The sequence below is a fragment of the Canis lupus genome, chromosome 6 (assembly GCF_048164855.1).
Source record: "Canis lupus baileyi chromosome 6, mCanLup2.hap1, whole genome shotgun sequence".
NCBI classification, from domain to species: Eukaryota; Metazoa; Chordata; class Mammalia; order Carnivora; family Canidae; genus Canis; species Canis lupus.
In genome coordinates this window covers 68932550-69220907 of record NC_132843.1, presented here as the reverse complement: position 1 = coordinate 69220907, position 288358 = coordinate 68932550, and the positions used below count along the sequence as shown (strand labels likewise).

General features: G+C 43.1%; 2 protein-coding genes, 2 long non-coding RNA genes and 1 pseudogene across 8 annotated transcripts; 2 read left to right on the top strand and 3 right to left on the bottom strand.

Annotated features, from left to right (window-relative positions):
- Nucleotides 1-27344: 27344 nt before the first annotated feature.
- On the bottom strand, nt 27345-30644 carry LOC140634763 (uncharacterized). Its single transcript, XR_012032145.1, has 3 exons — nt 30257-30644; nt 27976-28075; nt 27345-27570 (listed from the first exon to the last, which is right to left on the bottom strand). It is a non-coding gene; the product is annotated as an uncharacterized lncRNA (long non-coding RNA).
- Nucleotides 30645-31123: 479 nt separating this feature from the next.
- On the top strand, nt 31124-80860 carry SMYD2 (SET and MYND domain containing 2). 2 transcript variants are annotated; one of them, XM_072831075.1, is made up of 12 exons: nt 31124-31419; nt 52233-52296; nt 61069-61179; nt 64060-64120; nt 64821-64945; nt 68695-68762; nt 71332-71434; nt 74010-74120; nt 75004-75124; nt 76118-76292; nt 78258-78366; nt 80418-80860. In XM_072831075.1, exons 1-12 carry the CDS (start codon nt 31247-31249, stop codon nt 80496-80498), a joined length of 1302 nt encoding a protein of 433 aa, XP_072687176.1. In that variant the 5' UTR covers nt 31124-31246; the 3' UTR covers nt 80499-80860. The 2 variants fall into 2 exon arrangements, with proteins under 2 accessions (XP_072687176.1, XP_072687175.1); XM_072831074.1 differs by lacking the exons at nt 78258-78366; nt 80418-80860 and having other exon boundaries at nt 75004-75210; nt 75335-76222.
- Nucleotides 37472-40768, bottom strand: LOC140635843 (glyceraldehyde-3-phosphate dehydrogenase pseudogene; annotated as a pseudogene).
- Nucleotides 80861-84898: 4038 nt separating the features above from the next.
- PTPN14 (protein tyrosine phosphatase non-receptor type 14) lies at nt 84899-265286 on the bottom strand. Of its 3 annotated transcripts, none has more exons than XM_072831071.1 (19): nt 265016-265286; nt 195342-195669; nt 180984-181153; nt 141561-141658; nt 138570-138637; nt 132235-132305; nt 131269-131356; nt 127482-127570; nt 124490-124577; nt 123635-123717; nt 120934-120991; nt 117189-117267; nt 113687-115164; nt 109093-109236; nt 107909-108127; nt 104702-104830; nt 102428-102662; nt 98368-98531; nt 84899-92944 (listed from the first exon to the last, which is right to left on the bottom strand). In XM_072831071.1, the coding sequence occupies exons 2-19, from the start codon at nt 195513-195515 to the stop codon at nt 92816-92818; spliced, it is 3564 nt and encodes a 1187-aa protein (XP_072687172.1). In that variant the 5' UTR covers nt 195516-195669; nt 265016-265286; the 3' UTR covers nt 84899-92815. The 3 variants fall into 3 exon arrangements, with proteins under 3 accessions (XP_072687172.1, XP_072687171.1, XP_072687173.1); XM_072831070.1 differs by lacking the exon at nt 265016-265286 and adding an exon at nt 235921-236280; XM_072831072.1 differs by lacking the exon at nt 265016-265286 and adding an exon at nt 204556-204693.
- An 806-nt stretch (nt 265287-266092) lies between these two features.
- On the top strand, nt 266093-280509 carry LOC140635839 (uncharacterized). 2 transcript variants are annotated; one of them, XR_012033161.1, is made up of 3 exons: nt 266093-266228; nt 277772-277953; nt 278084-280509. It is a non-coding gene; the product is annotated as an uncharacterized lncRNA (long non-coding RNA). The 2 variants fall into 2 exon arrangements; XR_012033162.1 differs by lacking the exon at nt 266093-266228 and adding an exon at nt 273335-275651.
- The last annotated feature ends 7849 nt before the right edge of the window (nt 280510-288358 follow it).

The window sequence follows — 288358 nt, the reverse complement described above, 5'->3', positions numbered from 1 at the left end:
CCTGCTTTTGCCAAACCCACAACTAGAGATTCTGATTATGTAGACTGGGTAGGAACCTGCGAATGTGTTCATTTTAAAAAGCCCCAGAATTGTTTTGTTACGCAGCAAATGTGGACAAATCTAGTCCAAACACCTTACTTTTAACACAAGAAACAGAGAGACTAAATGAATTGATGAAACATTTGAATCTCTTTTGAAACAAAGTAAATATCTTTCATTTTTCAACAACATTAATCGCATGCCTATCGTGTGCCCTGCTCCCTATTAGGCAATGATAGCATGAAGACAAACAAGACGAGGACTTTGCCCTCAATCATTTTACCTAGTCAAAGCAAATAATCATCCTCTAATTATGAAATGAGTTACACATGTTAAAGATATTTGCAAACTATGAATGCTATGGAGATATAATGTATAATTATGGTTTCTCTGCATTTGGATCTTGGAATTCTGTGTAAAGCAAATACCCCTATGCTTTTTCTTTTCAGGAAATCATTGTTTTCTGTTTTCACGTGTGATGGAGCAACTCAAGAATTCCATATCACCAATTTGGGAAGATTGAGAAATAACCTCTGTTTATCAGCTGAACTAACCGTCCAGAAACCACCTCGGTCCTATCTCAGTTGACCTTTGTAAACATACTTACTCATCAGTATGGAGGTGGGCAAATGAATAGACTGTGGGCTTCAACTTCTCTGGAGCTATCCTGGGGCCCTTCTGCAGAAGACATAAGGTAACAACAACTTTTGCATGTGTTGGGATCTTGAACATGCATTTCCTTTCCAAGACCAATTCAATGCTTTTGCTGAGGGCTGACCTGGTGCTGGGGTCCCTGCCACCCTGTTTCTGCTAACCCTTACATCTGCTGGTGTCCCAGCCTCCATGGCGGACACTGTGGTGCTTTGAGTATTGAAGTGGACAGCACTGGAGTGCCTTTACCATTCCCTTGGCTAGCGTAAATGCATGTAGTCCCTGATGGAATGCTCCAGAAGATTAGGAAGGACATTTATTTTCCACCACCTGCACACTAACAGTGTGAGCCGCCTCAGGGGCTCACGGATATCTCAGAAAATTCTGTTCTCCAAGTTTACTTCTCGCTCTTCTATGTCCTTTCTTGTGCCATTTGGCACAGGGGTCTCAGCTCCATAGGAAATGAACTTTTGGATTTTTTTTCATTTATATTTATATTTAGAATCCCTTGTTTCTTACTTGGAGCAGAATTGTACTAATAAATGCTTACATCACAACTCCATAGTTACACGTGATTTTTCATTGCTGGAATAAACATTGACCAGCTAGTTATAGAAGTAGGGCCTTGGCTAGCTCAGGAAAAAACTCATTTTATTAAGAACAAATGATAGAAGAAAAATGCCATGCTGGCAGAGCTACCATGCCCAATGAGGGAACATGAGGGATATCACATTTTTGGGATATACCACTAACATTTTAAGAACGGTGTCCCAAAGGATGATGATCCTCTTCTACAAATTATCCTTTTTTTCTGGAAAAAATCCTGAGATGGATGGAGCACGAATCTCACTTAAAAATCACCCCTGATGTGCTTGTCTTTACAAGAGATACACATCTGTATCTTTAGATACAGATAGCGACTCGAGGTTCCCCCAAAGGAGAATCACTTAGGGATTCATAAGATTCAGTCATCCTACAGTTGACCTTACTCATTCTTTTATTCTTGCCTGTATCCAGGATAAGTGAAATATTAAGAAAATCAGCCCAGCCGAGGGTGTGGTGGAAACTTTCATCTCAGGACAAGAAATCCTTTTCATGGCATGTTAATCATGCCTCTCTTCTCAGAGTCTAACTGTGGAAAGAGATGATCCTCCTGGGTGACAATGCCTCCATCCCATCACTGTCTAGGAGCCATGGCCTTATCTCAGGTTCACTCTCAAACACTCCACACCAAGTGTCTGTGGCCATCTTTCAAGCTTGTTTCCTGTTTATTGCCTTACGACTGGGAAATGGCCCGCTGAACAAAGGCCGTTCCCCAAGGCCAAGCAGTATGCAATATCTAATAAATATGCGAGCCAATGTCTTTCAAATGTTATTGTGAATCATCTTTCCCTCCTTCCTTCCCATGGTTCAGTCATCTTGCTGGCTCCAGACTTTCACCTTTTGTCTCAGGCCTCAGCTGCCTTGGTTTACTGCATACGACCACAATTGTCTTTGTCTCCTCTATCCGCTTCGCTGTGTCTCATTTTTCTAAAGTCTCTGGCACCCACTTCTCCACAACACTGTTCCTTTGTTCCAGGAAAAAAAATAATTTTTGGAAGCAGCAGAAACACAGTTCCAAAGGCCACAGGGTGACATCCTCCCTCACCTGATCTTTATTCATATCGGGTTTTTAATTGCATTTTTTTCCCATGTCTCAAGCACCATACACATCCCTTCCTCCCTGACAGGAAGGAGCATTTTATTTCTCATTCAAAATGCTTTCCTACTGATCTCTATTCTTCAGAAGCTCCAGAGGCCCCTTGTTACCTGTTGGTTTTTCTCATGTTGGTTGATCTGTTGGCCTTGCTGTAGTTTATTACCTTTTGTACCTTTTTTTTTCCTCTTTCCGAACTTAGGCCAGAACTTACAACCTGCTGTCTTTTCTCATCTTCACTATCATTATCTTCAGACCGAGTCTTCCCAAAATGGATTTTTTTACCAACCCCGTGCTCTTTAAAGAAACAAAGAGGAGAATTATGTGATGGTTTCCACCGTCGGAGCGTCTGTGGCTTTGTTTGAGCGAGAGCTTCAAATCCAAAGCTAAACCTTGACTTAACACACAAACTCAATTGACGAGAGGAGTACCCGTGTTCAAGCCCACCAATTGGCCGAGGACACAATCAGAGGGTTATTGGCAGGTATCTTCTTATCTCCCTGGTGCACTGAAAAAACTCAATTCATTAAAATAATAAAAAAAGATCTTGGTCCCTCATGTGAGCGGCATGTGATTTTCCATGAACGTTCAGCTCAGAAGGCATCGTGCCTATTATACATTCCATTTATAAATCAAACACCCCTCGTCCTGCGGCTGCACGCTGACATGTCAGCGAGGTTTGGGTCAGCCGCACACACTTCCACGTGAACAGCAGATTAAGGCAAAGAGACAGGGAAGCGGCTCTTTTTTCCCCCCCTTTTCTACCAGTAATAGGCAGCTTGAACGTTAAAATTGGGCTGAGACTCCAAAACCAAAGTCCCATGAACCATAGAAGCAAAGAGACTTGAGATAAAAGACAGGATCTGTCTGTTCTCTTGGATTCTTCACCTTTCTTTCTCTCCCCTTCATCATGTTCATTGGAAAGTAAAGTATGTGCATGTGTGTGTGAATTAAAGAATATATCTAGGAAAAGATGGGATAAAATCTAGCCCAAGAAAGACTTTGGTTGCTAAAGTCTGTGAAGGTGGTTTGGGGACTGGGAGTCTAAGGCTCTGTCTATGCCCAGAAGTGAGCACAGAAAGAGGACATTCAGGTCGATAAGCAGAAGGCCATGGAGGGCCCTCCTGAGTAGCTCCACCATGAAGGCAGCATGTTCCAAGTCAGCCCGGCCATGTTCTAAAGTCACTTTGCAGTTCCTCACTGCATGTGGAATTAGCTTTATCTTATAGCCTTCCATCCATGTCAAAAAAACATTCGACTCACCAAGACCCACTAGGGGAGGTTTTCTTAAGAAAATTGCCTACTGAACAAGGTATGTCAAAACTTTCCGATCTTTGCTCCCTTGCTCCCACTCCCATCACTCATGCCCTGATTACCTTTTGTCCTGAATAATAGAAAACAAAATCAGAAGGGAGGAAAAGGAGAAGAAATCTACTTGGAACTTGTATTTCCTTCTGACTCTTTAACATAGTCTACTAGAATAAGAACCAGGAAGCAAATGACTTGAGGGGAGTTAGAAAAGTAAAAATCGACCAAAAGTGTGAGGTTCTGAAATTGTACATTATCTTTGGAGGATGACTACATATCATGGGTATTGATCCTATGTACAAATGAGGGGAAATGAGATCATGAAAAGTGGTAGCAACATAATTTACTACCTATTTTTTTATATGTCATGTGCTAAGACTTACAGATTTCCCTGCTCCCCATAATTTGAGGAATATAAAATAAATAATTTGGTAAAATCCCAAACAGGAAAAAGAATGAAGATGATGTAAGTAGGCTGAAACTAGGTATTTTCCTTGAAACACTGAAATATTGTCAAAAGAAGTAGACCCATGGCATGGTAAGCTAACAGGACATGTGTCACTAACATGTCCCTCCCAAAGACCATAAAGTAATGATCTAGAATTCAAGTCAATTTCAAGAAAAAAATCAGTTGTGTCAGAAATGTTTCATTAGTGGGCTTAATTGTCCTATTGACAGTATTTTACAATCTTTGGTTGATATTAGAACCAGCTTTAGTGTAGCTTGCAAAAAAATATAGATGGTAGACAGATTGAGCAAAATATTGAGGGATGAGGTCTAGGTACATGAATTTGAAAAAACAAAATCCTCAGGTATTTCTAAGGTAGATCAAAAGTTAAAAACCATTGAGAAAGGGACTTGGCATGTGTACGATTTAAGGACTTTAAACGATAAAATACTGTGTGATTGCTTGAACACAGCATTGACATTCCTTCCACATTACTTTGCTTTTTAATGGGAATGAATCTATGTTTTCACCTGGGACTTCTTTGTGGAATGGTCTTTGCTAGAGTTGGTAGCCTTGGGAAAGGAAAAACTAGTTGTCTTCTAACCGTGGGTCAGCTCCTTCCTAGTAGCACAAAGATCACACGGCCTGGACTGACCCACAAAACCATCACAAGGTGGCCCACTTTGTCTTTGAAGGCCTTCTGGCTCTGGCATAATTCTTGTGACCAATAAGGCCATGTTTACTACTGGTTTCATTAAATACAGTAAACTGAACTTAGGGTATTTTTCTTAGATGGTGCATGACGTATATACTCTGAGCATTTATATATTCTAGTCTGAGTTTTTTTTTTTTTTAGTCTGAGTTTTTAAGATAGTCTCTAATTCTTTAATTAACAGAGTATAGGTGACTTATGTCCTCAAAGTAGTTATTCAACTGATTTTGCAAAGTAAGCTTCTCCTTGGCTGGCAACAGCACACATGCGTAAAGCAAGCAGTGATAGTTGTCACAGGATAACATCCAGTGGACAAATATTTAAAATAGTTAATTTGCTTAGAAGCAATATTTAGAAATATAGAATATATGCCCCATTCACTCACAAATGTGTGGCAACTAATTAAGACACATTTATCCCTAGACTATCATGCTATTCATATATTACAAGCATAAAATGCAATGTTAATATTGTTTCTTCCTCTACAGACTTGTGTGTACTCTTTACACAGATATTTTCTTTGCTCAGTAACTGAGGTCTATCTAACTCTTTGTTAAAGTCCTTGTCAACCCATTTCACACATTTGTATTCAGAGCTTTACCAAAAAGTCACAATTAGTTCACGTTATGTTTTAGCCTGGTAATAAAGCATTTAAATAAGTGCATATGGCCAGAATCACACAATGTTATAACTGTAAGATGCCTTAGAAAACTTCTGTTCTAAACCTTTCCATTAACAAATGAAAAAACTAGGATATGAAAGGCAAGATGCTCAGATGGACCAGCTTGAATAAAAATTAAATCTTCTGGCTCCTGTTTCAGTGCCTTTCTTATTAAATTATGCTGCCCTGATAGTTACTGATTAATGGGGTTCAGGTTAATTATGAAATGGGAGATAACGGGGTCTTGATCAAGACATTTGATCTACCAACCTAAGATGTAAACAGAGGGAGGAGTATCCACAAAAAGGTAATAAATCACAAAGCACAGAGTTGATCTGCAAACAACATAAAGGAGAAAATGTTGGAAATGGTTAAAAGACTAGCTGGTCATGATCAGAAACATACAGATGTGTTGTATGGTGGAAATAACTCTAGCTATAAATGTCTTCATTAATAAAATATTTAAAGAGAGAAGGTTTTTAATTTTTGCATATTTTGGGTGAGATTTATATCTAAACCAAAATACAAAAATTCGCTTTCAATAACAAGGCAAGCCTCTTTCTTAGTTCACTGTAAGAGTAATAAGCCTACGGTATACTTGATATCATATCTGATGCCTTTTGTCTGTCACTAGAAAATGAGCCCAGATATTTTTTTAAAGATCAAATAAGACTTGCAAACTTCAATACAGTTTACTAAGAATGGAAATTTATGTTAGCAATCTTTGTGTGGGCACTGCTTTATTTCAAAGGTAAGTTTTATATGTATTAAAGTTACACATGTGTAACCTAAAATTTCAAATAATTCGAAGCCTTGCTTAATAAAAAAAAAAAAAAAAGAGTCCCCTGACTTTGGAACTACTGTTCAGAGGCAACCTCTTTCAATCTTTTTAGCTATTTAATATATATTAATATTATCTTTCAATATGTTTACTTGTACATCATGAGTTTTCAAGATTAGGAATTAGTAAATTCCTTCTCACCATAAAAACTGAGAATTTCCTTTTTCTTCAACACTGCTGCTCCCATCCACATCATAGACTGACAGATACACACATTCCCTCCTTCTAGTTCTCCAAAATAGTTACATCTTAACTTTTGAGTAGTTCATTTTCAGTGTTTATAGTATTATTCATATGTTCATCTTGTCATCGATGAGCTACTTTATTAAATCTTTTTTTTCTCACATTTTAATATCTCTGAACCCTGGAAGTGTCTCTCAGTGGTAGTTATCCAGACAGCTGTGATAATACCTGTTACTGCTTATGCATGAGTTTGGTGAAAGCTATTCTTAACGTCATCGCTTTGGTTGAGTTCATGAGTGGTACACAGTACACATGTTGAGAGGGTGCAAAATGTCTTCAAAAAGACTACAATGTGAATTGGGATTAAAACAAAAAGTTCCTGTGTACATAGAAAGGCAAAAACAAAACACAGCAAAACAACTCAGAGCAGTGGAGCATAAATTTATTAGTAGTCAAGCAAATATTTGCTATTGGAAGAATAACAGCAATTCGGTATTTTCTTGCAAAGCATAACCAAGGGCTTTGTGAGATCTAAGAAAAAAGATACCCGTGAGTTGATGAAACTGCTATATTAGTTAATGAGAATATGGAAAGGAGTCCTGCAATGCAACTGAAGACAAAAATATAACAAAATCCCCAGTTCGGAAGAAAGCAATTTTAACGTAGCAAGAGACTGCTGTGACTTGATTTGTATATCACACAGAACTAACATTAAGCCATTGTGTCACCATTTAATTACAGGTTTTTTTCTTCATGGTACACAAAATATTGGTACACCTGATGAGTGATAGTATCTTAAAATCAACAAAATATGGAATAAAATATATTTCCTTCTTGAACATTTTGGTTTTTTTAGAGTTATTTGGTTTTTTTCATTTGTGTTGTTTCCTAAATGCTTATCACAAATTCATTCACAAGTTGATCTCTAGAAGTATAAATCTCTGAATAAGGCAAGATCAGGAATATTCCCAGTAGTTCCATTCTGAACTGAGTACTCCATAGAGCTATTGCACAGCTAATATCCCACAATCTTCCTTCACTAGCTTCCTCAGAAATTTATTTCTCCTTGTGTATGTGTTCTAGATACCATATCATTCCCCTTGATTTATCTCCTTGTTTTGGTATACCACATCCCCTAATTAGTTCTGAAGAAAGTCTTCATAGAGGCCATATTTTTTGAGACTTCGCGTGTCAGAAAATATCTTTACTCTGAATGATAGTTTGGCAGTATGTGGAATTCCAGATCGGAAATCATTTGCCCTCAGAACTTTCATGTTATTCCATTGTCTTCTAATTTCCAGTGTGGTTATTGCTAATTCAAATGCCATTCTGACATTCTATGAATGTGACATGGTCCCCATCCTGCACTCTATCTAGTTCCTAACCTCCACTTTATCTGGAAGATCTCCTTTTTATCTCCATTGTACTAAAATTTTATGGTGATCTCACAAAATGTAGAGTTGTTTTCATCCATTATGCTAGGCTTTTGTTGGGTTCAGTTAATTAGTAATGGGAAATTTTCTTGAATTGTTTCTCTGGTTAATTGCTCTCCCATTCATTTATTTCCTCTTTCTGGAATCCCTATTATGGCGATTCCTAGACTATTCAAATTGTTAAAATCTTTTCTATGTCCTATTTTCATTAAATTGTTCTACTTTATTGGAAGTTTCCACTATTTTATCTTTCTCCTTTCTTTTTAAACTTTTGCATTCATATTTTTCATTTCAAGCATTCTTTTATAAGTCTCTGAATATTCTTTTTCAGTAGCATAATGTTCTTGTTTCATAGATACAATGACTTCTCTTACTTTTCTGGGGTTAGCTTTCACTTCACAGTTTTCTTCTCTGCTCGGGTAACAGAGAAGCAAACATTCTGTATAGATCCAACAAGGCATAAACTCTTTATATTGGGTAGTAGCTAAAGAAAAAGTAAAAGTTTTTCTTCTTGTCCATGACTCCTGAATTTTAGCTAAATTTTTTTCACAGCTAGATAAAGATGGTTTTCCATCACTACCAAATAGAGAAAGGCCATGAGAGACAGAAATATAGCCAAGGTTAGGAAGCAAGTCTCAACAATAAATCAAACTGGAGTGTCAACTGAGTTTGGATCATCCGGATGATTCGGTCCATGGTTCCCCCCGATGACTGTCTACCCAACAGCATGTTACTCCACCCCTGCTATGTACCAGTCATGTACTCCAAAGAGCACTGACCCCACTGATATCTCCAAAAATATAAAGCAAGTCAAGAGAATTCCATCCCCTTTGTCACAGGGATCAAGTGACTGAGGCCTTAAGACTTTCAGCACATGGCATTCTACTGGCCACAAGGATTGGCACCCAGCTCAGATCACTTGCCTAATAAATGAAGAAGGCATTCCTTCTCCTTGAGCATTTTCAAGAAAGCAAATCGTCCAGCTACTTTTGGCAGCCTCTCTAGATCTGCAAAGAAAGTCAGCTTGGGATTGAAGACAACACACTGGATGGCAGAGTAGATAGGCAGACAAAAAAACCAAAACAAGGGATCCCTGGGTGGCACAGCGGTTTGGTGCCTGCCTTTGGCCCAGGGCGCGATCCTGGAGACCCGGGATCGAATCCCACATCGGGCTCCCGGTGCATGGGGCCTGCTTCTCCCTCTGCCTATGTCTCTGCCTCTCTCTCTCTCTCTGTGACTATCATAAAAAAAAAAAAAACAAAACAAAAAAAACAAAAAACGAAACAAGATACTTGATAAACAAACCCAGAAGCCTGACCACCTTGGTATTTTCTGTTATATGTCTCAATAAAGTCGGGCCAAATTGGGTTTTTCTTTACTGATAAATCTCATGACTTGCCTATATAATCTAGATTACCTACCACCATCATTTAGTTCATTATGAAAAAAATTCTCCTGAGCTTGCCCACATTTAATTAACTTTAAAAGAAGGTTAAAGTAGCTCTGACATTAAAATATAAATCTTGGGGGATCCCTGGGTGGCTCAGCGGTTTGATGCCTGCCTTTGTCCCAGGGCATGATCCTGGAGTCCTGGAATCGAGTCTCACATTGGGCTCCCGGCATGGAGTCTGCTTCATGGAGCCTCCCTCTGCCTGTGTCTCTGCCTCTCCCTCTCTCTCTCTCTGTGTCTCTCATGAATAAATAAATAAAATCTTAAAAAAAAAGAAATAAAATTAAAATCTTATTGATAAAATGCATTTATGAGATAGGCTTATTTGCAATTGAATGAACTCCTTATCATATCAATTGTCTTTATTATACACAACAAGAAATATTTACATCTTTCCCTCAAGACAGCATTTCCTCTTTTCTTTCTTGCCTTGGTTAGTAGTAGTTCTGCTTGGGCATAACTTTTAAAATCCACTTACTATATCACTAAAATGAGAACTGTGAAGTCGTAAGCATTAGACAAAGAGGAAAGAATAATCATATAGCAACAGAACATTTCATTTAAATTCAGAAAATAATATACGACGACTCCACCTACAGAATTACGTGAAAGCATTGTTGAAGTTGACTGTTTTAAAGATGAATATATTATTGATTAAATTACACTAGGATAAAGCAGCTAAAATTGTAGCTGCTTTAGTGTCTGAATAATGCACACATTTGCAGAAAATCAAACCAGATAATTGAGGAAAATGAATATACTTTGAAAATCTAATTATTTAATAGACTATCTTCAGTAATTAAGATAATTGTCAATTTTCTCTTTTGTTTTGTAATTTTCTAAAGAAAATGAGAAACATAACAAGTTCAATAAACACACAAAACAGAATAATTCCCAGAGGCCTAGTCCTTACGATTCTTCTCTATTCAAACTCACTACCTTCTGTACAACCAATTATGATCAGTTTTCAATCTCCTGTCCTGACCTCTCTCCAATCTCGACTTCCATATCCTACTACCTTTATGTCAAATGGCATCTCCATTTGAATGTCTAATAGTTCAAACTCAGCATGTCCAAAATTCAACTCTTTCTCTCAAAAATCTGTTTTACCTAATCTTCCCTATCTCAGTAGAAGACAACTTCATTTTCCCAGGACAAAAGATCAAGTGACCCTTGACCTATCTTTCTTTCAAACACCACATCCAATTTATCGGTAAATCCTTCTGATGTTGGCTCCATCATCAAAACATCCAGAATCTGATCACATCTCTCCTCCACCAATTCTGCTAGCCTATGCCAAGTCACCATCATCTTTTGTCTGGATTATTACAATAGCCTCCTAATTGGGAACCCTGCTTCCATCTTTGTCTCCCTCAAAGACTGATTTTTCAAATACTAAGTTACATCATGTCACTGCTCTACTCAAACTCATCCAGTGGCCTCCTATTTTTACTTAGCATGAAAACCAATGCCTTCATAATGACTTGTATGAAGTTACTCTATTTACTCCCTGACTGCATATCCTTTTACTCTTTCCTTCTTGACCACTCAGCTCCAGCCACCCTGGGCATGCTCTCACCTTGGGATCTTTCTTCATCGTGTTCTTCTATTTTCCTTCCAGACTGTCACAAGGTCATATTTGAATGAAACTTACCCTGGGGATCCTATCTAAAATCACAAACCATTTTCTCCACAAAGACCTGCCAAATTTCCTGCCATGTTGCTCTATTTTTGTGCTTTCCCTTGTCAATGGTAGCTTTCTGATATTCCCTGCACTTTACTTCGTTATGTTTACTTTGTCTCTCTCCCAATACAAGACAGGCACAATTCAGGGGTCTTGGTTTGTTAACCAAACAAACATCTTGACCAGTGCCTGGAACACAGCGAACATTTCAATACATATTTCCTGAACAAAAAAAAGGAAAGGCAGACTTCTATATATGCCTTATTTGTTGACAACAAAAATGCAATAATTCTAAGACTGAAATTAGATGATTTTTAATTTTATAAAGAGCTTTATAATTCCCTCTATCCATTTCCATTGGATGGAAATGTGAATATTTTTTGAAAATACAAACTGGTGTATGTAATACTTAATACTAATGGAAAAACACTAATAGAAAAGCTTTAACATCTCATACACCCACACATAACACATGTCTACGGATTGCTAAACTTGCCTATGGATTCCAACCCCCACACACTGTTCTCACTTATCTGTCCAGGCAAATACATCGGTGATACCCTTCACTGGCTCTTATTTTGAGATGAAGTGCATTTCTCCTCTCATTTTTCTAAAATTTAAAATTTAAATTAAAATTTTTCTCTAAAAATTCCAAACCTACAAAACATTTTTAAAAATAGTAAGTGACCATCATACTCCCCTTTAACTAGTGGTACCAATTTTGAACATTTTGCCACATTTGCTTTCTCTTTCTCTCTTCCATGTGTTTTTATTTTTTCCCCTTAAATGTGCAAGAGTAATTTGCTGATATCATGACATTTCACCCCTAAATACTTCATCAAGCATCACTTAACAGGACATACCTCCTATATCACCACAGTAAAAGCATTATACTTAAGAAATTTAACACTATAGTACTATTATCCAGTATAGTCCATATTCAAAATTCCTCAATTTTCCCAATAATATTATTTATAGTTTTGTTTTTTATATGTGGGTTTTTATATGTGGGTGGATATATATATATATATGTATATATATATATATATATACATATATATATGTATGTATTTGTCACATCTCTAGAATATTTCCTCCTCCCTCTTACCCTCCTCCTTCTTCTTCTCTTCCTCCTTTTCTGTCTGTTATATCATTGACATTTTTAAAGTGTCCAGGCCAATCATTCCCTCATTACTAGATTCAGGTTAAAGATTTGTAGCAAAACAAAACCTGTACCTTAAAATTAAACTTTTGATGTGCGCCTTAATAGAGTGGTTACAAGCTTAGTCCATGCAGCCAGGCACACTTGGGTTCAATCCAGCTCTACCACTCATGCACTGTGAGCAATATTTAATAGCTCTTTGTCTTTGGAGTGTTTTCACCTCATCACCTTTTGACGAATGGCATTTATACAACACTCAAAAGGGAGAGTAAGGAGGCGTCTCCGTGCAATTCAGACATAGGCAAGTTTCCGAGGTGAGCGGCCCTGATCTGACTCGCCTCTGGAGGGCAGCAGAGGCCCTGGCAGGTGCAGGCTTCTTTGCAAGTGAACCCTTGGTGAGTCATTCCTGTCCTGGGGTAAGAGGTGGGCTTTACTCTTACAAAATAAATAGGTGTGCGGTTGTTTGTGTGAGGAGAGGAAGCAAATAACCACATGTTATACTGATTTACATTATCTTTTTGGTTTGAAAGCTATTCTTAATTTTAGCTGTTTCTGAAAACTAAATATATCACACTAATGTGCGTGCCTCATCCAAAGCGTGGTAACATGAAGCTCACTAGATCTGGTTCCAGCAATTAATTCTTAGCAAGCAGCTGAGTGTTGAGAATGACTTTGTGATATAATTGCTGCTAGTGCCAACTCCCCGTGGGCAGGGAATACCAGCTCCTCCATGCTCATCTGCCCGGCTGCCACTTCTTTACAGTTTCCAAACACGTCTAGGGGCTTACTACTTGATAGCAACTTTAAGACCTCTTGGTAAATGTTTCTATCCAAACTCAAATTTTCTCCTATAGCTATTACCAAGTGTGAAAAAGGGGTTTCTTTAAAAATTGCAGTGTTCGTAAATAGATTCAACTACAAATAAATTATGAGTGACCTCATTAGCATATTCTGGACATTTTAGGTGGTCTGTACAGGGTGATGGGTAGGAACATGGAATCTGAAAGCAGATAACCCAGACTCGAATTCCAGCCCCACAACTTAAACAAGCTGTGTGATCTTGACTATTTAACCTCGCTGTGCCTCAGTTTCCTCCTCTATAAAAGAGAGATCCTACTTACTAGTAGCCTTGTAGGGTCATTAGGAGACTTTCAAGAGTTACTACATATAGAACTCTTCAAACAGTCCCTTGCATTTAAGAAGTACCATAGAACTGTTAGCTTTTATTATCTAAGATCTCAGAACCTTTTGGCAAGCATTCAAGCCTTTGCCTCCTTCATTCTCACTCCTGGATAATATGGTGGCACAGCAGAGACTTGGGTTCAATGCATCCACAAAGCATGACCCTCCGTAGGTATCTGCTAAAAAGGTGAATTTTCCCCTTCACCCAAAACACACAAAGAAAACTGTAGAAATTCTGCATACCCTAAGCCTTCCCCATAAAGTACCCTTGTCTACCTTTGTGCTGTCTTCTCTGGACCAGCAAGTTTCTAGCTGCTTCTCTCCACAGAGTTTGGGTTACCACTTTTTTCTCTCAGCCACCAGCTCTAGCACAGCCATTCTCAAGCTCTTGATGTTACTTAATTGGTCACCCATCACTATGTACTATGCATAAGTTTTTTCTCTTTTTACCAAGTGTAAAGAGATAGACACATATTATTCATACTCTCCCTTTCAAAACAAAATAAAGAGAATTCCTTTAAAGTTAAGAAAAATGAGGGATCCCTGGGTGGCTCAGCCCAGGGAGTGATCCTGGAGACCCGGGATCGAGTCCTGCATCGGGCTCCCTGTGTGGAGCCTGCTTCTTCCTTTGCCTATGTCTCTGCCTCTCTCTCTGTCTCTCATGAATAAATGAATTTAAAAAATTAAAAAAAATAAAGTTAAGAAAAATGAAAAAAAATAAAGTTAAAAATGGCTCAGTCAGTTGAGCATCCGACTCTTGATTTTGGCTTAGGTCTTGATCTTGGAGTAGGGGGATGAAGTGCTGCCTTGGGCTCCTCGGGGCGTCTGCTTGAGATTCTCTGTCTCTCTCTGCTCCTCCTCCTCTTAAAATAAATAAATCTTGAAAAAATGTTTTTAAAAATGTTTCAGAAAAGTGTTCCACTAAAACAAACAAGGAAAAATTAGTGACTTGGAGAGGAAAATAAGCTTTGTTTAAAAAATAAAAGATTTTAGGGGTGCCTATGTGGTTCAGTCAGTTAAGCGTCTGCCTTTGGCTCAGGTTGTGATCTCAGGGTCCGGGATCCCCTCCCCACTCAGTGGGGAGACTGCTTCTCCCTCTACCTCTGCCCCTTCCCCTACTCATGCTCTCTCTCTGCCTCTCATAAATAAATAAAATCTGAAAAGAATAAACAAAATTTAAAAAAGAAAATATTTTTTAAAAATCAAAAAAAAAGTTAAGAGGATGATGAGTATATAAAATGTCAGGTCAGTAATATAAACTGACATTATCTTAATGTAAAATCAGCATGAATACACCTTTATAAGAAAGACTTGTGGAATCACCTTTTCTATCTTCTCGTTGTGGAGGTGTTTTGGGAGCAGTGCATTCTTTGAGGCACACCAACTGTCTGATTTTTTTAGTCTGTTCTCTGAGCTTACCTTAGGCTTAGGGGCTTAAGGTATCCGAAACTTAGTTCAACAGATTATGAATGGATTCCTTCTGGGACATGCTTCCAGCATTTTTAGAAGCCAAATAAAATAAAAATAATTTACGTTACACGGTCCATTGTGAAAACTTTAGAAAACGTATTGATAATACAGTAGCACACTGTCAAGATACAATCTTTCCCATGTAGCACCATGGTTTATGCACATGACTTTTAGAATCAAACTTCACGCTTTCAAATAACAGATGTTCCACTTACAAGATTTGAGATCTTGGGCAAGATATACTAGAGATAATAGTCCCTACCTGGAGCAGACACTGGTCAGTGGTGTTTCTGGCCCACCCCCTTCAGTAAGTGCCTGATGCTGTTCTTTCCTAGATTCCACCCACCACTCACACATACGTTCCTTGCCATCCCTGTGGTGTGGGATGGGAGCCAAGCTTCCCTTCCTAGCCTATAGAGTTTCCCTGCGGGACCAACTGGAGCTGCCCCTGAGGACCTTGGCTTGAGATGCCTCCTTGCTTAGCTCACCAACCTTTTCCTGTCCTCCTTCCATCACTCCGTACTGGTCTCTCCCAGGACCACCTGAAGGATGACTCCCTTGCATTTGAACCTCATCTCAGGGCCTGCTTCTGGAGAACTAGGACTTCACATTTAACCCCCCTAGAGTTTTGAAAGGATGGATGAACATAATTTATCAAAAGCACCTAAAACAGTGTCTGGCATACAAGTGCTGTATAAGTATTAGCTACTGTTCCTATCTGAGGTTGGATAGAACCACGGACAACCCAGGGGGCTATACAAGGACTTTAGACAAACATAAAGCCACAAACATACAAACTCTTGAGAAAAGTTGAGGGATCTGAATAATCCACATAATTGCTCCCGTTCGCATCACTCGTTGCACCCTTGACCTTAATTACAAGGAAATAAATGCTTCTGGCTGAGTTGTAATATAAAGAGGCTGCTACTGTGTGCTCCCAAGAGACCCGCCACAGGCATTCAATTTAGTTAATAAGTATGGATACTGGAAGACTTGAGTGTTCTCTCTCCCATGTGCTATTTTTTTATATATGTAAGTGAAAACTCTTTGGTTCGTCCTTTAACCAGGTTTCATGGAGTAGTTTCAAGGTTGCTTGTTTGAAGGTAAGCAGCAGGAGTCTTAAGAACTTAATTTTAAGAAATTCAAAGAGCAAAGAATGCACTTTGTTCTTTGAGTTTCTTAAACCTATATTTCATATCCTTTCATAATAATTTGTCTTTTATGGATAAAATATACACAAATCACTTAGGAAAAAAGGCATCTGAAATGACCTTGGGCGACCAAGTTCTTCTGTTTTTTAAATGGCACGCACAGAGTATATTATTAAGACTTCTATATGGTAGCATTTCTAACACAGCTCAGAAAGAGAATTTACCATTTCTTTATTATTCAGTTCAAATATAAGGGCAAAGAAACTTACTCATAGGATTTCTTTTTTTAAGGTTTTCATTTATCAGCTCCTGGAAAAAAAAAAAAAAAACTGTTATAGGCAAAATCCCAACATGATAAAACCAGAACTAAAGTAATAGTGGCTAGGGGGGAACCTCTAAGTGAATTATTATGATCCTAGGCCCAAAAAAAAATTATTCTTGTCTGGTTCTCTCATCTGACCCCACTACAGACTGGCTTTTGTCCACTTCACAGCACTTGAGTCATTAATGATCTCCTCCAGGACAAATTGAACGTTCTCTCTTCTACCCTAACTCACTTTAATCTATTTGTTGCCTTTGTTCGACTCAACCACTACCTTCCTCCTCCTCCATAAGCCTCTCTTCTAATTTTGTCTGATCCTGTAGTATTTCTTTCCTTTTCAATTTTTTATATATTTTAAAAATAAAAATGAAAACGACAATTAGAGATGAGGGAAAAAAGCACCCCAACCCAAATACTATTATTTCATTGGATTCTCACTCCCGCCCCAGTTTTCTTTTCCTAATCGGTTTTTACATATTACGAGCAGGACTTTGTATCCTCCTTTTTCTACCAAATATTTTAATTGTTTTTCACACGTTGCTATAGAATCTTTGAAACCTCCATCCTTGATTCCCTTTAATAATTTCATCTCTCTCTCATTCTTTCTCTGTCTGTTCTTTTCCCCTTGCAAATTCTCCCTTCTCCCCAACAAATCCAATGCTGAGCCAAAATCTACTTTATATCCCACATTCTCCTTTTATGTTCAAGTATTCCTTTTGTTCTTTTTTTAAAGATTTTATTTATTTATTTATTTATTTATTTATTTATTTATTTGAGAAATAGAGAGAGAGAGAGCTGGGGAGGAGTAGAGGGAGAAGAACAAGCAGACTCTAGGCTGAGCACTGAGCCCAACGAGGGGCTCCATCCCACTACCTCGGGATCATAACCTTAGCCAAAGTCAAGACTCAGATGCCCAACCCACTGAGCTGCTCAGGCACCCCAACTAATCCTTTTGTTCTGATGATATGAATACTATTTCAAAAATAAAATAAAGCTGTCCCACTAATATGTTCATATCAAAAACAAAACAAAACAAAACAAAATATTCATATCCAAATACTACTTATCCTGGAAGTTAATCTGGCAGTATAGATCAAAGATGTAGTCTTCTGAAATGCCTAGAACATCTTTCCTCTAAATAATTCTCAAGATTTTTCAGAGTTCCTAGAAAAGTAACAATTAGTTACAGACACTTAATTAGTAATTTTCAATAAGATTGATACCAGATTATCATTTTCCAAATTCTTCTCCAGATAAGACTAGAGCAATACTAGTAGAAGTTCAGTTTTTTTAGAAGGGGAAGAGGATGTGCCATGATCCAAAAGAAAAGAAAAGGTTGGGAAATTTTTATTTTTAAAAATTTAAAAGATTCTGTCACTGTAAAAATTTTCAGAGTCTTTAACATGTTAACTCCAACACCTAGCACAGTCGGTAGGTGTTCATTACATATCTGCTTAATATGTGAATATGCATTGTGAATCTCCAGGAGATAACACATGTAACATTTCCCAAAAGAAAAGCAATTTATTTATTAGAGACATTTAAACAGCTAATATTTAAAAGATTGTCTATTGCCACAATGTTTAGTTAATAACTCCAGACAATCCTAATATCCATCAACTAGGGTTGATTGAACAAACTATGGTACAATAAAAGACCTTGTAGCTATTATAGATTGTGAGATAGGTCAGTTATGTGTTGAATATCTAAAGAATGACTTGATCTTCTCTTGTTGGAGTTGGAAGAAGAGAGCACTTGGGGCCAGTCTTGGATCAGCTCTGCTCCTTGTTAGCTTCAGACTCAGTTTCCTCAGCTCTATAACAAAGCTTTTGAATTAGATGATATGCAGGATCCCTTTGGTCAAAGTCTGATGACCTCATCTGAGATGTCTCACTTTAAGATGTAATGAGTTTTTTGGAAATTAAATGAAGTGCAAGGGGCGTCATGCAATGGATTAGATTCTTTTTCTATCTTCTCCATGGACTGCAAACATTTTAATAAATAAATAAGCAAATAAACACATTTGTATATCAGTTCTGTGCAATGTATCAAAAAGTCTTATAAATTTGCAGACACTTGACTCGGCAATTCTAAATTAGGATCTATTCTAGTGCATTATTCAAGAATGTAAAAAAATATTTAACTTAGCAAAGATGCTCATTTCAACAGTAGGAAAAAAAAGGACAGTATTTTACAACAAGGAACTTGTTAAATAGATGATGGTGCATTAAAAGATGACAGAGCATTATAAAATATCACAGTATGAAGTCATTAAAATGATGGAGAAAAATATTTAATGTTATGGAAACAGATTTACAACATATTTTTAAGATGAAAAAGCAGGTTATAAAAGAGCAGTGTACAGTATAATCCCATTTTTATTGTAAAATATTTCTATGTTCATAAAGAAAGGTGGAGAAGGATCTACAACAAAAACTTTACGCTGGTAATCACTGGGTTTTGTATGTGTTTTCTAAGCCTCATAAAGTTAATATACGTTGCTTACAGAGCAATAAAATCAGTGGTCTTATCATTTTTTCCCAAGTTTGTTTCCTTAGCACTCTAGGTAACATAAATAAATCATTTATGGTCAAAGGAAAAATGGGATTCAATAAAACTACATCAGTAAATGCTTGCTTAAAATGGTAATGTTCATAACACTGCCATCGAAGATGCCTAATCTCTTTTCCAAAAGTGATGAAATTGTGGTAAGAACAGAAATGAATTTTTTAAATGTCTCTAAAGACATGATAGCTTCAATTGCATATAGCCTTCTGTTTCTTGATCCTTGTATTAAATGTTGATAAGCACCAGTGTCTATGACCAAGAACTAAAGGAAATCAAGGTGTCATGATCCTGAATACTTCTCATAAGGTTATTTGAAGACACAAAAATCTTAAGGAACAATCCCAAGAAGCCTCTGTAATGACATTGTAATGCCATTCTTAACATCCCTGCCTTTACATTTCAGAAAATAGCATAATTTATTTAGAAGGTTGTGGAATCCACAGAGGATTGACGATTTTTATTTTCTCTAGACCATTCAAAGGAATACCATTTTCAGCTTCCATCATAAATGAAGATATTCTAACTATAAAATGGTTCAAATCTCAGATTTTTTTAGAAAAGTCCTTTAAACTGAGTCTGCTTAGCTTTATAAGTAGATATTGCATTATTCCTATTTGTCTTACTTTGCTGCAGACTGGCAAAAGCTTTGGCAGGTACAAGCACCGCTTTGTAAGAGTCCCAGCCCTCAGTAGAGAGCTCGCTGTAAAAAATGCACCCAAACAAAACAGGTACTATGTATATGTAGTCAACTATCCAGAAAGATGTTGAGAAACAGAGGATTTAAGAAAGTAAACTATGCTTAGTGATGTTTAGGTTAGGAGAAGGCAATTTTTTTGGTTGAAGTTAATTTAAATACTGTTTTGTTATTAGGGTCACTAAAATGACCCTAATCATCTCCCTTCCACTGTTTCCCAAAATTTAGTCATTCAAGTCTTGTCTTCACAATTTTCATCGTATTTACAGAGCACCTCTACTATTATGTCCTTAATATTTTCCCTTTAGGTCTCCTCCACTGGGCAATCACATCTATGTAATCAGAGGTTTGATTGGTTCATGTACACACTTAACCATTCTGCCCCCCAAAAGGATCTTGCATATTTGTCCCACAAACCCTGGTCTAGCTTGACTTCCTCACTTGGCTGTGGCCCAGTATGTTAAGTAACATGTCCGTGTCATGGTCTTACTTGAAGAGTTTGATAGAGAAGTTGGTGGATGCGAACCACAGTAGCAGTGCACAGGAGATTCTGTTCATGGCCTGGCAACGTAATTATCTACAAGTTACATATATAATTTCAAAGATGTTTCAAAGATGATGGAAGTTACCTGCCTCTCCTACTACCATTTTCACTTTTTTAAAATAATTCTTAAATGGCTCAACACTCTGCCTTGTATTATCCATTTATCCGACAAATATTTATTGAGTACCTACCTTGTACCAAGCACCTGCCTGAGGTTACAGCAATGAGCAAAACAGACAAAACACCTTGCCCTTATGAGGCTTCCATTCTAGTAGATTATTACAGCTTCCTAAATATATGTTATGTTTCCTCTTTGAGATTCTAAACTCATGAAGTTCAAGAAGTGGGTCTAATATAACTTTGGCTCCTCCATGGTACCCAAGAGAGAGTTTTGCAGTGTTAATCCGTGACTGAACAATGAAAGGATGCACAAGCCCTTCAGTCTATCTGTCCTTTGACCCCAAGAACTACATTTAGTCACTTTGCTTTATTTTACTTCATCTATTTTTTCTCTCCAGTTTTTGGTTTCTTTGATTTCAGTCTACAAAATTCCAAAGATGGGAAAAGACAAAGATGTAGCTTGTGATGAAGGAAAACCAGCAAGCAATGCAAGCAAAAAATGAAAATCTCATAGGCTGCTTGCAAAGTGGTATATTTCAAAAATATAAGTCAGTGAAATAAATGCCAGGATGTCTAAAATTTCTTTAAAAGTAGCCATTAGAAAAAAAAAGTAGCCATTAGAATATATACAGATAAAATATTTGTTTGCCCTGTGTGTACTTTTCAAAATAGTTCAATATGTTATTTGGCTCTTTAAATTAGCTGTATTTAAAGATACTGTTGCGTAAATTCATTTGTTATCAGGCAAAGTAACAAATCCTCTTTTTCCAGCTTAAGAAAATATATTGTATTTACCTTAAATTTTCATGATCTCCCAAATAACAAACATCTGATGCTGCTAATGTTTAATCCTTATTAGGAAAGAAAATTAAACCAAACATTTTTAAAGATTTTATTTATTTATTTGAGAGAGAGAATGCGAGCAAGGGAGAGGGGCAGAAGGAGAGGGAGATACAGACTCCCCACTGAGCAGGGAACCCTACATGGGGTTCCATCTCAGGACCCTGGGATCATGACCTGAGCCCAAAGCAGATGCTTAATCGACTGAACCACCCAGGTGCCCCCAAAGATTTCTTTTTAAGTGTTGGGATAACTCGAAGTTAAGATGTTGACAGTTGACTATTTTTAGCTTTTGCAATCCATGCAAAAGCTTCTTCAATTCACATTTCAATTCAATTCTTCAATTCACATGACTTTTTCCTCTTGTATTTTTCTCCCCTCTTATAAAAGAAATATATTCAAATTCTGTGTAAAAATTAAGCTTATAATACAGGTAGACTAAGGCTTTAAGGCTTTAAATATCACACCTCATCTCTTCTTTTAATGGAACTCCTCTGTCCTCATATAAAATCTATGGATGAGTTGCTCAAGGTCACCAGCCATTGGTTACAGTCAAATTCTGTACCCAGCCCCTTCCTCCGGCCACTAGATGACACTGCCTCCTCCAAATTAAGAAAGTTGTTAACAAGTCTCAATAAGATAGAAATATATAGGGATCCCTGGATGGCTCAGCAGGTTAGAACCTGCCTTTGGCCCAGGGCGTGATCCTGGACTCCAGGGATTGAGTCCCACATCAGGCTCCCTGCATGGAGCCTGCTTCTGCTCTCTCGCTCTCTCTCATGAATAAATAAATAAAGTCTTTAAAATAAAATTCTTAAAAAAAAAAAAGATAGAAATATATAAGACTTCTAAACTTTGTTACATTTAGTCCGTTTACAAAATTTTTATGGGGGAAAAAGTGGTGAGACTTTCCAGAGATAAAGAAAATATCTTATGAATCTAGCTGAGAACCAAATATGTTAATAATGGGACCTTTCCTTGGGCCTTTATTGGTTTTTAATTCAATTTTAAGTATCTAGTTAAAACTATTATATTTCCTAAATCATAAGGACAAAGCCAGCTTAAGCTCTTTTTCTTTCTCCTTCCAAATACAAGAGAATATGGCTGGTAGTTTAAGAATTGGTCAATCTCACTCTGATATAGTTATTTATGTGCTTTCTCTGACTTAGTTACTCCTCCCACTGATAGAAATAGTTTCTTCTTCTAGGGTAACTCTGCCTCTAGTAAAATGCTGCAGTGTAGCTGAGATGCTGGTGTTAGGGCTATAAATTATGCATCAGGAACGCTCTTGCTGCACTTCAGCCTGGAAGCAGGGGTTTATTTCTGAGTCCACACTTTTGCTTGCCAGCAAGACAACAGAGCACAGTTACCACTGTTGCAGGTGAGTGTCTTTGGCCACCTGGATTCCACGCCAACCCTACGAGTCCTTGATCAGGAAAATAACAACAACAATAAACTCTCAGCCCTTTTAAAATTGTTTTTAACTATTTTGGAATAAAGACTCTGATCTTGAAACTCTCCATAGATTCACTACCTAGAATTGTTGATTCATTCTTGGAATATGGCTGTAATAGAGTCTAGGAATTAGGTCAAAAACATAACCAGCATAATATCCTCCTAAAATCAAAGTATCATCACTCATCAAAACCTTATCAGCCTTTTCAACACTTCAGTCACTGGGAAAATATTTGAGAATCTAACACATTACAAGTATGGAGGTCTCCACGGAGAAAACCAGCAAATATAATATATAGCATTTAAAGACCTTTAAACTTTAAAGGTTTAAAGACCTTTAACTTACATGGGGTATGTGTAACATTGCTGATTACATGTCAAGAAAGTACAGATAGCTGAGACTTAACCTTAGGGAATAGAAATTGTTATGGGCAAAAACATTGGGAGGAGGCTTCTCAGAATAGATAGAACTCAAGCTGAGCAAGATTTGCTCAGTGGTTGGATTTGCAGGTAGTGGTTGAACTTTTAAAGCCAGAAAGAAGAGCTTGACCTTGGTGACATGTATGATCAAGAACAAAGGGAAGTTCTTTGACAGAAAGTCTCATTATGAAAGCAATTATTTTAAGACAATGTGTTTGATGGCAGTAACTAGGGCACACAGAACTGGAAGAGACCCTATTCTGTTTCCTGGGGTTGCCTCTTGTGTTTGGGTGGTACCATGGTGCTGAGGCACCAAGTCCTTGATGATCTTTGGTCGTCAGTCCACACAGGTCTCTGCTGGGTTGTCCCTTGTTCTCATCCACAGTGCTTCCCTTGGATAGCTCACTTGTCCACTTGAGAGCCCCCCTTGGGGACATGGGAACCCACTCTCCTGCTTCCCGTGGGAGACCTCAGAGAGTCTCTCACACACCCATTTCTAGTACACAGGGAATTCTGGGGTCTACACGAGTCTAGCCCATAGGTCATCTCCATTCTGAAACTCCTGACAGTTAAGGGGTTTTTGTTATGTTACCCTACTCCTCCAGTGTTGCCTGGAAGGAAACAAAGGTGCAGGCCCCTTTCTCAAATAAGCACCCTGACTTCCCTCTTGCTTGGTCTTCTATGCGGAGGGAGTCCTTGCTCTACATCAACATGAATTTGTGAAGATTGGAGCCTGAGTCTCTGAGACCCTCAGCTCCTGAAGCCCAGGAGCCCTTTCTCTACTCCTCTGCAATATCATCTCTTCTCTGAGTCAGGGCCACTGACTGAATGGGAGAAATGGTGAGGGTATGAAAGGAAATGCAGAGCTGGCTATATGATCTCTGGCAATCTCAAAATATTACTGCTATTGCAGTAATCCAGGCATGAAGCCATAAGGACAGAATGGCATAAAAATAGAAACGAAGGGACATTGAACAAGAAATACAGTGAGGGAAGAAATAACGAAATCTTGTTTGTCGAATATGCACAGGACAGAAGGTAGGAGGAAATACACTTGAGGGACTGGATGGAGGTGATGTCGGCCATTGTTGGCCATAATTCCCCATGGTTTATATTCCCCCTTCTCCTTTGCCTTCACACACCCTAATCACGAGGTCCTGGTAATTAAATTAAAAGTTCTTCTTCTAAAAAAAAAAAAATCTTCCTCTTTTTTAAAAAATATTTTATTTATTTATTCATGAGAGACACAGAGAGAGAGAGGCAGAGAGAGACATAGGCAGAGGGAGAGGCAGGCTCCGTGCAGCGAGGGCTGATGCGGGACTCAATCCCAGGACCCTGGGATTATGACCTGAGCCAAAGGCAGGTGCTCAACCACTAAGCCACCCAGATGCCCCTTCCCTTTTCAAGATTTTATTTATTTATTTATTCATGAGAGACACAGGGATAGAGAGGCAGAGACATAGGTAGAGGGAGAAGCAAAAATTCTTCAAATCCATATCCCTCTTCTCCGTCACCACTGTCACTGCCCTTGTTCATGCCAGCAATCTTGCTCCTCTGGACCATCTACTGCATCAGACTTTCTCTCTCTCTCAGACCTCAGCCCCCTGTAATGCATCCTACATTCAGTCACGAAGATGATCTTTCTAAATCAACAATCAGATCACGCCAGCCAAATTTCTCCTCCTGCTCTGTAGCCCTCATACAGTGCATGGAACTCCTATGCACACAGCCTCACAGAACCCTACATCATGAGGCTTACCTTGCTGGCCCAGCTTCACCTGAGACCCCCCTACCTAGGGCTGTAGCCCAGGCCAAACGGTTAGGTTGCTTATTGAACTGGTTCAGGCCATGGACTCACCGCCACATGAACCCCACTGTTCCCTTGGACAAGTTATTTAACTATAGTGATTCAGTGTTCTCATCTATAAATTGTCATTAGGATGTTATTTAATTATGTCATTAAAATGATTTAAATAGATTTTAAGTATACCTGGTACATAGTAAGAGCTATAGAAGTATTTGTTAAATAAAAGAAAAATTCTTGGGGTACCTGGCTGGCTCAGTCAGTGGAGCCTGTGACTCTTAATCTCTGGGTTGTAAATTCAGGCCCCATATTAGGTATAGAGATTACTTAAAAAAAAATAAAATCTTTTTTTTTTTTTTTGAGTGTGTGGCAGGATTTTAATCCTGTATGAGGTGTCTTCCAGGCTTGGCAGGGACCGACCGGGAGCTTCTGGGACCGCCAGCTGGCCCAGGTCTGTGTAGCCCTGAAGAGGCGTCTGGCCATCATGATGTATGCCAGCTGCCTAAAAATAAATAAAATCTTTAAAAAAAGAAAAAAAAAAAAAGGAAAAGAAAAGAAAAAGACTTGCCTAGATGGTCAAGTCTCTCCTACTGCAGTTAATGTACACCTTCAGGTTCTTAAAATCCATTTGGGAGCCTTCTTTCTTTTGGTCAATCTTTAGTCTTTATTCTAGAAGGAACTAAAATGTCAGGTCTTCTATAAAGCCTTTCTACTGTATTTTGTTCCTCCCTCTATTAAAACTTTTGTTGTATTATAACTTGTTTTTTTTTAAGATTTATTTATTTATTTGAGAGGGAGAGAGAGAGAGAGAATGAGTCCAATTGAGCACGGGGTAGGGGAAGGGGAAGAGGGAGAAAGAGAATCTCAAGTAGACTCCCCACTGAGCACAGAACTGGATGCCGGGTTTGAGTCCATGACCCATGAGATCATGACCTGAGCAGAAATCACAGGATGTTTAACTGCCTGAGCCATGCAGGTGCCCCATATTATAACTTGTATTAATTTCGTATGGCTGCTGTGACAAATGACCACAAACTAGACAGCTTAAAACAAGAGAAAAGTATGCTTTCATGGTTCCCGAGGATAGTGTTCTGAAATCCGTATCACTAGGCTGCAGTTAAGGTGTTTGCAGGACCACACTCTCTCCGGAAGCTCAAAGGGAAAAGCTGTTCTTTGCTTCCTCTAGCCACTGGTGGCTGTGCGCCTTGCTGGGATTGTGGTCACATCACCATCCCCTTTGCCTCCATGATAACACTGCTGCTTCCTCCTGCCTGTGTCAAATCTCTGCGTCTGTCTTGTAAGCCACCCATGATTGCATAGAGGCCCCCCTGAATCTTGTCAAGCTTAATCTTGTCATCTCAAGATCCTCAAGTTTACACATCTGCCACACATTTTTAACCTATCTAACATTTACAGGTTCTAGGGAGGAGGATATAATATCTTTAGATGCTATTATTCAGCTATTACAGCAACTATGCGAATGTCCGTGTTCTCCTCCTTGTAAGACCAGGGTCTATCAAAGTGTAGGCACATAATATGTAATCAGTAAACGAAATACATTTAGAGGTACAGTGGTTTAAGGTCAACATCTGTGTGGTTCCCGGTGGTGCAGTGGTTTAGCTCTGCCTGCAGCCCAGGGTGTGATCCTGGAGACCCTGGATCGAGTCCCACATCAGGCTCTCTGTATGGTGCCTGCTTCTCCCTCTGCCTGTGTCTCTGCCTCTCTCTCTCTGTCTCTATGAATAAATAAATAAAATCTTAAAAAAAAAAAATCTGTTCTCCGTGTTCTTTGGTATTCTTTCTTTTGCTAAGGCTTTATTTCACCAGGCCAGAGCTATTTCTTTCATGTGCTAATCTGTGGTTGGAGAGATAATTTACTCCTGAATTGGATCAACTTCTAGGTTAGAGAAATTAAGCAAAGGGGGCCTTTGTCCTTGTATCAATTCCTCTGAGACATAGTGAAGCAAAGTCACCAAAAAACTCCGTTCAAACCCAGTCCCTGTCAAGCTAAAGGGCCGAAGAGAGGATAAGAGGTGAAGGGGCCCTGGCAGCTGGAAGGCGACTTTCACGGAATTTGAGAATGCAGAGTGGCAGACGGACAAGTATGAGCTGTATTAAGAGCGCTGTCATCAGTTTGCCTGCCTGGTTTGTTGCCATTGCTTAGGTGTTTATTTTAAACACAGTTTTCTTCGTAATTTAAGCTCCTAAATTCATGACTATTGCTTAACTTACCATTTCCCCATCTCGAGTCACTTGAGTTCAGCACAGACATTTTTCTGAAATGAGGCTATTTCTTTTCCAGTGTTCTTAAATCACAGCTACCTTCGCCCACAAGAATAAGTCTGTTCCAGCCACTGCTCACCTGGAGAGACAGCTCAGTAGCCAGGCTATTGTTTTCTTCCCAGCCACTGGAAATCTTTCCCAATGAGAGAGGGAAAAAAATCATTTGTAATAAAAGAAGTAAACAAGGAGGTTACTTCGCACAGTTAATCCTTAAAACAGTGAATTGTTTACTGTAGTATACATATTTATTTACTTTTATGCCAGTCTTTCATCTTTGTGCTGGTTAGATCCCCACAGAATCAGCATGTTAAAAACAAAAAGACAAAAACAACAACAACAAAAAAACAACTGTAGTGCCCAAAAACGTATCCAAGATTTTGCCTACGTAGGCATAGGCAGAAACATCCAAAGTTTGAAAAAAAGTTCTTTCGTTTACATAGAACGCCCACCTGTAATAAAACATAACTGTCAGAATTGATTTAAATCATGTGACTGGCATAAAGCTTATTTAACACAATAGTCTGGAAGCTTCCAGAGCTTTTATTGATCAGCGTAGACTGGCCAACAAGACCAACTTACCTCCTAAAATCATCTCAAATAACACTCTCCCTCTAGCTCTGCCCCAGTCACTCTGTCTTTCCTAGGTCAGATTTCCTCCTACCAATGGAACTTTGCACATGCTGTTCCCTCTGCTTAGAATGCCTGTCCCTTCCCCTCTCCTCTTGATTAAGTTCTATTCATCCTTTGGACTGTAGCTCAAGAAGTACTCTCTCTGAAAATCTTTTCCAGATTAGGTCAAAACCCCTAGGCACTGGCTTAGCACTTAACACCACTGACTATATTTCTTTCATTACCTGATTAACATCATCTTCTTCCACCAGACGGTACAAAACTCTGTGAGGGCACAGAACAAGCCAGTTTCTGGTATCATTATGTCACCAGTCCTTCTCACTGCTGCTGGAACACAGTAACCATGCAATAAATATTTAAATGTTGAATGAATATGTTGTAGAATCTCATGCTAGCTCTGCCTACGCTATTTAATTTCACAGGGCCTCATCTTCCTCATTAGTAAGAAGATGCCTCTCTCATTCCCCAAATCCTAGGATATTTATGGTTCCTATCTTGATCAGGATCAAGATTGATCAGGCCAGGGATCCCTGGGTGGCGCAGCGGTTTGGCGCCTGCCTTTGGCCTAGGGCGCGATCCTGGAGACCCGGGATCGAATCCCACATCGGGCTCCCGGTGCATGGAGCCTGCTTCTCCCTCTGTCTGTGTCTCTGACTCTCTCTCTGTGACTATCATAAATAAATAAAAATTAAAAAAAAAAAAAAAGATTGATCAGGCCAGAGCCAGAAAGCCAACACCTTCTGTTGTCTGCTTGCCATTTGCCATATACCAAGCAAGAAACTGGCATTCCCCCCACACCTTTGCCCCTCTCCTTAATGCTACTGCCTTGATTCTGACTCTCCTCCTCCTTCATTTAAAATACTGCAGACGTGGGACGTCTGGGTGGCTCAGCGGTTGAGCATCTGCCTTTGGTTTAGGGCATGATCTCAGAGTTTCAGGATCGAAGTCGAGCATCGGGCTCCCTGCATGAAGCCTCCTTCTCTCTCTGCCTGTGTCTCTGTCTCTCTCTGTGTGTCTCCCATGAATAAAAAATAAAAAAATACTGCAGATGCTCTCTTAAGTGGTGGGCCTGTGTTCAGGCCTCTCCTCTCACAGTTTATCTGCAAAGCTGCCAGTAGAACTCAGTCTAAACGCTGGATTGATCACAGCACCCCGCTGCTTCAACGTTTTCCAGTGGTTGCCATACCACATTTGCCACAAAGCTCACCTCTCCAGACCATATCCTTCCCTTGTTCCTGCCTCACCTCCTACTTTCTTGAGAACTCTGCTCTGCTCCGAATCACTCATAGGGCATCCCCACACACTCAGTTCTTTTAAGTCCCTCTTTGTGTGCAGTTCTCTCTGCCCAGGAAACTCTTTTCTACTCCTTTCCTGGGCAAGTTTCACCCATCCTTTTAGGCTCAAATGTTCCTTGAATGTGGCACAGGCCCTGGCCATTCTTCAGGCTGAGTTTGTCACTCATTGCCTGTATTCTCAGAATACTTTGCACAAGCCACCTCTCAAGGAGTAAGGGCACTCCTCAGGGAGCTGTGTTTATATGCAGAGGGACATCCGGGTTAAGATCGTGGATATTCCACTCAGATGGACTTGAATTTGAAACCAAATTCTGCAATTTACTGAGGCCTTGTAAGGGATTCTGAGTCTTAGTTTCTGAATTTTGGAAAAGGGGGGACTTAATGTCAATTCACTGAGCTGCTGCAGTTACAGAATACATGAGACACTGTGTTTGGTGTGCTTTGCACAATTGGCCCATTGTACTAACCGATGGTAATTATCATTGGCTTGTGAATGCGTCAAATGCAAAGACTCAGGCCTACATTTTGTCCCATCTTTTTATCCCAGCGACTGGCACATAGTGGCTGAACTCAGTGACTGCTTCTTCAAAACCATAAATGAAATAGTATCCATGCTATATTTTTCTTGACAGGAATAAGCTACAGGCTTTTTCATTTTAGGGATTGTATCGAGGAGTCAAAAAATTCTACTCTTCTTACGACATATCCTCCAAACTGTATTCATCTTTCCCTTTGCTAAACTAGTCCTGAATTTACACCTGTAACCTAATTTGAGATCAAACTTGGGTTTTTAGTTATTAAGTGTTGTCTGCTAAAGTCTCCCTTCACATTTTTAAAAGTTTCTCCTGCACACATGTCAGCTCCAGTCCTTAACTGCCATCCTTTGTAGCAACACAGATATCACACCCTACTTTCTCAGAGGAGTGACACCAACAGCATGCATGTGTATGGGCTTCAGGGCTTAAGTATTCTAGGAGCTACACATGTTCCTTCCAAATCCTGGGTGACTTGCAACCAAATGAGCTTTCCTGAGATGACAGGGAGGGGTCCAAGGGATCAAGACCACTGCAAATTCCAGCCCAGGGTTCTGGCTGCACAATGGCACTTGGGACCCTGGAAGGGTTTAAGTTCTTTGAAGGCCAGATTATCTCCCGTTTTCTCGGGGAAGAGGAAGTTTCTTGAAAGCAGAGACTCAGTGCTCCAGGCTGACCTGACTTTTCCTCTTCTGTCCATGTAATTAATTTCCACGAGAGGGGCAAAGGTTCCCATCTGAATACTCCGGAGGAAAAAAAAAAAAAATGAATACTCCGGAGACTCCTGCAAGGTCTGCAGCCTCAGGAGGCTTCCAAGCCTTTGACCTTTGGAAGGCGCCCTTGAACCCTCAGCGCATCCCACACTGTGCGGCCTCTCCTGGGCGCCCCAGGGTGACCCCGTCTAGGGCCTCGGCCTCTCCCGGGCGCCCCGGGGGGACCCCATGTAGGGTCTCAGGTGCTCCAGGGTGACCCCGCCTAGGGCCTCGGCCTCTCCCGGGCGCCCCGGGGGTACCCCGTGTAGGGTCTCGGGCGCCCCAGGGTGACCCCGTCTAGGGTCTCGGCCTCTCCCGGGCGCCCCGGGGGGACCCCGTGTAGGGTCTCGGGCGCCCCAGGGTGACCCCGTCTAGGGTCTCGGCCTCTCCCGGGCGCCCGGGGGGACCCCATGTAGGGTCTTGGGCGCCCCAGGGTGACCCCGTCTAGGGCCTCGGCCTCTCGGGGGGACCCCGTGTAGGGCCTCGGGCGAGGGCAGGGCACACAAGGTGCAGACACAGCTCCGTCCGCTGCGCGGGGCCCAGGCGGCCCGTCTGCCCCGCCCCCCCCAGGCCGTGCATCCCCCGCCGCCCGCGCACGGACCAGGGGCCGCGTCCGCCCTCCCGCGGGGACGCCCCAAGCGCCCGGGGCGGGCGGCCGAGGGGCGGGGGGCGGGGCCGCCGGGCGGGTTCCCTTCCCCTCCCCTCCCCTCCCCTCCCCTCCCCTCCTCTCCCCTCCCCCCCGCCCCCGGGGGCGCGCGAGGGCCGGGCGGGGCCGGCGTCCCTTCCGGGGAGCGGCGGCCTCCCTCCCCGCGGCTCTGGGTGACGCTTCTCCAATAACAGCTCGCGGGGCGCCTCGGCTCGGGGCGCCGGTCCCGCCGGTCCCGCCGGTCCCGCCGGTCCCGCCCCGCTGCCGGCATGAGGGCGGCGGGCGACGGCGGCCTGGAGCGCTTCTGCAGCCCGGGCAAGGGCCGGGGGCTGCGGGCCCTGCAGCCCTTCCACGTGGGGGACCTGCTCTTCTCCTGCCCGGCCTACGCCTACGTGCTCACGGTCAACGAGCGGGGCAACCACTGCGAGTACTGCTTCGCCAGGTAGGGCGGGGGCGGCGGGGGCGGCGGGGGCGGCGGGCGGGGGCGGGGGCGGGGGCGGGGCGGGGCGCGCGGGCGGGGGCGGGGCGGGCGGGCGCCGCGGCGGGGGAAGTGCGCGGCGCGCGGGGTCCTAGCGCCGGCCGCTCGGGCGGAGGCCGCCCCCGGGCGGGCGGGAGGCGCGCTGTGCCCCCGCGCGGGCCGCGCCACGTGCGTGGGGACAGAGCCGCCGAGGGCCCGCCGCGCGGCCTGCGCTCTCCCACTTGCTTGCGCCGGATGGGCTCACGCGGGAGCGCAGGGTCCTGGCCTCAGACGTGGGCGCCGAGCCAGGCGCGTCCCGGGCGCGAGCGCGCGCTGCCCGCTTGGAGCATCGGCGGCCCGGCCCAGGCCCAGGTTGGAGCAGCCGCAGCCTGCAGCCCTCCACCTGGGCCTCCTGCGGCGTGTTCCGTCCTGCACCCCCCACCCCCCCACCGCAGCCCGGCCCACCCCAGCTCACCCCAGCCCACCCCAGCTCACCCCAGCTCACCCCAGCCCACCCCCAGCTCAGCCCACCCCCCAGCCCCAGCCCGGCCCGGCCCGGCCACCTCCTGGGAACTTCTTGACAGTTAACATTTCGTGTAAAGTACTCGGCTCCTCCTCTTCCTTCTCACTCTGCGCTGCTGTTTGGAGAGAAGCCGGAGGGGTACGGACCGCGCACCCCGGGGTTCTGAAGGGCTGCGGTGAGGGCGGACGCACCTGACCTCGCTTTGGGATTCTTCTTTTGAAAACGTGGCCTCCGGGGCAATTAGGCAAAATGTGTGGTCGGAAATGGTATTTAATAGTAGCGTGTCGTGTATAAAAATATACATACGTATACTCACATAGGTCTCTGTTCATAGGCACCCACACATAATTATATCCTCAAGCTGTATGATGGTTTCAGACCCCAAAGGCACATTCCCGAGTCCCGACACACTTCTCTCCATTTTACGGGCCCAGATAGGAAGTGTGGTTGTGTATCTGTATCCTCACACCAATGGTTAAGGGAATGGAGTCTGTTCTCTCCAGTTCTGCCCATGTCCTGCTGGTTTGGGTGCCCAGGAAACTTCCAGAGACACGAAGCATGACGTTGAATTAGGTTTGTACCCAACCTACCGCTGCTCTCTGAAGAGTGGACCGTGCTTTACTTTCTTTGAATCTCAGTTTCTTCATCTTGGAAATGGAGCTTCTTGGGTCAGATTACACTGACCTGAGGTCCCGCAGGGACCCTTTGAGGACAGGTCTCAAGTCCACCATACACCAAAGGACCCAGTTTCCCAGACACGTGTGCCTTATTCTATGATAAGACATAGCAAAAGAAGGGACAAAGGCTAAATATTATAGTAATCTTGCCCAGACTCCCTGCCAGAACTGTCTTCCGCTTGGGGGGACCTGGAAAGGCACTAGACGCAGAATCATGCCGTGGGCAGCTTAAGGGCTGTATGTGATGTGGCTCTTTGAATTGGTGAGTCAAGAGCTAAAGGGTCATGGCACCACTTTGCAACGTTTGAGTGAAGTGAGCATTGGGTTTTCCCAAAGTTAAAAAGGCTGCTGTGACTGGTCCCTTGATCTTCTGAGCCTCGCTGTGGCTCGGAGTCTGAAGCAGTGTGGGTGTCTGGAGTGGCAGGAGCAAAGCGGGGTCACCCAGCACGGAAGGTGCTCCCCTCCATCGGGAATCCTGGTGATTCCTGGAGTCCATCCTGTGAGAGAAGATCACAGCGCCAGGCACATAGTAGGTACTCAGATGGCAGTTACCAGTGCGCTCCTGCAGTGAATTAGAGATCAAATCCCTCTGGGTTCAGAGGGGAGAAGCGGAGCTGAGAGATGCTTCTCTTTAGCAGTGAGCGTCCTGACTGTATCTACTGTACACGCCCCCAACCTTACAACTTCAGTGTATGGTCAGATTCCGCTCCACAAATCACCCTGCCCTATGGGACAGGGTGTGCTTTGTTTATCCTTTTTCTCAATAACTTTTGTTATTGTAGCTGACTGTTGTCTTAGACCCGACACCAGGGCTGCCACGTGCGTTGGGGCGGTACCACTGCATCTGTCCCCATCCACGCCACTTTTTTCTGTTTGGCTTGGGTGAACTTCTCTTAAGACCCACGGTTCATTTCTTCTCTCTCCCCAAGGAGTCATTTGAAATCAGCTAAAATAACACACCAGAAATAATGACACCATGATACCTATGAAACTGGAAATATCCTTGTACACCACTCTATGATTTCTGTTAAATTCGATTAGTTTAGGATTCGCGGTTAGGTTGTTCTCATAGATGTAGCACCATTTTCTCTGTCAACTATTTGATTATGTCTAAGAACAAACCAGTCCGTCCAGCTGCATTAGAACACATATATGTCTCCTGGACCTTCAAGGGAGTAGGAGGAGAATTCTCAAATATTAAAGCATAGAGGGTAAAATCTGCTACTTCCCTACCCCCCTGCCCTTCTCCCACAGGGGGAAAAAAAAACCCAAACTATTTCTTATCCTTTCTTGTGCTTGAAGTTTATCATAAAACAATATTGCTTAAGATAAGTGAGCCACTGGAGGGTCTCATTGTCATAGTAATTGTATCTGGGTTTAACTTATTTTGAAGGGAAATAGGTGATTTCTGCAGTAATAAGTTTATTCTATAAATTGAAAAAGCGAAGTTTCTCAGGTCACAGTGGAATGGGAATTCTTATCGTTGACACAATTCAGACAAAAGTTTGTTTCTGGGGATTTTAAATTTGTACACATTTTCTCAGTTTGGATATCTCCCAATATCCTTAGGAGGATATTTATGTTGCCTCAGCTTCTAGAAGGCAACTCCTAAAAATATAAATGTTTTCCAATTGGGAGCTGTCCCTGTCACACCTCTTAGATACATTTTGTGTACACACATACACACATGCGCACAAACACACACACTTACTTTTTGGCCATTAGCCACCTTTCTGTGGCAGATACTTCTATGTTATATTTCATACTTAGTACTCAGCATATTTTAACACTTTGTTATTGGCCTCAAAAAAGGAAAAATCTGCTGTAACCCAGCGTTCCATCTGAATATTCATTCTGTGTGCAGTTCCTCAGGTGGGAAGATGTCTCCTCTTGATGTTTTATTTTCTTGGTCGTGGGTCATTTAAAGGCCAGAATATTGCCTTTTTTGTTGGTTCATTCCGAGTATGGGGGAAGAGTACGAAGGCCCGCTTAGCCTCCTTGCAAAAGAGCTGTTAGAACCCAATTTCAGGAAATTTATGTCATGCCTGGCTCAGAGTGGTTTTATTTATTTATTTATTTATTTATTTATTTATTTATTTATTTATTTTTTTCAGAGTGGTTTTAAAAATTAAAATGCTTGCATGAGCAAAACAGTATGGTCGAGATGTACTGTTTCAGCAGTTGTAAAGATGTCTCACAGATTTACTCTGTAGTACTATCCATCCTGTCTAACCCATTGTTTTACCAGACTGTCAAAGTAATATTTAGTTGATTTTAATTAATATTAAGAGCCATGAACTCTTGGCTCCTAAGAGTCATGAATTGTTTTCTCAAGAAGCCTTAAGGTTCTCCGAAAGAACCCTCGGGCTGACCACCTGAAACTGCCCCTCAGAGCAGGGGAGTCATCCCCAAGGGCTGGTGTGATTCTGTTTATTCCCAGAACATTCTCTGAGAATTGTTGAGTCTCTAAGGGGAAGAATGACTTCAGACGTTCTCAAATTATCTTGCTTTCTGAATGAAAAATTAGACACATGCTCTAACAGTGCTCCTTTTCACAAGTATTTTTTCTTAAAAATGGGCAGTAAGATTACAATGTACAGACAACAGATTTTCTCTAAAAAGTGATATTAAATAAAACAAAATTCAGCTGTCAATACATCAGGTAATGAGATTATATTGTCACTTTCAATATTAGAATATTTCAAGTTTTCATTTATTCAGAGAGGGCAAAGCAGAGACTCTGGTGCCAGATTGACTTGGTTTGAGTTCTGGCTTCCTTCCTTCCTGATGTTTTGTCTTTAAGCAAAATTACTTAATGTCTTTGAACAACTGGGTTCCTTTATGTTTACATTGTTCACATGAATACCTGCCTCCAGAGCTTTGAATTACAAGGCATTAGAAGTCAAGCACTTAGTAAGGCCCTAAACATAGAGTAAGCTGTCACAGTCCGCCTGGCAGTCTGGCTTGTACTAAATGTTACAGAGGGTGATAAAATATTGCAGTGTCAGGGACATTTTTATCATGGTGGGGTTGGGGTCAAGAGTTCATGGCTCTTAATATTAATTAAAATCAACTAAATATTACTTTGACAGTCTGGTAAAACAATGGGTTAGACAGGATGAATAGTACTACAGAGTAAATGGTGGGGTTGGGGGGTAGGTACTAGGAAGGAAATACTGGAAATTGTTGATCAGTAGAGTCATCCTTCAGATGGCACATTTACTCAGAGCTAAAAGCAGCAGTTCTCAGCCCCCAGGTCCCCTAGAATATTGACGGATTTCACTGTTTTTTAAAACCTAATGGAAATGATATAATGAACCTACATAAGTAAACTTTTTTTTTTTTTTTTTAAAGCTTTTCTGGCTCCAAAGTGCTTAGAAGCATTAATAGTCTTTTGCCTGGAGACTAAGCAAATATTTGAGAAAAGAAATGGAGGCAAACAGAATTTTGTGCACAGCAAGCCTGTCACTGCTCCTGTCTGCTCTTTAATTTTTGCACGATTCAGATGTGGCCAAGAACAGTCCTTTAAGACTTTAGATGTGGCAACGCCATGACACACGTATTTTTCATATGCAGGGAACATAACTCTTGTTACAGCTTATAGGGGCTCTGGGACCAAGCTGTATGGTTGGAAATGATTTGACATGAAAGAGACAGAACAGCAGCAGGATATGCTGAAGTGAAATTCAAACCCTGGTGAGTTAAAACCACCATCTAATACTTTTCCTTCCCAAAAGCAATTGCACAAAATCCTCTCCATCAGAAATAACTGAAGATCCCATAAAATGACATTCCTTAAAATCATGTTGCTCTTTGCAGCTCATAAAGCATTTCCAGATACATTCTTCTTTTGATCCTCCTGAGGATGGCTCTTGTAGAGGGAACTTTACCCCATTGCACGTAGGAAAAAAACTGTCGGAGAGATGAAGTGGTTTCCTTGAATCTCACATATTTTTGGTCAGATGTTTATGGAGTGTGTGCTAAAGGGCCAGTCTCTGTGCCCTTCACGGCCTGAGCCATGTCTTTCTATTCCTGAGTGTGGGTTCCCCTACTTTCCCCTACCCATTTTGGCCTGAAGCTACTGTGTTGTTCACCCCTGGACACTGGGACTCATTTCACTGAACTCTGATTTCTCCTGGAGTGAATGCTATTTTTGTTACCTCTTTTCTTTTGCATCCTCTTCCCCCAGTCGTTAACACAACAAACTACTATTTCTAAAAGTTGAACAAATACATGGATTGAGCTATCTTCAATCTGTATCTTAGGCTATTAGGAAGGAGTTCAGAGATGTCTTCATTACAGTGCCTTGGATTTGCTCAAGAGCTATATATATTTTTTGTATATACCAATTATTATATAATTTTTTTAAAGATTTTATTTATTCATGAGATACAGAGAGAGAGAGAGAGAGAGAGAGAGAGGGACAGAGACACAGGCAGAGGGAGAAGCAGGCTCCATTCAGAGAGCCCAATGTGGGACTCGATCCCAAGTCTCCAGGATCAGGCCCTGGGCTGAAGGCAGCACTAAACCACTGAGCCACCCGGGCTGTCCCAATTATTACATAATAAAATGTACAAAGAACACAAGATTTTGGTCCTTTTGTGGGTTTGGAATATTTAAAAATATTGTGCTAGAGCCAAGATGAGTTTTTTACCCAAGTCTTTATACCTACGTGTAAAGAGTTTGTTTCTCTGCCCTCTGCTAGGAGAGCATCAGAGTAGAACCTCTTTGCTTTTTCTTCAACATATTTTTCTTCAGAACTTTGTGCAAAGTTCAGTTGGCTAGGTTTGGAAGTAAAATTTGTGGTGCAGCTATAATAGGAGGCTCCTGGATGGTATTTCTTTTTTTGGGGGGGGGGTACAGTATACTTTATTGATGGTACATGACAAAGTAGGGCTCCCCAAGCCCCACCCCTTCCTCGGGGTCTGGGATGTTAATTGGAGGTCAGGAGATTCTCTCGGTGTGTTGGAGGATTAAGTTGCAGCAGGGACTCCCCAGCAGCTGAGGTCCTCTCTCTTCCTCTTGTTCTTGCTGGGGCTGGTGGTCCAGGAGACTCTTACTCCTTGGAGGCCATGTGGACCATGAGGTCCTCCGCCCTGTTGCTGTAGCTGAATACATTGTCATACCAGGAAATGAACTTGACGAAGTGGTCATTGATGGCAATGCCAGCCTTGGTGTTGAAGATGGAAGAGTGCGTGTCACTGTTGAAGTCACAGGAGACAACCTGGTCCTCAGTGTAGCCCAGGATGCCCTTGAGGGGGCCCTCCGATGCCTGCTTCACCACCTTTTTGATGTCGTCATATTTGGCAGCTTTATCCAGGCGGCAGGTCAGATCCACAACTGACACGCTGGGGGTGGGGACACGGAAGGCCATGCCAGTGAGCTTCCCGTTCAGCTCAGGGATGACCTTGCCCCCAGCCTTGGCGGTGCCAGTGGAAGCAGGGATGATGTTCTGGGCAGCCCTTCGGCCGTCACACCACAGCTTCCCAGAGGGGCAGTCCACGGTCTTCTGGGTGGCAGCGATGGCATGGACTGTGGTCATGAGGCCCTCCACGATGCCAAAGTGGTCATGGATGACTTTGGCCAGAGGAGCCAAGCAGTTGGTGGTGCAGGAGGCATTGCTGACAATCTTGAGGGAGTTGTCATACTTCTCGTGGTTCACGCCCATCACAAACACAGGGGCATCAGCAGAAGGAGCAGAGATGATGACCCTCTTGGCTCTGCCCTTCAAGTGAGCCCCACTCTTCTCCATGGTGGTGAAGACCCCAGTGGATTCCACAACATACTCAGCACCAGCATCAACCCATTTGATGTTGGTGGGATCTCACTCCTGGAAGTTGGAGACGGACTTCCCATTAATGACAAGTTTCCTGTTCTCAGCCTTGACTGTGCCACGGAATTTGCTGTGGGTAGAATCATACTGGAACATGTACACCGTGTAGCTGAGGTCAATGAAGGGGTCATTGATGGTGACAGTATCAGCTTTGCCAGAGTTAAAAGCAGCCCTGGTGACCAGGTGCCCAATTTGGCCAAATCCATTCACTCCGACCTTCATCATCCTGTCTTGGGAACGTGGCTGGCCCTGCACCAGAAGATGCAGCTGTCTGTCGAACAGGGAGGAGCAGAGAGCCCTGGATGGTATTCCTGTAGGACAAGCAGGTCACTCACTATCAGTCAGAAGGTTCTCTAAGAAGTACTAAGACATATCTTAAATTTCTTTGGAAAAATCCAGGTCTCAAAGCTATAGTTTGGCAGCAGCTGGTGTTCAGGAGAACTCCAAGTTGGTGAGAACTCAGGCAGCAGAGTTGCCTGTTTTAACTTACATGGCAAAGAAGGTTTCTCCTTTATTTTGGGGTGTGTGTGTGTGTTTAAGATTTTATTTTTAAGTAAGCTCTACAGCCAGCATGGGGCTGGAACCCACAGCTCTGAGATCAAGAGTCACACCTTCTACCACCTGAGCCAGCCATGTATGTGCCTCATCTACTTTGTTTTGGTGCTTTTGACTTACCTCTTTTGCCTTAATGTCGCTTTTCTTTTTCTTGTCAGTACAAGGAAAATATGAAATAATTACAATTTTATGCCACTTTGTTTCCCGAGAAGGCAATCAATAATTATAAATGTCCTGTATATTGTTGGAGTCGTTAATAACTAAGGTCACTCCCTATCCCCACACCCACATCCACACTTTTTTTTAGGGGGGGGGCCTCAGATGTAGAGTGAGTAACCCTATTTCTCACTTCCAGGCATGCTTCGTCTGCTCCGTGTCAGGCCAGTTGGATTTAGGAGAGTTTCCCCTCTGTGATTGACTCCCCATTCCCATTTCCTGCTCCTCTCACAGACAGCCCCTCTCTGGGTTTATCTCCAAGTCTCTGAATATGTGTGTCACCATCATCACCAGGGAACTAGACCTACGACAGGGCACCATGGTCCTACTTGACCAGATTCAGACTTTGAGCCCTCTTCTGCTCAGCCTGGCAGCTCCTTGGTTTTCTGTAGCTGTCCCAGGGGCGAGGCCCCCCCTGTGCTGGCCCCTTCCCTCCAGAGAGTGTCCAGTTCTGGGACTTAGAGGTTTCTATCCCCTTCCAGGGGACTTACATTGTCAGCCTCACTGTCAGCCGCTCCTTTCCCACCCACATCCCCCACCTCGCATCTTGGGATTCCTAGCACATCTGTGGTAGTTTAGGGGTGCAGTGCTCTGGCAGCGAATTGACTGAAGTCACTGCCTTTTCAGGGATTGAACCCGTGACCTTGGCCTCATTAGCACGGGCGCTCTCACCAGTCCCGGAGCCACGCACCTCACTCTGTGTAACTTCTGCTGACTCTCTTCCTACCACCCTCAGAGGCCTCCTTTTCAATTGCAAAGGCGTTCACACCAGCACAATAGAACAGAAGGAAATCCGATCTCTTCCAGACTTCTCTGAAGGTCAGAATTATGCAATTTAGTGGGAAAATAATACCAAAAAGTCTTGAGGGTTCAGGAAACAACTTCTCTTTCTAGTCCCCGCGTTCGCTGCAAAATCCAGCTGTGTCTCAGAGTCTTCTTCAGTCAAAAGTTTAAAAATAGCACAGAGCTCGTTGTGCCAGTTCATTAACATAAAATCTGGGGACTCTTGTTCACTAAGCGGACGGTTTCAGATGACTTAGTAGAAACATCGCGTGCCCGTTATTAAAATAGATTCGGTTCACTTTCATGGGAAGGGGGTCTAGAATTTGGACACGCTTACCTTTGGCGAGGTGATGGTCCCCGGAATCCCAAACGAGTGCTTGCTATGATAGCTGACACTGGTGCGCATCAGCAAGTGCACTGTGATTCCCCAGGGTGTCAGCGCCCAGGTGAGTGTGTGCCCCCCCCGCCCCGCCCCCGCAGAGAAGTGGGGAAATCAAGGCAACTCAGCAGAGAAGCGAATTTCACACCAGGAAATAGGCGTATCCTGGGGGAGGGACCATCATGATACGGGGTTTCAGGGAAGCCAAATACAAATCTCAAGGATTTTGTATCCTGGCACTCGAAAGGAATTATATTGCAATTTGTAGCAAAAGAAAAAGACCTTGGACAGAAGGAGCCCTTTCTCTCTAATCTCTGAGTACCAGGAAAGACCCTTCAGGGATGCAGGTCCTGGGCTCACACTTTGTTGACTTCCCTCACCGCGGTGATGTTTATATAGGAAACACTTGCCTGTGCACCACCTGAAAAAGCTCTCATCCCTCGGTTGCACAAATCTGTTCACAGCGATAGCCTCCCATGGCCTTCAAACCTCAACAGTAAGAGACATTTAATTATGAGCAGATGGTAAACTCCTTGAGATCAGGGATTCTATTTTTAATGTATTCAACAAATATTTATATCTACAGAGCACTCGCTGGGTTCTAAGTCCCTGGGGAACAACTGTGAAGAAAAAGGAACAAAAGTCCCTACCACCATGGAGCTTATATTCTAGGCAGGGTTTTTTCATCTTTATTTTAGCCACGGTGCCTTGAACTTTGTGAGGTTTCGGCAGATATTTTTGTTGTTGTTGTTGAGGGCAGTAAGGTCTGGGGGTTGAGTATTTTCTTCTTCTTTCTTTTATTTAGTTGAAACCTGAAAATCCATGTATGTCACAAAGACAGTTCAGCTAACCACGCACCCTAGTTCCTGACTTCTGCAGACCAAGGGCGAGCTTTGATCAAATACTGAGGTCTAATGAAATTGTAACAGCCTCACATTGTGTTTCAAGAGCTTTGGGTAGGCTTTTTTTTTTTTATTTAAGATTTTATTTATTTATTCATGAGAGACACAGAGAGAGGCAGACATAGGCAGAGGGAGAAGCAGGCTCTCCATGGGGAGCCTGATGCAGGACTGGATCCCAGGACCCCAGGATCATGACCTGAGCCAAAGGCAGACGCTCAGCCACTCAGCCACCCAGGTGCCCGTTTTGGAAGTTAATGAAAGGTAGTCTACTTACAACACCTGAGTAAATATTTCTAAATATCACTTGAAGGAAAACTTTAAGGTTTTTTTTTTTTACCTTAAAAACTTGCAGGTTCTCAAATTTAGAATTTAGAAACAATCTCCTTATTTCCCTTAATATTTAATTCATTTCCACACACATTCAGGCCTTTCAAAACACCCAATTACTAAGTATTTTCTAGACTCAGAGCAGGACAAGAAGCTCACCTCCACCTTCTCTTTCTATGTATCTTCAGAGAATGGCCCTGATGGAACTCCACTGTAGAGTCAAGGCTGCCTGCTGGGGAGCCCCCAGGGCTAGGCACCAGGAGTGATGTTTGAGGCCTGCTTGCTCTGCAGGGTTAGTTTCACTCCTGCAATCTCACACACACACATACACGAGCACATGCAAACACACGTGTCATGCTGAGTCTCCCCTGCTGTCCCTCTTTGCCTGGCTAACTCTCCGGGTGGAGGTCTGTCCTGCCCTGGTTTCTGCAGGCTGGAGGAGCTCCTTTGTCTTTGCTCCCATAGCACCATGTAAAAATACTTCCTTGGGTGCACTTGGTCCAGAGTACAGGAATCTCATTCATCTGTGTCACCCCAGCTCTTAGCCTGAGACCTATCTCTCGGTTACCTTAGTAAATAATCATTAAATGAATAGTCTCATTTCTGCAGCTTATTTTACTAGTGGTTCTTTGGACAGGTCCCTTCACCTATCTACATACTCTGCCCATTCTTAGAAATGAATCCATATAAATACTCACAGAACCCTTCACTGAGCCATGTTTTCTTCAGGACAAAATCTTGAGTGTTCCAGTCCTCCATACCAAGTGCCCTTCCCAAACTAACCAGCATCATCCCACCCTGCTCTCTCACACCCTAAACACAACCTGGGTGGTCTTTCCAGTATCCCATGAAGGTGCTGGGTCAGTCTTCATTCATCCTTTTGCCCATTTGTAATCATGAGTGCTTTTCTCTGCATTATTCCCTTCCCTCTCTTGTGCCTCCCTACGTCTGTTCATTCTCCAGGGAGATCCAGCTCAAACTGCATCTTTTTTTATGAAGCTCCTCTTATATACTTCAGCCCACAAATCTCTTCATTTTATTTCATTACTATTTTATATTTATTTTACAGTTAGTTTACTGTTTACATTTTTTGAGCACTCTTGCTATTCCAGGCACTGTGTTCTAACCCTGGGGATTCAAAGATGAGTAAGACAGCTTTCTCTGTAAGTTGTCTAAACTTCTGTGTCCCTAAAGAGTTCAGTCCTAGGAGTAGCTTCCTGCTCTCAATTCTGTGTCATTCAGGCCATTTGGATGCTGAATCTTTCCCTGATATTTATATTTATCACCGTTTGCATGAAGGTAAGGGCTCATGTCCCCAAATAGCTCAACTTTTATAAAAATATAATTCCTCCAGAGCCTGGTATCATATTTTATACAAAGAAAAATAATACTTTTTGAATATAACTTACTTGGCTAAGGTAGATTAACATATTTTTTTCCTGCTTCATGTATAAAGTTTTATTGTACAAAAAATGGTCTTTGGGATCCCTGGGTGGCGTAGCGGTTTGGCGCCTGCCTTTGGCCCAGGGCGCAATCCTGGAGACCCGGGATCGAATCCCACGTCGGGCTCCCGGTGCATGGAGCCTGCTTCTCCCTCTGCCTGTGTCTCTGCCTCTCTCACTGTGTGCCTATCATATAAAAAAAAAAAAATGGTCTTTGTAATTCAAAAATACAAATGGAATCAATAAGGATTGAAAGAAAAATATCTTTTTTTTTTTTTTTTAGAAAAATGTCTTAAATCTGTTGAAACAGTAGCTGATAATGAGTTCTCAAGGTATAGTCCACAATGGAGTCATTCACCTCAACAAACTGGCATTTCAATTTTTTTATTGTCTATAGGAAGATAAAACCAAAGGCATGAGAGAAGGTCACCTGTTAAAATTCTTCTGTAAGCAGTTTTAAAAGGTGCATTTTCTCATAAGCAGGATTCAGAGCAGGTCACCTGTTTGTTGGACAAGGTGTTCATTCTCCTGTTTGGCTGCAGAGGGCCTGACCTCTGTTCTGGAACTGACATTTAGCAATAGGTTCTGAAGGTATTTGTACATGTTTCTTTCTTACTCTGTGGCCAGAGTGTTGACGTGAGCAGTATTGTTAGGAACAGCTTAAGTTTTTAAATAGCTACATCTCTATGGCTTCGGTTTTGTCCCTTTCCTTGATATTTCCTCACCTGGGTGTTGCAGAAGTTAGGTCATCAGGGAATCCAATGTTATTGGAATTCATTACAAAGAACTAACAATAGCATCTGTCATTTATTGAACCGCTGGAGGAAACGGTGGATGTTATTTATCGTCAGTTCCTTTATGAGAGAGCAAATGAAAAAGAAAGGCGTTAGTCCTTTCCTTCCTTTTGATTTCCCAGTCAGTGGGCGTCAGAGAAGTACAAGTATAAAGTAGCAAGAAAGTGTCATTCGGATCTCACACAGAAGTTAAGATAGAAAACGTTTCCAAATGAAAGTGCTGAGTTTTGAAAGTACATACATGCCTTCTTTGAGCAGGTTGAACTGTTGGGGATTTTACAAGGCCTGCAAGGTGAGGTTGGCACGGAGGCATCATCCAGCGGCTGCAGAGAGCAATTTCATGTTCTCTGTTCCTTCGGCTGAATATTTCTCTCCTCTGTCCATAAGCTTCATAAATTTTTTTTCTTTCTAAGACAAAGGCAGGGCAGCCCGGGTGGCTCAGTGGTTTAGCGCCGCCTTCAGCCCAGGGCCTGATCCTGGAGACCCGGGATCGAGTCCCACGTTGGGCTCCCTGCATGGGGCCTGCTTCTCCCTCTGCCTCTGCCTCTCTCTCTCTCTCTCCCCCTGTGTCTCAAATAAATAAATAAATAAATAAATAAATCTTTAAAGAATATAATTTATAAGACAAAGGCAGATTTCATCTCCACGAGAGCCTGCATTTACAGCAGATCCTAAATCAGTGTCATTTTTTTTTTTTTTTCATTGCCTGGGCTGACTTTTAGTGAATCAGGGATGCGTGGAGTCATGTTTACAAGGTTTTGTTGGCTTTATTGAGGAATCATTGACAAGTACAGTTGTATATATTTAAAGTATACAACATGACCATCTGATATACCTTGTGGAGTGATTCCTAAGGTCAGGATAATTAACCCATCACCTCCCCTACTTACTTGTGTGTGTGGTGAGAACGCTTGAGATCTGCTCGCGGCAAGGTTCAAGTACACGGTACCGTACTATGAGACAGTCACTGGAGAGCCGCAGAACTTAGAGCTGAACATTTCTGCCCTTTGACCTACATCACCCCCTCATGCCCTGTGACATTTTATAGCAGGGCCAACCATTTATTGGCCTGACCACCAAGCCCCGTGTCCTCCTTGTAAATCGTGGCTCCTATTCCAACAGTTGGGAAAACCTATTAGTTGCCACCTTACTGCCCTAAATATCTCCCGTTTCCCCAAGAGGCCCCAGGCTCTAACTTTTAACAAGCCTCAGAACAAAGCCCGGTGCGAAGGGGAAGGTTCAGCAGGGCTCTGGGAAGAAGCCCCCTGCTGCACGTGGGTCCGTTTCACGGTTACATTGTGGATTAAAGTGATGTGCGGAGCATTTTTCACTATTACACACAAAAAACCCCATAGCCTTAGTATTATCCTTGTCCCCTGACCAGGGTTATAATAGGGTTCTGCTACAGTTCCTCCAATTTTTATTTCTCTCAAATAAAAATTTGCTAGTGTAACCACTCTCTCTGGGTGGGAGGCTAACTTTGTTTCTGATTGTCTTATTTCAACCCACGGTGAAGTTACATTGCGCCGCTGGGCTTTTTTCCTTTTCTCTTTTTCATTTGGCTGGGGCTGCCTCTGTTCAACAGAGCATACTTGTCACTTCTTCTGTCACCGTTAGTTAAAAGTAATTGTTATTGCAAACCCCCTCCATTGCCAGTATCCCTTTCTTTCATGGTGAAACCCACTAAGCATTCATTTCAGTAGCAGAAAGTGGGGGAGCTTATAGGATCAAATGCTTTTCATCCAGACCCACAGCACCTGCGGCAAGGCATTAACTAGCCGGAGTTGTTAATTACATCTCCGACTTGTTGATCTTCATGGCTTCCAAATTTGAAAAGCAAGAAAATTAATCACTGCGTGTGTCTCCTCCGGTAGAAAATGACGGGAGCGTGTCTTCTACTTGCTGCTCCAGTCGCTGATAATCAAATAGTTGCACCTTTCTGTAACATTTCTCTCCTCCCTTTGTGGCTGGAATTGTTCCTTAAGTTCAAAGAGCCCTTCCATTCACAGCGGGGTAGATATTTGCTCATAAAACAAAGACTTTAGAAGCATAAATCTGCAAATGGGAGCTTGAATGAGATGGTACTCATACAGTGGTTAGTTCAGGAGTTGATACCACTTTAAAAAAAAAAAGAAAGAAAACAAAAACAAGAGTGGAGGCTAATGAAAAGCCTGACAGGAGCACACCTGGCTTGTATTTTCTCATTTAATTTTCGTAACCAACCTATGAGGTAGGAATCGTGTCTTTACGGTGGAGGAAAAGGCTTAATGCTTTTGCCTAGGATCACAGCACTGCAGGCACCAGGAGGAGGCAAGGATTTGAGCTAGAGAGGCGGGGAAGTAACTCCTCATATTCACCCTAGATTGTGAAGCAGGAATCAGGAGGAGGTGGGAAAAATAAAAAGCCTCAGCTTTCTTCTTTGTCAAAACTTGTACCTGGCTCCTGAAACACTTTCTTGTCATTGTTAGAAAATACAGTGTCAGCCACTTTATTCTCTCCTTAACATCCATCATCAAGATAGCTCAATAACCTCATACATCCAGAGTGTGCCATTCATTCTTAAGATGAGTTACCTTGCAAACAATCTGCATTGCAGAGTTTTTCAACAGTAGTCAGCAAATTCTGCACCCCAAGCAACACTCCACCCGAAAGGATTGCCATAGGCCGAGGCTGGTGGTTCTGCCTTCTGCAAGCTCGTTAGAATCTCCTGGGGAGTCTTCGAAAAATCCCAGCACAGACCAATTGAATGGGAGCTGCTGGGTCCTTCCCCAGGCCCAGATGGGCATGAGCTGCTGAGGTGGAGACCCTGTGAGAGGTTAGGAGCAATTCACCCTTCACTGTCTTGAGTTCCATTCCTTTTGGGTTATTTCAGTTTATTGCTTCCAGTGACCTTCATTAGTCTTTCTCTGAGAGGAGTTTTGTTTTCTTCTTTTTGCAGTCTTTTCCCCAAACCTCCTGGACAATTCAGATCAGATTACATTGCAAATGAAAGGTTTATTATGGCTGTGTCTTCTGTAGGAACAGAGTTTATTCCAAACACCTTGTATGTTCCTACGGTGAAAATAGATATCCCATATGAAGTTTCTCTCTGGCTGAATGTCTCAGTCAGCAATAGTCAAACACTCAGAAAATCTCTCTCTGTGTCCTCCTTACTCACCCAAGCACCCCCCCCCCCGCTCTCTCTCTTTCACTCACACACACACAATGTAGGTACCAGCTCAGCAAATTTTAGTTTGAGTTGCAACCATTAGGCTTACAGAGAGTTTAACATCTCTCTCTAGCTATGGAAGAAACTGAGGCAGGTATCTGGATAGTGGAAACAGCTCCTATCCTGCCACTGCCCCACCTCCTCTAACGTTGTTCATACCAGAGTAGACCAGAGTAGATTTGTATGCTCTTCACTACCAGTACCTGGTTTAGGTGTTCTCCCTCTCTGCTCTGAAGGCAACCTGGCTCAGGAAGATGTATGTTACGAACACATATGACCAGGCAGTTGCCCAAATGAGCGTACACTCCGGAAAATCTGCCCCAGAGCCAGGCAGAGCTTTTAGGTAGTTTGTGAGAGCTATAATATTCTATCACCCAGTTCCCAGTGGACATGATCCAGCTTGCACTCGCCCAGTATCTGCCTGAGGAGCACGTAGATGTATTATGCCGAATGACAGGGAAGACCTTTCTTTGCACCGACCAAGTACACACTCCTTATTTCATTACCGTGCATTTTAAGTGAAACCAATTACTTTGTCACACAGTTGGTTGAGAAACCCTCTTTGTGGGGGCGCTCCCTCCCAAAACCTCGTTTTGAAGAATGATGCTGGGTTCTCCCCAGTATTTCTTTGGAACAAAGTGGCATAAATGGGCTGTCCTTGGAACTGTATCAACAGACCAGAGTCAAGAGCACCTTTACTTATGTTTTGTTATTACTATTAGATTATCCAAACACGTAGATGATTTCTGCTCTATGTGGTATATCCTCCTGAATAACTGTCACAATAACACAAGGAAGGACGTTCTTGCATGATAAAGATGAAATTTGTACATCACGACATGTGAATTACGATTCTGCTACCTACTTGCTGAATGCCTATGTTGGGTTAGCTATTTCACCTTTGGACCCTCATTATCTTGAAAAATAGGAATAATGTCTTTTTTCTTTAAGATTTTATTTATTCATGAGAGACACACACAGAGAGAGAGGCAGAGACCCAGGCAGAGGGAGAAGTAGGCTCCATGCAGGGAGCCAGACGTGGGACTCAATCCCGGGTTTCCAGGATCATGCCCTGGGCTGAAGGCGGCACTAAACTGCTGAGCCACCCAGGCTGCCCCTAATGTCTTTTTTCATAGACCTACTAAGATCAGTTTTTATATTTTTGGTCTTTTTTTTTTTTTTTTAAAGATTTTATTTATTTATTCATGAGAGACACACAGAGAGAGAGAGAGAGAGAGAGGCAGAGACACAGGCAGAAGGAGAAGCAGGCTCCATGCCCAGAGCCCGATGTGGGACTTGATCCCAGGACTCTAGGATCATGCCCTGGGCCGAAGACAGGCGCTAAACCCCTGAGCCACCCAAGGATCCCCAAGCATATATTTTTGGTCTTAAGGATTCCTCTATACTCCTAAAAATTGAGAACTCCAAAGAGCTTTTGTTCATATGGGCTATGTTTATCAATATTTACCATATTTGAAATTAAAATTATAAAGTACTTAATTTAAAATGGCAACAGCTATCGCTGCCAGCATAATGTATTTGTATGAGAACTATTTTACAGAAAAAAAAGAATTAGTGAGAATAGTTGTGATGTTCCACAGTTTTACAAATCTCTTTAATGTTTGGATTTCCAGAGCACAGCTGGATTCTCAAGTACGCTTCTGAATTCCGTCTGTGGTGTTATGTAGTTTTGGTTGAAATATGTGGAGAAAATCCAGCCTCAAGTAGATCGGTAATCAGAAAGAGAGGCATATTTTAATGGCCTTCTCAGTTCATTGTGAATATATTTTGATTTAGCACTAAAACATGGTTAAAGTGAATTTGTCTTGAAGAGTAGACAATGTGCAATCTGAAGCCCTATCAGTGAGCTTATAAAGGACTCTGTTACGTTGAAGTGCCTTGGTCTGTCTTGCACTTTGAATGACTTTCTTAGCCATGCGTGATTTTTTAAATATACACGTGTCATTTGAAAAACATTGGTTTACTGGATTATCTAGAAATTGTCCAAGTTGCTGTATTTCATCAAACCATATAAATATAAGCCCCACAATTGTTAATATCCCTGCCAATCTCATCAGCTGAGAAATTGTAAAGCTCAAGAGAGCACACACATGATGGCTCTCTCTTTTCCCTGAGAGACCATCATGCCTCAGGATGCAGAAGAAACACTTGATGCATTCTTCCCATTTTATCACAGCGTGTCAAGAGAGACGTACCCAAGGGTCAAGAGTTAACACAATTACTATTTGTTACTGCTTCATCAGGGACATTCTCAAGTAAAACTGGCCTTTACCCCATTTGCTCAGAGCCTGTGGAAGTCAAGAATACAGGGACACGTACCTCAATTTCTATCAAGGCTCTAGAAGTTTTACCCTCCAGGCTTCCTTACACCTTACACCTGCTGCAGTGCCAATGTCAAGATAGTGGTGTTATTTTGGAAATAGCTTTGACCCCACTGACTGCCTGAAAGAGTCCCTGGGATCCCAGAAGTCTACAGACCACAATTTGAGAACCATGGGACTCTAGAAATTACACAACAAATTGCCAACACCTAAAAGGTAGCCTCTTCTTTCTGTCTCTTGTTTGTGGCTTGTGGACTTGGTGACTGGTAGGGTGAATGAGGCCTTTCATGAAATCCCACTAGAGTTCTTCCTTAGCTCTCGAGAGCCCAATTTTGCTTTTTCTCTCCCTTGGGATGTTACCATGAGGCTAAAAATAAGCTGTGGTTTCGTATTAACTTTACTGCTTGCCTCTGTGCAGGATGGGCCACCTAAGGCTTGCTTTTTGGTATGGTCTAGAGCTAATAAAGATATTTTTGTGATAGTTTTCTCATCTTTTGTATCTCATCTTAACTCTAGTTTCAGAGGCCGTTCGGTATCCGAGGATGGGCTCTAAGTGGCTCAGAGCCCTTGAAATTGCACAAAATTTTCTGTTGCTTTGGGTGGTTGGGGAGAAGGTGGGTTGTTGGGAGAATTAATAGCTTCAATCAAATTCTCAAAGAGCTTCTGTGACCTCTCCCCCTGCAAAAACAAACCTCAATGAAGGGCTGCTTCAGGACATTTTCATGAGGCGGCCTCTACCCACCCATTATCTATTTCCAAACGTACTTGTTTTTGGAAAGAACCTTCAAAGTCCCCTCTCTGGCTTTGCCCATCTTTACTTTCCATCCCCTGGGCATTCCTTCAGGGTCCACATCACTTAGCACTTGCTTACAAGTCACTTCACAGTTGTTTCCTTAGCGGCCTCTTCCGTCCTTTCTCCCTCAGTGTAAAATGCAGCAGGGCCGGGACCATCCATCTCATTTCTCTTTTATTGCAAAATGCAAAGTCAGAGTCAGGATCCCTTCAGGCAGACCTTGGGGCGGGAATGGAAGGGGGTTACTTTAGGCCAGAGAATACACTCCGCTAAATCAGTGAGCTCCTTTTTAAACTATTGAGATGTGCAAACTCGGGATTTTTATTTATGCCTCAGCCGCAAGATGTGTTTTTCTCCCACACATTCTCCAGTCTGCTTCTTGGAATCCGAGCGCTGTCATGAAAGCTGCAAGGCAGTCTGTTTAGCTCCAACAGGAGCATTTCTGGAACAGTCTCAATTCCGTGGGAGTAGTGTGGTGACTGCCGCTCGCCGACAAGGAGCAGAGGAGGACTCTGCAGCGTGATTATATGTATATTCTGGAATATCAGCTCCCAGGGGTGCATCGCAGTGGGTGGGTGGGTGGGGGGGCCTCCAGCGCAGCGCAGCGCCCTGGCAGGAGCAGAGCGCCCCTCGTGGCGAGCCGTCGGCATTGCCGCAGGTGGAAGGCCGGCTTCAGTGGCTAGGGGCCTAAGACAGTGCTCTGATTTAACCTTGGGGTTATTCCCCGCCTCAAACACATTTTTTAAGGGTTCTGTCTTGTGGGGTTTTAATTCAGTGGCTTCACAATTTTTAAAAGAACTTTGGCTTATCTAACACAACGCACTGGCTCCTGATGGTTGGGAAACAGCAAAATCCCTGACCTCTATGGGAAGCAGGGAAGTAATATGGCAATGGAAGGGGGTATTGAAGTCATTACAAAGAGGCAGAAGGGGGCAGCCAGGGGGGCTCAGCAGGGTGGCTTAGCAGTTTAGTACCTTCCGCCCAGGGATTGGTCCTGGAGACCCGGAATCGAGTCCCATGTCGGGCTCCCTGTGTGGAGCCTGCTCCTCCCTCTGCCTCTCTCTCTCTCTCTCTCTCTCCCCCTCATGAACAAATAAATAAAATCTTAAAAAAAAAAAAAAAAAAAGAGGCAGAAGGATCACTCAGTACAGTACATCAACAAGGTGGTGTAGACACTGGTCGCATCCAGTAATATTTTATCCAAGATTATGTCACTCCTTGCTGGGTTGCACTATATATATATATATATATATATATATATATATATATATATATCATAAATATATATATATATTTTTTTTTTGAATGGAGGGAGGGGCAGAGGGAGAGGATGAGAGAAAATCTCAAGGAGACTCCACGCTAAGTGCAGAGCTCAACGCCTGGCTCGATCTCCCTACCCTGAGATGAAACCAAGAGTCAGATGGTACCCCCCAGGTTGCATTATTTTTAAACTTCACTTTCTGGGCAGCATTGGAATTACTGACAGACGCCGTTCCATCTTCTGCCGTACTTGCATCTTTAAGTGGTACAGGTTGTCATTCACACTGTACCCCCGCCCCCGCCCCGTGCGGGTGCCCTCCAATCCTCTCTATGAGTTCAAACCTCCAAGATGGTTTTATTTATTTCTGACCTTCTTTAGAAGATGAGAAAAAAATCAGGACCTAAAAGCCTTTGACTTGCCCCAAACTACTGAGTACTAGCACAGGTGATGTCGAAGCCCTGGTGTCCCAGGCCAGGCTCATGAGCCAAAGAGCACACCGCTCAGCAGTTTAGAAGGTGCCCTTCACACTGTCAGGGGCGGTAAACGTTGGTGCATGTACTGTTTGACTAACTTACTCCTACTCAAGGGCTGAATCTGGTCAAAATTCTCCTTTGGGAAAAATGCCACTTTAGCAGTGGGAGAGTAAGGTAAGGTGAATCCTGGCTCTGCTTTCCGACCAGATGGCTTTCATTATTGCATGATAAAATATGCAGCTTCACATTTCTGTGCCTCTCGCCACTACAGTGCCCTTTCTGTTTTTAAGGAAAGAAGGATTGTCCAAATGTGGAAGATGCAAGCAGGCATTTTACTGCAATGTGGAGTGTCAGGTAGGTTCTGGGCCAACTGGTAGGGAGGGCCTTGTTTCCTAAGAAGATTGGGACCCTACTCTCCTTCCTTTCCTTGTCACAGCATCCCCAGCACACTTTTGCAGCCAGAGCTGGGAAGCTTAGTTTGGGTCTAGGATGTTCCTGGATACCCCTGAGGGCTGGCCCAGGACTGACAGGCAGCCGGTGAGAGATAGCAACACTTTGGGGCCACATGCAGGTGCCGGAGAAGGGGGAAAGACATGAGGAGAGCATGTTGGGTGCAGGCAGGTGTATTGCCAAGGTTGACAGTTTGCCCCCCAAGGCCACCAGCAACAGATGGAACACTGCAGAGGTGACAAGTGAAAGATGTGAAAATGGTATCTTTAAAATACTTTAATTTTTACTGTCACAGGTCTGTATTATTATAAATCCCCATAAGCAGGCCACACGTTGTCCTTGGTCTGTTCAAACCCAGTCTGAGTTCAGCTAGACGTAGGTGAGCCCCTAGCACAGCCCTTATACAGCCAGAGGGTGGCTCCTCCGAATCTGTCCCTGGAGCTGGTGCCTTGGAAGCAGGGAAGCAGCCAGGGTTGGGCAGGCTCAGGAGGCTGGTTGCACGTAGAATATGGGCCATCTGGTTTGGTGGGTAAGTCTCTAGGGAATCCTATAACATGGGAATGGGAAGCTTAAGGAGAAATTTGGAGGAACCCTTGGTAGCTCTTTGAGGCCCTACGAGTGTTGTTTTCCATACTTGTCTACTAGAGTCTAGTTTGACTGAAATGCTTTCCATGTTCTATCACTTTGAATTTAGGGAGAATATGATCTTTGACATCTGTATACCCCCCTTAGTCTATTTTTTTTAATGGAAATCTATTCATATACCCTGGGAAATGCTAATATTATGTAACAGTGGCTTTAAGTGACAGGGAGGATTTTCTCCATAATCTTTACCTTTTTTTTTTTTTTTTTCTTTTGTCATTGCTCTGGCCAGACGTGGTGTCATTTACCTCCCACACTTCACCACCCTTCCCTGATGATCTACTTCTGATTACTCACTATTTCGTTGCTTTCTTTCTCTTCTCCCTGTGCAGTTGGCTTCTGAAAATATTCAAAGAGCATTCCCATTTGACCACAGAGCTCCAGTCACAATGGCCCCTTGCTGGAATGAGGTACAAGCTGAGCCATGGGCCTGGGGACATCTCCCTTGGCTCTGCAGGCTCTGTGTACAGCCCACTCCCTTGTGTCCCCCAAGATAGGCTTCCCGAGGTTGTCAGCCTATGTGACAGCAACAATATAAATGGCTTGTAGTTGAGTTTTCAGGGAGTGTGCCTTCTTTTGAAGAGGAGAGATCCTACTTTGCTCCTATCAGTTGTGAATAGAATATTCTGTGGTTGGACTGCTTCAGTGTTAGGAGATCAGTGAGCCCTGGGAATTCCATGATTTGATTCCAGGCATAATAGCTCTTTCTATATTTAAGTTAAATACTTCTAGAACAATTAACTCATTACATTCTGGCTTTTTAGAGAAGCAAGATCGTAAAATCACATAGAGCTTACCCAGTGTGCATGGTATAGTAGAAGGAGATGGTCCTAGCTCTGCAACCTACTAGCACTATGAACTTGACAAAACACAAGACATCTCTGAGCTCATTTTCTTCAAACACAAATGAAGACAATAGTGCCCATCCTGACAAATGTTAGGGACCTCATGATATGAGAGCTATGAAAGCTCCCTATAAACCCTGACACTGTGGACAGGTATGAGGGCATATAGAAAATAATATGACAGTAATTTAGGCTGGACCAAAGTGTAACTCTGTGCAAAGAATAAAGTATACAGCATACTTTAGAACTGAGGGACTTTTTTTTTTTCACTCCAGAGAATGGATGGATTCCAAGAACTTGAGAACACTGATGGTGTACATTTTGTGAGTCACGCTTATTCCAAAATGGATCTTAACTTCTCTGATGAAGCTGTAATCAGTTCATCACTGCATCAATATAAAATACCAGAATGCATTAGATGCTGAGTTATCTCTGAGTCTTCTGAGCATGCTGTTAACTCATCTTCCATAAGGCCTTAGTAGGTGGCATTATTATGATGAACCACTGTGGTCCAGTGGGGTTTTCAGGGTAGCCGTTGTGGCTCCCCTTCCCTTCAGGAGTTTCCCAAAGCTTCAGACTCAGAAAGCTCATCTGTGAGCACACAGCGAAGGGCACTCTCTCTAGGAGGGCTCCCACTAACCTAATACCCTGGCCAGTCTGTACCAGGATGCGTCCGTATCACTTTATAACAAGCAGTTTGACGATCTATACATTCTCCTCCCATGGACACATTGTACAGGTGGTCAAGTCATAATGAGATTCCTTGGGTGGCAGCGAAGCCTGGAGTGGAAGGTACTGCTCTGTGATGCTAAGTCATGTTCAGAGGCCCTAGGTCAGGACAGCTTGCTGGTCCAGCCTCATGATGGAGAATCTTCCCTGCTACTCACCCATTTTTTCACTCTTGTTTCATCCGTTCCCTTTTGTTATAGGGAGAGGTTAACGGCCATCAACGTTTACCATGCTTTAGTGCTGGACAACTAAGTAAGTGCAGGATGGTGGATTGTAATGACAAAGAATGGTCCTAGGATTTAATAAAAGTAAATGCCTAGAAATAAATGGCAGTTCAGGAGCTTCATACATAAAATGATTAGGGAGGAATCTGGAGATTAGTTCAGATAAAAACATATTCAGGTTCCTCCTAAGGAGGTGCTTGGGTGGGTTCAGAGGGGAAACTGTGCTGCACAAAACCAGGGCAGTGATGGTAAGAGGCAGGTAACTGAGTGATTCTCCGCCTGAGAGAACAGGGCCCTCGGCTGCTTCTCATGACCTGGGCCTTTTTCAGACATAGACCCCTCCCACCTGGAGTGTAGGCCTGGGCACCAGACAGCAGGGTGCGGGGTGGGGGTGTCAGAGTGAAGGTTACCAGGTCCATCACGTCAGTAGATAAGAAAACAGTAGCCACAAGATGTTGGGTGGCCCGCCCAAGGTCACAGTGGCAGAACTGGAGACTAGATTGCACATGCTGCTGACAGAGGGCCATCACCCCGTTCCAACTCAGAACACGCTGGGGGTTCTGAGGGTCCTCTGGGAGATGGGACACTATGGGAACGTGTCAAAGACAGAGAAGTGGCCTTCAGTGGATGTGGGAGGGGAGAACCCCTTCTGGTGTCATCTTGCCGAAAATCTCTCCCAAGGGTGCTAAGGCACACACTCCTCCCTGAGGGTTTCCTCTTTCCAGGGGAGTACGGCATCTCAGGAGAGTCTAGCCACCACGTACACTCTCCCCAGGCCCTCTTCTCTAACTGCAGTGCTGTAGGATTTTGCTTTATTTTATACAATTTGGTGGTATCTTGTCCCATTTACTTTTCTCTTCATTCACTTGACTCAGTGTGATCCTGCCAGAGGAAAGATTTTAATTGATGATGCATGAAAGGATAATGGGAGGAAACATAAAAGAAATAGAAATTCCTTTTTAGTTAGGCTTATTTTGTAACCTGTGTGTTTTAATGAACTCTATTTATTTTTATAAATATGCCTGGAAAGCTAAGTATATTATTCCCTCTCTTAGACTTCTTCATTAAATTGCACCATGACATGTTCAAGAGAAGAGTTTTACAAAGTTATTTTATAGAGGAATCATTGTAGAGTAGAACTCTCCAGGGTATTATTTCTGAACATTGAAAAATAGAAACTGTGATTCATAAATGGAGGTGATGGGGTTACAAGTGTGCTTTCGTAAGTAAGAAGGGGTGTGCCCTGATGGGGATGTGTGTTTTTTTCTCACACAAAAAGCAATGTGTGAGAAGCAAGTGACGAAGGATATGCGAAAATTTGTGACTTTCGTCATTGATGAGAAAGTAACTGAAGTGTAGAAAATGCCTAAGAAATGCTCATCTGACCCTCTTGTTGTTATGGGTGATTTAGTGAGTGGGTCCAGAGTCATAGGTTCAATCCTGGTTAAATTCACGTTGGTCTCGTAACCCAAACCTAGGAAGCATCTTGAACTTGATTACTCTTTTCTCTGAATGTTTTCATATCACCAGTAGGAAAAGGTGTGGTTGAAGGAATGAGCACATCCTCTGGCTCTTGCATGGGAACATAGAACAAAGCACATGTCCTTGTGATGGGGGTTCAGCAGCCCCGGCCACCTTCGTATGAGATGGTCAGTGTGCACCTGATTCCTTTTGCATTCTTCCTCTTGATGATAATGGTGGTGGCAGCAGAAATCCCATGATGTTTTCTTACATTCCGCATTTCAGGAAGTTACATGCATTTGTCCAAGTAGAGTACATCTGTTTTGAAAGCTCCATTAGAGCATGAGAAACACCAGGTGCAAGAGTTAGAAAAGGGGACTTCACAATAAAAACTCAATCTCCTTCGCCAGGAAGACAGCATTATCATTCGCTCAGCAGAAAACTGGATGAAATAACAGCCAGTCCTTTCTTCTAGGGTTGGAAATGCTGGTGCACCATGAGACAATTTTACAACTCTTTATGCGTCTTGCAGCATTTCTGTCCACGCACAAACAGGAAAATCATGCAGAGCAGTTATTATGTTGGCTGAAAATGGCATAGAAGTTTAAAAGGGTTACAGAAATTTCTGCATCTTACTCTTAACGTAGATTTAATTATTTAATTTTATTGCACAAATAATCTGTGCTCATTTTAGAAAAACCAGAAAGTATAGTCGGAAATGAGGACAGAAAGAGTATCCATAATCTTGTCCTTCCAGAGAAAAATCACAACTAGCACTTTGATATATGTCTTTCTGAGTCCTTCCTGCCCGTTTATTTGTGTGTTATTTTTCTGCGTGGTAGGATCCAAATTTACATAAAATTATCAAAAGAATGTAATCAGGGCAGGAGAAATAGCTTGACTTTTGAAGAAAAATACTCAAAAAAATTTTAGAAAAAAAAAAAAAAGAAAAAAAAAAAGAAAAAAAAATTTTAGAAAAATGACAAAAATGTTTTAAAAAGCATAAGTGGTTGCAAAACTACTCTGTGTATGAAGAAAGCACCGAGTACTAAAAAACAACAAAACAAACAAAAACTTTTAATGTTAATATTTATTCCTATTCATCAGGATAGCTTAATTTTTTTTCCAGTTTTGTCCAACCTGATTATGTACAATTTTTTTTAGTCAAAACTGGGCCAAGTTGCCACCATCAGGTTCTCTATGGTATGTGGACCATGATAGAAGAAGGCATGTCAGGATATGCTCAAAACCTAACTGACGTTTCTGCCAGATGCTGTTCTCTGTCCCACCCTTCTTTTGTGTGTGTGCCATGGAGATACATCTGTGTCATCCCTCCCTTGACGCCACATCTCTCTCCATCTTCCAGCAGGTACTGAAAACTTATTTTGGGAAATTTCCCTTGATGAAACTTACATGATTCTACACTTCTTTGAATTTATCAATGAATTTATCAAATAAATTTCTCTGATTTCACTGGTGTGTGTGGGACTGTTTCACATTATAGGTGCTCTTATATATGTCTTCTGACACAGTCACAAACCACTTAAAGTCAAAGGCTTGATCTCCCCTCCCTCCCTCTAGGGTCAGTTGCAGGGCTTATTGGATGGATGAACGAATCTGTGAATGAACAGTTTACCATGTGTTTGAGAGTGTGGTATGCACTGGGTGCTGCTCTGAGTGCTTCTCGTGGATAAGCTGATTGGATCCCCACGAGGACCCTTCGTGGTTGCACGAATGCCTGATTGTCCCTCTATGCAGGTCCTCCACGGCTTGGTCTTCAGGCTTCGTATCTGATTATCCCTGTTGGAAGGTGTAAAATCATAGCCTCAGAATTCTGGACCTGCTAAGTAACTCAGGGATTATGTTATTTACAGCCAAGGGTACAGATGCAGAGGGATTAAGAGATCTGCCTAGTGTCACATAGCTGCAGAGCAGGGAAAAGAATGCAGGTTTCCTGAGCCCCAGACCAGTGTCCTCTTACTTGACAAAACTCCACTCTCCTTCCAGAGTGTTCTTTATAGTGAGGTTCCTTTCCCTTTGAGGACTTTCACATCAGTGAATGTCATCGTTGGGTGTTAATTTATATTAACATTGATTTTATATTAATTTTGTTAATGAATTAATTTCATTAATAAATGATAGATAAATCATGGTAAGAAAAGGTATTAAACTTCCTTCTCCCAGGAGTCATTGTTGTCGAACACCAGTGACAGGGCCTACCATTCAGAAATCAGCACGTCAAGGCCCTGCAAAGGCCTTCTCTTAGAATTCCTGGTTTCCCACTGGACACGTGCTCACACGTGTAATTATCTAGCTGTCCTTGGCTGGCAGTCCCCTTCCCTCTCAGATATCCCAAGGCCTGAAGGCCTCTTGATCTTTCCCTCTTTGCCTCATTGCCATGCTCTCATTTCAGGCTTTGGCTAAAAACAGATCCCCTTCTCCCTTGTGGTCATTTCTTTCTCTCTCTGCTCTTAGTTATGTTCGGCACGGAGTTATTTAACTGTGCAGAGCATCTTGGTACCGGACTTGAGCCAATGGCCTGCACCATGTAGCATGTTAAATCATGATGTGACATCATGCCCTTCTTTCTCGTGTCCTTCCTTCTTGTGGAGGGAAGAGGGTAGGGGGATCTCTTCATTCACTCAGCAACTTTATTGAGGACATAGTAAGTGCCAGGCCCTGTCTAGCTTCTGGGGTTATAGATGTGGGAAAAAAACCCACACCAGACTGAGTTCCTTTATTTTAATGGAGGGAGACAGATACTGACCAAAAGACTGATAAATATGTAATATCAAGTGTGAGAAGCACCTAAGAAATATAGAGCAAGGAAGTGGACAGTGCTGGGCATATGCCATTTTTAGTAGGGTGTTCATGGCAGTCATCTTGACAAGGTGACTTGTCAAAGTAGAAGTCAGTTGTAGAAGAGTTAGGGAGCAAAATAGAGATCTAGGAAAAAAGGGCATCAGTCAGAAGTACAGCAAGTGCAGAAGGTCGGAAGGCAGGAGTCTGCATGGTCTCTGTAAAGAGCAGCAGGGGGACTATGTGGCTGACGTGGAGTGAGGCAAGAGACAGCGTGGTAGGAGGTGATGAGGTCAGAGGAGTGGAGGAGGGGGCTTCCATCATGAGTGGCTTATCGGTCATCTTCAGGACTCTGCCTTTTGCTCTGGGATGAGAAGCCATCAGCAGGTTCTGAGCTGAGAACTGGCATGAGATGAGTTCTGTGTAGCAGGATCGACCACCCTGGCTGCTCTGTTGAGCCTAGTCTACAGGGGCAAGGGCAGAAGCAGGCATCTGGGTAGGAGGCATCTGGGTAGGAGGCGTAGGTGAGGGGAGGTGTCGGGGCCGCAGCAGGGTAGGTAGTGGGGCGGTGAGGGGTGATCATGTCCTAGATCTGTTCTGAAGCCAGGGAAAGGGGGTATGCTTAGGGGTGAATGTAGAGTGTAGTGGGGAGACAGGCAGCCAGGATGGCCCCGGGTTCCAGCCTGATCATCTGAAAGAACAGCCCAGCTGTATCCTGAGGTGGGGAAGGCTGAGGGGACAAAGGCCGTACCTACTTCCTGTGAGGGGGAGCGTGTCTGTAGACTCCCCTCAGGATACCAAGTGCTGTGGCATTTCCCACCTCAAAAGTCATCCTCCCTCCACCCTTCTGCCCCCCACCCCTCACCCCTTCGGCTCTCCCTGGATATGCCCCCTAACTGCTCCTGGCCCCATCACGCCGACACCACTGGTTTATGTCAATGAGCAATGGCCTCCATGATGTGCAGTCAGTTCTCAATATCCCAGCACCCCTGCCACCAGCGATGGCATCACCGGGTCCTCCCTGCTCCTCAGACTTCTTCCCTCCATGGCCACACGGCACCACGGTGTCCTTCCTCCTCAGCCTCGCCCTGCCACACTCACAGCGTCGCTACCCAACCAGTAGTGAGGACGTACCCTTTGTGCCCCAACCCGGGGCATAAGGGCGTCAAGACAGGACTAAAGGAATACAGTCAGTGTTCCTCTGTTATCACACGAATCTTCAGGGAGTCTGTATTCCTAAATATGCTCAGTAGTCGTCTCTGCCAGGCTCTTTGAGGGCCCTTGACAAAGCCTTCATTTGTGTTTTGTTTCTATCACCTATGAAAGGGGACTAGTTGCTGCTGGGTACGGATCTCAGTTATTTGCCCTGATGTGAGAACAGAACCAGAACAGGACTGTGAGGGAGCAGGGCCAGATCCATGGCTGATACCCCAGATCACTCAGCGCTGCAGTCTGACAACTCCCACAGATAATGGCAAGCCGTATGCGTTGGTTGGAAGAATGAGAGAGGTTGCAGAAAGACACGAGATGCTTGATGAAAAAACACAAAGCAGATTTTCTCTTCCCAACAGCCTTGGCCAGGCCCAAGTCAAGGTCATACGACCATCTCTATCTTATTATTATTATTATTTGGTATTTTTTTTATTGGAGTTCTATTTGCCAACATATAGCATAACACCCAGTGCTCATCCCGTCAAGTGCCCCCCTCAGTGCCCATCATCCAGTCACTCCGTCCCCCTGCCCACCTCCCCTTCCGTGTTCATTTCCCAGAGTTAGGAACGACCATCTCTATCTTAAAGGATGTTTTTATCTCTAGCTTTTGTGAGCATCATCGTATTTTCCAAAAGGAAACACATTTCACTTGACCTTAACTAGAAGGACTTACTGCATCCTCTTCTCGAACTTTATTCCTGTGTGTGTGTGTGTGTGTGTGTGTTTAATCTTTTTTTTTTTTTTTTTTTTTTTGACCTTCCCAGAAAGAAGATTGGCCCATGCACAAGCTGGAATGTTCTCCCATGGTTGTTTTTGGGGAAAACTGGAATCCCTCAGAGACTGTCAGGCTAACTGCAAGGATTCTGGCCAAACAGGTGAGGATGTGGGATAATGTTCAAGTGCAGCTTTTTTCTTTTTTTTCTTAAAGGTCAGAAAGATGAGTGGCCTGTGGTGATCATCTCTTGTTAAATATTCTTGGACTCTATTTCCTGTCACATCCCTATGGACGGGCGTGGGAATAACACTGCAGGCACAAGCCGGTGTGTTGTTTGCCCGTGCAACTAGGATGTCACTTACCCCAGGTCAGGAACACAGCCACAGCTGTTACATTCTGAACTCTTCACGAGACAGGTTTACATAGAAAAATATGGTCTTTCAAAACATGAAGACCCAAGTGAAAATAACTAGAGTGTTCCAGGGAACCAGAGTGGCCTAAGAAGCTTTGCGATGTTTCGCCTTTCTTTCTGATGCCTCCAGTGCTCCCTGCCCCTCCTCCCAGCAGTGTCCTATTTCTCCCCGTCTCCTTATTTGCTCTTGCCTAGGCAGGCAAGGAATGGGATGGAACAGCCGTTTGGCAGATGCAAAGGAGAAGAGAAGGAGAAGGATTGGAAAAAAGTAGAAATGGAGGCAAGGTGAGAGAGGAAGAGGGTAAAAGAAAGAAGTAGTGAAGAAAGAGATGCCCCCAGTGGGAACAGATGATGGCCACGAACAGTTCCTCTAAAGATGTTGCCAGGACCGGTATCCTTGTTTTTTGGTCAGTCCTTACTGATTGTGGCTAATGAGGTGCTGGATCTCCAAAGGAGCAAACTAAAAAAAGGGGGAGAAACACCATCAAACGTGTCCTTGTGACACAATGAAACAGGTTGTGTGGAGCTTAGAAGGCATAGGTCCACGGAGGTGCTTGCTCATATTAAGGAGGTGCTTGCTAGTAAGAAGTTGGTGGCAAGGCCTCTGTCCTGTACATTTCTTAGAGCTGAAATTCCATCTACCTCTTCTTTTATACCTGCCACCCTGCCTCTCCCTTTAAAATCTTCTTTCTTTCTTTCTTTCTTTCTTTCTTTCTTTCTTTCTTTCTTTCTTTCTTTCTTTCTTTCTTTCTTCTTTCTTTCTTTCTTTCTCTTTCTTTCTTTCTTTCTTTCTTTCTTTCTTTCTTTCTTTCTTTCTTTCAAATATTTTTTTTAATTTTTTTATTTATTTATGATAGCCACAGAGAGAGAGAGAGAGAGAGAGAGAGAGAGAGGCAGAGACACAGGCAGAGGGAGAAGCAGGCCCCATGCACCGGGAGCCCGACGTGGGATTCGATCCCGGGTCTCCAGGATTGCGCCCTGGGCCAAAGGCAGGCGCCAAACCGCTGCGCCACCCAGGGATCCCTCTTTCTTTCTTTCTTTCTTTCTTTCTTTCTTTCTTTCTTTCTTTCTTTCTTTCTTTCTCTCTCTATCTATCTAATCTATCTATCTATCCCAAATGTGGTTGTAGTGATTGGCACATATCTGTCCCCAACCCAAGTTAGGATCGTGGGCCACATAAACAGAAGTAGAACATTTCCAAACTCTGAGGTCACTGTTCCATTCTGTGCGGTGTGGGTCAGGTGCTTGCTGAAGTGCCACTTCATCCACTCTGGGAAGATTCAAGGGTTGCTTGCAGGGTGAGGCCAAAAAAAAAAAAAAAAAAAAAATCCACTTTGTTTGCCCCCAGAGGATGTTAACTTTTGAGTCCTTACTACCAGTTATTTTTAAATATATGCCAAGTTTTGGTCAGAAGGAAAGGGTAGGAGGAGTGTGTGACCCGGTGAGGTGTCAGGGTGAACAGCCCATCACGGTTGGATCTGGAGGCATTTGGGGGAGGGTGGGGTGACCAGTCTGCTTGTTCTCCCCTCCCCCACCTCACACTCTGATGGTATTTACAGTGCTGTGGTTAAGAATTCAGAAGAAGCTGGTGTACTTTCCTGAATGAACAGCTTTCCCAGGCAAGATGACTTAACTAATCTTACAGAAATGTATCCTGTGAATGGAAGATTTCTGCTCCAAAAAAGAACAATTGGAATGTTTTGGCACCAGGAGGGTGGTCTGAATGCTCTGATGAGTTTATACCAGTTCCATTCAACTTTTATTATAATTACTATTACTACTGATAGTCTATTAAATGAAAAGTTACCTGGCCATCTTTTCATCTCAGTAGGACTTGATGATTAGAAAAACCAGACCATTTGTATTCTAGTAGCTTGCAAAGGATTAGGGGAGACCGGCTACCCAACTACCAAGGGGAAGCTTAACATGTTAACTAGGGAGGTGAGAGCGCCCTGCTAGACCACCTGTATCCCCAAATTGAATAGCCAGATTACAAAGACACGGCCTCAGGCCAGCTCTTGAGCTCTGCTTTTGAACTCTTGTCAACACCAAGTTTATTCATGTTCTCAAAGCCTAGCAGGTTTACTATTGTTAGCTCCTCTTGGGGTGTCTAGAACAAAGCCAGCAACACGTTTAAAGTGAATCTGGGCTCACAGATACCACCAAAAGTGTTCTTTTTGAAACACAGAATTTGAGATCATTTTAGCCTATGCTTAAAGAAAGTGTAAAACGGATGGGGGGTTTGATTTTGTTCCTTTTTAGAAGGAGAAATAATAAATAGGATGGTTCCTCTGTAGACTCAGAGTCCTTTTAAGTCAGGGCCCTAAAAAGTTGATTTCTCACCACTCTTCTTTTCCATAATAGGCATCTTTGAGCCTACTGTGTGCAGATGGCCCTATCAGGGTGTTAGGAACATGGCAGACAATTTAAAAAGTTTTCCAAAATAGTCCTTCTGATTTCGGTGTTGGGCAGACATTGTCAGCACCCATTGGCAGTACTCCTTGGAGAGTTTTCTGGGCTTCATTGGGAATCGTTGTTCTTTCTTTATGTCGGTGTGAAAGCAAAAGCACTACATTTTGCCCTGGTGGTTAAAATCTCCCATCTGTGTGATTTCTTCCCAATTCCTAGAAGATCCACCCAGAGAGAACACCTTCCGAGAAATTGTTAGCTGTGAAGGAGTTTGAATCACGTAAGTCTTTTTGTGACTGGCCAAGGAGTTATTTTGGCGACCCATTACTATGGACGAGGCTGGGTTGGAGAAAGGTGCAGGGTGTGTTCCTTGTGGTGCTGGGTATTTTAATTACTAGTTTTTACTTTGATTTGTGTCCCTGTTTTGAAAAACGACTTTTTTTTTTTTTTTTTTTCCCTGAGTTGACCTGATTACTAGGAAATAATTAAGGGAAGTAAGAACTTGCAGGATGAATTACTGCATCCTGAGCTATCTCTTCCTGGCTCTCCTGGCATGCTGAATATTTTGGTATCTTTGCTGAATTGCAGTCCTGTAAACAGCTGATGTCCCTACTGAAAGACATTAAATCAGGGCTGTCCAGTTTCTTGACCATGACACGGATTCCAGGGCCAATGTGGGGAGAGTGGACTGGACTAGACTGAGGCTGCTTATCAGAGCTGGCCACTCATTCCTGACCTCACTGCTAATGGTCAGTTGAAATTTCACATCCCGAGTGACTTCCAGTTGTCAGAGGAAGAGAAGAAAGAAACAGCATGCTTTTCTTTCCCTAGAATTTATCAGTTAGACCAAGTAATGGGGGAAGAATATTTCTGGGGGCTCCACATATTCCCCACCCCCCCATGCTATTTACAGTAAGACAGGGAAGTAGCTAGAAAGCCAGAGTTTTCTACCTGGCAAATAATGGTTTGCTTCTCCACAGATCTGGATAAATTAGACAATGAGAAGAAAGACTTGATTCAGAGTGACATTGCTGCTCTTCATCACTTTTACTCCAAGCACCTTGAATTCCCTGACAGTGAGAGCTTGGTGGTACTCTTTGCACAGGTAAGAACGCTAGCAGAAGGTGATGCTACTCTAGCTTTTCCCTGCCCAACTCCCTCTCCCCAACACAGACCTGGTAAAGATGAACGGAAATAGACTGATGGCTTCTGTGACGACAAGGCTGTTGACCTCTTGGACCCTGTTTTGCATAGCCCTGCAAGGTGACCTTGAGCAGACCTTGAGCCGGCCCTCCTTGATGGGTGGTGCATAGGAAATTCACCTTACTTCTGCCTTTTACCACAGAAAGAGTTTCTGAAAACAGAGGGGTTGCCAGTGTCCCAATACTGTGGCCTCCTGGAATCTCTTTGAAAGGAAAAGATCATTTGAGGTGCCCACATTAAATTTTACTTTTCTTCTCTTAAACCTTCCATTCTGACAGTAATGTTTTTACTCCTACCAACACGATATTGACAGAGCACAGGCAAATCCAGATGTTCCCAAGAGGGAGGCCCTCTCCGGTGGCCCTAGGAAGGACAGTCTCCACAGAGAGGAGCCCGAGTGGGTCTAGGCACAGGAAGTGTTTACTGACGGTTGCTAATAAATCTTTAGAGAAGTCTAGGTTTACCAAGCTCAGATCTAATTAAAACATTACAGAGACTTCTAGACAAGAGCAACTTAGAAGTGATTGAGGCACTGGAAATCTGCCATGTGGAAAGACTGAGACATAGGCATGGTTGGAACAAATGAAGAAAGTGTAGGGATCATCCTTCGGCAGCACATAGTCTGGCTGCATAGATGTTCCTCTTATGGCAAGGGTGGTTCTTCCGGGCATGACTTGCTGGGTCAGATTTCTCTCCCTTACATACCCTGCATCTTTCCCTACAAGCCAAATGTGTAGTTGAAGGTGACCTTCCAGACAGAGCTACATTCCCCTGCTGGAATTTTAGTCTCTAGCTCCACAGAAGAGCTTGGGTGGATGCTTACCCATCTTCATCGTAGAACAGAATCAGCATCACCTATGTACCGGTTGACCCACTAGTTCCATTTCTAGGAATCTGTCCTAAGAAAGTAATCAGAGATTATGGATAGTAATTGACACACGGATTGTCTGTTGCAGAGTTCTTTTTAAAACTGAAAAACAAAACAAAAAACAAAAGCAAAAAAGGAAATATAAATGGCCAGCAGTATAGGAGTTTAGAAAATAAATTATGGCATAGCGTTATGATGGAAGCTTATATAGCCTTTATAACTTTGGTTTCAACAAATGTCTAGGGATGTGCAAAATGTTGATACAGCTGTAAGTGTAAAATCAGGATAAAAAATGTGTTATAATATGAAAATACACATATTAAAAAAGATCCAGTGGAAGTTCACAGGTGATTATCTCCTCAGTTGTAGAAAATTTTTGCTTTTTTTTTTTTTTAAAGATTTTATTTATTTATTCATGAGAGACACAGACAGAGATGCAGAGACACAAGCAGAGGGAGAAGCAGGCTCCATGCAGGGAGCCCGATGTGGGACTCGAACCCAGGTCTCCAGGATCATACCCTCGGCTGAAGGTGGCACTAAACTGCTGAGCTGCCCAATTTTTGCTTTTTTTAATTGAGTAATTTTCTGAATTTTCTACAATGACTATGTATAACTTAAGAAAACACTAAAAAGGGGGTGCCTGCGTGGCTTAGTTGGTTAAGCATCTATCCTTGGCTTAGGCCATGATCCCCATGATCAAGCCCCACCTCAGGCTCCCTGCTAATTGGGAAGTCTGCTTCTCCCTCTCCTCTGCCCATTCCCCCACCCAGTGCACGTGCTCTCTCTCTGTCTCAAATAAATAAAATATTTTTTTAAAAAACACTAAAAAGAAAGAGATTAAAAAGAAGAAAAAGATTAAAAGGCACCCATAATCCTTCCACTTTGAAAAATTACACATACAAAGGATGAAGTAAGTCTTCAACTCCTGTGAGCATCACTGCTACTAGTTGGATGAATTCCTTGATGGGCGTTGTGTTATATAGATATATTTCTATTTTGTGAATATATTTCTATTTCAGTAAAAAATGCCATTCTTGGAAAAAAAATATGGATTCCAGTTATGATTGTTAAAGTAGATTTTCCTATTATCCTGGATTTACAACACATTTTCCTAAGTGTCCTAAGATAGTGGATTTGGGTGACAGTGGGAAGTTGAGGAATTGACTGATCTGCCATTTAAGAAATAAATGAGATACGTGACTTTTCTGGACCAGAAGGAACATGGTTGTATGAGAACTCAGGAGAGAGGAAATAAATATAGGGTATCTTCCCTTCTAGGTGTGAAAAAAGATGACTTTTCTCCCATCACAGTAATGAATGCTGATAGGACTTCTCAGTGCTGGTGTAGGAGATATGGGACCCTGTTGTCATAACCAGAAATCAAGGCACTTGTTCTCACAAGGAGAAGTATGTTTGTGGTGAAAATGACTCAGAATCTTTGACATTTGGACTGACTCAGAAAATCCAGGAGATATAGATAGGTGTATGCACTCACACACACTGAGATAAGTAATTCCTTTATAGACTTCATCAAATCATAATAGTCATTCTCAGATTGTGTGTGTGTGTGGACAATGCACACACACACACACACACACACACACTTTTATATATGAATTTGAGAAGGGACATTTGGCACCCCCAGAGAGAAGTCTAAAACAAAAGTGAAAAGTGACGTTCCAGCCCCGGGCCACCCTCTGGTCCTGCCCCCCAACCCCAAGCTGTGTGTCCGCTCTTCCAGCCTCAGAGCCCTCTCCTCTCCCTGCTTCGAGGGAGGGTGTTATGGGTTCACTTGCGGCCCAGCAGCAGCTGGTAGCAGAAGGTGACTGCACTCCTCCGACAGTATTGAGGTGCATTTTAATCACTGGGAACATATGCATGGTTGGGAAATGTATTTTTGGTGTGCAGCCTACATCTAGTCTAAATGCTAATTATGAGAATAGCTTTAGCGAGGCACTTACGCCTGATTTGACTTGAAAAAAAGGACTATGGCCCATGCATCTTTCTTAACATGCAAGTTCACTTTTCTTCTCTAGGGATATTTCAGCAGGGAGGGAAAACTGGCAGAGAAATTGCTATGCAGTTTGGCTTACACCCCATCACCACCTCCCAGGAAGGAGCAGTGATGACACTGTGCTTACAGGAGCCTTTGCTCATGAAGAAACATGCTCGCTCTTCTGCAGCGAGAGGAGGAGGTGGAGGGTATCAAGCGACCAGTGGTCGTAGAACATTCCAGCCTGAAGGATTTTGGAGTCAAAGACTGATCCAGTTAAGCTCCATGCAGAGGAAGAGATTAAGAGACAAAGGAGTGGGTCTCCTACCCCCTTAGAGTTAGATTCTCTGTATTACATCCATCATGGGTCATGGCTTCTTTTTTAATGGGAGAAAGTCAAGGACTGAGGGATTCTGTGGTTGGCTCAGGATCACACAGCTGATCTGTGGCATAATTGGGATTGGACTCCAGGTACGCTAATGCCAGACTTCAGTCCCTAGAGCCTTAGGGGTTACAGTGGTCTTGGACCCCCATGTGTGGCAGGGGCAGGCCGGCTACACCAAAGGTGCTTCATTCCTAACAAATCTGCTTCTGTTTGTTTACACATGAGATTGGTGGGTCACTTGTGTTTGAACCCAGGATGCCTTGGCCGAAAGAAAGGTTTTTACATCACTAAACTGGAACATCCTCCTAGTTAATTTGTCAAGGGTCAAAATTAAAGAAATGGTTTCTATCCAGAGAGAAGCCTCAGCTCACCTGTTTCTTTCTTTTTCACCCTTTCTCCCTGCAGGTTAACTGTAATGGCTTCACAATTGAAGATGAAGAGCTTTCTCATTTGGGATCAGCAATATTTCCCGAGTAGGCTGAGTTTGACTTCGCTTCTTTTCTTTTCTACTTACTTAACACTAATCAGATTTTTTTTTATTTTTTTAAATAACCTACCTAACTGCATGTGGCAGACGTGAAACTCCAAGTGAATTAAGACACCTTTTTAATACCGCCAGATCTCAAAATATTTCCCATACGTTTAAGGATCCAAAGGTAGTAGTTAAGAGAACAGTTGCTTATTAGGTCCTGCTAGGTATGGAGCTCTTATTAAAGAATATTTTAGAACAGCCCATGCCCTGCTGGGGAATTTGCTTTTCGCCTGTCTTTGGTTCTGGAAATCTTTGGGTTTCTTACATTCAAAGTGAGACACTGATTGTCAACCAAGAATTGGCCGTAGGCGAATGCAGAGGCTATGAGTTGCTTCTACGGCTGTTTTTCTCGAAAAATACTAGTGTAGAAACAGCACAGTTTGGGAGGGAGACTCTGCTAAAGTAGCGAACTAGGAAAATTTCAAAGAACGACACAGGATTTTTCTTGACTTCAGAAGCACTTAAGTAATTCAAGAAAGGCTGGCCAGTTGACAAACAGAGATCTTTATAGCTCTGTCATGAGTTTGCCAAAAAACGGCTCTGCCGTGGTGTCTGATGGAATGGGTATTCTCAGAATGCTTCAGTTCCCTGAAATCCAGTCCTCACTTCGTAGATGGAGGGAAGGAGGCCTCCCTGCATCCCCTGTGCGAGTGAATCCACATTGTAGACTGATGATGTTGCTTAATATATACCACGGGAGCTCTAGCTTTGTTTTGAAGCAATTAAAGGGAACACCCACGCGCTGGCCATGGATGATGCGTGAGCCCCCAGTGTGTGTGTCTGTAGCCGCCGGGGTCTGCATGTCACACGGGTCTGAAAGATAGAGAAGCATCCGTACAGGCCCATGTCTCCTGAGCAACCATCATAGGCTTTCCGGGCCAGCGAAACAAAAAGTTTTTTCACAGGGTAATGTCCCCGTGGCCAAAAATAGTGTCATCTCTAGTTTGAATTCTGATAGCGAGGAAAGAAGAGTCTTGGGGAGAAGCTCTATTAGGCTTTTGCCCTTGGGAAAAGGAAGGAGAAACAGGGAAAGACCATCAGACCCTCTTTTAGAAGGCTCTTACCGACAACTTCAGGCCTGAAAGAATGTGTCTGCTCTTAGTATTTTCGAGACTAAAGGGCAGGGTTCAGAGTGGTCTTGTTTGAGGTTTTACCCTGCCGGGTGATTGCAGGAGAATGCTGATACCAAGAGCCTGAACTGTTTCAGGTTCTTCGCCTTGGTGAACTCTTTCCATCTTCATTAAAAAGATGTCCAGGAGTCTGTCTTGAAATGAATGAATAGTTCCTCTACAAAACATTCTAGAAAGCTGCTTTTCCTTTAATAACCACTTCTGTGTATTTGTTTGTGAGATTCCCCAGGACCTGATTGCCTGTCAGTAAGCCAGTGGCCTGTGATGCATGGGAGAGGTGACCTTTCCTAAGGATAAGACAGGGAAGTTGCCACACGTCCTCCTAGGCTCGAGGCCAGCCACATGCCTCACTCACGCAGGCCTGCAGCAACTAGGAGGTGGAAGGGGATCACTCCCTCTTGTGCACAGCAAACCCGGGGCAGCGCATCCTTACCAGCCTCCACAGCTCTCTGCTCTTTCACACTGGGGCAAACACGAGAGGGCTTTTGGTTGCTGACGGTTCAGGCAAATGACTCTGGCCACCAGAGCCACGATGCATATGGATGTGAGTGTCCATATGAGCCCCAGTTTCCAGACAGTTTTAATTGGGGGGAAAAATCCCTTTGGGCTGAAATCATATCGGCATTGTGATTTCAAAGGCAGCATTTTCAGAGATCAAGCACTTTTTCCCTGTAGTTTAGAAATTTCTGTTCTCAGAACTTTGACCTTGATATAATCAGAAAGCTCAAAGCCCCTCGCATAGGCGAATCTCTCTGTCCTCTCCATCCCTGAAAAGCAGACAGTGAGCAGCAGGAGCAGTAATGTCCCAATTTTCCAGATGAGGAAATCAAGGTGCAGAGAGAGGCAGATGGGCTCCTCGGGGCCTCTCAGGGCACCTCAAGCCCTGCCCAAGGAAGCTGGCCTCTCCCACCGTGGCGGTTTCACAACCGCTGAAGAAAACACGTTAGAAAGAATCCACAAATAAAAAAAGCTGCCTGGAAATGGCACCCTGTTTGTCCTGTGCAACGTCCAGTGGAGGAGCGGTTTGTTGCAGCCGCTGCTGGGCTTTGAGTCCTTCATCTCACAGGAAGGAATATTCGTGGCTTCATCGTCACTGCTATTTTTATTGTTGTGTGTGTGTTTTTTTTTTTTTTATTTTTGGCCTAGATGTCACCATTTTGAATTGTGAATTTCGCTTTTCAGTATTGTTAGAGATGTTAGAAATGCTTATAAATACAGGCAGGACAACCTCTGAGGCTGTGATGGCCAACTATTAGATTTTTTTTTTTAAACGCCCTACAAAGATCCTGCTCCTGCAACTTCAGAAGTGAATGGCCAAGGAGGGCCTGAACAGTCTGTCTACTTTCTTGATAAAATTGGGTTTTCTCTTCTGATTGACAGTGTCGCCTTGATGAACCATAGTTGCTGCCCCAATGTCATCGTCACCTACAAGGGGACCCTGGCCGAAGTACGCGCCGTACAGGAGATCAGCCCAGGAGAGGAGGTGAGTGTGTGGCCACTGGGCCGTGGCCCTGCGCTTCCGACCGCTGCTCTAAAGGGCGGTGTGGGAGCGTCAGCACAGCGTCGCTGGGTAGCACGGGCTGCGAGTGATGCCAGCAGCTACTCCGTTTCCATCGTCAGGCCCGGCAGGTCAGTCAGCAGAGTCGTGACTCGTGGCTTCGAATCCCGCGCTTTTGCCTTCCGTTCGATGCTCACCGTTTCTGTCTGTGGCCAAGGAAAAGAACAGGAAAGAATAAATTTGAGCTCAATTCCTTACAAAGACCGGTAGAGATTTACAGAGAAAGGGCACTGCCAAAGTGGGCTAAATGAAATTTTGGAACCTCTTGAGAGTCCCCGTATTTCTACCACCAAACAATTGAGTTTGAGCTTTTCTTAATTAGGGGATTTCGGCCTCTTTTTCTCCCCTCTCCCCTAGAAGGTTAATGCCATTGTCATCTAAAAGAGAGAAAAGCAACCCAGCAGTAGCTAACGAGTAAAAGTTGCACATGGACACATCAGCATCGCACATCCTGTCAGTTCCACATCTGAACTCCAGAGAGATCATATTTTTAGGAATGCGGTGCAGGTGGTGGGCTGTACACACGGACACTGGGCAGGGCCAGTAGAGGCAGTCCGTGGCCAAGAGATAGCCTCCTCAACTTAGGGACGCGGAGAAAGCCAGGTGTTCGGTCCCCTGCGCTGTGATTCCCCCTCCTTTCCCACGCACTGCCTCTGTGACCACCGTAGGAGACTCCTCACCTCCAGAAGGCTCAGAAAGGCTGCTTGGCAAATTGCTAGAGGATTGCTCTGTGTTCTTAGGTAGATAATAAAATCCCTTTCAAGGACACATGAATTTATAGGGAACTTAATCACACACTTTAGAGCCCATTTCAGTTTAATGGTCTTCAGTGCTATTTTAAGGTACATGTCTGGATATTTTAAGCCTTAAATACAACGATCAGTGTGCCAAGTAGGCAAGACCTTGGCTTCTCCAGAAGCCGTGGACCGAGCCGCAGCTGAACAGGGACCAGAAGTCCAGGGCACAGATGAGACTTTGTGGCCTTTGCTTCATTCATCATGATGAGGGTGTCCTGTTTTCGGTTGGGGCCTCTTGGTTTTCACGTGTCTTGCGACTGCGCTGAGACCTCTGTCGTGCACCCACCCCAGTGGGTCCCAGTGTAAGTCAGCAGGCTCCGGCCCCGGGTGGAGGCTCAGCGGCTGGTCACCCACCCGGGCTCTGGCTGGGCTGGAGTAGCGACACTGAGCGGCCTTTGTCGCCATCTTCTGGGCCCTTGTGTTTGTTGCGCTGCGTGTCCCATCAGTCACGTCAAAGGAAGGAGGCAGCTCTCCTGCGTGCAGGCCTGGCTCCTGCTGGTTTGGCCCGAGCTCAGCAGTAACCCCGTGGTAACCCTGCGCTGGGGAAGCCACTGCTTGGGGGACACTTGCCCTTCAAAGAGGGTGTCGAAGAGCTGCGAGGCCTCCATTGCTGCCCTTTGGGTCGGGGAGAGCTTGGCCTGGCAGCGCCTGTAAGCACCCAGCCCTGTGCAAGTGCCCCCTGCCTGCCTGCCAGGGCCCGGGGTTACTGGCACACTCACGGCTTTGTGACATCCATCTGTTCAGTCAGACATGTGCCTGATGGTGTGGGATGAGCAGCAAGTGCCGTCCCAGTGAGTAGATAATGGGCAGTTAAATGCCGGTCTCCTCCATATGCTCCAAGTCCCAGTTACAGACCCCGTTAGGAAAAAGCAAGGACGGGAGAACCCGATGAGCCCAAAGGCAAGACTTTTCCAAGTTCTCTGGCCCAGCTGGGTAAGGCAGCAGCATGCTGGTGTCCTAGAAGCTGTGTCCTCCCTCTGCCCACTTGTCCCAGCCTGCTGGGCCAAGCTGCTTGCTCCCTTGCCAGCTGATGGAAGGAGAAAGGGAAGCCAATCCGGAGGGCTGTGTGCACACTTCCCGTCCCCAGCAATGCATCTGAGCCGGCCCAAGCCGGGACAGCAAAGGGGCTGACTGAAGGCCAGGTAGACAGAGCAGGGCCCGGCTCAAGGAGGGGTAGGGTCTCTGGTCTACACCTGGGACAAGGCCGTGTCCCTGGGACAGATCCACAGCTGGCCCTCTCTGGGGAGGAAGGGAATGGGGATGCTGTCAACCCTCCCAGTTTACTGCTTGGGGGACTCCTTGATTCTCTAGAAGGTGAGAGGAGAAGTCCTTTCTCTCCATCACAAGGAGGTGGACAAAACTAGGTGACTGCTGACTTTAAAGAACTCGGTGTCTCCGCGGTTGGGCATCTGCCTTTGGCTCAGGGCGTGATCCTGGAGTCCCAGGATTGAGTCCCACATGGGGCTCCCTGCATGGAGCCTGCTTCTGCCTGTGTCTGTGCCTCTCTCTTTCTGTCTCCCATGAATAAATAAATTAAATCTTAAAAAAAATATGAAGAACTCGGTGTTTTAAGGGAAAGAGCATATTCCATGCTGTGGTCCTTCTCAGGGCCTATCCCTGGAAGTATTTGCAGAGCCACAGGAAGGATGAAGAACACGTGTGCCTATAGCAGACTGCATTGTCCACTCTTTGGGCCCCCTTAGGTTTTTACCAGCTACATTGACCTCCTATACCCAACAGAAGATAGGAACGACCGGTTGAGAGATTCGTACTTCTTCACCTGCCAGTGCCAGGAATGCACCACCAAAGACAAGGTAGGTTCCCAAGAGGACCATACCCAGTGCCTCAGGACCTCTGGGCCAGTACTCCTCCCACGGTATTGTTGACCCTTTAAACCCATCTTACTAAGACAGCTAGAGGAAATCTGGTTACACCAGGTCCCTGTTCAAACCTGACCCTCACAGCTGATGAACCACATGTCCATTACACCGTGCAAATGAGAGAAGGATTTGCCGTACTGCTGTATCGCAAAAAGAAATAGATGCTCAGAAGGGGAGGGAAGGGATAAAAGCACATGAGAACAATTTTAGGCTTTTCCCAGCTTTTGTTCGCCAGAATATGGAAAATTGTCTCTGGCATTGCCTGTGTTATTTTGTCCATGCCACCCCTCCTCATTCTATCCTCTTGATTCATAGATGTGTGAACACACAGATCTGCGCATAGCAAACATATCCTAAGTGTCCTGCTTATAAGGATTGACTAGAAAATTAGTCTTTTTGTTTGTTTGTTGTAAAAAGGTAGCGGGGGTCGGGGGGATCCCTGGGTGGCGCAGCGGTTTAGCGCCTGTCTTTGGCCCAGGGCGCGATCCTGGAGACCCGGGATCGAATCCCACATCAGGCTCCCTGCATGGAGCCTGCTTCTCCCTCTGCCTGTGTCTCTGCCTCTTTCTCTCTCTCTCTCTCTCTCTCTCTCTCTCTCTGTGTGTGACTATCATAAATAAATAAAAATTAAAAAAAAAAAGGTAGCGGAGTACTGGGTTTCCCTTAGATCCATTGCCTAATTTCTGTGCATTATTTTGTGACTTTGCAATGGGCAAGCCCCCACCTCTACATGGAAAAAGATACTATCTGAGAGGTTTCCCGCTGGGTGTAGTTTCTGTGGGAGCTGATGCCTTGCACTTTTGGACATTTCCCTCAGGATAAGGCCAAGGTGGAAATCCGGAAGCTCAGTGATCCCCCAAAGGCAGAAACCATTCGTGACATGGTCAGATACGCACGCAACGTCATCGAGGAGTTCCGGAGGGCCAAGCACTACAAATATATCCTTTACTGCTGTCTAGAAGTTTACTGTCCCTCACCTGCAAGAGCTGCTGGAGAGCTGGGAGGAGGGAGTGAGAGGGCGGGGGTAAGATTCTGAACTCGGAAGGAAGAATGTCTCCTGGCAGATGGTGGGAAGAATGACCGCGCATGACCTGGCGTCCGCCGCATCAAAGTTGTGTAGTATTGATTTCATCTTCTTGTTTCACTAGTGTGGTCAGGAGCTGGATGTGGTGGTGGAAGAGTTTTATGGTCTAAAACTGGGAAGAAGAGTTCCTTGAAGGCCCTCGTTGGTTGGGTGTCGTCCTCCAGGCAAACACGATGCCAAGGGCTTGCTTACGTTATGGTACCTAATCCTCACGGGGACACCCAAGGACGCAGATGGGAACAGACTCTTAGGGTAGCAAGCAATTTACCCGAGGGACAGAGCTCACTAGGATTTGACTACTGTGATCCATATTCTTAACCACTACCTGATAGCGCTTTCTTAGCTTGAAAACGCATCACATTCACATTAGGGGAAGAACTAAAAGCGGTGAAGGAAATTGTACAATGGCACATTTTTTTCCGCAGCCATAAAAAAAGAAAAAAAAAAAAAAAAAAAGAACTGTCCCCTCGTGGGGACTCCTTCCTTAGAAATGCTTCAACTAAAGTGCTGAGCTTGGGTGAAAGTTTAAATTTAACCAGGAGGTTGAAGATTTGTAATCCTAAACGTGTTTACAGCCGAATCAAGGGGTCTGTTCCCCGTGGCTAGAATTTTTCAATTGTGTTTAAGATAGTTGAGGTCTTCAATTTTTCCTGAAGTTTGTTTAAGAAAAATATGCTTCTTGAAGAAAAAAAAAATTCCCTTTCACTTTTGCTTAGATTTCTGTAATGTACTTTTTCAGAGGGTGTGAGGGTAGGGGCAGAGTGGATGAAATAGCTCCTTGAACCCAGCCTTGGGACGTGTCCAAGTCCGGAGGCCTGAGCCTGTCCTTTCCTTGACACCAGAGCACCCCCTAGTGAGCTGCTGGAGATCTGTGAGCTCAGCCAGGAGAAGATGGGCTCCGTGTTTGAGGACAGCAACGTGTACATGTTGCACATGATGTACCAGGCCATGGGTGTCTGCTTGTACATGCAGGACTGGGAAGGAGCCCTGCGATACGGACAGAAAATCATTAAGCCCTACAGGTGATTGCCATGGCTGTTCTCGTCCTCTTAGCAGGGAATGGCATTTGGTGATCTGGAATGCTGTTTTCTGTTTTCTGGGCGTCCTGTGTCGGAACATGCCTAGAACAGCTTTCTCTTCCTGCACCCACACCTGGAGGTACAGGTGCAGGGTGCTGCTCCATTGGGCCCGGCCTGTGCACTCCGCCAAGACACACACCTGTGGAGGCTTGTTGAGGTTAGGAAGGGGGTGCTGGGGCAAGAGCCCTGCCAGGACCTGTCCAGGGTGCTGTATCCAAAGTAGTTAATTCACATCAGTCTTAAAAAGGCCACCAGCTTGTGACTTTCCCCTCCCCTGCCTTCCCAGTTACACACACTGATTAATTGCTGAGTGGTGGTCTCCCATCCCTGCTCTTCCATCGTTACTCCGGCCATCCTCTCATTGTGCTTTTTGAAAATTGCAGCCCAGTTTGCAAACGGGGACAGGCTAGGACCATTGAGCTGGCTCTGGTTATCCATTAACAGCCCCCCTCCCCCGCTTCTGAATAAAGCAAGTTGGATTTTAACTTAACAGTAATAATGAATACCAGCCCCGGGGAAGTTTCCTGTCGAGAGGGTTTTTAAACCTTAAAGTGTGACAGATGGAGGTTGTGGCAGTGTCCTCTGGCTCTGATTAGCCATTTCGGGGCTGGGATGGCCTAGATCTTATCAGTGGGGCGCCTGTTAAACACATTCACATTGTGTATTTGCAGGATTTCCCCAAGACCAAGTAGCTCAGAGTTTCTGGGCACTAGAGCTGAGAGCCCTGTGCCCCAGAAGCACCCCAGTGTCTCTCATGGATTTGAGAAGCCCTAAGTACTCCCTCACTGTCTAAGGTTGGGGACTGTAAAGTCTGTGTCCAGTCAGGATTTCCAGAGCCTTCCATTTACCCTGCGCTGCCTGGATTAGCCATCAGGGGGAGTTCGAGGGAAGACAGCTCCTAAAATCTGCTCTTGGAAAAAATTTGCTGCATCATTGAGGATCTCAAGGCCTATCTTCTTCCTGGGGTGGGTGAGAAAGTCCTCTGGCCTTAGGCACACTGCCCTCTGTGAGATCTGGAGGGAGGGGATGGGAGAGAGAGAAAGAATGGGAAAGAATGAGATCATCTTAGCTTTGTGGTCGCTCTCCCAGCAGCAGGGCCTTGCCTTACTGGTCCCTTCCTTAGCTTGAGCCCCTCCTGGAGGCCAGCGCTGGGCCCTCTGTGGGGCCACTGGCTCCAGGGCTTCCTCCAAGCAGCATGATGCCGTCTGCCCAGGAAGACAGCCAGGATGTGTCTCTCTTGGATGGATTTTGAGGGTAGAGAGGTACAGACCCGTCTGTGAATCAACACCTACACATGCATTTCTCTCCCGCCACCCCCTCTTACCCATAAGCTGCCTCCTGGTCTCTTTCCCTGGCAGGCTGTTAGCCTTCAATGGAAACCAGAGAGAACACCTACTGTATAGAAAGCCCTCTACTGGACACCGGAGAAAGCTTATCTAGAAGTAAAGTAGGTGTTCTCCTGACTTCAGAGACCTAGCTTTGCTAGATAGCTTTGCTAAACCAGCTGGTACCATATTCTGTGACAGAGAGCGGGGGTCCTAAGACACATGGGTATGTGTGTATTTTTAGGGGTAATGCCTTTTTAACATGAGGGGTTAGGCCTAGTGTGTTCATAGAAAGGGGATTCATTTTAAAAGGTGTTTTCTCAGAGCCCTGCGTTGGGTGCACCTAAAACAACAATCTGGGACTGGGATCGAATGTCGTGTTTATACATGTTTTTCTGTGGGATTTCTCCTGCAGTTTTTCTGTAGCTTTTCAGAAACACACCAACTGTGTGAAAGGAAGTGCCTCTGTGGTGCTTAGACAGGGGCAGACCATCCATGCTGTCCATCCAGCACCTGCCGGGGCTTGGAGCAGGCTGCTCGGGAGCCTTTGACACGTGGCCTGTTATGTTCTCTCTTCTTCCAGCAAGCACTACCCTCTGTACTCCCTCAACGTGGCCTCCATGTGGCTGAAGCTGGGGAGGCTGTACATGGGCCTGGAAGACAAAGCTGCTGGAGAGAGAGCCCTGAAGAAGGTGCGTCTGCAGCGCGGGGCTGGGGGTCCTGCCCTCCTGCTTGAAAGGGCTGAGTGACTCCAGTCACTCCTAGAGGACACCCTGTTCTTGACCCACCTGTGGTCAGAGGAGTGGGAGGGGGCGTGTTGGGCAGGTCAGGGTAGGGTAAGCGATGGAGTCTTTGCCTTGTCTGCATCCGGGCCCTCCCGTACAGAAGGGGTGCACACATCAAGAGGGGCTGGCCTCGATGCCACGCACAGCCCGTGACTGGGGAGACGGGGCCACTGCCCTTATCCCGCGTGAGGCCCTGGAAGTGGACCAGAGGCCACGCGGTGGCTCCGGAGACTGTGGTGAGGGAATCTTCCATTTGGTTCTCCTTAGTATTATAACTATGCATTTGCAGTTTCTAGAATGTACTTAGGAATCCTCATCACTGCATCAAGTACCAGTTACATGCCAGGACCCTCATGTGTGGTTTTTCTTTTAATTCTCACGAAAATGAGATAGATTTTCCTGATGGAAAAATTGAGATTCAGGCAGGCTGAGGCCTCCCTTCAGACTGGAGTCTTTCTGAGTTGAAAGCATCTGCTCCACTCGCCCAGGCGGTGACCCACACTGGGGCAGCCTGGGCCCTGGGCAGCCCTGGCCTCTCCCCGTGTTTCACAGCCACCTTGTGCCCGGCACCTGACAGGAGCTCAGAATCACTGTCCTGAATATTGATTCTCGTTGTTCTTTACGTGGTAGTTAACAGTTGATGAAATGTTTGATCTTTGAGACAGTCTGTTAAGTCCTGTAAGAGAATGTCTGTCAAAGTTGGGGCCAGATTCCCTGTATCTTCCCAGTAGCCTGCTTGAGACGATGGTATAAGGTCCCACCTCCCAAATGGGAGGGTCCGGGCCCAACCAGGCTAGAAGTGTGAGCTAAGGGTACATACTTTTCTGTTTTTCAACCATAGACTTTGTGTCCTAAGACAACAGATTTATTTCCTTGGCGAGTTGAGGGAAAATCGACCGAGTCGGGTCCCAGTTGCGGGGGGTGCTGGTAGGCAATGAGCTACAAGATCAGCGAAGGACACAGTAGATGTGAGCAGGGAGCGTGAGTCGTGGGTTGAGCACAGAGGGCCGGAGCAGGGGAGGCATTTAAAACCGGACGTTTCTGAAGGCTCCCACGCCGTTCCTTGGCCTGCCTCCTGCTGGTTTGAGATCTCTGAGGAGAATGGTAGCAGTGAAAGGATTGTCCATCAGGCACAGGCCATCAGACATTCCCCGTTTGGAGAGTGGAGAATAATCTAAGTTTTTCTATCTGTGAGTACTATAGTCGAATACAAAAAAAAGCAAGATACATTCTTACAGATAACATTTGGGATCCGCCTCCTATGTGCTGGATGCTCTTCTAGAGACTTCCATGTGTGCCGAGAGCCCTGGGAGGTAGGCATCAGTCCTGTTTTGCAGATGAGGAGAATGAGGCACAGAGTAGTTAAGTAAGTTGCCCAAGGTCACACAGCTAGGGAATGCTGGGCCACCGGTGACTCTCCCGCTTCCTACTGCCGCCCTATAAGAAGCCTTATTAAATACGTTCTCTCCAGCTTCCTCAAGTACTTTTCAGTTTGTTTTTTTTTTAAAGAGTGTGCGTTACAAGGAAAGCATGTGCTTTTTCAAAGGGAAGAACGGTTCAGTCGTGTCTTACGGATGAGCAGTGGTAACCAAAATCTAAGGAGGTTTGATGCGAAGTTCACGGGGGAGCCCACAGCCAGGGCTTTCTGTCCCTAGAGCCTGCCTTCCTGCGGTTTCTAGGACGTCAGGAAGCCCACTTCTTTGTATCCTCTCTTCAGCTGCTTTACTCAGTGGTACCGACTGGGCAACCAGTTATCAGATAATCTTCGCAATTTAAAAGATAACAAGAAATCGAGACCCTGGAGGACAATCAGGCTCCAAGAGCCAGTGCGCCTCCTGGGCCCCGACGCAGGGAAGTCTACCCTGAGTTCTGTTAGCCCCGGGTGCTGGGTGCTGGGTGCTGGGTGCTGGGTGCTGCCTCCAGGCTCTCAAGCCTTCACTTGTCTCTGTCTCTCCTAGGCCATCGCCATAATGGAAGTGGCTCACGGCAAAGATCATCCGTACATTTCTGAGATCAAACAGGAAATTGAAAGCCACTGAAACTCCGCCAACACGCTAATTTTTATTTAAATGCTAGCACAGAAGCCTTCAAGGATTTGAATATTTCCAGGCGTACACATGACTCCTGCATTTCTGTAAAATCACTGGAATGAAAACCCTGCTTGCCCCTAAACCTTACCCGTGGCTTACCTGAAGGTTGGCCTTCACCTTTACTCTTAGTACCAAAATAATTTTTGAATGCTTTTATTTCCCTAAGAGAGAACGGCATGGTCTCACGTACTACCACGTGCTTTGGACCGACTGAATTTAAGAAACACGGCTACTTTTCCCTTCATGCCTCTTACAATGTTGTGAGCAAACCTGGATGATGAAAGAGAATAAAAAGGGTAATGGTGTTTGAAGTTCATCTTATGTCTGGGGAGGATCTCACAGGGGCGGCGGGAGCCGCAGTCACACCTGTTCAGCAGGGTGGGGGGGTGAGGGTGCAGGTGGGGGAGGCGTGTGGGCTGCGGTGGCTTTCAGGGTTCAGTGCCTGTGGAGGGGGAGAGAAGGTGCAGCGGAGTGACCCGAGCCCCCCCAGCGCCCCCCCCACCCCCGGCAGGGGAGTGTGTCTGGAGTCTTCGGTCTGGTAGCTGGAATCCCTGTAATGCACTGAAGGGGCCTCACGCATGCTTCGCTTTCTTGACTTTTCTTTTTCCCCTCCTCCGTCTGCAAGCCGACTTTCCATTTCTCACTCTGTTGATTGCTGTAATGCAGTACCCTCCTGCCTTGGAAACACTCCAGGGTAAGCTTGAGAAGGGAAAAAAAATTTTTTTTTCCTTACCGACCCTGTGTTACTGAGCAAACCGTGATCTCTCCCTGCGCGGCCGGCAGGAGTCCGGCTCCCGCAGCCGGATGGCAGCCCCTGGGCCTGTTCGCTAGCAGGCGCTGCCCGTGGGCGCCGCTTCCCCGCGGGACTCCTGCAGTCCAAACACGGCCTCTTCCCCACCCGCAATAATGAAAGCCCCGTGGCGTGGACGCCTTAGCTTCCCTTCACACTCAGGAGCTGCAAGCAGCTTGATTTCCTTCATCCTTCCTGCCTCGTGGACACCCGTCTGCGTGCGCGTCCCCTACGGACACGTGTGTCTCGCACACACAGCTGCACACAGTGGGCTGCAGGGGACACAATGCATTCTGTTGTTCAGCGAAGTGCAAGAAGTTTATTGAACACCTCCTGTATGCAGAGCACCCTGTATCTCTCTCCAAGTGCAGAGGGCTGGGTGAGGCCCGGGTCCTGGCCGCAGGGAGTTTAGGGTGCTGATTTACTCTAGCCAAGCCGAAAATAAGCATAGGACCCCTCTCCCCATTTCTGTAGGTTTTATAAACGTTATGAAAGGAATATTTTCTCAATAAATGTAAATAATACTGGAAGAAAGCGAGCCGTTCTTTCTTCTTGTCCAGCCCCATTCCCCAGAGGTGACCCCTGGAAGCCCTGCGCTTCGGTGGTCCCGATTCTCCCCATCTGCCCATGTAAGGGGTGTAGGTAAATAGACGAGCAAAACAAAGGCAGGATGGTACTGACATAGGATTTCGCATCTCCGTCTCAGACTTCACAATATGGACCCCTTTTCGTTCCAGCATTTGCAGATTTGCTTCATACTTTGCAGAGAACATTGCACTGAATGTCTCATAATTTACTCATTCTACTGACGGACGTGTGGCTTTTCCAGGTTGCCGGTATTATGGACAGTGCCAGAGGCACGGTCCTCCACATAGACCTTAGCGGCCAGGTGGTAGCATCTTGGGGCCTAGAGTCCTAGAAAGTTCAATTTCAGGACCCAGTAGTGAAAACTTTTGGAACTGGAATAAGTATGGCCACGGTTCCTTTTTAAAACACTGCATCGGGTACCAAGAAGATAGGATATTTGTAGTATTTGTTTTCCTCTACCATCGTAACAAGGTACTATTTGAATTCTTTTTGCTGGTCTACTGTGTGAAGTATTTTGTTTGCTGTGCATTGATGAGATTATTAATTGTTAATGAGATTGGGCACTTTCTGCTGTAATTTGGAATGCCTGCATTCCTGCTGTGAGTCAATATTCACGGCTATTGCCTATCTTGCTAATCAGGTCTCTCATAATAATTTTTTATTTTTTAAAGATTTCATTGATTGGAGACAGTGAGTGGGTGGAGGCAGAGGGAGAGAGAGAATCTCAAGCCGACTCCCCACTGAGCGAGGAGCTCATTGCCGGGCTTGATCTCACAACCCTGAGATCATGACCTGAGCTGATACCAAGAGCCAGATTCTTAATGCATTTTGGGCTATTAACTCCTTGCCATGTCCTGAAAATATTTTTTTCCCTGCTTGTCCATTCACTTTTTTTCTCATGACACTTGCTTTAAAAAGGCAGATCATTTTCATCTTTTTTTTTTTTAAAGATTTTATTTATTTATTTATTCATGAGAAACACAGAGTAAGAGAGAGGGAGAGATGCAGAGACACAGGCAGAGGGAGAAGCAGGCTCCATGCAGGGAGCCCGATGTGGGACTCGATCCCAGGTCTCCAGGATCAAGCCCTGGGCTGAAGGCGGCGCTAAACCGCTGAGACACTGGGGCTGCCCCATTTTCATCTTTAAATGAAGAAATAGTCAAATTTTTAAGTCTTTGCTCTACCTGCAATTATATTTTAGAAAGAGATCCAACTGTACTCTTTGAATCTGTGATTTTCAAAATTGCTAGCTCTTTATGGAAGCATCATTTATTGATTTATTTTCCTCTGCTGATCTGAAATGGTCACATTATCATTCCTTTAAGATTTAGGTTTATTTCTGTTTTCTTCATTATTGTGGCACCGGAAAATGTTTTGTATCTAGTAGGGCTAGTTGTTTGTGTTCCCTTGAATTCTCTCACCTTTAGCCCTCCAAAGTACTTGAGCATCATTTGGCCAAGCCCGCTCTTGGTCTTTCCCTCCTCCCCCACAAACATGCTATTTGGGATTTATTAGAATTGCATTAGAGTAAGTGATAAACAAAGGGCTGACTTCACCATAATGTGAGTCTTTCTATCCAAGAATGTGGTGAGTTATCCATTTGGTTAGGTTGTTTATATAGGTCCTACGCATTGATCTTCATTTCTAGATTTTCTGTTTTCCTTAGCTATTATGAATGAGCTCTTTTCTTCCATTATGCTTCTTAACTGGTATGTCAGATAACTGTTCCCCATTTATTTTTATTAAGATGTAAAAATCACAAAATAGGTGTATTTGCTTCATTGCGTGTTTGTGTATGTTTTCCTTATATTTATCTTTTGCTCTCCGGGTTTTCTTAAATTTCCTTCCTCAGCTCTGCTAACAGTCTAGAGATAAACAGGTCTACTGGTGATTACTGTTTTATCTCAAAATTATACGATAAGACTACTTTTTTCCTGTTTGTTATCCAAAGAAAATAAACGTCTGTTTACTCAGTCCATGGAGGAGAAAACAAATTAGCGTATGTACCTCTTTTCTTTCCATTCCGCTTCTCTCCACTTCCACCGGCACTTTTTTTTTTAACATCAGTCTTTTCTTTCAAGAACTATAATTGTTTTGTTGCCCCATTGAACGTACACCCAGACTTATTTGTATAATTATTTCTATATTTAATAATTCCTATATTTAATTCCTATTATTTAATAGTTATATTTCTATAATTATTTCTATAGAACTATTTCTATATTTAATAATTTCTATATTTAATAATATATTAAATTATTTCAATGTAATGCTTGCCATCCCCTTTCTGCCCACAGTGGCCCACGGTATTCTCATTTACATGGCATGAAATAAGCTGGGACTTCAGTGGGTGAACTCCTTGTAGTGTGACCGGGCATAAATGGGTTAACACAGAAGTGAATGTGTTGCCCTGTTACTCATCAAAGATACATGAAGAAAGTGTCCACCCTCATCACCAGGGGTTCACTGTGTGTCTACGGCAGTTGATGGGCTGGAAGTATGGGCAGGGCAGCTTTCTTAAGACCTAGACAGGAGCTGTTAAAGGACACACCAAGAATGTGTCCCAGAGCAGCCCGGGGCCTGCCATTGCCATGCAGACAGTCTGGGGTCTGAGGCAGTGACAGCTGGAGGGAAGGGACCTGACGCTTGCTAAGGGTTATCACAGCATCTGTAGGAAAGATCCCTTTCTATGTATTCTTCACTCCACTTGCCTAGTGATCACCCTCGTCAGGTGTTTTGTTTTGTTTTTTTTTTTTATAACTACGATAACTTTGGAAGTTTCGAACAAATTCTTCAGTACGATCGAGTTATACAGGAATGAAAGTGGGTAGAAATAAACGGGCTTTAAAATGGTGAAAAAGCAGATTTTACCAGGCCCTTTTGCTTATGAAAATAACCCTAATAAGTAAAGGATGTGGGTCCTTTCATCTAATGCAAACATGCAGGACACAGAAGAGAGAAGATTCAACTGTTTTCTCTGAAAAAAAAAAAAAAAAGTTTATTGTATATGGAAGTCAATAGATATCTTTTACAAAAAAGTTAGAATAAAGATCTCACATTTGTAAAGGCACATATGAAACATTTTACAGCAATGACAAGGATGGTGAAAACATAAACAATACGCAACTAGGACCGTTATCTAAAGACTTTATAAAAACAGAAGAAACAGTGCAAAAAATACTGTCAAAAGTCAGTTTTACACACCTCATAACTGTGTATAAAACTGGCAAGCATAAGCTTATTTACTGATATAAAAAAGCACATAGAATAGCATGCATAGTTTTATTTAAGGCTTTTAATATTATTAAATTGAGAGGGAGGCTATACCAAATTAAAGTTGCCATGAATATTAATCACCCCCTGACATAGGGAATGTCCTATAGACCTCTCACTCCCTCTCTCGCCTGACAACCACTGTTTGTAGCAAAGAGAACGGACTTGCACCTTGCAGGGTAGCAAGTGGCTACCCACGGGGAGGACAAGGGTTGTCAGGATCCCCAGTCCCGACCTGGAATGCGTGTCTCACGGCAACACCACCCGAGGCGGTTACATTTCCAGGTCAGCTCACGACAGCCAACCACACACTGGGCTGCCCACCCTGCGTTTCAGCTCTGTCCGAGTCCAAAGGCTTCCGTGGGCTGACCCAAGGGCCTTAAGAACAGCCTGGTGTCTAAGCTGGGGACTCGTCCCGACGTTGTTTCAATAGGAAATCTACGAAATGCCAATTGTTTCGAATGAGATCGCGATTCACAACATCTTGTAAAACACAGACAAGGAAAGCATCAAAATACTGAGTTAAGTAACCCGACAAGCAGTCCAGTGAAACAAACCACATTGGCCTGTTACTTGATGTAAGGAGAATCACACAAGGTTATATGTTTAAATAGTCATCTGCATATGTAAACTGTTCTCGTTTTCCCATTTGAGAATCCTCAAGTCAGTTGGCTATGGAAGGAACGACACACACAGGAAATCATCTCCGATGAAGAGTAACCTTGCTTTTAAAATGGTTAATAGATTTTTAAGACCCCAGACTGGCAAGAGAGTTTAGCCAAAGGAAATGGCAGTAACATTCTACGATGTTCACATTGAAAACCAAAACAAAACAAAAAACACAAAGGCTCTGAATTACAGCTCTGGGTTCCCCGGGGAAGGTAGTTCTTAGCTAACACTGCAGTTGAGGGAGGTGGGAGGCCCTGGGCAACGTGCAGACGCCCCTGCTGAGAGCTACCCCGACTCACTCCAGGCAGCATTCCTGAGATGGGGGCGAAAACAGCTCCACCCCAAGGACCAGAAGACCCGACCCAAGACCCGACCCGACCTTCCCGCTCGCTCCTGGGACCCCCTGGGACCCTGCGGTCAGGGGAGCAGGTGTCCGCGTCTCCCTGAGGGCGGCTGGGGGAGAAACGGCAGGATCAGGTGCACGTGATGAGCGTGTCCTGCCCCTCCCCGGACACCTGCCACCCATCCCACCCACGGTGCCGGGCAGGCCCAGTCCGAGGGGAGAGGCCAGGCCCAGTCCATGAGGAGAGGCTGAGGCCCAGTCAGAGGGGAGAGGCTGAGGCCCAGTCCGAGGGGAGAGGCCAGGCCCAGTCCATGAGGAGAGGCCGAGGCCCGGTCTGAGGGGAGAGGCTGAGGCCCAGTCCGAGGGGAGAGGCCGAGGCCCAGTGCGAGGGGAGAGGCCAGGCCCAGTCCGAGGGGAGAGGCCAGGCCCAGTCCATGAGGAGCGGCCAGGCCCAGTCCGAGGGGAGAGGCTGCACCAAGGGAGCTGGTCAGGAGGAGTCAGGTGCCGCGCGCACCTGACCACACGGGCCACCGACCACCGCAGCCGCTGGGACCGCGTGCAGGTCCCCCTAGAGGGAAACAAAGTACCTCTGCTACCCGCGCTGCTTCGGCCGGGGCTGCTCATCGACTCCATCTGCTCTCACGTCCCCCAGCAGCGAGGAGCGGCCACGACCCCGACCAAGGCGGGGAGAGAGGGGCAAAGGGCAGCTGCGTGGTTGCTGGCAACTTTGCAGCTGTTTTCCATTCTTTCTGGCCCTTTCCATTTGCCAGATCTTGATCCTTCAAACTCTATGAGCTTTTTAGAATTAAAATTCGATTTTAATCGAATTCGAATTAAATCGATTAAAATTCGATTTCCTAACCGTGTAATTTAGGCCGGCCTAGGAGAGCGCTTCTGCCGAGCAGGGGAAGGGGAGGGGAGGGGAGGGAAGGCAGAGGGGAGAGCGGACCGACCGCGAGGCGGTGGGGGCAGCAGAGCCCTGAGCCGGGAGGTGCTCCTGGCCCCAGGATGGTGCCTTCCCAGGATAGTCCCGCCCAGGGGGCCGAGGAACAAGTGCGGTCGGGGGGACGGGGACCCTGGAGCGTGAGTGTGCGCCCCGGGCTCGCAGGGAGCAGAGATGCCATCCCCGGGGGCCAGGCGGTGGGCAGGGCCCTCTGCCAGGAAGGCCGGTGAGCGGGCACCCAGGCTCACACCCGAATCCTGGAGCTTCCCCAGCTCTCCCAGGGCCCTGAGGGCCGTTTAAAAGCACGAGCAAGGGTGAAACCGATTGGGACCCTGCAGGGTGAAACCGATTGGGACCCTGCAGCCGGGCCCTCCGAGGGGTGCTGCAGCACACTACCCCTCTGGCCTCGTTTATGACTTCTCTAAGCAAGCCTATGGCATCTTGGGGAAACGAATGACCCTGATGGCCCAAAGCACCGCAGAAGACACAGTGACTTTCTATGCAGATGCTCGTCATAGCCAGGCTGCGCATCAGCTCTCGCCCTCCCGCCTTGTAACGAAATGTCCTTGAATTTATTTTTAAAATAGAAGGGCTGACCGAAGCTCTGAACAATAGGAACTGATGCACATCCTCCCACTTCACTGCACCAAACAACAATAAACTATCCGGTCTCATGCAATCGATTGATGCCAGATACTCAATTTGCCAGGCTCTTGGACGTTTTAATAGGGAACATTTTAGTTTGACCTTGCAGAAGATGCAGTTATATTAAGCTGGAGCTAAAGGTAGTCAACACAATAAAAGTTGCATATTAGGTAAGCTGGCTGTTGGGTTTTACAGAATTCCACGAACAACAGTGACTTTAGGGGCAACATATTTGGATGGGCAGATATGATTGGATAAACCCTCATATCTCTCTTGTTATTTTCCAAAGATGTATCCCTTAGGTCTTCTGCCCCCAAATGTCTCAGAAGCTGAGGCAAAGACAAGAACCATTCTATTTTCTTGCACAGCATCCAAGGGAAGCTTCAAACATAATTTAACATTTTAGAGATTTCCACCCTATAGGGCCAACTAATTTGTCATCCATAAGGCTGTAGGCCACTGGAAAATTTGTGCAGTATCCATGGAAAACCCAAATTTCTCCATCTGGAAGCAGCACTGGATGAATTGTTACTTTGTTCATGCAAAGAAATCATGAAATAAGAGCCTGATGGGCATCTGGTACATAGGAATAAAATTAAACAGCAGCAGAAGAGTCTTTGGTCAAATGTGAGGAAGCTGAATTGCCCAAATAGGGCTGCCTAAAGATCCCAACAGTGATTACTTGGTACTTCTTGAAATCTCCTCTTCTAGGACCCCAACAGTTATTGCCAAAATGGAGGGGGAATGAGGATAGATTATCAGTAACGTAGGTCTGACCCAATCCCATCCCTTGTGTCTCAGCCCCCTTGCACATATCTTAGACTCCCCCACCACAAAGAGATGAACACATTTCCCGAAAAAGAAAGTCAACAGCTATACCTGCTTTCACCATCAAACCTGTCACTAGAAGTGGAGGAATGAGATTCAAAAAGCACATTCTGCTTTCTGGCTGGGGACAGCTTCAGGTCCACACACCGTGTGCCATAAGCACTGTGCTAAGGTCTGCTAAGTTAACACAAGTTGTACATCAAAAAAAGGTGGCCACCGAAAATCCCATAGTGATGTGCCTGATGGCCAACCCTGCCTATGAGAGCGTGCTAACATCTAGGTGTACTAATATCTCTGCAGACAGAGTGACTTCCCAGCCCCAGGAGGTGACCCATTCACTGAGTGCAAAGCTCATTATGGCAAAGCCAACTCATCCACTTCACATGCTTTTATGTTTCTTAGCCCTTGTGAGGAGAAATAATATATGGTGTGTTGGGACCCCTACTCTATCAGGGGGAAGAAAAATACTGTATGTATTAGGTTGACTCATGTAAATTTTCTGTCACTGTAACAAAAAATGGTCCAGCTATTGTCATTTTCACATGGTCAACCTGTAATTAAGCTGAAAAGATAAGAGAAGTAGGCAGCTGGATAAAAATGCTGACCTCTTGAGCCCCCCTGGAGTTTAAAACTGAACCTCAAAAGCACAGAGTAGGCAAGATAGAGGCTAAGTGAGTATTGGGAAAGCTAGTGGTTGGGTCCCACAAGAACCTTCTCAACAGGGCCCACAATGCCCCTCCGACCAGGCTGATGGAAGAAGGGGCTGGAGATGGCCAAGTGAGTCTTAGGCAAGCAATGGGAGATAAATAATAGATAAAAGACTAGTTCCTCTTTGTAATCCATGATCACGAAGATTGTAAAAGTAAAGTTCTCTCTATTTAAGCTCCTTGGAAGCATATTGCTCAAAATATTCCATGTGGAGAGGTTTTCACCTTTCCTGATCTTACTGTTCCCCTCTCACTGAGAACAGCTCATTCCTCTTTCCTCTCCTGTAAAAAAAAAAATCAACGTTTGGCATCCCTCTCTAATGCAGCCGAATCCTCCCTTACTTCCCATCCAAGGAAAGAGGTGTGCGTAAATGTCAGTGCTACGGAAGGTGGGGTCTCCTTGGAGCCCAAGGGAACCAATAAGCCCAGCAGGCCCAGCGCAGCTCAAGGATGAAGACGTCACACTCAGCCCTGCCATCCAGGGACAACAGTTAACCAAGGACAAACGCTGGCTCCGTGTGCCCAAATGAGTACGGATCAAAGAAATAACACATTTCAACTGGAAAACTTCAAAACCAGAGGCCCCAAAGAGTTGAATGGCTTTGCTGCGAGATGGTTATCTCTTTTTTCCCCCTCTATTTTTAATTTTCTCTCTTCAAATCCAAACAGACAAAAAAAATAGACCCCGACCGCTCCAGCTTCAGACTTGATACATCATCAGGAACTCATTCCAAAAGCTCTAACTAGATAACTAATTTAATACACTTTGCTTCAAGGTTTATTCCTTGGCTTGCTTCCCAGATATAAAGCATCTCTGGGCAATTATTATGCAGATGCCACTAGAAGGACTTTCAATGCCTGCTGCTAATTTCACAGGAACTGTGCTGGCATTCGCTGGAGATGGGAAAAGGAATGCAAAATGCACTACAGAACCAAAAACATTTGTTTTTAAAAATGAAATATGTGGAGTAACTTTTAAGTGGTTTCCTTTGGGTTTCGATATAAACTTTGGCTAGGAAATTGGACAGCAGACCCACTTCTTCCCTGCGTTTTGTGCATTAACAACTATTCCCACAGCACCAAGTGACAACAGCGGATGGGTTGAAAGGAAGAGCATGTGTGATGAGCTCAAAGAGACAGATCTACACACTGCCCACTTGGGGCCTGTTAACAGTGCCCACGTTGGGGCCTGAGAGATGAAAAGAGAAATATTTGTGTCGTGCATCAGATAAGCCAGTAACCGCAGACCAACTCCGAAAACACTTCTCACAGCAGACCATCCCAAGGATGGAAGAGTGTCTAAGGAAAGGAAACCCGCCTCTTTGCCTGTCGAGGAGCCGAGTTCTGAGCATCTCCCAGTAAGGGTGCTGAGCTCTGTTCCGTTGAAAACATTAAGTCAAACTCATGGTTTTCTTTTCCAGCACATATACCCAAATTCCAGCATCTCTAGAGTGTAACTGAAGTTACCCTCCTTGACCGATTCTTCAGTCTCTGGAGTAGAAGAGAGGAGCCCCTCCATCACCAGATACTCTGAGTCTAAGATTAGACTCACCTGGCCAGGTGAGTAGGTAGACCTCCCACCACCACAACACCTGGCCAGACGTGAAACCGAGTGGATGCCCAGTCCAAAGGAGTTCATCAGGAATCCGCTTCCACACCCCTCTGCTGCTGTGCGGTAACCGGATGTCCCACAGGCTCGCTCTTTCTGGTTGATCTGATGCCATTCTTTCTTAATATTTTCAGCTCAGGAAAAACAAAACAAAACAAAACAAAGGCAGTGGCGGGGGAGGGCATAATGGAACACCCACAAATGTCAATTCTAAGAACAAAACCACAGTTTAAAAGTTGCATTCAAGAAGAACTGGACAGCAGAGAGGCAAAGTGCCTAAAATCCAGCTAGCGGGAAAATGTGTGGAATATGATTTACTGTGTACTGACCCGAGAAATTCAGGACAGGGGATCCCTGGGTGGCTCAATGGTTTAGCGCCTGCCTTTGGCTCAGGGTGTGATCCTGGGGACCCGGGATCGAGTCCCACCTTGGGCTCCCTGCATGGAGCCTGCTTCTCCCTCTGCCTGTGTCTCTGCGTCTGTCTCTCATGAATAAATAAATAAAATCTTTAAAAAAAAAAAAAAAAAAAGAAATTCAGGACAATGACCAGCGTAGGCTCAGGAAGAGACAAACGGAACCAAGCTGCAAGGTGACTGGAGGGTGGGGTGCCCAGAGAACAGGAAAGCAGTGAGGGGCTTCGTGCGAGACAGGTCCCAGCATTTTTCATCCAGTGGCCAAAATTTGGATTACAGCGTTCTGAGTGGGCTTAGTTCTGCTCTTGCAGGCCAGAGCCTGGGGGGACAGCAGCGCAGCTGGGAGGGGGCTCACCCTCGCTGCGGTTCCTGGCCAGGGCCCTGCCACCTGAGTGCCAAACAGCCCCCATAAATCAGCGTTCCCAACTGTTCCCTTTATAACCTTTCCAGTGACTTGGTGACTGATGGAAAGACAGAATGTACCCAGCACCTCGACCTGCAGGCCCCCGTCCAGCACACACATCCTATTTAAATAAGAAACACCATCAAGGGCCTGCCCATCTCCTTTCTCTTCCCACTCCGGCCCATTATCTTCTCTCAATCGGGCAAGAGGCCTAGCTGCACAGATGGCCTGGCCCAGAGCCTCAAAGACCACCAGACTGGGGCCCACTGAGTAAACAGGAAGTAGTAGCGAAATATTGAGGGTGCAGTCCCCGGCAGGGAACATGGGGCCTCAGAGTCCAGAAGAAGGGGTGTTGAGAAAGGTACAACCCAGAGCTCCTCGTTCAGCCCGGGCGATGGCCATACTGCATCATAAAGGCCGCGTTTCCTCTAGCTGCTCCTGTCTTTAACTCAAGCTGCTGAGGACGAGGGCAGAAAGGAAGAAAGGACGCCAGTGTCCATCAAGGCTCAGGAACCCCCAAATACAAGAAAATAGTGTTTTTTGTTGTTGTTGTTGTTGTTTTCCTTCAGGGAAGGGCCTTAGCCCTTATTTTAGAACGAATTCATTTTCTTGCCATCTTTGATTTGGACATGAGCAATCAGGCCGCTGAATTTCAGGCTTGGCTACTCATCTGGCTGCAACTTCACTAGAGATGTGTTCCCTTTATGCCTCTGTCCCCCAAACAATCCACCAGGCAACCTTCCCTGACATATTTACAATGCAGATCAGTCAAAAAAAAAAAAAAGGTTCAAATGAAAAGTACTATATTAATGGTGAAAACTGCATTACAATGATTCACAAAAATTATCCAAAAGGGGAAAAAAATAAATTATCTCATATAAAATAATATATGATGTTTGTGAATAATCTTGGCTCCTGTCATCAAGGAGCCGATGACCTGCCTGCTCTGGCCATCCGCGCCCTGCTGGGGGAGCAGATGTTGTCTGGAGGTGCCTCCCCATCTGCAGATGGAGCTGGGGCCCTCTCCCAGTAGCTGGGGCGGGGCGGGGGGGTGGTTAAATGAGTCTGGAGTTTTGGAGGAACTGGATGAGGACTTGGTAGACAAACTTGTACTGAGTGATGGTCTGGATCATGAACATCCTTTGCTCCCTGAGGAGTCTCAGCATCATGGGTACTTCCACTTTCTGCAAGAAAAAAAAGCACAAGATCTTAAGATGAGAAAGCCACCCTGGGGTCCTTGCTCACTTCCCTGCCCAGGAAGCTTCTGCTCGCCACGCATCTGCAGGTACAAGAGAAAGCAAAGGGCTTGGCCCCTCTGGGTCTTCCCAAAAACCTTATACTAGCCCCGGGACAACCTGGCTGTCATGTGTCACTGGCACTGGTGGGATATCTTAAATCCACACCAGTCTGTTAGGAAAACCCACCCATTTTCAGAAATACTACCTATTCTTAAGTGTTTGGAGTCCTCTCTGGGATACTAGGCTGCTTCTCAGCTTTCCTTTGCTTGTTTAAAGTTTTTATTTAAATTCCAGTTAATTAGCATACAATGTAATGTTAGTTTCAGGAGTACAATGTAGAGATTCAACACCTCTGTACCACACCCGGTGTTCATCATAATAGTCATAGTTAGAGGGGAAACCTTTCACTAAAAAATATATTGAATATTAAATGAAATTGCCTATGTGTCAATTCTTTGAGAATATAGAACCAGCTTCAACGAAGGGAATTAATGTGGTCGGTCATCAGTGTTAGAGCAGACCAGGGGCTCAGTTGAGTAATGTCCATCTTCCTGGACCAGCCAGGCCAGAAGTATCATGGAGTCAGCAAAGCCATTGTGGCCTCAGCTCACTGCCCCCACTCTGGGAGCTCTTCACCTGGGCAATACCACCCCCATGAAGTTATCAAGGGCTGAGCAACCACTGGAGGTAAAACAATACAAACTCAGCTGTATGGCTTTTTTTTTTTTTTTACCTTTTTAAAATTTAAAATTTTAGTTAAATTCAATTAGCATATAATGTATTATTAGTTTCAGAGGTAGACATCAGTGATACATCAGTCTTATATAACACCTAGTGCTCATTACATCACATGCCCCCCTTAATCCCCATCACCCAGTTACCCTGTCCCCTTCCCCACCTCACCTCCAGCAACCCTCAGTTTGTTTCCTATGATTTATAGTCTCTTGTGGTTTGTCTCCCTCTCTGATTTCGTCTTGTTTTATTTTTTTTCCCTTCTTCCCCTATGATCCTGTTTCTTAAATTCCACATATGACTGAGATCATATGATAACTGTCCTTCTCTGACTTATTTCACTCAGCACAATATTCTTTAGTTTTATCCATGTCATTGCAAATGGCAAGATTTCAATTTTTTGATGGCTGAGTAGTGCTCCATTGTGTGTGTGTGTGTGTGTGTGTGTGTGTGTGTGTACACAGACCTCTTCTTTATCCAGCTGTATGTCTTTTCTCATCTTACCTTTATGAGTCATTTCAGCTATTTCCAAACTGTGTACTATGATACAACAGATGCCAGCCTTATTAGTTGCTCTTTTCCAAAAATAGTTCAATAATGCAAACCACAGATTTAAAGGGGACCAAGTCCCCAGTAATAAAGAAAGAGAAAAAGGCATGTGGATCCTTAAGCTGTTTGCCAAAATGTACACCCTAAGCCATGGCTGCTGACTGATAGGTCCTTGCCTACACGATACTCCAAAGTAACTGATACCATGATGTACAACCTAGAGGTACCTAATGATGAACTTAAGTAAGAACATAGTGCTTGATGAGCATGACTGAGCTGGGTGCTGAAGGTAAGGAGAGATTAAAGCTGCTTCTCCCAGTTCCCATCAAGGTTTTGACAGGGAAGCGGTGTCACATGGAAGTTAAGAGCACAGGCCCAGGTCAGGCTTCATCTGCTGAACCACAGCCTTCACACTTCCTGGCTGTGGGATGTGCACACTTCCTTTCATTACTTGTGCCTCAGATTCTCCTGGTCACACAAGGGTATTAATAGGACCTCTCTCATGGGGTTATTGTGAAGGCTACTTGAATTGTAAGGTTCCCAGAAGGGTGTTGGCACATGGTAAACCTTCAATATAGGTTGGCTATTGCTGTAATACTGTCATTGTTGTCACTGTCATCACCACCCCTTCCACCTCCACCACCATTGTCTCCTGCATCAGCAGCACTTCTACCACCACCTCCACCACCACTAGCACCATCATCTCCTCTACTATCATACCTATCTCCCCTCTGTCACCTCCACCACCATCATCTCCTCCATGATCACCACATCTTCCTCTACCTCTGTCACCTCCAGCTCCACCACGCAACCTCCACCACGTGACCTCCACCACCACCTACCACCATCATGATCATTGCCATCTCATTAGCCTATAAAATGCAGCCCTAAAGACATCTGGTAAGGGGCAGTTTGGAGACAAGATAAAGAAAGTTCCCCCTGGGAATCAATGAGAGTCCTAGTTGCCTTGAGGATTCATTCCCATAGTATCTGCTGTCCACTGTTCCCAACCCCAAGGAATCATAACGCAATTTGCTCAATTTTGTCTAGAATGTGTTTTTGCCTCTCAACTCCAAGGAGAAGGGATAACTTATTCAGAAAAGCAGCAAGACAAGACATCTCATTAGTTGGCTAGTGAGAACCTAACCTTTTATAATGAGCTAATCTAGGACAGAGAGCTAAATACAGGGGGGTAAGAGAGAGTATCGCAAACCATAAAACTAGGGCTTTCTAAAAAAAAAAAGTAAAAGCATTAAAATGTCAGGCTGACATTCAGTGGTCAAAAGCAGTGGGCCACGAAGAAGCTTGTCAGAGCAGCCTGGGAGACTGCCCTCTCATTCCCACCTCACAGCTACCGACCTTACTGTAGGAATCTTTTTTTCCCAGAGGGGGAAAAAAGGTATTTCACTGACAAAATTAAAACTGTATGGATTACAGACTAAAATATAAAGCATGCTAAATCCAGAAGCCATGGAAAGAAGGCAGAAAAGTCTAGATAGAAAAACAGGACACACCATTTCATATTTACTTGTCAAACTCTTTGCTTAAAAAACAAAAAAGCTAAACATGTTTCCACGCCCGAAATAAGGGTTTTGAATCTTAGCAGCCAGGTCTGAAGCAGAACAAAGTCGAGAACTTTTTTCCTCCCCTAACCATCTACCAATAGCAACGATGGGAAACGGGACAGATAAGGCTGGCTATATTTGTGCTAGGGGAAGGGAAGTGAACAATATGAGTCATCTTGCTATCTTTGAATATCAATGGGAACAGAAGTCCTTTTTGGATTGACCATGGTCCAGCAAAGAATGTTCTGGCGTGCAACTGGGCATTGAGGAAATCCACTATGTTTGGACACACTGTAGAGAATTTAATCACCCTGAGCCCGCACCAAGTCCATGAGAAGCCCTAATGGCCGAATCCCTCACTCAGCACCACACTGGCTCCGACATGTGCTGTTTATGTTCTATCAAGCCAATAACATCTGGTGGCCAATGAGCCCTCATGTCATCACATTACTGAGGCTCAGCTTTTGATGGGTCTCCAAAGAGCTCAGAACAGAACCATCTTTCATGTCAGACAAGATGGACAGAAGGAGAGGGGGGTGGCGGGCTGAAGAAGAGTTCACAGGGAATGGAGAACAGAAGGGGACTGTGGGGAAGAAAGAGAGATATTGGGGCAGTAAGACAGCTAGGTGGGGAGGGGATAACAATGAGGCCTTTCCTCTTCCTCTGGAGCCCAGTGATATCTCCAGCAGACCCTGGAATATACTCAGGCCATATATACCCTGATTCCACATCCTCACCCCCACCCCCCCGGCACGGAGTTGATTTGGGACTCAGTGGCAAGCTATTCAATCTACTAGACCCTTCTAGAGACTTCTAGTAGTGATAGGAGAGCAAACAATCAAGAAATCTCACCATGTGAGACGGAAGAATAAAACTCACAGAAGATAACGAAATTCCTGTTAGCTAGCCTCAGCTGTTTCTACGATGGGCATTTGTTGATCAATAGTGTGTCTGTTTGTTTTTAAAAATAGCCATTTTTGCTATAACCCAGAATCTATTTTTTTTAAGATTTATTTATTGATTTGAGAGAGAGAGAGAGAGGGAGAGAGAGAGAGAGAGAGAGCTGGGGGTGCCGGGGAGGCCAGCGTGGGGCACAGGGAGAAGGAGAGAGAAACAGACTCCTCACTGTGAGCCGGATCCTATGGCCTCTCGATTATAACCTGAGCTGAAACCAAGAATCTGATGCTCAAATGCCTGAGCCCCCACAGAGCCCCCCAGTTCTACTTTTTAGCAACACACTGATATATATGGATTCAAAATTTCCAAAGTTAACTTCACATATGCAGAGAGTTTAAAAATCCCTTGAACATGTCCAATCTTGGTATTTATTGTTTTTCTGGAAGTTTCAGTATAACAAACTTTGTGGGGCCATATTTAATCTGATTTTCAAACCACTCATGCTACTGAGTAAATACATATATGAATTTTTTCACAGGTTGTGCATTAATTATAATATCCCCTAACTTAAAAACTAATGAACCACTTCAAAGTCTCCTTGGATTCTCCAAGCTGTATAATTTGGAAATGGAATAAGAACCGATGACACCTGGCATCTAGAGACAAGAGTGAGGACAGGAAAGACGAACTCGGGACCCGGGGGGGTAGAAGACCTCATGTCTCACCTTAGCACCACTGCTTAAGTGCCATGTGGCCCTAGACAAGTCACTAAAATATTTCTGAGCCTCCGTTTCCTCATCTGTAAAACGGGGGGACTGACATGTGCCCAGGCCCTCTACATGCTTGTTATGAAGACCCCAACTAAAAACAACAACAAAAATAAGCGAAAGCCACTTAAAACCTTGAAAGATCCACATGTTGAGAAGGCAGAAGCATGGTTCTTTAGCCTTTGATTGAGGTTCGTCTCATCCCCATGAAATCAAAAGCCCGTGTATGGCTCCCTGGCCTTCAGCAGCACGAGGACACCATGGGCGCAGCCGCAGCCCACTTCCATGGGGAGAAGAGCTAGGTGTCCAGTGTTGGCAAAGGCAGGCCACGTCTACGCCCTCCGGTTATCTAGCCTACAGAGCCAGCCTACTGCCAGTCTAAAGAACCCTCTTTAGATAGAACCTCCCTCCGAAGAATGAAAAACACAGATCAAGAATACACATTTTCACATGGGATTTGGGCCAAAACACATCCCAGAAATGCAAGTAGCATCTAGATGACCTGTGACCGGCTAACCCACCGTGGAATACGACCCCCACAACAAAACTGGACCGTCTACAAAACACCACAGACTTCTGGAAGCAGACGCCATGCAGATCAGACTTTCTCAGGGTTTCCTATCCCCCACTCATCTCTTTCTTCTGTGGGTTATCTGGGTGTCTACACTGAGCAGAGGGAGCTGAAAGATAAGAAAGGCTGTAAATGGCAGAGGCCTACTAGGAAACAGGGATCTGGAAAACTCTTGTCAGGAGACAGGAAATTAAGCCCTGGAAAAGTAAAAGGGTATAGGGGAAGGCTTGGCTGTGGTGTAGATGTGTCCCCAAGGTGGAGTATTCAGGAAAGCCTAGAATGACTCACTTCATTATGCTCCAGGCAGTAGATCATCAGCTCAGAAAGAATGACCACGCCGGTCCGCCCCACCCCGGCGCTGCAGTGGACGACGATGGGAGGATGCAGGTTCCGGGGGCCTTCCAGCATGCTGTTGGTATGGCGACGGACCGACTGGATCTCCTCCAAGTAGGCTGCAAGACAAAAAATGCAAATCCGCTCACCAAAGTCCTACACAGCTTGGCATACAAGAGGGGGAAGAGGAAAAAAAGAAAAACCCCAAAACCTAATGGTGATTCTTTTTCTTTCTTTTCTTTTTTCTTTTTTTTCTTTTTCTTTTTCTTTTTCTTTTTTTTTTTTGTAAAGTGACAATAATTTACAGTTCTTACAAGACACTAATTATTTGGCTGGTACCCACTGTACAAGTCCTGGATCCAGAGAGGACCAGCTGGGAGTCAATTAGTCCATGGGAGAATTTGTTCTTTAAATTAAATAGTTCTTTTTTAAAAATTAAATTCTGTTTTCCCCTCTGCAAATCCCAAAGTCCCCCAAGCAGATGATTCTCGACATTACTTACAGCAATTTCTACTATTAACAGACCGGGATCAGAACACCAGCTAGGTCCCCTTGAAACGCCCGCCTGTCAGAGCCAATTTCTGGTGGGAAGAGCATCCATCTGCCCCTGTTTCCTTCCCCTCACTGAATGAGTGAATGTCAACTGAGGCTTGACTTCAGTTTTAGATTTAAAAATAGGCTATGGGGGTCCTGCTTCTCAGCTTCGATTCCATGTGGTTTTTGTAAGATGCTCACAAGGAGCCCTCCCCTTTCTGGAGGCAACATGTGTGTGGAGTGGAGGGGTCGAGCCACCTCCCTCGTCCCTTCTGACATCTGCCTAGCTCAGCAGGGCCGCGCGGGGGGCTGTTCACTACTCCAATTGGGCGCGAATGAAAAATTATAGCAGCACAAGCCTTAATGACTTTTTCCTTTCATGGTCAGGAAAAAAAAAAGGAAAAGTATATAAAATGTAAGCCTCAAACAGTCCAAGAGCCGGAAATAGTCAGTTAGTAACAGAGGCTTGACAGTAGCTAGTTCAGGGGAGACACCGATTTAAAGGTTCCTGATATACAGAAAATCTCATCCCAGTGCAGCATCGTAAAATAAGACTAGGGGAAGCGCTCAGATTGTTGAAGAGAGGAAAAAAAAAAGTGTGAAAAAAAAGTGTGTTCAAACCAGTCTGGTCATTTAGAAGCATCTGTTTACCTACAATTAATATGAACTCCTATTTGCCTTTATAACCTCCCGCAATTACAAAGGCATCTGAAGTAGTTTACCAAAATAGACTATTAATACCAACCCTCCACCACCACCTCCGCCACCAGCACCATGACCGCCAGCGATGTAAAATGATCTGGGATGAAACAAAAAAGTGGGAAGGCAACCTGAGATGACCAGAAAGAGTAGTTACTATCCGGGACCAACAGGAGCTAAGGACTGTGTGTGGAATCTTCACAATTTTCCTCTAAGAGGGGAAAGAAATTAGGTGACCATGGATTCTTTTCTGACAAAAAAGGCGATGTTCACACACAAAAGGGAGGTTTTTTTCCTTGTGCTAAATTCAAGGAGAGAAGTGAAAGCAATACTGATCCATAAAGCAGATGCTTCCACCACATGGAATTTTATAAAACACAGAGAAACTGGATCACAACGGATGCTCTCTCTAGCAATCATGTTAATAAAGTTCTTTAAGCTGTGACTCGGTGAAGACTTCCCCAGGCTGGAAGGCCATGTGTCCTAAGTCCCCTGCCTCCAGGGAATCTAATTTAAAGGCCGGCAAAAATCTTTTAAATTCCTAAAAATCTGGAAGAGCCAACATTTAGAAGCCCCCACCCCCACCCCACCTCAGCACATTGAGTTTCTTAGAAGTGTGAATAAATTTACATTGTTTAAAAATATTCTCTATGGCAGTGCCTGGGTGGCTCAGTTGGTTAGGCATCTGACTTTTGGATTTGGCTCAGGTCATGATCTCAGGGTCATGAGATCGTGCCCTGCATCATGCTCTGCACTCAGCAGAGAGTCTACTTGAGATTCTCTCTCTCCTTCTCCCATTGGCCCCCTCCCCCAACTCTTATCTCTCTCTAAAATAACAAATAATTCTTTAAAAAAATTCTCTATGATTTTCAGTAATTTAGATGGGCCTTCCTTACTTCCTTAAACTGGTTCTGATTGAAAAGATCTAACTATAATTTTAATCACCTTATTTTTAAAAAATTTTATTTATTCATTCATGAGAGACACAGAGAGAGGCAGACACATAGGCAGAGGGAGAAGCAGGCTCCCTGCAGGGGGAGCCCGATGTGGGACTCCATCCCAAGACCCCGGGATCATGACCTGAGCAAAAGGCAGATGCTCAACCACCGTGCCACCCAGGCACCCAATTTTAATCACCTTATAAACTCAATCTTCTAACCCAGAGCTGTTTGCCAATCACCAAACTGATCTACTTTTATCGTTTTCCATTTTCTGCATCTTGGAGATAATTTTAGTAAATCAATTAGCAAAAGATTACCAGAAAAAAAAAAATAACAAGAGCACTGTTATGAGGAAGGAAAGTTCTACAAAGGTCTCTGCCTTCCTTATGAATATTTTGAGCTACAGATACCTGTCTGACCTCAGGCAAGACACTAAGCCTCTCTAGATCTTGCTCTAGGTCCTCTGATTCCCATCAGCCTTCTGTTCTTGTCAGTGACCCCCCAAGTACCATCATCACTGGCCTAGTGGGAAATGAAGTATTTGCATCAGTGAACAGGTATGCATCGGAAGCTTCCTGTTGGAACTTCTGAAATGGTACTTCTGGGTTCTCAAAAACCTATTTTCTCTCTCTTCTCCTCTCTGCATATGCCAATTCTAAGGGAATATCAAAATAAATTCAAGGGTTTGACATTATCCAATATCCAGATGATGTTCCCATCATTGTCTTCTGTCAGCTGGAGAGTTGACAACATAGCAGGTGATCAATCTGCCAGGTGAGGAAGGAATGGGATGTCCCTGCAAGTGCAGGACAATTAAGCGAGACTGTGGAAAAGGAAGGGGGAGCGCTGGGGACTGTTGCCGTCACCAGAAGGCAGACGACCAGAAAGCAGAAGGGGGTGTCAGATCTCACCCCCAGACTGTCCTCAGCGGCCTGCCTCTCTCAGGAGGCTGTGAGCACCTTCAAAACGGACTCTTTCCTGCACTCTGAGAGCCTGACCCACAGCCTGGGATGCAGTGGGCACACACTCAAGTTTGGGCTTTTCAAATAAAGTACTGCCTACATATTCTAGGTCAATGAGCTGCTAAGAAAACCATACTGAGAAATATATATAAATTGATGAATTCAAAAATGATAGTTTCAAAAAAAAAATGATAGTTTCAAAAACACCAAGTTGGTTTCAGTGATTCCCAGTATCTTAAACAGGGGTAACAAGGAAGAATGCACTGAGATTTCTGCTCTAGGGAAATGCGGGGCTTATGAGATGCAAACCCCCATGAAAAATTAAATAAGTGTTTTTCACAGTGTTGTGTAACTATCACTGGCATCCATTTCTAGAACTTTTTCATTGCCCCGAACAGAAACCTTGTACCCATCAAAGGGTAACTTGCTATTCCCTATTCCCCCCTTCCTCTGGCCCCTGGTAACCTCTACTACCCTTTCTACCTCTGTGACGTTTCCTATTCCGGGTACCACATTAAATTGGAATCATACAATGTTGGTCCTCTTGTGTCCAGTTTCTTCTACTCAGCATAAGGTTTTCAAGGTTCAGACATGTGACATCTATCAGAGGAGCTCTATTATTAATGAGTACCTAAAGGTCTACATTAAGATAGAATGAGCTAATTTACCACAGTTTCAGCTTTTTGAGTAAAAGTTGAGGAGGCTATGATGAATGACATGTATTATTCTGCTCCGTTCATACCATATGCAGGGATATATACTGCAATGATTTCATACTTTTGCCACTTATGAGAACGCATCCTCTCTTTCTCTTTCACTCCCAACTGATGAGACCACTGATGCGCTGGTAAAATTCTAAATGGGAAGAAAAAAACTTACATAAAAATCCTTGAACATCTTCTGGGCAGCCGTGATCCGGCCAGTCGGTGTACTGCAAATGCCACACCGTCCTTTCCTGCCCAGACAAAAGGTGCTTGACCTTCAAGCCTGTGGTTGCATAGCAACCAGAATCTGTTCGGAACTTTGTGGTGACCTTGAACTTGCCATAGGTGGCCGAGCTGTGCTTGGAACCCAGTTTGGGCCAGTATCGGTGGCTCTTGGTTCTTCCGCCTTCCTGAATCACACACAAAAGCAAAATCAGAAATAAGTCAGGGGAAGGTCTCGTCCACCTAATCTGAAAATCTGAGGGCAGAGGAAATGTGAATGGCTTCTGGGTTGCCAAGTCATGCATTGTGCGGTCCCTATCACAGAGGAGATCCCACGCATCGTGGCTAAGGCCTAACAAGATTCGCCACGGTAGTGACAGCCATGAAATATTCAGAAGATTCACAATTGAGCTGCAGCTGAACGTGATGGGGTCTATTTTTAAGGTTTGCACAGTTCAATCACTGGAGGGGGCGGAGGGGGGGGGAATCAGATGGTGGCTTAGAAGGAAACCCAGAACAGGAAGGAGGTGGAGACAGAGGAGTGCTGAGGGGACACAGTGGTGGGAGTGCGGGTGAGCGCTGGGGGCTGCTCTGGGGAGGGGATTAGGAGCCCTGATGGTTGGTTCCCTGCTCCTGGGGCAACACATCCTGGGAGGTTGGGGAGGGGGTGGGTGAGTGGGGAGAGTACAAACACTCCTGCCCTGATTCATCTGCTTGAACTCTCTTAAGTCTGAAGCACACCTGCCTCGTTAATGACCAATCTTGTGAAAGCAGGCTTACCTGAGGCTTTAATTTATATTACTGGTGAGTGTCTAAGTTGATTACAAATTCCAAGAGACTGTAAGCCTCCAGCTGCCACATGGATCACTAGGCCTCGTGTCTGTAAGGCTGGCACATCTGGTCACTCAGGTTTCAGCTCACTTACAACCTCCTCAGAGGGCCCTCGGCTGCACATCTACTTTAAGGTAGATCCACTCTCTGTCCCATCCCTGCTCCATCTCCTTCAAGTTGGTCACCCCACTGAGCTTCCTTTATTTATTTTATGTTAGCCCTCCTCCCACGAGGATGGAAGCTCCCTGGGGACAGGGATCATGCCTGTCTGGTTGGCCACCACCTGCCCCTGAGGTCAGCACAGATGACACACTGCCTTGAGTTGAATGAATCCCTTAATGGTAATGTGATCTGATCAGAGGATAAAATGATTCTAGAGATTTTATGGAGAATTTACTCATCGTGGGAAAGTCAAATGGGTCAGTTGACAGGAGTACTACCACTGGCTGTAAAGGGCTTGAATTGCCCTTCACCACTATCTTCTAAGGGGCTGTTCTGGAAAGCAACTGCTCAGAATGGGGGGGGGGTGTGTCAATGAAGGAAACGTGACACTCCCCCCCTTCACTGTCTGTTCCTCACCCTTTAAAAATGTGTAGGAAGGGGGTATGTATGCCTTACCGCAGATATTGGTGAAAGACAGATGAGGCTAGTCCCTTAAATGACTTCAACACATAAGCTAACATTTCATGAAAGGAAGCAAAGAAGTGGTTAAAATAGAAAACTGAGAATGTGACAAGAGAAGAAATACAAAACTTCTTTCCTTAAAGACAGCAAGCTCCGCACAAACTGCTAGGTTGATCAGTGGTGTGTGCCAGTTTTTAATAACACCATGTAGAGTTCTCTAGTTAGGACAGAAAAACTATGTTTTACTTGGCAAAGAGAGAAAAAAGTTTTCTTTCCCCCTCTCTCCAAAGAATAGAGACCTCTACAGGAACAACAGTTTCTGGTCTCTTTTCAGCTGATAAGCATGAGGGCGTGTGGGGTTGGCCATGCCCGAGGTTGGTAATATGTGCTGATTTACCCACAGCAGCCCAAAGTTCTCACTCAAATTCCAGGGGAAAGATTATTGCTTTGTTTGGCACACAAAAGTGAGTTGGCTGAACTGAAGTTCAGTTCTTATTTGTTTGTTTGTTTGATTGACTTTAGTTTATGGCAATCTAAGGAAAAGAGTTAAAAAGCTGGATGAAAATGGGATACGATAATAAATTATCTTTGGGAAATAAAACAAATCTATGTGGGAGGAGAGAAAAGAAATGCATGCCAGAGAGAAAAGGATTTGCAGAGAAATGGTGCTTAGGAAGCAGGACAGAGCAGCAAGGTCACCAGATGCAAAGCCTATCTTCTGGCCACCCCTCCCTCCCCTGGGAACAGATGGCTATATGGCCAGTGCCCTTACCTCTTCCGCAGTGACCATGGCAATCACGTTCGCTCCCTGCTCCCACACCATCTGCCAGAAGTCGTGACATGTGTGCGGCAGGGGCCCCTGAGTGGCTATGTAGTGCCATTCCGCCCCACCAACCACCACCTGGAAACCAAGGAAAGCTTCGGTAAATGAACCCTGAATCCAGGACAGCATTACCTGCTGAGCATGGGTCCGTTTGTATCTACCTGCAAACCCTGGATAATATTTTTTAGGCCAAATGGGTTAAGTGCCATTATTCAAAAGCCCCTGGCACATTCTTACACAAAAATACTTTTTGCCAAAAAAAAAAAAAACAAAAAAAAAACTTTTTGCCACTCAAGCCTATTAAAATACACCCAATCTTTCTTTCCTGTAATTTACAGTAATTATATACAAACCAGTGCATGTTAAACACACACACACACACACACACACACACACATTACATGACCATATGGGTGTGTATAACCCAACAGAACTTGTTACAGAAGCAAGACTTATGCTTACGATGTGCAATGTACTCTGATAATTTCTATTCTTTTCTCCTAGTCTATTTCCTTAATCACATTCACACACACACACACAAACTCAAACTGGTCCTGATCACTAAATTGACTTCACACTCCACTATTATATTGTGATCCACAGTTTGAGGCATAGTACTCGCTGGTATCCCTTTAAACAACTAAAACAAAGTGTACCATGGAATAACATCCCTTTGGAAGCGATGTCTTTATACCAGTGACCTGCTAGGAACTGTGTCATTAACCTCCGCTGTTTCTGCTATTCTGTGGTGCCACATACAGTAGAGGTGTGCGGGGTGCACTTACATCAACAATATGTGATATTTGATTATTAACTTCCCCTTGTGTGGTACCACAGTATCCAAACAAACTGTGGAGCCATGAGATGATTTTGGATAATAAAATTATTACCCTATGCGGCTCCGGGTGATCTTGGAAGGCTACTTCTGCAGCTATAAATATTAGTGGCAGAGAATCACGAGTAAGTTGTGCCCAAAGTGTTGAAGGTCATACTGTCAGGGTGAAGTAGTGCCCTTTGGGGGGCACTCTTCCTGTGTTCCTTTCCATTCCTGTGCCCCTTGGCATTATTACAAAGTCAAGCCTCCTTAGACACCCACCAGCGCAAATCTCTAGATAGTTCTCGGAGCATGAAGTGATCATTGTTTGAATTTTTTTTCCCCTCATTTATTTTATAAAACTATATACTAACTGGATTCCAACAAAAACAATGTTAGTTATTGTCTCATTACAGAAGACATGTTTAGGTCAAAGCTGGCAAGCAAAATCCATTTTCCAAGTACTGGTGGGAGATAACATTCATATATTGGCTGGCTGGCTAGGAGTTTCGTTTATCTGTGGAATTGATTTTAAACATTAGCCTCTCTGGCACCCAACATATAGGAACCATAAATACTTCCAGAGTATGCGGCTGCCTGGGGCCTTTCGACAAATTCCAAGTATTGACAGGAGGGCATTAAAAACTGCATTAAAAACACAACAACCAATGCTACTGAGGTAGATTTCACAGATGTGATGATTCTACCTCTGGAGCAAATCAATCTCTGCTCTGTGTTAATAGCTGCTTGGAACCCAGGGAGAAAACATTGGCAAGATATACAACTCTATTCCAAAAAACACAAGGACAAGTTCTTGCAAGCTCGATGGGTCTATTAAATGCACCCATGTCTAACCCTGATCCACAAGATGAAATGTAAGCCTCGGAGAATACAGAGGAAGGGAATGCTTCTGTTAACAATACCCAATGGGCACACTTGATGCAGAGTGGCAGCTTTTCCAGAGAACAGATGGAAAATGATGAAGGATATCTGGCCAAAAGAAGAAGATAGTACGATATAACTATATAAGATTCCAAAGACATCCTATCAAGGAGCAGCTGTGTGATTTGTATCTTTGTTTGATTCATTATTTTGGTTATTATTTCATCTAAATTAAGCCCAGGAAATGGACCATAGTCAGTTTACTTGAGAGTTTCCTGAGGTTCATTTTTTATAGCTTTAGTTCTCACTCTCAAAGTTAAACTAAAATACCCAGCATGACCCATGTTAGTTATTCCTTCACATTTTTTGACCGTACTCTCTGGTAGTTAACAATATACATATAGCTATCTAGGTTCTGTGCACAAAAACCCTGCATCCAACCACAGTGTTCTTTTCATATTCTGTTCTGCAACTGTTACAACAGAAACATGCACCAGACATCTGGCTATATTTTAGAAGCTCAAAGGAATCTACCAAAAATTCAGCTCCAGTTGGAAAGTCCAATGAAGAAAGGGAGTAACTCCAAACAAGGCCACAAATAGATTTCTAAGGTTATGATCAAAAAAGACTATTAACGTGAACTGCGTATTATTTAAAAACATCCTGTAATAACTGCTTTAATATTAGTATATGAATAGATTCTCCCACGTTTAGAACAAACAGTGGCATTCTAAAGACTGAGGAAGGTACGCCATTTAGGAAACGGCTAACCATACATGCACGTATCTATAACTCTAAGTTCTAGCTGGGCTTGACCTAAGCTAATTTTAAAGTTGATGAAATCCTGAGACATGAAAATTTGAAGTCTCTGGAATACTAACAAAAATGGAATGGTATTCATGCCGTGAATGATGTGGCAAATCTTGCAAGATTCATCATCAACCACACCTCCAGGGCTTGTGTTGAAATGAGCCCACTCTTCTAAATAACACGTAAATTTGGACAACACGTAACCTGTAGTAGTGCAGGGGGGAACTGGTAAGTTTCTGTTGCTCTTGAACATCATAAAAACTTCAACGACAGGAGAAATACAATGCCCGTGACTTCCAAAGTCTCTATCATGTGCTAATTATAAACCAAAGGGGACAATCCTCAGCTTTTCCTGTGAGCGTTAGGGAGAGTTACAACTCACACAGATAGAGTGAAATCCTCTGTGGTGAGCAGGCTTCAGAAATAGCTGACCTGAGGTTTTCCTTGAGGCTGCTGGGCTTCCTTCTCTCTGCAGTGATAGGCATGCCCTTCCAGTTGACTAAGAATCAGGGGAGTTCAAAAACACTCCCTCAGGGGCTGGGGACAGGCCAAGATGCTGGGTCGGAGCCGTGCAATTTTTTCCTTTCTGCATTTTCCACCTCTAACCCAGCAATCTTCCACAAGCCTCCCCAACATGCTTCCCTTCTTACCTTGATATGGGAGGCATTAATGTAACCTGTGTTATTCTCTTTGGTCGGGATCAGCTCTACTCTGTTCTCCTCATAGGGGACAACTTCTCGGATGCGGCTTCGTTCGGCATTTTCTGGCAGAGCCGCTGTGCTGAAAATGCCATTCGCCTTCTTCTTTGGAATCTGCTCATATTCTGTGAACACCATTCCCTCTTCTAGCTTTTTCTTCAGGGTTCTGAACTGCAACAGAAATTAATCTTGAGCTCTCCGGATTATCTTATCCAAAAACTCCAACGAGTCAGAATCCTTTATATATTCATAGTGATAGTGTTAATAAGGAGTTTCAGGAGGTACAACGAACGAATGCTTGATTATTTGGTCTCATTATTAACCACACTGCTAGTTTCTCTGGACCAATAACCAAGTTCCTTCTCATTTATGCTTTAAACAGAACCAGCCAGGCAAGAGCTGAAATTCAAAAATCAGTATTTTCAGTATTAACACCTCTGCTTAAAGTCCTAGTGATTCCTTAAATGATTCCTCTAAAGTCCCTTCTGCCTTTAAACCTTTCTAATACTTCATATATACTGGCAGAAATCTCAAACAGGAATATTACTAGCACTCCATTAAATTTACATGTTTCACTGTACAGTAATTTTAGGAACTAAAGGAGCACACCTTTCTTCACTTCCAAAACACCACCATGCAGTTTCTTCCTGCTTTTCGAAACCAACATTCTCACAATGTGTTATCCTAAAAATTATAAATCAGCCGCATTTTATAGTCAACCAAGGGGACAGTATATTAAAAGAATTCTATAAATGTTTAGGTAAGATATTCACTCCCTGATAAAGGGTAATGGTTTGCAAATTTCATAGAAGTTCAGAAACTACAGTAATGGCTTAACTTCCTCATCTTGCAAAAAAGAGAAACAGGCCCAAAGAAATGAAGTGACTTGACCAAGGCAATGCAGCTTGTTTCAGGCTGGTCCCGTTAGGCAGGCTTCACTACACCAACTTGACAAAGAAACTTGAGATGCTGGAAAGAATCGATTTAATACAATGCACACCAGGTCTTGCTAATCTCAAATTGGAGAATTAATTCATCAAATAAACCTTAGTGCCGGCATGTTTGGGCAAGGATCAAGCTCTGGAATCCCAAGACCACAGAGAATGAATCACGTGTTTGACAAGCCCAGCGCTTACCCTCTCGTCCATGGGAACTCGGGTGGCATCAGCTCGATTCTCTTCCCGCCCCGAGACCCGGGCAACTGAGAGTCCATTCAACGCTGCCAACATGAGCGGCCGCTTCTGTGCCTCCAGGCTTGCCATCTTCTGCTTCTCTAGATTCTTGTGGCAAGAAAAGGCATGTTCTCATTGTTTATAATACGAGTAGAATGCTGGAATGTGTTTTAATCTCCCCAAATCTGTAACTGCCCAGCCAAGGAATGCAGACAATCACCATTAGGAGGGCAAATTCAAACACAACCTTCCCATTATTCCCACTGTGCCTGAGGTAGCCAGGTCCTACAGGACTCCTGAGATTTTATCTAAAAATGGATGCATGAATGAACTAACAAACAAACAAGTAAGAGCAAAGACTACCTACAAATATCCCCCTGCCATGGAGCTCACTCAAAAAGGGGGCCGGGGGAAGCAAAACAGTGTACAAGCAAGACATTTCAGGAAGGTAAGGGCTGAATGAAGACAGGGCAAGGGAAAGAGAAAGAGTTTTCATGAACAATTCAATCCAATCACAGTGATGGACCTTTTATACAGATTAAATGATTAAAAAAAAACCTTATAGATACCACTTGTAGCACTGTCAAGAAATCAAGACTCATAACCCATACAGAAAAATCTTCCCAAGTTTCCATTCTGAGAGGCTGTCAGATGGAGGATGTCAATCCTATGCTGACGCTCTGGTCCCTGGGATAGCATCCCCAGTACGAGGGCTGATGTGGTTTAGCAGCCTTGCCAACACCGAAGTCTGTGGTTGTCTAACATGATCCATGAGGCATTATCCTTCATGCCGCATCAGAAGGCCCCAAGGAGTAGGCACCAGGGCTCCCAATGACCATGGTGGGAAATTACTGAACGTGATGCAACTATGGGAGAATACAGATTTGGGGGCGGAGCAGGCCAGTCAATAAGGAAAGGGTTGGAGGTCAACACATGGTCCTTGTGTGTGGTATTTTGACTTCCTCTCCATCCTCACCTGCACCAACATTCTGAAGTTGGTCAGTCAAGGCTCTCGGTGTTAAGTCTACTATTGTAATTCCTTATGCCTCCCCAAATGGACTGAGGTATAAAAGAAATCTCCTTTTACCCAGCAAGCCAATAAGAGCATTTCCCAAAAATAGTTTTGTCTTGGAAGACAGAAGAATAGCAGGACTTCCGAAAGCATACAAGCTGAGGAGTTAGACAGCATTTAAGATTTTGATTCTAACAAAAGTAAAACCACTTTGTAGATTCCTTTGGCTGCCCCAGAGGAAGGGGTCATCTTATCCCTGGTTTCTTTTCAAGGCTTTAGGGTTTGTTTTTTTTTTTTTCTTAGTCTGTCATGTATAAATTTAGTCCCCAGTGAGGTGTGATGATGGAGCCATGGTACTGGCAGATGACAAAGAGTTAGTGGATTATTCTAACTGGGGGGACGGGCTGGCATTTCCACCTTACATGAGGTCAGCCTCTCAAAACCTCTTACAGTCAAAATGGAGCTCTGGCCTTTCTGAGTGATGCTTTATTCAGTGACAAGGCCAACCCATCAGACAAACTAGGTAACCAGGGGAAAAAATTATTAGCTACCTCTTTTAATTGGGAACATTTCACTTCCTCTGTGACATTCTGAGAAAAGCAATCATTTTGCAAGAAATGTCCCTAAGGTCCTCCAAATAGTCCATCTGCTTCCTTCCCATCTGGATCGAAGTAGGCCTAAGGCAAAAAGTAACTAACTAGTCTTCCCTGGAAGGATTACTAGTTACCTGCTGAATACTGAAATCCCAGGGATAAACAATTTCTCTTAGTTCCTTCTCACTTATCCCATCAGCTTGTTACCAGAGATAAAAAATAAGTAACTCAAAAACCTGATTTGGACTTTTCTCTTCCTGGCACCCGATTTTGGGCTCCAGGGCTACAAACAGTGAAATGGCCTCAAGGCAGCAGTAGGAGCCAGAAGGAGGAGCTATCACAACAGCAGGCAGGAATTGTCCATCAAATAGACGAGTGGCTCCAAAATTATGGAGAGCTGCCTGCAGGGGACATTCTCACCATCCCTGTCCCCCTCCGGTTCCCATTCGGTTAAATTTTCTCACGGTTTTTTTTAGCCTAGAGAAGCCTGGACAGCCTTCTCCATTCTTACTCATTCCTAACAAGCCAGGCAAAAGCTGCCCACAGTGGGGAGGGCAGAAGAGCATCTGAGATGTGGGAAGGGCATGGGAGTAAGTTTCCTCATTAAAAAAAAAAAAAAAAAAAAAAAAGGATGAAGAACCATCTCAACCTTCAGAGTCACTGCCAGTGTCACCATCTTGATCCACACAGTGGCTCACTGAAGAACCTCCTAGTCCTTCTCTGGGGTCAAGGCACCAGCTAAGGGTAGTAGTCCCTGAGCTCCTGAGTATATTTAATTTGGAAAAACAGAACAAAACAATGGGAAAACAAAGTAGGAATGGGTAATGATGTTCCTGAGCTACAATTAAGAAATGAAACCAGTTATTCATTATTGTTCGTATGAAGGGGGGGTGGGGACACACAGTGGAAACTCCCTTGCATCTCTGTGATGGTGCATGAAGCTCTATGTAGGGAGTCAGTGCCATGGGTTTGGATACAGGGTTTTGTTGAGTATAGGTTAACAAGAGGAGAGGATGAAAATGACCAATGTGAGGCTATGGGACCATGCAGGCATCAATAAACATCAGATCAGCAGGGGAAACAGCAAAGCAGAACGCTTGGATTCACAGGTTCTCAAGTTGTGGTAAAGGAGCCTGGGCCAGGACGTGCTGAAAATCCATTTACCAATGCATTCATTACTTTTTCCAGGCTGGGAAAGCTCTCCCCCAGGGCGCCACCCCCGTGTTTCATTCCATCCCCCAGCCAAATGGTTTTATTGGCCAGGGGCACAGGCATATCTTTCACAATTTCCCTCTAGGTTTGCAAAAAGTGGAAAAAGTTATGCCTGTACCAAATTCTTAGCACTACTCTAACTCGTGGCCAAAACTGTGCTGCTGGGAATGTTCTGAAAATTTGTCGAAAGTAGTAATGTTCCTACGGATTAGATTCCTGAACCCAAAAACGTGGCTTTCTTAAAACTTTGGTCTTTAACTGTTTTCCTTAGTTTGATAACCACTGGGGTGCAGGGAGACTTCTAGAGGAAGGGAGCCTAAGAACCTCATCAAAGGAAATTTTAGCTTGCAACTGTTCTGGAGTTCCTAAAGTAAGTGCCAGCTACCCTATGGTAGAAATGTGGTACCTGCAGAGGAGAAGTCAATATGGGTTTGATGACTTGTAATGAAATGATGCTTTTACTTTTTTTTTTTTTTTAAAGATTTATTTATTTATTCAGAAAGAGAGAGAGGCAGAGACACAGGCAGAGGGAGAAGCAGGCTCCATGCAGGGAGTGCAATGTGGGACTCGATCCCGGGTCTCCAGGATCACACCCCCGGACTGTAGGCGGCGCTAAACCGCTGCACCACGGGGGCTGCCCAATTCTTTTACTTTTTTAAGGAAATTTCTAAAACAAGGAGTAATGGTGATCTGAAATATTCTTTAAAGTAGTAACTACAGGGGTGCCTGGGTGGCTTAGTCATTTAAGTGGCTGACTCTTGGTTTCAGCTCAGGTCATGATCTCAGGGTCATGGGATTGAGCCCCCAGTAAGGTTCCGTGCTGAGTGCAGAGTCTGCTTGAGATTCTCTCCCTCTCCCTTTGGCCCTCTCCTTGCTCACTCATCTCTTTCACTCTCTCTAAAATAAAATAAATAAATAAAATCTTAAAGTAGCAACTACAATCTAGCAATTTTCTCATTACTAGGAGATAATGCACTTTGTTGGTCTGTGTGTGCACCTGTTACCTATACACTCTTGCTGTTACAATATACCTGGTTCTCCAGCTGGTACGTATCCTGAGTAAGAGTTATTTATGTCTAATATCAGGCATCTCCAAATGCTTTACGTGTGTGTCTATGTACGCGTATGTTCACATGCATGTGTGTGAATACCGAGAGAATGAGCTTAACGGGGAACTGAAGCTCAGTGATGAACTTGTGAGTTTACGGTAGTGTTTTTGGTTTGTGTTAAGCATCTACTGAAAGAAAATCTGAAAATAAAGCTGAACACGTCATGGTCCAGTCATTACTGGTGAGCCATCTCTGACATAGAGCTCTCTACACAGAGCTGCGCTCTGAAGGGATGTTGCTCTTTTACTACCTAATTGAGGGAAAAAAATGCTTCTCCCTAAAAGAACCAACAAGAAATGTAGGAAGGAGAGCTCCCAGTAGCTCACACAACAGGACGTCTGACCCTGAATAAAGAGCACAATGCTGGCCCAAACAACCTGCAGCATCCTGACTCCACTGTGGTGCCTTGCGCCAAGCACAGCAATTAAAAGGCCCAAATGAAAATGGAAGATTTGACTGAAAGGGGAAAAACGAAAGTTTTGTGAAATAAAATACTGCCCGTTGAAATGCCAACTGATGCTCTAATTCCCTAACACATTCCCTGGATCAGCCTCGCACTGCCTTCGGTCCTGGTGCTTTTACACCCTGTGTCATGGGGACGCCGACACTGCCCCGGAGCAGAGGACACTTACCCTGAGGGCCATCTCTCTCTCTACGATGCTGTCTTCCAGGGAGAACATCTCAGACACGGGTCTCTCCTTCACAGGCTCTTTTTTGACCCGCTCCTTTACGCTTGTCAGGTCGGGTTCAGAGATGGACGGGCCCAGGGAAGGCCCAGCCACTGCCAGCTGGTCAGCGCGGGAGACGCTGATGGCCTTGGCTGGCCCGTGTCTCAGGACCCTGGCCCTGGCCATGGCAGGAGGCAGGCTGACCTGGTCTTGCCGTAGCGCCCCATTGCTAACACTTTTCCTTGGGCCAGGGTACTCGGGTGGGGGTTTGTTTGGGATTCGGGCCAAGGCCGCCTGCAGCTGGGCACTGTACCCCATCTTCTCCCGGAGCACAGGGATCTGGGGCACCGATCCCGGGACCTCCTCCTCCTCCTCCTCGCTCTCACTGCTGTGGATCAGCATGGTGGCATCGGAGAAAGTCTTCTTGTGGTGGTAATGGGGAAGCTGGTGGGCCTCGTGGCTCCCTGGCACCTCCTCGGGTGGCCCCTGCTCCCGGAGCGTGTTTCGGCGGGCCATGGGGATATTGAGTGACTTCAAGGTCATGGCTTCCATGCCCCGCACCATGCTGCTCATCACCTCCAGGCTGTGGCGCTTATTCACTGCGCCGTGGTGCTTGGTGGCCGTGAGGGGCTCGCTCACCTCCTGGAGAGACTGGTGCACCACCGGGGAGCTGTCCTCCTGGAAGGTCTTCACGGACAGCTGCACTTTGCGGGTCACCAGGTCGGGGCTACTGCCGCTGACGTACTTGTGGCGGTGGCTGGCGAGGTCTGGGGTGCTGGTGGCAGGGCGCGGCCGTGGGTAAGGGGGTGGCGGCCTGAAGAGATAGTTTTTGAGCATATGAGCCGTGTTGTAGTTCTGGGTGCCTTGGAGCTGCATGTTGGCCAACTCTGGCGTGCTCACCGTGTGGGAGATGGCACTTGCCCCCGGCTTGCTCGGCACCGAGTTATTCTTTGGGTTTATTTGGTCAGATGGACTGACAAGTTTGTGACCATAGCCTCCCTGTGGCCCATAAGGGACAGTGTAGGGGTGCCTCTCCCGCATCTCGGGCTGGCTGTACACCAGATCCTCCGGCTGGTTGTAGGCATGCGTATTGATGATGTTGAGGTTTCGCAGAGACTGGCTCTGGCTGTCGGCGTGCAGGACCCCCCTCTTCATCTGCCGCATGACTGTCTCATAATCGGGGGTAGGCCGGTAAGATGGCACGATGATGGCGCTGTGCCGGTGGCTAGGGATGTAGTCAGCCCGCATGATGTCACTCCCTGGGATACTGAGATTGGAGGACACAGGAGAAGCCTGGATGAAACTCTGGGAGCAGCTGAGGGAGTTGACGCTGTGAACACTACACACGCTGCCATTGGTGACGGTGCCATTTAAATAATTTAAATCCAGACTGTTGTGAGAGTTGTAATACAAGGCTTCTTCATTCCCGTGGAAAATGCTGTCTATAAGAAGTCAAACAAAGGCACGTGAGCCTCCACATCATCCTGCTCCAATTAAGTTCATCCTCACACTCATGCGCATGATTTTTAGAAGTCATTAAAAGTGAAATTCTGTGGTCTCCACCCACATATTCCATGAAAAAACTAGTAACTCTTGGGTGAGAGGCCAACATACAGAAGGAACACTTTAAAGCATACTAAAAAGAAAAAGGGAATCTAATCAAAGAACGGTATGTACACCTTTGGAATAGTTATCACCTGGGACAGTTCTTGACTTTGCCATGAGCTTTGAAATTAGGCACCATCGATGGCCCTCACGATGGGTAAACCTGTCTCCTTGTCCAGCAAGGACTGGAACATTTGGGCCAGGAGGCCAAGAACTTTACCAGGGCAGCAGATTTGAAGTTACGGAGCACCTGCAGCTTCTGTTCTGACTGCAGTGGGGAAAGGTCCCCTTACCCGAGGGAATGCTGAGCATTCATAAAGACACAAGTGATGCAGTCAGGATGGCAGCATGCATGGCTAGCTTGTTCTGAGCAGCAACTAGAGGAGGGCAAACCCAGAATCAGGAGTTCTTTTAGCCACTGCCTAAAACTCTCCCCTAGAATCGGTTTCATCACTGAGGTCAATTCACATTAAAATTAATGATAGTTTAAGGAGGTACCTACAGAGATATAAAGTAGATTTCTGACGTCAGGCCCATTCTGGGTGTCCAGGGTTCCTTTAACACTAATGCTCATCCACGCACGCACGCGCACGTGCACGCATACGCAGCCCTAGGAAGGCAATCTCTTGCCAAAACACTGTTTTTGGTGGGCAAAGTACATTTTCATACTCAGATTCAAGCACGGACAAAGTAGAAGAGGACATAGCAGAAAGGCAAACAAAACAAAACACCCCCACCAACCAGAAAAGGTGAATGAAAACACTTGGCTGCCTGAAGAGGAGTTTGGCACAGGCCAGACGGGCTGAGCTAGATAAGAGAAACTGGCAAAACACAGAGACGAAGGTGCCCACTCATCCCACCTCTAGTGGGGTCTGGTGCTTTCCCACAGAAGCTGGGCAATTTTGCCAGTCTGCTTGTAAAAAAAGTAGTGTTTTATTAGATAGTCTTGATTATCTTCATTTCCATACCCACACTCTGACAGTACAGATTCAAGATAGCCAGCATATGGTAACGCGGAAACTAATTATCCACCTAACATATTGTCAACATCTAAGTTTAATATCATTCCTTTCTGGAGATGCAGTTAATGTAACGATGCACTGGCTCAGGCGTCATGATACCAATTTTCATCTCTAAGCTCCTCCACTATCCTGGATCCTCTGGATTCTTTCTGTATCTGTGAAATGGAACAACAGTACCTATCGCATGGGTTTATTTTGAGGATTAAATGAAACAATACGTGGCAAGTGCTCAGCACTGTGTTTAGGGAGAGGAGTTGCTCTATAAATGTTCATTGTTATCACTGTAATCATTATTATTGGAATGGATTTTTCTCCCACGTTTTGCATGGGAGTGTTTGGCGAGAAAAAGAGTAATGAGATTTTGTTTACTGGGAGGCAAGAACAAGGGCACTAACAACTAGCAAGCAACAGATAAAAAAGAGGAGTAGAGATGACCTGTGCCCTTCTGTTAGTATTCTGGATGCCTGTATCCCCTGTCACCATGAGAGCCCAACTGCTACAAGCTTTCTGACACCGGCAGTGAGGGTGAAGAGTATTCCATTGGGCTGACTGCCCCTCTCCCTTCTCCAAGCCCACTTACCAGAGGCAGGAGAAAAGGAACTTGCTCACTGCTTTCTCCCAACTCCCCTGGCAGCCAATCCTGGAAAAATTTTTCTCTTAGGGGCAAATAACATTCTGTGCCTTGCATAAATTGAAGCTGCTGCCTGCTGTCATTCAGACAATGACAAAATCAAGACAAAAGTTATCATTGTCATCTAAAAAAAAAATCACCTTTACTGCTTATAGGGTGCTCAATTTTTCATCTTAGGAAGGAAGGGAAAAAGGCAAGCTGTGGTTACCTTGTGAAGTGTGAGTTTCCGAGTAGTGCTCGCCACACTGGACGTGCATGGGAGGCAAGATGTACGGCTGCTGTCGGGGCTGAAACAGAGAACATGACAAAGGTGGGAAGGACGTGGCATGAGTGTCCGGGGTCTCTTGCAGGGAACCAGCCCACCACTCACCCACATCTACAGGGAGGCGCTGTGTGGCTGCTCTGCCCGTCTGCCCTTGATCCCTCCCTCTTTGACTCATCTGTACCCCCATCCTCTCCTAAGTTTAGGCCTGGAGAAACAGGAAGTGAGGGGTGCGGAGGCTGGTTCAAGGCAAGAAAGATAAAGAGGCTACAACGAACACATCATCTATTTCCTGATACACTTGCAAAACTCCCAATGCCTTATTTAAAGGAGTAACTCAGAACATGGATATTATTATGTTCTTCCTAAGAAATAATGACAACATGGAGGGGGAACTCTTTCATTCTATTCAAAACTGGCTGTACCTATGAACCTTGTTAACAGCACCACCATCGACTTCCAATAGGGATAAGGGTAGTGTGAAGCTCGGTCCACTTGCAAATTTATATAAAAATCTGAAAAGTGAGCCACAACAAGTGTGCTGTTCTCAAGAGCAATTATTGCCCCTTCCATTGTAGAAGCCAATATGGAAAGGCCTTGCTGGCAATCTGGTTCAATCATCTACTCTCCTGCCCTCCTCTTCAGTGAAGAATCTTTTCCAAGAGATTCTTAAAGATGGCATTTAGCCTCAATCTGATTAACTTCCTACTGTAGGCAAGGGTAAACTTTCAGAGGGGGAAAAAATGCGTACATAGGATCAATATTTATGAGCCATCAAAGGAAATATGATTAGTTGCTAATGTGGTCTAGGGCAAGACACTGAACCTTAGTAGGTCTCAGCTTCTTGTCAAATCACAAACAATATCCAATTTATTTATATATTCGGGCTCCAGCTGAGAGCCTGTTTGAAGAAAAAGCTTTGACACTAAAAAAGTCTTTTAAAAACTTTAACCTTGTAAACCACGAAACAGGTTTTCTTATATTTCTATTTGATTATTTCGAAATTAGCCTTATAGATATTGGTTTAAATGTTACTTTAGGAAAGAAGTTGAGATCAAGCCTAAAAACTCAAAGCCAGCAGGGGTCACACTTTCTTGTATCCCCCAGTACAAGAAGAGCTCTCTCCACAATTTGAAGCTGGGTAAATAACTCATCTACCATGTTCTCGGCAACAAATAATGCTTACACATCAAAAGGGCATATAAAGAAGGTAATGAAGACAAGGGATCCAAAAATTAAAGAGTCAAGAGAGAAGAAATAAAGAACTGAAATTAATCTGAGAAAGTAGTTCTTGGTACCAAGGAAAAGGTGCTATTATCAGCTTTTCTAAATATTCCCAAAATCTCCCTTTGGCTGGTTTTTGAATTACAATTTTAAAATATTTTTCCTCTTCTTGGTAATACATAACTCAACTCAATTTTTCCAGAGTGGGGACAGCTGGCTTGAGGCTTGAAACAGACAGACAGACACACAGACACACACACACAGTGGGGCGGGATTCATAGGAGGTAACAGAAATACATGGTAAGGCGAAGTTGAGTCTCTGCCTTCTCTTGCCCTTATTAAAAAAAAAAAAATCCAGGAAGTACCTGTTTATGAATTGGCGTAAGTGTACAGCAAAGGACAAAACAACAAACCCTCCAAATACCACTTCAGGATATAACTTATTCCACATATGTATATATATGTATATACTCCATTTATATAATATAATGCATATCATTCTATTTCTTTCCAGAACTGCTAATATAGAAACGAGTGTGATGCCAAAACACAGGCAGCAGAAGGGCAAGAGAAAACTGCAGGACCGGTTATCAGTAAGGAAGCCAGAACAAGACCCCATCACTCATTCCAGGGAACTCGTGGTGAATTGGTTTAACCCTAAAGGGTACGGGAAAGAGGGACACCCTGACTTTGGCTTCCTGCAGATTTTCTTCATCCAGATAGAATAGGAAAGCCTCTTTATCTTCTCTAGATGAGTAGGATGAGATCTAATCACAAGACAGCCTTAAAATACTTTGCCCTTGTGCTGTTGTTTCATGGACATAAGTGAAAAATTATCTCCCTAATGAAGACATGTAGACTCTAAAGAAAAAAAAATAATACAAAGGAGAAGTATAAAGAGACCAGCGCTATGAACAAATCTATTAATGCCTCAAGTAAAAAGACCAAAGTGACCCTCTAGATCTCCAAGGCAAGGGCCACTTGTGAAATATTTTGCATGATACCGAGATTAATAATATGCATGGAGGTACTCAGGAATGTGATGACGTAATGGTGAAACTCAAGAATTCGAAGAGTTCATTCTCTATGTATTTTCCAGAAAAAAAAAAAAAAAATCCTCAAGACTTTCCTTTTAAAAGATGAGTTGAAGATATGCTATAGGGCACACATTGTATATGAGGAAAAATTCAATTTCATTCTATCAACTCGAAGGAAATGCTCACCTAGAAAATTTTAAAGGTCACGTGTTTATTTTGGTTTTGTGTCACACATCAGAACCTCAAATAGAAGAATTATGATTTAAAACAAGTAGATAATTTAAAGGAAGCCAATTCTCCTGCATCTTTCTATGATATCATTCTTAAGTAATCCTCAAAATAAAACACAGCTTAAGACAGGACATATGTATAGAAATTAGAGTTGTGTTTCCTTATTCAGAAAAGGAGCAGATTTTTTTTTTTAAACTAATGTTAGATAGCAAAGTAGATTGATTTACTAGGTCAATTATCTTGACCTTAAGATTAGAAAATGGGCAATTAATCTTCCCCACTGAATACCCTACCTGAAACTGTCAATTAAACTCATTCAATTCTGGTTCATTTAAAAAGCACTTTCATTCTTTTCTTTCTTTCTTTTTTTTTAAGAGAGGGGAAAGGGGAAGGGTGAGGGGAGGGGCCAAGGGAGAAAGAGAATCTTAAATAGGTTCCACACCCAGCACAGAGCCTGATGTGGTGCTGGATCTCACAACCCTGAGATCATGACCTGAGCCAAATCAAGAGTCGGACACTTGGGCAGCCCGGGTGGCTCAGCGGTTTAGTGCTGCCTTCAGCCCAGGGTGTGATCCTGGAGACCCCGGATAGAGTCCCATTTCGGGCTCCCTGTGTGGAGCCTGCTTCTCCCTCTGCCTATGTCTCTGCCTCTCTCTCTCTCTCTGTGTCTCTCATGAATAAATAAATATTTAAAAAAAAAAGAGTCGGACACTTAACTGACTGTGCCACCCAAGCTCCCCTAAAAAGCATTTTCTGATTAGTTTATTAAGCTCTATCTATGGGCAGTGAATACAAACGAATTTGTGGAGCTTGTAACTTTAGACATGTCTGTATGTAACAACCAGAAACAGTGAGTAATAAAACCAAGATGAGCAAGTGGATGAAAACACACACATTAGGTTGCATGCTGAAGAAACATGGTCTCATTGGCCCTAAGACATACTCTTAAAGGGATGAACCCAGAGCCACACATTGAGAAGTGATGGCCATGGATGGGCACAAGGATGTCCCACACGATGGGACATGGACAGGACGTGGATGTTCAACCACACTTGCTTGGCAGACTGATGCTCTTCTGTGTTCTCATCAGACCTTTAACTGGTCATGATGCCTAAGGATGTCTCCTCTCAAATGAGCAACAAAAGGATACTCCATCCCCAACAGTCAGACCACTTGATAACTGAAGGCTTTATACATACCAGAGAGGATCGGCTCCAGGTGGGCTGGCGTCTGATGGGGGGTGGAGAATTTGATTGTCTACATGAGAAGTTAAAAAAATGAAAATGGTCATTATATTTATCAGACATAAAAGAACCAGACAGACAAGAGAGGGGAATAAGAGGAGGGGAAAGAGACAAGATAGGTAAGTAATTTATAGCAGAACATAAACATTTATTTCTGAATGATGAGACTATGCTATGAAAAGTTTTGATTGCCTTTTTTATTCTCTTCCTTATTTCCAAAAGTTTGGAGCATATGGTCCTTAGAAAATAAGTTTTATAGCAGGATAAGAAAAGAAAGATTATGAGAGGAAGAAAGCAAGACTGAAAAATATCACTGTTATTACACGGGTTTTTAAGAATCATACCCTTTATATCTTTTTGTGTGTGTAATATCTTTCATAATGAAAAACGGCAAGTAGAAAAAAATACTTTTTAAAATGTTGGAGTCAAATGAAATCCAGAGTGGATTAAGTAAGTCTAAGTAAGAGCATATAAAGGTCTTTTTGAATTAAGACAACACCGATTACAAATATTTATCTAATCAGATCCTTTCCAGACTGAGAATGAATGTGATTTTTTTTTTTTAACAGAGAGATAAACATGTGTGGGGACTGGGAGTAGGTTTTATCAAACTCTGGAGGACTGAAATCAAAGGTGCCTTTGAGAAATGGGTCCTGAATTCCAGAGCAACATTTTCCCTAGTCCTCAGTGAGATCACAAAAAGACAAAAACAAACAAAAAACCCAGGACATGTTGAGTTCATCAAGCTAGAATTCTCCAATTCAAAGCACTCTCCTTAATCTGAGAGTTCATCTTTCCTACCTTTTTTAGTGATAGGACATCTTATGAAGTGATGGAAACAGTGCAGTAATGTTGGATGTTTTTTAAACAACTGGCCAAATACATTATAAGACCTAGTTACAGGTTTTATAATATTATTGTAAGACCTGCGATTTTTCTTCTCTCAAGAAATATGGGAACCATTCCCTGGAGCTATATGGGAAGATGACAAGCAACAGCTCTGTGTGCAAAAAATAAAAATAAAAATCAGTGACAGTCTTTTAAGGTCAGGGTGTGGAGACCTCTAGAGAAGGATGCTGTGAAGATGATGCTAGATTCATAAAACTCCAGGGGGTTATCCCAGGCCTTAATGCAGCCTGCACTGAGATTCTGAATTTGTTGTGTATATGGAGTACGCTGGTGTACATCTTAGAGAATCCAGGTTCTTATCAGATAAGAGGTTGGGAATCTCCCATACCTGGTTAAGAACAGGAGAAGAATGATTACTGCAGAAATAGAAAACACAATTTCCTTAGCTTTCCATTTAATATAGGATGTTCACTAATATTAGAAGACCTCAAAATAAAAACACGTGGAAAATTTTATGACAAATCCACTTGCTGAGAAATGGTCAAACCAGAAGACCACAGTAAAATCCATGTGTTGGAACAGTTTTGTTTTAATTCGCCCTCCAGAAGTCAACCATAGAGTCCCTGTTCATGTCAAAGACACCCCCACGAATCAAAGGCAACAGCAGGGCAGACCCGCACAGAAGTGATCTATAGGGAATCTGTTCAAAAGAACGGCATGTGTGTGTGTATGTGTGTGTGTGTGTGTGTGCGCACGTGCACACGCACATCTGTACAGTTATGGCTGTTTGATTTGCCACTCCCTCATCACTGCCCTTCTAAATTTACATTTGCAAACTTTGCGGGCAGACCGGATACTATCGCCTATCTTTTTAGACTCCAACAGTGACCAATCGCAATGACTGGCTTGAAAGAGCCTCCATCGTGTAGAGAAGAAAGTGTGTCAGGAGCTGAAGCTCCAGTTCTAAAGCAGCCGCAGTTTTCAGCAGGAACTGCTCTGGGACAATACTCTCACACTCTTGGATGTGTCCACTGGGGGAACGGAAAAGCAGTTCCTCGCTTGCATGTCTATCCCCGAATTCTTTGAAACACAATTAAGCACCTTGGGCGCCCCACCTGCCGAATGCACTTTGCTGAGGGACGTCTTTTGAAGGCAACCAAAATAAAGGCAATGATAGCGTGAGGCCCAGCTACTCTACATCCAAGGTCAGGTCACATTTAAGTTCCTGTATCAGACTCCCTTTATCATCTTTATTTCCAAATTAAATTTAAAAAACACACATGGACTTGTGACATCTATTAGCGTCTTCCAAGTCTTCCTGTAATTACCCCGGCCTCTCATTTACAGGCAGATGACATGACCCAGAAGCACACGCAGGGTTAGCCAACTGTGTAAGAGAAACAGGGCTGAGGATGACAGAAGCTTCTTTTCTTTCAAGTTGGCTTGCCACTCTGTTACACACTTCTGAACCGACTCCGCATCTGACACGAAGGGGCACCCTGGCAAATTGGGAACGGCTCGGCTCCTCCAAACTCATAGCAGAGGATGGAAAGGCACTAATATGGGCCAACCCGTCCAGGTAGTCAAGCACTCAGTCAATTTGTGAATTATTTTCTCTCCAGGCATATGCACTGCACCAGACAGTCTTCATCATTAAAGTTCTTTCACTCCTGCCTGGATGCAGCTTACTCCTTTAACTTCCGAGAGGAAGGAGGGGAAATAGAGCAAGTGGAAAGAGCAATCTAGGACACCCCTGAGGCACATCCCTCAAGCCACGGAGCAAAGAGTGCACGAAATATTTACTTACTCAGTGCAGATTTTGTTTTGTTTGTAAAATTTGTGTCGCGTAGCAAACAACCGAGAGATGTACTTGGCATTTTCAATATCATCCTTGGAAAATAAGAGATGGGGAAAAAATAAACATTGGTTTGACTCTATATGCATCTACCTAGGATTCTTCTGAATGGGCCCACATCCCTCCCTCCTGTCAGGCAGAGCAGCAAATATCTATGATGCTCATCTATGGCGAGCATGGCTAGGAAGCCTCCCACCACTGATGCAGACAATCCATCAGTTAAAGAGTAAGGCACTGGGCTTACACTGATGAGCTGGCGTGTCTTTACACAATTCCAAACCAACTGCTTTAAAAATAAAGAAATGAATGAAGACAGAGCATGGGATGACCATTGAGAGGCAGGGAGGTGAAGCAACAGCCTTGGCTCTCAAGGGGGCGCTCGACAGAAGGGTGATCACTCAGTTTACTTCGGGTTAGGTTTGGGCTATGATGGGGAAGGAAATTCAGGTCAGCCGGCAAAAGAAAGTGCTGGGCAATATCATAGGGGGGTTACTGGATGCGCAGGCTGTAACTTAAGAGCTGAGGAACGTGGCATGCCAGACATGTGATCCACCACAAACACAGCAGGTGGAGGAACCCAAATCCCAGAGTCCGAACTCAACTTGGAAACCTGGCATTTTGAACAGGAAACTACCACCATTACCCAGAAATGAGTAATGACAGCACCGGGCGAGTGTTGGATACTTATCAGTTCAAGAGAACATTTATTCTCTCGCCGTGTGGAGTGCAAGGAAAGGATATCGTGTATTGAGAAATCAAAAAGCAAGCTGCCTGTCGGCCCTGCCCCTGTCTTTCTATTTTGCTTACCGTGTGAAAGAGGGCAGTCTCTTCTTTGTTGATGAGCTCCACTAGAATAGTAGACTTGTTGTGAGTGATATTCCCGATATCATTCCACCTGGTCAAAAGATAGGCAACTGGGTTTGCCAACGAAGTTCTGTAGGAGGGTCATCTGCTACTGGTGAGTCTCATTTGACAATGTATGATTTAACTGTAGTTTTAAAAGCCAAATATTCCTTCTTTCCAAGCAAAAAAGTAAAACACAACTTGCATGGACTTAAATACCTAAAAATGCTGTATATGTATAACCTACATCTAGATATTGCTGTTCATAAGGCACCGTTGCCTTTATGACTAGTTAGGGGGAAAATGTTCAAGGATCTTTTGCCTTGTTTTTCACATTTCCAAACTGCAAAGCATTTCCCATGATCCCTGCTTTTAATGATGGAAAGTATTTTAAAGTCATGTGCTTCTAGGAATCTAGGCCAACGTATCCACATAGATTCTGTGTTGCGGTGTACACTACAGATGGATTATGCCACCAAGAACAAGTGCCCAAGGGATGTTTAATGTGCCCACATTTTTGTGATCTACACACACAAATTTCCTTCTCTTTCCTCATAAAGACCACAGCTAAAATGAGACATACAAAATAACCATCAGACAAGGGAAGGTAAGCTACTGTGTCCCATTCTAAATTGACTCCAAGTAGAATGGGACACAGTAGCTTACCTTCCCTTGTCTGGTGGTTATTTTGTATGTCAATTTTTAACCATCTCTTACTACTGCCTTCCTTCATTCTGTGCCCAGTCTATAATGCCCTGCCCACTGCCTCTTCATGCCAACATTATACTTCCCTATCCTCCACCTAGATGATTTCTTTAAGACCCAGCTCAGAAGTCACCTTCTCTCTCTTCCCCGTCCCTAACCACTCACATGGCAGGAAAGAATCTGGTATAGTCCTCTGTTGAGCACCACATGGTATTATAATTGTTTACTTCTGTGACTCGATCCCCAACTAAGGCAAAGGAGGGCATAGGCCTCATGCCTAGAGATTCTGCTTTCTTCACCTCTGTACTCCATACACTTGAGCCAAGTACCTGGCATGCAGCATGCAATAAATGTTTGCTGAAAGAATTAAAAATAATAATATTGCCTTCCATCTGTATAGAGTACGGTTTCTTTACTACCTCTCTAAGATGCTATTTTTGTTCCTACTTTAGAGCTGAGACCATTTAGGCACAAATGAGAACAGGACATAGCCACGTTCACTCTGCTCATCAGAGACACCGGAGTTCTATACCTGGGGCTTCCAGGCTTTCCTCCAGTCACCTTTCCATTACTCCCAACACCAACTGTGTTTACAGACATCTGCTGGAGCCATACTCTCTACTGGTGCTCAGCACAGCTGCCTGCTGACTTATAATTCCATCAGATTACATCTACACAGACTGGTAGCTACATGTTCCTCAGTGAAGGTCTCTACAGATAAGAGATATTTGGTTTCCTCGTGCTCCATTCCTTCAAATCAACTGCCACAACTCTGGATCCTTTCCTCACTCAACAATGTGACTTCACTTAGGGGGATCCTTACCATGACATTATGGTAGCAGTCAATTCCCATCCTATAGGGCTGTCAAGGTAAGTGCTGAAGAGGTGTGGAAAGAGCTCCTAAGGAACTGAACCAAACCATGAGTGGCTTATCATCAGCAGAGTTTCAAATGGCTATTTCCTTCTATTTAACCTCCATAGCTGGAGATGTAAGACTTGTCTACTTCTCTAGGTTCAAGGAGAATATGAAGAATTGATTTAGCTATGGAGAACTATGTGGGACAAAATAATGCCTGGACAGCTTTAAACGAACATACAAATTTGTAGTTACAACTCTTAAAATGTACAGACTGTACTTGACTAATTTATAATTTGCTATAGGTATATGGAATTGACTATGTCCAGATGTAAAAAAGTTTATTCTGCAGTCACAAAGATCTCTCTCTCCCCTCTCCTGCTCCAATAATGTCTCCATTCAAAGAGCAGAAGAAAAATCCATGGACAAAAATAATGGCAGGATAGGGACCTAGAGGGTGAAAGGGCTGATTAGGAAGCTTTTGGTGGGAGACCATTTGCAAAATGGCCTGCATCGACTACTGATCCTGGGAGTACACAGCTGGACAAGATCCACTTCCAGAAGGTAGACTTTGCTTTGCCTCTAAGAGCTGTCTTGGATGATCTACCATAGGTGCACAGCTCTGCCCATGGACTGCACGCGCAGAAAAGCTGTTCTTCGAATAAATAATTGGCCATATCACCCTTGTAAATGAAGGCAAGCATGCAGTCTTCGAGATCGTTGATGCGATGGAGACAACTATGGGCACCAACCCCAGCCAGCTCATTGACATGCAATGGGGGAAACGCTTTGCCAAATCCTGAAATTGGTTCTCTCGTGTTAAACGAAGAGGGTTTAAAATGCAAAATAATAATAGTTTTTAAAAGTACCCAAATCCTTTAGTTCATAATAGCAAATTCACTGCTTTTCAAAATGCACTTTCCCAAATATAAATGATATATTTAAAATAAAAACTAGTCCACAGTCTTCTAGCACCTGTGGTCAGGCAGAGGGTGACGGAAAATGGGAAGAAGCCAGCCTGGATTTAATGACTGGTCATGAATAATGTGGGCAGAGGGAACCAGCAGGACTGGCTGGACGGCCTGCTTCCAACCAGACTCACAGAGTTTAGCACCATTCTTTGGGCTCTGCAGGGGTCAAGAGCACCTTTCCTGGAGTCAAGTGGAAAGAAGGAGCTTCCTCTGACCCCCAGCCCCCAACCAGGCCTCCAGGGAAAGAAGATGCATCTCTCCACAACTGCTCAAATCTCACAGTGGGCCCCTCTTATCTGAGTTGAGAAAAGCTCAACTCTGATCACAGCCTGGCTCTTAACTCACTGAGATTAACTGTCAGACTCAGTGGGCTTTTCTAGAATCCCTCAAGGGAGAAAAAGGGGAAAGAGACAAAGAGGACTACCTGTATATTACCGCTTGTCTTCCAATTCTGTTTCTCACGAAAATCCCCATAAAGAAAATGCCCAGGTGCACACTGTTTCCATGATTGTCCTGCATGAGATCAACAGAAGGATGGCGTGACCAAACAGATCGCCAGCAGTCCAGCAGAGCCGAGAGCCCAGGCTGGATCCCACCCATGCAGGCCATACCCTGTTTCCAGCCCGTGGACAAATGGATCACAGGCAGCATTGGGGCAACAGGCAATGCGGCCCTGAAGGGACTCACCTCCCCTGCACATCCCAGTGGACTATATACATACATATATTTTTTTCTTTTATCTCAATTTGTCACAACACATTTCCTGTCCAAGTGAGAATTTTAGGATTTTCTCAGATTTGTTGGCAGTGTTAAGAGTTTCTCTTTCATGAACCTCTATTAATATCTTTGCCACTTTGGGTTTTTTTAAATCAAAATTGTACATGTATGTAGTTGGATTAGGTATGCATGTCATATGTGTGCGTTTATATGTGGCCGCTGTTTGCAGGATTGAGCATATCCTTTGGAGCCTGTTTAAAAGAGGTCAACAGCAGACCCAGCCCTGCCATTTCCTCTCCCCAGAGCCACCAACTTCCACTACTTAACACCCTTATGAGTGTTTATTTGCATCCACTGTGCTTGGTCTTTCGATTTATAACCTCATGGTCCTCGGTCCTGGGATACTTTCTTCAATTTCCTCTGTTTACCTCCTGGAACTCCCACTATTCAGATGTTGGACATCCCGGGCTGGCCTTCTAATTTTATCTCCCACCTTCCATATTCCATAACTTCATTTTTTGGTGAGATTTTTTAAATTTTATCTTTATTACCTTTTCCATTTCTGATATATTTTTAACTTTTTTTTTAAGATTTCATTTCATTTATTCATGAGAGAGACAGAGAGAGAGAGAGAGAGAGAGAGGCAGAGACACAGGCAGAGGGAGAAGCAGGCTCCATGCAAGGAGCCCGATGTGGGAGTAGATCCGGGATCCTGGGATCATGCCCTGGGCCAAAGGCAGACGGTCAACCACTGAGCCACCCAGGGATCCCTATTTTTAACTTCTGAGAGTTCTCCTTTTTCTTCTTTTTTGAATGGTCCCTTTTAGAAGGAATCTATTCCTTTAAGGAGGGAATATATTGTTATGTTTTTATCTCAGAGACTCATAGGATGGTATTTTAGGCAGAGGGTTCTTCACCCTGCAGTCTCTGCATCTTCCAGGCTGCTTCGGTCCCTTTGCCTTGGCCTCTGTCATTCCTGCGAGGGCAGCCTGTAGGGTGATCCTTGGCCATCTAGTCACGCTCCAGAGTGGGATGCTAAGCAGTGGCCGGGAGCTTCATGAGTTCAGGAGGGGTGTGAAGACAGCAGAGCTGCAGGGCAGTCTGCCAGGCACTGTGCTGAGGGAGCCCGGATGACTTATCTTCAATCTGGTCTCCTGGTCCAGTCAGGTGCTTCCAGCCTCCTGCCTGGGAGAGCATAACCTGCTGCCAGTGTGCCCGAGAGCAGAGGGAGAACAAGGCTCATCAGCCAGGGCGTAAGGTATCACCCAACCCCCTGATTTTTACTGATGACACTGTCATTGTGGAGTGAACAGAGGGGCATGTATCATCCAGGCACAAGATAGAAAAGAAGGCTCTCTATATTCCTTAGAACACTCGGTTCCATGTAAGACACAAAGACAACAGTGTCCCTTCTCAGGGACTTCTTGACCCACCACCAAAGCGCACATCGGAACAGGGCCCTGCTAATGGGGACACAGAGAGGGCCAGACCACTGCTGGAGACTGAGCAGAGAAGAGGGCTGGGGGTGAAAGAAGTGGGAAGGAAAAGAAATGCCTTGGTAGTCAGAAGTGAGAAGGTAAATCAGACTGGAGAAAAAAATATGGGGGGTAAGAAGATAGGCTAAGTGGAGGTGGGAAGGGGAAAGAAAATTCTGTGGTAATCCTTCCTGGGGCACTCTGCCATTAGACGGATCAGTGCAGGGGTCCAGTGGGGATGGGGCCGTGGGAGGAGCAGTTCACCAGGGCCTGGCAATGGGAGAAACACAGGACGGATGCCTGGGTGCTGCGTCTGGCAGAACGTAAGGCTCCATCTCTAACGTGGCTCCTGGTGTGTGGAGGCAGAGGGCCCAACCTGTCGGGGAGTGGCCTGGTACTCCTCCCACCTTAAAAAATTTTGAAGAACCACTCATAGAGAAGCCCACACTATGTGGAAATGTTCTTCCCTACAGCAAATCCGTAACAAGCTTGTTTACTTCACTCGGTCAGGAAAGACGTGTACTAAGCCAAAGGGACTCCATCACTACAGCAGTCTCCCGTCTGCCTCTGCACTTATCTCAGAGCTGACCACAGCACCGCCCCGACTGGTACTGCTGTCCCTCCCACCATCCTCAGCTCTCTGGAAGTCATGTGGTCTGTCGGGGGTCACCTGAGTCATGAACCGGTACGTGTGACGCCCAGCTCAGTCACACTCCCTGGCAGTGAGTCAGCAGTGCTTGTCTGCCCACTCAGACCAAGGTACGGTATATGCCCCTCGCGCTCTTCGCTCTAAAGAACATACCAGAAAGGCCATCAGAAATAAGCACAGTGGATTTCAACACTATTTCCACTGCCCCTATTTCCCACAGCCCAGAACTCCTAAAAACAGGACAAATAAATGAGCCACAACAACTCAACCCCCAACTTCCTGGGGCTGAGAAGTGGGTTTTCTGGAAGTGAAGAAAAGTTTACCCTGGTTTTTCAGTGACCCAAAATATCATGACTATATATGGGCTGCTGAAATTTAAGTGGGATGCAGATGGCTTCATAAGGCATTATTGCAAGGAAAATGGATTACAACCCTACGAAGGGCAGCCATGAGAGAAGCAAAAGAAAATTAAACAAATCTAAAAAAGAGCCATTTAGCCCTTTTCGCAAGCTGCGGCCACCCTGCTCATTCTACTTGATGCACATGGGCAGTTCTCATTAAGGCAAATTGCAAACGTGCAGCAGAGGGGGAACAGAACACTTATAAAACAGCCAGCGAAGCCAGTTTAGAGTGAAATGTTTGTGCTAAAATTGCAGTATCTCCCAAATTGCTGAAATGTGCCAGTTGCTTTAGGTTTCTGATAAAACCCCGTCTTTTGTAAAGCTGGTCAGTAGAGAGAAGAAAATGAGTTTGGGTTCTGGGGTCCGCTCCACACGTGACCATGCACCATGACCCTGACCCCCCCAACCACACCCACTTCAGGAGCTGGATGTGTTGCAAAAGATGTGATGTGCTGTAGCAGTTTCCTAGGCACCGTTTCCAGAACACACCAAAGGGGCTGGACGCCCACAATGCAGGCTCTACAGAGCTTGAGAAATAAAGTGTGACTGCATACGGGAAATGTTTCACTCTGCCTCACAACCAATTATCCCCAGATCAGCTCAAAGGAGAGAAAAGAGAAGAAGCAGGTAAAAACCACCCATCAGGGGCTTTATATTAATGCACCCATGACATTAGCTGCTTGTCCTGCCGACTGGATACCTGCACAGTGCAGGCTGGGCTGGTGTTTGGGACACACTCAGATGCCTGTCTTACCAACAAGATATTTTCCCCGACACTGTGGCCAACTCCAAAATCTCTTCGTTAAGAAAAAGTGTTTGCTTTACCTCACGTCCACTGGACTTGCCAACCGATGCCACGCAGGCATAAGGAAGCCAGGTCGTTCTGGCCTGCTGCCTGTCATCGCTAGTGTTCTGACTGCCTGAACCATTCTGAGAAAGCTGAAGAAAGCATAGGCCAGGGCTGGCTACCTTCACAGAGAAGATCTCCTGTCCAAATCCATCCAAACGTTCCACTTCATTGATGTACATGAGCTCAGCTTCTGCTGGCAGGATCCCACTGCAATCACGACAGCATCAAAGAAGGAAATGGTTATGGGCAATGAAGGCAGTACAGGGTCCTACCCTCCTGATGGCAAATTCCAGAGCTGTGGTTTTAGTTCTAGTTCTGGGAAGCGCAATCATCACCCAACTGTGAGGACATGGTGCATTACTAAGTAATTCATTAACATATTCCCCACCGGCTTTTACTCAACGGGGAATAATCAGAGGAAGGTAAAGTGTTTAATTAAGAACCACAGCCCTATAAACATTAATTATTCCAGACATCCTGGTGAATAGCGCTGCCTGCTTTAAAAAAAAAATTTTTTTCCCTCCTACCTGGGAGAAAAAATCTCCACTGTTAAGAAAAAAGGTGAAAAAAGGAAAAAGTTTATGAGGATGCCATTTGGGGAGCTAAGTAGCTGAGATGAGAGACCTTGGGATAACCACACAGGCCCTCTGAGGTCTGAAGGAAGGCTGTTTGTTTTCCATTGGTCCCATAACTCTGCGTAGCCCTCAGAGCACCCTCTCAGTGCCTCCTGGAGTCTCGATCCTCTTTCCCTCTTGATCTTGACTCCCCCCCCCAAAGCTGCTCTTCAGGTCTTCTCACTCAGCTCAAGCGGCCCCAGGCTCCCCAGCTCTGGCAACAGAGCTTGAGGAAGCTCAGAGACACGAATTCCCCTGGCTAGCAGCTCCATGTCTGTGTGGGCTTGCTGGTGTTAAAAAAAAAAGAAAAGAAAAAAAAGGGAGAGAGAGGAAGAAAAAAAAGAGAACCAGAGAAAGGGGAGGGAGGGCAGGCAGCAGAGTTTTCAAATCCACCCAGTGTTGAAAGAAACACAGCAGGGGCAACTCAAGCCAGGGGCTAGGGCTGGGGGCCAGCGCCTCAGCCGGCCTTACCTGTGGGCTTTGTGTTCTTGGGCTACCTTCTGTGTCAGCTCCTCCAGAACGGCCTCCTCCAGGGCCAAATCCTATCAACACAGAAGCAGTGAAGGCCATTACCATTTTGCTTATAAACCTTAAGAGCTCTCTTCTCCAGAAGATGTTCCCGAGGAGCCTCACTTCATCGCCTCCCCCCGTCCCCGTACTCCTTCAAATCAAAGGCTGTCCATGGTAGGACTGAGGGTCCACTGTGACTTAGGCTCTCCGCTTCTAACTAACATGCCTATTTCAAGGCATAGTTTGGGTCGCTGCTTAAATTCTTCAGGGCCCGGGGAATATCTCCTTTTTTCATTTACCCTCTTATTCCCTGTCTGACTCTCAGATTCACTTTAATTGAAATTGCTTTGTCAGTACTCACGTGGTTCTTTTTAAAGATTTATTTATTTTGAGAGAGAGAACAGGGCAGAGGGGGAGAGGGAGAGAGAGAATCTTAAGCAGACTCCCTGCTGAGTGCGGAGCCCGACGTGGGGCTTGATCCCAGGACCCCGAGATCATGACCTGAACTGAAATCAAGAGTCGGATACTCAATTAACTGAGCCACCCAGGTGCCCCAGTACTCTGCTACCTGAGGCCCAATACTCTTCTACCTGAAGGCAGAGAGGCTCATTCCAATGTTACTTGACAGAGCCTTGGAAGCAGAAGGGGCCACGCTGGCTAAAACTAGGGAGTTCTATAAGGTCACAGTGTGGACCTGACCAGCTGGTGTCTCAACTACCTGAATCCCAGGTCCCTGGGACCACTGGTGTGCTGGCTGCCACTGGATGCGAGCTAACTGCACACACTGCTTCCCAACACCCCTTCAATGACCGTGAGGGTCTATCAGGGATTGTTAAACATTTACTAGCACAGCACTGTCCGGGATGGAGAGATGGTCTGAAGGAGACTTCAAGACAGGGAGGACCAGAGCAACCAGTTTCTGAGACCCTGACAGACACGGCGATTCCAGAGTTCCCTGCATCCCTGGTGGTAGCCTGGGGAGGCTCAAGCCAAGGGCCAGCTGCCTCGGACCTTCCCAGGCAGCAGCTTCCACGGCCCCTGCCCCAGGCAGGTAAATACTGAAGAGGATGCAGATGCACACCATTTCCTTCTGAGCTCCAGAGGGGAGTGGTCAGAAGGGGCTCTGAGCTGTGTGCCCCGGTGGGGCCCTCTTCAGCTCATCGTAGACACTGGGGGTGGGGGGCCTGGGGGCTGAAATTTGGCAGAGAACATCCCAAATACTGCATTGCCTTGATTCCAAAACACCATTTAGATAAAGATGGTCTCCAATTTAATAGTTTTCCCTGGATGAAGCACTAACCCCCAAAAAGGTGCATCTCCAAACTGCAAGAGACATCCCATCTGGAGGCACAAAAACCTGAAAAATCGGTTATCTCTGAAAGATGAAGACTGAGGGCGTGAACTATATGCTGGAAATTCTCTAGCTCTGCAGATGGTCACGAGAAACCTCAGAGAAGGTGGAGGGAATTCCTGGCAGCCCTTATTTTTCACGCATTCACTGATGAACTGGCTGTCTCCTGTCTAGCCATCCTACTCAGTGACTCGAGTCCTCGGGAGGAGAGCCGCTCAGTCCTACGTCGTCGGGGAACGCGCCCCTGGGTACCGCGCGGCCGTAATCACCCGGTACTAATTTTGAAAAGCTAATGAAAGGCGTGTGGCCAATGGAATAAAATAAAGACAGGTAAGTGAAGATCAAAAAGTGCTCCATTAAACCTCGGCTTCCGACTTTGAAAGAAGAAAAAGTCCAAAGGTGCCCCTCTGCTATTGTTCTCGATTCCAGCGCGTCCGCCTGCGTCTGGGCCTCCCGGAGGTATGCGCCCCGCCGCACAGGCCGCGAGCGGCCCCGCGTGAATGGCAACTAGCAGAGTGCAGGCCTGTACACAGCCGCACACCTGTGGAGTGCCCTGTGTACTTAACTTTGTTCTTTTCTCTGCTGCACAAATGCCATTTGACAAATTCGGTTGCTTTATAAGATCAAACGAGGCCATTCATCCCATCTTCCCTCCCCCACCAAAGGAATGCATTCTTCCCTTTGAAAGCTCTAGTGGAACCAAGCAGAAAGTTTACAACCTTCCGTGGCTCCCCACGGCCTGCTCAATTAGGTCAACACCTGGGCCTGGCATTCAGACCAGCCTTCGGCGTGACCCCGCCTTGCCTGCCAGACCGCCCCTCTCAAGGGTTGAAGGCATCTGGCAGATTCGTCTCTCCTAGCAGAACGCATGTGTGCCGCCTGACACACTCATGCTGACCCTTCCTGGTAGTCACCCGGGGCCCATCACAGCAAGAGAAATGCCACCCTGTTCTTCAGGGCCCGTCTCAGCTGCCGTTCCAGTGGCTTCCATACCCCACCACCACCACCATCACGCAGGAGGTAAGCCTTTGCTGCTTCTGCGCTGAGTGTGGCTCGAGCAGCCCTCACCACAGTCTGCCTATGGTCCCTCTTACACAGTTATCTGGATGCTTATCTAACCCCGTACCCACGTCAGCCTCCCTCTACTAAATTATAGGTGCCTAAGGGCGGCAGCTCTTCTCCACATCCCTTCTGGGCCTAGGACAGGGCTCTTAACACCACGCCAGCTTCTAAGCTCTCCAGACACAGGAAGTGATCCGCAAATGCCACTGACCTCAACTCCGTAAAGCAACGTCTGAGTGTCACATGATCAGAGGGGGGGTTCTCTAATCACGCAGAGCCAGTTAACCATTGTTTGTACCCTCTGGCTGTCCTCTGCTTACGTTACAAAATGCACGGAGTACGGCTGCCTGAAAAGCACAGTCTTCCGCACCCTTGTGCTTGCGTAACAGAGGTGGGACAGTCGTGTTGATAAGAGGACAATGATGGCCAGGACCAGGACAACTGACTAAACACTCACTGAGAATTTACCATATGGTACGTTACTTCACATGCATCCTCTCCTTTTGTCCTCATGACTGGAATGAGCTTGCTACACCCATTTTTAGATGAAAAAAAAAAATGGGACACTTTGGTTAAATAAGTAATTTCAAACATAAATGAGGCCGAATAATGGTCCGAGTTCACACTGCTGGTAAGGGGCACTGCCAGGACATGAGCACAGAATACTTGGCTCCTGTAGCCTGAACCACCTGACCACAGGCTGCAGTGTATCCAGGGTATGACATGGGATGGAATGACATGGCAAAAGCCAGGGAATGTGCACGACTCCAGTACACATGCTGACATCAGCTTGTACCACAGCCTCTTCAGGGCTGTCCAACAGGACTTGCTGCAGTGATGAAAACGTTCTATATCTGGGCTTTCCAGTACAGTAGTCACTAGCCACGTGTGGTTTCTGAACGTTTTCTTAAATTTTTATTTATTTTATTATTATTTATTTATTTTAACGATTTTATTTATTTATTCACGAGAGACACAGAGAGAGAGAGAGAGAGAGAGAGGCAGAGACCCAGGCAGAGCGAGAAGCAGGCTCCCCACAAGGAGCCCAATGTGGGACTTGATCCTAGATTCTGGGATCAGACCCTGAGCCAAAGGGATCAAACCGCTGAGCCACCCAGGGGCCCCTGAACATTTTTTTAAATGTAGCTAATGCAACTATGGGACTGAATTTTTAATTTTAACTCTGGTTAACTTAAATCTGAATGTAAGTAGTCACCTGTCCACGTAAGGAGCTACTATGCCAAAGAGGGAAGTTTGTTTTTATTTATTTTTTAAAGATTTATTTGAGAGAGAGAGAGCAGGGAGAGGGACAGAAGAAGAGGGAGAAGGGGGGAGAAATCTCAGACTCCCCACTGAGTGGGGAGCCTAAACTGGGGCTTGATCCCAGGACCCCGAGATCATGACCTGAGCCGAAACCAAGAGTTGGCTTTCCAACCAAGTGAGCCATCCAGGCAACTCCCTGAAGAGGGAACTTTTAGATCCAAGAATAACACATCCCTATTTGTCTGCCCATGGTGAGATTTCATGAGGTCTATGTCATTCAAGTATCTGATTTGCTCAGAGCCCAGTGGAGACACAGTCTTATTCTGAAAAAGGCATGATACACAAAATAACTCCTTTCTGGCCTTGACAGATAGCACTTGGACCTGCCAGAGCATTTTAATATCTACAAACTCATAAAAACTCTAAATAGTGCCCAAGCCTGGTCTCTGTCTGAAGTCTATGTGATTAAGACCTTTAAGGAGAGAAAGGGGGAAAAAATGTGGAAGATTATCATGCCAATTCATTGTCTCCATTGACACAAAAATGCACACTGTCTAAAATTCTAAGGTATGAGCTTTGCTTCCCTCCCACCAAGCACAATGGGAAACTTCCTGATGCTTGAGGTGAGCCTGTGAGGCTGTGGAGACATTGATTCAAGCCAGTTGACACCAAATCCTAGGAAGAACTTCTCTGCTAAATAATATGCTCATCTCTTTGAATGCAGGTTGATTTGCTGGGTAAAATTAACGAGGCATGAAAAACAAGAGCCCCATCAGATAACACTGCTGTTTTCTTGGAGGGAAGAACAAAGAGTTATTCATGCAAAACGGAGAGATCCTAACCTACAAGAATGAGGTAAATTTGTGACAATTTGAGTTCATCACACAGTGATAGGGATAATAGCTGTAGCCTTACTTATCCTAGTCTTTCAAAACTTGAACTTTTCTCACCACTCTACCCTTTCCCATATGCCACACCCAACTGGATGCTCATTTTACTTCCAAAATATCTCTTGCACTGCTTTCTTGTTTTTATTGCCACTCATTAACACCTAAATTTTCTCTTGGCCAAGAGCACCACGCAGATTCTCATCCGACCTGCTTTCACAAATGATCACGTTGCTTTAATCCAGCGGTTCTCGAAGCGTGGCATCTGCAAATGCAGACAGAGCCCATGTGTTCTCAGCCCTGAGATGTTTCATTTTATCTGCTGTCACTCCTGAGTGACAGCCAGACTCACCATTGACTCGTGCCACCCTGCCCCTGCTCTTTCTCTCCCTATCTAGATCATTCCTTGCTCCCTGGCTGCCTGTTGCCATCCTGCCCATCCTTTGAGATGCAGCTCACACTCCGTGAGTCTTTAAACCTTCCCTAACCCCCCACGCAGATGTGAGTTCTCCCCACATAAAATCCTGAGTGCACTTTATGACGCTTGGCTTTGCATTCTGATTTTGCAAACTTCCTATTTACTCAACTACTGTGCCGCCTCCCTGAGAACAAGCACCATTTCTTATATAACTTCATCCCCTGGGAATTATTACCCAGGTCAGTGCTTTGGGCAAAACCGTTGATAAAAAAAAAATAAGTGGTGAATGATCAGGATTTCTAAAATCTGAGCCAGGATGTTGGAGCGGGTATAGCTTTTCAAACGTTTTAATCCCTCCTCATTACAACTCTTCTCATTTGCCCCAAAGCTACCAAAAAACAAACACACATTCCCCAGGGATTAAAATCTAGCCTCATTCCTAATTTAACCCAAGACTGGATATCTGACCTCACTGACTCATTCAATGAATTTTTATGAGGGTGGACTATATGCCAGACAATAGTGACAAGACAGAGAGGGTCCCTGCTTACGGACCACACAGCTGACGTCCTAGCAGACAATCAATCAGTACTGAACACATTTAGATACTGAAAGAGCTCTGAAGTATATGCACATAAACGGTGATTTAGAAGGAAATAGTTGATGGCTGGAGTGTATCATACAGGCGCTTAAAGAAAAGGAAGGCCTCTTTGAGGACATGACATTTGAATCAAGACCTCAATGTCAAGCCATAGAAAGATCTGGAGCAGAGCACTGAGGAAACCCAAGGACAAAGGCTCTGGGATAAGAGTTAAGCTGGATGTGTTCAGAAAGGAAGGAAGAGGGGGCACCTGGGTGGCTCAGTGTTTGAGCATCTGCCATCAGCTCAGGGCGTGATCCTGGGGTCCTGGGATCGAGTCCCGCATCAGGCTCCCTGCATGGAGCCTGCTTCTCCCTCTGCCTGTGTCTCTGCTTCTCTCTCTGTGTCTCTCATGAATAAATAAAAAAAATCTTAAAAACAATTATAAATAAAGGAAGGAAGGAAGGAACAGCACCAGGGCTCTGGAGAGTAGTAGAACTGAGGGTTGCGTTGCGGAGGGGATGTCAGGGGACAGGGAAGTGTCTTGACGAGGGGGGAAGAGGCATGTTTACTTTTTCAGTGTTTTTCCAAAATATGTCCCTACTTCATAAATGCATGGACATGGACTTGCCTCCCCAGGGAATACGTGTCCGCAAAATCCTCTGAGATTTTCAGAGAAAAGAATTAAACATCCAAAGAAGGTAGAAAATTAATTAAGAAGGAAATTACACTTACCATAGGAAATAGCACATATTCTCTGAGGAAATCTTGAGAATCAAATTGATTGTAGTCTCCAAAATCAGCTGAGAAGAAAAGAGGGGGGGAGTGGTAGTATTTATTATATGAAATTGAAGATGGAATAAAATAAGGGTAAAATCACTGCCACATTTATTATTCCTACTTCATCCTATTTCTGCACTATTAAGTGAAAACAATGCCACGATGTGTTTGATATTGTTAGCACTTTCCCTTAGCAATACTGTAAATATCAGCATGTGAGCACTGTTATACAATTTTCCAGAAAAAAAAAAAAAAACCCAGGGAAATTTGAAAGTGATCCCTAAGCTATTTTAAAAATTTAAAACAAACCTATACTTATGTTTTTGTTAAATACGCATCAACACATATCTTAAGAATATCTGCCAAGGGGACTTTTTAACTCAAGGTTAATTAAGAGAACTGAAGAGCCAAACCCATCTGCATCTTTTCATATATTTGCAGCTGGAAATTCCCCCTGTAAATCACCCTTGGCAAGCAACCTTGCAAATTTTTACACCTCCCAAACAAGTTCCCATATTGCAAGATGCCAGCAACTCTGTTTTGTCCTGTTTTCATCTCACAATGGTATGTCTGAGCACATGCAAAAAAGAATACCATGAGTCCATATCGTCAATCTATAAATGTCTTGCTTCTCATCCTGCTCGCTCTCAAGAAGAAAAAAATCATAACAGCATACAAATTTAATTTCATGTAAAAGATCTGGCATCTAATGGGAGACATGGAACACAAGAGTCCAGACAGAAGGCCAGCGAACAGACGCTGCTGAGAACACAAGGATGTACCTACTAACTCATCACATAACGAATGATTGCTTAGGGGAGGCATTCAAGACAGCAAAGGTCAGGTGCTCGGCCTACTTTCAAGTTTACTCATCAGTTATCATATTTTCTCACAACTTATAGCTCTGTGGCTGTGTCTTGCTAACTGCCCCAGAAGGGTTCTTGGGAAAATTATCTTACAAATATTATAGCTGGAGGAGTTTCCCTCACTCCGAATGGCTAGCTTTAAGGACCCAGTGAAAAGGGAAGCCAGGGTTAATTCACCAACTTCCTTTAGCCTGAAAGCTATCACCAGGGTCTTCCAATATCCAGGATTTCTGTAATAAACCTGCTGGCTGAAGAGTGAGAGGGATAAAAAAGAGGGTAATAAAGTGAACAGGAGAGAAAGCTTTTTGAAAGGAGAAAGATGTGATTGGCAGATGAGGGACATAGTGGATCTTCTCTTATTTCTATTAAAGGTATCTTCTTCCGTGTTTTTGAGGATCTTTCTGTTATAAATACTAATTGTTCTGTAACATTCTGGGCACTGTTCTTTCCCCTTTTAGTCTTCTTTTTTTTTATTTTTTTAAAAGAAGGGAAAGGGTTTGGAGTTTGGTTTATTTATTTATTTATTTTTAATTTTTTATTTATTTATGATAGTCACAGAGAGAGAGAGAGAGAGAGAGAGAGAGAGGGGCAGAGACATAGGCAGAGGGAGAAGCAGGCTCCATGCACCGGGAGCCCGATGTGGGATTCGATCCCAGGTCTCCAGGATTGCACCCTGGGCCAAAGGCAGGCGCCAAACCGCTGCGCCACCCAGGGATCCCCCCCCTTTTAGTCTTTAAGTGGACAGGTGGATACAACATATTTTGTGTATTTTCATCCAGAAGGTAACAACAGCAGCTAACTACTGGGAATCGTGTGTCCAGCAAAAATTATTCAACTGCTAATATCCCAGGATGAAAAAGATCAAGGGAATGCTGCCTCTTTAGATATTACAGAGCCCAAAAAAGGTTCAACATCAGTTCAGAGTCGGGGATGGGAAGTTCAGCTCACAGCTTCTCCAACAACAGTCCACACAGTAAGGACCCGGCGGCTGGGATTCCATTTGGATGGGAACTGACTTTAAGGAAGAAGGACTGCAAAGGACACGAGTTTCTTTTTAAAAATTACATTTTGGGCAGCCCCGGTGGCACAGCGGTTTAGCGCTGCCTGCAGCCCGGGGTGTGATCCTGGAGACCTGGGATCGAGTCCCACATCGGGCTTCCTGCGGGGAGCCTGCTTCTCCCTCTGCCTGTGCCTCTGCCTCTCTCTTCACCCTCTCTGAATGAATAAATAAATAAATCTTTTAAAAAAAATTAATTTTGATCTTTTCATTGTGACTAAAGGCAATTAAGTCACCACTCACTAAAGAGTAATGTATAAATCTGTGTAAGGATCATGTAATATATGTTACATAAAAATATGTAAAAGTATATGTAACAATTTAGAAAGAAAAAAAATAACTGTCCGATAAATCTAGGTAGGACAGGTTGAAAGGTAAATGCATTCCACTATGTGTGTGTTGCTTTATATTATAATCGTGCATTTTGTTTTATTTTTTTAAGTAGGCTCCGTGCCCAGCATGGGGCTCAACCCAGGGCTCCAACTCATGACTCAGATCAAGACCTGAGCTGATATCAAGAGTCAGGCTCTTAAGCAACTGAGCCACCCTAGCGCCCCCTACAATTGTGCACTTTAAATCTCCCTTTAACTGTGTGAGAATAAATTATACTACAATGTTTAAAGCTATCACACTTGAAACTGATGGGAAAGTCAAAGAGTCATAACACGAAGCCACAAAATATGACCACAATGGGTAGTGGAATCATTCTGAGAAAATGTTCCACAAACCCTGCATGTAGCTTTAATTAAAGGCAGGATGAAAGCTGCTATTTCTTCAAATAAAACTAAAATGATACAAGCATGAATGATTTGCAAACAGCTTTGAGAAATCCACCAGCCTGCCACCAGAAATCACTATTTCTGTTGTTTTTTCTATTTCTGTACTTTTAACATATCTTGAAATGGAAAGTGAGAGTTACTAAGAGATCATTTAAGTAAATTCAGTTTTTCCCTGTGAGAGGCCAGCAACACTGCAGTCGAAGAGAAAAATGGGATTTCACATGCTGGCCATCACGCTCCTTACCTTGCACAGCCAAGCCGGCCAGCCGGATCACCTGTTCCAACGTACACCGCAACCGGCCTTCAAGCACGTCTTTTTTGACTTGCAGGTAATACTGATATCTGTTCATGGGAAGAGAGGAACAAATAACCTTAAAAACACACACTTGAAATATGTTCCCACAGGATCAATGTTTCTAGATGTAAAACTCTGTATACACAGCAGGACATGCAGGCAATGCTGAGAAAGGTCAGTCCTGTAAAAGATGGAATGTGCCCTCTGCCTGTGTTTATCTCTGTGTGATGTGGCAGGTGCCACATCCTGTGCATTCTCAGTTTGAGAGCATTCATCAAATCATCTCATTGTAGGTCAGCAGGATGAATTACTTGATAAGGACCAGTTCTTCATAACAGAGACCGGGAAGGAAAATGCTCTTGCACACCTGGACACCCACGGCAGCATAGCTGCCAAACCTACATCCAACAGTGATGCATTCCTAAAAAAATTATGGAAACATGCCATTTTTTAAGCTCAACAGTTTGGTGGGGTGGATCACAAACAGGCCACATAGTTTGGCATTCTGCTAGTGGATGGGATAAAGTTTTTCAGAGCCAGGCTCACCCGACAGGTCTGTGCCTCACAAAAACCCAACCTGAAGAACATTCCCAAACCAGCCAAGTACAGGTAAATAGAGTGTGCCCATGTGCAACATCAAACATCAGAGTGGACCACTGTCCTCAGAGGTCAATACAGTGCATTGTTTCCTTGCCAACAAAACTGTACTTAGAATTACCTAAACATTTATGGGCAGCCCAAGTGGCTCAGCGGTTTAGCGCCGCCTTCAGCCCAGAGCGTGATCCCGGAGACCCGGGATCGAGTCCTACATCGGGCTCCCTGCATGGAGCCTGCTTCTCCCTCTGCCTGTGTCTCTGTCTCTCTCCCTCTCTCTGTGTCTCTCATGAATAAATAAATAAAATCTTAAAAAAAAAAAAAGAATTACCTAAGCATTTAGAAATCTCCTCATCCCCAAACGTTTCTTCCTAGGACTCTCCCCTTCCCTTGACCATACGCTGAAAAACACAGTCACCTCTATAACAGACTTTTCCTAGCCTTAATTCTTAGCAAATGCTAACAACCTTTCTGCTCTGGGTAACTGTAACACTCTACTTTTTCTAAATTTGGACATGTCAATCCAGGGAGCTCAAGAGTGATCCAAAGCTCAACTCTTTTAAAGAGAGGCAACCAACACTGAGAGCTAATTATTGTTGTCTCTACCTTGGCATCATGAATATCATTACATAGCAATCCGATGCCTATTTGAGGGAAGGTCTTGGGTTTTCTGCCTCCTTCCAAAGAGTCTCTATTTCCTGTCTCCTCTTGGGTCTACTGGATGGGGTACAGACAACCATGTCAGTCTCTGGTGGGAAAAACCTATTCTCCAGTCACAAGGACCAACATTGAGTTATTTGAAAATCCTTTTTAGTAAAACCTAGTAGGTAATAGAAAAACAACATGTTCTTCCTACTACCATCCTACCTGTCCCCTAAAATTATTCATAATTATTTTATAGGCTCCACTACTGGATCAGTCATTGTACTTCCATCCTGGTTCAGGTTTTACTGAGCTTTCTCCCAGGATGAACTAAGGGTGCATCAGATTATACTGTTAGATGTGAATCTGTTATTTATGGCTGTAAAACCCGAGCTCCACTACTGATTAAATCAAGTAATATATACAATAAGTATCTACGTTGATTTTCAGAGACAAGTCCTTGGTATGTGTAGAAAAGCTCTGTGCCCACTCCTGCTCTGAGACTAGCAGACACGGCTCCATTTCACCTAGTTATTATATCCTTAGCTGGTTAGGGGCATCATGGATTCTAAGTCCTTATATATAAGAACATATGGTTAAAAGTCCTTTGCTGGTTAAATAAAGTAGCAGTGCTGCTGTTTCTGAAAGTGCACAAACAGTAAGGAGGAAATACTAGGTGGGATACTTTTTTTTTTCTTTTTAAGATTTTATTTATTTATTCACGAGAGACAGAGAGACAGAGAGAGAGAGAAGGGCGGGGGAGGGGGGAGTGTGTGCAGAGACACAGGCAGGCTCCATGCAGGGAGCCTGACATGGGACTCGATCCCGGGACTCCAGGATCATGCCCTGGGCCAAAGGCAGGTGCTAAACCGCTGAGCCACCCAGGGATTCCCTAGTAGGATACTTTTAAGGACCTTGTGAAACGGAAGGCGCTGCCTGTGGGGGGGATGGTGGGGAGGTAGTTTTGGGCAATCATCTGCCATGAAAGTTAAAGCAAAAGTCATAACCTGTCTATTTGTTATGCATAGCAGAGAATCAGAGTAAAGCAACACATGTTGAAGCAGTAATTAAAGAAATACCAAGAGTAAACCAAAAGAGCAAAGGCTAAGAGATCTGGTTTGCTGTGGTTAAAATATGCCACATGTTATCTTCTGATTCTCTTTCTTCACCTGTTCACTCAAGTCCCCAAGCTCAGGTACATTCAAGTTTATTTTCAAATGTTTCGCCCCAGGTGAGTCAACACTACAGAAGCGCGGTCCTGCACACTCCTATGATACAAAAGCTTACTGTTTGTCTGTCTGCTTCTCTCCCATTCTAAGCTGTGCACAGGGTCAGTGTTGAGGATCCCAGGTTCCAACAGAAATGGTTTACGTTAGTGCCTTTGCTTCAAGGAATATGCACCCGGCCAACTGGGAGCAAAGCTCGGGTTTTACAGCCTTAAATAACAGATTCACATCTAACAGTATAATCTGATGCACCCTCTTAGTTCTTCCTGGGAGAAAGCTCAGTAAAACCTGAACCAGGATGGAAAACCTGGGCTTCAGAAGCTTACTTCCTTTTCCATGGGGCACAGCACGTTTCCTGTCTGTTCCCTTCCCTCAGGGTTCCTCCTCAGCACCGTCAGCCAAGTTCTTCCCTGTTCCCCAGCCTGACTCTCCGTTTTCCTCCAGCATCTGTCTTGTGCCTCTGGGCCAATTCTCAAGGAAACAGGAAAAGCTCCACTCATTCGTGTAAGGTCACTTTCCCTTCAAGAGGCTGGGACCTGCCCGTGGTCCCAGGCTGGGACCTGCTCTTTCATGCTTCTAACCTAGCCAGTTCTTAGGCAGGAGATCACCTCCTTGTGGACACCGAGGCGGGCCAGGGGGTCCTAGGTCAGCAAAAGATCCTCTCGAGTGACAAGAGTACACTGTGAACTTTGAAGAGGAGCCACCTAGAATCTGAAGACCATATTTCTGAAAGTGGGAGAAGAAGAAGAAAAGAAGGATGAGGAAGTGTTACCTCATCTTATTGCCAGACGATCCTGCTGCGACTTTCTTCAGAAAAGGTAAAGGATATTAAAACCAAACAAACAAAACAACCAAACAACAAAAACAAATGCCATCCCCCGCCCCCCACAATTTCGGTATAGGAAAGAATCTTAAGTTTACTGAAGAAATGTGCAATGGGATTCTCAAAAAAGAAAAACAGAACAAACCAGAACACACAATTTCAGGGTAGGAAAAAGTGGTAAAGGTCACCTACCCTTCCTAATCTACAATACCAAATCTCTTCTATATGCCATCCACTCCTTACAATCTTGAGTGTTTTTTTTTTTTTAATTTAATTTAGATAAGGGGGAAGGGGCAGAAGGAGAGAGACAATCCTCAAGCAGACTCCCAACTGAGCGGGGAACCCATCAATCCCAGGAGCCCAAGATCATGACCTGAGCTAAAATCAAGAGTTGGCTGCTTAAATGACTGCACCACCCAGACACCACCCCATCCTGAGCAGTTCTGACTTATTTTCTGCTCTCCAAGCCCAGGAGAAACATGGATATCCACATTTATTAAGTACTCCTGTATGCAGATGTTGGGTAGATGTGGAGGGACACCCTGGTGAGGTTTACGACTGTCTCTGCCTTGCAGGGATGCTCATCTTCTCTTGAACCACTGATGTCATGGTTCTCTCTAATGTGCTATGAAGGGCTTGATTTCCAAGAACCAAAGAGAAAAGCATTTTAAAAGGTGTTACCCTAGCATTATCTGCCATACCTAGAGCCTTTGATGGGCTGACACTTCTGGGAATATAATCCGCAGGATCCAGCAAAACAATAGTGGTAGTTTTCTTATCCTCCTGGTCCCAATTTCATCTATAGCTAACACTTCTATAACATACGGGGAAGTTCTAGAACAGATCCACTCCATTCTAGGCAACAGTGTGTCCCAGCCCACTAGCAAAGAACACCAGGATTGTTCCTGGTCATCAGGTTAGACATAGGCTCCTACGGGATACAAGACTGAGGAGCTGTTGAATGCATAACTCTTTCCCGGAAGCCACTCAGACTACGAGAGAATCTGAACAGCGTTAATGATACACTGCTATTCCCACGTGAGATTGTGGAGATTATGATGTGAGATTGCAGAAATGAGAACGAAATCTGGACCATTTTGGAAATTGGTACATTTTGGCTCAAAAGCCATTTTTGTAAAGTATAATAATTCTATCCTATATGAAGACTAAATTAGAGAATATGAGTTGAAATTCTATTTCTAGAATGTTTGGGTTTTGCTTATTTTTGATTAGAGATTCAATTCTAACGGCAGTAAAATATAACAGTGAATCCTATTTTGGAAACATGCAATTTCACGGAAGTATACTCCACCCTGTCATAGCTCTGGGTGGAGGAGGAAAAAAAAAACACACCAATCTTCATGCCAGGAAAGTAAGTATTTGCCAACTTTCCAAAGGGATCCTCTTTGAAAACCCAAGCTCACAAGGAAAACTTTTTAATATTTTTTATATTCAAAGACCCTGGAAATAGTCCATCTGACTGCTGGGGTCCAATGAACAGTTTTAGGTTAGGATTCTACTCTCCCTCTAAGAACTGGTAAATATAACTATGCTTGTTGAATAAAGGTAAAATGTCTATTCTCAAAGTGTTCTGTTTTGTTTTTAATTCATAGAGATTAAAATTCAGGTTTCTCTAGGGAAAACAGAAAAGCTTCCTGATAGTGCTATTAAATATTATTAACTGGAAACTGATAGATAATATGAACCAGTTGTTGGATGTCTCATCTATCTGGGATAGTTCCCCTTCAATCTTGAGAAAACAAGTGACTTCTCCATGTTCTTTCCTCCTCTTAAGAATTCTGAAAAGGAAGTTTTAAAAAATGCCAGACCGGGTCAAATCAATGGAGTATTCAGTACTTCTGACATTTATCAAAGAACTCTTTCAAAATTATACCCTGTAACATTATCCTCAACATTTATAGATGTACTGCTAAGATCCTCAATCTCTCTTTTTGATTTATATATGGGGACTTTAAGCACTTATGCAACTCTGCTCTATTTGCAGGTCTGTGACTGCTTCTCAGATGGAGACATTCCATGTGGTGTCCTGAAAAGTATGGACTGTACTACCACAGAACCACAAATACGACAGGATGAACATAGAGGACGAGTACGTGTTGCTTTTGAAGTATTCCCCACCCCTCCCACAAGTGAAATATTCATTCCAAGTCCAGTTCAGCAGAAGTGCCTCCAACAGAGAAGAGCTGCGAGAGAATAAAAGCCTTAAGAGCTGATCTTGATCATGCTTCTATTCAAGGGCTCAACATTCTCAGCATAAATCACAGGACGGTGGAGACAGGAGAGGGGGTGGCCATTATTACTGCTCCAAATGTCTGCTCTCCATGAAGCCTCCCCTCCACCCACCTACCTCATCAACTCTGTAACTAGGCTTTGGGGTCAATGGAATGGGGGTGGAGGTGACACGTGCCTCCCCTGAGTAGAAGGCTTCCAAGTCATCTGTTTCCCTTTGCCCTGAGACCTGCTGTGTCCAATGAAGACTGCCGCTCAGTTGGCCTGAGCTCCAGGGAAAAAAGGCAGTGGACACAGTAGACACGTAAGTCAGGCAAGACACAAGTCTTTGTTTCTGAAGGCCAAAGAGATCCATGGGTCATGCACTGTCACGGCATGATTAAGCCTAAGCTATTTGACAAAGGAAAGATTTCAAAAATCCAAGTCCTACCCTTTTGTTTTTATAGAAGGAAACTGTGTGGAGGAAGAAGAATGACTGGCCCAAGGTAGCACTGTCCTTGTGGTCAGGGCCAGACAGACCAGAGCTTGGAGCTCTCCTTCTGCACAGCAACCACACAAGTAGTAAGAGTGGGATCTGATTCTCAACCACTGCAGGCAAGTCATCATTCCCATTGAAGTCCAAAAATAAAAACAAAAATAAAAACACCTACTACCTGGTGATTTTTATGATCCAGAGGTCTCTAAGGAAAGGCTTTCATAACCAAGCAGCCTTCCTCCCCACCAGGTTGTATGTGTCACAGCATGAGACAGACACTGACATGAGGAGCTTTTCTGTAAAAACATATTATAGGACAGTCCTAAGTGGATTCAGATCTGGTTTTTTGTCCCAGCAGTAGCCTCTGGGAAATTTCACTTTCCTCCTCCAGAGATAGATGGAGGCAAAGAAGATGGAGCTGTGCATTCTAATGGCTTGTTAACAACATTATAAGACTCACAGAGAGACAAAGTAAAACCCAGAGAGCAAGGTCCCTACCTAGGAGAGGCTAGGCTCTAGCCAGAAGTGGGTCTAGATGGACCTTAGGGGTGTGTATTTCCAATGGCAGATTTTTTTTAAAAAGCAAACTACAGTTCATCCTCAGTGTCACACACACTCTTTACTGACTCTTGCACTGAGACAAGGTACTTCTATACTATGGATCATAAGAAAGTTATCTAGACTTCATTCTGTTGCTAGCTTACTTAATAACACCTGATGAGTTGTATGATTGGCACATATCACCCATGCATTACTCTTCCCTCCCCGCCCCCCACTGCCTAAGGAGATCTGAGAGAGAAAGAAAATGCTTTCTCATAGTTAAAAATAGGTTAGTGAAAGCATTCTGTAAGCTGTAACTATCGACCTGTAGTACCACTGTTATTACCAGACAGCTCCTGTCTGCCTCTCCCTTCTCTACAGGTCAAGGTTAGTCAAACCAGCTTATCTTTTCCCAAGTGTGTAGTCAGTGGAGATGTGACAACTTAGAGAAGAGGGGAGCATATTAATGCATCCTTACGTTCTTCAGTCTGTGAAGGTTTTCCATCAACTACTGGAGCGGGAGTGCAACAGAGAGAAAGATGGGTTGTTTGTTATTGTTATTACGAAGGCAAGTGTTTCCTCACTAGAAAACTTCCTTTGCAATCATCCACATCAGACGAATCTTGCTAGAATGTACTGGAACCCAGCTCTCCCAGGACAGTGCAGTATGTACCAAAGCACAATCATTGCTTTCTGGTTGACATTACATTGGGCAAGTAGGAAATAAATGTCCAAGTTTCTCTACTATAAAAGACAAAAAAAAAAAAAAAAAAAGAGGGGACTGAGGACAAGCTGTCCTAGAATTCTGGGGTACAGAACAGCAAAGGAACGTAATTTTAACACTGAGATTGACAGAGATACCAACAAGAGAGAAAGAGCACATTCCATCCATTCCAAAGGGTGTTCACAACTGTAAATCCAGATAATGGGCAGGGTGGCCCACCCTGTTCTCTGTCTGCTAGGACCAGATAAACAGGACGGACACAGGAATGCGCCCAGATAAACCTGAATGCCTCCCTCCCTCTGTCCCTCTATCCTCAAAAACCCTTAGAAGATTTCAGTTTATGATTATTCAAGTATAATAATGTGTTTGAGACCTGACCCATGCACTATCTGAAAGTTTTTATACTTAATGAATGTTCAAGTTGACAGTCAATTAAAACTCTGCATTGTCAAGCCTACTACAAAGCCAACACTCCTGCAACTGTGCAAAATTGAAATAACCCAATGGGGGAGGCATGGCTAACACTATAACTTGACAAAGATAACCTTAAAAGGGAAAGTTTTTGTCCTAGCCTTTTCACACCACAAGCCAATACATGTGCATGCATGAAAATACAAACACGTGCATATACTCAAACACACTCAGACAAGACTGTCTTGGGAAAGATTTAATTCCAGAAGTTTTCAACGTTCATGGATCGATACCCTGTTTTGCCACTGAACGCCTAACTTCTTATCGAGACTCCTTAGGAGTCTCATGAGTCAAAGGATTGCAATTCTTTCCTAAAAAGGATAATGTTTGTTGAAATGCACACAAACACACACAGGCCTTAACTACGAGTGAAAAAAAGGCCAATGATAGCAAGGTGTTGCAAAAGAGAAAAGCATGCCACAACCTGATCCTTGCTTTCTGCTCTTGAACTCCTGCATTAATTATAACAAATTACAGGGAATCCAAGTACAGTTTATAAGTACAATAAACTCCCTAATAATAGCCTATAATTTAATCAAGGGTTCTCTTTAAAAAAAAAAAAAAACTCCTCTACAATACATCATAGAGGGAGAGAGACTATCCTGACACTACTTTCTGCCACACTCTATGCTAGTAGGTACAGATTCCTTCATGACAATCCCAATGATAGGATTTAAAAGAGCCAGATAGGTTTCACTACTGTGGGCTGTGATGCCCTGAACTAGGAAAACATAACAGAAGTAGAAATACCTAGTCTTGAAAGAAAATACAGTCCTAGAGCATGTGATGTTAAAATAGAATCTGAGTCTGTTTTGCTCTGTCTTAAAAATCTCCAATGACTTGGAAAACAGTTTGGCAGTTCCTCAAAAAGTTAATTATGGAGTTATCATATGACCCAGCAATTCCACTCCTAGGTGGATCCCCAAGAGAACTGAGAATGCATGTTCACACAGAAACTCATACACAAATAGCAGCATTATTTATAATGGTCCAAAAGAGGAAACAACCCAAATGTCCATCAACTTATGAATGGATAGACAAAATGCCATCTGTCCATCTGTCCATACGATGGCATAGGATTTAGTCACAGAAAGGACTGAGGTACTGATACTGCTACCACGCGAATGAATTATGAAAACATTAAGTGAAAGATGACACACAAAAAGGTCATATGTTGGATGCTTCCATTTATACGAAATGTCCAGGATAGGCAAATCCATAGACAGAAAGTAGATTAGTGGTCGTCAGAGGCTAAGAGAAGAGAGGCGGGGGCAAGAAAGTGTTCTGAAATTAGATCCTGCCAATGGTTGCACAATGTTGTGACTATACCAAGAACCACTTAATGGTATACTGTAAAATAGTTAAAATATTACAGTTATGTGAAGTGAATTTTATCTCAACCAAATAAAACCTCCAACTGCTTTAGTTGGGAAAAAGTTCACACTTGTGATATGGTATAGAGGCTCCTCATGATCCACTCCTTCCTTTATGACTTCATATCTCCCTACATGCCACACACCTGAACTGTAATCGGTGTACTATGCTTCCCCACCATGTTCCTTTCCGCCTCCTTCCTGTTTCTGCTGACAGTCCTTGCCCATCCTCCTCCGTTTGTACAATCACCTATTCATCCTTTAAAGCTCAGTTGAAATCAATCTGTTTTCATCAGCTTCCCAAACCTCAGCCAGTAAATGGAGCCTCCCCAAGCCCCCGCAGCACTTCACCCAGAACTCTCCTGCAATGTCATCTGTACCTCCCCCAGTCCACCATAACCTCCACCCAGACTGGAGACGGGATCCTATAATTTGATGTCGGTACCTGGCACTAAGTACATACTCAATAAACATTTCTGAGTAGATGAAATGCTAACAGGAGAACTCATACAGAGGGAGGGAGATTGATCACCTCATAGTAAGATTATGAGATGTTCTTTCTATAGTACAAAAGAGGCAACGAGAAGTTTCAAACATGTAACCCATCATGCCATCATGCACTAAGCAGAAAGCCTTGAACTTCTGCTTTTAGACAAAGGGGGGAAAATTCCTTCAAAGACCCAGGAGAGCCAACACAATATTGAAGGAGAGCAAATCTGGAAAAATGACACTACCCAATTTCAAGACATGATAAAGACATAGACAAGAAAATAAATATCAGGGAAAAAATAAACAAATAGACCAACAGAAGAGGGAGTCTGGATATAAACCTTTATAGAGTCAGCTGATCTTTCACAAAGGGGCAAAGGCAATACAATGGAACAAAGATAATCAACCTCTTTATCAAATGGTGTTGGCATAATTGTGGATCACATACCAAAACAAATTTAAAAAACCCCCAAAAAAACCCTAAACAATAACAACAAAAAATTGAAATGACCTTGCACCCTTCACAAAAATTAATTCAAAATGAATGACAGACCTAAATGCAAAATGTAAAACCATAAGAATCCTAGAAGATAATGGGAGAAAATCTGATGACTATGGATATGGCAATGACATTTCAGGTACAACACCAAAGACACAATTAATGAAAGAAATTACTGGCTTTGTTAAAATGTAAAACTCTGTTCTGCAAAAAGCAACGTCAAAGAGAATGAGAAGACCAGCTACAGCCTGGGAGAAACCATTTACAAAAGATACATCTGATAAAGGACTGATCCAAAATATACAAAGAGCTCTTAAAACTCAACCCAATCAAAAAAATGGGCCAAAGATCTTAGTGGACACTTCATCAAAGAAAATAAGTAGATAGCAAAGGAATACATGAAAAGATACTCCACATCATGTCATGAGGGAAAGGCAAATTAAGACAACGAGATACCACTACACAACTATTAGAATGGCTAAAATCCAGAACACTGACAACCAAATGCTGGCAAGGATGTGGAGCAATAAGAACTCTCATTCATGGCTGTGGGAATGCAAAATGGTACAGCCACTTCGGAAGACAGTTTGGTGGTTTCTTAAACTAAACATACGCTTACCATATGATCCAGCAATCATGCTCCTTGGTATTCACTCAGAGGAGTTGAAAACTTCTGTCCATATAAAAACCTGCACAGAGATGTTCCCAGCAGCTTTATCCATAATTTCCAAGACTTGAGAGCAATCAAGAAGTCCTTCAGTAGGTGACTGGATAAGCACACGGTGGCACATCCAGACAATAGAATATTATTTGGCACCAAAAAGAAATGGGCTATCAAGCCACGAAAAGACATGGAGGAACCATAAATGTCTATTGCTAAGTGAAACAAATATAAAAAGTCTACATGCTGTCTGACTCCAACTACATGACATTCTAGGAAAGGCAAACCTATGAAGACACTAAAAAGAACAGTGGTTGCGGAAGGGAAGATGAATAGGTAGAGAGCCCAGACTCCCAGGGTAGTAAAAATACTCTATATGATACTATAATGATGGATACATGTCATTATACATTTGTCCAAATCCATAGGATACACAACACAAAGAGTGAACCCCCTACGGTCAACTATGGCCTCTGGGTGATGATGATGTATCATTCTTGGTAAAGATACTGATGAGTGATGTTGATATTGGTGGAGACTAAGCACGTATGAGGGCAGGGGGGTATACGGGAAATCTCTGTATCTTCCTCTCAATTTTGTTGTAAATCTAAACCTGCTCTAAAAAAGAATCTTACCAAAAAACAACAATAACAACAACAACACACACACACAACTTATTCAGTGTGGACCATTTGTTTATGTGTTGATGATTTACACTGCTTTCTGAGCTACCAAGTAGCAAAGAAGGAACTCAGGCCTGAATCACAGTCAAGGACCAACAACAGCAAAAAATAAACCCTCATGGAGGCAAACCAGAAGAGACTCTTAACTCTAGGAAACAAACTGAGGGTTGCTTGAGGGGAGGTGGGTGGGGATGGGGTAACTGGGTACAGGCGTTAAGGAGGGCATGTGATGTCATGAGAACTGGGTGTTACATGCAAATGATGAACCATCAAATTTTACCCCCCAAATGAATAATACAGTATATGTTCATGAGATTGAATTTATTATTTATTTTATTTATTTTTTAAGAGTCTACTATTTATTCATGAGAGACACAGAGAGGCAGAGACACAGGCAGAGGGGGAAGCAGGCTCCATGCAGGGAGCCCGATGTGGGACCCGATCCCGAGACTCCAGGATCACGCCCTGGGCTAAAAGCAGATGCTCAACCACTGAGCCACCCAGGCATCCCACGAAATTGAATTCAAATCAAGAATTAAAAAAAAAAAGAAAAAAAAAAAAGAAAGTAACCCTCATGGTGGGCAAAAACAACAAGGGTCCCTGCAGACTAGCATGACAAAACCACTCCTCTACATTGCCACTGTAAAATATGGAGCCTTATCCCTCTGATACTAGGAATAAGTATGTCTTGACTCATCAGTTCAAACTATATACCTGCCTGCCTCGAAAATCATATGTTCATAATATTACCTATAACTCCACTGTGGGAAAAGGGAGCTTAAATTACAGCTGTAAGTTGGGTGAGTCAACTTTCCAAAAATCTGCCTTCCTGGTAAAGAGCCAGGATTGTGGCTAAGAAGTTGACATGAATCCTTAAAAATTTGGTGAGCTAGCAGATGGAAGAGTAGGACTGTTGTTAGCTCTCTGCCTGTCCTGAAGGAGAAAATAAATGACAATTAATGAACATGAGGCGAGAGGATCATCTCTGTGGATGGTCATGAGCTCTTCCTTACAGTCCCTAGTTAAAGATAGTGCCAACATTCTCAAAAGTGACAACTGCCAAAGAAGTTAATTCTTCCCTCAATGCAGCAATGTCCCAGAAGTGAGCAGGAGATACTATGTATGGGCTTAATAAATATTTGGTGAATGAATGATGGAATGAAAGTAATTAATTACTTTCTGTAATTAATTAGAGATCATAGATCTCTAGGGATCTAGAGAAATAGAAGAGAGAAATAGAAGTTCCCAGCCTATATTAAGTCACATAGCTAGACACACAGAGTATCTGATCATTACTGTTGACCAGGAAGCTCAGGATGGATACAGATGAATGGGAAGACCATCGGGTACTAGCATTCTATCTTCTTCAACCCAGTTTCCTACCATCACAGCAGGTCAGCACAAAGTGGAGGCTGTCCTTTGCTCTTAGAAATGGAATTATTTTTTTCAAAGATTTTATTTATTTATTCATGAGAGACACAGAGAGAGAGGCAGAGACACAGGCAGAGGGAGAAGCAGGCTCCCTGCAAGAAGCCTGATGTGGGACTGGATCCGGGACCTCAGGATCATGCCCTGAGCCAAAGGCAGAGGCTCAACTGCTGAGTCACACAGGCGTCCCTAGAAATGGAATTAATACAATGGAATAATAATTAGCCATCAAAAAAAAAATGAAATCTTGCCATTTGCAAGGATGTGGATGGAACTAGAGGGTATTACGGAATCAGTAAATTCTACCTCTGAAACCAATAATACATTATGTGTTAATTAACTGAATTTAAATAAAATTAAAAAAAAGAAAAAAGAAAAAAGAAAAGGAATATGCCAGTCGACCCAACTCTCACATACCTGGTGGACTCCAGAAACCACCTCAGATTCTATATTATCCAAAAGGCAAGTGATAAGCCAGGCCAAGGGAACACCTTGCAGCTGTGGGGACCCTCTCATCTAAGGTAAGTGTTAGAAGGAAATGATCTGTCATTGATCATATTTTTCCTGCCTGCCTTCATTTCTGTCTAGAGTTAGCCCAGTCTGGGCTCTGACCCCTAGTACTCTTTGAACATCACCTCCTACACATCCCTCCCGCCAGCATCCCTGTCATCAAAACCATGGCCCCACCCAGGTTTTGTCCCTATGAGCTAGCCAAGTCTAATTTTTTTTTAAATTATTTATTTATGATAGTCACACACAGAGAGAGAGATAGAGAGAGAGGCAGAGACACAGGCAGAGGGAGAAGCAGGCTCCATGCACCGGGAGCCCGACGTGGGATTCGATCCTGAGTCTCCAGGATCGCGCCCTGGGCCAAAGGCAGGCGCTAAACCGCTGCACCACCCAGGGATCCCCTAGCCAAGTCTAATTTTACACTCTGGTTACTGTTTCTACTTATTGGCCAATTTAAATTTTATTTTATTTTTTTTTAAGATTTTATTTATTTATTCATGAGAGACACACACAGAGAGAGAGAGGCAGAGACACAGGCAGAGGGAGAAGCAGGCTCCATGCAGGGAGCCTGACGTGGGACTCCATCCCTGGTCTCCAGGACCACACCCTAGGCTGAAGGCGGCACTAAACCACTGAGCCAGCCCAGCCACCTGGGCTGCCCCTAATTTAAATTTTTTTTTATAATTTTTTTTTTAATTTTTATTTATTTATGATAGTCACAGAGAGAGAGAGAGAGAGGCAGAGACACAGGCAGAGGGAGAAGCAGGCTCCATGCACCGGGAGCCTGACGTGGGATTCGATCCCGGGTCTCCAGGATCGCGCCCTGGGCCAAAGGCAGGCGCCAAACCGCTGCGCCACCCAGGGATCCCCCCTAATTTAAATTTTAAATGCGTCTAATCATTGGGCTTTTAGGTTTTTGTACTTCAACTCTGCAGGTACCCATGGGCTCTCTTAGTCACTTCATGCACATTTTCTCATAGTCATGGCTTAAAAACGTCTGAGTTTATTTAATAGAGTATATTTAAAAACACTGACAGAGTAACACACATACATATACAAGCTAGATGGGAAATTCATCAGAAATAGCAAAAGAGCTACTTCTACCAAGAAGTCAGAAATACAGGAGATCCCTTGAGATCCTATCCGATGACATTCATTTCCACATTATGTACCCTACTCTGAGACAACTGCCCATCCCATCCCACTTTGAATCTGGCCAATAAGATCCATGTTCAACCTCTCATGAACCACAGCTCTTCAGTGTCCCAGATTTTATATATTGCTAATGATGACAGGCTCACCCCTCTCCACTGAGCTCATAAGTACCCTGAAGTCAGTAACCACCCCTCTTTGTTTAATAATTCACAGATACAGTAGATGATTTGAGACTCAGGAACCTGTGCAAAAAGCATTACCATCATTTACTGACTCAGAGAAGTGCAGTGGGTAAAAAGAATGCTTCTTTGGAAGCGAGCCACCCACATAGTTGGCATAAAACAATATTGGACTCAGCAGCAAAACAAAAACCCCAAATCACCTAAACTCCAGGTATTGCACAATATAAGGCTTTTCCCCAGCCACTGAACTAGAATATTTCATTCTATCTTCTTTGTTCCCACTGGATTTTGTAACTAACATAGTTTGATTAGGCAATTTGTTTAATTATGAATATCTACTTTTCTTGGCTATTTTAAAAGCTTGTTTTGTTTCTCTTTGTATTTGCCCTCAACATCTAGCATACAGTAGGTCTTCACTGTACATTTACATCGGAGCAAGACAGGAGGACACCTATATGTGACGTGGCCTTCCTTCAAAGCCAACTAATTACAGAATGGCTGAAAGAAACTCTACATTGTTGCTAGGTTATACTCTGAAAGAAATAATAAAAATAAAAATATCCCACATGTCTATTAAAAGCTTTAGAGCCTTGAACTCTCCACAACTGAAATCATAATCAATTTCTCTAGATGTTAAATCAGAAGATTCAAATGATCCTTCATTGTAATGGTGCCTTAGATTCACAACACTGTTTTCCAAGTGTTCTTAGGTGCAGTAGTTCATGTCATTTCATATTCACAGAAACTCTCAAAGATGGTCACATGTTTTGCATTTACCCATGAGGAAATGCAAGCTCAGAGAGGCAAGGTGACTTGCCAGGTCTTCTGATTTTATAGGCAAGTGCCCTTTTATTACAATGCTGTGCCTGTGTAGTCAACTGGGATGGTCTGTCATTTCTGTAGATCTGGAGTATAAATGTGAAAGGAAACACTGGAAGGATGAAAAAAAAAAAAACTACAGAAAGTTGTAAACACACGACAACATGAATCCAGGGACCATTTACTGAATTTTTGCAGCTGGAAATGAATGCTCTTCTTCTGCAGAATCTTCAAAAGCAGCTGAGGGTATCAAATGTAGCAGCAACTGCCAAAGATAAAATACCAAACCAGCAAACATCTCACTGCCCAAGAATCTAGCATCTTCCTATGCTGCTATGTCTGCCAAAATTGTGCTTGACATTTTCAGGCATGGAAATGTCTGTCTACAATTCTTCCTTTCAACCCTCATCTAGGGCTCTAGGATTAAAGGACTAGATAGAGATACTCCTTTTGTTGGATGCAATTTAAGAAATACTTCTGGATGCCCTTTCTTCTTTTAGAGTATGGTTTTCTAACTGCCCCAGTCCCTTTTAAAGGCAATCTTTAACATCCTACTCCCCAAACACATAGTAGACTTAAAGGTAGAAAATGCCATTTCCTAGAAAAGAAAATGATGATCTACAAAGACAACAGACTATATACAGGTGGAAAGAAGCCCTTTGTTTAGGTATGAGGACAAAGACGGGGGATTGTCTAGCCAAGAACTGTAATTGGCACATCAGAGAAAATTCGTTTCTTCCATTTCATGGAGAAGGGTGCTATAAATACACTTCGCCTTTTCATTCTAAGTTTAAGAATTTAAAACTAACTCGTTGGTATAGCAGCACATCAAAAGTCTTTTTAGGAACCAAGAATTCACTGGGGCATAAATCTAAGAAAGGGTGCCAGTTCTGGACATCCAGTGGCTAAACTGGGCACCCACTGTGGGTATATAACTCCAGGTTTAGAGGACAGGAGTCCTACAGAAGTACTAAGTAGGTATTCAAATTCCCCCTTAACACAAAGCTCAGTAGGCTTCTCCTAAAAATTAAGCCTGCAGAAAATATATGGTCTCCTATATTTAAATGTGCCCATGAAACCAGCCTGAAATCTATTGGTTACAAATCATTTAAAAGCTCTCAAATCCCATTACTATTATGATTTCTTAGCCTCTTGCACACTTTTATTTAAAAATGACACCAAATTAGACCCAATCTACTGGCAAAATATTAGAAATGTACTAGTAAATATGTTCAATTATTTATTCATCCATCTGACAAAACTCAATGAGCACACACTGCATGCCAGGAATCGTCCTCAGCACCAAGGATATGGCAGCAAATGAAAAATCCCAGTTTCTGCTCTCCTTCAAGGAACTTACCAATGAGGACAACAAGCAACAATTAAGGAAATAAATAAGTTCACAAAAATAAAATCAGATAAAAGTTATGGAGAGTAGTAAAGTGGGAGGTGGTCAAGAAAGGTCTCCCTGATAAGGTGAACTATGAGCAGCAATCTGAAAGAAATGAGGAGCTAGCCTTATTAGTATTTGAGGGAAGGATGTTCTGGTTCAGCAGATACAAGGGCTTATAGGAACTGGTGTAGTCATGTGTTCAAAAACAGCAAGGAAGATCTTGAAGCGAGAAGTGAGCAAGAGGACAAATGGTAGGGAAGGAAGGGGGAAGCATCACAGAGGCAAACTGTGATGGAAGGTTCTGGACTATTCTGTGTAAGATGGCAAAGCAGGAGAAGGAAAGAAGCCATATAACCTAGCACACTGAAAAGAAAGACAGTGGTTGCTGCATAGACACTGGCCTATAAGGGGCAAGGGTGGAAATCAGGATGGAAGTCAGGAGAAGGGACAGTGGACGAGCTGGAAAAGTAGCAGCGGATATGTGAGGAGGTGGTCAGACTCTGGGCATGTTCTGAAGGTTAGATGTGGGCTGGGTGAGAAGGAACTCAAGGATGCTTGCAAGAATTCTGGCTGGAGGCATGAAAATATTTCTTTTTAAAGATTTCATTCATTTATTCATGAGACACACACAGAGAGAGGCAGAGACACAGGCAGAGGGAGAAGCAGGCTCCCTGGGAGGAGCCTGATGAGGGACTCGATCCCAGGACTCTGAGATCACAACCTGAGCCAAAGGCAGACGCTCAACCACTGAGCCACCTGGGTACCTCGAAAATAAAAATTTTAGATGAAGACTCCTCCTCCTTTTTGGAGAACTGACAGACTACTTCTTAAATGTGGGGAAAATAGACTTAACTATTGCTTTAAAAAAATTGTACCCAGATTATGTTTCACTAAAACTTATAAGTTCATCAAACCACTTCATTCAAACATTTGATTTCATAATTTTTTAAGTTGTAGAGGGAGGGGGGGACTCTTTTTGATATAGCAATTGATTTCCTCTTTTTTTTTTTTAATCATTCTTTTTCTCTTCCTTGTTCCCTAAATCCTCTGCTTCATATTTCTATATGAGAAATAGCTTAACAGGACACCTGGGTGGCTCAGTTGGTGAAGCATCCGCCTTTGTCCCAGGTCATGATCCTGGGGTTGTGGGATCCAGCCCTGCATCAGAATCCTTGCTCTGTGAGGAGTCAGCTTCTCCCTCTCCCTTTGCCCCTCTCCCTGCTTGTGGTCTCTCTGTCAGATAAATAAATAAAATCTTAAAAAGAAAAAAAAAAAAAGAAAGAATTTTACAGAATGAAACTCAGATATTTCTACTTGTTTTCTATGACATGAATTTTCCATGCAGACCAAGAACGATAAGGAGATGTGTAGTAAGTGTGAAATGGGCAAAGGTTAAGTGGTACAAAATGGGAAATGAAGCACTACTTTCACTCCATCTTTGGCAAAACTCTCTGGAAAGGTCAAATCACAGCCACTTCCTACTTGATCCTCATTATAAAACTGTCATCCTTAAAAAAAAAAAAAACAACACACAACCAGTATCATTCATCAAATTAAAGAATAACGCTAAAAATGGTCTTTGCAGTACAACCACAAAACATGCCCTAAAAAAATTAGAGAAGAGAAACAAGTTTGTGTAATTAATAGTTAGAAGCCCATACATTTTTTTATTTAGAATTTGTTATTTTTATGAAAACTCATTTACAGCCACTATCACCTTTACATTGGAAGGAGTGGTTGAGGGGGGGCTCAGTCGGTTAAGGGTCCGACTCTTGATTTTTGATCAGGTCATGATCTCAGAGTCATGGGAATAAGCCCTTCATCAGGAACTGCGCTCAGCAGAATCTGTCTGTCCCTCTCTCTGCTCCTCCCCTTGCTCACACTCTTTCTCAAAAATAAACAAACAAACAAATAAATAAATAAATCTTTAAAAAAAAGCATAGACAAAGTAAAACATCTTGTAGTGGACTCTCCTATAGTTTATGATTTATATGTGTTTGTATAAACTCTTCTTTATGTTGATCACCTTCTCTATGGAGGGGATCTGTAATAATTAGCACATGAACATAAACCATTCTCTGGGAACAGAACAACATTGTTTCACACTCTTTTTAGAGAATATAGTTCAGTATCTAATTTTGATCATTCAAGTAACTAGAGTACCATATGTTCTTATAATTCCTAACCAGAATTTTATAAAAATGGAAGGAGCCATTCATCAGCTACTATAAACATTTCAAAAATGTGACCTTCATGAGGGCAGAGATTTTGTCTATTTTGTTCACTGCCGTATCTCCAGTACCTGGAAGATTTCTAACACACAACAGACGCTCGGTGAATACTTATTGAATGTATATACACCAAGTTAACTAAAATACTGATAATGCAAAATCATAGTAAATTATATTAATTATTTCATGTTAAGGATAAACATGTAATATTTAATAATAAAATATTGATAGAAAGCACTAATGGTAGAAAACTTTTTCAAAACATAGGGCTTGGGGGCACCTGGGTGGCTCAGTTGGTTATGTGGTTGACTCTTGGTTTCCGCTCAGGTCATGATCTCAGGGTTGTTAGATGGAGCCCCAAGTCTGGCTTGGCACTCAGCAGGGAGTCTGCTTCTGGATTCGCCCTCTCCCTCTGCCCCTCCTCCTGCTCACTCTCTCTTTCTCTAAAACAAATAAATAATCTCAAAACAGGGTTTTATAACGAGAAGAAAAAGTAGAAAGAAGAAGAGCGGTCCCTTTATAATGAAATATTGGGTACTCTAGACGTGGAAGGTAGTATTTTTCCTTAATGAATCACCAATTTAAAACTCTAAAGAAGAAATTACATAATTTAGTTCCACGACACAGAACACGACTTCATACCAGGAATATGTGACCCAATAATAACAGGAAAATCATGTCCTTCAAAAAACTCTTCCACGAAATCAAAACCTTATGCAAAGTGATTTAATTATTTCTATAAGATGGAAATTTCCAAATTCTGCTGTGGTAAAGAAGATATTTACCAGACTAAGGAGATAACAGAGAAGCTAGCTGGTTTCCCCAAGGTCACACAGAAAGTTAACAGGGGCACCAAAGCAATGCAAAATTGCTGGCCCCTGGTCTTCTCTATTTCTGGCTGCAACCACACTGATTGAAAGTAATTGGACAAATGGATACGCCTGTGTTGGCAGAAGGAAGGAATAAACTTAACCATCTCTATTTTATAGATATGAAATAGGCTCATGGACGGTAGTCAGTTTGTACAGTTATGCAAGGGGTGAAGGAATGAAGCCAAAATATAAATCCAGGGCTCTGTCTGCTACATTTGGCTCCTGCCCACCACATTCTACAACACCCATGAGGTGTTTACATTTCAATTTTCCTCTCCTCAGAATGTTCTTCTTTCACACCTCCCACTTTCACCCATCCGTCTTACCCTTTGGGTATGCTGGGGAGAAAACAGGCTTATGGACCCTGGCCTGACTTGTCTTCCCTTCCAATAGTCTTGAATCACTTATCAAAATCCAATGTATTCTTCAAAGCCCAGTTCAACAGATACTTCCTATGATGGTTAATTTTCTGTATCATCTTGATTAGGCCATATTACCCAGATGTTTGGTCAAAGATTATTCTAGATGTGTCTGTGAAGGTAATTTTTAGATAAGATAAACATTTAAATCAGTAGACTGAGTAAAGCAGATGACTCTCCATAATGTAGGCGGGCCCCATCTAATTAGTTGACAGCATTAAGAAAAAGAGTGACATCCCCCAAAGAAGAAGGAATTCTGCTAGCAGGCTACCCTTTGACTCAATCTGGGGTCTCTGGGTCTCTAGGCTGCAAAACTACATCGTGGATTTTGGACTTGCCAGTTTCCATAATCATGTGAGTCAATTTCTTAAAATAAATCAATCTCTGTGTATATATAGATATAGTTATCCTGTTGGGTCTGCTTCTCTGGAAAACCCTAAGATACCTTGCCAAAGTTTCCCCTTATCACTCCACCCATGAAGGATCCCCCCAGTTGGTACATATCATATAGTACACCCTGTAATAGTAGGTATTTTTATGTGACCATCTAATCTTCCCTCATAGAGTGGAAAACCCATTCAGGACAGGAGTGATATCCTGTGCCACTTTGCATTTTACAGAGTGCTTTATACTTAGAATGTATACTCATACTTAGTATACTTTATACATTCTACTCATGTATACATGAATGCCCAGAGAGGAATCCAGAAGACAGAGGAGGATTCCCAGGCCTCCACTTCCCATACCATAGTGACTGGCAAAGACCCAAGGAAGGACTGAGAAGCCCAGGGTGTCAAATACTGAATAGACCAGTCAGACAAGTAAGAAGTTTGTGGAAGGAAATAGAGGGCAATAAGAAGCATGTAGTCTTGCAAAGCTTCCAAAGCCTTTGTATGTTTGTCTTTACCTGCCAAGCAATGGTAAGTCATGAAGTACTTTTGATAAGAGAAGGAAATGATGAAAACAACAGACTTTAAGGAGTATGCATAGAGTTGGTGTGCACATCATATTTTTTAAGTTTTATTTATTTATTTTAGAGAAAGAAAAAGAGAGAAAGAGGAGGGGTAGAGGGAGACGGGGAGAGAATCCTCAAAACCAGGCTCCTCACTGAGTGTGGACCCTGTCCTACGATCCTGAGATCATGACCTGAGCCAAAAACAAGAGTCGGATGTTTAATCGACTGGGCCACCCAAGTGCCCCTGGTGTGTACACCGTATTTGGCACAAAGGGCCAAATAATAATGGGAATGGTGGTCAAGCACTATAGAGTGTGCTTTTCCACTTAGTATAACCAGTTCAATCCTTGCAGGATCCTTCTGTTCATGAAGAAACTGAATCTCAGAAAGGACCAATCACTCACAAGCAACTGAGCCAGGATTCAAATCCAAGCCTCTTTGATTCAAAAGCCTGTGCTTTTCCTTACTTCTTTCTATTTCAGGCCAGAAGTAAGAAAACATAAGGTAAGGGCTTAGTAGGCTAGAATGGATTTAAATGAGGTATGCGTGGAATAGTGGGAAATGTGGATTCTGGGGGCTACGCAGTATAGGTTCAGATCACAACTCTCTCACACATATTGTGATGCTGGTAAGTTATACCTCTCTGTGCCTTGGTTTCCTATTCTGTAAAATTAGAATAATAATAGTGCTAACTCTAAAAGTTGTTGTAAGAACTAAATGACTACATGCATATAGAGTTGAGAATTGTGCCCTGCTACAAAGTACATACTCAATACACATTAGTGGTCATCATTACTGTTACTGTTAAGAAAGATCACTAATCCTATTGATCTGCAACTAAGTGCCAGAGTACTTGTTTTTATGTTTACTGGTGTAGACTAAGGGCCTTAAACATAGTAGAAACTCAATAAATATTTAATTAATGATGAATTCAATATAGAGTTTAAAAGGGAAGCGAGGTCAAGTACCTAAAATTTTTCAGCCTTACTTTTTATTTTGTAAAAAGTAAGGCTTTTTATTTTGCTGGCAGTAATAAAAATTTTTATTTAAAAAAATATATGCTTTTTATTTTGCTTTTTATTTTGTGCTTTTTATTTTGCTGGTAGTAATAAAAATTTTGGAGAACTATTGGGCAAAACTTGCACATACATACTCAGCATAAATAAGTACATGCTACATGTAAGAATGTCCATAGGATGTGCACTTGGATGCCCTTAATACACACATACTAGAGATGTAAACAGCAGCACAGTTCACAAAAGATCCAAACAGGAAACAATCCAATGCCCTTCAACAGTAGGATGAGTAAAATGTGGAATACAAATTTCTAGTTATAAAATTAAAAAGTCATGGGAATGTAACATACAGCATAGGGAACACAGTCAATAATACAGTAATAACTTTGTACAGTGACAGACAGTAACTAAAGTTATCATGGTGAGCATTTCATAATCTATAAAAATATTGAAATCACTATGATATACACCTGAAACAGAATATTGTACATAAGTAACACGTCAATTTTTAAAAATATAGCATATTCCTGTGCTGGAATATTAGGCAGCATTGAGAATAACCAATCTCTAACCAAACTCGACAATACAGATGACTCTCAAAAAATGTTGATCAAAGATGTAAGACACCAAAGAGCACATGCTATCTTATCCCACCCTATAAACAATCAAAGCAAAACCAATTTATGTTGTTAGAAGTCAAGATAGTGGTTACTCTTGGGGGACAGAGGTTGAGAGGGAATACAAAGAAGGATTCTGAGGTGATGTTGATGTTTCAATTCTTGAACTAGGGACTGGTTACAGAGATGTATTTGCTTTGCATAGATTCATTGAGCTGTATACTTTGATATCTGTACTCATCTGTCTGTTCAACCTCAACAGTTTACCTAAAGAAATGACTTGCTAATAATAGAAGGGGACAACATGACTCCAAGAGAAATGTCTACCAGAGCTTGAATGAATGGTCAGGCCCAGTGGAACAAATAATAGAAGGAAGGAAGGAGCACCCAGGTGACTCTAATCTCCAGTTTGTGATAGCAAAAGTATCAGAGTCTTTTAGAGAAAAATGAGGTATTTGGGGAACAATTTAAGGTCAAGAGTAAGTAACAGGAGGAAACAGTTCATTGGTATCAATCTTTCTAGTTCCTAGGAGGACTGGTTGAGGTAGAATGAGCAAAGTATCCTGTGTAGAGATGATGGACAAATGGTAGTGGTCATCATCACCCAAAGAGTCAAAGAGTATGAAGCAAGAATGCAACACAGAGCAGAGGGGCTGACGTGAATGCATGCTCCTGGAGAAAAGGGTTGTATTTTAAGTATACTTCTGGTGTCTTGTACACAGTAGATATTCAATATATGAATGAATGAATGAATGAATGAATGATTGAAAGACTGTCCTGTCAGCAGGAAATCAATAAGACGTAGCTGGTACAAAATGAAGACACAGCTGTCAGGAACTACATCTAAAGGCTGAAGATAACTAAAGTCTACTCCAGAGCATATATAAAAACCCTTAGAAGGGCAGAGTTTTGGCAAACTGGGGATCAGAAGATGAAAAGCAGTAGGCTCGAGACTGGATGAGGTGAAATGCACCAGGAACCAAGGAGGAGGAGGATTTCAAGGAGTGGGTTCTCCATGTCTAGTGTCATCCATTAGGGAAGAGAACAGGAGTAAGAAAAGGCCACTGCTTCCGAAGTGGGGGTGTCCTCTGGGAATCTTCAAGAGGCGAATGTGCCAATGTGAGCAAAATTGATAACAAACATAATTTTTCAAGGACTCAGAAGGAACAGATAAGCACAAAATGATAGCGGCAGCAGGTCAATACACAGAAAACAAGCAAAAAACCAGACATCCAAAGGTAAGAGAGATATTCTCTAAGAATTAAGACATATAAGGGCATATAACTATATACAAGTGTAAATATTTTGTGGTTAATTTTTAAGATTGAGAAAAAAAATGGTTGAAACAGAGGGCAAGGAATCTATGAGAAGCAGATACTTAAAATATTTGAAAATTGTTGGAAATGGGAGTGAGCCTGGGCAAAGCACTGAGAATCAAGGAAAAAGGCAGAAGGACTGACTTTCTTGCAAAGAGCTGAAACCCCATCCTTGGAAGGGGTGGGGCTGGAAGGGGTCCAGTAGTAGCTGGACAGTGTCAAGCATAGGACACAGGCACGGCACACCATTCTGGAAGCAAATGCTTGGGCAGGCTCTGATCAGGTTGGTTTCCTAAGGAGTCAGATTTGATGATCTGTAATGTCCTTTACCATTACAAGATTGTGTTTCTTAAATGAAAATCATAAGAGAATCTGTACAATGCCCAAATGAGCCTCCTGCATCTTTTCTGCGAACACTACTCTAGACAATTAAATAGATATATTTCGTTCCCATGGCCAAAAAGCTAGATTGATTCTTTTATTTGATTGCTCTCTAATGTAATTACTTATAGATTGAGTAAAGGCTAAAGAGGGGTCAAATGTTTGAGATTTGTTTTGTGTATGTGATTTCAGGTAAAATGCAAGTATCAAAAAACAACAGATAAGAATCTCTGCAATTCAATTCAATATTCTTCTCCTATAGATGTTCAAAACTCTAAATGCATTCTAATTGCATTGTAGTTATAATTAGTTACAAATTAGCAAATAATCACATCAAATGAGAAAGGAAAAATGCCTACTTTGGGAATAATGGTTAAATAATTTGTGACACCCTTTTGAACATGAACCAGGTAGAAAGAATACAGTTTTCCTATCTCTGGTATTTTCCAACTTCCTGTGGATAAAATATTTCCAAGCCTTTTTTTTAAAAATAAACATGGAATTTTTTTGTGAAAGACTGTCAGAATATTAGCTACCTCGTTCACTACTCATAACAAGAGGGAGCGCATCACAAAATCATGGGGTGAGGGGTAGTATGCATATAAGCAACACAAATCTCTCCATGTATAGTAAGGAAGTGGTCACAAAAGTTTGTTTGGAAAATTAAGATAAATGCTATCTGGAACAGAGCCTTTCTATTAAAAAAATATTTTTTTACTTAAATATATTGCGTTTCTCATTGATAACCGGAATCAAGGACTCAATAACCAGTTTGGAAAAATATATATATATTTTTAGAAGCAGATCATGAAAAGATATTTTAACGTTTTCACAACTTTAGACTTTTATCTGAAATTTTCCCAATTTACCACAATCTACCTATTGTTTCATCTTTTATTTACCTAAATGCAGTAGAAATAAAAAAAAAGAGAATGGCAAGAGAATTACTGAAATCCATGAACAGAATTCTCAATTTTGAAAAATTCTCATTCTTAAATTAAGTCTACAATTTCAAAATCTGGGGAAATAGTGGAAAAGGTCTCATTTAAGGTTTTAGAGTACTAATGTAGTATAATTCCGGCAAGTGGTTATTACAGCTTTTATTACGGATGCACAGAACACTGAATCCTTACATGGTATTCCCCCTATAATGTACATCATACATTATACTATGTATAATCTATTATGCATTATCAAAGTTTAATTAAAAGGTTAAAATATTACATTTTGAAGTAGAGGAAATACAAACTAACTAAAATTTCTGTAGAATCTTAGGTTCTCATGTTGTTTATTCCAAGAGCCATGAAGATGCCCACAGATGATTATTCTGCAAATAAGCCCATGCCATCCATCCTGTAAAAACTCTTCAGCCTAAACCAGATATTCCAGACTTTGCAATTCTTTCTCTCTTTCCCAGTTCCTTGAAAACCACCCAGAGTGTTTCTAACATCCATATACTAACATAAAACACCAGCTATTGCGGAAAGAATATCAAGGTATATAGTTACATTCCATTTAACCAAACCTTAAGTGTAAAAATAATCTATAGCACTAAATAAAAACAGATTCCGACTCAGGAAGTCAGGAGTGGTCAGAAGTCTGCATTTTTAAAAAATGCCACAGGGAAATTCTGCTAAGGACCACATTTAAAGAGTCAACAGGTTCCCAATTTCTGTTTTCCTTTGTTTTTTTTTTTTTGTTTTTTTTAAATCATCACTTACCAAGAGTCTATCATCTCTTTAACTAATCTTTAATTGTAATCTGTTTATCTTCTTCAGACTACACCCTCTTCAAGTTACAAGTACTGCGAGATTAGCATCAGGTCAGCCTGGTCCCTCCTGCTGCAGCCAACCTGGCTTCAAGACCCTGAACAGCTGCTCTGACCATCTGTGAAGCTTCAAGGCCAGGCCTGCCTTATCCTCTCTCCTCACGCTCATCTGATAACCTCAGCAGAGTGAGCAGGACCAGCCTGGGCCCTTTGGATTAGATCTGTCCCCTTGGATGGGAGTGGGGTGAGGATGGAGAACCTCCTTGGGAAAGCTGTATTTATGATAACAATATAGTTTTTGTTTAAATGAGTTTTTGCAACTCTATCCTTGGGAAGTGTCCAAGAGATTAAGGGACAGATTTTAAATTCTCTTCAACTACATTAAAACTTTTACCTTTTGAGAATAACTTTGTTTTCTGGAACTCATGAGTCAGTACCAACTTTGGATTTAATAGCCTTTAACAGTGATCTGGACTCTGCTAATCATCAATTATGTACTCCGTCCCTCTGTGGCACTGTAATGTTTCAACTTGGCTAGGCTGAACTACATTTCCCAGAATGCATCTCCCTGTGCGCTTCCTGGTAGTATGGGCCAGGACTCTTTCTTCCAGGGATTCCTGGGGGATGCAGCAACTTGTCACTACCTTACTTTTCTTTTCTTTTCTTTTCTTTTCTTTTCTTTTCTTTTCTTTTCTTTTCTTTTCTTTTCTTTTCTTTCTTCTTTCTCTTTCTTTTCTTTCTTTCTTTTTCTTTTCTTTCTTCCTTCCTTCCTTCTTTCTTTTTCTTTCTTCCTTTCTTTCCTTTCTTTCTTTCTTTTCTTTCTTTCTCTTTCTTTTTTTTTTAATAAAGATTTTATTTATTCATGAGAGATAGAGAAAGGCGGAGACATAGGCAGAGGCAGAAGCTGGCTCCATGCAGGGAGCCTGTTGAGGGACTTAATCCCAGGACCCCAGGATCATGACCTGAGCCAAAGGCAGATGCTCAACCACTGAGCCACCCAGGTCACTACTGAGCCACCCTGTCACTATCTTCTAACAGATCTTTTTTTTTTTTTTTTTTTAACAGATCTTTTTTATTTAACAAACAAACAGGATTTGGATACCCACTACGTACTGAACATACTGATAGGTGCTTTCTGAAACTGTGCTAAATATCATTTCCTGACTGACTATAAACACAGAAGGTGAGTTTAGAGGAATTTACAGGATCAGCCCAAGAAACAAATACCCGGGAGTTAGGTCCTCTGACTTCAGGTCTTAGCTGCTACACGGAGGTAGTTTTGTTTTTGAACGACATTTTATTCTCAGCTTTCTTTTTTTAAGATTAGACCAAATACCAGTTCTTTGCTGATTCCGTCAATCATTCTAAATATACAACACAGTCTGGCAGATCCATAACTGGCTTTCAAATTTTTCCATCAGGATCCACAGTTGGTCATTTATTTGGAGGATCCAAATCATGTGAACTCTTCCAGTTTTCCTCAGATCTACAGGTTTCTTTCTTTAGTCACCATCATCAATGTCTTGACTACCCCCTTCAAAACATCTGTCCCGGTCAAAAACATGTGTTTCTCACATTGCTTTATCTCCGCGAGTTTCTATTAAAGTATCATGTGTCTGACTTGCTTTTAGGTCAACTTACGTAAAATGTGCTGGGCTTTGGTCTGAATAACAGTAACACATTTTTACGCTGGCAGGAAACATTTTTCCCCTGGCAGGACCATCGATGCTCTCTCCCCAGCTGCAGGCTAAGATTGAAGGGCTGACCTTGACAGAGTTCGGATGGGGTAAAATGAAACATGTTGCAACACGTCCCTCCAGATTACGCCTCCTCTGCTTGGCGTTCCCAAACTGCACCTGAAAGCAGGCTCGTTATTTCATGGTCGCACCTGGTAACTCGACACTCGCTGACACCTTTCTGCTGTTTATTTCCAAAGTCTCAATTTTCCACTCTTCCAAAGGGCTGAGTGTCATCTGAAAGCTTGGCACTTTCCCTCGGTGCCCAGGGCTGCAGATGACTGATAAAAACATTAAATAAAACCCATCTTAGTTCCAAGCTCTACATAAAGTGCACTATTTAAATGACTCCATTCAAAGAAGTGTCTGTTTTCCTCTACACTTTGTTTCTTCTGTCTGGACTACTCCCTTCCCTTTGACAGAACTCATCTCTTCCAGTTGCAGTGTCTTCGCTGCAGCAGGGCCAGGGAGGGGGAGATGGGCAGGGGCCTTCTGGAAGTTTACATGAATCTTATCCGTGGGCTATGCCATGCCTGCCTGCTCAGTTCACCTAAAACCGGCTCAGCACCTCGCCAAGAGTCGGGTGTCTGTCAAGGGACAGAGAGTGACAATGGGCGAAGTCCCTTTAATGTCCTTGGTTCCGTTTCTCCATCGGCATGTGTGATGTGCTGTATTTAGATGTGACTGTGGTTCTAGTAAAGCTTGATCTGTCTTGATATAAGGCAAACTATATTTTCTCAAATAGACTGTGTTTGCTTAAGATTTTAGTGACTTTTTTTTTTTATTGCCTACAGAACATTTAGTGCCTGTCTTCTGGATGGAACAACCGTTGATGGGTAATCAGAATGATGCAGATACTAAAAAGCAATAAGAAGAGGAAATCTGAAAAACCTGAGCTATATCTGCACAGGACCATGGAATCTAGCACCCTGGAGTAATTTTACACAGAAACATAGTTTTCTTTTTTTTTTTTTTTTAAGATTTTTATTTATTTATTCATGAGAGACACTGAGACAGAGGCAGAGGGAGAAGCAGGCTCCATGTAGAGAGCCTGATGTGGGACCCCATCTGGAATCATGACCTGAGACGAAGGCAGACGTTCAACCACTGAGCCACCCAGGCATCCCCAGAAACAGTTCTCAAATGTGGGCTTGAGGGAAATGATATTCCCAGATCCAGCTACAGTCTCTGATAGGTGGCCACAGTATTAAGACAGTTAGATGCTGAGTGGCATAAAACCAAGTGGGCCAATGCAAAGGTATTGGTTGACCCAAGTACCGAGAGAAGTTGTATAGACAGTACACGAATCAAGGGCTGTCTAAATGCCTATAGGACCAGCAGGTTACAGACAGGAGTAAATGTTGTAACACTGTGGGCAGGGCAGGAAGTGGCACAGATTGCTTGGCATATGCCTATACATAAGGCATCCAAATTCAGTTTTTTAAAAAAATGGTCCAGGTGCAACAAAACCTACCGGGCAACCAGAATCCACCCTCATGGTACCAGTTTACCACCTTTGACCTCACAGGAATGTTAGCTGTCTGGATTTCTTTGTTGACACTTCAGTAGAAATTAAACCTCCCTGTTACTCTGGTAAAGCTGGGAAGTAGGGGGACATATGGACATATGTATTTCTCTGGCAATGGAACCTAAAAGATTCAGTTTATTTGATGGATGAAATCTCTACTTGTGGGTAATAAAACTTCTGTTAGAAAACCAATCTTTTTCAGAGGATAGTAAGAATGCCCATTCGTAGGTTCTTGTGAGGACTGAAAAAGATGATCACTGAAGATATTTAGCATAGCGCCTTGAACATAAATGCTAGCCACTGTCATTATTACTATTATTAAATTATATCAGGTGATGGAATGTAAACTACATTCTTGCACAGAACCCCACAGAGGAGATTTGGAAGTCTGGTATTTGGGGCAGACAGCAGCGATACCATAAAGCACAGTGAAGGATTCTGAGCTTTCCAGATCCTGCTGCTGTTCGGGCACCGTGGGTCTCTGTTATGTATGAGAATACTGCATCTGTCACTTCTCTCCTCTTTCTGCACCCCTTTAACCCCAACCTAAGATCCCAGCCCTGAGATTCCAGGAAAAAGGTAGAGCAGAGGACTCAAAAGTGTTTACTCTCTGTGTTTCCCTCTTCTCCTAAGATTCTCAAAAACCCATTTTGAAACTAACACACTATTGGCAATCCCACCCATTATAATGATACCCCTACAAATCCTAAGAATCCTTCATAAGGAAGTGGATGTCTTTAAAAAATTCATAAAGCATAGCTGGCATGCTTTGACACGACCAAACACCTCTTCCCATACATAGCTTTTGTTTGTTTTCCCCTCTCTCCACCCCTCAGCTGAAGGTAAACAGTGCTGTGTGGGATCATCATGTTCTACTCAGCTTTTGAAAAAATAGAATATGCTAAAATTTTAGTCCACGCTCTATTACAAATCTGTGTTATTCCCTGGGTCAAATGTGGAATCTTTCTCAGTCTTCTGCAATGTAATTCTGATAAAGAACTATTTGGAATCAATGACTGAGCGAATGAACAAATGAATAAATCTATCTTTGGAAATCAAGAAATACATGAAGACTGGAAATATAACCCTTGCTTCAGAAATTAAGTTATTTTCAAAATGGCTTACTAGAAATGATATTTGTTTGCTTTTGAAAAGTTCAGGCTAGATCATCAACTACTGGTAAACATACATCAACCATAGGATTACAAATAAGGTAATTTTAACACTTTAAAAGCAAAGGCTTTTTGAAGTATACTACTTCACCTATTTTGAGGAAACTTTGCTTTACTCATGATTAAGACATATGTAAGTATACCTCACTTTACAAAGGGTAAAATTCAAATGTCAGAGCTTCTTTTGAAATATAAATGATGCTAAATTCTCGTTTTTGGGGGCACTGGATGGCTCAGTGGGTTAAGCATCTGCCTTCAGCTGAGGTCATGATCCAGGGATCCAGGGATCCTGGGGTTGAGCCCAGAGCCAGTCTCTCTCTCCTTCTGCCCCTCCCCCCCACCTCTCTCCTACTCTCTCTCTAATAAAATCTTAAAAAAAAGAAATTCTCATTTTCCATGCATTATAGGACACTTACAATGAATAATAATGTTAAGTGATATTATTAAAATATGCTGAAGTTGTATTACTATTTGTCTTCTCTCCCCTAAAGGCAAAGAACATTTAAAAAAAACCCCATACTAATATGGGTTTACATACATACTAATTATGTTTAAGGGTTAATTTCACTTTGTCTATACTTTGTTGTTCTAATGGCAGTAGGTTGCTAATATAGCTACCAACCTCCTTACATGTCTTACAAACAGTAGGAACAGGAGAGTTAGAAGTTGGGCAAGAACCAGCCCTATGCATTTGGCAGACATGAACAATTAAGCAGGGACTAAGGTGCACCCTTGATTTAATCAAGAAACATAGAAACTTTGCAGAGACATCTTCCCAGCAAAACATGAAGAAATCCTAGTTGAGGAATGAGATACACTAATCAATCACCTTCCATAAAGGAAATTAAATTGATATTATAACAGTCTCCCAGACTCTGCAGGATTTTCCAGTGAGTCAGGTCCAGGAGGAGGAATGGTTACCAGGGCCACATTTCTATTTTCATATTTGCATAGATAGTGAAAATGTTATTTTTGTTCCATGGCAGGGTTTTTTGTTTTTTGTTTTCTTACTTTTTCTCTTTGATCACGGTCATCAGAGTAGACTCAGATCCACCCATAACTGAGAACAAATCATAAGGTAACATCAAAACAAGAAGAAGAAAATGAACAGAGATGGAAATAGGCTCTCCCAGGCAGGACTGGCAACATAATTCAGAGTCTAGTGAAAAATAAAAAATGTAGAGTTGGTGTTTCAAAAATTATTATAAATTTCAAGAGGGGCTACAGCAGAGCATTAAACCAAGTGCGGGGCCTTTCTGAGCTCGGGACTATGCAACTTACTGCACAGGTTACAGGCCCATGAAGCTGGCCAGTGGGAGACACATGCCAGGCTCTCTGGGTTTCACCAAAACAGTGAGAAAGTCTTCTCCAGAAAGCCAGTAGGGTCAGCAGCGTAAGCTTTAAGGATCGACCCAATAGATAAAATACATGGAAATGAAATAAAAAGTGCTTGGAGACCCTAGCTCTTTGCAGAAAAGGATTGTGGCGATCTGTTCCTTCTTCCAGTCCCTGACTAGTAAAACCCTGACACAGCATAGGTCCTTAATATGGCTGAAATGTAAAATAATGCGAATAGCAACTGACATTGTCATCAACTAATCTTCTTTTGGGAAGCAGCTCTTCCCAAAGAGCTTCGAGGATGCTCCTTAGAGACAGTCATTTTTTTTCTTTGGCCAGGTCACATCATCTTTTATTTGTCTTAATTTCCAGAAATGCTCTTCTTGCATTAAGAGTTAATGCTGTATAGTAATTTAAAAATCATCTTTATTTAAATTCAATTTGCCAACATATAGTATAACAGTGCTCATCCTATCAAATGCCCTCCTTAGTGCCTGTCACCCTATCACCCCATCCCCCCACCCTCCTCCCCTTCCACAACCCTTTGTTTGCTTCCCAGAGTTGAGAGTCTCTCACGGTTTGTCAGTTTGTCGTCCTCTCTAGTTTTCTCCTCTCATCAAATGATACATTACCCACAGAGAATAATGTTTAAGGTTAAATTCTAGTAACAACAGCATCTTAAAATATCTAAAATATCTGGCAGAAACAGCTCTGTTCTCAACCATCAACACACACAGAGAGGAAGGGAGGGGGGAAAGGAAGGGGAGATGAAGGGGGGGAGGAGGAAGAGGAGAGAGGAGGGGGGTGTGGAGAGAGAGAGGGAAACAAGTTCCCATTCACCAGCTGGAGCTGGCCAGGAGGAAGATCTGCCATTCTCAGCAATTATATTATCTATGGGGGACTCCTGCTGGATCTTAAGTCTGACTTGAAGGGAGTCCCTATTTCCCAGCCCATGGGTAAACTTTAGCCATTAAAAATGACATTTCAAAATAATAAAAGAACTCAAAGAACCGGAGGAACAAAATAAATGGTGTTGTAAAAGGAAATGGAAACATTACCATAATTAGAGCGTTTAAAAGAGACACTTTAAACATTGGTTAAGGGCTGACTTGTTTACAATAGCACTCAGGGCACTCTGAGAGAGAGAGAGAGAGAGAGAGAGAGAGAGGCTCCCCGGGGAAAGCATGGGTATTTACAGGACAGGAAAGGTGAAGAAAGCTTTTGTAAGGTCACTGGAACTACTTCCTGAAACCTAGTTTCAAAACCAAACCAAACCGAACCAAAAATCCAAACACCATTTGGACCTTGATGGGGATGTAAGGAGTCATCTGATCTGGCTTTGCCATCACTATGCCTCAGACTCAAATCCGTAACTGGAGGGAACGAGCCCCATCAGAGTCTACACATGGAATCACCTAACCCCTTTGTCACGCACGGTCACAAAAAAAATGCCCTGACCCTCTCTAGGATACCTGAACCGTGTGCTTTTCAATGTGGGCATTTATTCCTAGAGAGTGGAATGACACCCTTGCCCAGTAAGTTCTTCCCAGATAAAGAACTTCATTTAACATAGAAGAATGTGGGGCACCTGGGTGGCTCAGATGCTTAAGCATTTGCCTTTGACTCAGGTCATGATTTTGGGGTCCTGAGATCAAGTCCTGCATCAGGCTCCCTGCTCAGTGGGAAGTCTGCTTCTCCTCCCCCTCTGCTTTCCCACTCTCTCTCTCACTTAAACACACACACACACACACACACACACACACACACACACACACACAGAAGAATGCCCTCTATGGGCCCAAGCAAAGATTAAGTACTTTTTAAGTCTTTTTGTTAATTCCTGGTGGGCGTACCTAATAGGCTAGAATTCAGTCTCATTATCAGGTGCCTAAGACACGGTGGGAAATATATAGAAGAACTGTGAGCCTGAAAAGTAGGGAGACCCATGGAGGCCGAGAGGTGCAGCAAACAAAGAGGAAGCACCCTCTTGATGGAGGGAGCTTGTAACAGGTCCCACAGCTCTAGAGTGACCACCAGATGTACCAGATGTGCTAAGACAGTTCTGGTCAAGGTAAGCACCCCGTGCTGGTGGCAGAAGTGGCTTTGCCTCTCCACAGCACTCACCATAGGAGGGCAGGTAGCCCCACCTCAACTGGCAGGCTCTGGACCTGTCCAGGAAGAGACTCCAAAAGGTGATCTGACTTCATGGGGACAATCAAAAGCTCTTCTGCATGGGGCAAACATCCCACTCATCAGGGAGTAATGCAAAGACAAACATATTCTGGTTAACAAGAAAATGAGAATTAAACATTTTAGAAACCAGGGCATTGGTCGGTGACTTATACTCTGAAACCAAAATTCACCCTGAAAAAACAAATTGCTCTTTTAAAAGTTTTCTCTTTCATATTGAAAAAAAAAAAAAAAAAAAAAAAACCTAAAGAGGCACTTCCATACTGGAGAAAGACTTGGAAAAAACCCCAGACCTCAACTAAAAGCAGGAACCTTGGCCAGCAGTTTTCTGGCTTCCCCTTGCTATTATTAAGTATCCTTCTGTTTGACGAAGAATTTCTCCACTTCTCACAAACCATCTTTTTTCCTTCTGTGTCCAGACAAATCTGAAAACCCTGTGTTTATACTGAGCCTGTTGCTACGCAAATCATTAAAACACATTACAAAAATCTTTCCTTTGAGTCAGGAGGAGAACATAACGGGAAAAGAGGAATTGCTAGCAAGAGTCCCTTTGCTGAACAGAGGAGCTGGCCCAAAAGAATAGGAGAAGCAAAGCAAAGTGGAAAAAATTATGGTGGTCCCATCCCCTGAGTCATTTTAACCAAAGTGGGAAAACTAACATTTTTAAAGCCCCAAGGTAATGTATCTTACATTTTGGAGTGGGGTTAACCAACCCTGGTCTTAATCTCTTTAATTCCTATGGTTTCATGACTCATCTTCCATCTGTCTACTAGTGTGTTCTTTGTATCAGCTTTTTCGCACTTCTGTAAGAATATCCAGAGATTTTTTTTCCCCCATGTTTGTGTTCTCCTGTGAGTGTCCTCCTTTTGGTATCTTTTGTCTTCTTGTTCAATTATCACCTAAAGGTAGGGCCTGAATTGTCCATTTCTCCTCCAATGCAATCACAGTATTTTGGCAGACGTCCTTCTCTTACAAAGAGGTTTGTTCTTCAAAAAATCATACCCAGGAGGTGAGATGAGACACAGCATGTCAAAATTAATGTCAAAAAAGAACAGAGCTGCTCAGTTTTCTAATTTAAAAAATCTGGAGCTGATAATTTTAATAAAGTCAATCACTTTTCTGAGATAGTTGACAATCAACATCATCCTCAAATTTTTGTTGTGTTGTTCCTAGTATTCTATTAAACTGCAAGTTTTCAAGAATGGCACTGAGGACAAAAAAGGAAATACACAACTGTTAAATATATCCTCCTTCCCACTGCTATGTGTCTTGATATATGTGGGTTCACATACACCCTCAAAACAACCAGACCACTAATTCTAAACTCTTTGTCCGTATTCAGAAAGAAGAAATGGCTGGGCCCTACTCATGTTATAGAACCTGTTTTATTCTCAAACAGAAGTAGCCGAACCATTACAAACATGTGTTGGGTGAAAACAAGTTTGGTTGGCTCTAGACAAAGGCTTATTTTTTAAGCACAGATGGTTGAATGGTTGCCTCCTCCAAAGGGCTGCCCACAATGAAAGACAGATTCCTATTTCTAATCTATGCAAATATCTCACTCTGCAGGGCATCACAAAGACTAACTGTTTTGTGTCAGAGGTGCAGATCCCAGGTGCTCTCCGAGATGCCAAAACACATCTCCACCTGAGATGCCTGGTAACTTGGATAACAGCGAATGGCTGAGGAGTTAGTCACTAACCCGCTCCTAATGAATGCTGCTGGGGCCTTCTGTGAAACATTCCTCTGGAATCCTGCCCTACCACCACTGCTTCTTCTTTGGCTGCTCTGCCTGGAAGACAATTTCAGTGCTCGGTTCGGACCCCAAAGCTTCTGAAACCTCCCGAGAAGGCTCAGATTCTCAAAGGCTCCTGATGACCATCAGTAGCATTCTTCACCTTGAGGGCAGCTCATTTACTGGTCTCTAACACCAAACCCTGCGCATTTTACAATGGTATTCCATCCAAACCAGATCTCCTTTGTACCCTATCTAGTCCATTCGCCCATAACCTGTGGTACATCTCGTGAATCACACCTGGGTCACTTCCCAAGTATATGCCATTCTCTCTTCTTTCTCCATCAATTTTCCTTTCTGTACTTTTACAATACTTTTCTCTTATTTTCTCATCTCCCCTCATTCACTTGCTCTGACATCCTTTGGCACATTCCACTTTTAGGGCCCTTCTGGAGCAAGCAACAAAAACTTCTGCAACACTGGGGGGAAAAATAAAAAATGAAAACTCACAATTCCTCACCCTAACATAGCTCCTACCTTTAAATATCCTTTGCCACAAAGAGAGGGCTGTACCTTACATCTATACAGTTTGGTTCCATGTTTAAGTGTAAAAATATCCTTCAAGTTTTCATTTCTTTGTTAGTTTTTCTGATCAAATGACAGTAACAGAGTTTGTTTCAAAATCCTGGGTTGGAAAAGATTTCATTCACTCCTTATCAAAACTCATCTGAAATGAACCAAGCTAACTGAGTAAAAGAGAAATTTTTCTTTTTTTTCTTTTTAAAAATTTTATTTATTTATTCCTGAGAAATAGAGAGAGGCAGAGACATGGGCAGAGGGAGAAACAGGCTCCTCGAGGGAAGCCCAAAATGGGACTCGATCCCAGGACCCAGGGACCACGCCCTGAGCCAAAGGCAGACACCCAACCACTGAGCCACCCAGGTGTCCTGTAAAAAAGAAATTCTAAAGAAAAAGGAAAGAAGTCCTTCCTGATCTCCAGTCTCAATAACCCCTACCATCATAATTCTTACTCTATAACTCCGTTTTTGAGATTTCAACACTTTCCATTTCAGCTTATGAATGCAAATATCAACAGTGAATAATCTGGCATGAAGTTTACTTACCTGGCAAATCTAAAACTGTAAAGAGCTTTAGAGGTTAATTAATTTGCTAATTACCCAGCCTGGATAATATCAGAACCGCCTGAAGAATACTGTTTATTTTAAACAATATATTCTCCTGATTCCCAGCCCCAGACATTCCAATTCAGACTTCTGTTACAGCCCTGGAATCACATTTACAGTAAACGCTCCACATAATTATGATATAGCAAGCCCTGGTCTCTTTGAGAACTATTGATCTAGTTCAACACCCTACCCAATATAGCGGTCTCCTCTCCCAAATACCACCCTGACTATCCACTCAGTGCCACAGCACTTCCATAAACCAGAGCACTCACCCTTTTATAAGTCTGCTGTTCTACCTTTTTATGGCTTTAATTATTAGAAACAGTGTTCCTGTGTTGAATCATATAACTAAAGTCTTTCAACTCCTTGCACTTCTTTTATTACTGGCCCAAATTCTGTGCTCCAGAGCTAACACAGAATTCCCTGCCCCCAAGAGTCTTCAACTATCCAGAGGCAGCTACTGCACTCTTGCAAGTCTTCATTTTTCTAAGCTTAACCAATCTTTTTAAACTTCATAAAGCACAATTTCTGAGCCCTCACCATTTACTTCAACTGCTCTTCCTCAACAATAGACCTTACAGAAGAAGTCTGTCCAGAGTTAACACCACTTCGTTTTTTCTTACAGACTGAACTTTGCTCAGTATGCATTAATTTATAGTCCATGTTTCATCCTCGTTACCCACTGCCTTGCATTTCATAGTCTGAGAACCACAAATCAGCAAGTACTTATTAATCTAACGTTGAGTTCCTGACACTGTGTAAAGTACTCAAGGAGATCTCAGGAGCCAGTGAAAACTGTTCCATTTTGAGGAGTTAATAACTTCTTACCCAGAAAGGAACCTACATTAAGTGAAAAGACTTGAAAATGGTGTATAACATCCACCCAAGTGCTTCAAATGAGCGACACCTGAAATTTTCTGGGTCAGGCTGTGAGCTATTTCATGGCCTCTGCTGAGAGAAATACCACCTATTTCACAATAATTTTTGATTTTTAAAAAAAGAAGATGGAAACCATCACCTTCAAATGCATACAAAAATGTTTAAGTGTATTCTTGCTTTAAACATTTTAAATCTAAGAAACTAGGCGTGCAATAATCAAGTACAATACTGCTCCTTCTCAGTGTGTCACTAGCATTGCTTCCCAAGTACTTTGAATGCCATCATTCAAGTAAAAGCTAAAAAAACAGAGGGTTAATATAATTCCCTTTATTACCATAAAGAACCATTTGATGAGGATGGAAAATTCATATTTTAATGGAAAACTCTTACCAGTAAGTGAACTGTACTAATACCAACCAACACCAGCTTCTTCATTCACGGAACTGCAGAACTTTAGAAACATTTGCAAACCCCTCACTTTACAGATAAGGGAAAAGCATCATTTCAAAGACGGTCGGTGCTTTCTTCCAAGCATACAGCCAATGAGCAAGAGGGTAGGGTCAATCCCAGGTCTCCTCTCTACCAATGGCTTCCTGTCTCTTCTTATGTAACTGAGGATGAGCAATACTCTCCCTTCTCAATGTCCTCCTCAATTCTGCTCCCATCTTCTTTAGCTACCTTCTCAATCCTCAAAATCCAAATTCTGATGCTACATTTCGCTTGGGAGCTTTTTAAGGGGAAAAGTAGACCAAACAAGTATTAGGTTGTTAATTCTTTATTAAATTCTAGCACATCTATTTTACCCAGGGTCTCCAACTTATACTTCCATGCTGCTAGACATCATATTTTACTGCCTCAGGATGATTACCTTACTAGCATCATAGGGGAACCACTGGAGTTATTAGCACCATGCATTCAAACTTCAATTTTAAAGCTACAAAAGAACCTGGTAAGCAATCCGCAGCTACTCCACCCTCTCCCCCACTACACACACCTACACATACACATCCCTAAATCAACCTGCTCATCTACTTCATCTGAAGCCTCACAGTTAATCCACACCCTTATACGGAACACAGGAAAAAATGCACTTACCTTGTGGCCTCTTGCTGAAGCCATGACACATTTGGCACATAGAACATGACTCCAAAGAAAAGCAGAGGCTCATTAGCAAATTTGTCCAGATGTTTCTTCAGAGGTTTCTCCAGCTCCACCCATCGTGCTTGCTGGCTCTTGCTGAGAAACCAAAGGCCAAAGTAGTGCGTCTAGATAAAAGGGTAAAGTAACATCAGTGTATGCTTTATAAGGGGTACCCCCAAGACTGAAAGGGAATACAAGACTCCAGCACCTTATGTCATATTTGGTTTCCCAGCTCATACACAATGATCCAGCTTTTGCTTTCTAACTTTGGGACAAGCTAAAAGAAACCACATGCACACAATCCACACTGAGTGTCCGACGCGGTATTCATACCCACGGTTACTGGGTACATGTGGGTACCGACGCACCTATGTTTGGTAAGGGGGTGGGTGCAAAGTGGGGACAGTGTTGGCTGTTCTCCTAGGCTCCCAAGGCTGGCTTTCCCGTGCCTTCTGAATGCCTCACCATCTCACGTGGAACATGCTGGCAGCGGCAAACACAGTTCTTGCACCTGCTGCAAAGTAAGTTATGACTCAACTCCTAAGACAAAACCTTCTGCCAGCTGAAAGCCTCCACATTGTAGAATATTTCCATACAGTACCAGATTTTAACAGAAAACTGATTCACTCTTTTTGAGTTTTAATGAAGTACTTTCAAAAACATCGGCCTCCACCACTTCATTATACATGAACTGCAGCAAATCTCTCCCCCACATCAAGCTCTGAGAATGGAAGGATGTCTTCACAGCTGCCACAGGAGCCCCTGGTGGCTGTTCTTGGCAGATTATGGTGGGATTTGATAGATGAAAGTGAGATTTTCACCCTTAGACTTGAAGCCTCAACCAGTTTAGTTTTGAACAACGTGCTAAATGATTAAAACAGGTACTTTTATGCATCCAATCCTGTCTTTATATTAATTCGTGCTAGGATTTCAGGATTAGCACAACAATCGCCAAAAAATAAATCACTGCTTTTGAAATATTCTTTTATATTTCAATTATAGCTTAGAACGGTTTACAGCACACCTGGAAACCTGCCTTCAAAAGAATGTTTTCATTACAATGTTTAATTTCCAAAGGCATTCTTGTGTCCATGTTGGCACTCCAGCTGGCTGTCTCCTCAACGATACCGCACATCAATCCCTGCCACAACTCTACCAAAAGCTATTATAAAAGTTTTGACTCTGACTTCACTAGGAAACCAGACATAGCCTTGTCGACTTAAAGCTACCGACCCACATACTCTGCAGGGTATTTTCAAGTGCATGTGCTTTCAGATGACAACAATGACTTTATCAGCTTTGCTCCATGATGTTCTAAGGGACAAGTTCACAGGGGGAACCTAGGCATTTCTTGAGCAGCAAAATGCCAACAAACAGAGCCAAGGTTCTATTTCCATCAACTTGGACGAACTGCTTGAGTGAATTCTGACCCTATGGTTCACTTTCCAGCTGCGGTGAGTCTGTTAGTTGTTCCAATGTGATGGATGACGCAGGGGAAATGAGACGTGGCTGAAGAGAAAGAAAATAGGCTGCGAAAGTCTGTGCATCTCCCAGTGCTTGCACTCACTGCCTTAATAACTCCAGACAAGTTGCTGAGCCTCCAGAGTGTCAGAGCTTTCTCATCTGTAAGATGGGGTGATGCTTATGGCCATCGCCCACAGGCTGCAAGGGGCATAAATGAGATCATGTCTCGAACCGTGCACACGACGCATGTTAAGTAACTACTTCAGTCATGGTACTTTTCTGTCGCTGCTACTGTCATCATCATCATCACCGTCATTACCATCGTCATCAGTAAATGAAAGAAGGCAAGAATCGTTTTCGCCAGCACTCCTGGCATATCTATGAACCATAGAATTAGAAAACAGAGGTTATCTGGAAATAAATGAGAAAAAGCAGGCAAAAGTGGAAGCTGGGAGGCCTAGAAATAATATAAAAACCTAAAAGGTTTAAGGAAAAAAAATTTACAAAACAGTGCCTCCCTTAAGATTTTCTTTAGAGGCTTACTGGTATTTATGGGACATTGGAACATCACCCCGATCGTGTCCTAAGGGATCTATGAGGCAGGCTTAAGCTAACCTTAAAATGAGGTAATTTGGGACTTAATTAACTGTCTGAAAAGGGTACAAGGCAGCTCTGCATTCTACTGAATTCCTGTATGGAGCACAGCATCTTGGGTAGCTAGGAGTGAGTTTGCATAGAATAAATGAGGTAATATATGTAAACAGTAACATGCTATGTAATACTTATTTTCATTGGAAAAGAGCCCTTTTATAAAAAGCCTGGGTGGAGAAAGGGAGGAGAAGCTTTGCAGCTGCTTAAACAGGCCAACCATGATTTATTACCTTTCACTAAAAGCAGTTCTGACATTTGGGGGTATAACTTTATGATCCATACTTCATTCAAATTACAACATTCACTTGATTCAGCAACACTCGTAGAACGGGTCCACCTTAACTGCATCAACATTCTACGATCAACTCTGCCCCCCAAAAAGGTTTTTTAAATTTTTACTAGCCTGTGCTTTGAAGGCTAGTATTTTAAATTTCCTCCTCTCATTCCCACCTACCTGATCATTAAATCAGACCTGATCTTCCCCCAAAAAAACACCCTGAGAAGGAATGTTCTATGGGGTACACAGATACACGCATGCGTACAGTGAACAGGAGAAAGAGATACAAGAGAAATCAAGGTAATAGTCTTGAGCCAAGGAATGCCTGAGTGGTTGAGTGTCTGCCTTGGTTCAGGTCATGATCCTGGGGTCCTGGGATGGAGTCCTACATCAGGTTCCCTGCGGGGAGCCTGCTTCTTCCTCTGCCTGTGTCTCTGCCTCTGTGTCTCTCATGAATAAATAAATGAAATCTTAAAAAAAAATCGTCTTGAGCCATAATCAATAGTACAGAGCTGGGAACAAACACATAAACCTCTTCTACTGCAAAAACCTAATGCATGGCGTAAGATGTTTTTGTTGCTGCCATACGGCATTTTCCAGAAGACACAATATCTGAGTGACCCACTATGCATTTAAAAATAATGCAGTAGGGATCCCTGGGTGGCTCAGTGGTTTAGCACCTGCCTTCAGCCCGGGGCGTGGTCCTGGAGACCCGGGATTGAGTCCCACATCAGGCTTCCTGAATGGAGCCTGCTTCTCCCTCTGCCTGTGTCTCTGCCCCTCTCTCTCTCTCTCTCTCTCTCTCTCTCTCTCTCTCTGTGTGTCTCTCATGAATAAATAAATCTTTAAAAAGAAATAAAAACAAAAACAATGCAATAATTACACTCCTCCTCAAGAAATGGGGTGTCCAGCACGAGGCAGAATTTAGAGGCAGATAACCTGGAAGACCCAGTTCCTACCTACATGGCCAGAATAACCTAATTTTAGAGATGCCGAATTCGGTTATCTAGTGGGAAAGAAAATCCACTTATGAGATGCCCATGCCCACACCACATTGTAAAGCTACGCCCAAAGTTAACTTCCTCCTTTTCCACCCTACAACTCCCACCATTCTTCTGCTGGCTAGCTATATCCCTACCCTGGAGTATTCAACAGAGGAGAAAGACCCCATCCTTCAAGTTTCTGATGCAGCATGAGTTTATCTTGCCATGTCTCCACCGTGGCTCCCAAGAAATGGCATCAGCAGCTAACCCCTCACTTAAGCTAACATGTGCACCAATCAACTTCCTCTGTATTAGCCAAGGGACCACTAATGCCATCAGGCCCAGCCGAGACCACACAAGGCTGGTTCATAATTGACTTGCCAACTTAAACTCCTGCTGAATCCTGAAAGCTGAGCTCCCCTGTTAACCATTGCCACATGGTTCAGGAGAATGTGGTAGGGTGATTCCAAATAGAAGCTGTCTCCTCCCTAACCAAAAAGATCCCATCGTACTGCCCAGGTAAATACTCCAGGCACTTTTTATTTCTCCCTGCAGCTCTAAACATAAGCCAGGTCCAGCTAATCCTCATAATACCTATGAGTGAGCTATAAATCCCATTTCATTTCTCTAGTTTTCTCTAGAAAACAGGCAGGTCTGGTGCTTTGAGTTCTGCAATGAGCTCACTGCAATGAAAAAAGAGACAGAAGAACCAGTTCCCAGGGAAAGGAACCACATCTCTGAATCAGTGACAAAAAATGCACTAGTGAGAAACAGTGTAAGGAGAGACACCCTAACATGACATTTCCACAGAGGTAGTTTCCCGGTCTAATTGGAGTTTTTCATTTTAACAGAGGAAGCAGAAATGTATGCATGCACTCAAAAATATGCTAGTTTCTTCAGCGGCAGATTGGTGTGTGAATACTTTAGTGCCAAAATAAGGTCCCTCTTCAGGGACCTTAGAAAAAGATTCTAGTGAATAAGGGCCTTTAAAGATAGTTTGAGTTGTGGTTTGTTTGTTCATTTACCTGTAAAGATGGTGGTATCCCCCACATGAGCTATTATTAATAGGGAAAGATTTTTTTGAGGATTTTGTTTTTCCAGTTTTGCGACCACTGGCACAGCTTTAATGCTATTTGCAAGGGTTACAGATGCAGCCTTGGCAATTACCAGGGATTAAAGCCACGATCTTATCTCAAGCATTTTGAAGAGTTAATCATCCAGAAGCAAAAGTTTAAAATATCTTGCATTATGTTGTAATAGGTTGCCTGTCATAGCCAGTGCTTAGGTTGTAAATTAAGGAACAGAGAGTTGGTATGCCTCCACATAAAATAGACGGGAATTACATGCAAGCATTAAAACTTTCACTGAGGCATGGAAAATGCTTCAAAAGATGACTATAAGCAGACTCTGAAACAGCACTTCATGCCATTTCATTCCAATGGCTTTGGAAAATAAACCACTCTACATGAGTTGGACGATCGTAATGAACAACTTGTCTGTGATCCACCTCTACTCTGGGCAGTTCTGGGATTTCCATAACTGACACGTCTATAATTAACAACTGCCCCATCTTCATTTCCCTAGCCTATCTTTCATAAAAGTATCGGAAAAGAAATTGTAGAGTAACACAGACCCAAGAAGCAAACCTCATAGCCGCGGGGGGGGGGGGGGGCTCACTCTTCTGAGGTTATACAGCTCACTCAAAATATCCAGAAAGATGAAGACTGTAGGGGAAATTATTTCACCTACAATCTATGTAGAAAACAGACACTGGTGCCAGTTTGCCTCACAGAACTGACATTATGCTAACAAGGTCTCAAGTCATAATCTTTACAAAGACAAAAAAGCAATGTAACATTCAAAGAACAGAGATCTCCCAGCAGTCTACTCTTCAGCTGATTCTTGCTTAGTGGTGATTTTAGTCCTGTGCAGATACAAACACAGATGGATATGGTGAGGCTCTTGCTCTCAAATACAGCAAATTCCATTATTATCAGACAGGCCAGGAAACAAGGTATTCCATTTAACCTATGAGTTAACCTATGGCATTTCCATAGGAGTAGTTTCCCAGTCTAATTCCTCTCCTGATAGCATGGTATGTTACCAATGCCCAGAAGATTAGCATAAAATCAAACCACAGAAATATCTTTAATGTAAGTTAGCTTAAGCTAGTTAAGATTTGGTACCTTTATAAACTCTAGCCATTATGAAAACAGCAGAATGCAGGACATTTCTACTGTAGCCCATAGCTTGCGATAAATCACCTTTCAGTTAAAACAAAAATACAAATTTGCAAAAGGAAAAGGGGATAAATCTGAGGATCATCACCCACCCTATGGAATGGTTAGGGATTTCTTTTAAGCCTCCTTTAGAAATCAGGGCTCTTTTAGCCTGCCTTAGGAGAGGTCTGATAATTATCAAATTCACCATTCCCAAGAGTAGATTTTCTTTTTTTTTTAATAATAAATTTATTTTTTTATTGGTGTTCAATTTGCCAACATACAGAATAACACCCAGTGCTCATCCCATCAAGTGCACACCTCAGTGCCAGTCACCCATTCACCCCCACCCCCCACCCTCTTCCCCTTCCACCACCCCTAGTTCGTTTCCCAGAGTTAGGAGTCTTCATGTTCTGTCTCCCTTTCTGATATTTCCTACCCATTTCTTCTCCCTTCCCCTCTATTCCCTTTCACTATTATTTATATTCCCCAAATGAATGAGAACATATAATGTTTGTCCTTCTCCGATCGACTTACTTCACTCAGCATAACACCCTCCAGTTCCATCCACGTTGAAGCAAATGGTGGGTATTTGTCATTTCTAATGGCTGAGGAATATTCCATTGTATACATAGACCACATCTTCTTTATCCATTCATCTTTTGATGGACACCGAGGCTCCTTCCACAGTTTGGCTATCGTGGCCATTGCTGCTATAAACATCGGGGTGCAGGTGTCCCGGCGTTTCATTGCATTTGTATCTTTGGGGTAAATCCCCAACAGTGCAATTGCTGGGTCGTAGGGCAGGTCTATTTTTAACTCTTTGAGGAACCTCCACACAGTTTTCCAGAGTGGCTGCACCAGTTCACATTCCCACCAACAGTGCAAGAGGGTTCCCCTTTCTCCACATCCTCTCCAACATTTGTAGTTTCCTGCTTTGTTAATTTTCCCCATTCTCACTGGTGTGAGGTGGTATCTCATTGTGGTTTTGATTTGTATTTCCCTGATGGCAAGTGATGCGGAGCATTTTCTCATGTGCGTGTTGGCCATGTCTATGTCTTCCTCTGTGAGATTTCTCTTCATGTCTTTTGCCCATTTCATGATTGGATTGTTTGTTTCTTTGGTGTTGAGTTTAATAAGTTCTTTATAGATCTTGGAAACTAGCCCTTTATCTGATAGGTCATTTGCAAATATCTTCTCCCATTCTGTAGGTTGTCTTTTAGTTTTGTTGACTGTATCCTTTGCTGTGCAAAAGCTTCTTATCTTGATGAAGTCCCAATAGTTCATTTTTGCTTTTGTTTCTTTTGCCTTCGTGGATGTGTCATGCAAGAAGTTACTGTGGCCGAGTTCAAAAAGGGTGTTGCCTGTGTTCTCCTCTAGGATTTTGATGGAATCTTGTCTCACATTTAGATCTTTCATCCATTTGAGTTTATCTTTGTGTATGGTGTAAGAGAGTGGTCTAGTTTCATTCTTCTGCAGGTGGATGTCCAATTTTCTAATAAAGCAATGGTTCTCTGTCTTGAATAAAGTTTAGCCACGAAGGTACCTTTGTGGAAATTTTTTATCCCTCCTCCATTTATTATCTTTTATTTTATTTTTTTAAAAGATTTTATTTATTTATTTATTCATGAAAGACACAGAGAGAGAGAGAGGCAGAGACACAGGCAGAGGGAGAAGCAGGCTCCATGCAGGGAGCCCAATGTGGGACTTGATCCCAGGACTCCAGGATCACGCCCTGGGCCAATGGCAGGCGCTAAACCGCTGAGCCACCCAGGGATTCCCCATTTATTATCTTTTAATTAAAAGTAGAGTCAGGAGTATCCCTAAAGGAAATAATCTAGCCTATTTCTACATTTTACTGGAATTCTTCATATTCCAATAAAGTTCTTAATATTCCTTATTACTATTAACATGGCCTTCTTACTTTTCTAAGAAGAGTACTGTTACTAGAAATATAATGTAAGTCACATATTTAATTTTAAATTTTCTAACAGCTACATTAAAAAAGTACAGGAAAGTGAAATTAATCTTAATAAATCTTATTTAAAATAACATTCAAGGGGAATCCCGGGGTGGCTCAGCGGTTTAGCGCCTGCCTCCGGCACAGGGCGTGATCCTGGGGTCCTGGGATCGAGTCCCACATCGGGCTCCTTGCATGGAGCCTGCTTCTCCCTCTGCCTGTGTCTCTGCCTCTCTCTGTCTCTCTCTGTGTCTTTCATGAATAAATAAATAAAACCTTTAAAAAATAAATAAATAAATAAACTACATTCAAAATCGCATGGTTTCAACATGTAACTAATACAAGTGACTCATGAGATATTTTAACTTTTTTCATACTACATCTTTGAAATCTGATATGTGTTTATACTAACTGCAAAGTTAGTTCTCAGTTCAAAGTAGCCACATTTCAAGTGTTTTGTGGCCACATGCGGCCAGTGGCTATAATATTGGAGAATACAATCTTAACTCTTTAAGAAACTGAAAGATTTTGGCTCAATGCATGATCACAGTTTCTAACAATTCAAGCCATCTAAAAATGAAACAGGCAAACTTATAAAATGGTAAGAGCCCACTTTTTGGAAGTATGCGGCAGGATCTAGACCACATGGTGCCTCACCAAGGGGACTGCCATATTGAGTGCTTCCTATGTGCCAAGTTCTATGTAACAGTGGCAACTTTGCAGAAACTAACTCTTTTAATCCTCCCAATAAGTCCTGAAGGTTACTATTACCATTTCCATTTATTTATAGATGAGGACACTGAGGCACAGAGCATTTAAGTAACTATCCAAGATTACATAGGTAATAAGTGGCAGAGGCAGGACTCAAATTCAAGCAGCTTGGTCTAGGCTCACATTCATAGCCATAAACCCTGGTGCTTCTCCAGGCCTTTGTTTTTTACATATGAGAGTTAGTCACAAGACACACTGTTTTAACTATTTCTCTCTTAACTTAGGTCAGTGATTTTCAAACTGTATTGGAAGATAGGAAGGGTACAAGGAGATGGGGTTCCAGACATCCAACCCCTCTGCAAACACAATAGCTCCATTTTATAGATTGAAGTTCCACCTAGGATCTCATTTGAAGAGAAGGGTGACATCCATTAATCCAAACATGTTTTAACTATTATCAGAATTCTTTTCTTTTTTGTAGTTTTATGATTTTATTAAGACAAATACGACACGCACATAAGCTGTCTATTCATTTTCTTCCCTGAGCAGCCTGGCATGGGATTGGTGACTCTGAGCCTGGCATGGGATTGGTGACTCTGATGGCCAGCTGGGCTGCTCTTTCCACAGCGGCTTTGGGTTCTTGGAGGATACATTGTGAGCCCTCTCTGCACAGTAAGATTCATTGCACATCAGCAGCACTTCAAGCTCCTTGACATTGTGAATGAGGAACTTTCAGAAGCCCCTGGGCACCATGTGCTCTGTTTTCTTGTTGCTCCCGTAACCCATGTTGAGCATCAAGATCTGGCCCTTGAATCTTCTGTGCACCCTACTGTCAATGTCTCTGGGTTTTTGCCAGTTGCACTTAATTTTGACACATCATTCTGACTGGTGCCAGATGAACTTCTTGGTCCTCTTTAATGATCTTGGGCTCCACCAGAGGTCTGAGGGAGGCCATGATGCCCAGTAACAGATGGCTGTCACCTCCACAGGCAGCAGTGAGGAAGAAATATTATCAGAATTCTAATTTTCTGAGCCTCTACATTTTAAGTGTCTTCCTCAATAAGAATTCCTGGGGCACCTGGGTGGCTCAGTCAGTTAAGCGTCTGCCTTCAGCTCAGGTCATAATTCCAGGGTCCTGGGATCAAGCCCTGCACTGGGCTCCCTGCTCATTGGGGAGTCTGCTTCTCCCTCTCCCCTGGCTTGTGCTCTCTCTCTTAAATAAATAAATAAATAAAATCTAAAAAAAAAAAAAATAGTTCCTAGCCAGAAATTCATACCTACTTTGTTTTTCTGAACTTAAAACAATTTTTAAAAATTTGTTTTCCCTAAGGAGTCCATTTGATTTCTTCTTGCCAGCACTATTGCTAGGTCCAGCCGGCTAGCACTTCTGTCCCTCCTGTTACCCCAATCCTCATTCTCTTTCTGCTATTTGGTACTTTTCCTAAAATGCAAGGTGTTCATGGTCACACTCCGCCTTGAAACCCTTAGATGTATTCCCATCTCATGGCAGCATTTTATTCTCCAGGCAATTCAAAGAGGATTTAACAGAAGGCTAAAATAATTGTGAAACACTGAGTTCAACACCTTTTTAAAAAGTAGCATTTATGAGGGTGTTTCCCAAAGCATTTTACCACAGCTCCTTTTCTACCACTACACATGCACCCCTGGGAATTCGAACAGTAGAGTCAGGCTGCCTGGGTGGGAGCCAGCCCAGTCACGGCCAGCAGGTCACCCTGTGCTGTGGTATCCCCGTCTGTAGCATGGAGACAGCTAGAGGAGCCATCTCACAGAGCTAAGAGAATTAGATGAATTGATATAGGGAGGGTGCTCAGCACAATACGTGGTGCATTAAAAGGTAAGGGTTATTTTAATTATTTTTGTGACACAGTTTAGAAACAGAATCCAGTTGAAACTCCCTAGCCAGAGACATCAAACCCTTCAAAAGCAGACTCCCGTCTGCCTTTCTACACTCCTACCCTCCCTGCCATGACCCCTCCACATACACACACACACACACACACACACACACACACACAAGATCAGTGCAAAATGAACTCTGCCCATCCCTGAAAATTCCATGGGCTGTCCTGTTTCTTTACCTCAGCATGGGCTATTCCCTTTGCTTTGTTTCTTGTTTGTCCTATTCTCTAAATTCCAGAGTCTCTGGGAGCAGGGACCCTCTCCTATTCAGCTTCCCTCAGGGACGACTGTATTTGCTGATCCTATGAGCCAGGGCCTGGGTTCTCTAGATGCCATTCAAAATGTCAGCACATCAGGACGTTCAAAACCAAATGTGAGGGACGCCTGGGTGGCTCAGCGGTTGAGCGTCTGCCTTTGGCTCAGGTCGTGGTCCTGGGGTCCCGGGATCGAGTCCCGCATCGGGCTCCCTGCAGGGAGCCTCCTTCTCCTTCTGCCTGTGTCTCTGCCTCTCTTTCTGTGTCTCTCATGAATAAATAAATAAAATCTTAAAAAAAAAAAAACAACAACAACAAAACCAAACGTGACTCCCAAAAAGTCTACCATATGGATACATGTCATTACACATTTGTCAGAACCCACAGAATGTACAACACCAAGAGTGAACCTTAATGTAAACTACGGATCTGGGTGATAATGATGTGTTAATGCGGGTTCATCAACTGTAACAAATGTTCTGCGCTGGTGTAGGGGATGGCGTGGGAGTGGGGAGCAGGAAGTGTGTGGAACTCTCTGCTTTCCATTCAGTTGTGCTATAAAGCTAAAACTGCTTTAAGAAATAAAACCGAAGGGACGCCTGGGTGGCTCAGCAGTTGAGCTCCTGCCTTCAGCCCAGGGCATGATCCTGGAGACTGAGGATCGAGTTTGAGTTCCACGTTGGGCTCCCAGCATGGAGTCTGCTTCTCCCTCTGCCTGTGTCTCAGCCTCTCTCTCTGTGTCTCTCATGAACAAATAAGTAAAATCTTTAAAAAAAAGAAAAAAGAAAAGAAAAGAAAGAAAACCAAAGTCTAAAATGATCAAACGAAGTGGCAAAACACAAATAATTAATGTAGATCAAAAATTAAATCAAAATTAATTTTCCTTTCCTAATATAAAGCTCTTCTAGAGTCTAAGATAAATCTAGCCTCCAGAACACCTCTCATGGAGAAGCCAGATATCCACAATTATCTGGTTTCCAAGCTTTAAGACAGACTAAACATTTTGCTATAGTTTAGACGGATTTTCACTTTCCTTTCTCAAGCTCCATCAGCTCTATTTGGAAAATGACCTGAATACAAAGAAAGTCAAGTGAGTAGAGCAGACCCTATGTTGATCCCCTCCTCCTCCTGCTTCTGGGAGAATGCATTCCTCCTTGAGGTGTGAATGTGCAAGTGAAGAACAGAGGAGAAGATTGCTTGATCTCCTCCTTTAGTTTGAAAGTAGCTATAGTATTGTTTCACAAAAGGCCGTACCTTCAATGTCATCTGTCACAGAACAAAAGCATACAATTAAAAAAAGAAAGTGACTGGCTCTAATGTGGATGCACCCATTTAGAGCATGTCAAAATAAAGCCAGCGTTAAATGTCAACCCCACCTTAGCATTAGAAGATCAATCACCCTGCAACACACACTTGACAGTAGAATCTGGACTTCACTGCTTTATCCTTTGTGACAACACAGTTGTGAGCTAATCCGGGTTTGACCTTTGCCCTCTCCCTGAGAGAAACAATAGTCTGCAGAGAGTAATTATTGCCCTATACTTCTCCAAACCCACCTCCGCTTGCACCTTAGACTCTACCTCTACCTGGGGATTCACAGAGATGCCTTCTCCACCCCCAAAAGGGCGCCTGCCCTTTTGAGTCCTTGGATTTTCAAAAATCCAATTCCCCATGCCCTGGATGGCCTTGCTTTCTTTTCCACCTGCTGAAGTCCTATGCATCCTTCAAGTCCCCATGCAGAGAGTGAAGGCTCTGTTCATCTTTCACCGAACACCCTCTCCCCCTCCCAGGGCCGTAGTGGTCGGCGGTGCAGACTGTGTACTGCACAACACTAAGAAGAGCTGTTGCCTTTCAGGCCTGCCCCTGCACTGCAGGTTAGCATGGACAGCATTCAATCTGAACTGCTTATTTAAATGCCGGATTCCCTTACTCACCTGTGCATCTCTTGAACCAAAATTATACCCTATTTATCTTCATTCATCAAGTCCTAACATAGTACCCTGGCACGCTGCGGTCGCCCAAGCTTTTTTTCAATCAAAAATCTTTTAAGACACTAAAACTGGGACAATTACAAATTATTCGATGCAGCACTAGGCATTTTCTATACTATTTACAACAGTCCATAAGACAAGTAAGGTGAGTACCATTATTCCCATTTTACACGTGAGAAAACTGATGCCCAGAGAAGGGCAGTGACTTTTCCAAGCACACCTACTAAGTGACAGAATGATAATTTAAACCCAATTCCCAGACACAGAAGACTGAGACTGTGACTACTTAATAAGCACATGCGATAGTGCCCCCTGATGCATGCAAAGAATAGTTACTTTAATTTGAGTTACTGAGAATACTCCAAAGTGGAACTAACTGCATATCTTTTTAAACAATCTTTTAGGGGATCCCTGGGTGGCGCAGCAGTTTGGCGCCTGCCTTTGGCCCAGGGCACGATCCTGGAGACCCGGGATCGAGTCCCACGTCAGGCTCCCGGTGCATGGAGCCTGCTTTTCCCTCTGCCTGTGTCTCTGCCTCTCTCTCTCTCTCTGTCTCTATGAATAAATAAATAAAGTCTTTAAAAAAATAAAAATAAAAAAAATAAACAATCTTTTAAAGCTTTTAGACCAGTCGTCTAAACAACCAATCTTCACTATTAAGGTTTTTCCTTTATGCCCACGCATATATTTACATATGTACACCCAAAGGTGCTACCAAGAAGCAAAAAGGGACCAGCTCTCAAGCTCCATGTAGCTGTTGGACAGGAGAGTCTCTGTTACAGGAAAATAAACGTCAGAGGAAGCCCTGATCACAGAAACCCAAGTACAAACACGAAGACTGGCAGGAGACAGCAGTGCTCAGGTGAAACAGTCCCCCAGGGGACGGCAGTCGGCCTGTGGAGGACGCCAAGGGGACAGAAGACGTTCCCTGACCCCAATTCCTTTGTGTATGTGGTGAGAAGGTGGATCACGAACGAGGGTGTGCGGAGAGACAGCAACCTCCATTGCTTCCAGCAGCACCATCCCCTCACACCACCCCCGCCCTGAGGTGGGGGGCAACGTGCTCACAGGGCCTAGGGGGCCACCACAGAGCTCTTCCTGGTCCTCAGATCTCAGGGGCTGTAGTCACCCCGGCACTGGCACCCATTCGACCACACCAACCTTCCCCCCTTGGCCTGTCTGCCCCACGGGCAGAGGACACACGGGCGTGTGTGGGCTTCTCCCCGGAGCCTGAACGTCTGGAAGACTGGAAAGAGCAGGGCTTGCTTGATGTTACCGGGCCACAGCGCCTGGGAGTCTCACTGGGGACGGTGATAACGGGACAGCCTTCACGGTCAACCCCGGCTCTGCTTAAAACCCAGAAGAGTCTCACAGGCGGCCCGAAGAAAAGCAGGGTGGTGAGGAATCTTGAAGGGAACAAAACGCCCATTTTACAAGCGCCCATAAAGAGCCTCAGTGGTCTTGCTTGTTTTAAACACTTTTTCAATTTATTCCCCCCTCTTTGAAGAGGAAAATATAGAAACAAACAAACAAACACAAAAAGCAGCTGCATCCAGCCCCTAAGTGGGCGTCTTCTCCTAGATGTGCAGCTGGCTGCCAAGACCCCGGCCACCCACTCAATGGTTTTAGAGACAGACGATGACTTTAGACGCTGCCCCCCAACCTCCTCACCGGCGGGAACAAAGGGGAAGCCACCACCCCGTGCAAGGCTCTGGGCCGGGTCCTTGCTCCGCACGGCACCGGAGCAGGCCTCCTGATGCACAGAGGCTGTAAGATCGAGCCCGGGCCAAGGACAGCAGGATCCTTCTAGACGCGAGGCTGGGGCAGGTGGCCGGCCCCGGGAGAGTTCTGGCTCGGACCCCTTCCCGCACACCCGCTCTTACCTCCCGCAACTCCAGCCTCTGGGCCACGGCCTCCAGGCACTCCTGCCCCGTGCTCTCCACCGACAGTGTGCACTCGATGACATTGCTGTCCAGCAGGCGGATCCGCGTGACAAAGCAGTTCTTGCTCAGGACGTTGTAGCGCCGCGTCCGGCGGAGCTTCAGGCCGAAAGGCATGGCTATGCGGCCCTCGGACGCCGCCTTCCTCTCCTGGCGCCCACGGCCCTGCGACGGCCTCAGCAGCTTCGTGACTGGGTGAGGACACTCGCACACGTGCTCCTCCAGATGCCGGGAAAGGTGGCCATGCCCGGTGCGGCACTCCCGAGGGGCGCTGCAAAGGGAAAAGCAGCAAGGTCATGAGCCCCGAGGGAGCTTTGGACGCTGTGGCACATTCCCCGCACGTGAGCCCACGGCCCCCGACGGCTGAACATCCCCACTCGAGATCCTGCAAGCTCTGCGGCTTCTTGGCAGGCTCTTTACTTATCTTACAAGGGGGCAGATCTGATCAAATCTACTGGACAGCTGAGGACACAGAGGGTCGGAGAGATGAAAGGAACTCATCCAAGGATGCACAGAGTGAACGGCAGAGCCAGGATTCAAACCCATGTCTGTGCAACTGAAGTTCACGCGCTTCTTTCGTGTATCATCCTATATCCACTCAAGAAAGCAGCAGGAGTGGAATCTGAGCCCTGCTTACCTTCTAAATAGATTATCTCATTTTGATCTCATTAACCCCACCAGATGGTGTAGATTTTAGGATCCCCTTCAACAGAAGAAGGGAGCTTTAATGATCTAAGTGACTCGTTGATCCTGAACATAGACTCTTCTCTCGTTCCTTGTTCCTCTTTGCAACACTGCCTCTTTCTTTTTCATTAACATTTGTCTTTAATTTTAATATTTATTTTATTTACTTTACTTTCTTACTTCTACACTTAGAATGGATGACAGAAAATGGAAGGAATGCACATTTTACAGAGTCAATAACATCGTACGTTTGAAAAAGTTTTAAATATATGAATCCTTTTGTGGATTTAAGATCATGATTCTCTGCGTTTTTCTTTACCAAAGAGTTGAACAGTTAGATGTGGGGGAGTCGCCCATCATTTTGTTCTTTTACAAAATGCTTGATGCAAAAGCCCTGTCACCAAATTATAGATAATTTAACTTACTAGTAATGGGATATATGGACATCCTGATGTCCCACGAAAGTCAAGTGATGATGTGATTGTCATGGAGAACACCAGAATAAAACAGCAACAATAAAAGTGGCCTTACTGTTCCACCCTGAGCCAGCCAACACTCCCACTGGGAGCTCATTAAGTGTATCTTCCAAAGAAGCCAGAAATGTCCAGGCAGCCTCTCTGCTCAACTCTTTCTTCTCCGTTAAGTTCAAAAGACCATCACTTGCTCCTATGATTGTTCTGTTGACTCCCTAACTCAAGCAGATTCGGTCTGTCTTCACACCCTTCATCCACAGAATTACCTATGAGCTCCCAGACACTTAGATGGGCAAATGCAAATAACTACTAACAGAAATTCCTGAATTAATAAATAAAATGGCTTCACTATTTAGAAACCACTCCCTGTCAGTACCCCAGGCCTCACTGAGGTTGTCAGGGCACAACCCTACAACACAGCAAAACATACTTCCCAGACTCCCTCGGCCAGTCTTTGATGTGCCTGCCCTCCAGCACATTCCTTAGCATGACAGGTATATGTTTTATGATGGCTTAAAATACACATTCTAGAGACTGTGGCTTGGTGAAATCTATTAACATTTCTAAATCACTTTGTGTTGGCACAGTGTCCTGTTTACCTCTAAGGTAGGCCAACCTGATGATCTGATATCTGTAGAAAAGACTATGTAGGGATCCACCCAAAAAAGCAAAAAAGAGAGAGCCAGAATTCAAATACAGAGCCCTTAAGAGTTGACTACTCACACATTCTTTCACTTGTTGAAGCACAGGAGAGCAGACACTAAGATTTAACTCATATATAAACCAGGGAACCTCAAACAGAGAAAAATATTTGTTCTGTGGGCATAGGCCACATTTTTAATCCTGGGCCAGGCACTTTACATTTGGGTGTGTCTCACCTTAAACACCTATGAAAGAATGTGGCTGGCTAGGTACACGTTCATCCCAGCCACTATTAAAAACAATCTGTGCTGTATGTTTTACAGAATGCCATCCATAATGCACAGTTAGTGAAATAAAAAGTAAACATACACAAAATATAGAGATGATTGCAATTTTTATACTAAACAAAAAACCACAATGTAATGGGAAAGAATGTATGTTCACTAAAAGGATTAATAGGGCTACACAGAGGTGGTTTTATATAGAAGTCTATTTTATACATTTCTGAACTGTTTTAACATTTTATAGTTGCCTTATATTATTTTTGCAAATACAGATTAGCTTAAAATATATTAGCTACCAAAAATGGTATGTCAGAAGCAACAACTGACAAATCTGGCAATAGATCTCCTAAAAAATGCCTGACGATTTTAAAGATTTTTAAAATATCCAGTTTGCAAGAAACTTGCCAGGTAAGGTATCAAGAAAAAAGTTATAAGAAAACTGGTCTGAAAAGTCAATGTTGTGAAACAAAAAAAAAAAAAAACTGAATGAGGCAGGCGAGCGAGCAGGGGGAGGTGGACAGCTCTAGAGTAGAAAAGATTTAGGACCTATAAAAACAAAATGCAATGTGTGAACTTTAATCAAATCCAGGTTTTAAAAAATAGCTATAAAAGACAAGCGGCAACAAGGGAAATTTGAAATAGACCCTAGAAGTTAGATGATATTAATGTATTGCTGATAATTTTCTTCTGCTTTTGATAGTGGAATTGTGCTTGTCTAACAGAATGCTTCAAGAGATGCCAGTGGATACATCTAACAGTAAAGATGTCATAATATCTGTAATTTATTCAAAAATGGCTTAAAAAAGCAATATATACCTAGACAAATTAAGAGTTGAAGAAATATGACAAAACATTAACAGCTGTTGAATCTAGATGGTGAGTGTAGAGATATTGACTTCACTGTTCTTTCAGCTTTTCTGTCTACCTAAAAATGTTCATAGTCAAAAGATTAAGAAAAAAAAAAAAAGGCAACCCTCAATGCCAGTACTAAACATAGTCCTTATCGCTCAGTTGAAACGTAGCTGCCTCTTTCAATAGATTTCTCTGATCCCTCCCATCAAAGTCTTCTTTCTTTGTCTGAACTCCCACATCATTTCTGCTTACTTTAACATACTCATCAAACTTGTGTTTAAAGTATTAGCACTTTTGACTCTAAACGCCTCTGGAGCTAGAGACATGTTTTTTCTCTCTTTCACACCCAGATCTTTCACCTAAATTAAAAGTTCATGGCCTTCACACCCAGAACCTGTGTGGCCGTAGAGCTGTCCTTCTGGAAGAAAGAGCTTTCAGATGCTCATTGAAGCCACCCCTCACCTCTAGGATGGGTTCCACCTAAATGATTTCAAGTAAACAATCTATGTGACACTCATCTGAAACGATAGGATTAGAAAAGATGACCTCTTAGTCCCTTTCAGTTTTAACATTTTAATAGCCCATGAATTATCCTCCATGTCTAGTTCTCAAGGAATCCATAGCACATGTATCATGAGTCCATCTTTTAACCATTTATAGGCACAGAGTTCGACGTTATACGTAACCCAGCACCCTCTGTATTTTAAGCCCAATTCTTCTGCTTTGTCCTTGACGACCAGAGGGAGCAGGGATGAAGATATGCCACAGACAGTAGACTTGCCTGTGAGATCTATTACAAGCAAGTCCTCTCCATTAATTAGTCTGGCTCCTGGCACTCTCATGACCTTCCTCGTGTGGTTCTCAGGGGCCCCATCATATTTACTTTAGCACATGAACAACATTATAAAACCTAGAACTAAGTGCCATATTCTCATAAAAAGGTCACATGTTGGGATCCCTGGGTGGCGCAGCGGTTTGGCGCCTGCCTTTGGCCCAGGGCGCGATCCTGGAGACCTGGGATCGAATCCCACATCAGGCTCCCGGTGCATGGAGCCTGCTTCTCCCTCTGCCTATGTCTCTGCCTCTCTCTCTTTCTCTCTCTGTGACTATCATAAATAAATAAAAATTAAAAAAAAATTAAAAAAATAAATAAATAAAAAAATAAAAAGGTCACATGTTTATGACTCTTTAGATTTTCTGATGAAATTGGCTTTTCAAAAGAGGTTAATTAGGGGGTCGTCAATTCTGTTTACCATAAGATTTTTTTAATGGAAAAAATTTACATTTTTTCCTTTACAAATAAAGTCATTTTTTTCTTTACAAATAAAGTCTAGAGTTTTATTTATCTATAAGAACATACCCAGTAAATAATACCAGGCTGCAAATGTTGCTGAGACCCATTCATGGAACTTTAATGGAAGGGACTTTTTGTTGTTGTTGTTAGTATAAATAGTGAAACCAACAGTGCTGACCATAATTTTTTCTCAAGACAAACAGTAACGTACTCTAACTTCAAAACATCATCTGTTGATCCTGTTTTTCAAAGATATACCAGAGTGAGAAAGATAGCATCGGATAAGAGTTAGACCCTAGCCCTTCAAGTGACTAGAATCACGGGGATAAGAAGCAAATGTGAAAAAAAAAAAAAAACACACACACACAGGGAAAGTGCCACCAACTCTCTGACCTCTCAGGCTCTGGGGTCCATTCCTTGAAGCAACTGGGAAGTGTGTTTGGAAGGCTGCCTGGAGGAAGGACACCCACATGGAGAAGGTGTGAAGTACAGTGGAGCAGGGAGGTCCTCTCTAAGGACCAGACTTTTACTCTGGAAACAAAGGGAACATGTGCAAACTTTCCTGCAAGAACTGGCCTGGGTGAATGCCAAGTGACGTAACCTGTCCCAGCCTCAGTTTACTCATCTGTGAAAATAACACCCTCCCCACCTGTTTGTGAGAAGCCAGTGAGAAAATGCTTCTGTGAAGAACTCAACAGGTAGAAACATGTCCCTTTCCCATGCCCCCCAGGACAGGAAGCCCCGTTTGCTCAAAGGATAGTAGAGCAGCTATAAAAAGAAGGACTTGGGTATCTTATCACCTACAGTCTTAAAAAAAAAAAAAAAAAAAAAAAGGCAAAGCAAACAACATGGAGTTGAACATGAAGGTATGACAAGTCCTGGGGAAACTGACCAAGTATAAAACTTGACCCACGTATCCTCTCAGCACTCTACTTTGTAATCCCCCAAATGCTGACACCTGGAGCAAAAAGGAGCCAACCATTAGAAGAAATGCTCCCATAAACAGTCCATCCTACATGGGTAGGAAGGCCATGGCCTTTTTCTTATCTTCGTCAACAACAGGTATATAGTGTGTTGTGTTAAACAACTGTTTTTTTCCCCCAATGGAAATTGATTGCAATTTATGGTCATTGGTCTAATAACCCATATGGTTGTGTCTCTATAGCTGATGGCATATCACAGTCTCCCTCACCCTAGAGAAACCCCTGGATGCGTTTTAGCTCCCTAAATAGAATTTCAAAGGGAAAGAAATGTGTCAGATTCAGATTTGTGGTCTTCCTTTGGACACAGCAGAAAGCTAAATAAATATTTGTCATTATGATGAATCAAAGAATGAATCCTGAAATAGTTGAGTTTTTGAGGCTAAGCTAGGGCAGGGGCCTTCAAGTGACCTCAAGTGCCACCTGAGGAATCTGGAGCCTGGGAGAGGTCTGACTTGTAGGGGCTTAAGAGAGGCTAAACAGTGGAGAAGAGGGATGAGAAGTTAATTCGGCTCGCTGGTGCTCTTTGGAAGAAAAAAAAAAAAATTGAACCCAGATTTCCAAAATAACATTCCTACCACCCAAGTTTGCCTTTTCCAGCCCTTGATGTGTCTTAGACTGGGGGTGGTCTCAAAGACCAGAGAGATGCCACATCCCATGGAGGTTCTTTGCAGAAACTACAATGGAATTACTGATGTGATAAAGAATTCCAGTGTGCCCGTGATTGCTGAAAGCAATTTGTAGGGATATTTGCTCTGTAAACACTACACTAAAGGCCTTCAATAGAATAGGCTACATACAGTAGGAAAGAACATACAGAAAAGCTTCAAAGTCACTTCTAAAACTTATTCCTGACCAATCAGCCTCCTAAAAAAGATATAATATGTAAGTTTTCATCTTTTTAACTATCAGCTGCAGATTTTCTAGCACCTTCGATTTTCTAGCACCTTCTATTTTCTTTTCTCCCCCCTAAACATAACAACAAAACACCTGCCATGTTAAAAACACAAAGCAAAGCAAGGTTTCTCATATAAAAAAAGTCACTTGGCTGATCTAAATTTTAGTATATGTGCTGCCGAAGCGAGCACTAGTTGGCTGATCTAAAAAATTTTAAATATGATGGGTAAGATGTGGAGAGACTTCTCATGATATCAACCAAATACAGCTTACTCCTCTTTCTTGAATTACCCGTACAGTCTTTAGGGGAAAGGGAAAAATTAAAATCCAAATTTTTAACACGGTCATCCTTTTATTTCCCATGCCATGTTATACAGACTTGCCTTGTTGTTGTTTTTTCCTAAGGGTAAGTTCTGAAATCACGAACAGAAGGTAACTGCTGTTCAGCTGCATTCTGTATTTACTAACAGTCTCTGGAACTTTTCCAGCATTCCACATTATTACAACTCCCAAGCACACCTCACAGAACTATGTAACCCTAGTCTGGGTGTGAGAAAGGAAAAAATGATGCAATTAGTCCATCCTGTGTATAAACCTGCATTAGGCACAGCTCAGTTTTGAAAAGTACTATGTCATTTTTCTAGGGAGAGTTTTAAAAAGGGGTAGGAGGATACGGGGCAAAAAGGACTATGGAAAATCCTTCTTTGGTTCCCACTTACAGAAGAGCAGAGAGGAACGTAGTTGTGTTCAGTGAAAATCACACTTTCTGTAAGTTTTAGTGCTACAGAGTGCCCAGGTTACAGCCATATATTGAATTTTTTGAAGCTGAGTAAAATTTGGTACAAGGTTTAAAACACAAGCCAAAGAACTGTTGGTTGCTAAATAATTAGAACAACAAAAACAGAATGGTCACATTTTTCAATTCCTTCCTCTCCTTCCAGCTAACTCACTTTTAAACATCCAGTGTTGGGAGGGAGAGAAATTTGTCCAAATCTGGAGCTGTATTTGAAGTTAGAACAAAGATTTCTGCCCTAGCACCATTGGAATGGCACCTCACCTCCACAAAAGGTGGCTATGTGGGCAACTACATACATGTAGAATATTGCTGAAAACCAGGAAATGGAACCAAAATATCCTTTAAACCATCGAATATCACAAAGTCCTTAATTCCAACAACATACGCTTTGCTCGAGAAACAAAAAAAAGGCAAACCACCCTCACAGTTCATTTACTCCAACTTTATATACCTTTACATACTTTGCTTCTTAGCCCTTAGCAGATTTAAAATAGATAAAGAAAAGTCTGTGGGCAGGGAATTAAAATGGCAATGAGGGAGGTAAACTATAAAAATAAGCATTCCACAGCATGGAAGACTGTGTTGAAAGCACCCTGTAGTAAATAGGGACGGATGAGTAACATCCAGCATACTTTGGTTAAGATGGCAGTAAATAAGTATACTTGTAAACAGTCCCATGCATGGTGGTTAAAAATAACCCCAAAAAATAGCTCTTGGGGCACCTGGGTGGCTCAGCGGTTAAGCATCTGTCTTTGGCTCAGGGCATGATCCTGGGGTCCCGGGATTGAGTGCCGCATCAGGCTCCCTGCAGGGAGCCTGCATCTCCCTCTGCCTGTGTCTCTGCCTCTCTGGGAATAAATAAAATCTTTTTAAAAAAAAATGGCACCTTTTTTTTTTAAGATTTTATTTATTTATTCATGAGAGACACAGAGAGAGAGGCAGACACAGGCAGAGGGAAGCAGGCTTCCTGCGGGGAGCCCGATGTGGGACTCAATCCCAGGACCCCGGGATCACGCTCTGAGCCAAAGGCAGACGTTCAACCACTGAGCCACCCAGGCGCCCCTAAATGGCACTTTATAAAGTAATCTGGTAAAACAGAAAACAGTGCCCACTTTGTGGGGGTTTGCTACAGGAAAAAGGGGTCAGAAGTCTCCTGCCATGCAAACCCCTCTTGCCCTTCCAAAACGAAACTTGCCTTTAACCAGATGAAACTGACAGTAATGGTTTTTCATTCCATTTTTAAAAGAGGGCAAGAAAAATTCTTTTTTGCAAGTTAAAGTTGACAAGCTGAATAAGATGCAAAGAACAATCAGTCAGGCAGAGGATAAGGGATTTTTTCCCCGTGCAACTTGCTTCATCAACTGTATCAGAACACCTGACGCTGGCTTACTTCTCTGAGGAGCTTTCTCTGTCTATTCACGCCAGGAATGCTTTGTCTACGAGACTCCACCCTTCTTTGAGAGACTGTAGAATCTGCAGCTCTCCAAATCCAGTTCTTTTTGCCGTCAGTGTCTACACCCATGGTGATGTGCGTCCTGGAATGTCACAGCTAATCACAGCGAGGAAGCAAAACAGGGGAGGGTCCTGCGAGTGTCAGAACACTAAGAAGACAGTAATTTTTAAAGCAGATACAATGATGGAGGCATTCTGCTAAGAATTATCTCCAACGGCCCTATGAGATGGCTATTCCTGACTCCCCCTTTTTGAGACTAGGGCACCAAGGCTGGAGAGGTTATGACCCTGCCCAGGATCACACAGCTACTAATGCCACTAGCTGACCCTGGGCTCTTACTCAATGAACCATGCTAAAAAGGCCCAGAAAGGAGATAGGAAACAACCTGGTGATATAAAAATCATGAAAATAGCCAACATTTTATAAGGAAGGCTTCCACATGCCATCTGCAGTCTATCTATGCTCACCCAGAGTGGACTCTATTCCAATATGGTGGAAATGGTCCTGAGTCCTAGGATGGTCTATCCAGAGGGCATGGCAGCAGGATCGGGGTCCTGGCTCCGTCACTGCATCCCATTCCTCCTCCTCCCCCCCTTCCAAACCCAGTGCCTCTTACCTAGACAACTTTGCTTCTACAGTTTCAGTCTGCACTGCAGAGAGGGATAATCCTAGCCCATCCCATACCACCCCTTCAAAAACCACTTTGAAAAACACAATCACAGGAGCAAACGAAGAGATTTTTCCAGCCTGTTCATATGACTCACTCATCAAAACAAAAGAAACTCGCTGAAGGTAAACATACCTCCAACTTGCTTCACCCTCCTCTGGGATGTGCACCCCGAAGGGACGGAGCTGATCGAGACAGGGGGCTCTTCACCAGAGGCTGTGGCAAGTGACCTCCCTTAGCAAAGTTTTCCACACCTCCCTCTCCCGTTTCCTTCCTGCCTGTGCCTGAGTTCCCTCAACTCCCCTCACATGTCCAGGGCTTTCGGATGGGAGGACTCACCCATGTCACTTCCTATCCAAACATATGCGGCGGCCACGCCTCTCTGCCAACTCTCTCTCCAAGTGGGTCGGTGTGCACCCAGCTGCCCTGGCTACATCGCCACGTTCCTTGGTTGCTCCAGCCCCACCGGTGAACCTTGTCCAGATGTGGAGTGATTTCCCTGCACGGGCCACCCTCAGGCCATATAACCACAGCTCAGAGGCCGCCTCACTTTCTGCGATTGTACTATGGGTGGTAACAGTGCCCACCCCGCAGAGCTGCTGGACTGCACCCGTTAGCAATACATCAAGTCCTGGCCCAGTGCCTGGCACACGGTGAGCGCTAGTCATCTGTCCACAGTCACTGTCCTTATTGTTCCTGTCACTGAATACCGCAGGAAACCCAAGGAAACGCAGACTGCCAAGTGTCACAAGAGTAAGAACTGCTTTCCAATAAGCCAATGGTTATCGAAGTTTTAAAGGTAAGGCTATTTATCACAAGGAGACAAACCGTGAATGCAAAACCAGCAACTGCAGGTCTCGCTGACTGGGAACCATGACAGGATGCTGCCCAGTGGGTTCCAGAATAGAGTGACCACTTCAGTGAGAAGGAATACAACCAAGAGGGTTCTAAAATGTTACAATGCAATCACTTCTCCAGAGCCAAGAAGTTGAATCAGAGGGGAGAAAAGAATGGAAACAGGTATGAACTAGTGTCAGCTGTAACAGAGTTGCATAATCCCAACTGATGTAACCCAACGTTAATTACAAATGGGAGAAAACAAAGCTTCTAAACAGAGATGGTCATGCTACAGGTTGGCATCTACATAATAGGTAGACGACATGCACACATGCACACACACGCACAGAAAGCCCATCCTAACCGTCCTTTCTGCTCTCTGTCCCCTATTAGACACACACACACACAACCTAAGTGAGTACTTGTAAAAACGTTAACATTGTACTAAGCAGCTCTCAGGGACATTGCAAAGAAAAGGCACCTGCTTCGAGCACAGTAACTTTACTGTTACAAAAACAAGTGGTTAGCACACTGACATTCCTATTACCACTAGTGACCTCAAAACTGAAAATGGGCTCAGCTGACTGCATCAGTGCTGAGGAAGCCTGTGCCTCTGGAGACAAGATACTATCTGCAGGGATGGCTCTCCCCCTGGGTGGGGGACAGGAGGGCAACTGTCTAGGGCTTCAGTTCTCAGGTTGGACTCTTAGCTCTTAAAGACTGAGAAACTTAAATATGTACAATTTCTAACAAATTCAGATCTGATAAATACCTTAAATACTATAGAGTAAACCTAATTCAAGAGGCTCCCTTGGGACGCCTGGATGGCTCAGCGGTTTAGCGCCTGCCTTTGGCCCAGGGTGATCCTGGAGACCCGGGATCGAGTCCCACACATCAGGCTTCCTGCATGGGCCTGCTTCTCCCTCTGCCTGTGTCTCTTCCTCTTTCTCTCTGTCTCTCATAAATAAAATCTTAATTTAAAAAAAAAAAAAAAAGAAGAGGCTCCCTTTGCTCTACTGATTTATATGTATGTTTCAGAATGTTAAGGATTTCAACTCTCCCTGGAAATAAACCTTGTCTACTGAAATCTTTGTATATCAGCAAAAATTTCCTGGGAAAAGAAAGGCAAATTTCCTGGGAAAAGAAAGGCAAATCTATCCTTCAACTAGATTGTGCGAGGCCAGGAACCAACAACGCTTTCTACAGCTTTTAGAACCTCAAATCCCTCTGCACTATAATTAGCACATACTCTAACTCAGCAATGCCACTTTGAGGAAATAAAAGCAATGGATCTTAAGGATTATTTACAAGGATGGTGCAGTAAACGTCATTTGTAGTAGATGGTGGGAGACTAAATACAACCTGAATATCTATAATAGAGTTATGTACAAATGAACTCTGGCATAGCCACCTTATTTAGGGTGTTATGCAGTTATTAAAAATTAGTTAAATCTGAATCTATGAACTCAGAGCAACACCCATCGAAAATTCTATAACCACTGGCTTGTTGGAAAAGTTACAGGGTAATACATAAGGCAGAAACAGCAACGCTAGTCATCTTGTGTTTATGCTTACACAAGGCTGGAGTAAGGGGTGGGACATGTCCATCCTCAGAGGGATAAAAGGGGAAACAGAACATCTACTTTGTCTTCATAATCTTTGGAGTATTAATGTGTTAAACAAACAAAAAACCCAATATTTTAAATATTGCCTCTTCTGGGGTACATGGATGGCTCAGTCAATTAAATGTCTGCCTTTGGCTCAAGTCCTGATCTCAGGGTCCTGGGATTGAGCCCTCATTGGGCTCCCTGCTCAGTTGGGGAGTCAGCTGCTTCTTCTCCCTCTGTTCCTCCCTCTGCTCATGCTCTTTTGCTCTCTCAAGTAAAGAAAATCTTTAAAAATAAATAAATAAATGCTGTCTCTCCGAAATACTAGATATAAAAAAAAAATGGGGAGAAGTCTTCCTTCAGGGGTATTATTCTATCAGCCACCATTTACCATGTCAGCTATAATATCATCTGAGTGATTACCATGTATCAGAATTGAGCTAGTCTTTCATATGCACTGACTGTATCATCTGACCCTCACAATCCCAGCTTACAGATAAGGAAACTGAGACTACATAACCTGGCCAAAATTCCAAAGCTAGCAGGTGGCAGAGACTGGCTCCAAAGCTCAGTCTTTACTATTGAAAGACTATTTATTGGGATCCCTGGGTGGCGCAGCGGTTTGGCGCCTGCCTTTGGCCCAGGGCGCGATCCTGGAGACCCAGGATTGAGTCCCACATTGGGCTCCCGGTGCATGGAGCCTGCTTGTCCCTCTGCCTGTGTCTCTGCCTCTCTCTCTCTGTGTGACTATCATAAAAAAAAAAAAAAAAAAAAAAAAAAAGAAAGACTATTTACTATTGATTACATGTGCAGTAAGATGCACATTGACCATATATGCCCCTTTCACACATAACAATACTTGGAACACAATCTCATTAACCACATAGCTTTTAGCACCATATAAATCATACCTTGACTACTTAGGAGCAAAAGCAAAACTGAAAAAAATCACTTGGGCTCAAGCATTCCTTTTCACAATTGGAATTAAAACCACTTAAATCCTGGGATTTCGATGAGTTTTCATTCTATTGGGCCTAGACAGGCCTTTCCTTTTCTACTTTAACTAAAAATTGTAATATCTTTAATCCTTCCTGATGATCAATTCACTATAAAAAATTGAATATTATAGAAAACTGTGAGAGAAAAACAAAAATTGCCCCAATGTCACCACTCAAAGAGGATCAATTTCTAAGTTTTGCATACTTTATTCCATTCTTGTAAAAAAGTATATCTTAAATTTGTTGACATAGTTGGGATCGTACTTCATCATCTGATACCTTTCATTCTTTCTGATTACTATCTATTTTCCTATATTACTGTTTTTGAAAAACTTACTGAACGTAAGTTCAGTAAGTAAAACTGACTTTTCAAAAGCAAGTTTAAACTGTTGCATAATATTCTACAGTGCAGATCAACATTTATTTGTTGAAATGTTACATCGGTTTTGATGTTTTGCTATTGCTCAAAACAATTTGCCTATACCTCTGATTCTTTCTCTAGGGTAGATTGTTTTAAGATTTTAATTTATTTATTTGTTTGTTAGAGAGAGAGAGAGAAAGAGAGGAGAGAGAGAGAGAATGAGCAGGGAGAGGGGCAGACAGAGAACCAGATTCCCGGCAGAGCAGGGAAGTTTGAAGCAGGGCTAGATCCCAATCCTGGAGGAGATCATGACTTGAGCAGAAGGTAGCCTCTTAACCAGGTGAGCCACCCAGGTGCCCATTTAGGGCAGATTCTTAAGGAAGAGAGTTAAATCAAAAGCTGTATGTTTTTAGAAGTTTCTTATTGCATATTCCTCAACTGATTCCCAAAGGACTGTCAAATGCAGATAAATTGCTATGATTTCCATTTCTTTACCTGCAAGATGATTGAAATAATAGTGTTTTCTCAAGTACTTCAATGGGAAGCTGCATAATGTGGGACAAGAGGAGTTCAAACTTGGAGACAAAAGTACCTAAGATCAGGTTACAGCTTTCTTTTTTCTTTTTGGGTTACCTTAAGCATGGCTCCTCACCAAGGTTTTAGGAAAGGAAAATATCAACCCAAAGAGGATATATCAAAGTCCTAATGTGAGAGTAGGTCTGGGCAACAGACTGTCTCTCCAAAGCCAGCCTGCAATAAATAGGGGATCCCTTCTCTCATTAGCTACAGAGCTAGGTCACAGTACCACAACTTCAGAAGCAGCAGCTCTGATGACAGCTTTTGAGAAACACAATGTAGTGTCCTCCATCAAGTGGTAACTATGGAAATCACTTGGCCTGTACATCAAATGACTGTACTTCCTTATATGTATATATCATTTCCTCAAAAACTATTATTCACTCAGCACAGACTACTGATTGTGGGAAATCCCAAAGAACAAGTAAAGACACCCTCTCTGCCTACCAAGTAGTAGGAAATGCTAGGTAAGGATAAAAACAGAACAGCACATAGGCTGGGCAGCTGGGAAGAGATGAGCCTAGACATAGGCAAGGATGAGCAAGAAACAAGGAGTGGGTGAAAATGCACACCAACCACCCAGAGACTGCCCTCTGGTTCAGGATAATCTATAAAAGGCAGAAGAGCAGATGGCAAAGGCAAATGGCTCAAGAAATAAAAAGAAGAGCATCCAGTGTGGACAGATTTTTACTGAAGATTATGTTGAAGCTCATTTTATTCTATATAAGTACAGTATTTGAAGCCAAAGCAATGGGGAGCCCGAGCAAATTCAGCACAAGGCAAGAATAAAAATTAAAATATTCTATTAAAAAAAAATTAAAAAAAAATTCTATTCATCTTACTAGTACGTGTGGTTTTTGTTTTGTTTTGTTTTTTTAACTGTTCCATTGAAGCCAACACTGGAGCCATAGTAATGGTCCTCAAGAGCACGGAGCATGTAAGTCAGACTGGTAAACGAGGATTCTGATCTAGCAATTAGAACAGGCAAGTAGTGAAGACTGAAGATTTCATTCTACTACCTGTGCTTGGACCTTCTCAAAGGAGATTGAAGTAATTTGGAAAAATAAAAAGTAATGGCAGGGACTCACTTCTCTACCAAGTTAGAACTTTTAGAAACACATCAAAGAGGGGCACTTAGGTGGGTCAGTCAGTTGAGCATCCAACTCTTGGTTTTGGCCCAGGTCATGATCTCAGGGTGATGAGATCAACCCCCATGTTGGGCCCAATGCTCAGCACAGAATCTGTTTGAGATTCTCGGTCTCTGCCTCTCCCCCTGCTCATACACGCTCTAATAAATAAATAAAATCTATTAAAAAAAAAAGAAAGAAACACAGCAAAGCAAAATTATTCAAGACAGCTCATTCTAGTAACAATCCTTCAACCATAGTGAAATTTCTTCTTTGTAAAATATACTGAAATCTCCACTAATAATTTTATCTATTTCCTCCTTGAAGTCTTTCACCCTGAAAAGGGCAACTGGGAACCAACATTTCCATATCATGTTTTCATATATTTAACACTCTTATTACAACACTTACCACCTCAGATTCTCCAACATAAATATTCCTACCTTGCTTGCCTTCTCTTTTGAGGTACGAGTTCATTGCCCTATAATCATCTCTGTGGTTCCTCATTTACTCTTAAGCCTTCTCGTTTTCTCTTCGTTGCAGAACTAAAATGAGGCAAGTTATCTTTACAACCTAATTCATGGAGATGGCCTTACTATGCAACAGAAAACAAAGAACACATATGTTGGATTTGCCCATGAAATTGTCACTTAAACAAAAAGATCTCTCATTGAAGAAGACGCCAAAAGAAAATCTAACCATGCTCTCATTTGTGTCAGATAATGAAGAATGTGACAAAGAAAAAAGAAAGTACCAAGTGGGTCTGGAATATCTAGGCTTAACCCCTTGCTCTGTCTGGTTAGTTGCATCCAGTCGATAATTAGAAAGTTAGAGCTGGAAGTTGGGAGATAACCAGGTTTAAGTGACAAAACAAAAATGTTTCCCCAATTGAAAAATCACTTCAAATCGTGAAGGGGAACACGGCACAAATGCTACAAGCTTCATGTTTGATGAAACAAGGGAGATTTCAGAAACCCCACACTAAAGAAGTACAAATACAGAAAGGGAAAGCCTGGGAGAGTAAGCTAGACAGGCTGTCTGGAAGCCTAACTTTGAGAGGCACAAGGTACCAGTTGTCGGTTTTTGTTTTGTGAGGTGGGTACATCGTTTTGTTTTTGTGAAGTGTGTAGGTTGTCAGTAGGGAAGGATTTTAAAGTAGGGGGATTGTTTAATGTCTTTATAAGGACATGTTACTCCTCCCAGTCCAGATGGCACAGGAAGTCAGAGGGCTCCAGGAGGAAAGAAAGCAGGGGGTGGGGTGAAACACTCTGACAAGACCGGCTCACATGGAAAGTTGTGTAAGAGGAGTTCCTTAAAGCAGTTGGAGGTGTGTGGGAAGGCTTAGTCAGATGTTGAAAGAAAACCAAGCAAATGCAAAGGTGAAGGATTTACAACAAACTCAAGAAAAAACCAAAATATGTTCAAGAAAGAAAACCCCCCCCAAAAAAAAAGAAAAAAAAAGAAAACCCAATCTAAACACCACACTTGGCTAAGCTGTAAACATTGACTTGCCTATTTATGCTGAACAGAAAGGACTAAACTGAATCTAACCAGAGTATCAGTGCGACGATTCTGGAATAATGGTGGCAAGGAAGATGATGTATAAAATGAGCTGAAGTCCTTCCCTGCTGCTGCTACTGCCACCACCATCCTCCTGGCTAACATTACAGAGGACTCACCATCTTTTATATTTGTCCTACTGAGCATTTGTAAGCGGGCCTTGTGTCTCTCCCAGGGAGTCTTACCACAAAACAAAAGACATCATGAAGCCTCCCAGATTGAGGAAAGAGGGAGATTTCTCTAGCAAGGAAAGCCCCCTTTGAATGCCCTGCTGTCAGCCTTTGGAATTCCTTCAGCAAGAGAAGGGAAGCATCCCGCCCAACGTCAGGAAGTCTATGGTAACTGCCAGAAGTAAGTCCTCATTAGAAAAGAATAGATGAATAAGGAAGAGCCAGTGGACACTGAGCTGGGGTGAGTGGACCTGAAGAGAAATCTAAAATACCTGACCTAGACCTCCCCACCCCCACCACCAAAATCATACAGACGGCCCATCTCAATGCAAGCAAAGACAGCTTTGTACTGAGCCTAAACCTGTGAAGAGCTAGGGCTGAAGACATTCTTTCTTTCTTTTTTTTTTTTTTTTTTTTTTTATGTACGTGATGATGCCCTGAGCGCAGACATCCATAGATGCTGGCACTATTAAGAATGGTATTACTGAGAGTGTGTCAACGTTATGGTCACTATGTGTCCGTGACCAAAGCCATGCCCTAATTTTACCAGAAATTATAGTTAGCATTTCTGGAGTATTTCCTCCATACTAAACTCTGTACATATATTATTTCTAGTATTCACACCATCAACCCTATGGAAGGCATTATACCCATTTTACAGATGAGTCAACTCTGTAGCTTACAGAGTTTACCTCACCTAAGACAACATACCAGCTAGTGATGGAATTCATAGTCTCAGTTAGGTTATATAGTCTCCCATCTTCCCTAACATCTTAAAGGAGGATTTGTTATGACTTCCCTACAGAGTCTGGAGGGTTACAGGGAAGTCAATCCCTGCCAATGGAAATCTAACTTAGAGCTTGTGACCTACTGATAGTGTTGTGTAGTAGTTTACTATGTTTGAAAAAAAATACTCGAGTGCCCAGGGTTAGGACAATGGGCATGAAGTTGCTAGATGACCCCTGGGTCAGAAGAAAAAGCAAGAACTGAGATTAGACGGAGTGGAAAGGGAGGTGTCCCAGTCTTCACCCAACATGTGCCTGGTGTTTATTCTAAATGCCAGGTCTGGCATTTACCCTATTACTCCCCTTCTGTGTCAAAAACAAAAACAACGTCCCATAGATCCTCATTCCTCCCCAAAGTGAACGAAGGCCAATGTTGATACTGTAGTGCTATAAAATAATAAAATAAATAAATAAATAAAATAAAATAAAATAAAATAAAATAAAATAAAATAAAATAAAATAAAATAAAATAAACTGGAATGTAGGAAAGGTCTCAGATATTTACATGACAAACTGGCATAACCCAAGCTTTAACTATGGCACTTCTCAGGAAATCTGGAAAAGCTGACCCACTGTCAGGCAGAGGCACCAAGCGTTTACCTATTCGTATTAATTTGTACACTCTGGTCAAATTCTCCAAAGCATCTTTTCATTCTACCAACAGAATAATAAATACCAGATAAACATGTGAGGTGATGAATGTGTGGATTAACTAGACTGGGGGGGGGGGTGACTCTTTTCACAATAGATATGTATTTCATATCATGACATTCACTTTACATATCTTACAATTTTATTTTATTTTTTTAAAAAGATTTTATCTATTTATTCATGAGAGACACAGAGAGAAAGAGAGAGAGGGGCAGAGACACAGGCAGAGGGAGAAGAAGGCTCCATGCAGGGAGGCAGATATGGGACTCGATCCCGGGACTCCAGGATCACTCCCTCGGCCAAAGGCAGGCGCTAAACAGCTGAGCCACCCAGAGATCCCCTATCTTACAATTTTGTATGCACCTCTACTCCAAAAAAGCTGAAAATTTTTTAAAAATTAATAGAATAAATACCAGAAAAAAAATAACACCCTGATATGCTTTTCTCCTTTCATTGGTAAGTGCAGATGCGACCACAAACCATGCGGCACATGCTCCTCACAAGCCAGTTCCAGTATGAAAACGAATTCAGGGCAAGTCACCCATTTGTGGACAGTTCACGTAGGACTAGAGAAAGGAAAGGAAGGAGGGGAGGCAGGGAACAACTTACTGACGGCCTCAGAAACTAGCCAGGCTGGAATTAGGAGAGTGAATCCGAGATTATTCAATCCATTGTAAGAGCAACAAGGGAAAAGAGCTTAACCAACCTATGCTTTGCAAATAATGTGTGAAAGAGTCTGAAAGCGGGAAGCCTGGGTGGCTCGGTGGCGGTTGAGCGCCTGCCTTCGGCCCAGGGTGTGATCCTGGAGTCCTGGAATCAAGTCCCGCATCGGGCTCCCTGCATGGAGCCTGCTTCTCCCTCGGCCTGTGTCTCTGCCTCTCTCATGAATAAATAAATAAAATATTTTTAAAAAAGAGAGAGAGAGGGAGTCTGAAATCATCTTGTGGCAAGGTAACAAGCTCACAGCGACTTCAAGAGAAGGCAGCCGGCTGGAGGGAGGCCGTCTCTAACAGTCTGGGAAAGAGGAGGCAGATGCTGGCAGTAGGGTCTCTAGGCCGCAGAGCTGGATGCATCTGAGGGAGGGGCAAAGCGTGACGGGAAGGCTTCCCTGCCCTCCCACGGCACAGCTCCCACAGCCCCGTCAGGGTAACCGGGCCGCACGGACACGGCACGGACCTGGGACCTAACGTCCATGCCCTAACATGCCGCCGTACCCACCCAGCGCAAAGGCCTGGCCCTTTCCATCTGATGCTAACCAAGGACACAGGCGGAGGAACCAATAGCTCTAGGTACACCAGCCGGTGCACACACCAGCCTTCTAAGCAGAAGAGCCTTTCCACCCAAACTTGAATTTTGTGCTGACCCCAAGCAATCCTACTTATGGGCCAAGAAAAGTAAGCTAAAGTCGAATTGGTTTACTCTTGTTAGATTAAGATTGTATTTCAGGACAATGGCCTAATGCACTTTTTTAAAGGAAATTCATTGCGGCGGATATTTATCCGTGCCAGGCACCAGGCTAGGCAGTAGGGATAAAACTATTTAAGAGAAACCCAGCTGTGCTGTCCTCACACCATAAGATACCTTAAGTGTCTCTAAAACAACTGTGTGCACAGGCGCAGCAAGGCACTGAAGTCTAAGCAGGGTGGTCTTATTGCTGAGCATATATAAAAAAAAAAATCACCGAGTAACACACTGGCACAAGTCTTCTTTCTGAACGATGTCTGCCTTCCTTAAACTATCAAACACCAGAACATTGAGGAAAACCACCACCTTGCACTCATTCAACTCGTTTCTTCTGAGCAATTACCAAGTGTCAGACACTGCAGATACAATATGGTTCTTGTCTTCAGAGGTTCACGAACTAATGAGGATGAATTCTTAAGAATTAGAGGGCAAATGGCATACTCCGGAAAGAGGTTTGACAGCTGTGTTTAAAAAGTTTTTTATTTTTTGCAAAACTGACACAAAGTAGTATTATTGCCTCTTTCGCCTTACAAATGTCCATATAACAAGCATGAAATGTCAGAATGGGCTCTTGACCTCTCTGCTGTGTTGAAATGCATTTCATTGAAATGAGCTTGCTGCCACTTCTCAAAACATGAAATTCACTCTACCCTTCCACTGCGGCACTCAAAGACATCAGAATTTTCCCTATTTTATGCTGTGGCTAAAGCAGCTCCTAGAGATTAAGTAAAATAGTATGAGGAAGATCCTATTAGATCTGTTCCTGGTCTACCTAAATAATGAGGAGGAAGAGGATGCTGACAATGACAATGCTGATTAATAACTGCATCGTTTTTTTTTTTAAAGATTTTATTTATTTATTCACGAGAGACACAGAGAAATGGGCAGAGGGAGAAGCAGGGAGCCGGATGCGGGACTCGATCCCAGGACCCCCAGATCACGACCTGAGCCCAAGGCAGACGTTCAACCACTGAGTCACCCAGGTGCCCCAATAACTGTATCTTCAATGCACTGAGCATTTAGTATGCATCAAGCAGTGTGATTTTTAACAGCCCTACGAGACAGGCATTTATTTATCCCCATTGTACAGATAAGGAAACAGGACTGAAGAGATCTGGCTCAAGAACACAAAGCCAGGACATGGCAAAGCCAAGCCCAACCACTTACCCATCGTACCATGGCCTCCCTCAGCCACCCTTGCCTCACTGCACCAAATACCTGCAGCGGTGGCATTTCTACCCTCCATGCCTTTCAGTACTATTCCCTCTGGGAGGCCCTACTTTCCAGTCTGCGTCCAGTTGTCTCCTGCTTGTCTTTCAGAACTCACTTGGAGTCACCTTTCCAGGAAACCTCTCTTGGTGCCCCCTCTTAAAGTCTGATGCCTCCTGTCTGGATGGGCTCCACCCTGGGCATGGACCCCCTCCCTCACAGCGCTCTCCCACTGCGTCACTCAGACATGAGCTGCTCAAGGCCACGGGCCATTTCACGTCCAGCTCTGCAGCTCCACAGCCCAGTGAGAGAACATTTACGCATAACGGGCATCAAAAGAACTGTGTTGGTTTGTGGAACAAATGAAGGCGGAAAGTGAATTGAGACTAAGGGGCTCATTCCAGGATGGTCTCTAAAACTAGAAATACCTGAGTTCAAGTCTTGACTCCATTTCTCACCAATCTGACCAATTTACTTACCTTTCTAAGCCTCAGTGTCTCATCTATAAAATGAAGGCTGTCAAGGAGCACCTAGCACAAGAGGCTGTTCTCAGGGTTTTGATTTAGCAACTTAGCTCAGTAAGTGGCACACAGTATGTGCTCAATAAATGTCAGCTATTAGTAGTAAAGTACAGTAAAAACCCAGCCCTCTAATAACAAAGAACTTTGTCCCCAATGGTCTGCTTTACTCTCCCCTCCAACCTCAAGGCTGTGAACAGATATAAAGTCACTCTTCTCATGATGTGGCTGGGAGGTAGAAAGTTCATTTCCACAACCAATCCACATCCCTTCCATACCTAAACATTTAAAGATCATTTAGGTTGGGGCACCTGGGTAGCTCAGTTGGTTGGGCGGCCAGCTATTGGTTTCAACTCAGATCAGGGTCTCAGTGTCCTGGGACTGGGCCCTGCGTCCGGTTCCCAGCTCAGGGCAAAGACTACTTGTTCTTCTGTCCCTCCCCCTGCTCATCCTTTTCTCTCACAAATAATAAAATCTTTTTAAAAATAAGTCATTTAGGTTTTTCCATAAAAATGGAAAACCTTGGGGCAGCCCGGGTGGCTTAGCGGTTTAGTGTCGCCTTCAGCCTGGGGCCTGATTCTGGGGACCCGGGATCGAGTCCCACCCCACGTCGGGCTTCCTGCATGAAGCCTGCTTTGCCCTCTGCCTGTGTCTCTGCCTCTCTCTTTCTCTGTGTCTCTCATGAATAAATAAATAAAATCTTTTTTTTAAAGGAAAACCTTGAATTTAACCTTGAATTTAACCTTCCCTTCTAAACATTTCCGTGGTAACTGATAACCTAGCTCAGAATACAGTTGCTTGTATAACATTTGCCTTTGACAAAGCACTATTAGTAATAGTATCACGTGCATCACGACGCCATGATTTAAAACCCTAGTCATTTTATGCCATAGTCATCAAAATATCCCTGGTCATAAATTAGACAACAGAAGTGTTTCCCATTTTGTATATATACATGACAGCACCATGAAAAATGTCAGAATTCATAGTTCTATTTATGCTACTTTGAAAAATACAATTTACTTCATATGGTTTTATTCCATATTCAGTGGCTTAGGCATGATTTGTTTTTAAAATTACATTTTCTTAAAAAAATTACATTTTCTTTAACAGGTTTTTAAAATCTAAAGATCTCATTGTAATAATTATGTAGAACTAAGAATGGTCCAGAAAAACTCTAAAATCAAGCCTCACCTGACATGCTTTCATGGTGTTGCAATGTCATATTATTTCATAGATAAAACTACAACGTAGGAGCCCTGCAGAGGCCGCAGAGTGCCAATGCTGCTGGAATATCCCAATTTTTATTCAACAGTCTTGATAAAAGCACAGCTGTGCCCCCCTCCAGGCTTATAATGAAAACTTTGGAACTTATAAAGTTGTTTTTTTTTTTAATTTTTAAAAATATTTTATTTATTTATTCATGAAAGACACACAGAGAGAGGCAGAGACACAGGCAGAGGGAGAAGCATGCTCCATGCAGGAATCCTGACATGGGACTCGATCTGGGATTCCCTAGGATCACGCCCTGGGCCGAAGGCAGACGCCAAACCGCTGAGCCACCCAGGGATTCCCATAAAGTTGGTTTTGGAAAGGGGCTATAGATGGAAGTGGGGGGCACAAGGATTTCCCCCAGAGTTAAGCTCATCTGTGTAACAGACCACAGCAAACATCCACCTTTTCCCTTTCATGTTTCATTTTTCTTTTATGTCTCGCCCTCTAAAAAAGAATCATTTACTACACTAGCACCTAGTCTAAAAACTCAGAACATTAAACCAGAACTTGACCTTTTCTACATAATTTTAATCTATTCAGAGGCACAGTGGAATCAATGAAGATGATACAAGCTCATATGCTGGCCCACACCAGACACACTTTATATTCATACAGGACCAAAAGCTCCTCAAATCTGAAATAGGGGCAGAATGATTACACCAGGAGGATCTTTTACAGAATGTAGTCCTGTTGGCATCTATTGGAGGAAACAACAATTTCTCAACTTGAGTGGTACTTAATTTCCATAGAGACAATGAGGTAAATTGTTGGGACAGCCCACTGGTGTCTGCTCCCCCCATCCCTAGTGTCTCTCCTTCCTTCCCTTACACATGATGTCAGTGGTCCTGTCAGCCCTCCTAATGGCCTAGCACCCCCCAACATCACGGAGGTTAGAGATTCCTGCTATACAGACATATGCTTTAATGCTTTCTGGCCAAAACAGGAGCGAGCCCTGGATACACTTCTCTTTACCCACTGAGTTAAATGACTTAAAGTGCATGCTCTGTTGTGTGTCATTCTTAGATAACCATAACAAGCTAGAGCTTCTTTTTTTTTTTTCTTCTGAAAGTGGAAAGAAAAGATGCTAAGAAACTGCCCATACAGCAGAAATTCTTCTATGAGCGAAGCAGAGAGAACCAAAGCTAACAAACTACTCAGGAGTCAAAGGAAGTATGGCCCCCCATGACATTTCCAATGCCAAGAGTCACCCCTGTGTTACTGAATGGAAGAGCGGGAATGAGGGAGGGGGTTCTGCTCCTGGACAAGATTCAAGTAAAAGAGGGAGGAAAGTCTAAGTAGCAACGCTGACCACAAGTCATCTTCACTGCAAGTGAACTTAAGGCAGAGCTGCCTGCAAGATGTGGGATTCCTCTTGTTTGACTCATGAAACTAAACAAGTCTTGGAGATGACATTGTCATTCTCCTTGGATCAAGCAGCAACCATCTGAGACTTGGGACCAGCCACTGTGCTGAGGTGTATTCTCTTCTTAGCCTCATCCTGGAAGGGGATGGGGACACATCCACTTACGCCCTAAGGTGATGTCTGAAGACATCATAATAGTTAAGAGCTTGAGGTCTGAAGTGAGTGTTGTAAACTTGGAATACTAGGCTTGAGTTTCAGCTAACTGTAAAATCTTGGGCAAACTATTTAGCTTCTCTGAGCCTCAGTTTCTTCACCTATAAGATGAAAATAAGAAAAGCCCTTGAATGATATGGGTTTGAACTGCACAGGTCCACCTCCATGGAGTTTTTATAATACAATACTGTAGATGTATTTCCTCTTCCTTAGGATTTCCTTAACCTTTTTTCTTTTTTTTTAAAGAGTTTATTAATTTATTCATGAGAGACACACAGAGGGAGGCAGAGACATAGGCATAGGAAGAAGCAGGCTCCCTGCAAGGAGCCCAATGTGGGACTCGATCCCAGTACCCAGGGATCATGACTTGAGCCAAAAGCAGGTGCTCAACCACTGAGCTACCCAGGTGACCCAACCTTTTCTTTTCTCTAGAATCTCACTATGAGAATGCTGTATCGAATACACATAACATACAAACTATGCGTTAATAGGCTGCTTATGTTATCACAAAGGCTTCTGGTCAAGAGTAGGCTATGAATAGTTAAGTTTAGGGGCAGTCAGAAGTCAGATGTGTATTTTCAACTGTGTGTCGGGGGAGGAGGTCAACCACATGGCCCAGGGGTCAACTGTAATAGTCACTACCCATCACAGGGTTATGGGCAGGATTAAATGAGGTCATGCATGTAAAGCAGTTACCAAAGTATCTGGCCACAATGAAATACCTAATAAGTTATTTATTATTATAGCTATCACAATTAGAAGAAAGGTGCTAAAAGAAAGAAAAAACCTCAAGAAATAAAAAGATTTGAAAGGGTATACAACAAGCTAAAATTAATCCGATACCTTCTGAAAAACAAACTAGAGGTGAGGAATAAGAATTGAATGGTCAAAAGAATCTGCAGTACCTCCAGGGAGTCCAAATAAGAAATAATGTGCCATTAATCCACTCCAGGAAAAAAAAAAAAATGCATCTGCAGTTGGCAAATTGAGATGGGGCAGAGAAAAAAAAAAAAAAAAACAACCCTTTTGAAATAGTCACCATTTGCTATTTTAATATATTTTTCACACCCACAGATAAGCAACACTTCATGTTTCTTTTCTAAACACAAAAATAAAATGCTCCTGGCATTCTTGGTCCTGAGCTTATAATGTACTCAGTAACTTTCCATTTTACTTTTGTGCTCACAGATTGAGAAAAGTACTTCAGTTCTTAACAAAAATATTTACGCTCTGAAGTATTTATTGCTCCTGCATAACGAGATCCCCGGTGTACAGATGAGAAAGGTATCCAAGAGGAAATGTGGAATAATAGCAGGCAAAGTGTTCTAGAGCAGAAGGTCAAACCACGGAACATACTTTATAACTGTAACAGGATAGGGCTGGAAACACAGGAGGCTCAGGCCAGCCCAGCCCCTCACTGCAAGGAATTCTTCTCCAGGCACACTAACCGCACGCATGACCAACACCAACAGGCTGGAGCCCCTCGGGGAAAATGAGTTACTATTACTCACCCAGCTCCCCAAACTTCAAATAGATTAGCAAAGCATTGGTTTTCTGTTTCTTTCCTTTTTTTTTTTTTTTTAAGCAAACATTACAGATAAAAGCAGAACTGGCCTGCTGACACCTGTACATCCTCTGTGACACCCCCGACCCCAATCCCAAGTCCTGGGACCAGGAAATACTATTTGGAAACAAAAACAAAAACAAAAAAAACCTAAATGAATGCTGGAGAAAGATTTGTAAATCCTCAAGAAAAAAAAAATTACCTGGAAAATTTAAGTTTCCATCATTCAATTTTTTTCCATCATTCAATTTTAACTTGATTTATTATTGGACAGAATTGCTCTGTTCAGTCATAAAAATCCTATTCAAAAATATGCCAATTTCCATGATTAAACTGCAGAGGGAAAGGAACAGACTTCACCCATTCAGTCAACCTAGCTGAGTCTAAATGCAAGAAAACAAAATTATAAAAGTGCCACAAGTAAATACATTATAAATGTGAAACTATGGAAGTCTTTCCTAAGATCTCAAACTCTGAAGCCATATTAGATTTTGTTACATAATTTAAAAGTGCTGTCTGGCTAAAGATGATGTACAGCAGGTGACAAGATAACTACCTGGGAGAAAAATCTTGCAACATATGTAACACACAAAAATTAGTATCAAAGGAATGCTAATAACCAATAAGAAACTAGAAAAACTGACCATTTATAGCTGAAAGAAATAGAGCTAAGAAGCATATGAAGACATTCAACCTCACCATCAGGAAAAAATAAATTAAACATGCAGAAGAGGAATTTTAAAAGAGAAATTTTAAAAAAATTTCTCAAGCTGCAAAAAAAACACCAAAAATTAGAGACTGATGATTTTCAGTGCTGACGATACAGAAGTGTTATTTATTGGAATATACATGGTAAGACTTTTTAAAGGGAAATCTGGCATTACCTGTAAAAACTTAAGTGTGTATGACCTTTCACCAGTATTCTCACTTCTAGGAATCTGCCCACAAGATTCTACATGCATCTATTGAAAGAAAAAAATGTTCAGGGCGTCTGGGTGGCTCAGTTGGTTAAGCATCTGCCTTTGGCTCAGGTTATGATCCCAGGGTCCTGGGATAGAGCCCCACGTCATTGGGCTCCCTGCTCAGTGGGAAGCCTGCTTCTCCTTCTCCCTCTGCCGTTCCCCCTGCTTGTGCTCTATGGCATGTGCTCTCTCCATTAAATAAATAAAATCTTTTTAAAAAATTTACAGAAACATTCATCTCAGCATTATTTATAATAGGGAAAACTGAATACATTAGAATGTTGTATGGAACATGGTGCAAATGCTTAGGAGACTTAAGACTGGTACATAAGAAGGGCCTGACTATGCATGTCTGAACAGCAAAAGCAAGTTCAGCATCATGCATGGTATAGTTTTGCCTTTAATTTGTTTTCAAAAACTTTCTTTACATTTCAAATTACCTATGTACATGCATAGGAAAAGTTCTGGAAGGGTATATCCTAAACAGGAGCTGCAGGGGTGAAAAGGGAAAATATAAAACCATGTCAGGGGCGCCTGGGTGGCTCAGTTAAGTCACTGACTTCTTGGTTTTCATTCTGGTTAATCTCAGGGTCACGGGATGGAGCCCCACATTGGGCTCTGCGCTCCGTAGGTACAAAGTCTGCTTAAGATTCTCTCTCTCTCCCTTCCCCTCTGCCCTTCCTTCTGCTTTCTCTCTCAAATAAATAAATCTTTAAAAACAGCGGGGAGCCTGCTTCTCTCCCTCTGCTGCTGTGTGCTCTCTGTCAAATAAATAAATATTTTTAAAAAAATAAATACGCATATTTTCAAATTCTCAAACTCAAGATTTCAAAGTCCATACTCCACAAGGTCCTTTATATGGCTGGTGGTGTAACTCCCATGGCAAACAATTTGGCAATTATCTATTTAAATTACAAATGACTTTGACTCAGCAATTCCACTTCTAGAAATTTATCCTAAGACTCATACATGTGTGAAAAATTCTTTGAAATTGCAAAATCTGGAAACAACCTAAAAAGTCCATCACAGAAGACAGCCTAAATTATGGTGTGTCCAAATAAGGGAAAAATGAATCAAGGGGTCCTTTAAACACTGAAATGAATGGCTTCCAGGATGAGAGACAATTTGTGGTACACAACAGGAGCGGGGCAGTGTGCTAGCGGTGTGGGAAAAGGGGGACGGGGAGATGTATGTATGTTTATATGTATACAACATACCTCTGGAAGACCATATTAAAAACTATGACCTCTAGGAGGGGAACTGAGACCAGGAAACAGAGCGGAATAAAGACTTTTTACTGCATCACCTTTTATATTTTTAAGATTTTGCCTTATTTTTTTCACCCATTCGAACAAAAATAAATATAACTTAGAGTTTAAATATAATACATTTATCTCTTTCCTCTAAGGAAAACTTCAACACCAATACTTTATACAGCAAAATTAGCCCTTTATGTGAACTCAGAAAGTCTGCCAAAATCCAAGTAACTGCAACATTTAAAGGGCTGATCTCTCAAACTCTCTGTAACGTTGTTATACTATTTCCAACTGAAGTTTAAATTTTCTAAACGTGCCTATGAGACCATTCCGAAAAAGAAAGTAATACTCCATTTTGTTTGATGTCTCTGAACACAGAAACACTCTTCATGTTACAGGAAACTCAACTTCAAACGCCATTACATTTCCTACAGGAACTCTTGCTCCTGGTGACACTTCTGGACCAGGCACTTGAGGAGGGGAAAGGGCACACAGTACTACCTGTGTTTCTGCCAGCAACTCGTGTGTGATACTCTCTCATTCTAAGCCATGAACTAAAATTCCAGTTTATGGCACTTTGGCTTTATACTTCATTCTAACACATAATGAGGATGTGCTCAAGACCAAGAGTTCTCAGCAGAACATTCTCCCAAACAAGTAACACAAACCCACACGTGTTCATGTTGTTGACCTCTCTGTGGCAATTAGGAAAGATACCTGAAAAGTGATCTTAGCGGCCTGGGACAAGAGATGGATCCGGGTCCCAGATTCCTAATTAGGAGGAGCCATACCCAGTTCCTGCCCAAGTCTTCCTGTTCCTAGCCAAGTCTTCAATCTCTGTGACAACCCCAAGTCAATTTAAATGTTGTTTAAACCCCTTCCCCCAACTTCCCAGACTCCTCCACAGGACCTGGCTTCACCTTTCCTGAGTGCTGTCTACATGAGAGGCTTCTTATAAATCAGTGCCACCCTTTGAGCAACACAAGGAAGTCACCAATACCCTCCCCTGGGAATCAGTAAACAACAACTCTTTTTTGGTTCCTGATACAAGAGGTTCTAAGACCACCGGATTAACTGGATAAGGTGCAGAAATCTGGAGAACAACAACGTTCTAAGGTGTCAGAATCAATGAGCAGACAGAAAGAAATGTTCAATCATCGAGTCTCACCAGATTTCAATGACTACGTGAACCTTAGCTAACCCAGAAGGGGATAAGGGGATAATTTGTTACAGCCTATGTATGGTATTCATGAGAAAGACTAAAAGAAACTTGAAGCCAACAGAGACCTACTCCGGAATTATGTCTGTGGAGCCTGTGGTGTCTCAGGTCCCTGAATCAATAACAGGAGGAAAACACAGACCCATTCTGGAGGATGGTTGTGCGACACTACAGCAAAGATTAAAAAAGACGCCTGGGAGGTGGTAATCATTCATCACTGTTAAAACACACTCACCATGCTCCAGAGTAAGTCTGAGGTAACTAGGGATGCCTGGGTGGCTGAGTGGTTGAGCGTCTGCCTTTGGCTCAGGTGTGACCCCAGGGTCCCGGGATCGAATCTCGCATCGGACTCCTTGCAGGGAGCCTGCTTCTCCCTCTGCCTGTGTCTCTACCTCTCTCTCTGTGTCTCTCATGAATGAATAAAATTAAACAAAAAAAAAAAAGTTTGAGGTAACTAAATAAAGACGAAAATATATTCTGATTGATACACTGTGCAAGTTCAAGTCAATACCAAAATTCAAGGGAAAATATGGCAAATAGTGAAATGCAACAGGCAGAATGAGGCAAAAATGCTAAGCTCCTCTATTAATACTTTAGTAATATTACATGGTGATTATAATAACATTATAGTTCCAGAAGCCATATGAGAGCTGGCAAAACACAGAAAACTTCATCAATGAAAACATAGTAAGAATCCTATGCACAAGCAGCTATCAACTCTTTAAGAGGTGACCCTATGCCTACTGGTTGAACTGCTACCCAGCACTGTACCAGGAACATAGCAAGAGTTCAATAAATAGCTGCTAAGGAAATGAATTGGGACCACCAGGTGGACATAGAGGAAAACTAACTGAAATCCATTTTTTCATGCCATATACATGATTCCAAGAGTGATTGTGAAAATTTTTTATGGTGGTAGTGAAGAGCTTGGACTTTAGAGAGAGAGAGATGTGGGTTCAATCCAGTTCTGCCCCTTACTAGCCTAGCAAGTGATGTGCATTTGTGTGTGTTTGTGTGTGATGTGCATTTTTTCAGGCCTGTTTTCCCAGGTGCAATACACGTCTCATTTTCCTGAAATCCAGCTCACTCGGTGGCAAGGTTCAACCATGAAAAACAGATGCAAATAGTGCCCAACACGTCGTAATCCCTGAAAAGTATATGTAATATTAAACATTTCTATAATGTATTTTTTTAAGATTTTATTTATTTATTCATGAAAGACACAGAGGGAGAGGCAGAGACACAGGCAGAGGGAGAAGCAGGCTCCCCACAAGGAGACTGATGTGGGACTTGATTCTGGATCCCAGGATCAGGACCTCAGCCAAAGGCAGACGCTCAACCACTAAGCCATCCAGACGTCCCAACCTTTCTATAATTTAAAAGCTAAGTTAAAATAACAGACATTGTTATTTAAGCACTGGGGCAAACATAGCATCTGTCAAGGAACTGAAAAGAAATTATCAAAAAAAAAAAAAAAAGGCAGAGTGATTTGATCATGCAAAATAGTTCCCTAATAAAACATAGCATGGTAATGTCAGAAATAACAATATCACAGAAACTATCCATGTGGAAAATACAAATGAAACCACGCCATTGTTCTCACAGCAGCTATTTGTATAGGGTATAACCAGATTTCCTTCAAAGTTTTTTAACAGGACAGAAACATAGGAAGTTGTGAAAATTTGCAATTTTAAAAGCTAATCGGAGTAGATTATTGAGCATCAACAGCAGCAGCCTACCCCAACAAAAGCAGACGAAATAGCTCAAAAGAAAATTCCAACCAAAAGGACAAAATCCAAGTAAGGGAGGGATTCTGAGCTTTAAATTCAAACTGTGAAAATAACACTGTTAATTTATATTTGGAGACACACGTCACTGAGAGTAAAACTGAAGCACAACTTCGTTAAAAGCAAGTAATGACACCAATAAAATGGCAAGCCCTGTACGGTGTTTACTATGACAGGCACTATCTCAAGTACTCTATTAAGACCTAACTTGTTCAATCTTCAAAATAATCTCCAGTGACATAATAGAAACGTGTGTTTGGCTAAACGCGTGTTGACTCTGTGGTTGGGGTGGGGAAAGACATTCCGGATCTGGTCTTGGACACAGCTCAGTAATCGGCAGGCCTGCACCTTATTCACACATAGACATAAGCTGATCGGCAGCTGCCTCTTCCATTCTTATCTCCAGTATGCAGGTGTGTATTTGCAGGACAAGATCAACTTTAAACAAACAAACAAACAAAAAAGAGTGTAAGAAACAGAAAAATCAAAACCAGCACTCCAATGTCACTTCACATCTCTCAGTTCAGGACTGTCCCATCTCTGAAAAGTGAAGAGCAGCACATTAATAAGCAGTCTTGTTTTTTTTTTTAATTTTTTTTTAAGATTTTATTTGTTTATTCATGAGAGACACACAGAGGCAGAGACACAGGCAGAGGGAGAAGCAGACTCCCTTCGGGGAGACTGATGCAGGACTTGATCCCAGGACCCTGGGATCATACCCTGAGCCAAAGGCAGATGCTCAACCACTGAGCCACCCAGGTGCCCAATATGCAATCTTGTCATCCCACTTTTGCAGTGGTCGCCTGTGAGCAACCAGGCAGGGCAAGGAGGGAAAAATCACACAACGTGTTCAGCTGCCGGAAGAGCACGGCCTAATGTCAACAATTATTGGGAGTCGTTGTCTTTTATCTGCATATAAAATATTTCCATCTGTTCAGCAGCAAACATACCTGACTTCCCTTCCTCCAATAATGTTTGCCTCCTTTTTACGCATTTACTTTAGCTCACGGGTGTGAGTCTCTGAGCTTTCATAGTAAGGACATGTTTCCTCGGCCTGTAATCATTTTGATCTCAGAGCTTTCTTGTTACTGACAGGTGTGAGATATAGCTGGGAACCTGGTACCTTCCCCAAACTGCCGGATCAGGAGACTGGCAAGATACGGCCAGTGATGTCGCCATGTCCCAGTTCCTCCCCACGTTATGGGACGTGGGAAAGCCAACCCAAGACTAAAGAAAAGTCTTCCAACATAGATTACAAATGTAAAGTAATTGCCTCTGCCTCCCCCTGATCCCCAGCCCTGAGAAGACCTTCACACTGCACCCCAGGAGCCATAAAACAGAGGAAGAGGTGACCTCAGTCAATCACCATTTAGCCAAACAGGGAACCGTATCACTGCTGCATGCAAGCATCCAGCCCAGCCCCTAGCAATGGGTTGCTGCCCCAAACATCCCATTACTGAGAACTAGCTACTCATCAGGAGCTTCTTCCCTAGTCCTTAGAGCAAAGTGCTGCAAGTCTGTTCTTCTCAATGCACCCAAACTGCCTCCTGCCCTCCATCACCTTCCCATAGAGGCCATATCCAGCTTGAAGCAAGCAAACAGGGAACAGGCACCACAGAAACAGGACCTTTAGGACCAGAAAGTCCACAGATTGAAGTCCCAGCCCCATCTGTTAATGTAAAGGGTAGAAACCCATCAGCCATGGAATAGTACTCAGACACTTTCACTAAATGACAGATTTCCAAGGTACCATTCCACCTTGGTGAGTAGGAAACTATGGTGGAGGAGTCATGGTCCCTGCCGAGGCCAAACTCAATCACAGACAGACGCCCAAGGGAAACAGGTAAAGCACACCCCAGGAGGAGGGTCAAGTCTGCAATTCGGGGAATCTTCCTGTAGGAGGTAAGGTACGTACTGAATCGGAAGGACTAGGATTAGGAAATTAGGATTACCTAGGATTAGGAATAAAGTAGCTACAGTAGAGTCAGGAAGAGGTTTTGGCAATTATGGCAGATAGAGGGTGAAGGAGAATGAGGCTCTTAGGTTGACTCAAGTGCTTGGTTTAACTCTTACACCATCTCCAAAGTAAGAAACATAGAAGAAAGGAACAAGCTTGAGGAGAAAGCCAATGAATTCTGTTTGTGCCATTCTGAGTTTAAGATATCTGCAGTCAATCTCCATGGGTAATCTAGTAGGCAGCTGGAATGTGGGGGCCCCAAAGAGAGAGGGATATGAGTTACAGAGGAGCTTAGAGTAGAAGTCTTGGATATGCCTGTGAAAATAGATGCCAGACCACACATACATTCAACAGGTGATCAGTGGAGGAGAATCTTCAAAGGACAGTGACAAAGAATACCCAGGGTAGGAGAAGGAACATCTAGGAGACCCAAGAAGGTAATGCTTCAAAGAGGAGGCTGTATTCAATGTTGAATTTCAAAGGAAAGTCAAACAAGATAGAGGCTGAGAAATACATCATTATGAGATGTCTGGTCCCTTGGCAAACGTAGTATCCAGGGAGAGATGGTGCCATCAGCCAAGAACATGGAGCCCAAGCCCGAACATGAGATGCAGTCAACCCTCAGAAACTGCCTCAAATGCCTTAGCTACCAAGCAAAGAGACCAGTCTTTTTTTGTTTCTTCGTTAATGTAAGGAGTTTAGGGGGTACCTGGGTGGCTCAGTGGGTTTAAGTGTCTGTCTTTGGCTCAGGTCATGATTCCAGGGTCCTGAGATTGAGTCCTGCATTGGGCTCCCTGCTTCTCTCTCTCCCTCTGCCTCTGCCTGCTGCTCCACCTGCTTTCTGTCAAATAAATAAATGAATTCCTTAAAAAATGTTTTTCAAATAAAGAGTTTATAATAAGCAGGAAATACTCCAACACAGACCAAACTCTTGGTTCAGAATAGATTTACAATGAATTCTCAAAGGTAAACCGAAGCCAGAGAGACACTGGCCATGTCAGCCATGCATCCTCAAATTAGAGATAGCAGATAGACTACGAGGAAGAAAGGAAACAACATTGGAGAGGTTTCGAAGAGAGAACACTAGGACCCTGATAATGAGCTTAGAACCATGAACATATCAGGCACAAAATTCTCAGCCAAAGTGTTGTGTTTTTTTAATATAAAGGCTATTTCTAATGTTTCTAGAATGTTCTTAAGTGGGCATGAGCACCAAAAGCTTCAGTTGGACATAATAAATGGAACATCTGAAACTACACCTTCATGGTGGTGGCATTTTACCAGATGACTACCACGCATTAACCAGGAATGAGGCATCTGACTCCTCAAAGCCTGGCATGCAGCCAGCCTGAAGCATGAAGCAGCCCAGGTGAAGAGAGGGGGACCTCCTGTTTTTCTTTGCTCCCCCTTTTGAAAACTCTTTTATCTTTTCCAACCGTAGATGACTGGTCCCCACAAATGAGAAAATCTCACTGTCACATGCAGCACAGCAGACTAAAAGGGCACATTTGCTAAGGGTAATGCTGTTGTAACACTGAAGACAAGACCATTTTATATGGGTCTCTACACAACTGCAATTGAGTTAAGTGAAGATTCGGTAACAATCATTCTACTTGTCCCTGAAAAGGGCAAACTATTCATGGATACCACCTGCTTTCTTTGCAAGGAATGAGTCATAAAACTTCTGTGCCATGTACATTTTATTTGCAAGAGGAAAATTAAAAAAAAAAAAAAAAACCCTTGCAGTCTCACACACTCAGGAGAACAAACTATGGAAGGTATATGGTCTTAGTCAAAGGTAAGGAATGGTTAACTATTACTCATTCTGAGCAGTGGGTCTCATCAGAGATCAGGTGTTCCCTCTGGCCTGTTGCAGGAGTTAACCATTAACCTACCGGCTAACAATAGCCCCCACAATTCTTCCCAGCCCTCCAGGTCCGCAAACCACACAGTGAACAGTCAGGAATGCCTCCTGTTTGGAAGGCTGCAGATTATGTTCAATCCCACATCAATGCCCTATCAGTAAAGGACATCTCAGAAGTCAAGACCTCGACATGTGTACCTTTTTTCAATTAATCCTGAGTCACAAGAGGTCCACTCTAGCATAGTGAGTTCTAGAATTTTAAATTAAAAAAATTTTAATTTTAAATTTTAAGAGGTGTATATAACACGTTTTAACCCTAAAACTACAAGTTAGCTGTCACAGAGTGAAATTTCCTCTTCTCCGGGATTTAGGGGGTTTTGACCCTAGCATTATTTTCACCAGATTGATTACAACCAATTTTCTTTTGTTCTAATCAGCACCAACTAATGATAAAGTGGGGGGAAAGATCATTTAGTTACTTGTCTTATATAGCCACTCTCGTTTGTCAATCCTTTCTAAGTACACTAAGCTTGTCACTAGGAGATGGTTCACTGTCTGAAAAAGGAGTGAGTCACTTCAACCCTCATCTCCCTTACCTTTCACCACCTCGACTCCAAAAGTTTTAATCATATTCCACAGAACAGTGTTCTCAGGATGAAAGGTGGCCTCCTTTTTGATAGACTAAAGATTGCTCAGTTTGTACTTTTTCTGGTTAAACCTAACAGAACATAGTAGGTCTTCTGGAAATAAGTATTATGTTCCTAAGCAGTTAGAGCCAGAAGCCAGGGTTCCTGACTTTAGTTTCTGATCCTTGAATGGTTCCTCAAGCTAGGCTGGTTGGATGAACTTTTGCATCTTTGTGCAGGAGAGAACACAATCACACTGAAAAGATTCTTCTATGTTACACCATGCCAATAATAGGAAATATACTTTTACAGCCCTTGAAAGCTCATAGATTGAAAGCTACTAAGAAGGAGTGCCTGAGTGGTTCAACAGTTGAGAATCTGCCTTTGGTTCAGGGTGAGATCCCAGGTCTGGGGACAGAGTGGCTGCATTGGACTCCCTGCAGGGAGCCTGCCTCTCCCTCTGCCTGTGTCGCTGCCTCTCTGTGTCTCTCCTGAATAAATAAACCCTTTAAAAAAAATAGCTAATAAAAAGTGAAATACAAAACGATGATCAGCAAGCACATGAAAAGATGTGCAACATCACCAGTCACTGGAAAAATGAAAGCCAAAAACCACAATGAGATATGACCTCCTCTCTCTCCATCAGGATAGCTGCAATCCAAAAACAACACAAAACAAACAAAAAATAATACTAACAAAAACCCTAGAAAATAACAAGAGTTGACAAGGATGGGAAGAAATCAGAACTTTCATGCACTGTTGATAGTAATGTAAAATGGTAGAGTCATTATGGAAAAGGGTATGGGGTTCCCCCCAAAATTAAAAATAGAACTGCCATATGATTCGGTAATCCCCCTTCTGGGTTAATATCCAAAAGAATTGAAAGTAGACTCTCAGGTATTTGCGCACCCACGTTCATAGCAGCACTGTTCACAATAGCCAAGAGGTGATAGCAACCCCAGTATGCACTGACAGATGAATGGAGAAACAAAATGTGGTCTATACTCACAACGGAATACAATACAGCCTTAGAAGACAAGGAACTTCTAATAATGCTACAACACAGGTGAACTTTGAGGACATTATGCTAAGTGAAAACAAGCCGGTCACAAAAAGACAAATACTGTATGATTCCACTTATGTAAGGTATCTAAAGTAGTCAAATTTGTAGAAATGGAACAGTGGCTACCAGGGACTAGAGGAGGAAGAGTTGTCCTTTGGTGGGTATAGAGCTTTGAGTTTTGCAAAATGAAAAAGCTCTGGAGATCTGTTAGACAATAGTGTGTGTATCCTGACACTACTGAATTGTATACTGCAAAGATGGTTAAAATGGTAACCATGATCTTTTATGAAGTTTTTTTACCAGAATTTTTTTAAAAAGAATTATTTATTTATAAGATTTTTATTTATTTGAAAGAGAGAGACCAAGCAAGTGAGTGAGAGAGTTGCAGAGGGAGAGGGAGAAGCAGGCTCTCTGCTGAGCAGGCTCCCTGCTGAGTGGGGCTCCATCCCAGGACCATGACCTGAGCCCAAGGCAAATGAGCCACCCAGGCGCCTTACAGTTTTTATTCTTTTTAAGATATTTATTTATTTATTTATTTATTTATTTATTTATTTATTTGAAAATGTGAGGGGTAGGAGCGGAATAGAGGGGGAGAAGCAGAGAGAGAGGGCGGGGGGAAGAAACTCCAGCAGACTCCACACTGAGCACTGAGCACAGTGCCAGGGTCCATCTCATGACCCCAAGATTATGACCTGAGCCAAAACCAAGAGTCAAATGCTCAACTGACCGAGCTACACAGGCGCCCCAAAAAGAAAATTTTAAAAACAAACAAATAGGGATCCCTGGGTGGCGCAGCGGTTTGGCGCCTGCCTTTGGCCCAGGGCGTGATCCTGGAGACCCGGGATCGAATCCCACGTCGGGCTCCCGGTACATGGAGCCTGCTTCTCCCTCTGCCTGCGTCTGCCTCTCTCTCTCTCTCTCTCTCTCTCTCTCTCTCTGTGACTATCATAAATAAATAAAAAATTTAAAAAAATAAAATAAAATAAAATAAAAATAAGTAAAAACAAACAAATACTAAGAAAAACACCAGGAATGCTGGTCGTCTGGACACCAACTCAAACTAAAGGGATTTTAACCTTTGAAGTATAGCTGATTGATATATTTAGCTAAAAAATGACTTGGTCTGGGACCGGAAGCAGCAGAGAAACCTAAAAGGTAGTTGGGGAAACCCGCAAAACAGAGGTGAGAAACTGACAGCCTCCGAGTGCAATAATGCGGCCCACAGCCATTCATTCGTTCATCTGTTCAACAAGCATCCCCTGAGCACCAGCCATAGGCCAGGCGCTGTTCTGGATGCTGGGCATATAGCAGTAAGCAGATTAAAAGCCTCGCTTACGTTTTCATGTTTTGCTCGGCCCAGATAGTTTTAAAATCTGAATGTGTTGCCACTATTTAAAAAATCGAGACGTTTCGCATAAAAATAGATTTCCATTTGCTCTTTAAAAAAAAAATTAAGATCTGATTGCACTGGCCTGAATTTTAGCCTAGCAACAAGGAGCTGGGATTGAAGTGAGTACCCACTGACAGGGAACCACTCTGGTGTGACTACAGGCCTGCTTCATTCATTTATTCTTCCTACCTAGCTGGAGGGACATTTGAATCTTGAATCTGCACTGGATTTTGTGCTCAGGTTCAAAGTTTGAATTCCACATCTGCCACTGTTAGCTATTTGACTTGCACAAAACTGCCTACCTCCGTTTCCTCATCTGTAAAATGGGGTGACAATAATGGCACCTATTGGGATCCCTGGGTGGCTCAGCGGTTTAGCGCCTGCTTTTGGCCCACGGCGCAATCCTGGAGTCCCGAGATCGAGTCCCACGTCAGGCTCCTGGCATGGAGCCTGCTTCTCCCTCCTCCTGTGTCTCTGCCTCTCTCTCTCTCTATGTCTATCATAAATAAAAAATAAATCTTAAAAAAAAATAACAGTACCTATTTCATAGGGTTGTGACAAAAATTAAATGAGGCGATGTATGCAAAGGCATAGAGCAAGTCCTCATAAAATCCTTGCTATTCTTTTTATTTGTTGCCATGTTTTCACTTTCATTTTCACCATCATCATCATCATTATTACTGCAAGAAAAACAAATATGGAAGGAATTCCAGGACTTACCCAATTGTGAAAGATTCCCTCCTTCACTCCTGGCCCTCAACAGTTTTCCTTTTGTGTTCTTTTTTTTCCCCCCATCTAGAATAATTTGAAGAGTTGACTTAGGAACTCCAGGTAGTCTTTTACCATCTGGACGTTCCCCCAACCACAATTTCCAGAGCAGCAAGCATATTCAGCATATAACTCCAGAGAGCAAAATTAATAATCTGAGCTTGTCTTTGAACAGAAGTAAACACCCCATTTTTAAAAAAAAAACAACAAACCTCATACTTGTTATAGAATCTCAAGCTCTCTGCTGAGATATCATGATTTTAAGGCGTGCTACACACTAGAGCCCCTGCTAGTGCATGAGAAATGCTCCAGGCTCCTCACCCACCAGCCCACAGCCAGACCATCTGAGGAAAGGTTTTTCAATATTGCAAAATGGGCTGAGAGCAGTCATCTGCAGGAGCAAAGCACGAACCAGTGGTCTTCCAACTGAAAAGCTACTCAGGGAATGTGTTAAAATGCAGACTCCAAGGCTCCACCACTAGAGAGTGTGATTCACCTTGTGTGGAGTCCCTTGCAGGAACCCCACCTTTCCTGAGCTCCCTGGCAGGCGGAGCTAGGGCTGGCCAAGATGCCTAAGTGTCCCCACACCTCCAACCTTATACCCGGCCTTGTCTCCCTCACCCCAGCTCAAACCAACTGCTGCACGGTGCTACCCCACTGTGTGAATACCACACACTCGTGTCTCCAAAAAAGATGTGCTGTGTGCCCTCGGGACCCTCATATAACAGAGGATGTGAGCACCAGAACAGGCACTCGAGGCAACAGTGTAAAGTCACATGCTCAGCAGAAACCCTCTTGGGCCTAATGTTCAGAGTCCTGGCAGTGCCCTTGCTCTATGGTCAATAATAATCAAGCATCCGCCTCCTGCCCCATCCATGGCCATGACCAAGGAGCAGAACACACTGCAAAAAAAGAAATCCCTCCTCCCAATGTATCTTCAAACTTAATAAAAGAGACACATGATCCAGGGAATGGCATTTTTTCAATCAATGCCTTTTGGCCAGTCAGCTATCAAAAACTGCACAGAAAGATGCTTCCATAAGCACAGAAAGGCTTGTCTCAGAATAAAAGACAATGAAGAATTTACCTGTTATGTGACTGAGTTTTTTTAAAACTCAGTTCAGCATCTTCATTGCAATTTTAATCCCATAAAACACATTTTATTTCCTTCTCTCAGAAATGTCCTGCTATATCATTGCCCTGGGAAAAGTAACATTTGGGAAAAGACAACTTTCCTGGCCAAAATGACATTGGGCCAATTTTCTCATGTAGGCCTTGTCCTATAGGTGAGAAAGAGGGCTGTGCCCAACTTCCAAAGAAGCTCTTATTATCTGAGTATAATTCTCCTGAACCCCTCCTGCCAAACAATCAAAGCAGAACGTACACCTCCACCTCTCCCCAGAGGAGTTAGGCTTCCCCTACCCACTCTACTTCCCACCTCCAGGTTCTCAAGAAAACTCTCCCTGTATTGGCACATGCATATGGTGTTAAGCCCAGTCACAAAATAAGAACAGATGAATTGCCTCTTCAGTTTTTTCACTCTTCCCACCCACTTCTGACAGTTAAAGGCATAGTACTAAATGGGTAGAAATAATTTCTGTATGATGTTTGTTTTGTTTTGTTTTTCATGGTGACAGTCTAAGAGGCTGAGGTATGTATACAAAGTGAAAAGTAATTCAAAGCCTGTCAGACTCTCCCTTACTTGCAAGACTGACAGTGACCAATGAAATATGCTGCTGCCCCCGTTGGAACAAGTTTAAAAGAGTCATCACTGCAAAATGTATGCCAGGCAGATATTACATTTGCCAAAACCCCAGCATTCCTGTAAAACAAATGGCTTATTAAGATATGTTGACTTTCCTGCTAGACACCATTTTTGCCGTATCAGCACCAGAACAAAACAAAGACAGAATGTGGCTTGGTAAAGAGTGTTTAAAGTTACCTGTGTCCCTAAATGCTTACCCAGGTAATCCATATTGCTACCAGTCCTATAAATATGTATTTTCTTTGAGGACAGAGTCAAATGGAAACAGAAAAGCCATGTAAGTTTGAAAACACTGGATTAACTTTGATACAAGGAAAAAAAAAAACCCTCAGTGAGACAGGCAGGTACTAAGGATCCCATCTAGAAAAATTCTAATCTTTCCAAATATAAAAGTCACACACATTCCTTTGTTACCATCATATCTCGGCTTAAAAGGAGTTCTCATTCTTTACCACCACCTCCGCCCACCTCCCACCACCCCCGCTCACCCCAAGCACAAGGCATACTGGACTCCTAGCCTCCTCAGTATGCCCTGCATATCCACCACTCTCAAAGCCCATGATACCTCTCTCCTTCTGGAGACATTCTTTCTTCCTGGAGGTCCCGTTCATCCTTCCAGACTCAGATACTTCCTCTTCTGCTAACACGCCTCATACCATCCAGGCAAATGCAATAAGTCCTGCCTTTGCAATATTTTATTCAAAATCATTTATAGAGCAGTCATCAACCCTACATATATACTTCCTTCTGCCTCAGTAGCACTGCCTTGTCCATTCTGTGAAAGCACGATAGGTGCACTAAAATGCTTTTCCCAAAAAAAGCAGACTTTATGTATGCATTACAAAATGCACAATGTTTCTTCCTCTCTGAAACCATTATTGTGCCAAAACTTTAAGGAACCTAAATGGAGGGCGAGCCCTCCCTCAATGGATAGCCCATCAAAACACAGCCCGTCGAGGTTAAGACTAGTCGAAGACAAAGTCAGTCCATCCATCGCATCTAAAGAAGCTGCTTGAAGATCCTGCTGCTGGGTCAACTCACCAAATTTAATGAGGATAACACAGCTGAAATAGCTAAAGAAAGAAATATCACTTAGCCACCCACACCCAAAAATCTTATCACAGCACTCACCAGGAGCCATAAATGAAAAGAGGCAAGAACATAGCAGCAAAGCAAAACATATCTTGCTCTTGAGATGAAATGGGGGGGGGGGGTTGGAAGCAGGAAGAGGAGGGCAGGAAAGAAAAGGCTTAAAAATATAAAGCTTATAATAATAAAGTCTTCTGAAAAGGGGACTTAACATATAAAGAATTTATAATAAAATTCCTTTAAAGAAGGAACCATGCTTTGGTATCTTTTCATAACTCCTAACCTACCACTTCCACTTCACCTAGCAGCACAGTAAATTCTCAATAATGATTGCTGGTCTGTAATAAAGAGAAGTAACTTCCTAACATATTTTAATAAGGTCCAGCAACAGTCTGAAAAAGAGAGACATTCAAGTAATAAGAAAATCTTATTTTAGATTCTAAAGCATTCTTATTTGTACAATAGGCTAACACTAAATTATTCTTACTCACTGAATCTACTCTGCCTTGACTTCTGCTAGGTCACAGAGATAATTGCTTATAAAAACAATTTTTCTAGTAGTATATAAAACGAAAGCTCTTCCAAATTAACTTGGATTATTAATATTCACACAAAGAGTTTAACCCTCCTACCCCATGAAATCTTTTATTTGAGATATAAAAAGGCAGAGCAGTCAGGTAGGAATTAGAGGTCGGCCCACGGTTTGGTGGACATGCGACGGGAAGGTGAACAGCAAGGCTTCAGGGAAGGAGACGAGGAAATGAGTATCTATGGACCCCAAGGCTCACCATGTGTCAGAAAATATTATGGACTTCCTACCCAGAGGCCCTGTTCTCTTCCCTTTTAAAAAATTCTCTACAAGCTACACCTCAATCATTCTTTAGTACAGTAACACTAAAAATGGCAACACTAAGGTTTCAGAATGCCCCCGACTTTAAACCCAACTGTGGTAGGCAATGACATCAAGTCATCAAGTCTAGTACAAGAGAAGATACAGAATGCCTTAGGAATGATGCAAGAGAAGGTTTGGGTAGGAAAGGTTCAAGAAAAAGAACTGAGAATTTTCAGCAAAACAGAATTCTAAGACTTCAGGATGGCGGGAATCTGAAAGCAAAATGGCAGGCAGTTCAGCCGCGGGTGGGAAGAACAGGAGTACAATCCCATTCCTCATCACATCCACCCACGTCCACAGCACCAGAGATCCTCATGGTCATCCTTCCACGGCGGGAACAGAAGAGCAGGCTAAATGTACTCTACAGGTCCCTTCCACTGCCCACTTTTACTGTTCTGCATGCCTCATAGACTTTCCTCCATCACTCTGACTTGTTGAGTTTATTGGGATCGGTCTTGTGATTCAGAGGCCTGTAAATAAATACAAAACATTTCACCAGTTCACTCGAATGTTTTACTGCCTGACCTCCTGCTTGGAGGTTACACATGGAGCTGATGAAAAGAATGTCATCAGCATTCTTTTCTACCCACCTGAACTAAATTGTTATTTACCCCAGGCTAGCATCTCTTGAAAGGGCACTAAAATGCCTGCCTTGCTTTTTATAACACAGCGGGGAAAATAAAGCAGATTCACAACGGCTACCAGGTCCACATGTCATTTCAGAGAGAATTTTAGGGGGGAAAAAGAGTCATCTGTTTTCCTAACTTGAGAGTGAAGTTTATCTTTGAAAGTGGCAGTTGAAAAAAGAAAAAAATGTAGCTAGGTACAATTTAAAAAATAGTTTTGCTGAAAAGGCATTAATCAGGGGTGCCTGGGTGGCTCAGTAAGTTAAGTGTCTGGCTCTTGATTTCAGCTCAGCTCATGATCTCAGGTCATGAGATCGAACCTGCTGTCAGGCTCTGCGCTAAGCATGGAGCCTGGTTCTCTCTCACCTCTGACTGCCCTTCCCCTGCTCATGTTCTCTGTCTCTCTCTCTCAAAAAAAAAAAAAAAAAAAAAAAGGCATTAAAGGCATCAATCGGTGCAAAGTTCATGGTATACATGGCTTGTTAACAGTGCCAATAGATTGTATGTATGTAACTTGCTTTCATAAACTATTTAATAATCCCTTAATTAGCATCAAACAAAAGGACTTCTTAGTCCCCTATTTTAGCTCTGCCACAGGAAAGAACTTTTTGAAGAGACAAGTACAACTAAAAGAGCAGATCCCTAACTTCTATAAAAAGCATATATAGGGATCCCTGGGTGGCTCAGCGGTTTACACCTGCCTTTGGCCCAGGGCGCAATCCTGGAGTCCCGGGATCGAGTCCCACGTCAGGCTCCTGGCATGGAGCCTGCTTCTCCCTCCTCCTGTGTCTCTGCCTCTCTCTATATATATCTATCATAAATAAATAAATAAATAAATAAATAAATAAATAAATAAATAAATAAATAAATAAATCTTTAAAAAAAAAAGCATGTATAAATACTAATAACTACATGACGGTTAAATAAATAGGAACAAAAGAGAATGAGAAAAGTTCAGTAAGAAAATCTTTTTTTTTTCTTTTTTTTTTTTTTTTTTTTTTAAGATTTTACTTACTCACTCATGAGAGACACAGCAAGAGAGAGAAGCAGGCTCCCTGCAGGGAGACCGATGTGGGACTCAATCCCAGGACTCCAGGATCACGCCCTAGGCCGAAGGCAGGCACTCAACCGCTCAGCCACCCAGGCATCCCAGGAGGAAAATCTTTTAAAGGTGGTAAAATAAACAGAAGAAGTATGGGCAACAGTGATCTAGCATGTGTTCCCCCGATTTGTCAGAGGCACCTAAAGACCATGTTTCGTAAGATTTGTCTTCTTTATATTTAATTTGCAAAAAAAAAAAAAAAAAATACATAAATAAATTGAGAGCTTAGAGGATCTTTTTTTTTTTTCACAAGTTTGAGAGATTTCATATCAGTAATGTAGCAACTAAGATTCAAAACTAGCTTTCATTAAATACCAATTTGGGGGTTGGTACGATCATTACTAAGGCAAGCTTTAGATTAAACAAGTGTCTCCTTTTCAAAAAGGGTAACTTGCAAAATGATCGATCAACAGCTAAATCAACAGACTCAAATAATAATTATTATTTTAGATTTTATCTATTTATTCATGAGAGACACAGAGAGAGAGGCAGAGACATAGGCAGAGGGAGAAGCAGGCTTTCTGTGAGGAGCCCGATGCGGGACTCAATCCCAGGACGCCAGGATCACAACCTGAGCCAAAGGTAGATGCTCAAATGCTTAGCCACCCAGGTGCCCCTCAAATAATTATGTTAAGAATACAAACATCTAGACCAGTAGAATGTAACACATGCTTTATATCAGGTTCTGAAACAAATTTGCTTTCCTAATTACATTTGTCTTAGAACAGCATAAAAAAAAATAGTTAAGATTCCTGAATCCTGTACCAAATAGTGCTAAGTGCGGATACTGGATTCTAGGCTGTTTTAAATAAAGAACATGGAAAGTGTATACGAAGACCACCAAAAAGGAAAAAAGAAGAGGAAGGGGGAGGAGGAATGATGAGAAAGCTGCAAAAACTTTACTTGTAAACAAAAGATCACTAATTGTGAAAATAAACGTCATGGCGCTTTTAGTGATTCACTGTGCAACTTTATGTTTAACACTTAATAAAATTGCAGGTGATATCAATTACATTTTAAATGCTGCCAAGACAAGGCCAAGAGGGAAAAGGAAGCAGCCAGTAGGTCCAATAAGAAGCAGGGAGGGGCACCTGGATGGCAAAATCGGGTAAGCGTCTGACTCCTGGTTTCAGCTCAGGTCATGATCTCAGGGTAATGAGATCAAGCCCTGGGTCACACTCTGCCTCAGCACAGAGTGGCTTAAGTTCTCTCTCTCTCTGCCTTTACCCCTCCCCCAAGCCCGCATGCACTCCCTTACACACATTCTCTCTTTAAAAAATCTTTGAAAAAAAAAAAAAGCAGGGAAACACCAACTTAAAAAAATTTTTTAATTGCAATGGTGATCAGGAGGCAACTATGTTCCAAAATAATGAAAATTAATTCTGCTTTTTAAGATTCAATCATATGTATGAGGCCTCTAAGCATATAGAAGACTAATAAACTATAATCCTTGGGTGATTCTGGCATTTGCACAATATAGGATCTACAGGGACTGGTATGATCCATTTTTATAGAGGCAGGGACCTTGGACCTTGCATCCAAAGGTCAACATAATCTTTCATAGGAACACATCTGTTTCCCTACTCTGCCTCCCCTAAATTCCCATTTTCCTCACGCATATCTTATTGGTAGTCTTTCCTAACCAAGAATGAACCCAAGGGCAAGCACTGTAACTGAATCCGTGGATTTGACAGCTGAGGACCCTGTGGGCAGTTTCCGAGAGGCCTCCAGGGGGATGGGAGCCCAGGTGTCCAGTGGCATTTCCTTAGCAGCTGGCCCCAGGAACATTGGCCACCATGATAAAGCCTGGTGCCCTTCCTCTTGCTGAGTCTCTTGCCTCAAACTCTGGTCACTGGGCATAGAGCTGGGATCTCTTTTTGCACTGAAATACTATTTAAAAAGAGTAGCTTCATTCCATAGTATGCTACCTAAGAGAAATGGGCTTTCACCAGCTAGCTGAGAACTTAGGCATGGATTCTATAGGAAAATCAATTTCTGGTTCCAGGATAATTGACTCACAAACTTCTGTACCATTCCTTGATAAAAGGAGACTAGAAGTGGAAGATAAAAGGAGACTAGAAGTGGAAACAGTATGTGTGTTTCAAGGCAGTAAAAGCAAAAAAGAGCAATTTGCATCAATAAAAACAAACTGCACTGTGTGTCTGTTTTCATCTGTGTGTCTAGAACGAAAAAAATACAGAGTTTTGGTTAAATTAAAATCCAGTTAAAGTGGAGAGTAGGCAACTTAAGGTATGCTTTTAAAAATATGAAAGGAGGGATGTCTTAGCGGCTCAGTTAAGCATCTGCCTTTGGCTCAGGTCATGATCCCAACATTCTGGAATCAAACCCTAAGTCAGTCTCTCTGATCAGCAGGGGAAATTGCTTCTGCCTTTTCCCCTCCCCATCTCAAATAAATAAATAAATAACATCTTTAAATAAATATACAAAAGGATTCAAAATATAATAGGATAAAAGGAAAGATACCAAATATACTACAAAAATCTTTTTTTTTTTTTTTTTCCAGAAAACAGGAGTCCTTCCCTCACTGTGGGGGATACCTTCCAAGATCTTCAGGGGATGTCTGAAACCTCCAGATAGCACTGAACCCTATATATACCATGTTTTTTCCTATACATACATACCTGTGATAAAGTTTAATTTATAAATTAGAAACAGTAAGAGATTAACACAATAATAATAAAACAGAGCAATTATAATTCACTGCAATAAAAGTTATGTGAATGTGGTCTGTCTCTCCAAATATCCTTTTAGATCATGCTTACCCTTCTTCTTCTTCTTGTGATATGAGATGATAAAATGTCTGAGATGAAGTCAGGTGAACGACATGGCCTTTGTGATGTAGGGTTAGCCTACTACTAACCTTCTGAGGATGAGTCAGAAGGAGGATCATCTGCTTCCAGACCGTGTATGACTGTGACTTCAGATAAAGGAGGACTACTGTATGCTCCCATCCGGCAACCTGTATATAAAAACATTCTCCCTATTTGGATATCAAGGACCCATCTCCCAATCTTGTTTTCTCTCTCGTCCATCATACACAGCTTTCTAGACTGGAGATTTCCAGCCTAGAATCTGAAACACCCCTGAGTGTCTCAAAGTATTTCAAAATAAGTTATGAAATTCTCAAAACAAATCAATGTAATAAGCATTTGCTATTAAAGAAATCTGCAGTGTAGGGTGTCAAGAAACCCAAAACAATTCTCAAAAGGATGCAAATCACAGCTCAGCAGAAGCCAAAGAGGCACATATGTGACATACAGCAACCTACAAACTCTTTCAAGATGAGCATGGTAAACAGCAATATCATTAAGTCTCTGCCAAGAGATCTGAAAGTCATAAATAAAAATTAAAAAAAAAAAAAGGGGGATCCCTGGGTGGCGCAGCGGTTTGGCGCCTGCCTTTGGCCCAGGGCGCAATCCTGGAGACCCAGGATCGAATCCCACGTCGGGCTCCCGGTGCATGGTGCCTGCTTCTCCCTCTGCCTGTGTCTCTGCCTCTCTCTCTTTCTCTCTTTGTGACTATCATAAATAAATAAAAATTAAAAAAAAAATGAAAGTCATGCCACACAGTCATGAAGGTAATGTTTTGCAGAGGGCAATGGACGGACAGAAGGGTACGTATCCTTTTCCACAGGATGGAGACTTCTGCTGTTTACCCAAGTCACCTCACCCCAGTCCTTGCCTCTCTGACAGGGCAACACCTGATACGCCCTAAAGTTAGCTCCACCACCCCAGTGAAGCTCTGAAAATACATCCCAACAAGATCAACATTAATTTAAATGAATGTTATAACAAGTATATTACATACATTACAACCCCATTTTTCACAGGGACGCTCAGAGGTAAATGCCACAGAAACATGGAAATGAACTATCACTACCAAAAAAAGTATGTTAAATCTAAGATTTAAATATGCGCCTTGAGTCTATTCCTGTACAAAAATGAATCAGACAACCAGCAGTTTCTTCTGAGAAGAGAAACAGCACAGAGGCTTCCTTCTTTGCTCTGACCACAAATTCAACCGCAGGGTTGAAACAAAAAGTTTTCTAGAACTCCTGAATTTTCAGAGAAGTGTGGCGTTTAGGAACCTAAGGAATCCGATTCTATTAGACCAACTAACTCATGAAGACGACAAGGAAACTGAGTCATGAGTGGCTAAGTAACTTGCCTAAAACCAAAATAGCTAATTAGTAGCAGAACGAGGGACTCAGGTTTCTGGAATTCCACAGGAGTGCCCTTTCCACTGTACCACGTGGGGGGTCATGGGGGATGGCTGGAGAGCTTGCAAAAATTCAAAATGGACGTGGCCCATTACACATCTGCCCAGAGTGGTTTCATCTTACATGGCCTAAGGGGACTCTCATGTAACAAGCTAGAGTCACTTCATAATAGTGCTGCCTTTTTTAATGCGTAATGGCTTTTTTTTTTTTTTAGACCTATGTGTGATCAAAGTGATTAAAATCAAGTTGGAATTCAAGTGTACACATACCAACAATAATCCAAATACCATTCAAAGAAGTCACTGTTTGGCTTTCTAGGTCAAATCGTAATTTACGGAAAAAATATCCATATGATGGATATTTTAATGGATCCATTTACCAGTAAAACTTATTTAATGAATCCATTACCAGTAAAAAAAAGGCCACGATAGGGCAGCCCTGGTGGCTCAGCAGTTCAGCGCCACCTTCAGCCCAGGGTATGATCCTGGAGACCAGGGATCGAGTCCCATTTCGGGCTCCCTGTGTGAAGCCTGCTTCTCCCTCTGCCTGGGTCTCTGCCTCTCTCTCTCTCTGTGTCTTTCATGAATAAATAAATTTAAAATCTTAAAAAAAAAAAAAAAAAAAGGCCACGATAAGGAGACTACCTTTAAAATCTATTCAGAAAGGAAAAAGTAAAACAAGACAAAATTAGGGAGACCAACCGTTAAGACTCTTCACAGGAATCACAGGAAACAAACTGAGGGTCACTGGAGGGGGGAATGGGGGAATGGGGTCACTGGGTGATGGATGTTAAGGGGGGGGTCATGTGATGTAATGAGCACTGGGTGTTACATAAGACTGTTGAATCGCTGACCTCCACCTCTGAAACTAGTAATATATGTTAACTAATTGAATTTAAATTAAAAAACAAAGAATCTGTTTAGTTAAGGATGTCAGGTCCCCAAATACTAAAAGAAAGAAATAGAGACAGCTAGCTTTAGTAGAGAAGTTCTTTGAGCACTGCTCCCAGAAATAAAATACAGCAATGAGAGGACCCAAGACTATGCCTCACCACTGACTGAGTCAGACACAGCAGAGAAGAAGTGGAACTGTGACTGGCAGAAAGTTAGAAAATCCAGGGGAATTTTATTATTATTTTATTTTATTTTATTTTATTTTATTTTATTATTTTATGCCTAGGATATGTGGAAGAAATGATGGGGGAGTAGAACATCAGAAGAAAAGAAAGTTAATGAAGTAGTAGAGAGCAGGTGATGTAAACAGGGAAGGCAAAATGGTGCACTTTATCCAAGAGGACAGCAGGAAAGGCCCTACCATCAGGGGAGGAAAGCTTCAATCAAGACACGAGAATCAGAATAGGTTTTCAGGACATCTGAAGATTTCTGTCTGGGTGCAAACAGCGGCTTCTGTCTACATATCAGGTCTGGTCTTTTACTTTTCTGCCCATCGAGGAACTTGATTTTAGGAGTTCAATAAGGAGCAACCAATACCAATTGAGAAATTATACTGAGGAGCCTAACTGTCAAGGGGACTCAGCTCATTCTCAACCCAAAAGGTCCAATGTCTGGGCAAATCAGTTTAATACTCAAAAATTCTGAATAAAGGGAATTAAATCACTCTACCTATTGTAATAGGACAAGGCTAGCCTATTCACGATTGACACTTCTGTTGCCTGTTCAGGGTGTCCATTAAACACAAATTACACTTTAAATTCCTCCTCTTTAGCGTTCACTGCTACACACTCCTATCAGCACAATCATATTTCCTTCTAGCAGTTATATCCGTGATTCTGAATAGTCATGTACTTTAAAAATGGACTGGATTTTACAGCAACACAGAAAAGCATGCCGAGATACACCTAACCAATCACAATCAAGCAGAAAAATCTAATAGGTAGATGGGAAAAGCAGTTAAGCAGCGATTGCAATCTTTGGGCCAAATGCAATCTAGTGGTTTTTAATTTTTTTCTCTTCATAGCTTCCACCCCCCAAAAAAAACCCCTGTAAAAATATATATAAAAATCAGTAAAGTGCATACAAAGATGAATGGTTATATACTGGAAATGCTAACACTGATAAGCACTTCTTCCTAAAGCTCAAGAACTTAATTTACTGAGCAACTTCTGAGGACCAATCATGGAATAAAAGACTCTGACATCAAGTCAATAATATGCTAGTGATATTTAGTATTAATCCATAAAACAAAACAATGACTAAATATGAACTTCATAAATTATAAAATATGGTAGCAGATTGGGCAAATCTTGGAAAGGTGGTTTTGCCAACAAAAAACATAAAAATGTGTGCATTATTTCCTGTGATGCACTACTGTTTCTCCTGGGAATTCAACCTAAAAGAATACTCCAAAAGATGAAGGACACTACATGACAAAAATGTTAATAGCATTTTACTTATAATAACCAAAAACTCCGGAAATAACTCAAATAATCAACAAATAGAAATTGCTAACATATTAACTCAGTGAATTAATCATACAGCTGTTAAATTTATATATACATGAGGACTGTATAGAAACAAGAAAAGTATAAATATACGTGGGGGAAAAGAAGAGAAAAAAGTATTCTCTCAACACATTATTCTATTTGAATATTATTCTATACATAGAACATGATTATAGTTATATAGTTAGCAGAAAGTTTAAAAAGAATATATAATACAGTGGCTATGCTTAAGTGGTAGGATCATTAGTGCCAAGTTTATTGACACATTTCAAAAACCAAAGCATGGTTGTTTTAAAAAATGGGCTTCAGTGTGATATCCACACACGTTAAAGTTAAGAATTATGGGTGCTAATCCTTATGTCATGGATATCTCATCACAAGCAAAGTATGAAGTTGTGAGACCAAAGTTCTCAAGAGAGCAAAGAAGAAGGGACGATGATGGGTCACTCACGAGATGGCTACGCAAAAAAATGCACTTGTATTTGACAAGTGAGGCACAAGCAAGTCAGTGTATAAGACCTACACTTTCCTTGGGGGATCTGCAGCAAGGAGACATGAGGGAAATGAACTTGGGTTTTCCCACTTCCCTCCTTACAAACAACCTCAAATAACTCGTGGACATCAGCAAACATTCACTAATTACTATGTGATAAATAACAGATTAGAAGAACCATAAATTTGGCCTATGTCTACAAAAGTTGTGGGCTGCACTGAACATTCAGTGATGGTTAAAGACAAAGTCAGATGGACGCAGGTATAGTCATCAGCCTCCCTAGGTAAATAACCACAACCTGTTGCCTGACCATAACTCATCAGGTTAAGCCACACTGTCAGTCCATTCAGCTGATACAACGCAAATACCACAGACTGGGTAGTTTATAAACAACAGAAATTTATCGCTCACAGATCTGGTGGCTAGAAGTCTGAGATTAGGATAGCAGCATGGTCTGGTGGGGGCCCTTTTCCAGATCACAAACTTCTTGCTGTATCCTCAAATGGCAGAAGGGACCAGGGAACTCTCTGAAGTCTCTCTTATAAGTGCACTAATCTCATTCATGAGAGCCCCACACTCATGACCTAATCACCTCCCAAAAGCCACATACGAATTGGGGGTGTGGGAGCATATCCCAGTACCAGGTTAAGTGGATCCCACTGGTAGGCCAACCTTTAGGCTTGGAGGGAAGTAAAATGGAAGAGGAGGAAGAAAGTACTAGGGGGTAGAACAGGGTAACTCTAACTGATATGGGTCCCAGAGGTGGGACCATCAAACCAGACTTAAAAGCCATATACACGTATAATGCATTTTATACCCTTAGCCTCAATTCTCCCAAACACAAAATTGAGTGAAGCAGAACACATAGCAGGTGCAAGCACTCCTTTTCTCTTCAAAGTTCTAAGCAGCTTAAGAAAACATTTACCACGAGCATGACAACCTTCAGGAAGAGCTCAGTAGTAACTTTTTTATCAATTCAACCTAGGTATGTAATGATTCCGTACAAACCAGCATCCTGTTTCACTGCACTGATTTTTTTTGAAGATTTTATTTAATCATGAGAGACACAGAGAGAGAGGCAGAGGCATAGGCAGAGGGAGAAGCAGGCTCCCTGTGGGGAGCATGATGCAGGACTTGATCCCAGGACCCCGGGATCACGATTTGAGCCAAAGGCAGACACAACCACTGAGCTACCCAGGTGCCCCTACTGCACTGATTTTTAAAAGTCTCTGTAATTACTTGGCTTCTTTTGTATTAACATAAAACACCCTGATTCTCACTTACTTTGAGCCTCAGAATCCAGTTTTCCCAAGCGTATTGCCTATTACAAAATCAAAACTTCATAAGCCAATGAGTCCTTGTCTTCCAAAAAAATTTGCCAAGAATTCCCAGAAGACTTACACAAAGAACGTAAATTGAAATAAGAAATCATTTCAGGAACAGAAACTCAAAGACTAATCTATTCAAATTCCTATGTCTTCAACAACTAATCTGAGTCTTAATTCACACTATTAACATCCTAAATACTTTTAACATTCTGCAGTCAGCAACTACTACTGTTCAAATAAACTCTGCTTCACACACGGATGTCTGCTTCACATATCTTGCTTCTCCCACACTCGGGCTTGCTTCCCACTGAGCTGTAATATTTCTTACAAGCTTTACCAAGCTGTGTCTCAAAACACAGAGAATGGGTTTCTCAGTTCAGGGGATTTTTGACATTCCTCTGCTAAATGAGGTGGGAGGCATTTGCACTCCAGTAGTAGTTGCAAAATCCAGCTATCATCCCCAAATCCCAGCACCACTTACCATCCCAACACTGTCTCTGTCTCTCTCTGTCTATTCTGTCTATAGACTCTGGGTTGAGTGGCCTAAGGATTTCTCTTATCTGCCCTGTAAGTCTTCTTGCTTTTGCTGTGAGATCTCAGAGCTTTTCATGAAGAAATATAACCAAGGATATTTATGGGTAGGTCTAGATACCGTTATTTCCAAGCAGAAGCCAAGGACAAGCATACCCAGCAGGCAACATGGCACTTGTAAAGTAAACCAAGTGAGAGGATACAGTTGGTAATAAAAAGTTTTATTTTACAGTTTGAGGGGGGAAACTACAGGAAGGGCTGGTTCTTAGGTTTCAACTGGTATTTTCTGCTATATAAACCATACAGTAACGGGGCATCTGAAAACCATGGAATTAAACCTATCCAATGTTAGGCAACAGGATAATAATAAATCTCTCTCCTAAGACTTTAAAATATGCAACAAAATTCAGCAATATAAGTAGGTTCAGCCATTTACCCAGTTCCATAGTAGCTATTACTATGATTTGATTCAAAGATAACGGTGATAAAACCTCAAATCAAATGTGTATTCTTTTCAATCACTGTTTTAACATAAGATGTATTTAAGACACAGTCTACTCAGAAAAATATGAGTCCAAGGAAACAGAAAGCATGAAAATGAGCACTTTTTTTTTTACAATGTCTTTCATAAACTGGGAAAGAAAATTATAGATTGTTTTATTGTTTTACTCAGCTAACTAGATGAATAACAAAATCTGTTCTAAAAGTTTTTGTTTTAAGATACCACCTTTAGTCAAGAACACCAACAAAATGAAAATTTCAAAACCCAGCACTAGCAGAATATACGGAAATACTTAAATATTAATGATGGCACGATAAACTGATAGGCTTTCTAGAGAGCAATCTGGCTGCATGTAACAATATCTACAAGCAATTCATGCTCCCTGACTCAGATAACCTACTTTGGAAACTACATCCCAAGAAAATAATCTCCAAATAAATAAATGTAATTTATTCAACAGTGTTTTAGGACAATGCTATTTACCATTGTTACAACCGGAAACAATCCAAATACCAAACCATTAGGAAATGGTTAAATCAATGATGGAATAAAAGATGGGATTACTGATGCCAACCCTTTGCTCTCTTCCTGTAATGTACCCCTTCACATCCCAGGGACTCACCTGGGAATCCTGTGGGGTGAGTGTAGGTCCCTAAATCATTGGGTTTTTGGCTTGGCCATGTGATAATATACTTCGGCAAATTGGACATGAGGAGACAACATATTTGCCACCTCTTATGCAGCTTTATTTTTTATTTTTTTGGGTTACGCAGCTGCTTTAAAATGGGACTGCATGCTTCTCACTATATTCCTGCGCTTAGCCATGAGCACAGCATGTCCCAGATGGGGGCTGTCCCTTGGCCTGGGTTTCTGAGTGCGAAGACAATGGAGCACCACCATACCCAGTCAAGCCACTAAGAGCTGTGGCACATCCACAGCACTCACATAACATGGACAAGCAACAAACACTTGCTGTTTAAAGCCACTAAGTTGTTGGGACCCTATTGTTACCATAGCAAGAACTATGAAAATATAATAGTCATCAAAATATGGCAAATTATCAGAAAAAATATTTGAAAAAAGTTTGGTAAAAAGTAAAAGACAAGAATAAGAAGCAGATACTGATGACATCTAGATAAAATAAGGCAGGCCAACAGGCACCAGAAATTAACTTAGAATAATGTAATAGTTTATAATTATTTATAATTATATTATATTATAATATAATTATATTATTTATAATATTTATAATTATCAATGAAGCATGTATACATATATATCTTTCCCTTTTAAATGCTACCTCTTATGTAAACATATTTTCAATAATTCTAAACATACCATATCCATATATATGTATAGTATACATATCATATCCAGCAATAATTCCAACATATTTTTTTCTGCATTAAATGATGTAAGGATTAGTGAGCACTTATGCCAAAAGTGAATCTAGTGTAAGGGTTATTATTCAACCTTTGAATGTATCGATTTAGGGCTCGTTAAATCCTTTTGTCAAACTATAACAAAGGGAACTATAAGAAAAACCACACAGACAAAGGCAAGACTTCTTTGTTGGGATAATCCACTTCCTAGGCATCAAACATTGTGCAAAAAAAGCAAGATCTAAAAGAGTATCAGCATCTGAAAATAAAGTTGTGTCACCTTTCAATTAGTCTTCATGAGCTATGCTTGAAATTCTGTTTGTATGATTCAGGTATCACAAAAAATGTCCATGATAATCACACAGACATTTATCCTAAAATAAATTCAACAAAAATAAGCTATGAATGCGAAGATCCTCACTATCATCTTCTATGGGATAGCAAGAAATGTTAAGTGTATGTATTTTCTGTAATAAAAAATGATAAAGCTAATTACAATATATCAATACTATGTAGATATGCTAAATATTATTAACCAATAAGTATGAAAAGCATGTATATATATGAAGGAGTACATAATACTATAAAAATACATCTATTTAGGAACAAAGATAAGAAAAATGTGAAAAAAAATTTTAAGTAGCTGGAAATAGACCTGTGGGTAGACTTTTGCCATGTTTTTTCAAGTTGTTATTCTGAAGGGGGAGAGATTTAATGCTTATATTTACAAAATATCCTTGCTATGAAATACATCAATGCCTCTCAGTTAAAAAACCTGCAATTTTAAATGAGCTTAATTTTTTTTTGAGTGAGAACATGAGCCTGAGTGGGGCGGGGGTGCCCACAGAGAGAATCTCGAGCAGGCTCCACACTCAGCGCAGAGCTTGACACAGGGTTCGATCTCCATGACCCTGAGATCATGACCTGAGCAGAAATCAGGAGTCAGACACTTCACGGACTGAGCCACCCAGACACTCCTGAAGTTGCTAAAATCAATTTCTGATTTAAAAAAAAACTTCCTAATTAAGGCAACCTTGGACTACTAAATGACATATATCAAGCATAATTTCATCATTTCTTGCTAACTTAAGGTCATTCTCAGGAACATCACCGTTGTACTATATTCCCTCACAGAGATGCTATCTGCCAGTACCGAGGAGGAGACTGTGTGCCTGCCCCCCACCCATAGACACTCAATAAAGCACTGCTATGGATCATTCTAGGTAATGTTTTCTCTTTTGCCTTTGGGAGGCAGTGATGCAGAGTGGTTACAAGTACACATTCTGGATTCGTGCCCAGATTTGACACTGAGCTCCATCATTTACTAGTATTTGCATGCCAATGGTGTTACACAGTAAACTAGTATTTACTAGTTGCAGGATCTTGTGCCTTAGCCTTTCTAAGCCCTGGTTTTCTCATCTACAAAATAAGTCTGTGAGAGTACTTACTTCAGAGCTGTTGTAAGGATCAAAATGATAATCCACTTAAAGTGCTCGACAAAGTACTTGCACACCCTAAGTAGTAAATAAATGCCAGCTAATATTAGTCTCTGTCTGGTGGTCATCTAAGCTTACCTCTTACCATCACTAACTATTGCTGTTTTCTGTCTCTATCCACTGGTCCCCAATCCTGAGGCATCATTCTGAACCAGGGCTCCCAGGAATAGTCTGATAACCATCTGTAATAGTGCTGCTCCAAAAGAAATGCAATGTGGACCACAACGCAAGCCATGCAGGTAATTTTTAATTTTCTCGTGGTCACATTAAAAAGCAAAACTGAAGAAATTGATTTTAATAACAGATTTTATTCAACTCAACATATCCAAAATATCATTTCAACATGTAATCAGTTTTAAAAATATTACATTCTTTTTTACACCAAGTCTGCAAAGTCTGATACGTATTTGATACCGACAGCACGTGTGAACTCAAATGAGGCACATTTCAGATGCCAAATGGTCATGTGGCCAGTAGCTACATTATTAGTTGCTTGTTATTTTAAAGATTATGACCACAGAAAGACATCCCCTTCTTCAAAAACATCAAAAACCATTTTAAAAGAAACTGATGGATGGACAAAAGGAAAGAAAGAAGGAGGGACGCCTGGATGGCTCAGTGGTTGGGCATCTGCCTTTGGCTCAGGTTGTGATCCCGGGGTCCTGGGATCAAGTCCCGCATCGGGCTCCCTGCATGGAGCCTGCTTCTCCCTCTGCCTGTGTCTCTACCTCTCTCTCTGTATCTTTCATGAATAAATAAATAAAATCTTTAAATTAAAAAAAGAGAAAGAAATGTAGCTTTCTTCTGAATCTCTTAGTCGAAGACCTCAAGTGATCCTAATGCCTAGGAAGGCAGGCCAGCATCTTTTCAACAAAGTGAGTCTCTTTCTATGGGAGAATGTGCTGCTAAAAAGAGCAAGGTTTTCTCTAAGTTGTTTCGCCAAGCTGTATCTCACAAGGATTTGTTTTGTCCCTGAAACCAGTTTGATGACTGCAAAGATAAAATCTTGAAAGAGAAAGAAAGAAAGAAAGAAAGAAAGAAAGAAAGAAAGAAAGAAAGAAAGAAAGAAAGAAAGAAAGAAAGAAAGAAAGAAAGAAAGAAAGAAAGAAAGAAAGAAAGAAAGAAAGAAAAAGAAAAGAAAAAAGAGAAAGAGAAAGAGAAAGAGAAAAAGAAAGAAAGAGAAAAAGGGGGGAAGAGGAGATGTTCTGGACCAGCACAGACACAGATGTGTCTGTCGCATTAAGCCTAACTGAGCTGTGGGGTCGGAGAGAACAAGTTCAAACCCCACTTCCTCCACTGACTCGCTGCAAGACTTTCACCAATAACCTCTTCAACTCTCTCATTTCTGGGGGATAAGCTATGGATAAAAATAACATCTCTTTCATAAGATTGTTAGGAGTTTAAAGGTTGTAGAGGGGAAAGCCGTTCCCATATATAAAGCTCTGCTTTGTGAAAGGTCAGAAATGGGGGGCAGGAAAAACTGATGAAGGGGATACGGGGCAAATTAGCTTGAGGTAATAAAGGGGCCATGGTGGAGAGAAAACCGTTCGTGTTATAGTCACAATGCCTTTGTTAAAAATGCCCGGTTACACAAAAGAAGTTAAACAGTGGCAGCTATTAATAAAATAATTGCAATGACCTTTCTAAAGCCCTCAATGGTTTTCTACCTCGTTAGCCTGCCTGCTTTCCTCTTGGCAGTATCGTGGGCAAAGGGGAGGAGGGGGGAGGGCCGATTGCCAGAATCCGGAGAACCACGATTTTTCAGTAGTGCCTTAACCACAGCTTCTGGCCTTGATAAGATGGGGCTCCTCACTATGCCTAAATCTTTCTTTCAACAATGAGGTTTCTGCAGTGCCACAAATGTAATCTGAAATATTACTCTTTACTATATAAATACATAAAGTTAGATGAACTGTTTACTGTCCCTAAAACATTCCCTGAAGGCTTTGTGAAGATTCCTGATATTTTGTTTTAAACTTGCTTTTTTTTTAATATTTTCTTTTTTTAAGATTTTATTTATTTATTAATTATCCAATTAATTTTGTTTAAAAAGTGAGTCTGGTCTACAAATAGAGATTTTAAATATTTACCCATCTTAATAATCCAAGTCACCATACTCTCTAATTTATGTTGACTTTCTTTTTTTTTTTTTTTTTTTTTTTTTATGTTGACTTTCTTAAAGACGACAAACACGACATCTCTCTATTCCAGAGACCTCCTAAACCAAACCTTTTCTAGAAAGTATTTCACAGAATATCAGTGTCCCTTGAGATTACACGTCCCATAAAATCAAATCTAAAAAAAAAAAAAAAAAAAGCGGGGGGTGTAATGTCTGGGTGCCTCAGCATCTACGCTCTGCCCAGGGTGTGATCCTGGAGTCCTGGGATCGAGTCCCACATCGGGCTCCCTGTGAGGAGCCTGCTTCTCCCTCTGCCTGTGTCTCTGCCTCTGTGTGTGTGTGTGTGTGTGTGTGTGTGTGTCTCTCATGAATAAATAAATAAAATCTTTAAAATAAATAAAAAATAAAGGTCCTACTAAAATGAATTCAGCTTTGACACACTTTTGTTAACTGCAAGACTTCTTGGAGTCTTTTTTTTTTTTTAATTTATTTATTCCATGATAGTCACAGAGAGAGAGAGAGAGAGAGAGAGAGGCAGAGACACAGGCAGAGGGAGAAGCAGGCTCCATGCACCGGGAGCCCGACGTGGGATTCGATCCCGGGTCTCCAGGATCGCGCCCTGAGCCAAAGGCAGGCGCCAAACCGCTGCGCCACCCAGGGATCCCTTGGAGTCTTTAAAATACACTCATGTACACAGATTTCAAACTGCTATGTTTAGCCATTATCACCATTTTAGCAGTCTATGAATGAGAAAAATAATAATATGAATTGAGAATCAAATGACAGAGTTTAATTATCCCAGGGCAATAGGTATTCTTCACAGATCTTTGCACTGGCCTGATGTGCTGTGCGCTGTGCATTTCTTCCTTTTATGATCTCTGATAAGTATCAATCTTGAATACATATATACAGTAATTAACCCATCAGAAGCCTCCAAATGAAAACAATTTATTATAAAGGGAGGGAGAAAGAAGGGAAGAGAAAGGAGCAGAGGAGGAAGGAGAGGAGAAATTTCTTTGAATAGCTTAGTGTAAACATCACTTCATATTCGCTGCGAAGCTAAAATGCCTAAACGCTTTCATCAGGATAAAGAGACATGAAATACATGCTTGTACCTAACCTAGCGCTTGGAAAAATAAGCCTCATTTTCAAAACAACCAAACAGCTGCTCAGCAGAAGCACAGCACAATTCATCCTTCCCAGCCTTTATTTTTAGATGCCTCTTAAGCAAAACAATAATTTTCTAAAGAATATCATTAAGATCCGTAGGTGTCATCTCATTATTTTCCCATTTTAATTCGTTTCATATCAGTCACACATTTTTCCCTCCTAAATCACATAATGATATCACAGTCCATAACAAATTCCTTGCCTTTGAAGAAAAGTATTTATATGATCTTTTAAAAATGTACAGAGTCTAAAAACAGTACAGTCTACCCAGAATGTCAGGGTAACTCACGGATGTAAGCATAGGGAGTCTAAAAGCCCCATTTTTCAAATGATCATTTGGAGACTTGTGCATGTCTAAAAAATATGTACCTTTATCATCTAAAGCACGTTTTACAAAATGTATCATGAAGAATATATGCTTAATAGATCAGAGGATTTCATGGGCAGAAGTGAATGCTAATTGCCGGCTGGAGTCTTTAATGAAACCTAATTGCTGGCTTGAGCTGTCACCACTGACCCTGGTAACAGACTAGTACACCCTTCATAAACCTAATACAGCATAATCCTCCTTCATTACGGTTATTATAGCTCTGCAGTGGGACACGTCTGCCACAAAAATAAACTCTGCTGCCTCTTCTCTAAATGGACGTGTCACTTCTCCATCCCAGAGCAAGTAAGTGTTGACGGCAGTAGTCACCTTCCAACAAGTGATACCACTTCACAGCCCAGATCTACTTCCAAACCCAGACTCACACGCTCACCCTGAGACACCATTACGGAAACCACCAACGTGCTCCATGGTGGAGGGGGAGGGGGCCAAGGGCTGAAACACAGAAACAAACCCAAAGAAGCCAAGCATCACCCACCACCAGAAGGCAAATGGGAAAAGCAGAAGAAACGTTCTACAACTGGGTTTGATTTAGGAAATCCATGTGTAAAGCCATTCAAATTTACAGCCCACGTTTCAGATATTGAGCCCAACAGATAGTCCCTTTAATTTGCTTTGAAGTTTTTTCGGGGGGTTTGTTTTGAAATCCAAAAAAAAGAAAGAAAGAAAAGAAAAGAAAAGAAAAGAAAAGAAAAGAAAAGAAAAGAAAAGATGACTTCAATTAAAAACATACCTGTACTATTCAACAATTCCCCCAACCTGTTACTTTGTAGCAGGTGCCAAGATGCCAAAGATAAATAAATCACAAAATACACCCTCCAAGAGCTCTCAACTTTGGGGAGGTAGAGGAACAAGTGCATAGATACAATGTGAGGCTTATCAGTAAAGAATGGGTGAAATACGACCAGAAGGCAGGTCAAGTGACAATGAACTCTCCTAATGATAACAAGGAAACGTCAGACAAAACATCTACAAAGACATCAAAATCATACTAGACATTAAAAAACAGAGGTGGAGATGATTATGTGACCAGGTGTGAAAAAGAATTTAAGGGAAAAGTAACAGCAGGAGTCAAAGCCACAAGATTTCAACTGCGAGAAATGTTTGCAGAAGGGTGATGGGGAGCCAAGAGAGGTAGAAGCTCCGGATCAGGTTAGGTAGGAACAAGAGCAGACGACTCCTGAATGCTCTGCTAGGGAGTCTGCGTTTAAACGTGGGCAATTGCGGGTGTTTTTTAAGTTAGGTATTTTATTTTTCAAAGATTTTATTTATTGGGGCACCTGGGTGGCTCAGGTCATGATCCCAGAGTCCTGGGATGGAGTCCCGCATCGGGCTCCCCACAGGGAGCCTGCTTCTCTCTCTGCTGGGCAGGGAGCCTGATGCAGGCCTCGATCCCAGGACTCTGGGAGCATGGACCTGAGCCAAAGGCAGATGCTTAACCAACTAAGCCACCCAGGAGCCCCTAAATTAGGTATTTTACAGGAGAATGTAGTAAATATACATGTTCCCACCACTCAGCCTGGGGGGAAAAGCAATACCACGTCACATCTCAGCCCTCACCTCCACCACCTCCCATCCATCCCCTGTATTTGGTGTTTATCCTTCTGGCATTTCCTTATGCTTTTACTACAGGCACAGGCATCTCCAAATAATATAAGTAAGGCAGCAGGACAGATTGCAAGCAGGAGAGAGAAAATATCTGATGTGTTGAAAACAAGATTCTGGGGACTCTTGGGTGGCTCAGTGGTTGAGCATCTATCTGCCTTTGGCTCGGGTCATGATCCTGGGATCCTATCGAGTCCCTCATTGGGCTCCCTGTGGGGAGCCTGCTTCTCCCTCTGCCTAAGTTTCTGCCTCTCTGTGTGTTTCATAAATAAATAAAATCTTAAAAAAGAAAAGAAAACAAGACTGTGTAGTACAGAGGAGAGACTGGCCTCCACACTAAGGGCAGTGGGGCAGGTGAGAAAGAGCTGTCAAGGGAGCTGTCATCAGTGAAGGACCGTCATGATGGAGAGAGAAGGGGCAGCCTCAGCGGCGGAGGGCATTCCTGGGCCAAGGAGGAGGTGGAGCTGAAGGTCCCATCACAGGTGCACGGGCAGCAAAAGAGAAGGGACAGTTTGTAGTGAGCCCCGAGGCAGGATGTGGACAGAAGTGGGACAGGTGGCAGGCCCTGGCTGACACTGATGAGAGGATCCAGGCCGATGAGCCAGGACACAAAAGTACAACCTGGTAAACACCAGGAACAAACGGGCAGGACAACCTGACCAGGGCATGACCCGGGAAGGCTGCCCAGAGAGGTGGGACTTAAGGGGGGGGGGGAATGTCTCGAGGGACAGTCGTCTGTTTTTAAGATTCTATTTATTCATGAGAGACACAGAGAGAGAGGCAGAGACACAGGCAGAGGGAGAAGCAGGCTCCTTGCAGGGAGCCTGATGTGGGACTCGATCCCAGGACCCCGGGATCACACCGCGGGCCACCCAGGTGCCCCTCAAGGGACAGTTTTGACAGGCAATGCTGAGCGGGAGGATTCCTGGGCAGAGATGAAAAAAATTATTGGGCCCATTCGGGAAACAGCTGCACCTTGGCAGAACCGTGGGGAACATAAATCTGAAGAAAGCAGAGGGCCATTTGGGGGGTTATTTGCAGAGAGGCTGAAATATCAAGATGAAGTGTATACAGTGTGTATATGGAATTCATAATAAATTCACTTTCGTGACCATGAAATCTGCCTTAATCCCTTTTACTTGGGAACTAAAATAATGGCAACAGCCAATCTTGTGATTTGGGGGATAATGCCAGTGATACCACTGCTGCTTATCATAGTCCTAGATGCAGAACAGGCAGTCTTGGTTAAGGGCAGACTGGGAAAGCGGCTGGGACAGTGTCACGGAGGGTCTCTCTCTCTCTCTCTCACTTTAAAAACTAGTGACTCAGAGTTTGAATAATGAGAAATTCTGTCTCTTGCTCTTTAATATAAGGGTGCAAAATGTATGGACAGGAAGGTAAGCATATTCTAATTAATGTACCTAAACCTACAAAAACAATTTTGGTTGATGCCTTGTCCTCCAAATGTTCCTGCTTATTAATCCCTCTGAGATATGTACACTCCCTTGATCTGCAAGGTTCCCTAGGTTTGAAAAATGAGGGGAAAAAAATGAGCACATTTTTAAAAAGTTTCCAAGTAAAGCAAAATAACACTAAGAACCAGAGCATCAGTAACTTCAGAAAACTGCTTAGGGATATGACTCATCTCCTTAAGCGAGCGAATGAAATGTGTATAAGAAACAGCACTGGTACCTGTGTAATTACAAAAGTCATAGAGTCATTAATATGATGTAATTTTCCCATAGCACTGAAACTATTAGAGAATAAATAATAAGAACTCCATTCTATTCTGTGAAAAATAGAAATAGTAATTGTACCTACTTCAAAGGGTCATTGAAAAATTTAATGAACACTGGAATTATAGAGTCAGCAGCGGTACCTATAAGCTGTGGCTACTGCTATCCGATATCTGTATCAGGTAGAAATTCTAATTCCAAACCAACCAAATGTAATTACTGGTGGGGAGGCTTATAACTTAGTAGAGGAGACAAAGAGAGAAATATATGTGACAAGAGGAGACACAACTCACCAACATAAGTAAGTGCAAAGTGCTTTGGGACCATGAAGAAAGGGAAGCCTAACTGGTGGTGAGAAGGAACGTCAGGGAAAGGGAAGCTTTAGTTGAATGCATAGGAGCCAGGCAGGTAGCAAAGGGGAGAGGTCCCTCTGGGTGGGAGTATAAGAGGGAAATTAACCATCACCAGACGTTAGGGCACTAGCAGAGAGAGAAAGAACAGCAGATGACCCCAAGAGAGTCAGGGGTAAGAAGCTTTGTCATACACATAATAAGAATCAAAAGAATTTAAATAGTATTAAAAACTGTTTTAAAATAAAAACTCTTTGAGAGAGGAAAGAGTAGATGAAGAATATATGACAGGCAGCCCCAGAAACTCTCAAACAATCCCAAGGGGCAGGGGGGATGCAGGCAAGGAGCAAACTAAAGATATTTTAGGCCGTCTAAAGACTGATAGGGTTTGTTACTGGCAGGTAGAAGTTGGGGGCTGCTAAGAGTGACATGCTGACGGGAACTCCAAGTGCCTGGTTTCAGCAGCTAACTCAACAGGTCACTGCCTAAGACAGGAAACACAGAGACAGCACATTTTGTGGCAAGAAATTAGTGAGTTCAGTTTAAGACAGGTGGAATTTGGATACCCAGGCAGACAGAAATACCAGATAAACCAAACTGTTTGGAAACAGGTGGAGAAGTCTGGATTGGTGATGCTAACCAAGCAGATCCACTGAAATGGAAACAAGTCATGCACTCATGGGCCTGATGAGGGCTAAGTGACTCCCGGCCTCTCCAGGGCTCTACAACTACCAGGAACAGGGTCATTCAAGCCAGTGTAGCAAAAACCTTCAGAGACTACTATAAGAGCCTGAGGACAGAGATGGACAGACTCCTTAGCTCTGTGACTCTCAAAATGCAGTTGGTCAAGGACCAGACTATTAGCATCATCTCGAAGATCCTCAGAAACTCAAATTCTCAAATCCAACCCCAGACCTACTGACTCAGAGGCTGGAGTGAGCACGGAGAACAGCACTCTGTGTTTTAACAAGCCCTCCAGGTGATTCTGACGCCCACTAGAGTCTCAAAGCCCCTGCCTTAGCCACTGCCTCCGTTACTTGAACGCAAAGGAGTTATGAGAAAAAAAGAATTCCCAGGAGATGGATTTCCAAAGACCTGAGGAAATTAAGTAAGTAGAGGGTAGGTAAAGGATAAAGCATTGGAAAAAAAAAATAAATACATAATAAAATAAAATAAAATAAAATAAAATAAAATAAAATAAAATAAAATAAAATAAAAAAAGGATAAAGCATCGGGACCTGTTACTAATTTTAACATGAGGGAGTTCTCCCTGTGAGCTAAAAATCTGTAAGGCAAATTAGATCGAGTCAGTGGCCCATGCAGTAGAGCTTCCTAATTTAGGAATACGGTTCAGTGCTAAGATTTCAAACATCACAAATGTGAAGAAGATATTCCGCACGTCAGAGGATGCCATACCGCCAGCCAATCTCTTTCTCATTTTCTCATCAGACACCTCCCAACATCAAGCATTTATGGGAATGGCCACCTAGGTTTACAGGATCTCAGGATACACGATAGGCCTCTGGGTCAAGCTAATTGACCAGGCTCAGGATGAAACCCTCGAGCTGGGCCTAATACAGTCCCTAAGGAACAAAGCTAAATCAAGTATCAAACTTTACACACGAGATTGATCTAAGAATGGCCACAAGTTTTTTTCCAGTAGCAAGAACCATGAAAGAAGTCAAACAAAAGCTTGAAGGGAGAGAAATACAAAACCAAGCCAAGAACTATAGAACCAACAAGAAAACGATAAAGAAAATTAAAACAATGTTAATTGCCATTTATAATCCAACTTAGACGTATAACCACCCCACAAGGAGTCATTATTATTACCTTTTATCCCCAGCTACTCTAAGTCCTCATCTACAAGCATTGCCTCATATCCTTTCATTCAGAATTATAAATAATTCAGAGACTATTTTCATAATCAGTGTGCAAAGAATATATGGCAAAGGCATAGCCGGTCTGGGGAACATGGACTTCCTCTCCTCCTCCCAGGGCAAAAACTGCAGCCAGATCTTCAACTTTCCTAGGTTTTCTCCCCCCAACCTCTCGAAGGGGTACTCACTCTCATGACCTCCTGGCCTGCATGCAATCCACATTGGAAATTCTTGGCTGTAACAACCCATTCTGCTTCAAGAATACGTATTACATACTACAAACCTGCTCTACTGACGTTTTCCAAGCTGTTCCCTTCTTCTAACAATCCCTCCTGTTGAGAGACTGATATGAAGATCAATGAGTTAATGTTTGTCAAATACTTTAGGCTTCTCAGATGAAAGGTAACAGTAAAGTTCAAGAGACCTGAGCTGGCATTACACTAGAGGTGTTGCAGTACACTCTATATTTGGGCTTCAAAGAAGGAAAGAAATCAAGGCTGCAAAGACACTCCTTTGTGAAGACTGGCCAGCTCCTGCATTCTTGCTAAAAGCAGGCAGACTCATTCTTCACATTCTCTAATTAACTGGATCTCGACATTAGAAATACAAGGATCCTTCCATTAGCACCGGATCCTTGTGACAGTAAGTGGTGTCCAGGGAAAGGATCCTTTTCTCTCCCCTTCTCTTAAGTGGCCTTTCCTCCCCCAAGCTTCCCCACTGTCTAATCATGCAATTCTCAACCTCCTCCTATAGAGGGGCCACATGAAAACTGCCAGCCAACACATTTGCTTTGAGCCAAAAGACCAAAAAAAAAAGAAAAAAAGTCAAAGACAAAGCTTTATGTGTATGTTGGCATGCACGTGAATTCATACTGCTGGGGGAAAAAATGACCCACATAAAGAGCACATTCATGGCCACATATAACTCCTCAAACATATAAATAGCCTTGATCCAACACCTACTCTGTACGAGGCACAATATGAGGAGGGTGACATACAGCATTACACTGAATTCTCCACAAATATCCTGGCAAGTTACATACTACCGACCCCACATTATAGATGAAAGAATTGAGATGCCAAAGGACTGAAGAGTGCGTCCAACACTACACAGCTAAGAAGCAGTGGAGGTGAGGGGATCCCTGGGTGGCTCAGCGATTTGGCACCCGCCTTCAGCCCAGGGCGAGATCCTGGAGTCCCAGGATAGAGTCCCAGGATCGAGTCCCACGTTGGGCCCCCTGCATGGAGCCTGCTTCTCTCTCTGCCTGTGTCCTTGCTTTTCTGTGTCTCTTATGAATAAATGAATAAAATAAAATTTAAAAAGTGGTGGAGCTGGGATTCAAACATAGCTACATTTCAAACTTCCAAAGCTGGATCCCCTGCTCCAGCACACTAACCGGAAAGCTGCAGAACTTGCTACACACCCCTTGGACTGCTCAGGAACCACTCCATGGGGCTTTGACAGGGGAAGGTAAATTAAGTCAGTGAGGGGAGATCCCAAAGTCTTATTTCTAAAATTATTTTTAATCCCCTCTGTACCAAAACTTGGTTTCTCTCGTTCTTTTTTAATCAGCTCAAGCAAGTAATGATTTAATTGGCTAATGAACTATTTCATCTTATCTCTTTCCCTTGCCTTCTCTCTTTAACGAAGTGCACAGCATAGCTCTGAGGCTCAGAATGAGTTCAGATTCTACACGACCATTGGTGACGAAGTCTAGAAGTTCAAATGCAGCATAGCAGGTGAAAAAGAATAAGAATATGGAATCCAGGAGGGGTTCACTGTGCAATCAAAGGGTTTATGTTTGCTTCCCTGGAGCAAAAAAAAACAAAAAACAAAAAACAAAAACACATAAACCCTTAATAAGGAGGGAGGGCATTAGGAAAAAAAAAAAAACTCCTCATAGTTTTTGACCCCTGGCCCAGTCATTCAGGACAAATACCAATTCTCCTAAAAAATTCTGATTTTTTTCCGAAATTCTTTAGGTTCTTCCATATTAAAATAGTCTAACTGTTCTCTTTCCATTACAGCTGTCCGGCCCACACAGTGTGCACAAAGCTGAATAACTAAAGTGTGAATAATAACTGTGTCTAAGCCAATGATGGAAGCCGGGCGAGCACCAGGATTAGCAAGAAAGAGCTTCCCTTCAGCCATGTCTCTCATGCAGGCCCTATACCTCCAATAAAACTCCTGTCAAGGGGCTGTTCTTGAGATAAGAGAAAGTGTTTGTGGAGGGGCTTAGCCAAACACCCCCAAGTTGTTCTTTTTCTGCTCCTCCGATGTACTGGCCTGAGTTCACCGAGGCTGGACCTCAGCCACGGTGAATACTACTAGGACTCCACTTCAGCCCAGTGAAGAGGCACCCCTGAAGGGCAACCCACGTACAGCGTGCTTCCGTCTGATAAGGAACCTTCCTAGGCAAGATCTGCCCAATCCTGGACCATCAGGCTACAAAACCCGATGGAACAGAATTCGATTTTATAAAGTTTCAGAGGAAGGAAAAGTATCCTTACAAGTGTGCTAAAGCAACATTTGATGACATTTACATGTAGAGAAAACTATGACAAACACAGGGACACCCGTCCATGGGCTCATTCTGCGCATCTGTGGCCACCCATTCAGATCAGGCAAAAAGAGTGTCATGCTGTGCAGCTCCCACTCATTTCCAGCACAGGAGCTTTTAACCCCAACCCCAAAAGATAAGCAACTTTAATGCAAGGTTCTGTGATGCTGCAGTATTATCACCCACTGCTGTCAAGTGGCTCTTTAAAAGGGAATCAAGTGCCATTCTAATGAAAACAGGCATGGGCCAATTAGTGCCAATTAAAATTTAGATGGTCACACAACTGCTGCTTGTAGAAACTGCATCAGACAAGGAGGTGTGTCCGAAGAGAGAGACTTAGGCGCCTCTGGAAACTACTTGGTTACCGTAAGGGGATAAAACGCTTCTAGTTTCATTTCTGATATCTATCATATCCCAAATAGCTGGGTCAGATAGCTAGCTTTTTGAACTCTTTTTTTTTTTTTTTTTTTTTTTGGATGACTCTTCATTTTGCACAAGCTGTTTCTTCCACCTGGAATGCACTCTCCGGATCACTCCTGCAGGGTAAACACTCCCTTAACCCTATAAACCCAGGGCACACGGTACCCCTCGTCTCCAAAACCAAGCCTTCCCTGCCTCTTCCAGCACTTCTCGCTCGCTCACTACTGTAATTCTTCATCAGCCTGTGGGTTTCCTCCAGGAGGCTGCAGTTACAGCTTGTTTAAGTATCTCAGCATCCTGTTTTCCGAGCAGAGTAGAGGCGCAACACCAGGTTTGCTGAATGAATGGGTGAACTGATCCAGTTTAAGAAATTAACACATTGGTGGAAACCCTGCGACCCTATATTCGGCCTGCAGTCTAGAGATTCCGCACATCTTCACAAAGAGCCTGCAACACCCAGTTCCAGGACGGACTGAAGCGCAAACCCCACAATCTCCTTGATTTGTAGGTGGGGTTGGGGTTGGGGTTGGGGTTGGGGTTGGGGTTGGGGTTGGGGGGGGGGGGTGACAGGAACCAAAGGAAGCGGAAGGGGATGCTAAGGAGATGGCACCAGTACCTGAGACTACTCCCTCCCCAAGGTGTAAAATCCACTTAACAAGTATTCAAACACTCAGGTTTAGGGATCACGCCAGGGAGAACAGAGAGGCGTACTAACAGCCCCCTCAGAACTTGTGAATACTCAGAACTTTGAAAAGTTTGAGGTGCGGATCTGTTGCGAAGTTATGTGGCCACAGGCTTTCCCCACGAGCCAGCCCGACCGACCACCCAAGGAGGCCAGGAGTCCGGGGGCACGGCCGGGGCCTAGTGGGAGGGCATTAAAAACTCCCCTCGCTCCCAGGATCCCGACCCCCTCCCCAGGAGGCGCTGGGAACTGGGGCGTCGGGGAGCCGCGTCCCCGTCCCGCTGGAGCCACAGCAACCTCGTCCTCCTCCCTTCCCTCTGCCCTCAGCGCTCGGCTCCGTCCCGCTGCCCTTTCCAGGCCCGCGCTCGCTTCCCAAACAGCCGGAGGGAGCCGGGAGGAGGGGGCGAGGGGGTGGCGCGGCGGCGGACCCGCAGGCAGCGCCCCGCGGCCACCTCCACCCCCGACAGGGCGAGCACCCAGGGCCCCGCGGCCCGGCCGCCCCGCGCCCCCGCTGCCCCGCCAGCCTCCCGGCGCCGGTCCAGGCTGCCCCGGTCCTCGGCCAGGCGCCCGGGGCCCGAGGAGGCTCCCCCGCCGCAGACGGCGCCTACCTGCTCACATGGCCCCGTCGTGACCCGGGGTCCCGCGCGGAAAGCCTGTCCCCGCGGCGGCGGCGGCGGCGGCGCCCCAATTCCCTAAGGAATTGATTCCAGTGGCCGCGGAGGAGGGCGGGGGAAGGAGCCGGGGCCGGGGCCGGGGCCGGAGCAGGCGAAAGGGGAGGGAGGTTTCCGCTGCGATCCCCGCGCACCGACCCGGAGAGGAGGAGAGCCACCTAAGCCCGGGGTAGTCCCGGGGAGGGGGCGGGGGGCCGGGAGGAGGGGTGAGGTGGGCGGGGGGCCGGGAGGAGGGGTGAGGTGGGCGGGGGGACCGGGAGCAGGGGTGAGGTGGGCGGGGGGACCGGGAGCAGGGGTGAGGTGGGCGGGGGGACCGGGAGCAGGGGTGAGGTGGGCGGGGGGACCGGGAGCAGGGGTGAGGTGGGCGGGGGGGGTCCCGGGAGGAGGGGTGAGGTGGGCGGGGGGGTCCCGGGAGGAGGGGTGAGGTGGGCGGGGGGGTCCCGGGAGGAGGGGTGAGGTGGGCGGGGGGGGTCCCGGGAGGAGGGGTGAGGTGGGCGGGGGTCCCGGGAGGAGGGGTGAGGTGGGCGGGGGGCCCGGGAGCAGGGGTGAGGTGGGCGGGGAGGGCCGCCCGCCGCCGCCCGGGACTCGGCTGCTCCCCGGGGACCCCGCCGGGCAGAGCAAGGGCGAGCGCGGCAACCTGCCCCGGCCCGCGCCCCGCGGCGCCCGCTCGTCCGGCGGAGAAAAAGTTGGGCAGAACTTTCCGGGGCCGCGGGAGCCCGGGCGGCAGGAAATGCGAGCGGCCGGCAGGGGAGGGAGGAAGGGGCCGTGCGGTGGGAGGGGACGGAGCAGGCGCCGGCGGCCGCGGCTCCCCCCGCCCCCCACCCTCCACCCCGGGCCGGGCCGGGCGGGGCGGCGGAGGCGGGGGCGGGGCGCGGGGGGGGGGGGAGCGCGGGCAGGAATGCGCCCGGGAGGCGCGCGCGCGGCGGGGCGCGGGGCGCCGGGCGGTGGGCGCGGGGGGCGCGGGGCGCCGGGCGTGGGGCGCGGGGCAGCGCCGAAACTCGGAGCCGGGGCTCCCGGGCTGCAGGCGCGCCGGCCGCGGGGACGTCACGGCGCTGGAATCCGAGGAATGCCGGGCGGCAGGAGCTCCCCGTGCAGGCCCGGGAGCAGCCGCGCGCCGGCGGTGCGGTGGCTTTGGGGAAACTGTTGAAAGGTGACGGCTGGGGAGGGAGGACGGGTGACACTCCCGGGAGCCCGGGACGCGGGAGCGGAGGAGGACAAGCGCCCGCGGCCGGCACTGCCTAGCGCCGCTCCCGGCGGGGGCGGGGTGGGGGCGGGGACCGGGACCCGGACCTGGACGGGGGCGGGAAGGGAAGGGAAGGGGAAAAAAAAAAAAAGAAATCCCCCTTAGACCTTCCAGAACCGCAGGGGCGGGGCAGAGGCCGCGGCTTGCGCGCTCCGACCGTGAGCAAGGACAGTGCGTCCCATTGGGGGGAACCCTCCGAGCTCGACGTCCCCGGGCCGCCACTGCAGGGGGCTGGGGAGGGACAGACCGGGACACGGAGCAGGGATTCCCAGGGCGCTCCGTCCAGGACACCAGGAGTCTCTGCGTCCTGGATCTGGGGTCTCGACCCCCCCCCCCCTCCGCAGCGCCCTCACTCGCAGGAGCAGTTTCTTAGAGCTGGGACCTGGAAGAGGTCGTCTCCCCTGCCTGGGTGGGCGCTGGGGGGGGGGGGCGGGGGGCCTTCCTTAGCACTTTCAGAGCTGGGTTTTAGGGCGACACAGCTGCTTGCCAGAGAAAGCACGCGGCCCCGGAGAGGGAACCTGGGTTTAGGACCCGCCGTGCCTGTGACCCAGGGGGTGACCGAGGAGGTATCCCAGCTCCTGGAAGCCTTGCCTTCTGCAGCTGTAAAATCATTTCCCTAGTAGTTTCCATTTCTCCGTGGTCCTTTGCGTTGCCAAAAACAGGTCTTGGAGACCTGTCATCTTAACGAAGACTCGCAACCCAGTTCTTTCAACCTCTCTTAGCCTGAAAAAGGTCCTTGAAGTCGTTGTCACAGAAGATGTCCCAAGTTGTCAGTGCCCCACAACTCATTTAAAAAAAAAAAAAAAATCCGGATTTCTTGGGGAAGAGAACTGGAAACATCAAAAAGCAAAACCTGTTGTGCCCTTCGTGGACCAATTTGTGTGACTCTTGACTTCTCGGAGCATTTGCAAACCTCCAGAACAATAAAGAAGTCGAGAAGGCCCCCACAGGGATGGAAGGAAAAGACTGCAGAGAATTAAAAATTCTCAAACTTTCAGGGACATAGCTGGATAGCTTCACTATGAACTTGCTGGATTTCCAAAGAAAGTTTCCGAATGCTTTACTGGCTCCAGGAAGCACAAAAAGCACTTTTTTTTTTTTTTTTTTTTTATGTGCACCTGCATTATTCCTCCATTTCCTAGGTGAGAAAAGTGAGGAGTGAAAAATTCACCTGTCTCACCAAGGGTCCCCACAACTCGTGAAACATGATGATGGACCCTAGTCTGGCCCCAGAACTCAGGCTCTTACATTCATCAAAATTTGACCAAAATAGGATTAAAATTATAAAAAGGAAATACCTGCAGGCTTTCAAAGGAATACAGATGAGGGGGCCGCATGGGGTCTTAGAGGAAAAGATGCGGCATTTGTGTATTGTCACTCTGTGATGCCAAACTGTGAGCACAGCATGCCGTGACAGTTGTGGTGTAGAAGAGCAAAGGTTGCACGTAGACATACAATTCTGGTTCTGCCTCTGACCAGCCATGTGACCCTGAACAAGCCACTTCACCCCTAGGCCTAAGTTTATTTTTTAAGTGGAGTGTGACATGGAGGTCAGAGTTTGGTTGAGTTACTTCATCTCTGAGGTCTTTCCCGGGTCTGAACTTGAATGAATGTGTATACTCCTCCAGGCAGATGGCATGCCTGTGAAGGAAGCTAAGTGATAAGGCCAGGATGTCTTGGGGTGAGGACTGTTTTCACGCTGCCTTTGGAATCAAAATGAATGTTGGGAATGTTGCTGAGCAGTCCATGGCCCAAACAAAACACACACCCCAAGATTTAGCACTAAGTCTGTGGCCTCGTTTTAATAATTCTACTTCTAACTTTTAAAAAACCACACACGTTATCAATTTAAAAGCCCATAAAGTACATCTGACCAGACACATTTCTCTGTCTTAGAAGATACCACAAAAAAGTCATGCTACAAATAAGTATTTTTTAAATAAGACGTTGGATGTGAAGTGAAAAAAAGCCTTTCATTCTCTAAATACATACGTAAAAGCTAGTAGTCACAACCTACTTTCAAAAAAAAAAAAATTGTCCTAAGTCTACATCACACTCAAGTCTCCTTAATATGCATCAGAGTGAACGAGATGGTTGATGACCCAGGTCCCAAACACATATGTCACTACAGATTTACTTTAAAACTTTGCAGTTTTAGGAACTTGTCAATATTACATATCTCCCAAAATATTTCAAACTGTTCTAAGCCTGATTCAAACTATAAATACAGACAGGATCTCATGGGCCTTCATGAATTCCTCCCACCTTCAATATATTCCTCACATTAATTTATTAATATTATACCTTCAGAAGTCACTTGAAAGGAAAACAAAAACAAAATCCCCAATCAAAGCAAACTGGAAAGTAAGCAGACTTTTAGGAAAACTGATGATCTCAAGGGACCTTCTCCAAATGTTGAAGTCATATATATTATGTATTTGTTTTTATCCTGAGTCTAATTCCAATTCCCAAAGGAATATTTGGAAGCTTACAGTAATCATGGGAAAGAATAATGGGGAGCTTTTTAAAAATACACACGGTCTCTGTATCGCCTGCTCTCTATCTTATTTATCTTATTCCCTCAGTCTAGGGTGGAGGCTTGGGTTGGTGTATCTATGCATCTATCTGTCATGTTTTTAGACAGTATTTTATTGACACATAATTCACATTCAATCAAAAGCACAGTCTTAAATGTACACAGAACTTGATGATTTTTCTTTCATATACATGCATCCATATGACCACCACCCAATTTAAGATACAGAAAATGTCCATCAGCACAAAAATTTCCCTCCTGTGACTTTTAAGTCCATATCAGCTCTCCACCGTGGAGTAGTTTTGCTAGTTCTCAAACTTCATATAAATGGAATTACAGAGTGTGTGTGTATGTGTGTGCATACATATCAGATTTTGCTCTCCATTCTTCTGTTGATGTACTGGGCAGGTATATTTTGAAGACATTTCCCAAGTAATTTTGTTATACTGACTCCCTCCAATTCAGAACCACTGACTTAACAGCAAATATGTAATGAAATAAGCCTAGATCATTAATACCCACAAAAATATATTAAGCAGAGAAGGAAAGGAAGAGAACACTTTGGAAGATCCACATTTAAGAGTGTTTTTATGGTAGTATGCATTCAGAGCTCCTTATGAATGAAAAACAAATTAGTAAATTGACCACTATAGGAACTTCTTGTTATCTGGTGATTTTTTTCAAGCTACACGATTCTGCAGAGCTATTGTGTATGGCCACATACAAGTACACAACGCCACTCCATGTGCTAAAATCGTCTGGAGTGTGAATGGCATCCTCTGGAGTTGTACAATGTGGTGACCGTGGTATTAGGAGTTCTCCCTTTAGAAATAGTTTCATGGTACCTGCTTTGGAAGAATCATTTCTGACTTCCCTCCTCTTGCATCTTTGAGGCTTTTCATTTTGCGGGGAGAAGGGGCCCCATCGCAGCCTTTCCCCACGTTGACTAAGCCAGTAAGTCACATTCTGCCCAAATATTGGTAAAATAGAGACTTTTGTGGAGGCATAGATTAGATGAACGTTGGAGCAGCTCAGTGGCTTAGCACCGCCTTCGGCCCAGGGCAGGATCCTGGAGACCTGGGATCGAGTCCCACATCGGGCTCCCTGCATGGAGCCTGCTTCTCCCTCTGCCTGTGTCTCTACCTCTTTCTCTTTCTCTTTCTCTTTCTCTTTCTCTTTCTCTTTCTCTTTCTCTCTCTCTCTCTCTCTCTCTCGAATAAATAAATAAAATCTAAAAAAAAAAAAATTAGATGAATGTGCAGGACTTTGCTTGGATTTGCTCTCCAGGCTCTTTTGGAGGCTCTCCATAGTGTGTATGTCACATACCATCTCTGGTTCATCTGTCCTAATATCTCATGCTCTCATTCTAGTTGTGCCCTCCCCTCTGGTCACTGAGCCTTGTGGTCATTTCCTCTCCATTTTATTTCTCTTTCCTCTACCCACTTCTCAGTAGAAGGCTCTCTGCCTCCCAAAGGGACTGACTACTCCCTGACCTGAGCCAAAGGAGAAAGGGCCCCGATTTCCATGCCTGTCAACCTAAGCCACAAGTGAATTATGTCCTTGTTACTTCCTTCTGGAAAGAATGTCAAACATTTTTATGTTGTATTTTATTCAGGCTGGGAGGAGAAAGATGACTATGTCCTCCTGAGATGCTTTACCAGTTCCTCTGGCAACTACAGTTGACCACGTGGGCCATGATATCAGTTAGCTCTCTGGACATTCACTCTAGGCAGATCAATAGTTTTTCCAATGAAAACGCACAAGATTCAGTCAACTCTTTAAAAAGTCTATACAGCAGGGGATCCCTGGGTGGCGCAGCGGTTTGGCGCCTGCCTTTGGCCCAGGGCGCGATCCTGGAGACCAGGGATCGAATCCCACATCGGGCTCCCGGTGCATGGAGCCTGCTTCTCCCTCTGCCTGTGTCTCTGGCCCTCTCTCTCTCTCTCTCTCTCTCTCTCTCTGTGTGACTATCATAAATAAATAAAAATTTAAAAAAACAAAAATAAAAAAATAAGTCTATACAGCAGCAGTATATATTAATCAAGTACATTCTAGAAAGAGTAATTCACATGCATAATTTGTACTTTCAGAAAGATTTAAAAGAAAACCTAGGCACTATTCAGGATCTTACCAATTTCAGTGTATTCACTTCTCTACTAAATTTCACCTTGGGTTGCAAACACCCTTTGAATCATATTTTAATGGTACAGCTTCCTGCTCATATCCACATGGCTCAGCTTACTGACTTTCCCCACTTCCCCCAGCCCTAATATTGCCTTCTAGCTTTTCCAGGCTTGATGTGAACCACACAGCTTATCTCCCTACACACTGGGAATATGTACACATGCATCAAATCACTGCATTCTCTGCTCGGCGCACTGCTAATGAGCTGACCCAATCCTTATTGCCTAAAATCATGTTATCTGGAAAAGGAGGATCTTACTGCTCTTGTAATCTCTTCTAGGAGAGCTTCTTCATTTTTATTTAAACGATTTTAAACTTTATGATAGAATAGAGTCATTTAAAAAATTTTTACATTTTCCATAGTCATTTACATGTGGTAAAACATACTCTCATGTTGAATATAACAGACCTGGTAGGCAAGGTCAACTGTCTCAGTATAAGTTCCTTAAGTGTAAGAACAAAAACCCACTTCAGATTGTCCAAGCCAAAAAGGAATATATTGGCAGGATACTGAAACATGTCTTGGAATCCAGAGAAAGAAGGGTGGGACCAAAGAACCATGAGGGTACTCTGCTACTCTCCCTCTGTCTGAGGATACTATCCTCCACCTTTGCAGGTATCCAGGCTTAATAACTATGTAACCCTGGGCGAATAACTCTCACCTGAATTTCCTCAAAAAGGAGAATGATGTAAAAAAGAAAGGGGGAAATAATGAACATGTCTACTTTGTAGAGTTGTAGTAATGATTAAATTAGAACAGTACCTGATACACACAGAGCTCTTAGTATATTACCTATCAATATTATTATCATCAACCCCATTCCAGCTCTGCAGACTGGTTTTCTCCCCTTCAGCAGGAATTAAATCTCAAATCCAAATGCTTAAGAGAAAGAACGCGGCTTGAGTTGTCAACCAAGAGTCTTGGAGAAGGAACAGACTGCTGTGGCTGGACTCAGCCCTTTGCGTGGGAAGGACAGTTCCCAGAAAGGAGAGAGTGGCCGGAAGGCGCTGGGGTGGGGGACACAACAGTGAACCACGCCAGAAAGGGAAAGGAGAAATTTTTTACCAAACTGAAGTCTTAGGAATCCCTCTGTTCACTCTATAACTATCTCCACCATCTATGCAAAGGACCAAACCTGGCTTCTCATGTGGAGAGATGAAAGTGACCCACTAGGGAGGGAAATGACCTCGGGTGGAAGGTAAGGGAACCAATATCCACTTGTGGTGCTCTAGGAAGGAGATTAGGTCCTGTGTATATATAATTTGAAGCAATCCTGGGGACAGCATTTGAGTGTTATAAACTGACTGTGTTCCTCCAAAATTCATATGTTGAAGTCCTAACCCCCATATTTGTAAATAAGACCTTTATGGAAATATTTAAGGTTAAATGAGATCATGAGGGTGAGGCCCTAATCCAATAGGACCAGTATCCTTCTAACAGGAGGAAGACACACCAGAGCTCCTCTCTCTATGTGTGCACAGAGGAAGGGCCATGTGAGGACATAGCAAGAAAGAGAGAAAGGAGAGAGGTCTCACCAGAAATTAACCCTAAAGGCGCCTTCAGGGATCCCTGGGTGGCGCAGCGGTTTAGCGCCTGCCTTTGGCCCAGGGCGCGATCCTGGAGACCTGGGATCGAATTCCACGTCGGGCTACCGGTACATGGAGCCTGCTTCTCCCTCTGCCTATGTCTCTGCCTCTCTCTCTCTCTCTCTCTCTCTCTCTCTCTCTCTGTGACTATCATAAAAAAATAAAATAAAATAATAAAATAAAATAAAATAAAATAAAATAAAATAAAATAAAAATAAAGGCGCCTTCACCTTGGGTGTCCAGCCTCCAGAATTGTGAGAAAATCAGCATTTATTGTTTAAGCTCCACAGTCTGTAGTATGTTGTTATGGTGGCCTGGGCAGGCTAATGCACTTAGGTTAGTGTTTGTTGTTGCTTCACTGCAAAATAAATTGAGACCTCACAACATTATGTACTTTATACTCAGACATGTAACGAAGATAGTAGGTGCCTAAGTGAATCGTAGAGCCAAGATTCACAGCTTTCTCATTTCTCATTCTAAAGTTCACGTTCATTTTCATCCATCATGTTGCTGCAAAGTTTATCAAGTACCACCGTACATCAGGACTAGAGTTAGAAGGTGGCCAAAATTGGATAGGATAGTAAAAACAGGGGAAATCGGGTGTGTTCTAAGTTCCCATGACAGTGGTTTACCAGGAGACAGCTCTACCTGGCTGATTATAAATTGTGCTAATGAGAAGACACATATACAAAGGCCATGTCTCCCAATTTTCTCAAATCGTTCTTTTCCCACATTTACCTGAGCATGCACAGCAAAAGGGGAAGGGAAGCTGCTGTTAGATCAGACAACAGATCCTCTCAAAACACCTTAATATCTTGCTACTGTTTCTTTCATTGGCTCCTAGTTGCATGGGGTCCAGAAAGTGGCAAGTTGGATCCGTGGTCCTTCTAGCACACAAGAGGCTGCTTTTGACTGACATGAGGTCACACTTTCTGGGAGTGTGGAGTCACCTCTGTTCATGACAGCAATCTCCAAAGGTCATAAATACCCTAAATTCTAAGTTATGCATCTCCCATCCATGAACTAAGCTGAATGGTTTTCCATCCTGTGTATATCCCTACCTGGCCCAGCTCTTAGGAAGGTACACAGCTATAGAATTTGCCATGGCTGGCCAAGGAGCCATCAACACCCTTCCTGAGCTGCATGAGGGCAGGTACATGATAGCTATAATTATCCTCATTTAATCTTCTCCGAAATAGCTGCCTGTTGCCATTTAGTGGCATGATAGTGGGAATAGGTGCCAGGTTGCTAAGAATAACTGGGATGCAAAAATCCTGAGAGCAATCTTAAAATTATTGTTGACAGCAGATAAAGAAAGTGTTGGTTAGGCACACTATTATAGGAAGTCAAGTCAGCCAGGACATTTCTGAGTAAAAAAGTCAATAGACTCCCCTCTTCATTATACACATTTTCTAGTCCTTTCCCACCAACCTCAGAAGAAAAATATTTGGAGTTAGGAGGTCTATCTTGACCTTCTCATAATTATGGTGTTTGGCATACAGGGGCCAGCCCAGATATGGCTCTTTTTCTGACATTGTCTATGTTTGCCAGTATTTCTAGCTGCCCAAAACCTCCGAAACTGTATCCAATGGGAGAAAGATGGGCTACCCTCTTATGGGCCACTGAGTCTTCTCCTTCTGGGAGTCCTAAATGACAAATTTAAATAAAGCCCCATAGGTGGCAATTCATTAGTTTATTCCCCGCCCTCTCATCTCCTTAGTGTTGGGCATATTGTTTAAATGTAATTTAAACACCCAGATGAAGTTGTGGGCAAGTAATAAAGCAAACTGCTCTAGCAGATTGAGAGAGGTGAAAAATGGACAGCCTTCTGGACAGAGTACAAATCCAGAAATGACTGGAAAGTAAAACAAGAACAGGGTGCATTTGTTTCGGACATCGGCAGCTGTAGCCAGAGCACCCCTCCGAGAGGTATGGGACATGAAAGGAATCTTCGGCTGTGATTAGCGAAAAGGAACAACCTTCGTTGGGGGAGGGAAGGATCAGGTCATGTTTAGGATGCCTTTCTAAAGAACATGGGCACCCCAGCCTGCAGGGGTGAGATAGGGTTACCTGTGTGTATGGACAGGGCTGTGTAAGAGAATCCAACAGCACTAAATCAAAACCTCTCCTAAGACCTGGCTGCTTTCTGGCCGCCTCCCCTAGACTAAGGGGTGACTCAGAGTGTGCCTGGCTCTGGGACTTCAAACATTTCTGAGTAATTCCCATGGATCTGGACAAGGGCAGTTAGAGGACTGGTTTGGAATGACCACTGTGGATCAAAAGATACTTCCTGTGGCCAGCAGGCAGAAGGCAATTGCCTAGGAAGCTCAATTTTGAGGTGTCTTCTGCTCAACTAGAAGGCAGAGGTGTCTTCTAACATACTCATTTGTAGGGGCTGGAAAGAATTTACTAACATAAGAGAGGCACGAGCTGGGCTTCCCTCCACGGTTGGCACCCCTGATTTAGCAGAGTACACAAAGACCAAGTTTTCAAATGGTGAAAGAGAAGCTGAATTTTTAGCAACGGATGAAGATCCAAATGAGCTAGCCATTGGCTACCTCTCTGATCTAACTTCCCACTACTCTTCCCTGGCTCACTCTGCTCCCACGCAAGACACTGGCATTCTGCTGTTCCGTGAACATGAACATGGCGAGTACTCTCCTACCTCAGGATCTTTGCACTGGTTGTCCATCCCCCACCACCTCCCCCCAAGAATCTACTCCTCCAGACGTTTCCTGGCTTGTTCACTCACTTCATTCCTCACATAGACCTTTCCCAGTCATCCTGTCAAAATAGTACCTCTTCACCACCCCATTCTCTATTCCTTCACCCTGTTCTAATTTCATCAGTGGCACTCACACTGCCTCGCATCATATGATCTATTAATATTTATTTATTGCCTTTCTCCCCCCTCCCACCACCCACCTTCTACCCCAGGAAATCCATCACTTTCAAGATTTTTGTGTGTTTTGTATTCCACTGCCTGGTGCATAGAAAATCCTCAACAATTATTGAATTTTTAAGTAAGTAAACAATTATTTTTACATAAGTATGTGCAGTTATTTTCCTATGCTTAGAATCTTACCTGTCATATGATTTAATCTTTATTACGACAACACAGGAGGTAGGGGTTACCATCTGCCATTTATAGATGAAGAAAATGAGGAGTATGGAGAGGAAGTGACTTGTCTGTTTTTGTTGTTATTTTTAGATTGTGGTTTCTGAGTTTTGGGGGTTTCAGTGTTTATTTTTAAAGACCTAAGTCGCATTATGTTGAGACATCTAGACTTATCCCCCGCGCCTGTCGCACTGCCTCCCTCGATTCACGCGCTGGTTCTCTTCCACTTATTTTGTAGTTGTCCCCTCTCTATGCCCTATTCCTAACCTCATTCTCCTCCTCCTCCACACTGGCATCTGATGTAGTAGATCCAAGGCGGGGTATGTAGTCCAGCTAGCTTGCCTGGGCTGACCTCCTGGCTTTGCCATTCACTAGCCGTGTGACATTAGGAAATTCTTGGTCATTATTGCTTGAACTGTTGGCCTCCTCCCATTTCCTTTCGTTCTTTTGGTGTCCCTAACAAATGGACCTGGGCACTTGTCTGATTACCCAAATTTCTTTTCTCTTTCTTTTCCATTCTCGACCCTATCTTTCCCTGATGCCTCCTGGGAAAACTCTGTGACCAACTTCCCCAGCTCACATATTTACCAGATACTTTCATTATTTGAACAATCCATTGAATCCTTTATTCCAGAACTATAGGATTCTTTAAATGTTTTTTTAAGTTTCGCTTTATTTTTTCAGCTTTCTCAAGGTATAATTGACAAGTAAAATTGTAAGATATTTCGAGGGTACAGTGTGATGATCTGATACAAATGTGCATCCAGCTAACATCTGTCGTCTCACACATTTACTTTTTGTGCACATAAGAACATTTTAAGTTCTACTCTCAGCAGATTCCAATTATACAAAACAGCGTTATCAACTACTGTCACTGTTTTATACATTAGAGCCTCAAGCTGTATTCATCTCATAACTGAAACTTTGCACCCTTTTACCAAACTCTCCCTGTTTTCTCAGCTCCGGGCCCCTGGCAACCAATATTTTACTCTCTGTTTCTAAGAGTTTATTTTATTTTATTTTAGATTCCACAAGTAAATGATATTGTGCAGTACTGTCATTCCCTGGAAGCATTCATTCTTAATGATTCTAATTCTTTTATTCAACTGCTTATTTTCACTTTCTGTTCCCAGGAAATTCTCTCATCTTTTCAAGTATATTTATCACACTGGCTTTAATTTCTTTTTCTGTTCTCCATGAGTTCTGCTTTCTCTGGTATAGGTTGTTCAGCTTGACGTTCTCCAGACTTAGAGTTCTCAGAATCTGCCCTCTGAGCTCATCCTTGACCCTTCAGGGCATTTAGCTGCCCTGATCGGTAAAATGCACCCATGGACAGGGGCAGACGTCTAGCAAGATCGTGCTTCTCCAGGTGAATTGGAGTGTATAATTGTTGTCACGGGCCTTTGTGGGAGACATGGTATTGTCCTCACCTGGTCTCCAGGGGACATCTGAATAATCTTTTTTTTTTTTTTCAAAGATTTTATTTATTTATTCAGGAGAGACACACACACACACACAGAGAGAGAGAGAGAGAGACAGAGACACAGGCAGAGGGAGAAGCAGGATCCATGCAGAGAGACCAACATGAGACTCGATCCTGGGACTCCAGGATCACGCCCTGGGCCGAAGGCAGGCGCTAGACCGCTGAGCCACCCAGGGATCCCTGAATAATCTTTTTTGAAGGCAGTCTGTCTGTTATAAGCAGATGCCCACAGGAGTGCAAGAGCAAGGCTGTGTGTATGTGTGTGTGTGTGTGTGTGTGTGTGGGTGATTCCCAGGGACTGGTCCGACCGGCTATACTTATGGTCTTCTGCTCATAACCATACCAGGTCAGAGCACTGCCTTGCAGTTACCCACTGCTTCTGGCCTAAACTCTGATATTGTTGCCCCTGCAGTAAGTACCAAAAGGAAGGGGGAAATCTGCCTAGGGCAATAGGGGGATAAGGGCAGAACTAAAACATTTTTCCCCAAACCTGGTACCTATTTGTGACTCTAGGCCCTCCTCCTTTCCCTGCCTGTGGACAGAATCTATGTCTACCCATCCCAAAAATTTCTGGGACTAGTCTCTGAGAACAGCTCTCAGGTCCATCCTTTTCGGTGGCGTGTCTTCAGGAGAGAATACCGGTGCTGCTGTGCTTCTGGCCTGTGCTGCTTTGCTGTCTTACTACACATTAGAACCCTGTAAATTTTCCAAGATCACCAAGGTGGTAAGTGTTGATATTCAAACCCTAGTCTTTTTTTATTCCAAATCTTGTGTTTTAATCCCAATCCTCAGGGGTTGCTGAAAGATGATTGGATCAAAGTATTCATCCAACTAAAAACATCATTTCATTCCAGATATTTCCCACTAAATGGAACCTGGATCCTTAGAGAAGTGGTGGACACCAGGTCTGAGGAAAGAATATGCAAGAAACATATATACAAGAAAGCTATCAAAAGAACATGAGGGCCTAGGTGGCTCAGCTGTTGGGCTGCCTTTGGCTCGGGGTGTGATCCTGAGTCCCAGGATGGAGTCCCGTGTCGGGCTTCCTGTGTGGAGCCTGCTTCTCCCTCTGCCTGTCTCTGCCTCTCTCTCTGTGTCTCTCATGAATGAATAAATAAAATATTTACAAAAAAAAAAAAAAAAAGAACATGAGGGTCAGGGCACCTGGGTGCTCAGTTAGTTGAGTGGCCAACTCTTGATTTCAGCTCTGGTCATGATCTCAGGGTCTTGGGATGCAGCCCTGCACGGGCTCCATGCTAGGCAAGGATCTGCTGAGGTTCCCTTCTCTTTCCCTCAGCCCCTCCCCCTGATCTTTCTCAAATAAATAATAAATCTTAAAAAAACAAAACAAAACAAAAAAAGAACACCTAGGTCATAACCAAAGGACTCAGGAACTACCTTGAAGAGATTCTCACTGGCTAGAGATGGGCAAATTTTAGGGTCAATAAGGATAATAATGGTAATTGTGTGTAACATTTCAAATGTGTTTAATTCCAAAAGTTTGTCAAATGATCCAAGAAAAAAAAATGAATTAGTTACCACTAGAACCAACTCATTGTTTTGAAAAATAATAAATGGGGGGATAGAACCAAACCATCTTGTTTTTCCTAGGAAATGATACCACTGGTAATTAAGTACCAGATGAGAAGGGTTTTTTTTCTTCCTTTATAGAAATATCCTAGATAATAAATAGAAGGGATAATAAAATGAGAGTATCATTATTTTGCTGCCTTGGATAAAGTAAAAATCTAGGCACAAGCTTCACTGGCTGCTGACATCACAAAAAGGGATATTAAACTATCACTATTTTGGCTTTGAGAAAAATAACCTGAATGTGACCAAACCCCTAGAATAGATCCAGCTATCAGCTGCCAATTAAAAAAAAAAAAATACAAGAGCCCAGGAATATGTTCGAACAGATCTCAGAGATGCAATCAGCAAAATGTCAGATGTAGAAAACCCCAGAAGCTAGTGGTGGCGGAGGGGCAGAGGAAGAGAGAGAATCTTGAGCAGGCTCCATGCTCAGTACAGAGCCTGATGCAGGGCTTGATCTCACGATCCTGTGATAGAGACCTGAGCCCAAATCAGGAGTCGGTAGCTTAACGGACTGAGCCACTCAGGCACCCCTAGAAAACATTTTTTAAAAACAAATACAGTTCAGCGATAAGGGAAAGAAATAGTAAACTAAAGATTAAAAGAGACTTAAAAGATGTGTCACCTATCACAACCTGTGACCTTATTTGTATCCTAACTTAAATAAACTCTAAAAAAAGCTGTTTATGCCTTTTATGAGGACATTTGAACATTGAATAGATATTAAGGAATTATTGTAAAATGTTTGAGATATGATAACTGGTATAATCTTTTAGAAATATATATTGAAATATCTATAGTTGAAATGTTGTATCTGGATTTTGTTTCCAGGCATAACCTTGTTCCCAGAGGTAGGAAGAATATCTATAAAATAAGATTGTCAATGAGTTGATGATTATGGAAGCTGAGTAATGGCTATATGGGAATTTGTCACAGAATTCTGTTTAATTTTATATAAATATGAAATAATGAAGTTAAAAACCTAATAATAATTAAAAGTTATAAGTATATATTATAAAAATAATATGTTCTCATTTCAAACAATATTGAAATAATTAAAAGGTGGATTATCTGTTTTCACATCACATTTTCATCTTAATATTCCCTGGAGATAATCACTTTAATTCTATACTGATACAAAGATTTTATGTTCTGAATATACTTTTTTCTTTTTCTTTTTCCCCCTTAAGTGCAAGAAAAAGCCAAGGTTAAGCATTAGCTACTACAAAATGCTGACCGTGAGTCATCCTACATTTTGGGTGAGACATACATAAGGTTTTCTTTTTTAAGTTTCGAAGAACATTTCCGAAACTGTGAACCACATAGGAGAGAAAATGAAATTTTCATTTGCACAAAATTTGAAATTTGGACTTATCAGACTAAGTTCAAAGGTTCCTTACTTTGGAGAAAAGACAATATAAAAGCTTCAAACTTAGGAAACAAATTTTAGATTGGGTGGAGGGAATTTTCACCAAAAACTAGTAACCATAAGTATAATCAAAGGCACCTTTAAAATGTGAACATGGGATACCTGGGTGCCTCAATGGTTGAGCATCTGCCTTAGGCTCAGGGCGTAATCCCAGGATCCAGGATCGAGTCCCGAATTGGGCTCCCTGCAAGGAGCCTGCTTCTCCCTCTGCCTGTGTCTCTGCCTCTTTTTCTTTCTCTCTCTCTCTCTCTCTCTCTGTCTCTCATGAATAAATAAATAAATCTTAAAAAAATAATAAAATAAAATGTGAACACGACTGTTGATTTTAATGTGTAGATTTTATTAAATTTATACATAACTTTTCGCACTTGATCTTAGCCAAAAGACCAAGAAGTGATTTATACATAACTTTTCAAATGCACACACCCCGTGGTCCATGATTTGGAGAAAGTCAGGAGACCTGACTCTTTAGGGAACCTCTGTATAGGGCACCAAAACAACTGGTCAAGCCTATCGGTTCAGTTTTTTAAATTATTTGTTTCAGCTACAATTATCCCATTAAAATAGCTGATAAGTTCATCAGAGTAGACTTGTCCAGGAAAAAGGAAAAAAGAAAGCTCAGCAAGCGTATAAATATAAATAGAGACCAAGTATCATAACTACATGAACCTTATTTAAAAACAGAGAGAAACATTTAGTGTGTACATCTTATTATCTCTTTTCTGACAAGAAGCAGGAAGATGGACTTGTGAGGTCCTTCTGCACGCCAGGAACCACCTACTCCCACCCATCTGTCAAGCCAGCTCCATATGTTCTATAAAGTCAATGGAATCTTTTTTGTGACATTTTTCCCAATTAAAGAGAGCATCTTTTCTACCCAGTTTTTCTACAAACTCCTTATAAACATTTATATGTCTGTATTTATGTTAGATTTAATCTATTTCTTATCGACTATATACAGATTAACTATGTTAATTTTTTGTGTACATAGTTGATCTCAACATTATTTCAGAAATATTTAATAATCCCCTACTAAGTGCTGATAATACCCAACTGTATTTAGACAGAAACAGGTCTTCATTATCATCAATCGACACTTCTTATACCTAATAACAGCATTTTGAATGAATATATACTTTTTAATAAAGATGGATGGTGCAAGTTTTTTAAATGATAGAATATGGGGAGAATGTTCAATAGCTTGTTTTTTTGGAAGAGCATTATTACCACATTTTTCCGTATTCTTTAATTTAAAAGAGAATCGTTCAAATGAAATGAGACTTGGCATAAAACCTCAAAAAACATTATGGCATAATCAAATAATGAAAACAGGGTTGGGATTTAAGAAAATCCTTAGTAGGAGCATGGAAACACCATTTCCGGCTAAAATAGCACTTCGCTGTACAAACTGTAAATGAAGGCCATAGAAGTATTCTAACTACAGAATTCCTAGTATATGAAAAATCATGCAAAGGAAAAAATTATAATAAAAAATAAAAGTTTAATCTATATAATAGCTATTCCGTAAAGTTACTTACATCTTCATGCATATTCTATATATATGACTGAATACTCACTTCTATTGACTTGCAACCAGCAAAACCATTGCTACTGATTTGTAGGAAGCAAGTGCTCTAGAAAAATAATTTGAGGGGCACCTGAGTGGCTCAGTGGTTGAGCGTCTGCTTTTGGCTCAGGTCGTGATCCTGGAGTCCCAGGATTGAGCATGGGGCTCCTCGTAGGGAGCCTGCTTCTCCCTCTTCCTCTCTTTCTGTGTCTCTCGTGAATAAATAAATAAAATCTTAAAAGAGAAAGAAAAATAGCTTGAGAAAAAGCCCTATATTTATGTTTAACTAGTTATTTCTTAACCAAAATCTGTTACCAAGAAAGTAAATATTAATATATGGCTACATAAAACTATCAATTTCCTCAAAAATGCACAGAAATCAGTAAGTTATAAAATATTGGCAGGGTGGGGATTTATGATTCATGTACAAGAGACCCTCCACTCCAGCTGTTGATAGCTGTGCCTGGGCTGTTGGAACACATGGCTCTGGTCTCACTGTGTGACACATGGTGAGCTCACCAATGTCTCAGCAAGAGCTTGTAAGGGGAGAAAGTGACATTTTTTGTACTAAAAGTGGGATTTCATCAGAGTAGTTCAGCAGGGCCTCACTTTGGAGAAAACCTAATATAAAAATTCCAAACTTATGAAATAAATATATTTGGGGATTATTTCTTATTCAAGGTAAATCACCAGGGCTATATGACCATTGCCTTGTTTATATTATGTGCATCAGTATTGATTTTAAGTATGAATTCAATATTTACACAAATTTATACACACATAATTTAGGATTGGAGTTTGATCCACTCAGACATGAGTGACATTATTACAAGTTGAAAACTGGCCATTTGATTCTACAATTCACTTATAGGTCTTTGTTTCCCTGATTACACAATAAAGGTAATTGGCCTAAAGTTTCTTTTAACTCTAAAATCGTATGATACCTTGATTTTTCTGAGACAAGTCTTCTGCTACATCAATGGCTTTAGAAGTTCATAGTTCCCTCATATCTTCCTTTCCACAAACCTCCTATTTTGAAGAATAGTGATTTGGGCCAATGCTCTAGGAACCATACAAGTAGTAGACTTCCTGTGGTCCTGGAACTAGGGTTAGAAATCCACACATCTGGATTTCTGTGGACATGTCAATCATAAATTATCTTTCAATCCCCAAACACCAGTACAGAAGTCTATGTAAGTATTAACGTTTTCTACGGGTAAAATGCAATTTTTATTGCATTAAAATGGTTTACAAATACAAAATATAATGGTTTGTCTCTTCTAAAATCCCCCCAAAAAGTGAGTACATAAAAGTTTCTCAATTTCTTATGTTTTTTCCCATATAGTTTCGTAGATTTGTGGTGTCCGCCACCACTTGTCTATTGAAGGAGGAGACAGTATAAATGGGCAGTAAATTAACGTATCTGGAAGAACAGAAGATCACTGACTTTTAGGTCACTGGTTTATTTATGCCTACAAACGTAAGGCTGCAATTTTCCATTCCTACATAAACAATCATTACGCATTAATTCAACAACTGTATCTTGAAGTTTACTATGTTCCAGGTCTTGTGCTGGACGCTAGATTCAAGATATTACAGCCACACAGGCTCTGTGCCCCATGAAAGTTACCACTAATGCAGACCTAAATATTAGATAAATTATACCAAATATATTTGTCATTACAAATTGTGCTAAATGTAATGAAGGAGAAGAAAACAGTATCAAGAGACAGAATAAGTTTCTCAGCCTAGAATTTGGAATACTTGAATCTTCAAAACAAGCCATCTTTTATATAAGGTGCCTCCTGTAGATCAGATACCATATCGAAGGCCAGGCTGGGGAATGCAGAACATCCTGTCTCTCTGTTCCCTATCTCTCTTTTCCCTCCTCATCCCCAGGTGCTCACGTACTAACTTCTTTCCTTCCTCCTCCTTCAGAACAAACAGACAGGCCCTCATGTCCATCCAGTTATGAAAACCAATGCCTAGGAAGTCCAGTACTCTCCTGGGAATGAGCCACAGTAAGTGGTCTCCCTGTTATAAATGTGTGTGAATTGCATGAAGTAAAGAAGCAGACAGACCAGACATCAGAGCTCAGAGTGGTAGGCCAGGTCCTAAATCCCATGTTCATTTTTCTGTCTTCATTTTCCTTGGTTTCTCCACAGCATTTCACACAGTTGGCTACTACCTCTTGCTTGAAATGTAACCCCTCTTGGAATACTCTCCCCACAACCTCCCCCATTTCTCTAACCACCTCTTCCTCCCCCATCTCTAAATGTTGGAGTTTCTCAGGTGTCAGTCCTGGGTCCTCTGTCCCTAATGAATCTCCTTCTCTCCTTGATTAATCATGTCTATTCACATGGCTTCAAATGTCATGTGTGAATGATGACTCGCAAATGTGTGTCGCATGCTGAAATCTCTCTTCTGAGCTCCATATTAAAACGAAGTTCTTATTTAAAAATTACTTTTAAGATTTTATTTATTTATTCGTGAGACACAGAGAGGCAGAGACATAGGCAGAGGGAGAAGTAGGCTCCCTGCATGGAGCCTCATATGGGACTCAATCCCCAGACCCCGGGATCCCAGCCTGAGCTGAAAGCAGATGCTCAACCCCTGAGCCACCCAGGCATCCCTCTTTTTTTCTTTTTTTTAAGTAAGTTCTATACCCAATACGGGGCTCAAGCTTAGACCCTGGGATCAAGAGTTGGCTCTACCAATTGAGCCAGGCAGGTGCCCCCAGACTGAATTCTTTTCTTTTTTTTAATAAAGATTTTTAATTAATTTATTTGAGAGACAGAGAGAGCAGAGCAAGTGAGAACACGAGTTGGTGGGGAAGGGCAGAGGGAGAGGGAGAAGCAGGCTTCCTGCTGAGCAGTCCCCGCCCCCCCCCCCCCCCCACTGTGGAGCTCCATTTGACAGGGATCATGACCTGAGCTGAAGGCAGACACTTAACCAACTGAGTCACCCAGGTGCTCCCAAAACTAAATTCTTAATTCACATTTAAAAAATCCTGTTCCTCTTTCAGTCTACCCTACTGTATTTGGTATCATTACCATCTACCCAACTGTACCAGTTGGAAACCTAGGAGCATCCTTATGTCCTAACTTCCCCCCTTCTTCACGCATGCTATCATATAACCTTAAATCAGGCAGACGTCTTCTCATCACCTCTCCTAGCACACTAGGCCAAGCTATCATCATTTCCCACCTGGACCACTACAGTAATCCAAGGGTTTGCCTATATTCCCTCTCCACGAGGCAGCCATTTTTCTCTAGGTTAAAAACTTTGGATGGCCTCCTACAGTAGTTTGAAAAAAGAATTTCAAATATTTTACTAAGAATCCTGCATGATGACCTCTGCAAGCCTCTCCAGCCTCATCTTGGGCCATTTCTTTTTGCTCATTGTGTTTAAGACATCCTGATTTCCTTTTCACTTGCTTATTTATGCCAGGCCCCTTCCTATCTCAGGGTCTTGGGTATGCTCTTTGCTCTGCAAGGAACATAATGAACCTTTACTTTCCACACAGTTGGCTCCTTACTCAATCAGCCTTAGTTCAAATATTCCTTCCCCAAGTCTTCTCTGATTATGCTCTGTATCAAGGTTCTCCAGAGATGAACCAGTAAGATAGATGGTAGATAGATAGATGATAGATACACACACATACTCACACACACACATATACATACTTTCATACATACATACATACATTGTTGGGGTAACAAAGCTGAAATCTGCAGGTCAGCCCAGAAAGCTGGAAACTCTCAGAAGCTGATGCTGTAGTCAGAAGAATTTTTTCTTATTTTCCTCAGGGAAATCTGTTTTGCTCTTAAAGCCTTTCAGCTGATTGGATGAGGTCCACCCTCATTATCTAGAATCATCTCCTTTATTTAAAGTCAACTGATTTTAGATATTAACCACATACACAAAATATCTCCACAGCAACACTTAGCCTTAGTATTTTGTTGAAAAATAGTACTATAGCCTCGCCACGTTGACACATAAAATCAACCACCATACCTGGCTAGGATTTGACTCTTCAATCTTTATTTCTATGCCATTAACATATGCATTTTATTTCCTCATACCAGGAACCTTGATAAGGGCCTAGAATTTTTTCCTCATTACTATTCTCAAGGCTGGACTGAGGCACTTTTGACATGCAATAGAATTTCTGGGCTAAGGGGATCCCTGGGTGGCGCAGCGGTTTGGCGCCTGCCTTTGGCCCAGGGCGCGATCCTGGAGACCCGGGATCGAATCCCACATCGGGCTCCCAGTGCATGGAGCCTGCTTCTCCCTCTGCCTGTGTCTCTGCCTCTCTCTCTGTGACTATCATAAATAAATAAAAATTAAAAAAAAAATTTCTGGGCTAAGGAATTGATTGCTTCCACAAATCCCCCCTTACTTGTATTTTTCCAGTCAAAAATTTTGCCAATTAGAGATAATACTTAAACGTCAAACATTGTCAAAAAGTAAACTCCATAAGTGGTAGTAATAATCCCATTGCTGGACATTCTAAGCTGGTTTTGATTTTGTTCTCTCTCTTCACTATAGCTTCCTTTGACTCTAAGTATTCTTCTTTTGTACTTAAGCGTGATTATTTAGGAAATACTTAATGTCTGATGCTCCACAGATTAGCACCCAGATGTGTTACTTAGTATTTGAGAATCCTGAAATTTTTCTTGCAAGAAAATAGTGTCTTTTTTTTTAATATAAAAAACACCTTTCTCTATATACCCTAAGAGGAAGAATACACATTATAAGATGACAGGGAAAATATGTGGGAGAGACAGAGCCTCAATCATTTTCCAGTAATTAATTAATAAGCTTGTCCTACTGAAAACAATGCAAAATCCACCCCCCCCCTTCTCAAATAATGGAAAGGAGGGTAAAAATACATAGTTCACTAACTGTAGTCAAATAGTTAACTTCTTTAGCCATAATTATGCTAAGGTTCCCAAACTTGGCAAAATCTAGAGTATTAACAAATGGGAAACATATCAAGACCAGAAATGATTTTCATATTAATTCTCACCAGTATCAAGTAAATGACACCCACCTGCAGTCTTTGCTCAGTTACAAGGTGGAGGGGGGTGCGGTGTAGAAGGCTAGCTGGATTGTGAATCATGTGGGCCACTTGTTTGCTTCCTCCTTGTGATAATGATCTTCCACCCAACCAACTGAGCACCTCAGAAAGTGGGGGAAGGCAGGAGTAGGGACAGGATAGTATCTTCAATTTGGTCTACGTTGCTTTTCTTTAGAGGTACCAAAAGAAGGGAACAGAGGTTGAAATTAATGAGGTGGAAATGAGATTCTGAATTATCAGTGCATTTCAATTATCTCTGCTCACCGTTGCAGGTTGACTGCACTCAATTTCCTTTAGACTTCCCTAGGTAGAGAAGTCTAGACTCATGAGAAAGAAATACTTCTTTTTCATAGGAACTCTATTCCCTGTATCTACCTCTATTGTTTTAAAGGGTGGTTTAAAAAGCTTAATGAGGCCTAAGTAGAAAAACATTTTTACTTTTTGTTATAGAAAGCCTTGAAGGCATTTTTGTCAACAAAGGGTTTCCCCTAGTGTCTTTGGACCATATTTCTGAAAAGCCTTTCCATGTCACTTCCCTGCATATGTTCCCCAGACTAGAGGAATGTAAGTAACATAACATACCCTCTATATACTATTTTCTTCCTCAGTTCCTCATGTCCTTGTTGGAAACATAGCTTTCATTCTTTAAGACTGCTTTCAAGTTCTAATATCAGAGAACTTCTGCAAAAACCAGATATGGGCTTGATGTGCAGTGGATTGAGAAGTTGAAATACCATAATGCTTGCATACAAAAGCAGTGAAAAGTCAATTATGTTCTTTCTCTGTGGGTACAGTAAATAATGATAAACCAGGCAGGAAAATCATAAAGTTCCTTTTTTTCTTTCTTTTTTTTTTTTTTTTTTTTTTTTTTAAGGAAAAGAAAGAGTATAGCTAGGGAAAAAAAAGAGAAGGACTTTGTCTCTGGTTGACCAGCTAGCCCAGAGATTCCATCAGAGACAGTAAAAATTGCAGCAACTTAAAAAAAAAAAAAAAAAAATTGCAGCAACTTAATGATGGCTTACAAGATGGAGAGTGCCACTGGTTTGAGGTCCTTTGTTGGGTATTTTTGGAGGACCTGGAGTGGGCCTGCAAGGAGGTAATGTTTGAGGTAAAAAGAAGTGAGGGGCAAGATTCCAGTCAGAATCTGACAGGGGTACAAAGGTCAGAATGAGTACAGTGATGTGATGGGAATAGACTCTGAGGAACATTGTCTGTCCTACCCAAGGGAGGGGCTGCCCCACAGGAGAAGGATATAAGCCTCCTTTTCTCTGAAGAAGGGTCAGGGACAGGCAGTGTGACTGAGTAGTGGCCTGTGCTGTTTCTTTCTGGCAGAAAGCCTTCATTAAGAGTTTCTCAACTGCCAAGGAAATTCGGCCCCCGTTCAGCCAAGTTAAAATTCAACCCTTCACCTCCAGCCCCACTCCTTCCAGATCCTTTAAAATTGACCATAAGACCTT

Bases quoted from the DNA above. Each gene is read 5' to 3' on its own strand.
- SMYD2 (XM_072831075.1), top strand. From the start codon at position 31,247: ATGAGGGCGGCGGGCGACGGCGGCCTGGAGCGCTTCTGCAGCCCGGGC. The intron at 74,121-75,003 runs GTAGGTTCCCAA...CATTTCCCTCAG, and splicing joins AATGCACCACCAAAGACAAG to GATAAGGCCAAGGTGGAAAT. The intron at 78,367-80,417 runs GTGCGTCTGCAG...TGTCTCTCCTAG, and splicing joins GAGAGAGAGCCCTGAAGAAG to GCCATCGCCATAATGGAAGT.
- PTPN14 (XM_072831070.1), bottom strand. From the start codon at position 235,940: ATGTCTCCAGAAGGAGAGAG. The intron at 181,154-195,341 runs GTAAGAGCGGGT...CCTTTTATCTAG, and splicing joins AGAGGCTGGAGTTGCGGGAG to ACGCACTACTTTGGCCTTTG. The intron at 102,663-104,701 runs GTAAGGGCACTG...TGTGTGATTCAG, and splicing joins CCATGGTCACTGCGGAAGAG to GAAGGCGGAAGAACCAAGAG.